The sequence below is a fragment of the Amia ocellicauda genome, chromosome 5, assembly GCF_036373705.1.
Source record: "Amia ocellicauda isolate fAmiCal2 chromosome 5, fAmiCal2.hap1, whole genome shotgun sequence".
In the NCBI taxonomy this organism is placed as follows: domain Eukaryota; kingdom Metazoa; phylum Chordata; class Actinopteri; order Amiiformes; family Amiidae; genus Amia; species Amia ocellicauda.
Genome location: NC_089854.1, coordinates 39,582,449 through 39,870,806, shown reverse-complemented (window position 1 = coordinate 39,870,806; position 288,358 = coordinate 39,582,449). Strand labels below are relative to the sequence as shown.

The window sequence follows — 288,358 nt, the reverse complement described above, 5'->3', positions numbered from 1 at the left end:
CATTCCAAAGTATTCATCTCACTAAATATTGACCAGAGCAGTGAAATTATTTTGTACTAGTCACTCTTCTTAAATACTTAGAAATGCTGCTGAAAAAACACTCACTTTAATCCTTTAATTTTCTTTTTAAACCATTTAAATGGCAAAGCCCACATCAAGCAGTATCATTTAATTAAAAAAAGACAAATGGAAGAATAACCCTAGTTACATCCTTGCTAAATGTGACTATTTCTTTACGCTCAGGGTGATGTAACACAAGCACAAAGGGTAAAGGAGGATTTGTATTTATGGAGACTGAAAAAAGAGACAAAAAGGCTCAATGACAGGTTAGAAAAATAAATTGGAGTGGACTGTAAAAATCACAGTATTTGCATTGTGTATAAAATAGCCTTAGCTTTTCCTTGCTATTTGTTTTATTTTTTGTTGCTATTGTAAAGTTTGGTGTTAAAGTCTACTTTAATTAATTATATTCATCACATACTATGATTTATTCCTGCAAATAAAAGCATCTAGTTTACTTATTAGCAATTTCGCATGACCTCTAAAAGCATATTATTCATATTCAGGTAATTACAGTGGTATAGCATCAAAAAAACATTTGATGTTCTTAAACCTGTAACACTAATTGCCATTTAAAAAAATATTGTTATATGCCTGGAAAAAAATGTGTTTTAGACCGTGTTCAGGTTTAATGTTAAATTGAAAAGTGCTGTTGTCTGATTGGTGCATTTGCATGCCCGCACATGTATGCCCAAATGAATGACCTCAGCTATGGTTTCCAGCTTTAAACAGATTAGAATAGGATTCCCAGTACCTAAATGAAGAAGTCACATGACTCCTCTAACGCATCACTGACCAAGCAAGAAAACTTCCATCATATGGAGCTTTTCAGGTCCCGTAGTTCACTTTAAAGTACATGCCTCATATGATATCAAATTGAAACCTAGTTTTGTTATTTCAGGTTCAGTTTTGCACAGTGATCCATACACAGCAATAGTGTAATCACATGCAGGAATAATGTTCATCGGATTCGTAATGGTTTTCTTTTTTGAGGCAGATTGCATTCAGGAGGGCTGAGAGACGTGATATTCATACTCAACAATGGAATTGTGAACTTAAGCCGACACTTGGACAGTAGAATAAAGGGAGAGTGTCTAAGAGGCAGAGATTTGCTTCGAGATCTGGATGACAAATTTGCCATTCTGCAGCACAAGGTGTACACCGAGATGCTGCAGGAGCAATTTGGTAGGACAAAACAAACAACAACAGTTAGATTTTATTGTTGGTGCCATTCCTTACCCCCATGGGATGTTATTGCCATTTGTATCTCTGTTCCTTATATGCATGGGAATACTAAGCAAGCTCCTCACTTTGGCTGCTCTGTTAAGTGATATTGATCGTAATATTGCTATCAATTATTTTACAAAAATAATTCCTCAACTTCATCCCCTGTAGAAGTTCATGTGGCATTTGTATTTTATATCAATGTACCTTTGTGCATATCTGGGATCTGACATAATTTATATGATGTATGAAAATGTTCCTTAGTTAGTGATAGTTTGTGATGCACATTTACCAGTACAAAATGAATCAGTACAATGCCATTATATATGGTATTTTGTCCTTTAACTTTAATCCTCAGTGTCAAAGTTGTAAAGTGTGTTCTTTTTGGAAATAACTTCCCCTCCGTTGTGTTTTGTGACTGGCCCCTATTAGGGTTTGTCTGATTGGTCTGATTAGCCTACTTATGAACTCCTCAGGATGTGAACAATGCGATGAAAACTACAGGCGCAACAACTTAAGTTGATATTTTTAGGATTCCAGCTGTTTTGATTATAATTTTGTTTCTCTACGGCACAATTTGATCTGCAATGTCGATATTTGTGGTGTTTTCATAAAAACAAAAGTGTTTTCTTCCTTTGTGCCACTGCTGAGGCTGCGCCCCATGGGAAGCTTTGTTGACCTGGCAGAAGGAAGAGAAAGTGGAGGAGCTGCACGTTTTAGCAGAACAGGCCCTCAATAACAGAGACAGCATCTGTCTTTCCAGGCTTCCAGGGGCCTTTAAACTGTACAGGTAACAGTGTTCTAATGGACATTTGATGTACAATGTTTTCTTTGACGGTGTGCTTTTCTCCTCTGAGTTTCAACGATGCACTTCTGTGCCTTTTAAAGCAGCAATGTTTTCACTTAGCTCAACTTAGTGTCCCTTTCAGTTTTCTTTTGTGTGCTGTTTCCGAAGCCTATAAAAGACTGTTGTGTCACAGGTCTAGGAATATGTACAGTGAGGGAAAAAAGTATTTGATCCCCTGCTGATTTTGTACGTTTGCCCACTGACAGAAATGATCAGTCTATAATTTTAATGGTAGGTGTATTTTAACAGTGAGAGACAGAATAACAACAAACAAATCCAGAAAAACGCATTTCAAAATAGTTATAAATTGATTTGCATGTTAATGAGGGAAATAAGTATTTGATCCCCTATCAATCAGCAAGATTTCTGGCTCCCAGGTGTCTTTTATACAGGTAACGAGCTGAGATTAGGGGCACTCTCTTAAAGGGAGTGCTCCTAATCTCAGCTCGTTACCTGTATAAAAGACACCTGTCCACAGAAGCAATCAATCAATCAGATTCCAAACTCTCCACCATGGCCAAGACCAAAGAGCTGTCCAAGGATGTCAGGGACAAGATTGTAGACCTACACAAGGCTGGAATGGGCTACAAGACCATCGCCAAGCAGCTTGGTGAGAAGGTGACAACAGTTGGTGCGATTATTCGCAAATGGAAGAAACACAAAATAACTGTCAGTCTCCCTCGGTCTGGGGCTCCATGCAAGATCTCACCTCGTGGAGTTTCAATGATCATGAGAACGGTGAGGAATCAGCCCAGAACTACATGGGAGGATCTTGTTAATGATCTCAAGGCAGCTGGGACCATAGTCACCAAGAAAACAATTGGTAACACACTACGCCATGAAGGACTGAAATCCTGCAGCGCCCGCAAGGTCCCACTGCTCAAGAAAGCACATGTACAGGCCCGTCTGAAGTTTGCCAATGAACATCTGAATGATTCAGAGGAGAACTGGGTGAAAGTGTTGTGGTCAGATGAGACCAAAATCGAGCTCTTTGGCATCAACTCAACTCGCCGTGTTTGGAGGAGGAGGAATGACCCCACGAACACCATCCCCACCGTCAAACATGGAGGTGGAAACATTATGCGTTGGGGGTGTTTTTCTGCTAAGGGGACAGGACAACTGCACCGCATCAAAGGGACGATGGACGGGGCCATGTACCATCAAATCTTGGGTGAGAACCTCCTTCCCTCAGCCAGGGCATTGAAAATGGGTCGTGGATGGGTATTCCAGCATGACAATGACCCAAAACACACAGCCAAGGCAACAAAGGAGTGGCTCAAGAAGAAGCACATTAAGGTCCTGGAGTGGCCTAGCCAGTCTCCAGACCTTAATCCCATAGAAAATCTGTGGAGGGAGCTGAAGGTTCGAGTTGCCAAACGTCAGCCTCGAAACCTTAATGACTTGGAGAGGATCTGCATAGAGGAGTGGGACAAAATCCCTCCTGAGATGTGTGCAAACCTGGTGGCCAACTACAAGAAACGTCTGACCTCTGTGATTTGCCAACAAGGGTTTTGCCACCAAGTACTAAGTCGAAGGGGTCAAATACTTATTTCCCTCATTAACATGCAAATCAAGTTATAACTATTTTGAAATGCGTTTTTCTGGATTTATTTGTTGTTATTCTGTCTCTCACTGTTAAAATACACCTACCATTAAAATTATAGACTGATCATTTCTTTGTCAGTGGGCAAACGTACAAAATCAGCAGGGGATCAAATACTTTTTTCCTCCACTGTATCAGTGTGTTTGGGACCAGAATATTTTGGGCACTTTTGAGACCAAAGACGTAACAAGAGGAGTGTGACCGGAAAGATTGCACTTCCACATCATGTCAGCTGTGTGACACTGTGAACGTACAGTATAGTAAATACTCTCTCTTTTTTGCCAATGTAATTTATGCTTTTCCCCCAATGTAATTTATGTGTGTACACCTGCATTACAGTCTTCTCTTTCAAGAGAACCATGACCTGGGTTACGGGTCGTCTCAAATATTCCTCTTCCTCTCCTGTCCTTCATTTCCAGGAGCACAGACCGGGTCCAGCTATGGGGATGTCCTGAACACGTGGATTCCTCCGGCACCCTGGAGTGGACCGCAGTCCTCACTCTTAAGCAGCTGCATTCAAACTACCAAGTGGAGAAGAAAGAACTGCGAAAGAAACTCACGCTACTGGAGAAAAGGAAGTGACAGTTAAACCCATTAATAGTAATAGCAATAGTGAATCCCATTGTAACAAGGGAGAGGTTTTGTGCCTAGCAGGTGTATACAATGGGTTTTCACTGTTCACCTTAAATGCAGGGGTACAGCACCCTCTTGTGGTGAAATTATATTCCACAGGAATGAACAAAAGCCTATTGAACGTAATAAATTATCTGTGTCAAAGATTTGTGAATTTCATTTAAAAAGTATATATTTTGTTTAGCCAAAAGTGACTTCTGAACCAACTGTGATGGCCAAAACTATAATCTGTTCATATATATGTATATATTTTTTAGGCCAAGCCATTCTACATTAATATGTTATAACGATTATGAAATAGAGAACTGCCTCATTCCTGAATATAATCTAGATGTTCTGGTATTCAGACTTATTTTATATTGCCCACCTACACAGAGGTTATACCATGCAGCCATGACATGCACACTTATAATGAGGGAGAGTCATATGGTTGTTTATATGCAGTCAGCGGAAGAGACACTAAATATTATTACTGTGCTTTTGCATTCAACCTTCAAGATGATTATTATTTGGTTTATTTCTGTGTGTGTGTGCTTTTGCAGCCAGGATACATCAGCCTGCATGTTGTTGCACCTCTATCTGAAAGCCACTGTAATGCTGGCAAAGAGAGAGAGGTCTTCTCAAGGAGCCATTTTAGCCTCATACCAATCCTGGGAAAAATGGTGAGCAATACTTAAAATTGGAGTCCACCGTTGCCTACCTTATTTGTACTATAGCTTTAGATGTCAGTAAGCAAAACTATCAAAATAAGAAAGAAACTTGTCTTTTTTCTTTGAAGGCCTGAAGTTGAATCTCAGCATTGTAAGGAAATGGCAAGATTCTGGCTGGCAGAAGGTGGCCAATCCAACCTGGACCGAAATCTTAGGGAGTACTCTAAACTCTCACTGCAGGTGAAACAAATAATATTAAGAATAGTATGGTGCTTAGGACTGGTGAGGGGTATAGGGTGGTGTTTGCCTAAGGAGAGTTCACCTAGATCAAACATCACGTACAAATTTGTAATTGTGATTATTATGATTTTTATTAAAGAAGAATATTTGTAAGGAACGTTATAAGAAGTGTGAATGTTTTGTATTTAATCTGTCAGTTTCTTCACTTGATAATCTTTTTAACACCCTTCTTTCTTTCCTATATTCCTTTTCCATAAGTACCAAGTTCTGGAGTCACTTTTAGTGAGACAAGAATGGGAGAGGGAATATTTGATAAAGCTATTGCACAGCTTTACTCCAGAGGAACTGCTGACTTGCAAGTCAACAGACGATGAAAAGTCAGAATTTTGGACAGGTTAGTCTAAGTCAATCAACAGTAACACTCCCATGTATATAAATTGTTATGAGATTATAAACCATCTTATGTTTCTATGAAAATTCATTGAAAATATTGAATATGGTGTGTGTGTGTGTGTGTGTGTGTGTGTGTGTGTGTGTGTGTGTGTGTGTGTGTGTGTGTGTGTGTGTGTGTAATTGTTTCCTGAATCTAATGGTTTTACTGTTGATTTCCTTTAGAAAGTCACCTGGACTCTGCATTTGTCTTAAGAAAGCTGTGTGCAGTTAAACTGCGGCATATCAGGACGTCTCTTGAAAGTACAGTTCAACATGTATCATGGGGAGACTGTGCTGTGTGCTTACTGACTGATCTAGTGGAGCAACAACAGAGAGAGATCAGGGGTATCCTGGAATCACTGGTCAATATGGTAAGTCGGTATAAGAACTATGATGCATACAAATTTCCGAAGGTATGGCAAAGTGAAATTGAGAGAGGACCTCTCAGTGTTTCAATCATATTATTTGTTCCTCATAGAATGAGGAACATCTCATCTCTGTTGGAGAACAATGTGAAACTGTTTTGCGACATCAACAACTGGCCAATCTGCTTCGGCTGGTGCTTCCTCCTTCACATCTACAAAACGCCTCCACAATGGACAAGAAGGATGAAGCAGATTCTTCTGTGAAGGGAATTATTACTTTATATATTTATTGTTAAAATCTTAGGAGGGATTCTAACTGACATTGACAACCACAGGCTATGGAATTGGACTCTCAGAATATCAGTATATTACACATACACATTATTAATCCTCCATGAATGTCATATTAATCCCACTGCAAGTTCATTTTGAATTGAGTTGAGTTCAATGTTGAGGTTTTCAAATGCTGCATAGAGAGATGTATAATAGGAGCCAACAAGCTGGGGCTTTGTTGACTGTGCTCACTCTTTGATCTGTTAATTATGTGTTTTCTAAAAACAGATCTGTGAAAAGAGGGATATGCCAGAGAGAGGCGAAGGATCAATTTCCGAGTCATGTCAAAATGTCACAAGTGAACCAATGAAGACCCAGGAGACTGAGACAGTCACTGCTAACCAGGACAGTAGGGATCTCTATTCAGGTAAATGTCATGCTGACTGCAGAAGAGGTGTAGTCAAGCCTGACTGGTCATTGGATAGGACAATAAAGCTCTCGTTCCCAAACAAAAAACAAGAGCAATAGATTATAGAGGATGAACAGGGTAGTAGTAGAAGTAGTAGTAATAGTAGTAGGACATTTTTTTTATTGCTTGTGGTTTTATGTTGTGGACAAAAATTTGAATTCATATGTGCAGAAATTATTATTATTATTATTTTTTAATTCTAATATATCAATAAATCGATATTACACCAACACAATGGCCACATTCATACAAATGTTAATAGATAACAGTGTAAAGAGAAGACAACTCTAACCTATCCTAACACACACTTTATTGTCATATTGACTTGGGAATTTGTCTTTAGTAGTAGTGGAAGTTTTACACAATCAGGATTAATTGACATATTACACATTTCTCCATAGCTTGTGATAATAGATTCAGCACTGAAGAAACGCCCTATTTAGAAGTATTATGTGCCGCAAATGTGACTCCAGGGCAATTTGGACTGGATGACATTGATGTTACAGGCAGAGAAGCAAAGACTGAAGAGAGGACAAACTTTGAAAAGCAAGGATCTCTAATTGCAGTGGCTTGGAGCAAACAAACAGAAGAATCGAGAGACACTGAGGTAACAATTAATTAAATAGTTGTTTTGTATGAAATTATTCAAAAAGTCTTTCATACATGGCAAAGTTGTAGACCAAACCGTTCTTTTATAAAAGTGACTTCAAAGCTCTCCAGGTGGCTGAATTTGAGAATGAAAAGTGCCATGGGATCTCTAATGTCCAAAATGTGACTGAGACAGTAGCTTCCTCTGCAGTAGTGTCCCTTGTCACCATATCAAAACTTTGGCTCGGAATTTCTAAGACCCATCTACTGGTCAAATGACACCTTTTCCTGAATTGTCTGTCCCTTGGCATTCATATTTCAAGTTCTTGAGTTCTCATCATCACTGAGGTGCTGCTTGCCTTCACAGTCACCTTGTGAAACGCATATGGAAAATGATGGAGAGTTTCCCAAGGAGTTGGATAATCAACTAGCCTCTGCCGAGCAGCCAAATGAGATGAGCCCTGCGGCTGCTGGAGATTCGGTCTTTGCTGAAAGCATTCCTCCAGCTGAAGAATACCGGAGGCAGTCAATTGAAGAAGGACTCCCCGATGGCCAAGTAATAATGAAATAATACTAACATTACTATTAATATAACTGCAGATACTTACTGATGTGGTTAAAGCATATTGGAAATGCACCATCATTTAAAAAGTTTCAAATGAGTTTGTGATTTGTTTGTACTAATCTCTATTTAGATCTTTTTAATCTTTTAAATAAATGTATCACAAATTATGTCCAGGAATTGTTCAAGGAGATTAGATTAATGTAAATGAACTAAACCAATAGTCAATTGATGCATTTTAGAGGCATGTGGTGAAACATCTGTGGTTTGTTGAATCTCATCAAGAGCAGAGTTCTTTTATTTGAAAAAGTACATACATACTGCAGACGATTACACTGAACACTTACTTTTTATAGGCCTATTATACTGTAGTTTTATAAAAGACTAACTGTATATTTTATTTAGTTTTTGTTGATTCTTAACTTGATTCTAGATTCTGGAGTCCACATGTTTCCAGCGAGACATGACTGTTGTCCACATTTCTGAGATGCAGAGAGAGGAAACCATGAGGAGTCTGGTGCACTTACAAAGAAGAGCTGAAAGCAAATATCAGAGAGATAAGGAAAGGCAGATGCTAAGGGTATGTGTCACCTCTTGCAATCCTCCATGCAATAGAGACCAATCAAAACGCCATAGTATGTCCTCAATCTGTTTGGAATAACTGCTTCATGCATTCAAAATATAATAATATTCTCTGGAGTTCCACTGATCCCACCCTCTCTTCGCCCAGATCCAGGAACGCTTGTCCATCATACAGAATCGTAAATCTGATGAAGATCTGCTGGGAAAAAAGCAGGGCGATGGGCTCAGGCACCTCACCGAAAACCTGAAGAAGGCAATTACTTCTCTTGAATTTGGTTAGCATAGTATGAGAACAGCTGGATAACTTGTGTGGATGTGTATATTTACTGTGGCACTATGTGTGTGAGTGTGGGGGGGGGGGAGCACAGTGCTGTGTTCCATACATTGGCGGGGTCTTAAGAAAAGAGACACACAAGGCAAGGAAATATGGTCTAATGGAGATTATTTTATTAAATTATGGGGATCTCAACAAGTCAGGTGCTCCGAAATGATGATTCATCTCCCAGGGTTTCAGGGAGATGTAGGGCCTTCCAGGGAGGTTATGGCGTGCCCAACCTAGCACTGCACCACAGTACATATGTTGTCCGCTAATTTAATTTATATTATTTAGGAGGATAAAATCCGCCAAAAGTTGCTAGTGAGAGAGACGCTGGAACAAGTGCGACGAGAGCGAACAGACATCATGCAGTTAAAAAGAGACAGGTAACACAATACTGTGGAAGGCTGTATGAACTGTATGAAGTATGGATGAGAGTCTTTGGGTTATAGTCCATCACTGCTTTGTATGGGATGGCAATCCAAAGTTTACACCATCTCAGGTCTTATATAAATTAATTCAATTATAAAATGTAATAAAATAAAACATTGTGGTGAATTAGATCAGGCATGAAATGGATGTCTCTAACAGTGTACATTTCTCTACAGGAATACAGCAGGATTTAAGGAGCTGCTGGAGCCAGTGATACACACTAAATTAGACCATGAGGGCAGTCCCAACTCACAGAATGAAAGACCCGAACCATTGTCAGTTTAGCAAAGTAGAAGAAATTGTATTTTTTCTGTTATAGTAAACAGTGTAACCTACCCAGCTGAAGGTTTGCCAAAGTCCATTTTCACAATGACTTGGGGCAGATATACCATGCTTTTACCATTGTTATACAATGCATTTCCTTTCCTCTGCTCTAGTTTTCCATGAGTTATATCATGGCTTACTGTATTTCTCCATGGTTTAGCATGATTTGATTTTCTGGACTTTACTGCAGTTGTACAATGGTATACTGTGACAAACTTTAACAAGGGTAACCCGGGACATATTTTCAATATGAACTCATGATAAATACATTTTTGGGGATCTTTAAATTGTGACAGCCTAATAGTCAAAGCCACAATGCATTCTGTAACAATACAGGCCTTGCAGATAACCCCTCTCCATTTCCTTGCCCTGAAATCAGTGTAATTTAAGTCATGCCAGTTCTATTGAGCTGTGTTGCAATTCACAGAGAGACTATGAAGCAAAAACAGATTACATGTACACTCTAGAAAATATCTCTTTACTAGATATTCTGAGTGTGATGTCAAATAATTATTTTCTCATCTTTGGGATTCATTGATTACATGTTTTATACACATACAGACAGATTTAATGTACAATAATGTGGTTATATCTTTTCAAAGGTTTACATGTGTGGCATGCTACTTCTGTTAGATTAATATGATTGTAATTAATATAAATGACTATGCCACCCTCAGACAGGTGAGGGACCTCTAATGATCTCCCGCACAGATCTCAACTGGGTGGACCAACGGCAACTGTAGGGATTGGTATGCAAGACAATGAGACCATGATTATAATGCATTTATTACACACAGGGTTAAAATATTGTCCTTAGAGTTCTCCAATAAAACAGTCTACCTTGGAATAACAAATTTACGAATGCAAGAGTCTGACATGGCAAGTTCAAACCAGCAAGCCACAGGGGATAAATAAACAATTTAAATAAAGTGAAATAAATCTAAAATATCAAGTGATTAAATTTACAACCAAACCAAAAATGAAATGTGATAAAACAATACAATTCAGACAAAACTAAAACCAAAGAGCGCCTGCGGTAGGAGAAATGTAAAACTAATATCCACTGATTGGTGCTAAACCACGTAACTCACCAACCCGACTTTCTCTGAAATATGTAACAGTCTCATGTAATAGTTGCTCTCCTTTAATGCAGCAGACAGTTTCTGTGTGTGTGTGTGTGTGTGTGTGTGTGTGTGTGTGTGTGATCATCTGCAATCTTGTATGCAAAACAAGACATGCTGTCAATTATGCAGCCAGGGAGATCAATAACAGATCAAGGCAGTCAGGGAAAGTAAAATATAGAACTAAACAATACCCTTGTTACACATGTTTACACAGGATTATTTATAGCAAAACTTTGTATGCATATTTCATTTCATGATCATTTCATGATATGAAAAACTATTGAGATTTGCATGTGTGGTCAGAAGACAAATTATTTATTTCTCCTTGGTTTCATTGTTTGACTTTAAAGATTTACATTTAATATTAACCCAGAAATCACTACAGTTAACGTACTTACTGATTTAATAGAAAATAAAAAGATAGGCCAATATGATCAAGCACAGAAAAGTTTGGTTTGGTTTTTGCTTGGTTGTATTTTGATTTTTGATTTTGGCCTTGGAGCTTGACATGAATTCGGAAAAGGTCAATGATTGGGTAGTTCTCCCATATCACTCATTATATTGTGTGACTCACTGTCTATGAATTAATAATCTTGTGATACAAGATTAATCTAAAATAATAAAACATATTTAAAATTATTAAAGTGTGAAATGAACCCATAGGGCTGTGTTTTGTCCTGTTCTATGACTGTTTTCACCCTCAGCTGTTTTCCCCCCATAATCAGGGAAATTTGTTAGTTAATGTAGTAGTAAATTATTAGAGGACAGTAAACGTGCACCAGACAATTTAAAAAGAAAATAGGAATATATAATTAGTTGATTACTCAACTGGTGAAGATTTAATATCTTTATTATACAATATTTAATATACATTTTTTATAAACAAGAACAGCCACCAAGAAATATAACCCATTGTCCTTTTTGTATGTGGTACATTGTGACAGTTAATACCGGTTACGGGAGCAAAGTGTCCAGTGATCGTCTTTGCCGTGTCGCTGTGCAGTTTAAACTTTTGATAATGACAGTTGCTGTGAGTTCAAATCAACCGAACTTTGACCTCGTTGCTGACCCCATTACTAGATGATTCATTGATAAATCATAAATATTATAATTTTGATTGTGACAGAGGGCTAAATGGAATACAGACTGTTTATTGAGAAGCTTCTCAGCATAATAACGTAGCCCTGTCTATATGTGGTGGATGTAGTATACAGGTGGATACCTCATTATAAAGATTTGCAAAATACAAGAGAATGCTTTGAGGATTATGTTCCCCTTAAAAGTAATAATTTTTAAGAATGCATCTTTGCTGACTCATATATATATATATATATATATATATATATATTGTTACATTAATACAGATTCTAATATATTGTAGCATTTTTAGTTTTTTATTTTCTTGGGGGGGGGCATTCTAAGCAGTTGAACTAATTTTTACAGGTAGAACAACAGTCTGTTTTATTTATTAATCACAGCTAGCCCAATAATATGTTAATAAAGACTATAATACTTTGATACAGGGGCGCAACTGGGGGGTTTCAAGAGGTGCAGTGAACCTGGACCTAGACCACAAGTGGGCCCAAAAAACACATAAATCATAGTTTTTTTTCTGTAGTGTTTCTATTAAACCCATATATACCGTGTGATCTCTTGTGTATCACTTTAATTAAAATGGGATTGCTTAGTTTGTGCCATCCCTGCATGGGTTAACAATATTAATTTTCATCTATGCCACTGAGTGTCGTACAAAGTGCACAGCGTTGTGGTTTCATAATACAAACTGTAAGCTTGGTGTCTCATGGACCCACAGTTACTTCTTGAACCCCCTTTTGATAAAAACATCATTGCAGCACTTTGAAGGTGGATGCTAAAGTTAGTGTTCTAACCTTACCATTAAAACAATATGGTAATAATACTAATTAATAGGACAATTAATTAATCTCTAGAGCAGGGGTCCTGAATCCTGTGTCTGAAGGGTCAGCAGGTATTCCAGCTCTCTTTAAATCTCTAACAGTGTCAAAACTAGGAATAAAGGTTACAATTGTATCTGTTTAACTGGTAATTGGTTGAATTGGGTAGTTACATGTCCAGTGTCTCTAAATCAGGGTATTTTGGTTTTAACTTAAGTCGTAATTTGGAAAATAAGTCCAATCACCTATGGTTTACAGGTCTTTATCAGTTGCTAATTGAAAGGTAGTTTAAGAAACCTGCAGGAGCCCAATGCTCAAGAGATGGGATTCCCTGATCATCAGTCATTGAATACATTAAATGCTTGGTAATTTGGGCTAATTAAGACCAATATTGGGATCAGTTAAGTAGTTAACAGTGGGGATGTAAGAAAACCAGAAGACATGGCTCTCTGGGATAAAGCCTAGACAGCCCTGACAGTTGTGCAGCTCACTGTATGCCGGTCTCTCGCTCTCTCGCTCTCTCATCTTCTCTTTCCAATCCCGAATGGGTCAGAAACACTGCTACCTGCAGTTTGGTCTCCCTGCTGCAGTTTTTCACCAAGGATATTCAAGGCACAGGTTGAAAGTATGCAGGTACGTTGGCTACTTATTTATTTGAAAAAAAAAGAAATGCGATATTTTAATTCATTCAAATGAATTGCCACAAACATTGTAAATAATGATCTGTATTTTGTTGATTTATGTTAGCATTTCATGAAAGAATAACATTTGGACTGGTCTATTTAAATTGGAGATGCTGACCATACCACATATTCATACTTTTGAGTGAACACCTGCACTCTATAGTATATCAATTTGTTGAAGTGGCTGATTTGACTCATTTTAGTAGGTATGAAAACAGAACATTGAATTAGTTAATTAAGTAACAAGGTTTGGTAAAATCTGTGTTTTTAGTGGATCATATGTTTTTTCTGTTGTTAGAATCAATACAAATTAATATGTTCTCTTAATATGATGAACGAAGGACACCATTACATTGTAGATTGTACACTCATGGCATTATATCATTAGGAAAAATAATACCATAACAATAAAAGGAAATGTCCTGATGATCTCTACCAATTGTAGATGTCCTATTTTATTCTGTTTCCTGACACACTACACCTTTTGGGCAGTTTCCTGAAGCAAACATGGATACAGTGTAATGATATGGAAACAATTGTATATGTGATTCCGCTAAGACAGTATTCGTAACAGTAGTTGAACTTGAACAGAAAAAAACTTTTTGGAAAAAATATATGTGAATTGAAATTCTAAAATTGTAATTTGTATTCATAATACTGCTGCACTTTTGTAATGTTTACATTTAATTTTGTAATTTTATATATACTCACACGCTGGCTAGTAGTTGAGGCAATAGTCTGTTTTCATTTCCATGTTGGGTTTCATTCCATTGTTCGAAAGTACCGTGTCTGTAAGAATGAAGACTGTAAGTAAAGTGCAGTTGTTTTTACAGAATAAGGGCCAGATTAAATCAAAACACTCACCTTCCCGCTAATAGCAATATACAAACATGTGTATTTACGAGTAGAAGAAATAAGGCAATGGGTACAGTTTTGTAGTTTTCTATTAGCAAGTGGGTCAAAGTTTTGACTTAATCCAAGCCCAAGTCTGGCACCCACCACAGCATTGTTTTAACGGACTTATAGTCTTCTCTGCTTAAATTGAATAGTGGTCTATATCTGTGAAATTACCAAATAATTATCAGAAATCCTTCTGTTTTGAGTATAATTATGCATCACAGTGAAAACTGGAAACTGAAAAATTACCTCCTAACAAACCATTAAGCAAAATTATATAGATTTAACACCTTGTTTTACTCTATAGCAAGGGGGGGCACCCCTATTCCTTGAGATTAATTCAAACAAAAACAATGTGATATTGTGTTGTTTTTTCATTTCACATTCAACAAAAATCCCCTGAAGTGAAATAACATTGTCTGATAGCAGTACATTTGACATACACTTGAAATGATTTCATACTATTTTGAAGAGGAGGAATACTATTTGCTGGATAGGATTATGAAAGCTGTGAAAAGAAAAATATTAAGTTAAGTAAATTGGGTTATCAGTAAATAGTAAAGTTATTAGTAAAGTCCAAATACCTACCCAGTTGCCATTCCCGTGTCATTCCTACTGAAACAAAATAATATTAATAATATGTTGATTGTAGTTTAGAAAAGCAAATATGTATTAAAATACCAAAATACCTTTTAATTGTAGTTTTAATTTTACTGAAATAAAACATATTTAATATCCCAATTATTATTTATGTGCAATGGTGTTAAGTTTTAAGAAGCTGGGCATGTTTTAAGAAAATGGAAAGACAGAAAAATATATGTACTCACGCGTTGGTGTGGTTTGATTGGTTTGGTGGTACAGTTTCATTTCCATATTGGGTTTCATTCAATTCTCTAAACTTGTGATTAACAAATCTGTAAGAATGAAGAGTTCAATTCAAATGTACTTGTTTTTCAGATTTAATCTTGCTTTCACCACAGCATAATGGTATAGAAATAATATTCTCTTTTGAAAAGATTGATCTGCATCTGTGAATTGTTTGATGAATAGTTTTACAATCTCAATAGGGACAAGGGATCCCTCTTTTAATCATTAGCAAGCCTGCTGTAGCATTTGTACTGTTACTCTTCCATATAACCTTTTAATAATATATTGAATAATTTGGAAATATATTGCTCGCTTATATCATCTACTAGTTTTATACTACTTCAGTAATTAATTAATTAATTAATTGATTGATTGATAGGTGCTGAAACCTTTTTTCATTGTACTTTCTAATCATATATTTAAATCATCATTATAGATTAATTTTATATTACCTATACATTTTTAAAATAATTAAAACGCTCTGATGTAGGAAATCATTAGTTAAATTATGGGTGCAATGAAGTCATTGAGAGCCCAGTTAGAACAAAAACCAGCAGGGTTGAGAACCTAAGGTATTGATTGGTACACCGCTAAGATGGTGAACATAGTATACCCGGCCCACAAGGGAAGGTAACACAGGTGCAAGTGTGTGATTTGGGACACAGCCATGATAATCACAGGGAGAAAGCAAGATTCGCTTATTTCATTTTATGACAACAAAATCTAACTTAAGGACATTTTGATTGTTGTTATTTAAATATTTATACTTACAATGTACAAAAAATCATGACATACTTTAATAACTGATTTGCACTTGGTTGAAATAGAAAACAGAAACACATCTGTGCTAGATAAATGTCAATGGTTTTGTAACAGAGGTTTTATTTAAAAAAAAAAAGTCTTTTGAGGGGAACTTTTTCCGTCAAGTTTCTGGAAAATTGATTTTAATAACAAAGTTTAAGTTTTTTTAACTTAAAAAAAAATGGTTGTAACACATGAGCTGATTAGGCAGCCAATATATTTTTTTATATAAGATCTCTAATATTAGGTACAGGGATAATTTGTTATCCACATTGCCCCTATACTTAAGTGAACATAGGTAACCTACCTTGCACTGTCCTTCTTGGGGTCATTAAATGGCAAAGTACAAACTAATGCACAACCGAGCAAGAAGAACCCCAAAGACAGAACTGCTTTCATCCTGGAGATCACAGGTGCAGACAGAAATGGAAGAGCTTTCGTTGAATAAAGTCCAAACCTGCTGTTGCTGACAGTCTGCCTAGTGTTGTCTTTATAGATTTGCAATCTTTGTTTAAATAGGTGACGTAAGTGCATACTATATGTGGTCAGGAAAACAGGATTTAACCTCGATTAACTAAAGCAGTTCTATATCTGACACAGGAGACCAGGTTAAGAGTAATTAAGAGACTCATTTAACATTTGGTTGTCAGAATAATTAATCAATTCCAGTATTAACTGTGTTCACAAACTCTTGAAACATATTCTGATTTCCGGAGGTGGTCTGTTTAACTAGAATGGACTTTAACCAAGGCCAGGTCTCTAACTCTAACATAAACTTTGGTATGATGTGAACCTGCCTAAAATCAGTATAAGCTTCTTCATGCCAAATCTTTGGCAAAAATAATAATACTCCTGTTGTTCTACTAAAGGTAGGTCTCCAATACCAAATTCACTAGATCTGTAAAGCACTGTAGTAAAGTTTTGGCTAAATATATATCCTATTTCTTTCTTTAATCTCGTACTAAGCATAGTCTTATGTTAATTTGAAATAATGCAGAGTAATGCAGGAGGCAATGGCAATTAGAATGGTGCATGCTTCAAAAAATGCAGTAGTGCATCCTCTGTGAAGATGTCATACTATGTACATGTTAATTCAAAGTAAATGAAACACAACCTAAAACAGCCTCAGACAATATTCCAATTACATATTTCAAAAAGCAGTAGTTCTAAAGTTTAGTCTGTAAGCATTCATCTCTTCATAGAGCTACTTGTAACATCCACAAAGGACTGAGCGAATAATCGTAGTAAATAAGGAATGCCAATTTCAGTAGCTCAACAGTGATTTGCTACCACCTAGAGGAACTTTGAAGGGATTTTCTTTATCAAGGATAAAGGACGATGTTCACATGAAATTAGCCTGGGTGGGATTATTAATTTAAATATTGGCATAATTTTGTAAATGTCCACACTAACCTTTCTTAGTATTAAGAAAACAATGTTTTGGCAAATATGCAACAGATAATGTAATGTCAAATGTATTTCAATTGTGTAGCCTTTAAAATCCATAGAAAATCATTGGAGACAACAAGCTTTCTTTAGATTTTTATAGAGATTCCATAGATGGTGACAATACACTCACACACGGCATATTAAACGAACATCAATATATTCTCAACATCAGTCTCATTTTGAACGAATAAGTTAATATATTTACCATTTATTCTACAACATCTAAGGCAGGCAGCCCTTACCAATGGACGCAGCTTCGGCAATGTAGTTTTTAAGATGTTTTTTTCAAAAGCCTCCAGTATAAAATAATAGATTAAATCCCCTTTTCACTCTTTAACTTCTCAGTCAGAGACCACCTTTTCCATCACATTGCATTGGGTGTGGTACATTTGTGCCTCCTATGGTTTATTAAACCATTTATATTTTAACTACAAATTTCCATTTCAGTACTAACTCCTTCCCTACCATTGCTTACGTACATTTTAAAAATATCATCCTACATATATATCTGGTCCTGTGATTGAAATAAAATTAATCATGATGGCGTACATTTTATTTTTCCATTTTGATTTAATTTAGGCCACAGAAACCCCCCTCATGACACTTTTAAAACAGTGACTCATGGTGGTGTGGTAGCCTAGAATGAATTAAAATCTAAGTTTTTATTTGGTCTAGCCCTAGAAATCTTAAATGACATTGGGCGAGTGCTGCCTGTCTTTCCAAGGAGAGGGAGGAGCTAAAAGACATCTAGTTTAAATCTAATTCAAAAGCTAACAAATCTGTCATTTGACGTATCACTAAGGTCTAAAGATGCAGCTCTTTTTATTACTGGTTGTCAATCATAACATCGTCATCTGTCAAAAACTAAAAACAGAAAATAGTAGGAAAAACACTTGGAGTTATTATTCATTTTCAACTGTGATGTCAAATGGAAGTAAAAAAACTAAAAAACAAACAAACAAAAAAAAACACAGCACCAAAGTAATTAAGTTTTAAAACAGTCAAATCATTTATCATTTGAAGATAAAGGGTTTTCTGCCATGGAATGCAGTTTTGAAAATAACGTAACAGTGACTGAGGGATAACTTTCTATGCTCTTAGCAGCAACCAGATCACAATAGCTGCCCTGCCTGCCATCTTCCTTTGGCGTTTAGCGGAAGTCTTCAGCGCTGAACATGCCTTTGGCCCTTCGCAAAATGGAGTCCTTAGAGGCATCGTAGGGATGCTCCTTAGATGGGATCTCAAGCACAGCAGGTATGGACTGCAAGTGGGCATCTATAGCATGGCGGATCATTTCCGCGATGAACTGGTTAATCAGGATGATCCCAATGTCATCACGAGCCAAGAAACTCCTGAGGAAAACAGAGCAGGGATTAATAAGAGATGTTTATGGTACTTTCAAATGATAAACAAGGGCACAGTACTGTTTACATTTACACCCTCAAAACAATATAATCCTTTAACAAAACTACATTGCATTCAAAAAGCATTACATGGACGAATTGTGTAGGATTGTCTGTATTTTCTACATTTTACACTAAACCAGTGGTTCCCAATCCTGGTCCTGGGGAGCCAATTTCCTGCTGTTTTTTGTTAAACTAATATAATTAGCCAAATCAGAACATAATGATTTTAAAGCATTGGAGACATCAGGTTGACTATAAAAGATTAGTACGTACCCAAATTCACCAACTTTTAAAAGTCAAATAAAGGAATTTACTCGTTCAAATAAGGCTTTAGTTAATTGAGGGTGGATGAGAAACCAGCAGGACACTGGGTCCCCAGGAGCAGGACTGGGGGGCCACTGCTCTGACAGTGTAACGCATGACGCTTTGCAATGCGGGATGGCAAAAATAGCAAGGAGGGAAGACAACAGGGAAATGATGACATTTTACTATAAATACAACGTGTTCATTAGTTTTAAAACGACATTGTAAATTGGATTCATCTGCACTATTACATCATAAACTCTAAAATATATGCTTAGACAAAACTAACAATTAAATAAACATTTTGAAGTGCAGTTATTTATTAGTACCTCACACTGGTTTGTTTCACATCCTCAAACCACCATTATTTACAATATCTCCTTATTGAGACGATATTCACTTAATCTTTAAGTGTTTGAATTCAAATATACAAGAACACGACCAATGTGAATGTGTACTGTCATTTTACCCTGTTTATGCGCTCTTTCTTGCAAGGTTACTTACTTGAAGGTCTCCTCTATCTCGGTAATGCTGGTGTCCTTTTCAACCACCAGAAAATTGGGTTTGCGGTTCTTATTGAGCTCCCCGATCCCGCCGAGCAGGAACCCCGTGCAGGTGTCCTCGTCTCCGATCACCGCGATCAGCTTCCCTCGGCCTGCCATTGTGGACGGAGACGATCCTCTCTCAAGTGCTGCTCTATCTAGTGTTTTAAACTATTTCTGTTTCGGGTTAGCAGACTACTTGCAGAAAATTGAACTCACTTGATCAGCTGACAAACAGCACTGCTTCCGTATCCGGACAAGTCACGGGACGATGACGTAGCCGCTCGACGACCTGCGCAGACGCACTGCAGCAGCGCACATTTCCGCGGATCTGCGCCTTTCTGCGCGGCTCCACCAATGGGGTGGCTGGGTTTGTGCAGATCTGTGCAGAACGTCGGAAATCTGCGCTGCCTCACGTCTGTGCAACTTCACATATACGATCTGCACACGTGTATCTGGTGATTTTGTAGCAATTCTGTATTCTACTCAAATTGGAGCACACTTTAATTAATTAGGTACATATAACGTTTTTTTTTGGGGGGGGGAGGGTTGTTTTTTGGTTTTAATTCACATATTTATGTTAGGCTACCACTTTTTATCATCTGTTGCAGCGGTTGCTACGGATAGGGTATTTATGCAATAATAATGAAAAATGCAGCAAAAAGTTTTAGATCCGAATTTAAAAGTAAAAATCCAATTTCTAACCATTTTAAATAAAACAGCTGTAATTTGGCAGACGAAGCGAGATTTGGCAATAGGCTAACATTCCCCAAAACCACTGGATTTTGAGGAATGAACATCCATCGACTAGAGGATCATTTCGTCATTGAAAATCATGTGAAGTGAGGGAATATAGACCTTTTTTTGGCTGTCATTCGTGATCTCAATCATCACGCACGCATAGATAACATACACCTCTGACTCCCCAAACTGCTTTATGAATAGTCCGGCTCCTCCCCATAAACCCAAAACAGATTTTTGTTTGTGCTCCGTCAACCATACTTGCACACAGAAGCACCATGCTTACTCGCTTACTGCGCTCCTATTGGGCGAGGTGAGAATTGTCGCTACATGATTGGTTGTTACTACCACTCGTCAGACAGTCATCGGTTACCCCGCCCCCTACGCGACGTGCCATGCCAGGCCAGTTGGTCAGTAGGAAGAAGTGAATGAGAGGAAAGTTGTGGACTAGAAAGCAAATTAGTCTCGTATACATCGCAGTTTTGTTGTTTTATTATGACGTTTACGATTATCTACAAGTCAGCACTTTAAAACACAAAGGATCGGACACTGTTGCGGCAAGGTATTACATCTAATGACAGACCAGATTTATTTGTAAATAGATCTAATTTGACCAGCAAATAATACACGCTCATTGGGGAATGCAATGTTTTGTATATTTGCAGTATTGCAATGGTATAGCTTAACCGAATAATATGTGTAAGTGGCAGCCTGGCTTTTTGATGTAGTTTTGGACAGTTTAACTTCTGCACGACATTTCACGCAAAATACTAAAATGAGTCGGCGATCTTCATCTGCATATACAATGCTTGCCTGTCTAGGTACTACACAAAGTGCAGTTGGGGGTTGTGTTTGCATTTGCATTTACTTTATTCTGCCTGCAAAGGATTCATGTTTACCTTAGCTGCTACCTGTCTAACTGACATTTAAATTTCGCGGCTGTGGCTGACGAGGATACATTATTTAAAGCACCTTCCAAGCCGGGTAGACCGTTCGATTGAGACGCCAAAAATCCGGTCTGATACAAATAATAATATCCCCGATCGTTATTGTGTAAGCTTGACAGATGAAAAAACAAACTTAAAAGACAGAGAAAACCAGGAAACGCGTTTGATGTGTTTGAATAGAAAGGCATCCTGTTCAGTTGACAGATCCGGGGCTGGTTGCCTCGGTTACAGTCGTGTAAATTGAGCTCCAGCTCTTGCAGCTCCTGCTCATTGCCGACGAGCCTTTCACATATAATACCGTGTGATAATGCAAACTATTCATAGTGACCAAACACCACTTGGGTGTCTTTTAATAATCCACAGTATTCTCGCTGAAACTGCGCTGATGGAAGGTAACGGGACACATTCTATACATTGCAATCGTATGTATTCCCACCCCAAAACACGTTTTGGATGCATATGTACTATAAAGCAGTGGACGATAATCAGCTTCCTATTAGGTGGGGTCTGTTATTAAACGACAAACAATCCGATATTCATTAATCATTGTGTTATTTCTCCCCCCTGTGCCAGGCTCACGACTTTGACATCATTGTAAGTCTTATCCGATTTGCTCGTTTATTTTTGGCTTGAGACCGAGAGACGGCTGAGGTGAGCCTCCGTTTCCACCTGGGTAGCTGGACGGCTCAGGGCGATGAGGTTGTGCGGCCACAATTGTCGGACTCCTAGTAGTTGACAATGAAGAAGATCTTCAGTTTTACGAAGAAGAGGAAGAAGGGATTTTCTCCCAATTCTTCGGACACGGGGAGTGTGTTGTCTGTTGGATATGACCTTAAGGAGAAAGATCTGGGGAAGCTGCATAAAGCTGCCTCTACGGGAGACTTATCGAAGCTAAAACAGCTTGTGAAGAAACATGATTTCAATCAGCTGGACAAAGAAAACAGGTAAGACATTTTTATGATGATGATGATGATGATTACTTAAAATTATTGTTTTATAGAGGAAGCTTCTGTCTTTTTAACATATGTAGAAAACATTGAGTAATTGATCAGCCTTTGCCAGATATTCCTGGGGCACTTTTTTGCTGAAGACAGTCTGATTTTTTTAGAGACCAGATGATGTAGGTTGATCTGCAGAAGATCACAATCCATATGATGTACACAGTGTATAGACTCTTGCTAATGCGATCATTTATTTTCTGTGATTTCCGTGGAGTTAACCATTTCAGTAATGAGCATTTTCATTTACCACTTATTCATTTACAACTTTTTTAACAATCAGAATTGTGCCTGGGAATAATTAGGCTTAAATAATAAATAAACCAACTGGCAATTTCTTGATATACCTTTAAACTATTATCATTTGGCAAGGTATAATTATAAGGTGTCAGGAGTTTATTATTATTATCATCATCATCATCATCATTATTATGAAATGGGTGCCAGAGGATATGCATGGGTTTTGCTATAGCAACACGGCTACCACAAATAATTCTAAATGCTGATTGTCAGGTAAAACCTTAAAGAGGGTTCATATCAGATGTCACCCTAGTATTTTTTTGTAGTCTGAATTGATATTACAATCCAGTAATTAGCATATATAATCTTGGTAATGGACTAGCATTATTCAGAACCAGATAGGCCTATGTGATGGGAAGCCTGCAACTAGCAGTGGAGATTATAGTGAGTGTACAAGCCAAAGGGAGATCCTATTTTTTCTTTCTGTGTGAGATTTAAATGCTGTCTTGTGGGAATTGAATATTGGTCTAATCAGCCAAAATACATTAAACTTATCATGCCATCTTCTCAAGATATTGAAAGCATTCACAGAATTGACTGAGGTGTTTGATGTCAATCAGATACATGGAATGTATTTCATAGATGTATGTTTCCAGGTTAGCCTCTATGTCTTAAGCTATTATTTTACATATCCTTTCAAATAATTGACTATTCATCATTTTTCAAGGCTTTCTTAAAGATCAACAATGTAGCATTTAGTTCTGTACAGTACAGTACATTGGCCTTGATGTGCATTTTAATTCCTTTAGAAAGGCATTGTGGGTCATTTAAAAATGCACCAAGACAACCCAAACACATGACCATGTCGGATTTTATGGAAACTAATATTGTATGTTTTTATGAGTAGTTCCCCTGACAGATTGCCATATGTTAGGGCTTGAGATATGGATTTGGTATAGTTGTGTTGGAAGCTACACGGTCAGTTGTAGTTGTAGTCCTGATTCTTTATTTGAGTGCTCTTGTATTTTCTGATTAACAGTATTTCACAGCATTTTTCATCATTTATAATATTAATAACAAAGGCAATTACAATTACATTATTTCCACCCTGTTTTGTACTACTGTAAAGTCTGTGAAAGAGACAGCAGGTTAGTGGGTTTTAGAGTAAAATCTAATGCTCAGTAAAAACAGTTATAAAGACTGGCTTTTATGGTGGATCACTCATAATCATGTGCTTGCGACAGTCATTTCAGATTTTTTTTCTGGCTGAGGAGAAGGTGATTTTAAAGTTATCCAGATGCAAATGTATGTTAGTAAACCGATTTAACCAAGCAACGTCCAACAAATGAAAACCAGTACTACCTCCCTAACTGAGGTTTATTGCAAACCTGGAATTATGGTCCTGTACAGTTTCTGATCCAGTACAACAGCAAAAAATAGAAAATGTCCCTATCTGCAGTAATGATCTCAGCTGAGCTTTTGTAATTGATGTATCTTTTGTCGACAGAACACCCCTGCATCTTGCCTGTGCCTTTGGACATGCAGATATTGTTACCTTCCTGGCAGAAAAGAATGCAAAGTTAAACCTCTGTGATAACCAAAACAGATCCCCGCTTATGAAGGTAAGACCACCCTAGATTCCTCCTTCAGAATCTCAGTGGGCCTGTGTCTCATGTATGGAGTATTGTAATCCTACTTTTGTTTAATTGGAATGTTTCCCAAGGTTTATTTTTAATTTTATTCTAACAGAAAGATCAAACCATTTAATAAGTTATTGCAGCCGCCTACGTCCTTTGACCTTTCCCTTTATGGAAACCTATGTATGCTATTGGGAAATATGAATGCCATTCATAATGAGACCCACTGATGCTGTTCCTCAACTCCACAACATTTTTACTGAAACTATGGCTAAAATGCAAATGACGTTAACACTGATAGGCACCCCCAGCTTGATTCTAATCCACATCTTCATCTGTGGGCACAAGGAAAACAAAACACTGATCTACTGACATCTAGTAGAAGACATTTAACACTTTTGGGGGCTTTGTTTTGGCAGGCGGTGCAGTGTCAGCATGAGCGCTGTGTGGTGTCCCTCCTGGAACACAAAGCTGACCCAAACCTCGTGGACATCAATGGAAATACTGCTCTCCATCTCACTGCCCTCATTCCTTCCATTTCTCTGGCTGTCCAGCTACTGGAGCATGAGGCCAGCATTAATGCTACAAATAAGGTATGGGTATGGCTTTATCATAACTTTTTGGGTTGTATACCTTATTACATAAAGTAAACTTCAAATTAATATATAGTTAAAAAAAAGGTTTATGCATAAATAAAGTAATTATAATGGGAAGTTAAATTATGCAATTTGAAGATTTATGTTCTCCTCACTTTCAGGAAGGCTGTACTCCCCTGATTCTGGCTGTTACAGAAAACCACCTTGATATGGTATCATTTCTCCTGAAAGAAGGGGCAGACATAGATGCAAGTGACACATCAACAAGGTGGGCCCTATTTTATGTTTCTCTTGAAAACAAAATAACAAACCTAGAAAAACAAAAGCATCTGTGTGAGGAACAGGTGGGTAGAGTGTTTTCTCTGTTGCTTAATTAAATGAATACAATGGAGGCCTGGACCAAATAGGGACTTTGCCCTACCCGCAAAACCCAAATTACAAACGTGTACCTTATCACAGTTCAATGTATTGTCAGCGGCCACATTTTCCTGTTTATAAATAAATACAGGCTTGTACCTTGCGGTTCCTGGGTAGGCCAAAGCTTTGATGTGGCAGAGGCTGTAGACTTGGAAAGAACTCTGCCTTTTTTTAAAGCTTTAATGTTTTCAGCATCTGCGAATAAGATTTCAGATTTTGTACAGAAAGAATGGTATTTCCATAATACATTTTCGAGTTGAAAATGTTTCTGTAACAAGATGATTTTGGTTTTCATAGGACACCTCTGATGATTGCTGCCAGCAATGGACACATCTCTATGATCCGATTACTGTTAAGGTACGATGCAGATGTGTCAATAAAGGATGACAAAGGATGGACTGCTGATGACCACGCAGTAATGAATGGACACCATGCGTATGTATTCTGGAAATAAACACTTATCCAGTTGATTTTTATTATTTAAAAATAAAGTATCTTTTTAAGAAAGTCAGTCACCTTTTATTTTGCTTTTCAGTTGCTCACATCTAATTATAGAACGCGGGACCAAGAGCAGACCCCCGCAGTCTCCTTCACACAGCAAGGGAAAGGGGGCGGGGCTACTCAGCAGCCCTATCACCCCAGATGCTGGATTGACAGTGGGGGGGCCTGCTGTTGACAGAGAAGGTGGGTTGTGTGAAGTGTGCTTTGGGAAATCTCATATTTTTATTTCCCTGGCATACTGGTCACCCCAGGCATGTTTGGGTAAAAAAGTATCATGTTTGGTATTTTTTCTTGTTAATCTACATTTACAAAAACAACAAAAAGCATTAAATGTCTTCCCTTGATCATTTTCTCCATGTTGTTTATGCTCACATTGAAAGTTATGACTGTGAAGTGATCAGTCGATGACTCATTTAGTTCCACAGAGACATTTCATTCACATTGTTTTTCTAGGTATCATGACCTTCCTCGATTCAAGGCCATGTTGTTCTTAATTATGTTCCTACTATGGATCATTTCCTTTTCTTTTTGGACTTGAAATTCCCAAATGTCACGGGCAGAGAGCTTCATAAGCATGAATGATCTTGTCACAGTTTTGAAGTGGACAATCCTATTTCTGTCTGGTATGCCCATTTATTTATAGCATTCTACTGTGAACACCTTATACCTACTCAATATATGCATACATTGTAACAACTAAGACTAACCATTTGAACTTTTCTACTATTAGTTTTCCTAATTTTACCTCAGGTTTGACAAGGAGAATACAGTCAAACAGATATCTCAAAATGTGTAAGAGCTTGGCCACTTAGTTGCCATGAGCCTCTTTAAATTTGTCAATTATCTATTCTACCCTTTTACATAAATAATTTTTAGTGTATGTGTTTGGTATGATTACAGTTCATCTTAAAATCTCACAACTTTACCCAAGGGAGCTGTATTCAAGAACCCAGTTGTATTTGTAAAGTGTAAGAAGTTAAATATCATTGAATGTTTGAACAAATATGAATAACAAGATAATGCAGGAAGGTCTACAGCAGAACAAAAGACACCCCAAGAAACATAAGTGTAGCAAAAGAAGGGTTTAGGATTCGAATGTATGTGAAAGTTTATATTGAGGTTTAGGCTTGTATATGAAGATGCACAGCAATTCGATTTAAGAAGTGTCAGGTAATTAAATGGAGCTCTCCTTTGTGACTCTTCCATATTCATTTATTACATTAAACACTTAAAAAGGTAATTGATCTCTGAGATTTACAAGTGCCATAAATGATGACCTCATTTGAACCTGGTACCGTTTTCTTGTCCCTGATAAACTGAGGTCATCCCTCTGTTCATTTTTGTTCTGTTGTTTCCAAAAAATTCAGTTTTTTGATTCCATTGTTTCATCTGCCCTTCATGCCTTTCCTTCTGACTGGATCTAGAGCTGCAGCAGTCTCCGCAGCAGCTGTCAGGAGCAGGTAATGTAGGGAAAGGTATATATAGAAGGAGAAGGAAAAAAACATCACATTTCACATTGGCTTCCTTCATTTTAGGACCCGATGCTGTGGAGTAGAATTAGATGTTATTTGGTGCATTTAGCAAATTATTAGATGCCAGTCTGTCACATAGTGTTCATCTGCAGCTGAATGTACAGAATGTACCTTGCTCATAACTGCCATGTTAAATCTGTTTATTACCAGAGTAGTTTGTTAATAGAAGCGTTCAAAACATTTTCATTTTGTTTGTGACTCAATTATATATATATATATATATATATATGTGTATATATATTTTTTGTTTGCAGTTGAGGAAGATATTTCTGAAGCAGGGTGCCTAAGTAGGTAAGTAAACTTAATTTAAGAAATACTGGGTCGCACACAGTTGCTGTGAGCAGTTTTATGATTTTGCCTTCTGCGCTTCTCCAGAGCATCGAATAAAGATGGAGCTGAAGATTCCTGGCCTTCATCAGATGACGAGGAACTGGATTTTAGCCCAAAGGTATCAAGTCTTAAGAACAGCTGTGACTTTCTTATCAATGTCTTAGTGTAACTGTGCTTCCCTTGCGATAAAGTATTAGCCTTTTTAATAATGTTCATGTTTGAAGGGTTTCGGCCTGGCTTAATGTTTTGTTCAGTGGAGCAGCCAATGTCACATATTCTGTATACTGCTTTGCCTTTAGTGTAGATTAAGAGCATCAAACAACAAGAATAGGTTCAAGTACATTGTAGATAGACACAGATGCCTAAAAATGACAGGATTCTCTATAGTGCACAAGCATTTGAATTGAGTGTTTACTAAAGTATACAAGATTAGAAAATACTTACAATAGGACTAGTTTATATTGTCAGTCATCATGAAATGCCTTTGGGATATATAGCATTTATATGCATACAGCAATTATATGTATTTGTGTGACCATAAAAGAGTAAGGTCTGGTTACACAACTGTACATTTATTGCTACTGAATTTATTTTATACACTTTACTTCCAGAAGCCTCAAAAGATAAACCTGAGGGAACTGCTCAGTGTCTCCCAGAAGAGCTGGAAGAACGGTACTTTGTAAAGCTCCTTTATCTTCGCTGTATCTGTCTATTCATGCCTATTTTAATGTATTTTCCTGAGCCATTTATGTATTTATTCCTCAAGCCTATTGTTAAATTACATTCCAGTGAAACGCCTTAAGTACTGAATGACTTCAGTTTTTTGTCCTTAACCAGCATATTGTCTCTTAAGTTGCTAAGTGACACACAAACTCATGGATTTCCTAAAGAGAAACTAGTTGTTTTGTGTGACTGGTCAGTGTGATTTTCTAAAGGGAAGAAATGGGTTGTAAAATGGGTCACATATTAAAACATATTTCAAAAGGTTTATATAACATGTATCACTTTCCTGAACCTTCCCATATATACATGATGTAATTTTGATATGTCAATCAAACATGAACAATCACTCTGCCACCAGCTGCCCATCTTGCCCCTTTTGAGAATCATGCTATGTATTTCCATCACCATATGTAGGCTGCTTGACCATGCCTATAGTCCACAGCTTTGCTATTGTTCTTTGAAGCTGTAGATCAGCCTGGTAGTAACGCATGCACCTGCCCTGTAGTAAAAGCAGATCCCAGTAAATCGAGTGAAGGAGAGTCTGAGCCCGAGAGCGAGGATGGAGCCATGGATGGAGCCGTGTCTCCTCCCATGGCCTTACCCCTGACCTCCACTGCCCTTCACCCTGCCTCCCCTTCACCTGCCTCCTTTTCCACACTTCCTCTGATGACCTCCACCCCTCTCCAAGAATCCCAAAAGGTAATGTGTATGTGTGTGCCGATTTACCACTCTATCCACCTGCCCTAATGTCCATTCATTTTTTGTTTCTTTCTGTCAATGGCTTTCCTCTTGGGCTTTAAAGAAAAGGGTAAAGGGAGCATGCTTGACGGAAGTGGCGATTCGGACAGAGCCACTACTAGCAACCAAGGCAATGATCAGCAAGAAGGTAATGACAGTGAGGGCCCAGAGACCGAGGGTTCAGAGGAGGAGGATGAAGAACAAGAACAAGAAGATGATGAGGAGGAGGAGGAGGAGGAGGAAGAAGATGATGATGAAGAGGAGGATGAGGAGGATGAAGATGGAGATGAGGAGGATGAAGACGACGAGGAGGAGGAAGATGAAGGTGATGAAGAAAATGAAGAAGAACCTGAAAGTCCACAGGAGAGTAAGATCGGAAGAGATGAAGGATTACAGAAAGACAGTACTAGTCTGGGGGGCGCTTTTGCATATGCCGAACATGATGTTGGAATAGAGACGAATGTCATACAGCAGTCTATTGAAGTCAATGATTGTGCTAAAGAGGAAGCGGATGCAGGAGAAAAAGAGTTGGCCAGGCAGGACAAAACTCCGCAGCACAAACCAAAAGAACAACAGAGTAGCCAAGGGGGGAATTTATTGAGCGGTGATGGGGATGATTCCTGGCTCTCTGAGGATGGGGATGGTCAAGATGAACATAAAGACGATGTAAATGCACTTCAGGATGAAGTTAATGATGTTCCAGTGTCATTAATAGTAGGTCACTATGAAGGTGAATGTACTCTCAGCAAGGATTCTGAAAATGAGCCCAAGGCAATGCATGACCATTCAGAAAGCATCAATAATGAAATACCATATGAAATAGATGTGAGGGAGGAGGAACAAGACGCTGGCAGAAATTTAGATTTTGAAACCCAAGATGCTCAACCTAGAATTCCCAGTAGATCTGCTGATGTTCCAAAAGCTCAAGAGAATATAAATGAAGAAGATTCTGCGGGTAGTATAGAGGATGATAAAGAGAAAGTCGACTCTCATCCTCAACTACGAATGGGTGTTAACAATAGTGAAAAGGCAATGCCTGGGAAAACACTTGATATCTCTGAAAATGAAGCAGGATCCTGGGGGTCCAACCCAGATGTTGAAATAGGCAATGAAAATGCAAAGAGTGAGAAAGACAACTCTGAAAATGCAAATGATGGTGATGAGCCATTTAAAAAACCTGACAAAGAAAGCAGCAATTCACTTCAGAGTAGAGAAAAATGCAGGCCGAAACTAGGTGGAAAGTCAGGGACATGTTCGGATGAAGAGTCTGAGGCAATAAGATGGGATGATGATGATGATGATGATGATGATGATGACAACCACCTCATGAGTGTGAAAGACACAGTTTGTCAAATTGGTGATAATATGGTGGATAATGACCCAGTTGAAGAGAGAAACCCATACGCTGGCTCTCCTGTTCTGGATGTTGGTGCTTCCAGTGCTGACAGGGGAGTCGAAAATCCAGGAGCTCAGCAAGACCCTGAGGAAGTGCGTGACCGTATTGTAGGTGGCCATCAGCCAGGAAAGGAACCACATCACATGTTAGAGGGAGATGTGAAGGTCAGGATTAAAGATGAGAGAACTGGGGATCCAAAAGGGTTCCAACCGGGAACATCAATGGTGGGTGAACAGTACAGTAAAAGTGAAAATAATTATATATGTATTGATGGATAGATTTATCTACATATTTATGAACATATATCTATCTGTATCTTAGATGGAGAGAATTAAGAGATGATTGTAATAGACCAAGTAGTTTTATTTGATTGATTTAGAATTCTTTTTTCAAGGTGATTCACTAAATGTAGTATTCAGTATTAAAATTAATAAAATAATGTTAAAGGAAATAGAGATGCAAGGTCAAACTAAGTTATGCAGGAAAAAAATATGCTTTGCCCCTTTTTCCTCTTATAACACGTGACATGGAAAATTGTTTAGTTTGAATATTACTTCGGTGACTACAGTACATGCATCTGTCTAGCGATCAATGTGGAAAGAAAGGTTATAAGCATTAAATGTTGATGAATATTAAATGCATAGTATAAGTTAGTTTAAACAAGCAAACTGTAGCGAAGTCCTGAACTGAGAGAGGCCATTCAGGGTATCAATAACAATATAATCTTCCTTATCCCCTCATGTTGAAATTATAAATGGCTTAAAGTCACAATTTATATATATTCCCTTCAGCATCATAAGAACTGAACTTCCAATAAACACTGGGTATCTTTTCCAATAGGGAGTCTGTTTGTCAGAGGAGGAGGAGGAGGAGGAGGAGGAGGAGGAGGAAGACGAAGACGTAGAAGCTCCACCCACTCCTGGAAGTGGACAGGAAGGATCTAGCACTGCTGGTGTTTTAGCCCTACAGGAAAAAGATACCTCTTCAAAAGATGTGAAAAGAGGTAGGATGATCTGTACTTGATGCAGCTGAGAATTAAAACATTAATGGTGGTGAAACAGAAAAGCTTTTTAAATGGATCTTCTCTCCTGATTCACTCAACTGATAAAGCCACTGATTGGAATGCAGGTTGAGCCCAATAGTCCAGAGTTGGCTATTTTTACCTTTTCAGTTGTAAGCTTTTATAATTCAGCTCTGTGTATTGTGAATTTTCCAATAACAAATACTGCCTCGCTGCCTGGAAATGATGAATTACTATGAATGATTTGCATGAGGTCAGTCTTTCTTCAAAAATGAGAACTGCATAGCAACGCATTTCCTGAAACATATGGCCAAAACATCAAGATAAAGACAGTTTTAACTTTTTCTTTCCAGCCTGTTTTGCAAAGTTCTTTGTTATATATCTGAAAATGCAAAACTGGCTCTAAATGTAACTATATTTTATAACACAGATTTGTTGTCTGAGTTGGGACTGGAACAAGCCGAGGAGGATGACTCTCCCTGGGACTCGGAGGTAGATAATTATGGTCTCTTGCTCTGAAGTACTTCAAACTTAATTTATCTAGGTCTTTTATTAAAGTTTCCCACTTCTTCTTTTATCTTAAAACAGTCAGGTTCCGACAGTCCTTCACCACTGAAGACCCAAGCAGCGGTGCACAGTATTTCTGAAGAGAACAATGAAGGTAACTTTTCAGTGGGAATGAAGTGTATCAAAGTAAAAATGCAACTATTTTCGGTTTGAGTACCATTCGTTAACATCATCTGTTACACCATTTCATGCTTTATGAAATTGGTTTTCGAGACACTTTTTTATTTTTTTAAATATGATTTTTTGTTTTTGAACAGTCTTCAACAGCTTGGGTTGCCTCCTTGGAACTCTGAAACTGAATTTATATTAAATTCCTTCCATAGACCTGTTTTACACTCCTTCTTTCTTAAGAGGATCAAGAAGCTATAGGATGGCTAAACTAGAGGATTCAAGAAGTGTAGGCGGGCGAGGTGGCCCAAGGGAACTGGGTATGGATCTCACTTTAGCCATTAACTCTGCTCTTGAAAATGGCATGAGTATCATCTAAGAGGACGGACCATAATACAGCCCAAACCCGTGATCAGGCGCATGCAAAGGGGCTCGTTGCACATGTTCATTACTAACATCGTTTTGTGGTGTTTCCAGTTGGGTTGGATTGTTTTGCTTTGCTTTGCAGCTTCATACCTAGCCCATTACCTGAATATTGTGCATGAAATAAATGTAAAAAAATGTATATTTATTTATATATATATATACAAAAAACGGGGCCTGCTTCATCAGAACGCGTTGTCATGTGAGTACAGCTAAAACACGGACATCCTTTGCATTGACTGTCACTAATGCCTCTGATTGTGGGTTGTTAAATCCAGTTTACTGTTGTTGTCTTTCAGCTCCAGGAGGCCAAGATTCTGAAAAGAAGGTAATTTCCGTTACATGTCCATCAATTTAAAAGTTTGAATTACAAGGATGATTGGAGTAAATCCTTTTTTTTTTTTTTTCCTTTCCTTTTGCAGCTTAAGGTATTGGCAACACAATCGGGAGCTATGTCATCCAAACCAGCTTTGCCTAAGGATGAACCAGATGGGAAAACAGGTAATACACAGTGTTAATTAATGTGTTTCAAATAGGCTCTTCAAAATGGGCTCTGTTGTAAAATAATTCAACAAAGAATGCTTATGGGAATATTGAGGAACATTGGTTTATTTGTATTTGTCTGACACAACATATGATATTATAGGACCCTTTAAGTTTGTGTTGACATGTAAAAATTGACTTAGAATGGTGAGGTGAGTTTTGGGGAGTATCAGTTGTTACAGTAACAGGATAAAGTAGTTTTAATAATATTAATATCTATTCTTATGCAGTTCCTTTACAGAAGTAGTTCAAGTGGACTTTTTTACATTTAATCTATGATCTGATCTCCTAATTTGTTTTGCAGACTTAATGGAAGAACTTGGGTTGGGTGACGTGGATGATCTTGAAGGTAATGGATGTATAACTGATGTGTTACATTTTTAACAGACTATGACACACTAAGTACACTGTCTGTGTGATTCTGTTTGGATTGAAATTAGAAAACAAAATTATAAATGGGACTTTATATGAGCTTATATGTCTGTCTGTTTCTGTTTTTCTCTGAAGAAATTCAGAAAATTCAAACAGGTCAGTTGAATGTGTGCCTTTCTTGATGTTTTAGTATTTAGGTGAAGCTATTACCCCCTTTCTCCTATGCTGTAACTGTAGAATTACATGAGAGATTCTTTGTTTTTCTTTTTATTGCTTTTTTGTATTAGTTAGGACTATTTTAGGACTTGTCTACCACCTTGACTGTAATGTGCAGAATAATGTTTAAAATTTTAAATGTTATGTGAAGAGGATATAAAGACGCACGTTCACACTCCTTGAAGTGCAGAAGTTAGTGTAGATTATATATACAGTTTATAGAAAATACAAAGCATACATCCTAGTTTAGTGCGGATGTGATGCGGTGAAGTTCTAGGTATGAGCTAAATGGAAGGGCATAGGAGAAATCACAAATAAACAACAGGAGGTCTAGCACTGTATTAAGTAGCATAATGATATCTCACATGTCTGAGAATATGAATTACCACCATTATATATTGATTTATTTGATTAAACCCGGTCCCTGGTTATTTGCAAAGGTTTCCCAAACTTTCATTTGTGACCAGTCCCCAAATCGTATTCCATCTGTGACGTGATGTACTTCCTTGGTGATTTTCATTTCACTTGGATAGATGCTTCAGACTCGGACTCGGTCAGCACTGCCAGCAGAAACTTAGCTGCCCTTAAGCTGACCTCCCCGGAGTGTGATGAAAAAAGGGATGACGTTGCCAAGCCTATTTTATCGGCAACTCAAGGGAAGGTATCTGTATTGGAGAGTCTGGAACCAGAGCAGGTGCCCGCTCGGGAAAAGGGGCCCAGTGCCCACCCTCCACTGCCATGTCCCCGCTCACTGCCTTCATTGACCACACCTCAGCCACAGCCACGGAGCAGGACCATGTTACCAGTCCAAGCAGAAACGGAAGATGGTAAATATTTATGTGCATTCATTTTATTCCCTCAGCATAGCATTGACTTAAAGGAAAGCATTCCGATTTCCTTAACTGATTTGGTTTACATGGACTCATGTGTTAGTAGGCGTATATAAACCTGCAATTTTAGTCACTGACTGTAATTATGACCCAAGCTGCTATGGAAAGGGTTCTTGTTGCTGCAGTCTTTTTTGCAATCCAGTGAGGGTTGAACTGTCACATCCTGTAACACCGAAGAGTTTTCTCCCTTGGCATATTTACAGCAGCCATGATTGTGGCAATGGATAAACTTAAAATTTGTTAAAAAGTGTTAAAAATTTAAAAACATAGGCCTAATAAATGCACAGATACACCACACATACTTATTCACTCCTACTAACACATGAGTACATATAAACCAATCATAAAAGGAATAGTTTTCCATTAGCTTGCCCCTGAAATGCCCAGCCAGTCTATCCTTGACAAAATGTATCCTCTGGGTTCTTTTATTTATGAACTGGTTTCTTTCTAGTAGAAAGACGGAGCTTTCCAAATTAAATTATATGTATCTCTATAGAATATGTTGGTAATCCAGCTGTTTGTCCCAGTCTGGTAGGTCCTAAAGTACCTCCTTCACCCAGTAAACTGTCACAAGGCCTAATTACACATAAGACTCTTGTAAGATATGCAGGTTTTGTGGATCATGCAGTCAGTAATACAGCACAGAAGCGGACATGCTGTACAAGTAGGACAGGTGTAAGATCCAGTAACCAGGTCCCATACTTTAATATTGTTGATCTCACCTGTACGGAATTGCTGTGGACAATAAGCAGTTGGATGCCTTCACGTCAAAAATTGCAGATGAACTGAACTGATTTCAACCATTCTTATTCATTGGAACTTAATACATAAATTGATGTTTTTCACTATTTAATAACATTAAAGTGAATGTGCTGTGGTTGTAGTGGGCAGTTTATCGTTTGTTTTTTCAAATACATTAAAATTTTGTTCCATTTGTGCTTGTGTTTCAGTGTCAGACTGGGATTCAGACAATGATACTTCCATCTCCAGCCCAGAAAAGTCACGGAACAATCTGCCCATTTCACCTGAAAAGACGGCCACATTAGAAAAACGTAAGCTAAAGAAGTACACCTCTCTAAATATGAAAAATATGTACTCACTTGTACTCACTATATGTAGTCACTTGGGATCCTAAATAAAATAAATAAGCCTGATGCAGACATATGTGTACTTGGGATGTGTCTGCAGTAATCCATCTTACCTAGCTAGTGTGAGTTAATGACAGAACTGTGCAAGAAGGCATTTGAAAAGCTGAGCGTTTAAGGCCTCAGTGCATGCTCTCATTCAGGATGGTGTATAATCATTCTGTATTACCACAAGGTCAAATCCATGCCCTATCCACACTTCTTGACCTCCCATTGATCTAATGGACATTCAAAGACAGCTTTGTTTTGCATGTTTGATTGGTCTGCAGCGCCATGAGTGTTCAGGTCCCAAAGTTGAACTGATCAGTCAACAGCCCCAACCTTGCAATATCAGTCACAGCCACAAATGACTGAATTCACATGGTTGTTAACTGAAGTAGCAGCCCGAAGACATGGCAACATTCAGTTTCTGCACTTTTTTAACGTGTTTCATGACATTTCCCAAGTAACATTGCGAAGTGCGTACAGGTTTTGGGTGTGCGTTGCTGATTCCGGCTCAATTGTTTCCTATCAGATGAGAAGCGGGCCCCTGAACAATGCCTGGCTTCAGTGGATGAAGCAAGTGACAACGGCGTTGAAACTGCAGAGGCACTGAATGAGGTATACTCTTGTTATTCACGCATGTGATAGCTCCTGCTTACTGGTACAGATTTTTTTTTTTTTTTTTTAATGATGTCATTTGATTTTTCATTAAGGTTAATAAATATTGTTAATTAAAGTATACTTACTTATCAGTTCAGTATTTTCTTAATTTCTGATTCTGCCTAGGGAAATCTGTAAAGGTATCGGCTTAAATCAATGGTCAAGTGTCAGTCAAAGGTATACACATCCCCTGACTAAATCCAGTTACATCACTTCAGTTATCTTACTCTTGTCTTGTTATAACTGATTACAAATTAATTGAATCTGAATGTTAGGGTATGACTGAGCAACAGAACCTTGCTGTGGAAGTGTTTGTTCTGTTGAATGTATTAGGTGATTACTGTGTTCATATCGCTTTGCTTATTTATTGTGCTCTGCTTCTAGATCAAAGCTATAGACCAAATCAGAATGTCTGTAAACAAAGGCCGTTGCTGCTCTTCTGGGTAGAAAAACAACTTCCTGCCCAAAACGAATCGACTACCGAGATCTCAATATAGTTTAATAAATGCAGAAGACATGTTGTGTTTGGGGTGTACGTCCAATTTTCAAAGGGAGAAGCAGTAAGGTTTTTTTATTCCCTTCGGAGAAGCGTAAATTAGTGCAAAGAATGGCGTTGGTACAGAAATTACCCAGAAAGAGGGAGGAGGATCTTTGTAGCGGCAATAAAGATATCTGTGCTTACCCCTTTTGGATATGTCATGCTGCCTAATGCATTTTACATGTCCATAATCATCAGATTATAAGCCTCCAATGATTTATCGGCTCTCAAGGCCTCATCTGTGCAGGGATCTGGGTAGGGAATCCAATCCCGGGCGCTTATTTCAATCCCAGGATCCCGGGAGTTAAAAGAGCTTCCGAGAAAACACACATTACGTTGCTGCAACATTGTGGCATCGTGTATTAGCTGGGTCATTTTCAAATTTATTAAAAATTATAATGCAGCCAATAGAATCAACAAAAACATCAAAACTAATACCCTATTGTTTTCTTAAATACATTAACGTTTTTAAAGTTGGAGTCGGCGAGACCTCTGATCGTCTGAACTCGGGCTGAATCTGTGGGTGGTTGTATTTCAGATTCACATTCTGAACAGATGACGAGCCTCTATATTAATTTTGCACATCTTCTTTTATAAATAGCTTACAGCACAGAGTCCAAGAATTACTGCGCCGTCACATTTTTCATTAGCCACAGTCCTGTGATCCTGGGTATTTCATGTTTTCAATCCTGGTATTTCGGGACTAGAAAATTGTCCGAGATCCCGGGATTGGATTCCCTAGACCTGGGGTATTACTGAGGGTAGTTGTAGATGTTAATGTATTCAACAGGAGGTAATTTGTGGGGCTCTGTATGCCACCCATCTTTCAAACTGTACAGGTCTGGCAGCGATACTAGATGATCCTCAAAGCAAAGCTTTAACCTTTGAATATACCTGTTTTCTACCCGGAAGCAAGTTGTTTGTATTGATGATGTTGGGCTGATTTGTCCTATATGCCCTTTTTTTCTTTTTCTCTGTCTGCCAAAGGACAAAGACCTGTCAGATACTGCAGAGTTAGAAATAAGTAATCCTGTGGCTAAAAACATTCATGTAATTCAGGAGGAAAAGTGCCACCAGGAAGAAGAGAATAGGATGCTTGCACAGGAGGGGGGGCCTGAGGCACACTGGGAGGCACGCTACGAAAAGATCTGGGTAGAAAAGGAGAAAAGAGAAGTGAAATCCCATTACAAGAACGTGGCGGCTGAGTTAAAGGAGAAGTTTGGTGAGATCGCTCTGAAAGAAAACATGGATGACTCTTGCACGACTCTTGCACGACTCTTGCATGAACGAGATGGGACAGGAACACTACTGGACGTTTCAGAAGAAGACTCCAGCGATGACGAGGAGTTTGCACACTCTCTGGCCATGGCTCAGAGTGGAGTTCTGCAGCCCATTGCGGAGCAGAGAGAATCCAGCCTGGATAACTCTGTCACTGAACCAGCAGACGTCCAGGAAGACGGCAGCAAGCCACACACACAGTCTACTGATGTAACAAAAGCCACCAATAATGTGGAGTATGGCCATATTGTCCAGCCTGAGACCCACACACAGCCTCCTCCTGAACAGAAGATGCAAGGTTATAACACAGACTTGGACTCGGATACTGGTATCCCGGGAGAAGAAAATTTGAAAATGATCCCCAAGGAAAGAAAGAGTTCAACTGTCCGTAAAGGAATCCCCTCCCTTCATGAAGAGTCCCGGCAGAACACCGACGAGAAAAGCCAACGGGGCGCTCTGGTTGATGTGAAGAAACCCGAGTCCGAGGACCTTGTTGATCACTCCTCCACCTCCTCTCATAGTGCGTACTCTAAGTCTGCAGTTTCCAAAAGACCCTCAGATGAAGAGCTTGAGGAAGACATGCAGAGGTTTAAGAATGAGGTAGGGATGCTGAAGGTTGTATTCCTGGCTTTGGAGCAAGAAAAAGCGCAGCTACTGAAAGAGGTAGAGGATTCTGAAACCCATTCCCCATCGTCTTTATCACTACATGCCATGCCATACTTCAGCTGCCTGTGTAAGAAAGTCCCAATTTAAAAACGAGTGTAAAAGGGTGAAAAAAAATTATGAATTAAAAAGATTTAACCCTTAGCTCTTATTCTTCCAAATTTGCTGCAAGCATATTGTGCTTAGGCTGATTATTACAAATTTAGTTTCACACTGTACTAAACTCGCTCTTGGGAATACTTCCATTCTTTTCTCTGTGAATTTTCTTGTTGTTCTCTTGGTTGTAAGTCTCCACTCTTACCATCGTTGGTTTCCTTCTTGCTCCAGAGGTCTGACTAATATCCTAGCCCTTGACAACTTTTACCACCTGAATGCCCTCGTATGTGCTTTCTTATTTCCATCAATACCACTGGAATCCTCCATCCCAACGTCATGTCATTCTATATGTCGAGTTTTCCTACTCTTGTACAACATTTGTTTGCGGTCATCTCTCATTGGCAAGTATTTGAGATGCCAATGTAGTTCTAGGCTACAAAGCTGTGTATGGGCTTGAAAACAAAATTAAATTAAGAAGACCATACATTCTTAAGAAACCATGTGGGCCTTTCCTTCACACCTCAGTTGAGATATGTTCCAAAACCAACTGCTAGCTTTTGTCTTTTGTGTGGTTTTTGACCATTAAAAGTAACTCTTTAAGTGTTCAGCCTTCATCCCTCATCCATCCAAAGAAGTAAATACTTCTTGTTTTTTTCTGTGTGTTTTGCTTGTGCCTGGTTTTGAAATACTGCCCTGGAAAAGAAAACATCTCTTTTCAAGGAATTGTCCTATCTATTTTTCTAGCTGATGCTTTTTAAATTGTGTGGATTTTTCGTTTTAATATGCCTGAGTTGGAAGTGTGGTAGCTCTTGTTTAGTAACCTGAGTGTTGGCTGTTCTTCTTTGTAATGTACTTATTACTAAAATAACTTTTTGCATTACTGTGCATGTTTTATAAATCAGATGACCACAGAAAAGTAAATAGAAGTTCTCTGTTCTCTTTAAAAAAATTCAATGCAAATTCTTGGATAATATTTTGCTTTTAAAATTCGTGTTTTTTTTTCTATTTCTAAATAACTGGTATAATCTGAATGATAAAATTAAAGCTCTCAAATTGGAGAATGTAAAACACGATGTAAGGAAGATTTTGAAAAGATTGTTTGTTTTCATTTCAATTATGTGTAAAGCTTGGTTAAGTTTCACAGCTAGGTGCTTGCCAGTATTTTGTATTCATTTTGTGTATATATTTCAGGCTGGTGGTGAGACGAAAACCAATTTTGTGGGAATACAGAAGTCAAGCAAACTGAAAGCTGTAGAGGGACCGAAAAGCCGAATGGACCAAGAGAGAATGCGAATGGAAAATGACCAAGGACCACAGCTTAAAACACTGCTTGCCCAGGAGACAGAGAGCAGTAGCAATCAAAGGTACCAGAAACATTTTAATACAACGGGGAGTCTTTCACAAAAAACATTCCCAGCAAGGTATTTTTTCCCTTCCTATTTCCAGTCATATACATTTAATTACTATATGTTGTGGCAGGACAGAACCTCAACATCTTGGATGGTTTGTCTGCAATCCTCTGTTAGAATTTGAATGCTATAGTACAGCAGGTGGATGACTGTTTTGAAAGTTTGCTGTCATTGTGTTGTCGCGGTCTTGGCAAGCAAGCAGAGGGGTTAATGCAAGATCTGTAATCTTCTAGCGCTGACCTGGCCTGCGATCAGGATGGGGATGATGTAGATAATGAAAGGATGCCAAAGCTGCACAAACAGAAGCTGAATGCAGGGGCCCACCAGGCTGCCTTTGTTAATGGAGACCCACTGTCTGTATTTGATGATAGTACTTTAAGTGAGATGTCAGACGATGGAGGAAGGTATATGCAGTATGCAATTTTTTTTTTTTCTTGACTTGGACAGTTTGTTGCGAACTGTTAGTTTTTTTTATTCCAATGGAAGCCAAGCCAGAAATGGTCCAGTTTAGGCTGATTTTTAAGATGACTGTAAAACCTGCACATTTATACTGCACTATACCAATGATGTGTAAGAAACGGCATTTCTCTATGTTTTGGGTATACCACACTGCCCATAAACCATTGTCTCTAGTATGGCAAGCCAATTTATCATTTAGAGATATCTCTAAATGCATGTTAAGATATCTTCAAATTACTTCCTGTTCATTTAGAGATACCTGCAAATCATTTCAAGATATCTTCAACTGACTGCCAGTATTTTGGCTGAGATTATCACTTCCTGTTTCCTGATTTAGTTACATAGCAATGAATTAACAAGTTAACAGGAAATTATAATCTTGGGATACATACAGAAAGTGATTTGAAGAAATCGCAAAATAATTTAGCGATATCTCTAAATGAACAGAAAGTCATTTGCAGATATCTAAATGTTTAAGATCTCTAAATCATTTAAAGATATCTGCAAATAATTTAGAGATCTCTAAATGTACTTTTAAATGCTCTTTAAATTATTTAGAATTGGAAATATTTTAAGATATCTTTAAATGAAGTAAAGATATCTATAAATGATAATTTGGCTTGCCATACTCTAGCACATCATATACTTATCGTATTTGCAAAATCAGTTTCACGCTTTTAAAGTAAGATGTTCCATTTTCCCTTTTCTTTTTTCCTTTTTAGGCCTGTAGCAGGGAATGAAAAGCGCAAGGTAACAGCTTCCAACTATTAAGATGTGTCCAATTACTGGAATGTAGGCCAAGCAGATTAATTCAAAAGCTTCTCCTGTTCAGGATATTGATAGTTTTGAACCTAACATGCCAATATTTCACTCCTGACCATTCGTGTATTGAAAATTATATGTATATTTTGCACTTTAGAAGTGCTAGTGCACCTTAAGTTAATATTTTTAACATTCTCTCCAATGATTGCATATTAAAAAGATAATAAATAGGCATACTGAGTTTTATCGTGTTTTTTTTAACTCATCAGAACAACAGGGAAGTGGAAATGGCAGATGATTTTGATGACCTCACCCAGTCCTCTGATACTGCTACAGAAGAGATGGAGTCCCCTACTTCGGGATATCGCAATGCTTCTTTACTGATCAAACAACTAGACTCTGGCTCAATAGGTACATATAACTACTATATCACTTGAGATATCACAGTTTTACCTTTTAGAGATATAAAAAAATATGAAAAATTAACAAAAGGGCAGGTCTCCTTTGATTGATCTCCTGCTGAACAAAATTATATATAAATGTAGTTTGCATCATTGCATTAAGTAATCAATCGCATATCACATATCATACATCACACAAACACATTTTAACTTGTAATTGTTGTGAAATTACTTTTCCTCTTTTGAATGGATTGATTAAAATGCAATACTTTGTGTTCCTGGAATTCTAGATTCTGTGACTTTGGTGAAAATCCAAAACATGTTTCATGAATATGAACGTACAATACAGAAAGAGAAAGGTCGCTACAGCCTGCTGTACGACAAGGTCACTCAGTTGGAAAACGAACGCAGAGACATGCGGAAGACCCTTGAAGATACCCGTGATGGAAAATCGTCTCTGGAGCACCGACAAGTAGCACTGGAGACGGATCTGAACAATTTGAAGTAGGCCAACTCGTGTTTGAAAACAATTGTGTGTTTACTAATGTACTACTGTGTCAGATCTGAGTATAGGTTTTTGGTCTAATCTCATCGCAGGTTTGTTCTGAAGCAGGAGCAGGAGAAGCACAACAATGCGGCCATGTTGTACGAGAAGAGCCGAGAGCAGCTGAGGAAGAAGGAGGAGCAATACCGCAAGGAGCTGGAAGAGAAGCAGCAGCTGGAGCTCACCATGAGAAACCTGGAGATGGAAATGAGAAGCTTGATCAACAATATGAAACAGGTCTGCACCCTCATTCACAGCTTACACTGTATGCCCTGGGAAGGCTTGTTTGTTTAAGACTTAATTTGTAACTGGCCTGTCATGTAAGGCAGTGCATCCCAACCTTTGAAAGCCTACTTACACCTACTTATCATAGCATTTTATATGTATGGCACGCCAGCCCTTAAAGTGGGGCCTTAAAATTTAAAATTCAGATTTTTGTAGGTGATTTGAAAGAACATGGTTCTACTGTATTTCTGTTCTTCCTAGCTTGAAGAGGACCGCAATGAGGCCCAGCGTTTGCTTTCTCAGGAGCGCAATGCCCGGGTCCTACAAGAAGGAATTCTGAACAATCACCTCCGTAAGCAAAAGGAAATTGAGGAGGATAACAAGAGGACTGTTACTAAAAGCACTGAGGTAACATGCCGAACCTTCTCAAAGCTTTTGGTTCCAGAACGAGCCAGTGTTCAAATGACGACTGTGAACATGTGTGTGCTTGTGAATGCGAAACTTGACTTTTGTTTTTGTTTTGTTGTGCTTTTCTATCGAGAAAAGGTCATTTCTCAGTTGAGCGAAGCAAGCGACGTAAAGAAAGATCTCCTGCATCAGAATCGTAGCCTGCAGGACGAAGTGGCCGTGCTCAAGTTGGAGCTAGATCGAGTGAGAGTGTGCGGCCAACAGGAGGAGGCCAGGTACACTGAGCAGAACGAGGCGCTGAAGGAGAAGACTGAGGACTTGAAACGGGACCTGAAGATGAATGAAGAAGCCCTGGCTCAGACGGTGTTCCAGTACAACGGACAGGTCAGCGCGCTCCGAGCGGAGTGTTCCCGGTTGACCTCCAAGCTGGAGCATGAGAAGCAGAGCAAAGACCAGCTGGAGACGGAGGTGGAGTCTGTGAGGCTCCGACTGACCTCGGCCCTGCAGGAAGTGGAGCACAGCCAGGCGGCCAAGGCAGACGCTGAGCGTATTCTGCAGCGCGAGAGGGACGAGTGGCTCCGTCTGCAGGAGAAACACAACGTGGAGTCGTCCAGCCAGCGGGAGTCCATCAGCAGCTTGTCCCAGCAGCTGGGCAAAGCTGAAGCCAAGGCCAACAGCCTGGAGAATGAGTGCCACCGGGCCACCCTCTCCCTCACAGAGAAGACCCTTCTCCTCGAGACCATGCAGCGAGAGAGAGACCAGACCCAGGCACGACTAAAAGACCTGGAGGTCCTGCTGCAAGCTGAGAAGGAGAAGCAGAGCAAGTCCTCTGTTCGGCAGGAGACCATGCAAGAGAGGCTGGCACAGGCCCAAAGCGAGAACATGCTCCTTCGACAGCAGGTGGAAGAGGCTCAGAACAAGGGCCTAATGAAGGAGAAGGCAGTGACTGACGTGCAGGACCGCTTCAGCGACATCCTGGCCAAGCTGAGGGCCGACAGTGATGAGAGGGTCCAGATGGTGGAAGACAGGAGCAGGGAGCTCGTCGCCAAAAACAGGGAGCTCCAAGAGCAGATCTTCAAACAGGAGAGCGAGAAGTCTGAGAGGGAGGTAGGCGGCCAAAAGTTACTAACTCGGTTTTTACTTCATACCTGACAAGGAATAGAAGCACTTTATACATGGGGATTGAAGGGGAAGGAGACTGTCTCTAAAATGTGCAGTTTACCAGTAGTATCAATGTCAAACCTGTTGTTTCCTATTAAGTCCTTTGCCCAGTTTGATGTGGATGGTACTGTGTGTGCAGTAGCTCTTGTAACCTCTTTACTAGTCTGCTGTGGTTTTATTGTAATAAGTCCCTCGCTAGTTTCCTCTAATTGGTGGCAGGTTCTAGTCTTTCTTTAACAACAGTGTTTGGACTAGTAGTCTGCAACAGTGAGTGTTAACAGTTCACAATGTGATTTTCAGGCTGCTGTGAGACAACTGCAGCAGGAGCTGGCTGATGCGCTGAAGAAACTGTCCATGTGTGAAGCGTCTCTCGAGGTCAACACTCGCTACAGAAATGATCTGGAGGAGGAGAAAGTGCGCATGCAGAAGGATATGGACAGGATGAAAGGAAAGGTAGGCTCTTAAAAAAAGATCTGGGACAAAGTGTTCAAGGGATTCAGCATGGGAACTTTGAAGTATCCATAAAGTAACAGTTGCATGAGTTAATGACAGCTAATGTCAGGCATCTGTCCTGGGCAGAATATATTGAAAATAAAGAAAAGTAGTGTCATAGTAAACTGCGGTAGTGTGTGACAGTGTTGCACATGTCCTTGGGGCTCAGTTGCAGGAAACTGAGGACTTGTACATTCAGACCGAGCGGCGCATCCACGACCTGAAGAACGCACTGGATGACAAAGAGCGTGAGGTCATCTCGTCTTCACAGAAGCTGCAGCAGGTTCTGTCGTCTTCCTCTGTGACTGAGAAGACCATCAAGCAGCTGGAAGAGCACACACAGAGGTATGTTAGGTCATGCAGACGAAATGCAGCAGCCAGTGGAAAACGGGAATCAAGATATTGACCAAGTTTCTCCCTGAAAAATTTCCATTTTTGTGTAGAATCGGATTCATGCCTCACAACCAAACATGCATTGCTGTTATGTTTTGAAATTAAATGCATGAAATTGTTCTTTGTCCTGAACTCTTTCAAATTATGATGTGGCTTTAGGCTTGAAATTGAAAACGCCAGACTGGAGGCCGCTTCCAAACAGCAGACAAACAGAATAGAGGTGCTTCAAAAAGAAGCACAGGAGTCTGAAGCGGTGAGTCTCTCTAATCTTTCCCTTGATCATAGTTACATACCTTTAAAAACTGTCATGGCTTTCATATTAAATGATGCTTTGAAAATCTTATAAATATTCTTACATATGTTTATTTCAAAAGCACATATCACAGTCTTTCTATACATACGTGTGACACACTGGATAGCACACTTTGGCTTTTTCCCACTGCTCACATTTGTTTCCCAGTGGAATTACGAATACATTGTCATTTCATTTCATTTTGCATGTACACCTTGTTTTATGGTGCTAGTTCATAAATAAGGATTGAAAATTTAGAAAAACTTGCAGTTCTAAAATAAATGCTTAAATAATTCAGCAAGATTTAGTATGAGACGTTCTTATAATTTAGTCAATTCAATGCATGTACTACCTACAAAGTGTGACTTAACAGTAAATTATTACTTTACCATGGTGCTCAATACAACGCAGTACAAGCAGTAAGCAAATATATTCATGTTGTCTGTTCCTGTTCTCTTGGGTTTGTGCTCTTTCACTGTGAATTCCAATAAAAATTAAAAGACTGTTCTTGGCTCGGTGTTAAAACCTAGAGAAGTGTGTCAGACACCTGAAGATTATCGTGGAGGCTGTATGTTTCACTTCAGGGGAAACATCTGGCTTAGAACCCTGTATTGTAAATGCAGATGCTGCCCAGCACTGTTTCTTTGCTATTACAATTGACCTATTAGAGGATTTGTTTTATAAAGCAATTTAATCTCTTTCAGACATCAGATCCCCCTTCTGAGATGAGGGTTGGTATTTTCAAAAGGAATTTGAAGCTAGTGATTTACTTCTTTTTCTAGTGCTGAGTGACTGGCCAAACGTTCGGTTTGATTGTGATTACCAAAACATACAGAACTGAAACAATGTGTTCATTTGTGTTAATAAACAATATTTATGAAACCATATTGAACAAATATATAAATGAAACATGCAAAGATTTTCCTGAGTTACAGTTCATATAAGGAAACCAATTGAAATATATTAATTTGGCCCTAATCTATGGATTAGTCTCAAGTTTTGAGAGGTCGTGCGATTGGCCTGCTTACTGCAGGTATGTCCACCAGAGCTGGAGACAGATCAAGACCCTGGTGAGGACGACGAGCCACAGAGAAGCTTCCCTGAGATGCTTTTTGACAGTTTGTGCAGAAATTCTTCAGTTGTGCAAACCCACAGTTTCATCAGCTGTCCATGTGGCTGGTCTCAGATGACCCCGCAGGTGAAGAAGCTGGATGTGGAGGTGGGCTGGCCTGTTTACAGGTGTTATGCACTTGTGAGGCCATTTGGATGTACTGCCAAATTCTCAACATTGGAGGTGGCTCACGGTTGAGAAATTAACATTAAATTATCTGGCTCTACCAATGGCTCTGGTGTACATTCCTGCAGTCAGCATAGCAATTGCACATTCCCTCAAAACTTGACATCTGTGGCCTTGTGTTGTGTGACAAAACTGCACATTTTAGAGTGGCTTGTATTGTCCCCAGCACAAGGTGCACCTGTGTAATGATCATACTGTTTAATCAGCCTCTTGATATGGCACACCTACCAGGTGGATGGATCATCGTGGTAAAGGAGAAATGCTCACTAACAGGGATGTGAACACATTTGTGCACAACATTTTTGAGAAATACATTTTTTGCATATACAACATTTCTGGGATCTTATTTCAGCTGATGAAACATGGGACCAACACTTGACATGTTGTGTTTATATTTTGATGAATCACTGAGCAATATTGTTCAAATGAAGGGGTAGATCACTTTCAAGTGTTGCAGCTGGACTCGGTTAGCAAAACTACAGCTGGGATTATTTACAAATCCCCAATCAAACCGAATGTAGAGGTGGTAATCGCTTAGCACTCTGTTTCTGATAACACTTTGGAATAATGCCACTACGATCTTGAAGAATTATTATATAAACCATTGTTCTTCGTTTGTACATGTTTTTGTGAATTCATCACACACTTTATTCTAAAGTGTTATCCTTTACCTGGTGATGTTTATAGTTTTTTCATGATTTGTTTTCTTAGAAACATTCTTTAGTAAGATTCCATACTGTTCTTATTTATGGAGGAAATGCCCCTAATCAAAATATATCAGCATTTCTGTTTTGTTTTTGAGAACAGGGTGAATATATTTGAAAGTGCATGAAGCATGTTTCTTTCTTTTTACATTTGCTATGTCCACGGTTTTTTTTTTTTTTTTTTTTTCCATGGGTGGTTTGGGTTCTGTTATTTTTCTTGATTGAATTACAGTGAACTGCAACTGTTTCTATCCCATATTATTGTCTGTAACGGTGTATATTGCTGCAGGTACAGAATCGGTTAGGGGATTTAGTAACAAACCTGCAAGGAACCAAGATTAACTTAGAGGAACAGCTCAATCGAGAGGTACGTCTCCAAATATTAACAAATAAAGACAACATTTTAAGAGCTTCTAAAAGTTTTGTAATTTGTATTACATTTAGTCCTATCTAGCTAGCTACCTATAGAACAAAGATGGCAACAGTTACATACATGCTTTGGGATCTCCCCTTAGCTCAAAATTATATGTGGTGTGAACTATGATATATAACATGTATGAATATCTGTGAACTGGAAAAAAAAAGACTAGCTGAGGAGCATTACATGTATGTATCTACAGCAATAGCAACAGAACATATTGTTTACAAAGCGGGATTTTTCTTTTAGGTTCAAAAGCAAGGTATGCTGTCCCATAACGCACAAGACTCACATCTCCTCTGGGAAGCAGAATTGAAATCAAGGTCTAAACTAGGACTGCGACTGGCTGAGTTGGAGAGAGAAAAGGGGGATCTGATTAACCAGGTAGCTTTATTTGGTTTTAAAATGATAGCATAGGAAAATATAGACTAGAGAAGGAATAGCTTAAGACAGTCTTCCTACTTTTTAAATCCTTAATACCATAAATTCTGTCTGTAGTGCAACCAGTGTACAGCTAGGGAAGGAAAAAGTTGCTGAATGATTGACAGAAATTCCAGCTATCACTTTCTAGTGATCTAAATATACAATAAAGTAACACATCCATGGCCATCTATTGTCATCATTTATCCTTCTAAGATTTAGACTAAATTCCTGAGTAAAGAGTGAAACATGTTTGTAACAATCATCTGCCAGTTTTTGTTTTTTCCCCAACTCCTTGTCACTCGTTTTTATTAAAGGTTGAAATTGAGAAGAAAAAATCTAAAAAGATAGCAGAGCTGAAGAGAACATCAGAGACCAGGCTTGAGCAGGAAATGAAAAGAAACAGTGACCTTCAAAAAGAAATGAACAGGTGCCTCTTTATTTTTTTAATTAGCTTTGTTCTTTGCATTACAGCCATTACGACCTGTAGTATTTGTATTTATCTTCAGTTAGAACAAAAATTGACCCATTTGTTACATGGCCAAGGTTTTGTAATGCAATAACTCCAAACATTGTAAAATTACAATATCTATGATTGAATGGGTGTTTCACATTGTCCCGTCTGTTGCAGGCTGAGGACGTATGCTAAAGCAGCCAAGAAAAGACTGAAGGACCAGGAGAGTGGAGAGCTTGCTTCTCAGCTGAGCAGCTTCCGAGGAGAAATGGATAACCGACACCCGGAGACAGAGGCCACTATTGCCAGATTTAAAACCAAGGTACATACATTTGTCAGTTTGATGCATTAACAAGGGGAGTTACATGTATTGGGTTGGAAATGAGGACTTCTAATATAATCTGTAAATAAAATACATTTTTAAAGTCTTGCATGTTTAAAAATCATAAAAAGATACACGTTTGTAATATTGCCAGCTCTGAAATTGTGTATCAATACAAAAAACAGTGATGTATTATACGAGAATGATTCTCACAAAACAGTCTCATATTTGGGTGCCACCCAGGTTGATGACCTCTCTCAGCAGTTGGATAGGGAAACATTGAAGTCCACCAGACTGGAGACGGAAAACAGTGACCTGAGGGAGCAACTTTCCTCACTCAAGACCTTGAGCAAAAGACAGGAGAACCTGGAAAGGAGCAAGAGGCAGCTGGAGGACGAAGTGGCCAGACTGAGACGGCACTTGGACACCAACATGATGGACCAGAGTCAGATGGAACAGTACAGGTGCTTGACGGAGGAACGAGCTCAGCAGGAGATCAGGCAGAAGCTTGAAGAAGTCAACTTATTTTTGCAGGTGAACCATTTAATCCAGCGTGATGCTTTGAGTTTCAGGGGTTAACTGTTTGGGTGAAGACCTTGGGGAAAATGTGTCACAATCTTCATGCTGTTCTGACTCCAGTCTGCCAACTTTATGACTGAATAATAATAATACTACTTGTACATGTAACCGCTATGATGTTTTGTTTGTTTGTCATTAGTGGATGGGTCAAAATTTTGATTTAGTCCAGCCCTTAGCCAGTGATTGACTTTTTCTCTTTCTCTAATCTCTGAACTGCTTCTCTGCTATTAGAGTCAAGCCGCCTCTCAGGAAGCCTTAGAGCAAATTAAAGCCACCAATGAGGCGACTTTGAGGAACAAACTGGAGCAGAGAATCCGAGACCTGGAGTGTGAGCTGAGCAGGGTGCGCAGTACCCAGCAGGACAGTCTCTCCCAGAGGGACTCCACACAGGCTGAGCTCGAGCGCTACAAAGACCTCTACGCAGAAGAGATCAAGCTACGCAAGTCCATAGCGGCCAAACTAGAGAGGTAAGACATAGTTCTGTTCTTGAACCTTCTTCACCCAAGCATTTTTCATATATATACTTAAAGGAAAGTAAATTAAACTCTAATGTAAAGATACATTAAGGTGGTGGTGCTCAACCCTGGTCCCGCAGAAAGATGGTTCCTTGGCCCTGGTCTTGGAGTCGGTGTGCTATTTTTTGGTCCATCCGAGTTCCCAGTTCCTTAAGTGATACATTAACTGAATGATTTCCACTCTTTAACAGCTGACAATAATTAAAAAGATCCAGTCAAGCCATTTTAAGTAAGGTTAGAGTTAAAGTTTAGTCCTTTAGAGCTCAGATGGAATACAAACAAGATAAAACACGGGAACTCCAAGACCAGGGTTGAGAACCACTCTGTAGAGCCCTAATCCAGTTGGTCTTATAAGTCACCTTTAATCAGATTCTAAAGCCTGAGGACTCATGATCATGACTGATGAATTGGCAAGTGAGTTCAATTAAGGGAAACTGGCCCTTGCAGGCTGAAGGGGAAGTCTGCCTCAATATTTACATGACTGACTTTACCAATAGACCAGCTGCCTAATAGAGTGCAGGGCTTCCAGATGGATGAGATAACAAGTGACCTTCAAAGCCTGCTAGATTGGGCTGTCCAGGACCAGGGTTAGACATCATTAAGAAATGTGAATGTCAAAAATATATATATTTAAGGGGGGGCATTTTTATTTTTTGTTTTGCTTACTTTTGCTTCTATTTCAGGTCCAATGAGAGGCTGGATGAGGCCAACACCAAGCTGCTCAGTGAGCGTCAGCGCAGTAAATCTCTGATTGCCAACAGTTTTGTGAACGGGAGTCTGGCTGCAGGTCCCTCCTTGGACATGAGTGCCCTGCAGGGCGGGGTGGGGACTTTTGGTGGCTCTCTGGGGCCCCTGAATAGAAACCTTGGTCTCGGAGGAAACTTTCTCAGCCCAGTGGGACACGGGCTGTCTCAAAACAACCGAGTGGAGGCCTATTTAGCAAAGGTTAGATTCTGAATGCACATAATCAACAAATAAAGGGTGTTGGTTCAGTAATGGCAGTAACCGCACTGACTCCATCGTTCCTGCATCTTGCCATTCTTGAGGATAATAAATAGCAATTACAGGTCTTGACAAATGCACTGATTTACTTATACCATTACACACAACACAGTTAATTCTATTATAGATTAATTATGATGAATTATCACAATGTCATTGTCATAGAATTTTGAAGGTGGATGGCAATTATTATTGGGTAGATACAGAAAACAACTTACACAGAAATAAAAGCTGTTCTTTGTCCACAATTAAGGTACACTTTGAAAATATATACTGGAACTGGATTCTTTGACCTTTCCTGCAGCTGCACCTGGATGTGTTAAGCTTTTCCTCTATCCTTCAGCTCTGTCTGAAATGACACACTGCTTTACTTTTAGTCCCTAAAGTGTGGGATTCTTGTAGCACAACTTTATACTTAACTTCTTCTGTTTCTTACTCCTTCAGCTCCTAGCTCAAAAGTCTGTTTCTCACCTTTCTTCTCTTCAGCCAGATTCATGACAAGGTGTGTAGTTGTGTGCAACTATCTGCATTCTTTGATCTTTGACCTCTACCCTAATACTGCTTCAGCAGCCTAGATGTTTCAGTGACGGCACTTTGAAGTCCAAGAAACTTGGATTGGGAATGCTGTGTCATTAATTCACCTTATCTGAAAATCAACAGCTGTGTTCATTTTTAAATTAACTCTGTGAATTTCTCAGGACTGACCTCAAGAGGGTGTATTATTTATTAAATGTACAATACAATCTTGGATTTATCAGTAGCAAGGAAGCACTGGTAGTTTTTCCCAGAAAAGACTGAATTACCAGATAAACTAATTAATGTCCCTATTCAGTTAGGATAGCCACATCTTTCAATACAGAAAACAGAAGAACATTTAGATTTCTGGAAGAAATATTTTCTCAATGCTTTGTGATAAAGCTGGAGACCCTTGCAGAGCTGTGTAAATGTAGTTTGCATCAGTTTTAACAAACGTTAGTTTTGCCATATTTGCTTGCATTTGTACAATATTGGCTGCATGCTGAGATCAAAGCAAAATGGACTGCATCTATGTTTTCTCTACTTTTTGTCTCCTAGTTCTCTTGTTTGTTATATTGGGGCTGCTTTTTGCACTGCTCTTTGTCTGGACTTCACCAGTTCCAGTGATTCTAGTGTGTATTTGTAAAAATGTACCTCCATGCATTTATTTTGCACAATATGTTCCTTCCTGTACATGGGCTTTAATTATGAATGTGCAAAAGGTTTAATTATTATTCAGATCACACCAGTATGACAGCTTAATTGTACTCTTTGTATTTTTCCCATAGTGGAACTACAGTGGAGGTAGTTTTACTGAAATTCCATTTTAAAATATATATGTCTGCCCTATTTACATCAAATTAAATCTCTAAAACAAATATTCAATCAAATATATTTTGCACACCTGCCAATATCAGCTAAATTGAATAATTTCCAGTCTGCAAGGTGGGCAGGACATATGCAGGTGATGGAAAGAACAGGAATCCATGCATGCAGCTGTCTTCCTTTATTGACACGTTTTCACTCTCTGCACGCTACTTAGTTTGCTTCATCCTAGGTTTCTTTACAAATATTTGACAGGTATATCTTTAAGTCATTTACACTCACCTAAAGGATTATTAGGAACACCTGTTCAATTTCTCATTAATGCAATTATCTAACCAACCAATCACATGGCAGTTGCTTCAATGCATTTAGGGGTGTGGTCCTGGTCAAGACAATCTCCTGAACTCCAAACTGAATGTCTGAATGGGAAAGAAAGCTGATTTAAGCAATTTTGAGCGTGGCATGGTTGTTGGTGCCAGACGGGCCGGTCTGAGTATTTCACAATCTGCTCAGTTACTGGGATTTTCACGCACAACCATTTCTAGGGTTTACAAAGAATGGTGTGAAAAGGGAAAAACATCCAGTATGCGGCAGTCCTGTGGGCGAAAATGCCTTGTTGAAGCTAGAGGTCAGAGGAGAATGGGCCGACTGATTCAAGCTGATAGAAGAGCAACTTTGACTGAAATAAGCACTCGTTACAACCGAGGTATGCAGCAAAGCATTTGTGAAGCCACAACACGTACAACCTTGAGGCGGATGGGCTACAACAGCAGAAGACCCCACCGGGTACCACTCATCTCCACTACAAATAGGAAAAAGAGGCTACAATTTGCACAAGCTCACCAAAATTGGACAGTTGAAGACTGGAAAAATGTTGCCTGGTCTGATGAGTCTCGATTTCTGTTGAGACATTCAGATGGTAGAGTCAGAATTTGGCGTAAACAGAATGAGAACATGGATCCATCATGCCTTGTTACCACTGTGCAGGCTGGTGGTGGTGGTGTAATGGTGTGGGGGATGTTTTCTTGGCACACTTTAGGCCCCTTAGTGCCAATTGGGCATTGTTTAAATGCCACGGCCTACCTGAGCATTGTTTCTGACCATGTCCATCCCTTTATGACCACCATGTACCCATCCTCTGATGGCTACTTCCAGCAGGATAATGCACCATGTCACAAAGGTCGAATCATTTCAAATTGGTTTCTTGAACATGACAATGAGTTCACTGTACTAAACTGGCCCCCACAGTCACCAGATCTCAACCCAATAGAGCATCTTTGGGATGTGGTGGAACGGGAGCTTCGTGCCCTGGATGTGCATCCCACAAATCTCCATCAACTGCAAGATGCTATCCTATCAATATGGGCCAACATTTCTAAAGAATGCTTTCAGCACCTTGTTGAATCAATGCCACGTAGAATTAAGGCAGTTCTGAAGGTGAAAGGGGGTCAAACACAGTATTAGTATGGTGTTCCTAATAATCCTTTAGGTGAGTGTATAATGCCACTTTTCCAGTACGTTTATCTCATAGGCAGCTTTATTTGCATCAAAGACGTAATATGGTGTGACAACATCACACACAGTTGAGGCCTCCATTTCCGCTGTGTGACTAGAAAGCAAATGCCATTGATAGAGATCTGAAATGCTCTTCAGCTACCTGCTTTCATACCCACATCCACCTGTTAGCACATGCTATTTCCAATTTTTAGTTTCATCACAAAATTAAGAGGTAGAAACATATTCACAGTGGCGTGACTGGCGTTGAATGTGCCATTGGGAAGTTTCAGAAAACTCATGTTGCAAGATTGAAAAGGTGATTCATTTGTCAGTGATGTTTCAGTTAATCAGAAAAAAACCTTTTATGACATGGTGGCTGAGTACGGGGCAGATGTTGGTAAAAGTTCTGCTCATTACAAGATTTCTGTATCTTTTTCAGATGCAAAGTGAATTGGAAAAAAACATCTCAAAAGAATTAGACAATGGTAAGTTGGGTTTTGCTGCTGTTTTTTCTGTATGATTGTCATTCACAAGTGTTTAAATGTAAGAGGATTCTTTTATTTCTGACTGAACTAAGTTAATATTTTACTGTTTTTCCAGACAAAACACTGGCTTACCATACCTTAATAGTTTGATGAGGACGTTATTATAGTGTTTACGGATTGGTAATATAACTATGCCAGGCCACCAGTTTGTATCACAGCTTGAAACTAATTAACATAACTGTAGAGTATGTTACGCACTCTGCCATGGCTTCTATATAAGACTTAGCGGATTAAACACTGTCATCTGACCATCTGTAATGCCCTGTTTGTTCGCAGCTAATGCTGAGCTGGATCGTGGTTCTGCCAGGATGTCTCCAGTCGGTTCAGCGGCTGGTCTCGACCAGGACCCAGTTTCCAGAGCTACCCAGCAGTACTTGGAGGTCTTGAAGAAAAACTACAAGATTTAATAACCCACTACGATCACGTGGTACACAAGTATTACCCGTTATACATGTTTACATGTCGAATTAAAGCAAAACATTACATTAAACTTTAATTTATTTATGCTTTTCGCAGAATTCGAAATGTTGCACACTGCACTTATACGCTCAGGAGGAACACTACATGAATTTCAATTGATATCATCAGAGCCATATTTTCATCAGCTGAATATGACCGTCAAGTGTTGCTTTCTTTCAACAATCTTTCAGGATCAGACATTTTTATCGTTACACAATATATCGGTACATTCCATATAACTGCCATGCGGTCTGCCGTGTATTAGCAGTTCTGTACAGCATACATTGCTTCCACTCAGAGTATTATCCATATCTTGAACATATTATTGCCAAGTTATTATTTGTGTACATGTTACATTAGCTACTTACCATTAAATGGTACAAAAACATTTTTCCATTTTCTAAATCTATATGTACTTTTTAATGGAACTGTTCTTGTGCTATTGTTCTTAATTGCAATTGAGAGATACCTTTTGAGGGAAAAAAGGTTTCTAGTGAACAAGCTAATTAATCTTTTATCTCTGCTCCTGTTTGAAAATGTCATTCAGTATCGATTTTATGTCTGTAGCCTTTATTTCACCAATTTAGAAATAATCCCACTTTTCTAAACCAAACCGTTTTCTAAACCAAAAGAATAGAATCAATTTGAAATACTTAAAATGATATAACTGACAATCAAGTGTGTAATGTTTATGTAAAATATGACAATTTGACCACTATTGGTTAATGCTGTAAAACTTTTTTGTATCTATTACCTACTAAAGCAGTGGTGGGCAACCTAAATTAATCGGTGGGCAGCAAGTCCATCTGTCAAATAACTATTTGGGCCGCAAGACCACATTTTTACAATTACAAGCAATACAATGCAGTAAATACGTATCTACATATGAAGGGATTAACACATTGATACAAAATAATAAGCAGTTTTCATAAATATACTAGTTACTCTATCCATCACAGCCTTCAGTTGATTTCCAAAGTCCAGCTTTGCAGCTTTCAGTGCCTCCTGGTGGATTTGTCAATGTACTCCCAACACATTTAGTATGTGAGCTTTCAACAAAGTCACAAATCCACGATGTACTCCGACCATAGGACAGCCATCTGTTATGACAAACTAGTTTCTCCAATGGCAAACAATGCTCTTTCAAAAAACAATGTTTCGAGAAAGTCTGATCCTTGTGTGCGCCTGTGTAATCTGCAAGATCCAACAATTCCTTTGTCATATGTAACTTACTGTCTACACCTCGAATCCACATGCAGAGCTGAGTAACATCGCTGTTGGCAGTGGACCCGTCCAGAGCTACACTAAATGCTTCGCTGCAATGAAGTATGCAAAAAAAGCTGACTGGCCAATTCGTCAGAAATATAATGTACTCTGTGACAAACTGTGCGTCTGCTGAGCTGCAGGCCTCTTATATGCCAGAGAATCTCCTCTGTTTTTGAACTGCTTAAATAAAATCCCAAAAGACTCAATAAAGCACTCTTAGGAATTCTCCATCCAAGAAGGGCTTAGCATTTTTGAGGTCTTGCCCACCACAGCTTTAAAGCAATACTTGCACACTTTATACCAATTCGGTTTTTTCAAACACACCTAGCTCATTAGAAATGGCTTTAACAAAAGTTAGAATAATCAAAGCAGAGCTGATGATATTGCTTGTATAAAAAGAGCCAGGTCAAGAGTTACAGCATTCACAATCAAATAATCTAGACCTGATCCCACAAGCGCAGACTGGGATTCCTATGAACACATTGCTCCTAGCACTGTCAATCTGCTTGCTTGTATGAAAGAGAGCTCACTCAATGTAGCCTTTGTGTGTGTGTGTGTTTCACTGTATTTCATGGCTTCTGAACGGAAAATAAACATTGAAGCTGTGGCAGGGTGAACCTATTTAGTGTGTTGTTTTTTGGGGTGGGGTATCACTGGTAGTTAGGGGAAAAGCATCTTTGCCCTGCCTTAAAAACCCTTCAACTTACTTGAATAATCATCCAAGAGAAGCCATACTATTATTTTCATTTTAATAAAGAAAAACACTGACCTTTTTCTTTATAAACGGTTTTAAATAAATAGCCTATGCATGTTAACACCACACAACAGCTTAACCATAAAGCAAGTACATGTATACATATGGTCTTTAAGGAAGTTGTTTTGCAAAGGGAGATATTTCTAAAGTCTTCAGCCACTGCTTAAAAGTGGCATGGTATATTTTTGAGATGCCTTTTGTTTTCCCCATCCGTGATATTTTTTTATGCTACAGTGTTTGGTTTAAGAGCCTCCTCTGGCGTCAGACATTTCTATGGGAATTTATCAATGTCAAAGGAGATATATAGATTTTGTATTGCTCTTTTGGAAGTAATTTGCAAACAACATTTCCTAACATGCATGTCATACTGGAAAACATGAAACCTACAAAGGAGTACAAGTATGAAAGAAATGCAAAACTACATGACCATTGTTTTACTTGCAACAGCAAAAAAAAAGTCATTGCTCTTATTAGTCTAAAGGTTTTATAGAAATATACAAATTTTGAAATTCCACTTCCAGGATTTAAAATTTCTGGATATCCAAACTAGACTCTACTGCCAGTCTTGCACCAGTAATCAGTCAGTAATGATTAAACCTCATGCAATTTAAGAATAGCAGATTAAAAAATGCTTTGTTTCTATTTTTGTCTTCAGTACAAAACGCTGATGAACATTCACACACACACAAAAAAAAAAAGTCCTTAAGGAAGTCCACAAGAGGATTTCTCCCTAGATGAATATCCAGGTACCCTAAAAGCCAACATCTGAAACCTCCATCCCAGCAGTGCTGTCAGTGGACAACAGAATTGAGTGGTTCTGCACGAATGTTGCCCAGATCCAGGGCTGAATCCGTTTCTTCATCGATCTCTCCAATCACAGCCCTGCAACACACATAAAGATATTACATGAGAATCAAATTGAATTTCTTTTCATGTATGTGTGAGAGAGCAGCAATGCTGTAATGAACATCTTGATCTTGATGTTTGTGTAATGATGAAAATCCTAAGTTCTCCTTAAGAAGTGCAGCAGGCGTCAAGGCCAGGGGTAGGACAGTTGTCTTGTGTTAGTATGTTAGCTTGCAAAACCTTGTGTTATACAACAGCAACCTCCTTCATGTGAAATACTGTTTTAAGGCTGAATCGAATGCTTTGATTAAAGCATTGTGTTTGGTTAACCTCTAAGTTCTTAAACAGTTTGTGTACTTACACGTTGTCTCCTCTGACAATGTATAATCCTAGTACCACTTGTTCAACTCCCTGTGTAGAACTGAAAACTCTCTCATGGCTCTCATCAAGGATCAGATTAATTGTCTGATCAAATCCTTTAAGAGTCCCCTAATGAAAGAAAAAGAATAATCAGGTATATGCCGAGTACATACGACATATATTGAACAGCAGTCACATTAAGGAACAAGTTACATATTACACCATTGCGAAGTCTTGAGATGCAGCTTTTGTAGACATCCCGTGCGCATGCGCATTAAAATACAATCTTTGATCAAAGGCTCGTATCAGACACACTACTGCTCCCACTTACCACGATCATTCTGCCATCTGATGTGATAATTGCCACGGTCCCTACGGTTCATCAAGTTAAGGGATAATTCTGTCAAAAACTTAAGATCATTGATAACAGCCTGAATGGCACATGTGTTTGCATGTGTAAAGTACTGTTCAGACCTTTATAATCGGTACAACGCATGGGAATAGACACACGTGATCTCAGTAAAGGTAAATACAGCAGGAAAACTATTTATTAGACACGTTTCCACTCAAAATACACTTTGCATCATTAGTTATCCGAGTTAAACAGGTTCCCCGGCCAGAACTTTTGACACATGAACAACTCAATCAGATCACGTAGCTAATGCAATAGTTTGTACTCCTTTGTACTGTATTTCTTTATGTATAAGGTACAATAAAATCATCAGGTGTCTCGTCGTTTCAACAACATAGATCACTCCTAAACGGTACATGTATTCTCATGCATCCCACACGTAAGTACAATAACATGCATATTTGTTTTATATCGTTAATTAAAAATAAAACCGCAAGTATCTTTAAAAAGTTTGAGATGTTTGCCTGCTTTGTAACTGATCATTAACATTACCCCTGAAAAGGGTATACTATACATCCACTCGCATGCAAACTAGGCCAACACACCGAGTCTCCGACAGCCATCATTCACGTCCATTCATACATGCATCCTTGCGTGATCGGTTTCCGCACACACATGACGAACTTGCTTGAGGATACGGTTGATGTAGCTTTCTAGTGCAGTAGACATTGTGCTGTCAGCGGAGACTGGCGATTTCCAACAGGAATGAAAAATAAATCAGGCTGCTCTTACAAACCAACAAAACGAGCACGGCGGAAATAGGAAGGCATGACACTCCGCGTTTATGAGACACATCCGCACTTGCCACTGGCCTCACTGTTGGGACGGAACCGCGTATCGATTTCATTGGCCTTTCTCTTGTCGCTGGCAAGACGTCACCGTGGGCTGTCAACAGACAAGTCTAATCGATTGCCTATCGTTGGATTGATCTGACCGTATTTTATCACATAAACAGACACAGTAATGAGCTGTATTCGGCTTATGAAATAAATCATCTCTAAGAAACACATTACCTGTATCTTTGCATGTGAAGAATAATTCAATAAAACTAATAAGTTGTATTATTATTATTATCATTATCATTTTCATCATTGTTAGTGTAGTATAGTACAGCACAATTCAATACAGTGCATATTGTATTAAAATGCAATATAATACATTGTATGACTGGATAAACCATTTAACCAGAAGTCCTTGTCATTAATACAGTACTTGAAACTATATCAATAAGGATCACAATGGCACATCAAGATAAAGATTTATTAAGATTGACCAGGAAAGGCGATGATGTGAGCAGATAAGATAGCAGACCATGCCATGATAATGCAACACCAGTCTCAAAACATTTCAGTCTGTAATGCAGCATTGTGGTGGGTTGTGTCTTGTGCGTCAGGGATTAAGTGAAGCTGCTGGTTTCATTTCCAGCAGGGTAGATATGTTGTTTTTGTTTCTAATTGTTATGCATAGTGTGTTGTCACCTTCAGTTTAGGATCTTAAAGGCGTGATAATTAGCTTTGTGTGCAAGCGTGTCCAGAAAAGAGCCTGTTAGAATGGATTATCTGAAGAGAGATATTCAAGTAATTTTCTTTAAAACATCCCCAATGTATCTCACCCTGCCTCCAATACCGACATGCAATCAATTGGAACTAATAGCTTTTTAGGAACATTCAGAATAGAATTTAAAACTATGCAGCTTGGCTTGACAATAGGCCTGCTGTTCCAGAATTGCATTTTTTACTACACTATTCGGCGGGCTCTCCCCGGTCTGTGGGGGTAGTGTGCTCAAGCATAGTTATTTATAGTCAATTTCTGAGTCATAGCCCTAAAATGGATTAATTTCTCCTTGATGTTTTAGTTAGGCATTCCAAATAGTTATTTTATGTTCGTGACAATGTTATTTGTAATGGTGTTGTTTTGTTCAATATGATTTAACATTAGCTTAATACTTTCAATATTAAAGTCAACAATTATATCAGAAAGGCAATAATTTGCCGGTGATTTCCCAATTTTTTCAGAACTTCACCTGTTTTGGTTTCACAAAGACACCAATTATAAACATGCAGATGCTGAGGAATGGGATGCCCTTACCAGTTTGCACACTATGCATTAAGGATTGTGGATGGCATGGTTTTGCTTGATTGGTGATGACACGAAATACAAACGCAGTATCACATACTTCACATTGACACACATATACAAGATCTCACAGCATAGCCCATACATTGTGTTAGAACAGTTCCCTTTATGCCCAAAATGATGTCCAGAGATGAAAATATACACTAGGTGTGAAATAAACACTTTTATAAAAAGGGGAAAGTGATGATGATGATGATGATGATGATGATGGTGATGATTATTAAATGCTAGAATCCTATACAATTTGCACTCTCCAAGAAAGCCACACACAGCTTGTATCAGTTAATGAAATGCTATTAGCCTTTAGCTTTCCTGCATTTCATTTGTAATAAATCTTGAAAATCAAAAAACTAGGTTGTAGAAATGACAACAAAGTAAAACAACAGATCCAACAATTGTGGGAAGGACTTTGGAAAATGACTCATTCTCTCTGTTTCTCTCTTGCTCTCTCTTTGTTTATTGTATTTGTAATATTTATTTAATATGATTTTGATATATATGCAAGCTGCATGCGCTTCTACCTGGAGTCTGATTACATGTACAGTAAAAATGCGATGTATTAAATGTAGCCTTCCCCCTTAAGCAACTTGAAGTATCTGAACTTGTCTAATCTTAAATTTATAATCACCACACCATTTTCTCTGAAATAACGTTTTGTGATTTCCGGGTATCTCTCAGATTAAAGGATTTGAGCTATTAGCACCATAATAAAGAAATTAATTTAAGTCATGCTTTCTTGACTGATCTCCAAAAGTAATTTTGAAAGCATTCTTTTCTTGGTTGAATAATTTAGGATTAATAAGTGAATGCTTATTTTAATCTAATTTCATACTATAAAGTGCCCGGCCTTGGAAGTGGGTACAAAGAACACATAGCCCCCTGATTGACGTTTTACTAATGGGTTTAGAGTGTTGCTCGAATGGGGCGTGGGAAATGCAGGGACTACAGGCCCTCTATCTTAAGACTCTAGCACCCTAGTAAATATCTATCTATCTATATATTAAGCAATATTATTACATTTTTGTTTTGGTGAAAATATATAGTTACAATCATCTTTCATTACATTGTTGGTGATAATCAGTACCTAATATCCTGTGATAGCTGTGCCCTAGAACACTCAGTCTGAACTTTGCTTTCAGTTCACTGTGTCCCATAGGGATACCACCTGACAGAGCAAGATTGAGCTTTTCTCTTCCCCTGTATTTTATTCCTTTCGATATATAATCTGCAGATGTGTTTGCAATTACTTTGTAGCTATAACCATTTGTTTTCTAGCTGACAGCTGACTCCATAAACCTCAGATTACCTCAGAATTACTCAAATCAACAGATTGGGATATAGTTTTTCCCTTCCAGCTTCCAGCTACTGAATACACAAGACTAATCTCCAACGTACATTTGTTATGGGATTATCAAATGAAATCAGGTGCTCTGTGAGGTGCATTTTGCTTTTTTAGAGGCAGTCCTTGTCTTCTCTTGAGATCTAGTTGGTGGCTGACTGAAATTCCATTCAGATAGATATGAATTATAGTCACCCTAAATTGAGAATCCAAAAGATCAGTTGAAGATATTACCTTTCGTTTCAGGATTTTGTACTGGAATACTAACCCTTTCCATCAGCAAGTGCCAACTTCTGAAATGATATGTGTCTGTAGAATGACATTTTCCTTTACACACTGATGATATATCTTTTTATTTTATTAATTAGAGATAATATTGTTCAGTGAAAATGAATCATTTGCAATAAGTATGTTTGGCGAGCTTTTGCATTAGGCATCCTTAAAAAAATTATATAATTGAAACACGTTTTAACCTACAAATTACATACATACATATTATTTGGTGAGTTCATTAGTGAAATCGTGTTTTTCTTTACCCATGCTATGTTTTCTGAGTTCGTTGACCTATTATTCTGAGTTGAGAGACTTGTAAATAGTAGTAGAATTGGGAAAATATATTTGCATAGTGTAGTGAAGTCTTTTGATTATATATGATACAAATAAACTACACACTATAATGAAAATGACCAAATACAGTCCAAGATGATTCTTTGCTCTATATTTCCCAGCTGTCTTCTAGAGAATCTTGTCACATGTTCATTTCAATTCCTTGTGAAAGAATATTTACCTCATGGAGTGGTTTCCATGCTATATTAGACATAATGAGCATGAATGGTTAGGATAGGATAGCAGAAGTCATTGTAAGACTGATTTACTGTCTCAAAGGATCATGCTTCTTGGTGCCACAGATTTGTCTTGATGTTTAATAAAGATTTATGTTAAAACACACACAGACACAAAGTGCATCATTAAAATGAAATCTGTATTGTTACAGCTTGCATAAAACGAAATATAAATTCTATTTTAAATCAGAATAAACACAAGTCCCCAATGTTCCCTAGTACAGAATACATTTTTGTTATGTAAAGGACAACATTTTTTTTTTTTTACTTTGTCTTAAATATTAAGGAATCCCTAGAATGATGTATATGGGCGTGTGCGTCTGCAGAATTTGTGAAAGTCAAACTTCAGGTTAAGGTGCTAATCAAAGGAACTGCAATTCACAAATAACCCAACAGGTGGCATTATAATGTTACGGTTCAGTGCTGTTAAAGCTACAGTAGTGTCCAAAACATCAAATCAAATAGAAATATGTACCAATGACAACATCAGTTTAGACTTACATCATGTAAAACCCGTTTCTGTGTGAAGCCTAACACAGGGTTCATGGTTCAGGGTTCAAAAAATGGTCATGGAAAGTCATGGAAAAGTCGTGGAAAATGACCAAAACAAGTAAGTCATGGGAAGTCGTTACACATATACACAGTCAAACCCATTTACAACATACATGGGATACATACTCACCTAAAGGATTATTAGGAACACCATACTAATACTGTGTTTGACCCCCTTTCGCCTTCAGAACTGCCTTAATTCTACGTGGCATTGATTCAACAAGGTGCTGAAAGCATTCTTTAGAAATGTTGGCCCATATTGATAGGATAGCATCTTGCAGTTGATGGAGATTTGTGGGATGCACATCCAGGGCACGAAGCTCCCGTTCCACCACATCCCAAAGATGCTCTATTGGGTTGAGATCTGGTGACTGTGGGGGCCAGTTTAGTACAGTGAACTCATTGTCATGTTCAAGAAACCAATTTGAAATGATTCGACCTTTGTGACATGGTGCATTATCCTGCTGGAAGAAGCCATCAGAGGATGGGTACATGGTGGTCATAAAGGGATGGACATGGTCAGAAACAATGCTCAGGTAGGCCGTGGCATTTAAACGATGCCCAATTGGCACTAAGGGGCCTAAAGTGTGCCAAGAAAATGTCCCCCACACCATTACACCACCACCACCAGCCTGCACAGTGGTAACAAGGCATGATGGATCCATGTTCTCATTCTGTTTACGCCAAATTCTGACTCTACCATCTGAATGTCTCAACAGAAATCGAGACTCATCAGATCAGGCAATATTTTTCCAGTCTTCAACTGTCCAATTTTGGTGAGCTTGTGCAAATTGTAGCCTCTTTTTCCTATTTGTAGTGGAGATGAGTGGTACCCGGTGGGGTCTTCTGCTGTTGTAGCCCATCCGCCTCAAGGTTGTACGTGTTGTGGCTTCACAAATGCTTTGCTGCATACCTCGGTTGTAACGAGTGCTTATTTCAGTCAAAGTTGCTCTTCTATCAGCTTGAATCAGTTGGCCCATTCTCCTCTGACCTCTAGCATCAACGAGGCATTTTCGCCCACAGGACTGCCGCATACTGGATGTTTTTCCCTTTTCACACCATTCTTTGTAAACCCTAGAAATGGTTGTGCGTGAAAATCCCAGTAACTGAGCAGATTGTGAAATACTCAGACCAGCCCGTCTGGCACCAACAACCATGCCACGCTCAAAATTGCTTAAATCACCTTTCTTTCCCATTCAGACATTCAGTTTGGAGTTCAGGAGATTGTCTTGACCAGGACCACACCCCTAAATGCATTGAAGCAACTGCCATGTGATTGGTTGGTTAGATAATTGCATTAATGAGAAATTGAACAGGTGTTCCTAATAATCCTTTAGGTGAGTGTAATGTACACTCTGATACAAAGTAACAGTTTCATGGTGCAGAATAAAATTGTAATAAATCCTGTTTTTAATTGTCCTTTTAGTACATACTCTGTAATACATGTGGTTATTATGAACGTCATGGCACACAGTGGTCTGTGCCAGATATTATGTACACAGGGATTTGCAAGTCTTGGGAGAGTCCGAGAGGATATGGATCCTGATGAAGATCTCTTTTAGATTGAAATGAAGTTTTTTGTGAGATAAAAAGGACATGCTGTTTTAATTGTTGCTGTATCATTATCATACACACAGTGTTCCAGTTTTTATTTAGGACAAACCAAAACAAACAATAAAACAGGTTAGTTTTTTTTTATCGGGTTTAATAAGATGAATGAAAAAAAAAGGTTTTACTATAGCCTACATCAGTGGTTTTGCAATAATACAATTTAATTTGAGTTGAATAAAACTATATGTATTGCTATTACTATGTAATTGTTATTAATTAATTAATTTAGCTGATGTATAGATAATATAGTTTGTACTGTAATTAACATGTATACTACATATACATTGATCAGATAGTACTAGGTTTAATTTTGCATTTACATCTTTGTGTACTCTTCATTGGTTGATGGTACGTTGTTTTATTAAAGCGGGTGAATTGGGTGGCTGTAAAGGAAGGAGGAGGCCGTTATGACGTTGTGTTTATCAATATCCTCATTATTTTTTATTTCCAACTTTCCAGCATTTTTGTTGTAAACGGATAAATCATTTAGTCATGGAAAATCGAAAACGATCATGGAAAAAAATAATCAGATTTCCGTGGGAATCCTGCTAACAGTTGTTCTTTTTCAAAATTAAGTGACTGAGATCACTGTAGTGACATATGTGGTTATTATTATATATATTTTAAACAAACTGAAACCAACCATATGTATGTTTTAGTTTTAATATTTTTGAAAATAATAATAATAATAATAACACAGGAAAGGAAAAAAAGCCTTGAAGCAAGACCTCCTACGCATTCTATTTTAATGATCTTATCCAAGATGACAAGGTAGCTTTAAGTACAAGTATATTATCTATAGTATCTCCATAGTGACTGTGCTACAAAGAGATTCCAGAATTGGTACAATCTCTAAGACATCTGCATTGCGTAGTATTTCTGTGCTTGTGTAAGACAATGGCATTCCAAAGTAAACAAAACCCAAAACCTGAAAATCTAGATTCCCTCTGTTTGATGTCACTTTCCATAACTTTTTTTTTTAAACATTCCAGTTAATGTGGTATCTGTCACAAAGACAATACACTTTTATATATGTAGTGCCATAGATAGGTACATACATACATACACATATAGACTAATAGATGGATGTTATAGAGCTAGGGTTATTGTGAATTGATTTAAAACAACACTGGGGGGTATTTGTAATGTGTTTTTAATGTCATGACTCTCATTTGTCATTTTTCAATTTTGAATACAGGTTAGCTTTTCAGAAATGCAATTATTATCTATTTGTTTTGTATATTTTCTTGCCTACTCTAAAAAAAGCCTACCTTAATAGTTTTCCTTTTAGATTCAAACACTCAGTATTCACAGAAAACCTGGATATCTCTCTGAATTACAGCTAAGAAAACAATATTCACCACAATCTATTGTTTTCCTCATCCAAATTTCACCGCTTATTAGCCAGTACAGCAGCACATAGTACAGCTGCTCTGTCACACAACCTCTGAAACACAGCCATATTTTGTTTGTTTCTATTCGGAGCAGATCATGTCCTAGATTACCAGTGCTGCTGTCTCAAAACCCATTGTCCTTTATGTGTTTATTTTTTGATTTCAGTATTTGGGTTTTAGTCAGATTGTGTCTTTCTTATGTTGAAAAACAATAAATAATCTTTTTAGGAAAAGACAGGAAACAGGAAATATCTTCTCAGGCCTTAGTAATTATTCCAATGGGCTCTCACTGCTGGCTTAAAGACTGAAAGACAGACAGGCATCTCATTTAAGGACCTCCTTGCCTTGCGAATGATCCCAGATTGCCTTTTTCTCCATGTGGATGCTGACAAACTAACAGCAGGCCGGGTCATACTCTATATGTAACAATGACAGAAAGAGAAAGAGCTTGGCTGTACAAAGATGTATTCTAGACTTTGTAAGCATCAAGGTTTTTGATTTCTAAGGCTAAACTGAAGGCAAAACACCCCAAGAACAAGCAGGAACTAAAGACAGCTGCAGTGCAGGCCTGGCAGAGCATCACCAGGGAAGAAACCCAGCATCTGGTGATGTCTGTGGGTTCCAGACATCAGGCAGTCATTGACTGCAAAGGATTTGCAACCAAGTATTGAAACTCACAATTTAATTCTTGATTTTGTTAGTTTGTCCAAATACTTTTGGGCCCCTAAAATTGGGGGACCACATATAAAAATGGGTGTAATTCCTACACCGTTCACCCAATTTGGATGTAACTATCGTCAAGTTAAAGATGAAAGTCTACACTTAAAGAACCTCTTGATTGTTTGTGGTGGCGTACACAGCCAAAATGATGACAATTGTGTCACTCTCCAAATATTTATGGAGCTAACAGTATATTATCAAAACAGTCTTGAGCTGCATTTGCTAATTTTTGCGAAGGTGTGTATATTATATGTGCAAATTGTATGTTATCAAATTTCAGATGAGTATTCAAGGCAAGCTGTACTTTGGAGCTTCATGCTCTCCCTTTGCCTCCCAGATTGACTCACAGTGCATATTTGCGTTGATGGGTGTTGGGATTCTAAAAAAAGAAATGTAAACATATTGGAAATATACTCATATAATAAAAATGAGATCATTCACTTATGATTTCAAAAAACCCATCCTTTCTAAGCAGCTTGGTTGCTTGGATTTCAAAGGCTCGTTGATTGTGTTGAAGCAATGCACCACAGTGCGCCGTGCGCTTGTACAGAAGGGCTTGGAGCTAACAGAGTTAACAATGCATGCTGGTAGCAGTTTTACCTGCTCTAACAGCTGTCAGCTGTGTGTGGGAGTACCCTTTCCTACAGATCTGTCATTGCTGTTAGACATAGGGCTATTACTCCCAGTGACACAGTTCATGTCAGTACTTTTTTTACATGTAGGCATGAGGTGGATTTGATTTGGAACTAAAACGTGGACACTGAGAACTGCCCTTAAAATCTGTTATGAGAAGGGCTGGGAGAGTAAGGTGGAATTCTAGCCCTGGTTTACGGTTACATTTTAAGATAGTAACAAATAATTGCCAGTTTAAATGCGGAGCAGGTGCAGTTTTATGTAGAATAGAATCCAGACTTGTGTTGCAAGTGTTTTCGATGCTTTGCATCTCTACTGACTGTTGATTTCTAAAGGGAAGCCTGGCACTGATTTAGTTATGGCTCTGGAACAAGGGTCTGCTTCACTAACTAGCAATCCCATTCGGCAATGGACAGGAAGGGATGTGCACCAATTCCGCTGCAGAACGAGTGTGACAGCCCACCCCCTACCCTGTCTCTCTCTCTCTCTCTCTCTCTCTCTCTCCCCCCCCGCCAGGCTGGATCAATATCTGGACCCTCAGTGTTTCCCTGTTTGGAGTGAAGCCGAGTCATCAGAGCACAGATTCATTTTCCAGACTTTTTAGATGCAGAGGGTCAACACAGGAGCACACTGTTACGCTGTTTGTGTAGAAACACTGCTTCATCTAATGCCCATTCATTTTGAACAGGAAATCATTGTGCCTGCTGTTTGCAACAATGGCTGAGTCAATAAGAGCCAAATCAAACTGAGCGGGGGAAGGGAAAGCACAAATATGCTTTACTTAACATATACCCTTGTATAACAGCATCACGTACACTATAGTTCAATGAACATCATTATAAATAAACAATATATAAATAGATATATAAAGATATGTGTATGCAGTTCAAGATCAAGGTTTCCCAATAATGAGAAAATGTAAGATTTGTTAATAATTAATAATACTTCTAATACACAATAAATATCACAATATTCTGTATTGCGTGCAAACGCATAACATATAATTATCATAGAATTATCTCCGCAATATCACGTTATTATCATCATTGACTCTGTGGAAGAAGATGTTGCTTTGTTCTTCTACTGATAATTTGTGGAAAAGTACCTTCCTCCTTTTAATCTTTAACCACTTAATAACTGAAATCTTAAGATCAAAAACTGATTGTTGTTCCAAATATGTTTTGAAACTTGGTCCCATCCCCCATCCGCATTGGAACTTCAAGCGTTTATAACATTTTTCTTTCATTAGTGAATTAGGCAATTAAAATGTGTGTATCTGTGGCTAATATGCACAACCACCAAATCACAAATAACAAACTGAATACTAATTATCAGGTTTCCTGGCAGACAAAAAACCAACAGCAAGTGGTGAGTTTATACTTTGCAATTGGCGGCTGGGTGAAGATATTGATTTAATCCAGGCCTGTGTGTGTGTGTGGTAGTAATTCAGTCAATTATGCATTACAGAGAATGTGGCATATCTTTTCATTTATGAATTTGCTTCTTTCTATTTTTATTTTTAATATAAGATTGGTATCTCCCTTCATTCAGTACAGACTGAAAACCAAATACTCATTTAGTTAGGAATGGAATAGAATAACAATTTTCTAATGAAATAATTTTTTAACCTTTATGAATAAAGCACTTCCTTCTTATGGGTTGTAAGTTGTAACCTTATCCTCTTCATTACACTTTCTAAATCCAACATGTTTCTATTGAAACACAGCTATTTATTTTAGTTATTTATTTTTTCTCCAGATTATATTATGCCTTGCCAAACTTAAATCCATAGCTTACATTATGTTTATTTATCTTTTCCATGAAAAAACGTTTGGGTATGTGTGTGTGTATGTGTGTGTGTGTGGGATGGGTCTTTTATGCGAAGGTGGTGTTTGGGTAAATATTTTTGTCACTCACTCCATGTAGTATAACTTTCATCTAATTAAATCCCTATTACAAAAACAATTTTGTAATAAGCTGCAGCTTTGATTATATTGTTATTCACATGCTTCTGATAACAGATGCGTGTAGAGTATAATGTAATTTGCTGAATACCACAAGTTCTCCACCAGACCCTGCTAGACTTTTATCAGTACGTTCTGCACCAATAGATTTTTGCCAGTGACACTGAAGGTTGGTCAATTACTCCAAACATAATTAACAGGATCTGGCACAGGTTCTAGTTGAATTAGGCAGGGTGAATGTGAACACAGTGGACACATGCAACAGGATAAATATAGGACAGCTTATGTCAGTGGCAGGGCAGTTACAGAATTAAGTCAAACAATCTGAAGGAGAAAAGAAAGAAGAGAGGAAAATTTGAAAGTTGTTGCTATTCACTTGAAAATCTATTTTTGCAGCCTTCCCGCCATACATGATTAAAAGGACAGAATAGCAAAATGGCACTTATGGCTTGACATGACAGAAGCGGTGCAGTCTAGAGCTGACTGACCTCCTGATACGAGTTTAGGGAGCAATATTTTGATGTTGTAAACTCTTTCTACGGTGCTGGAAAAGGGCTGAGGCTGCTTTTCAAGTTGTGCCTCAAGTGCTGGGGAAAAAAAAAAGAAGAAGAAAGAAATTGAGCTCTCATCCTTTCTAAGATGACTCTATTAGTGCACCTCCCTCCTTTCAGCAAATGGGACTTGTGTTTGGCTGGTTCACCTCTCAACCATGGTTAAATAAACATAATCTTTATTGAACGCTCACCACTATTAACACTGAGAGGCTGACTGCGTTTCTAGCCACTGCAGCCCCCTGGTAGAACAGAACACTCCCCCCCTTCTCATGATGTCATCATTGCATTCCATTGGCATGTCATTGTGTGCACAGTTTCCGAACAGGCCAAGCACACGCCTTTGGTTTGTATTACACTGAGGCAAATGCCAAGCACTCCAGATTGCATCTCTCTCAGTTATTAATTAGTATACCCATGATTTATTTTATTATAAAACTGAGCCCAGTGGTAACCTCTCTAGCCCAGAGGTGGAATGGCTGGAATGTGTCAAAAAACATACATATGAACCATGATATTGTGACTCCAATACCATGACTGAAATATTGTCAAATTCCATGACTACCCCAATACAGGATTAGGTGATCCCTTCCCCAGACAGCTAAACCTGCTGCAATAGGGAAAGAGACTCCCGCCCAAGCACACTAGTATTGGGTAGTAATCAGGAGTACTTTGATTTGCAAATCTTTCCAGGCAATTTCGCTGTAATTACATCACACCCTCAGAACCAAACCCGGCAGCAAAACGTGATTAAATCAATACTCTATTCCACATACAGATACTGTATTAAAACCACAACAAGCTGACAAATCAATGTCTTCCACCAATCCGGGACGAATGAAACGATCTAGTGCACCTGAAAGAGTCAGAGACACACCGACTGACGCAAGATGGGATCTGATGCCAGTCAGCTGGTGTTCCTGTGCTGTCCCCCCCCAGCCCTGCCATTTGATGCCAGACCTCGATGAAAATGCCACACAATAAACACCTTAATTCCTATAATAATCACAATTATTATTGTAAAAGCCTGTGCTGTGCCCAAAAAAAGCACATTTTCTTATGTTTATTTTGTTAAAATTGACAACGAATATTGAATGTCGTCCCCCCCTAATGCCCTGCCTATCATTTGTTTCCCTGCTCCTCAACTGGCACATAGAGTGAAGCTGGAGTGCTTTTAAAGTGGCATTAATCGTTCATGTTAATCACAATTCCACCAATATGATCAATTCTTCCATCATTCAAATAAAGGGGTGGATGTGAAAGCATGGCCAGTGTTCACTCTATAATTATCCACATAACCCCAGCAGCAGCACATTACTGTATAGGATGTTTCAGATTTCAGTTTTGTCTTTTACAGACGTGCACAGGACGGAACCACTCCAAGCTACACGACGCACAGTTTGATCACACTCACAGTGTAGGTCCCACATTAGCATGCATGCACCCCTCTACGTTTTGTTACCAAAATAACAGGTGCACCGCTTTTATGCAAGTGGCTGTGAGATATTACTTCTAAATATTTTAAAGTCTTTACACTTAAAAAGCCCAAAGCTGCACATCGTGACCGTACTGGGCGAGCAAGGCAAGGTGCGAGTTCAAACCGCACATCTGGGTTGCAATCGGGCGACGCCGTGGATTTTATTCATTTCGTGTGATACCAAATCCGCAGGCGAGAAAGCCAGGGGGAGATGTCTCCAACACGGAGCACGGAGGCCAAGAGCAACTACGCTATTCAATCGCATCCAGAGGTCGTAATTTCGTGTTGTAATTCACGTTCAGCCACGCAAGAGTTAAAGCGGCACCGAGCGCGTTGTTGTGCGCTGTGAGCTGCTCCCGCCGCCAGACCGCTACAGTAGGAAGATGGCGACGGAGGGTGCAACCGGGGAACAGCCTCCTCCGATCCAAACATTAACAACTGCACTGCCTGGAAGCATCGACACGGTAAGACCATCTTAATAGGTATAACAGGAAAAGCCACGGAGGTATAATCTCGAGTTTGGAGAGCACGTTTGTCTCTGGTCGCTGTCCCTGCGAGGTGTCTTGGTCCTCAGTCGTCTGCAGCCGAGGGAGCCGGCGATGTTATTTTGTGGACAATGTAGCCAGCAGCCACTACAGGTAATTGTGCTTTCAGGAGCCTGCGACATAAAACGGCTTTCCGTCCTATTTTGGGACAGATGCGCCCTCAAAAACGACGGAGGCGGTTGATTATCGTCTGTGTTGTTGATTTTTTTTGGAAGGCACTTTTTAGACGTATAATGAGTTGGGCTTTGTATGCATCGCAAGGCAGTGGTCTGGGTGTCGGTGCGACCCAGTGCAGTTGCGCGCTGTGATTTGCGGTCTTTTCTGTGGTTGTCGGAATGATGTGGTTTCCTTTTTGGTGTTTTTATATATATATATATATATATATATATATATTTTTTTTTTTTTTTGAACACGTATTATTTTTTTAGAAGTCAGTACAGGGTTAACCAGCATCCCCACCGCGCCGTGCGTGTTTTTAACGTCATGTCAATGTATGTGGACGTGACGTAGTAGCGCATTTGTAAATGGACCTGCTGTACTCGGGGTGAAAATGATAAGACTGGTGGATGCCCTGCCATCATCTTCCGTCTCTCCAAATGGTTCAGTTAAATCTACATAAACCCTTTATATAAGTTCCCACTTTGCTCGAGAATAAGGGGATTCATTCAGTATGTATCTATGAAACTCCTTTTATTACATATTTCTTGCAGTACAGTCACTGAATTCCCCCTGTTTGCAATTATCTTATGCACAATGACACTACTAATAATGAATAAAATGTATAATAATCATCATCATCATCAAGACCAGTAACTCATACTTATTAACATTGTAACCATCTACAAAAAAAATCTAAAATGTTTCAGTTGAATTAAGAGGCTATATTATCTTCAACCTTTGGATAATGTAGTGTCAAATTGGTTGGGCACAATCCAATTGGATTTCTTCTATTGGGTACATTTTATTAAACTGTTCTGTTCGGTACGTTAACGGTCTGTCCAATAGTATAGGATTTATTATACCTTTTTGTCTCCTTTGTAATGGTTGTGGTGTTTGGTTGTAAAGCGAATGAACTCATTAGTTCAAGTATGCACTTTGCTAAATGAAGTATGTGAATGACTCCTGTTTATTGTGACTGTTGGAGGGAATGAATTGGTTATATCTTGAAGGAGTGGTGAACCTGATGTTGCTGGTGTGTGCTCGACTTGACTCCTCGATCCTCGGGTACGAAGATATTACTAGGCCAGTTGACAGCTTGTTTGGTAGCATTATCATCACACTAATGGTAGATTAAGTCATTAACCTCTTATTTGTCACTATATAACTTCAGCATAAAACTGTATTTTACCTGGATGATAATGGGACAAGAAAATAAGTACTCTGCTTCTGGGGGTGGGGGTGGGGGGTAAAAGTAGGTTGGTTGTTATACGTCGGAGAGGATGACAAGAAAGCAAAGCAGCTGGTGCACAGCCAGTGTGGGAAGAGATACGTTACTAATTTTATCTTAATTTCAGTGACTCAGCAGTTGTGCTCAAAGTACTGTATTACCTAATTCATCTGACTTAAAGTGAAATGTTTGAAAAGACAAAAGCACTCCTGAAGATTGACTTGTTCAAATATTATAGCTCTATCTCTGGTTTCAGGTATGAAGGTATGGTGTTTACAAAAAAACACCTAAAAAATCATCCATCTTGATCTGATGAATAGAAGAGCAAGGAATACACCTTTTAAATTACATCTTTTTTTTTTTTAATGTAGAGGTGCATTTTTGCAAGTCCTTGAAAGTCCTCTGATGTATATTTTTAATAATTTCTGTGCACTGTTCAAATTAAGTAGTTTAAACAGGCAAACTTTTATTAAAACATGGATGGGTACAGTATTTAATCATTTATTTACTCATTTAGTTATTAATTTGGTTATTTTCAGTTGCTTGAAATATTTAGTAATTGTTGGTGGTGGGGGATAATATATATTAAACCATGCCATTAACTGAACTTTGATAATAGAGCAAATGTCCTGAAAAGTTGCCTTTAGGTCATGCAGATCAAAGAAAAACTAACACGATTAACTACAGTAGAATAATGAAAGCAGCTGTTTTTGTCTTTCCAGAGTATTAGAACGAATAAGTCATCCTACATACAATTGCCTTACCGATTAAAATGTAAGCACTGTCCAGTTGTACCATACAACTCAAACTGCCTTAGAGAGATGGCAACACCAAGAGACTCATGTTGTACTTGCAATATCAGAATAAGGAATAAATACGTGGATCTTCTGTTCTGAGAAAAAATAAGTCTTTCCACTGTCAATCACAAGATGATTACAGTTACTTCCAGTGAGGAAAATAAGACGAGACTGAAATTTTATCACAACATCTGGTCTTCATTAAAGAAGGTCATTCTGAAGTGTATCTATAGCAGTACATGTTTTACATTTCAAATAATGAAATATTCCTTTATTTGGATGCTTTGTGTTTAGGGAGGCTCATGCTGTACTAATCAATTCTAACACCGTGTAGTGTAATCAATAGATTAACAAGGGGAGCCGGACTCTAAAATGATGTGAATTTGGGTGCTCTTGCAGATTTAAAGGAGAAATTCTAACCTCAACAGAAATTCATAATCATTATCTTGAAAAAAAAATAGAGAAACACCCATTGCCCCATCTCAAGCCCCCAATCCTGTCCATCACTCTCTTCCACTATAGCAACAGCTTTGTCATTTTTTATTCTTCAAAGGAGACGTCAGTCAGGGCAGTGAATTTAAGATCTTGGGACTTTCTTCCTTATCGTAAGCCATTTCCCCTGCCTTGAAAAGTGTGCCTGCATAGTGTAGTGTTGACATTTCACCAGCTAGTCTTAAGCACATAAACAAAATTGAACAGACATTTTCATCTTCAGACAGAAGAATGTCTTTTAATGAATACAGTGTAGAATAAGGGATGTGTACTTTCATTTTAAAATGTTAATTGCAAATTTAATGGAATGGGTTATGAACTTTGGTTGACTTGATTTTTAATTGAACGAGAACCTGGAATCGGCAAAAAATAAAAAAATAATGTATACAGAAGTATATTTTAAATACATTTGCTTATTTTATATATCTCCATCTGATTTTGAAACTAAATGTAAATAGATAGAATAATTGTCTTATTTAAAACACAGATTCCTAAGGACAATGAAGCTGAAATGTGTTTTTCTTAGCTGTACAGCGTTTAAAATAAATAATTGGCTGTCCTGTTATCGTCACATACTCATGGCTGCACACCAGTTCCAATTGTTTCATAAAATGAAGACATTGTCTAGAAACACAGCTCTTGTTGACCTTAGCAAATACAGAACATAAATGGAGAATTAGCAAAGAAACAATTGGTGGATTAATTATACCTTTGCATTAAAAAGTGCTTTTTAAATTGCAAATGGGTGATACAGAGCAATGAGCATGTTAGAGCAATGAATGAGTCACTTACTGTGATTTTCCCCCTCTGTTCTTTGCATCACTTTTAGAATTGGAAAGCGGCTCGTTAAAATCTGTTAATTGATTTGATTTGAAACCATTTTATTTCTGTCAGCACTGGCAACATCTAAAGGCAATAAAGACGATGAGATCTGTTAGGAATGAAAATGTTGAAAATGGACAAATCTGTTAACGTAAAGCATGTGTGTCTTTGGGTGCACATAGTTTTAATGGCTTTTTATATAATTGTACTGTAGTCATATGTGTTTGGGGGGGGGAGCATCTCATTCAAAGTGTACAATTATCTGTTTGTAACACTAACTCTATTTGTGTTTTATAATTATTTTCCAGAAATGTGAGTTTAACATGGATAATCTCAGCAAACCTGAGCTTCTCACACTTCTCAGTATTATGGAGGGGGAATTAGAAGCCAGGGACTTGGTGATCGAGGCTTTGCGGGTGAGTTACTCTTTCCTTTCCTTACCTGTGTCCATCTGTAGCAATATCTGTCTCTTTCTGGTTCACAAGCTTTATGTAAATGTGTGTGTATATGACCCCGTTCACACTTATTAGGCCAGCCCTGGGCCGCCTCAAATTCAGTCCTGCTTTTTTTAGAGACCCCGTTCACATTTGCAGTTTTAGGAGGCCTAAGTGTGTTCACATATGCGGGCGAAAATGAGGCCTAAACGAAATGCATGCCGGGAATAAACAAATCTGCTCAAACAAACCAGTTACGCATGACATTAGGTCTGCTTACAGGTGTATGCAATGTATTTATAATTGCAACTTATTAATATTGATATATATATAGGATATTGATCGGTTCTATATTTTCTTTGAAAGTAATCTTAACCCTTTGCAGCCAAAGCTTTATAATATAATTAAAAAATCTGCTGGTTCAATGGGGAAACTAATTAATATTGTTTCCTTTTCAAATGTCTATCTTCGGTTCTGCAAGTTTAAAAGTGCAGACTTCAATCATACTTAGTACAAGAAAAAACAATAGCAAGTTTACCAGCTACACACTTTTATTTTAATCGACTGAGTAGTTTGAACTGTTTACATAATTATAACTCATTACTTAGCCTATACTTTTTTAATATATATATAAAGATGTGAGGTACCGAAATGTATCTGTACATTTAAGGCTATAGATCAATATGCCATTCAAACAATTCTTGTGCAGTCGTGTAAGATTTTTTGGTGCCTGTGTTTAGTCTGCGTTGGCGAGAAGTGGCGTCTCCTTTGAATCAGTCTCTGGGGGTGTGGCTTGAGTTTTGTCACGCACTGATGCGTTCCACCCGGCCCAGGGCCCGGAGTGTTCACATTCACATTTAGGTCGCCTTTAGGCCGCCTCAAAAGATTTAGGCCGGGTCAAAAAGTGGGACTAGTTGTGACCCGGCCCAGGGCCGCCATAAATCTATGACCCCGTTCACATTTCAGTTAAGGCGGCCCTGGGCCGGCCTAAATCCCAAATGTGAACGGGGTCCAAGTGTGTGTGTGTGTGTGTGTGTGTGTGTGTGTGTGTGTGTGTGTGTGTGTGTGTGTATATATATACACTCACCTAAAGGATTATTAGGAACACCTTTTCAATTTCTCATTAATGCAATTATCTAACCAACCAATCACATGGCAGTTGCTTCAATGCATTTAGGGGTGTGGTCCTGGTCAAGACAATCTCCTGAACTCCTAACTGAATGTCTGAATGGGAAAGAAAGGTGATTTAAGCAATTTTGAGCGTGGCATGGTTGTTGGTGCCAGACGGGCCGGTCTGAGTATTTCACAATCTGCTCAGTTACTGGGATTTTCACGCACAACCATTTCTAGGGTTTACAAAGAATGGTGTGAAAAGGGAAAAACATCCAGTATGCGGCAGTCCTGTGGGCGAAAATGCCTTGTTGATGCTAGAGGTCAGAGGAGAATGGGCCGACTGATTCAAGCTGATAGAAGAGCAACTTTGACTGAAATAAGCACTCGTTACAACCGAGGTATGCAGCAAAGCATTTGTGAAGCCACAACACGTACAACCTTGAGGCGGATGGGCTACAACAGCAGAAGACCCCACCGGGTACCACTCATCTCCACTACAAATAGGAAAAAGAGGCTACAATTTGCACAAGCTCACCAAAATTGGACAGTTGAAGACTGGAAAAATGTTGCCTGGTCTGATGAGTCTCGATTTCTGTTGAGACATTCAGATGGTAGAGTCAGAATTTGGCGTAAACAGAATGAGAACATGGATCCATCATGCCTTGTTACCACTGTGCAGGCTGGTGGTGGTGGTGTAATGGTGTGGGGGATGTTTTCTTGGCACACTTTAGGCCCCTTAGTGCCAATTGGGCATCGTTTAAATGCCACGGCCTACCTGAGCATTGTTTCTGATCATGTCCATCCCTTTATGACCACCATGTACCCATCCTCTGATGGCTACTTCCAGCAGGATAATGCACCATGTCACAAAGGTCGAATCATTTCAAATTGGTTTCTTGAACATGACAATGAGTTCACTGTACTAAACTGGCCCCCACAGTCACCAGATCTCAACCCAATAGAGCATCTTTGGGATGTGGTGGAACGGGAGCTTCGTGCCCTGGATGTGCATCCCACAAATCTCCATCAACTGCAAGATGCTATCCTATCAATATGGGCCAACATTTCTAAAGAATGCTTTCAGCACCTTGTTGAATCAATGCCACGTAGAATTAAGGCAGTTCTGAAGGCGAAAGGGGGTCAAACACAGTATTAGTATGGTGTTCCTAATAATCCTTTAGGTGAGTATGTATGTATGTATGTATGTATGTATATGTACTGTGTAATGTTTACATAAAACAAAAAACTAAGTTTTTTTTTTTTTTTTGTGGTACTTCACTTTTCTTTCCCATCATGGCAGACTTGTAAACTTCCTAACCTACAGAGATTCTTCATCTCCTATCTACTCTACTTTAATCTCATTCCTCTCTCAAACACAAACTCTGGATTTTAGGGTGGGTTGTGTGTGTGTCTTTTAGTGTCACACTATAGATCAAATTAATTTTACCTGTGACTTGCATTACATTCCAATCTAGGCCAACAAGCATTAGTGCCAGATTGGTCCCTTCAGTTCCATTAGTAGTCTGTTTCTGACCTTAATACCATTACGGCATGTTCATGTGTTTTCACCTAAAAAAAAAAAAAAAAAAAAAAGCTGCACCGTTTTCACAGTCAAAGTAAGCCATAAGACCAAGCTGTAATGCTGAGCTATGAGATATTACAGAATCAATCAGGTTTAATTCCAGGTAATGTGTTTAAGGGATACCAGTGCACATCATAATCCATACAAGTCACTCTTACCAGTTGCAGCATCTATGCGAATGTGAAGGTGATGTTCCAAGAAGCTCAGTTCTGTATGAAGAAGTGCTGACAATGATTGGTGCTTTCCTAATCCAAAATATTTTTCCAACACACAGCTTTTCCAAGTAATGTTTCCAGATGCACTGTTTGACCTCAAATATTGGATCAGTGAAGAGCTTTCTGTTAAGCTTGTGCTGAGGCTGAAAATGAAACGTCCCTTTCAGAATCTTCCAAATCTAATCAAAGGAACCCCAGTTAAAAATCAGACGCATTATTTATTTTGAAGTCTAGGAGTTTTCACAGGATGCGGCCAGTAGAACTTTGTTAAAACATTTTTTCCTGTTTGTTCCAAGACCATGGATGAATTTGTGTTAAAGCAGATTAGAGGTATTTACTGTAGCAATAGGGCTGAATATTAAATGTTTCTAATGTGTGCTGTAATGTGGATTGCAATAAGATTCCATGATGTAACACGTTGAGCCTTTGTGGATTTTTACAAACCGTGGGCTCTTTGATACGGCATAAGCCTGCTCCAGATGTTGTCTGTTTCATGTGTTTGATCTTGTTTCGAGTAAATCTGCAGTCAGGGACAATTTGGAGCTCAGAAAAATAAAAACAAATGTAAATGTATATTTGTTTTTCTGCTTTATCATTGCAGTTTGTGGAAGGGTCTGCAGCTGTTAATAGCTGAAAGGGACCAATTTGTCATTGTGTGTTAAGCATCACTTTTTTGTATGTATTTGTTTGTCATATATGTCTGCATGGATGCAATAAACATGCAAAACATGTAAAATAGCAGAGTGGTTGTATTCCTAACATTATAACAGATGCAGTTAAGTCCTTATTAAAAGTTGCATGAAAACAAATAAATGGAATAACAACAACCTGTTTTTGCCCCAGATTTCTAGAAATGTGGAGCTCTTCTAACACACTCTGCCTTTAACAAGTAGAAAAATCTTAAGATAAAAACAATGTGGTTAAATAGTCCAGTGTAAGAGGTAACCAGTGATCAAGATAACATGGTGCTGTAGCTAGTTTGTTTTAAACAACCTACTTTTCAAGAAACCAGTCAGATGTAGGCCAGGTATATATATATATATATATATATATATATATATATATATATGTATATGCATCTGTCCTCATTTTCTCCTTTCCCTATTTTTTGTAATGGATTTCTAAATGGGTTTTGCTTCTGCTTTCTGAAGTCTTTCTCTGTACATATGACATGCTACAAGACATAATCCTCAGTGTTTCTTTGCCTTCACTTGTTTGCTAAACAGTCTGAGACCATACAGCAATAAAAAACGAGTAACTTGAACTTTAAGTGACTTTTTTTGGATTCCCAGTTGTGATATCTGTCTTGGCTTGTGCGCCCTGTTGGCCTATTGTCTTATATAATTTCTTCAGATGTCGTTCCCTGAGCAGTTCTAGTTTTCCTCAGCCCTAAGAGTTGGAAACGAAATGTGCTACTGCAAGTGACCCTCTTGAGCTGCTATTTGTGCGTACTGCGTCTCGCAGCTGTTTCCTTCTGGGGAATCTAAAATCTCCACTTTTCCAAGTTGGCCACCCCTAAAACTATAAAAACATGCCATTAATAACAAGGATGTCTCGGCCATCATGGATTTCAGTGCTGCACTATATTCTCACTGGAGACCATGCAGTGTCTGCGTATTTTTAGTTGACATAATCAAAAAAATCCTTACTTTTATTGCAATATATTCTTAATCCCCAATCTGTTTTTCCATCTAAACAGTGTAAATCAGATCAGATTTAGGAAACCCAAAACCTGTTTTATTGAAACAGTAGTCATCATTGAAGTAATGGGAGGCATTTATTGTATAAGCTGTTGACAATTGTACAAGGCAGGGCACACCATCGCAGACGCACACACCACACTCGCATGGCTACACGGCACCTCACAATAGCCTAGACAACCTTTACATTCAGTTTTCACTCATTCCTGCTGGATGTAGCCCTTTTCTGTCCTGTGCTATGAATCCATACACTGTGGCACTTTGTGACTTAATCTTCCAGTCGGATCACATCAAGTTCTAATGCACAGTTAGAATAACTCATGGATACAAGTCTATTTTTCATAACACCTAAATGCTAAAGACTTCATTTCAGACATTCATTTACAAGATACTGGAGCTTGAGGACTTCAAAGAGCCTTATGGTTGGTTTCCCATTCATTCAAATTAAACATGGCGGCTATGATTGGACTCTTGTTGTTGAAGTTAACATGTCATTAAATCTTTATATTTATATTGTTTGTTAAGGTGTGTAATTTTTTTAATTAATATATTTTTATGGGAGCTGGTATAGTATACTATTTGTTGGGGTCAACAGCAATTGGAGCTAAACAACCCCCCCCCCCCAAACAAAAAATCATCATAATGCAATTAAATCGATTTGAAATAAGATCAGTTTCATATTCCTGTTATTCAGGGCTGATTATGTAATCTGTTTGTCTCCAGTCCAGGTGCTTTTTGTTCTGCTTTAAAATACTTTTGTCTTGAGTTCAAATGCATAATATGAAGCCGTCCATAGCATTTATAAATTTCCCATTGTGATCAAAAGCACGATGAGTGATTCAGTTTGGCACATTTTTCCTCAACACAATGTGAGATGTCTAAAAATGTATCGAAGGTTGTCGTAAATTACTTATAAATAGATTTGTTTTCCAACCTCTTCAGAAATCGTGTAAACGGATACAATATTATTTTATGCTGCTGTTAATTATTTAGATTTTTTTTGCTCGAGTACCTCCGTGTGCTGGTGTATCGTTTTCCATTTTGAAGACTGGAAGAAGAAAACGAATGAAAAATGCAGTACTGACTCGGTCATGTGATTTGAAACATTCTGTTCTGTTTATTTCTTCTAAATAGATATTAAATCCTTGTCATCCTGTTTATATTTTTAGTATTTTTGTTATGCCAGACCTATCCAAAACACAAAGGGAGATCATATTCCTTGATGCACTGGATCAACCCTGATCAGCTTCTTACCATTGACGATACACTGAAAACAGTCTGAAAGTATTATGTTTGATTTGTCCGTTTATAGATCACAGATCACCTGGGAGAATGGGTGAGGGGATGTTGTGAAGCTTAAAAGGAAGCATTTTTCAAGTAACATTTACAGTCTAACCCTAACATGCCTTTACAAAGCATGTCAAGGGCTTATCTGTCTCGTCTCATTTCAGTGCATACTAATTGCATAAGAGAGGTTATGAATGAGAATAGGGCCTTATCCCATTGGCTCTCTTTCCCAGCCCCCTACTTCATTGTCTAAATCAGTGCCACCTGTTTTCAATCCTTAATGCACCTGCTATTAATTTCTGCTCGTATCCTCTGGACTGTTGTAGCTGTAGGTTGACTTGTATATATCATAGATGTTTATAAACGCTTGAATCCAATCCCTCGACTTTATGCTCTGTCGAAGACCAAAGAGATTTTGCTCCTTTAATCTGTTTGTATGAAGTTCTTTTGAAACCACAAATTATGGTGCGTGTCTCTTTGCAGGGTTGCAATATCCATGACCAAAGTTATTTTAATTGAGGTCTGGAACATTATCTAATATCAACATTGATTCCCTTGGTTTAAATTATATGCTTTGTAATATCTATCTAAGCATTATTATCTGCCCCGTATAACTTCCCAACAGGCAGTTAATGACTACAATAACAGATCATCATAAACTGCTAAATCCTTTTTAATACGTTGCTTTTTCATGTTACCACTTATTTGCTATTTGTCATGCACCATACTGCTGCCTGCATGTTATAATTTGATCTTGTCAACATTAGATTTCACTTTGCCAGGTGTTTGCCCAGTCCTCTTTAGTGTCTAAGCTGTATTGTATTTCCTTTGCTGCCGTTTACTAATCCCTTTTGCTCAGTTTCATTCTTTCACTTTGTTTGAATGCAAACACATATCCTTTGTCATTTTACAGATTCATGTTGTATTTGTGGGAGGGAGATGAAAGTAGAACTATATATTAAAAGCTAATCTCAACATCCAAGGTATATTGTGTAAGGGGCATAGTCTTTGTATGCCCCTCTATACCAGTAATTCTGCTATACTGGGTATCTGTATATCCTGGACACTGGCCAGTCATTTGTCTGTCTCCATTTCTAATTATGAAGGTGCATTTTAGGGGGATTCCATCTCTTGGCTCCTATTCTTCATTATGTCAAAATCTAGGTCACAAGTTTTGGCATGTGCATAAATTAGATGTATTTATTATAAGCAAAATGTATTGGCTTTCCTTGTGAAACATTTTAAAGGCCTGTTGTCCTGAAAATCTTTATCGTCCCATTTCTGGAAGCTAACATAATAAATATGACTGTATTGATGACCCTGTTAGAAAACACTGTAATTTATGTCTCCCTTGAAAATCACAAGGAGGAATGTTGTTTTCCAGCACTGGTAGGGTTACAAAAGCCTGAGTATTTCGGGAGGTTTGAGATGTAAAAACATAGCAATGTAGGACACTGTATAACAGTATGTAGGTCACAGTGACCCCCCCACCCTGCTTAGTAGAACTGATGAGCTAGTTTGAGGAGTACGAGTCCCATATCTGCAACACTACCCGTTTGATTCGGTGACCTGTGACTTTGACATTTCATAGATTAAACTACTAAAGAAAAATCAAACCAATTAACAGCAGCTGCTTCAATTTCTTGATATCAGGAACAAATGCTTGTGTGCTTTGTGTTTTTGAACTCAACCTTTAATGATTGAAGATTGGTAAAGTGTTGGTCTGAAGTGGGCTCATGCAGCTGCTTCTAAGAAACTTTTTATTTTTTATTTTTATTGTTCCAACCCAACTCTCAACTATTTAATTCAACTCTTTAATCAAGTAATAGTTTGCCTAATCAAAGCTTTTGAATTATGTAACAATGCAAGTAAAACAATTATATAAGATGATTGAAACAATCAAATTCAACACATTACTTGTCCAAATAAAGTATCAATTAGGTTAATTGGAGCACAGCTGGAAACAATAACAAAAATGATGATCAACAAAAGGACTTGGGAGAAGCCATGTTATCCTCTGGTGGGCTCTTAATGGAGCTTCACTGAAAATAGCCTTTTTGTGAGTTTCAAGGTGATTTAAACTTGGTATTCATATTCCAAAGTGTGTTTGGAAATTTTTTTGTGGTTTTACCAGTTCTTCTTTGTCAACTTCAGTAAGAAGATCAAAAATACTAACTGACACATTTATAGGACTGATACCAAAACACATTAATTTTCATTTGAGTTTCAGTAACATATATAATAGTCATAAAAAAAAAACTACAGAAAAAAACCTTCTGACTGAGCTTGGTTTTAAGAAGATTTCTTGAGTGCGGGAGGATTAAGTGGAGTTAGTAGTTATTGCCAAGGAGATGGGCTTCTGGTACCATTATCCCTTTTCCCCTTGTAGTGTGACTCTCATATTTTTGGTAAATGGTTCAGATCAATAAAGTAGTACATTAATTTTATTTAATCTCTGAAGTCACAACAAACAATGCACATAAATGTTTTGACCGCTGTTTCATCACAGTAAATGTAGCCATACATTTTGTTTGTTGTTTTTTCCCTGCTACACTACCATGAATTTGGATATTTATAAAATGGTTGTTACATCTTGGATGTAATTAATTATTTTGCAGCCCCACAGTTGAAGACACTCGATTGGTAAGAGTACAAGACTTTATGGTTGGCCACTGATAATTTCAAAGCCTGATTTAATACATATACAATCTTTATTGAATTTATGACTCTGAAAGCCTTGTAGCAAACAAGTTGCAGTCTTCAATGCAGAGGTGAGGGTGGGATTTTTCATGCAATCTCATGAGTCATCAAGCATTGTGTGAGAAATTTGCATCGAGGTTTCTAATGAAAAGAAAATAAAGGAAAAATGTTTTGAAAATGATATGTTCCTGGTTTGTAGTTTCATAACTTTCAATTATGAAAAAGGGATGGAAGGGGGGTGGTGGGAATCTGCCTGACTCCAATGAACCTCTGCAAATCTGTTTAAGAAATTTCAAAGTTATTATTTGATAAGGCTGTGGCAATAATCAGTCTGCTGATGGTTACATTTGAGAATTGACAAAGGTCATATTTAAGTGCTTCTTAACTACTGGCTCTTTTCCATGTTGACTGTGGCCTCTACACCTTCATTTTCTTCAGGGTTATATGCTGTAGCTATGAATACAGTGAAAAATGTGTTTCCATAATTTGTATTGATTTTTCTTCTTAAGAGGCTTAAAGCCCTATACTGCCACCCCATTTAAAAACAATGTTCACTGCACTAAACTCATTTCATGGTTCTAAATGGGCAATGTTGTATTATGTTAACAGGGTAACATCTTACAAAATAGATTTTGCTAAGTCATTCATACACGTATAGACATGAGTCGCTGTTGTAGTGTTCAAACTGCTTCTTTAGCCAGAGAGATGAGCCCCAAATGCTGCAACACTCTTGGGACGTTTTATTTAATCGAACTGAGAAAAGAAACAATTTTCAATCATATGCAGTGTGTTTTTCTATTACTTGCACTAGATTTAAGGAATGCACACCAAATCTGCCCACGAGAGATTGACCTCTGAGTCTTTATTCAGTGCTTTGGGTGCTACTGGAGAAATCAGTATAGTTCCTGAGGCAGTAATATACCTTCTGTTGTGTCCAGCAGCAGTGTATTCTGCTTAATCCATTTATCGGTAATGAGTTTGATTTTGAGCAGACGGTCCCAATAAGTAGGCCACGTTTACATGGTGTTACATTTTTACATTAAAAAGATGTATTGGGGGAGACTGAATCGTAACTATTTGTTTCTGGAAAGGACACTTTCCTCAGCATACAGGACTAACCAGATAATGTCCCGATGGAGTTGCACGATTTTTTAGATGTGGTTCAGAATTTCACGAACAAACCGCACATCTATAGTTATGGCTTATGATTGCATTTGAAAACTACATTTAGTTTAAGATCCGTGTGTGTGTGTCTGTGTCTGTCTGTGTTTGCCAAGTGATGGACTGGCATCCCATCCTGAGTGGATTCCTGCCTTGCGCCCTATGCCTGCCGGGATTGGCTCCGGCTTCCCCGCGACACTCACCAGGTTAAGCGGTTTCGAAGATGGATGGATGGATGGATGGATATACTTTAAGAATAGCTGCCATATGTGTCAGTTGTGGAATGAATAAGAATGATCATCGATCCTGTTCTTCATCAATTTTTGGACATTTGATTGTATTTGCCTTTCTCTCTTCCAGGCTTTAAGGCTTATATAAACACACTTTTCCAAGAAAGATTAACTTAAAACATTACCAAGGCATCCGTAATACTTTTGTGAAGGACCACACTCATGCAGAATAACATGAAAATTGGCATGTGTTCAAATACAGTGGGTATCTACACTCTGCTTGTCTATGTCCAAAAATATAACAACATATTTTTAATGAATGCACAACTGAAGTGGCCACTTGAAATGTAAAGGCTGATGACCACAGACATACGACTGTACATTAATGCCCTACTTGCTTCAATTTATTAGTTAAAAATGCATCCTGAGTCCCTTGAACTTTGACATCACAGAGGTTGCTTGTAGTTCCGTTGTCAGCTGAAATTATTGGAGCTCGCGTGGTCTCAAGTTTTTGGCAGCAACAGCACAGCTTGGAGCAGACACTATCAACATCTACTTTCTCAAGAGTAAGCATGCCATTAGTTTGTATTTCTTATAAGGAACAGACTTTAACTGTTGAAAGTTGAAACTCCCTCCAGAGTGGAATTATTTTTGTTTTGTATTCTGCATGGGGGGTTAACCTTTTCGATTTATTTTTCTTTTGTCTATCTGTGTCAAGTGAGTTTTGTATTTTTTATTTCTTATGTGTAATTTTCTGCAATTACTGTACTGAATTTACCAAAACGTTGAAACGCTGGGATGTCTAACGAGTTTTGAAACTTTAGACAGATTTATTTTGTTCAGATGACAAATGTTACATTTATGCTGGAATTTCAGGAAGTACACAGTAGTGTGGAAAGTGTGGTCTATTTGTATTACAAATAAGTTGTGCTGACCTGCTGTGACTCTTTACATTGTTTTCCTTAGCAACCCCAAAAAAGCATAGAGGAAAATAAAAAAATGAGAGAGATCAAAGGTGTCCAAGAAAATATCATCACAAATATCAAAATATTATCACAACCTTGAATTCTGCCCCAAAAAATATAAAATACTTGGAGTTAGCAATCTTGTCCTGGTAATTTCCCATCAATCTCCACATATTGCCATTGTGGTTTTATTAAGGTGCTTGTAATTGTATTAAGTCTATCATCATTGCTTTCAAGATGTCTTTCTTTTGGTGACACTCATGGTTGTATGCAAAACAAACAAATAAAACAAGTTTGGAGAAAACATGAACACTGTAATTTAGATGTTTTTGAGATGTGTTTCCTCATATTGCTCTGAAAATAGCATAACCAGTACACCAAATCTACATTCATGCATACATTCAGTGTCTGTGGTGTGCAGCCGTTGAGCCTTGTTGATTTATTTGGCCAGTTTTTAACCTTTAGTGAACCGTGGGTTAACAGTGGCCTCCAAACCACAGAACTATTTTGGTTTAAAAACACACAGAAGCAAAATCACACAATGAGGCCTAGCAATGTCAGAGAGTTGCCTTAATTGTCTTATTATAAAAAATATCCATAAATAATTCACCAGTGGTTGTGTTGATCAGTTAATTCTACTGAAGATCACTTTCACTTGAGTGGCTTTATTAACAACTTGAGGTTTTATATACAACAATGTGGGTCTCCAGCTTTTTATTTTTATTTTTTAATTAGGCTAATAACTTTTTGACCCACCTTTGTTTAGACCAGTTATAGTATTTTGTATCACTACAAAACATAAAACCAACAAAAAGACAAAAGCATTTTTTAAACGTGACTGTTACTAAATGTCAGCTATGCAGACTGTCTGCTTCATGACTGGCTTGCTCAATTTATTTCAATCTTCAAGTCACCATAAAAGATACAAGACAAGTACATTACCAGTATTCTTTTAGCTATAAAAACATATCTCGATTGGTTTTATTTCAGCTTTGAAAGGCATGCTGAAACCTAAACAATGATAAGACATAGTCGATCCGGTTACATTTCAGTATATTCTGTTCTTGTTTATTTATATTCCATGCACAGTACTTCATGATCTAGACATATCTATCATGTTTAATTTATTTATGCCCCTTTTCAGGTCATGGAAACATATCTCCTAAATGAAGTACCACAGCTTTCTAATCAAGAAAGTTTATATAATATCAACATAAATCCAGAAAACAGTCCAAATGCAAAAGTCACTTTCAATCAGTATTATGTTGCAATTGTACACATTATAATATTTGATAATTACCAGGCACTAGGATTAAAATGAAATAAAGAAATTATACATAAATTATACAACATGCATTATTTACCATCATGAGCTAGAGTACCTGCCAGTTTTCACATCATCTTTACCGAGAGACTCAATCTGTTCAAACTGGAACACTGAAAATGTGTATAATCAAAGCCTTCTGAATCCATCAAAGTCAGTTCAGTCGAACACTCCGCGGTGATGTGCAGTTAAGGTTATGTCTTGGAAGGGGTTCAGTCTCTCAAATTCGTCCTTCTTGCTCAACGCTTTTGTTGTCAATTTTACATTACCAAATTTCAAAGTTACCAAAATTTTTCTGTGCTTAAATCGACGCCATCCTGATTGAAAACTTTCCAGAAAAAATGTAACGTAAGTTTGAGGCAAATGTTATTGTTGTTTTTAAATGTAATGGACTATGTTGAGTTCCGTTATTAGCAGTTTAGAAATGTGTTGTTGTGGTTTGAAGATTACATTGGATTAGGGTCCTGTTGTTAATGCCGAAAATAAAAATCTGTTTACTATGCAGGAACTTAATTATAATACTTGTCAGAGGGCCCACATTTCACTTAACTGTACTGTCTAAGAATTTTATAACATGCTTACTGTGATGGATTCAAAAGCATTTTGTATTGAATTCATAGCCTTACAGTGTTCATGCTTAAATGGGAAGTTTCAATTATGGTTGAGACTGTTTGTTTATTGATGTTAAATTGTTTTTATTAGTCTTCATTTAATCAAACGGATAAAACACTTGATACAAAGTAGCATTTGTGATCTTACAACTGTTAGGCAATATTGACTGCAAGAGAACATTTACTTTGGTATTAATGCTGTTCTCCATCTCCTATGGATATTACATTTCCTAATGTGCTTCAATACATGTTTGTTTGATCTAAAAATGGATGCAACTGACTGAAATGTTATCCTGGTAGATATCGCTTAACCGTGCCTGTAGTTGTGCATGGAAAGTATATGGACCAAACAAATAATATATCCATCAAATTCCTGTTTTTATCTTTGGTCAAAATCAGTATGGACCATATCGTTCAGTATGACTTTTAAAACAGATTTTTGTCAGTTCTCCAATTCAAGACAGTTTCTGAAATGTATTTTGCTTTCCAGTAATTAATGGTAGGAACTGAGGGCCTTTTCTTTGATAGGCAGTGAGTAATGTCTTACTGTTGACCACTTGGGAACTTCTTGGTTTCTCAAATTTATATAGATTTTGTTGTCAAAACAACAAGCATTTTACAGACCTCCAGTTGGTGAAATATGTGTAATGCTTGAAAAGATCTGATGAAAGACCAAACATATTGGTGAATGGGTGGGAATAGTGTTTCCCTCAAGATCTAAGGCCTATAATCTGATCAAGCCTTAATGTCCCTTTGAGCTGCGTCTCAAAGCTCGGATGACCATTGTGACTCCTGACCTGTGGTTTGGTTCTGATTTTTAACTGATGTGTGATATCTGATAAACCGTTATGCCCACAAACCAGGACCAAAATAGACCCTTACCAGCTTGCATGACAGCACAATGTAGGAAAGGAAATGGTGATAAATGGCCTGAAACAGCTGTGTTATAGAGGCATCCATCACACACTCAACACGGCAAAGAAGCCAGTTGTACACATTGCTAACCTTGTAAATTAAATATCATACAAATGTAATTTGGGAAACATTACGACCTGAAAACTAATTTAGACTGTAGCTGGGCGGGGTTAGTTTGCACTTCATTATTTTTCTTAAATGTAATTTGGGTTTTGATTTTATCATTTGAACCATGGTTTGACCTTGATAACCCCATAGCTTAGAGGTCAAGGTTATAAATGAAGAGAAGTGTTAAGTTACAGTACGTGCAACAAGGCACAATATTGGTTTCTTTGGCTTGCATATACATGACTCTTAATAGCTTTGACCGTCATATCTATTGACAGTCATGAAGCTTTCAGATTTTGATTTGTTGGTAGAAAAATACTGAATGTACCCCTGTATTTTCATGAGTTTTCAATACACTTTCAGATGCAAATTTTCAAGAGTATGAATTTGTTAAATAGTTTGTAATAGAATATTAAAATAAACATTTTATTTTCTCAGTTACCATGGAAGCAGTGACTTTCAATGTTGGTTGCTGTCTCGTGTATGGATATGTATGCAGGGGCAATGCAGCTTAAGAATACAACATAAATGCTTGTTGCTGTGTTAAAATTACCTATTTTTATTATTCACAGATAAGCAAATGTATTTTTTAAACATTGTATCATTATTTGTAACATTGTATATTTTTGAATAATTACATTTTTATAGTTCTGGTTACAGACAGAAAAGCTGACCACATTATTATTAATTTCTTCCAGTTTACTATACATTTCAGGTTGTTTTAAAGTCAGGTAATGGTAAAGCTAGTTTTGATTGAGTCCACAATGGTTATCTTATAGTCAAATTGAGCAAACCAAATATACAGTGAGGGGAAAAAAGTATTTGATCCCCTGCTGATTTTGTATGTTTGCCTACTGACAAAGAAATGATCAGTCTATAATTTTAATGGTAGGTGTATTTTAACAGTGAGAGACGGAATAACAACAAAAAAATCCAGAAAAACGCATTTCAAAAAAGTTATAAATTGATTTGCATGTTAATGAGGGAAATAAGTATTTGATCCCCTATCAATCAGCAAGATTTCTGGCTCCCAGGTGTCTTTTATACAGGTAACGAGCTGAGATTAGGAGCACTCTCTTAAAGGGAGCTCCTAATCTCAGCTCGTTACCTGTATAAAAGACACCTGTCCACAGAAGCAATCAATCAATCAGATTCCAAACTCTCCACCATGGCCAAGACCAAAGAAAGAGCTGTCCAAGGATGTCAGGGACAAGATTGTAGACCTACACAAGGCTGGAATGGGCTACAAGACCATCGCCAAGCAGCTTGGTGAGAAGGTGACAACAGTTGGTGCGATTATTCGCAAATGGAAGAAACACAAAATAACTATCAGTCTCCCTCGGTCTGGGGCTCCATGCAAGATCTCACCTCGTGGAGTTTCAATGATCATGAGAACGGTGAGGAATCAGCCCAGAACTACACGGGAGGATCTTGTTAATGATCTCAAGGCAGCTGGGACCATAGTCACCAAGAAAACACTACGCCGTGAAGGATTGAAATCCTGCAGCGCCCGCAAGGCCCCCCTGCTCAAGAAAGCACATGTACAGGCCCGTCTGAAATTTGCCAATGAACATCTGAATGATTCAGAGGAGAACTGGGTGAAAGTGTTGTGGTCAGATGAGACCAAAATCGAGCTCTTTGGCATCAACTCAACTTGCCGTGTTTGGAGGAGGAGGAATGACCCCAAGAACACCATCCCCACCGTCAAACATGGAGGTGGAAACATGCTTTGGGGGTGTTTTTCTGCTAAGGGGACAGGACAACTGCACCGCATTAAATTGACGATGGACGGGGCCATGTACCATCAGATCTTGGGTAAGAACCTCCTTCCCTCAGCCAGGGCATTGAAAATGGGTCGTGGATGGGTATTCCAGCATGACAATGACCCAAAACACACAGCCAAGGCAACAAAGGAGTGGCTCAAGAAGAAGCACATTAAGGTCCTGGAGTTGCCTAGCCCGTCTCCAGACCTTAATCCCATAGAAAATCTGTGGAGGGAGCTGAAGGTTCGAGTTGCCAAACGTCGGCCTCGAAACCTTAATGACTTGGAGAGGATCTGCAAAGAGGAGTGGGACAAAATCCCTCCTGAGATGTGTGCAAACCTGGTGGCCAACTACAAGAAACGTCTGACCTCTGTGATTGCCAACAAGGGTTTTGCCACCAAGTACTAAGTCGAAGGGGTCAAATACTTATTTCCCTCATTAACATGCAAATCAATTTATAACTTTTTTGAAATGCGTTTTTCTTGATTTTTTTATTGTTATTCTGTCTCTCACTGTTAAAATACACCTACCATTAAAATTATAGACTGATCATTTCTTTGTCAGTGGGCAAACGTACAAAATCAGCAGGGGATCAAATACTTTTTTCCCTCACTGTATTGTACCCCACTATAGACTAATACTGGGATGAACTATTCATTTTTAATTTTGATTTAATCACGTATAGTACTAAAGTAATGCACTGTATGTATAATATTATACTTGTAATGATATACATAAGAATGTAATTTATGTAATGTAATTTACAGATCCAATATTTCTAAAATATTCGTAGCAGTTAAGCAGTGAGCTAAATAATATGCACCAGACATAACAGGGAAATATTACATAAAAATATATCCTATATCTCAAACTATTGTTCAGGAGTATTACAAAGTTTCGCTTGAGTTTGTTCTCTCTTAACATGTGTGTTTAAACCGTTAAAACAAACAACACATTTATTTCAATGTTCATTCGCAGTTTTGACTCTTACAAAGTTGGGGAATGGTATGTGATAAGCAAAGCAGAGGCAGAACAGATCTACATGTTCATCTGGGTGCTGCACAGTCTTGTACAAGTATAACACTCCCACACACTCTATGGCTGTGCCAACACTGGAAGTTAACTGTGACCCTGGTGGTGCTGTGAGTGTGAACATTGGAGAGGTTGAGGGAGGTGGTTCACATTTAAGAGTTGTATTTGGAGGAAAGATGCAGACACAGACCAGTCCAGGACAAGATGTAGCAAAAACTATACATGCAAAACTGCATCAATACTATCTGCTCATGGTCTGAAATAGAGACCAGTGGCACTCCATAATGCAAATCGAAACAATCTGCATAATATGGTAATGGAGGTAAGTAATAGCTTTTTATTCAGGGTCGTTTGCTCCCAGGAGAAGTCTTCTTTTGGTTAAGAAATGTATTTCTGCAGGTGTATTTTGACCTAATTAAGGGTGTGCAGAATAAGGGGAGGGATTTAGCTGATAAATGTATCTAACTATATTGATCTTATCCTGGACTGGACTGGATGAGGGCAGAGTAGTTACATTGCATTATAGTTCTATAGTTATTGCAATACCTGACCAAATGGTAAGGATAATTTTTTATTAACCAGTTAAATTTGTGTATAAAAAAGGCTTCAGTTGAATTCTATCAAGGTCATTCCTTGGCTAGATCCCTGCTCAGAATATATAATAAACCAGACCAATGTTTAAGTTAAATTTAATGTAGCCTGTATACTATGAACAACCTAACAGAATGATTATTTTACTTCTGGTTATAGTGTTTTTGAGTTTTCACTCACATTGATTGTGTTGTGACACAGCATATATTGCAACAGTACATGCTTCAACCTATCTTTTTATTTATATCTTTTTAATATCAGTATTAGTGATGTGCTGATCCGATAATCCGTATCGTTATCAGTCCGATTCAGGACAAAATCACTGGATCGGATATCTGAAATAATAGATGTTGTAATCCAATATGATCCACCGACAAATCTACCCTGAAACTTAGCCTTAAAGGGGAACTCCACCGTAAATCCATATTTTCTCAAGTAGAAACATATTATGTGGAGTGAGTTTTTCATGTCCAGCTCATTCTATGTACCAGAAATCAGAGATTGAGAAATATGGTGTCACGTCACCGGGGTCCTAACTCTGTTGCTGTTTTGCTGAGAGTCAAGAAGAGAAATCAGAAAAGTCAAGAAAATCATAAAACAGTAACATTTTATGCACGTCCGATTGCCCCATCACCCTATTTTTCCGAAAGAACCATTGGTTTGTAGTCATAAAAAGTGTATTTCACCACCCAGAACTGTTGCTTTTATTTAACATGATTATTTTATTCCAGGCACTGCTACAGTGCAGTGCTAACTGTGGCCTACACGTCAGTCCCCCAAATAAAATAATCATGCCAAATAATAGCGACATATATTGTTTTTAAGAATAATCTGCCCCTCATGATGAAGTGAGGAAACCTCAGTCACATTAGAGCATGGTTCCTGCAGGTTAAGGATGTGGAGAAATAATTACTTTTAATGACTTTTCATAGTCATAATTACTGACTTTTTAATGACCTGGATCAAAGTGTTCTAGGATTATAGTAGTTGCGTTGATAAATTCCATATATGCACAATTGGTGGAATTCTGCAGATCTGCGCATATTTGCGGAAATCTGTGCTAAAAGAACATGATCAATGGCTTCCTCACAAAAAACAAAACACTTAAGTGTATAATATGTGCAGTGCAATTAAACTACCACAAATCTACAGCTGGTATGTTAACCCACCTAAAAGCCAAACACCCTTGTGTGAAACTTGCAATGACAGAAAAGGAAAGAGGACTGCAATAAACAAATTAATATTATTAAGCTACATACATTATTGTGCAAAAGTTTTACGCAGGTGTGAAAAAATGCTGTAAAGTAAGAATGCTACATCAAATCAGTTTGATGTGACCACCCTTTGCCTTCAAAACTGCATAAATTCTTCTAGGTACACTTGCACACAGTTTTTGAAGGAACTCGGCAGGAACTCTTTTGAAGAAGCACAAAGAAACGGGCAACGTTGAGGACCGTAGACGCAGTGGTCGGCCAAGGAAACTTACTGCAGCAGATGAAAGACGCATCATGCTTACGTCCCTTCGCAATCGGAAGATGTCCAGCAGTGCCATCAGCTCAGAATTGGCAGAAAACCGTGGGACCCGGGTACACCCATCTACTGTCCAGAGAAGTCTGGTCAGAAGTGGCATTCATGGACTTGCGGCCAAAAAGCCATACCTCCGACGTAAAAAAAAGCCAAGTGACTCAACTATGCACGAAAACACAGGACCTGGGGTGCAGAAAAATGGCAGCAGGTGCTCTGGACTGATGAGTCAAAATTTGAAATGTTTGGCTGTAGCAGAAGGCAGTTTGTTCACCGAAGGGCTGGAGAGCGGTACACGAATGAGTGTCTGCAGGCAACAGTGAAGCATGGTGAAGGTTCCTTGCAAGTTTGGGGCTGCATTTCTGCAAATGGAGTTGTGGATTTGTTCAGAATGAATGGTCTCCTTAATGCTGAGAAGTACAGGCAGATACTTATCCATCATGCAATACCATCAGGGAGGCATCTGATTGGCATCTAATTTATTCTGCAGCATGACAACGACCCCAAACATACAAAGAAAGTCATTAAGAACTATCTTCAGTGTAAAGAAGAACAAGGAGTCCTGGAAGTGATGGTATGGCCCCCACAGAGCCCTGATCTCAATATCATCGAGTCTGTCTGGGATTACATGAAGAGAGAGAAGCAACTGAGGCTGCCTAAATCCACAGAAGAACTGTGGTTAGTTCTCCAAGATGTTTGGACCAACCTACCTGCCAAGGTCCTTCAAAAACGGTGTGCAAGTGTACCTAGAAGAAGTGATGCTGTTTTGAAGGCAAAGGGTGGTCACACCAAATATTGATTTGATGTAGATTGTTCTTCTGTTCACTCACTTTAAATTTTGTTAATTGATAAATATAATCTATTAACGTCTGTTTTTGAAACCACTAACACTGGAGATGCTATTTACATTAATGTTATTTTTGTTATTTGTTATTTTTACTGGAAATGCTTTTATTTTGACACTAGAATGATATACATTTTGTGTTAACTAAATGCTGTGATTTTGCATAGTTGTACTTTCAGTGATATTTCAATATTAATTTTGAATATTTTAATGCTGCTTAAATATTTTTTTATTTAAGTTTCACTAAATAAAAGGAAGCGGCATTATTGCATAAATCATGTTGTTGTGGGCTTTGCATTTTTTCCTTTATGGAAATGGAGAATTTGTTTCACAGTTTTTGTTTTTTAGGTGGCTAACAAATATCGAATCGGTATCGCAGATAGTCAAGGTTGAGGTATCGATATTAGAAAAGATAGTGGTATCGAGGCATCCTTAAACATTATTGAGCAGACTTCTTTATATTTGTCATCAATTCTTTCACATTCGCTTAACAGCACTCTCCCCAATAGAAGCTAGTTCTCACGTCATCTTTACCGAGAAGAACTGTAACATATGTTCAAGAGGGGCAACTTGCCAAATGTACAGCCAGACCCCTGTGGCATTTACAATTGCCGCTTTTTATCATGTCGTGACTGTGTTAGTGCGTTAGCCTGTGTCTATTACTTAAGCCGTTAACGTCCAAGGGAGGAAAAGGATGGAGCATCTGCCTTATTTAAATAATTCAGAGAACACACTGACATCCTCATAGCACAGGGTCATTGGGTCAAATCCTGGTGTGAGATAACTGAGAAGGCCTGCTTTATCAATTGTTTGTCCATTGTGCCGTTGGTGGAGTTATCTTTTTGAGATGTGTCAAAAGCAATTATTTACTGTTATGATTGGCTTGGAAAAGGGCAACAGGGGCGCTGCCAAATGATCAATTTCACCCCTGAGAAGTTCTGTTTTGTCTTTAGTATTTGAAAACCTTTTTATTTTTCTTTGATTTCATTATTTCTATGGAATATTTTATGTTTTATACATGTATATATATCAAAAGTATGATGGTCGTTATTCAACCCCATTACCTTGCAGCTGTTGGCTCAAATGTAACGTCCTTTTAATCGTCAATTGCAATACCAAAAGACAAACATCAAACTGGGCAGTTTTACAAAACCAGGATGTAATGAGCTAGTACTGATTCGGGCACTGTGCCCTTTTATGTAGAACATTTACAGTTGTATGTTTTCTTTTTTTTCCAGTTATATAATCACACTTTTAAATTCTGAATTTGCTTCCTGTATAAGGAAAGAACAAATGTGATTGAAAAAAAATCATCCTTTGCTTCCTGATACCTGCAACCAGAAAAACTATGCTGAGATTTCCCTTTGCTCTACTTTAAAAAGAATATATGCCAGAGGTCCATTGAAAGTATTCTCTGCCTTTACATGATTACAATGTGGCTGTTACTGGTCTTTAATCAAACTTTAATTTTATTGGATTTTTTACTGAGCTCATTGGGAACGACTGCGTATCTTCTATTACTTTGGGGATACAGGGAAAACAGTGTGCTGCTGCAGATGTTTTTTTATGTGTCTGAATTTGTATTAAAGTGTGCAAAGAATTCTCATTTCAAAGATTACCTTAATGTATGTCCTCCACTCCAAATGGCCATTTACCATTTGGCATTTCACAGACTTCGCATGCATGTCAGAGGGAGCAGGCAACATCCACTCTCCATGTCCGTGCTAACTATCGTGTGCTTCCCAGAATTCCACTGGGCCTGCCTCCTTCTCTGGTTAACAGTTCTGAAACAACACTTTAGAATAGTCTTTTGTGGATTAATTGATTCTGAGTGCTGACTCCAAAGAAAATGCTTTACAGTGGGTATCTATAAAGGATATTAATTAGAGCAGTGGTGAACATGGTATTTTTGTCAAGATGTGTGTCTAAGTTGAGATTGAGATTGAGTATTAGTCTGAAGGTAATAAACGCTATTAAATGTTATTGAAAATAAATTTAAATTTTAAATGTAAAATTCTCAAGGAGTACTTGTATACGACGCATCCATGGTTTATTTACAAAACAATAGATTGGCAAAGATTTTTCCATCCTTTCCGGAAATAGAAAGGAGAGAGCCTTTAAATATAGGCTTTTTTTGTGTGCTGTCATTTAATCATTACTGTACTTCAGCACAGCACCTAGTATTCTGGTTCAAGATACTCAACAGTTCAATGGAAGGCTCGGGGGAGAAAATGTATTAGTTCCAGTAATATGAATAATTTTCTATTACTGGAATTTATAGACGATGGAATGAGTTTGTCACCAGAGTTTTGCATCGGCTGAGTGGTCTACAGCATACAGACCTTTCACACGTCCACAAATTGTTGTGTTGAGATCCTTATTTCTGTTTCCTTTCAATTATTGTCATTGTTGTGGACAGTCCCACTTTATGTTTTGCCTCATACATAAAGCTTGCATAGTTGGAATATTACTTTGCTAGTTTAGGAACTGTAGTGTAAATTTTGGGAAAGTAGTGCAGTATATCAGTGCAATTCAAAACTTAGACCCCGTTCACACTTGAGATTTAGGCCGGCCCAGGACCGGCCTAACTCATATGTGAACGGGGTCATAGATTTAGGCCGGCCCTGGGCTGGGTCAAAACTAGTCCCTGTTTTCGACCCGGCCTAATGCGGCCTAAATGTAACTGTGAACGCGCCGGGCCTCAAGCCCGCCCCCAGAGACTGCGTGTCTGAGAGACGCGGAATAAACAGAGTAAACACAGAGTAAACACAGAGTAAACACGGGCAGCGCCACAGCTACACCATTGCAGGACACAATATTGTCTCTGTATTGTTTGAATGTCATATCGATCTATAGCCTTAAATGTACTGTTACATTTCGCTAGCTCACATCTTCATATATATATATTATAAAAATCTAGGCTAAGTAATGAGTTATAATGTAAACAGTTCAAACTACTCGGTCGATTAAAAAGTGTGTAGCTGGTAAACTTGCTATTGTTTGTTCTTGTACTAAGTATGATTGAAGTCTGAAATGTAACAGCATGCATTTTACACGTGGAAATTGTGAACGGGACCATAACTTTATTAATTATCCGAATTTTGCATTAAAACGGTATAAATTTAACCGAAGCAGGTTTCCATTAAAATCAGTGCATTTTAATACGAGACCAGTTATTTACTATGCAATCCGAAATGCAATTATATTGAGCTGAGCAGCACAATCACAAATGCCGGCGTTAGAGGTAACAACTGGGACGATGCAGAAATGAAAGCGCTGTTTACAAGATAAAGTTAAAAAACAAACAGCTGGAAGTGCACAGCGCTGCTGTCTGAGGATATATCGCTATAGATGCATCACAGGGGCTGCTTTCGATGCATATGATTGCATAGTAATGCATACGATTTCTTGTGATTTAATGTGGATGTCCTAATAAAGGTGCTTCGCTTTCGGGTGAATTGTAACAGCACTTTTAAACTTGCAGAACCGAAGATAGACATTTGAAAAGGGAAATATATGAATTCGATTCCGCATTGAACCAGCACGTATAATTATTTTAGAAAGCTTCGGCTGCAAAGGGTAAGATTACTTTCAAATAAAATACAGAACTGAACAATAGCCAATCGATATTAATAAGTTGTGATTATAAATACAGCGCATACACCTGTAAGCAGAGCTAATGTCCTGTGTCACTGGTTTGTTTGAGCAGATGTGTTTACTTCCCGGCATGCATTTCGTTTGGCCGGCTTTTCGCCCGCATATGTGACGCACAGAGGCTCCTAAAACCGCAGGTGTGAACGGGGTGTCTGAAAAAATCCGGATTAAATTTGAGGCGGCCCAGGGCCGGCCTAATAAGTGTAAACGGGGGTTTATTGAGAATTTGCAATTGTTCTGGTTTTGTTTTAGATCTTTCTCAAAGGAATTAATAGTTTTTAATTATTCTTTCCCTAAAATAGTATTCGGAATTAAATGCAAGCTGTAGGTTTTCTATATTTCTCACTTTTTTCAGTTACTGTATTTGGAAACTTATTTATCTGCTTTGCAGGTAATATTGATGCATGTTTAATTTTATATAGCACATTATAAACATTTATATACACAGCAGATATGAGTTTTCCTTGTTCTGAATACCTTCTTGATACATTTATTTTAAAGATCTGTTTGGGAATACAGCCTTCGGTTAATCACTGTTTGATGTTAAATTGAAATCTCTGAATATGACAGTTATAGTTTTCAAGAGAAAGAGGCATTGAATTTGGATGAGAATGTCACTGTGGAGCTAGTGTTTGGTTTATGGCCTACTTTCCACTTTTAGTATTAAGAAAATCTAATAAAAGCTGTTTTAAATGTATGACCTTTTTCTTATTTCAGTAGGACTTTGGGGGCTTTGTTAATGTCAAAGACTTCTTCTTTGCTACAGAAATCATGTAAAATGTAATGCAACAGATCTTATTAATTATTAAGCCAGCTATTTGAACCTATTTTAACATTCTAGGGTAAAATACTTTTTATAGGATTATATGTAAAAATGTATTTAAAAAAACCCACTTAACATTATTTAAATTAAGAAGGAAAAAAATATAGAATTATAATCCTGTCCTGTAACAATTAAAAAGATGCACTTCATGTATAAATCAAATCAATGCTTTAACCTAAACCTGTTACAACTACTAGTGACAATACCTTGCTTTTAGAATGAGGTTTTAATATGCAATTAGAAATAGACTCAAGAGTATCAAGAGACTATAAAATGCAGTTCCCTTGAAATAGATGAATGCCAGGAAGCCTGCAATGGCTATGCTTCCTGAATGATGTACAGAGGAAAGTGTCTCTTCCTTGAATTCTTCCTTGAAGTCAGGTAGGAATTCCCCCAGTGATCTCTCCAGAAAGCATGCATAGTACATGGGAATACAGAATATATTGATCATTTTTTGTAGTATTACTCCCAAGGTGTTTTTGTTATTATTATTGAGCCCTCGAGTTCTATTGCATTTGAGGGTGTTTTTCCAATCTAGAGGAAGTGTTTGATTGCTTTTCTCTTACAAAAAAATGCATTCAGACATGACTTGTGAATATTTTAGATAGCCATTGAGTCACAGTACTCTGTCAGCTTTTAAAGGGCCTGTGGCCACATATAAGCACACTACTGTGTTTAGTAGCGTAGCTTACATATTACACTCTCCAACTGGTTTTAATCTTGTTTTGTGCAGCACAATTTGTGAATGCATAAATGCACAAATGCATCTTTCTGAACGGCTGCATTACAAAGCTGCCCCTTGGCACTGAACTCGTGCTGTGCTGAACAGACGTTTAAAAATATTCCAGTCTAAGAAGAACTTGATATGGAAAATCTAATGATAAACAATATATTTTTCTCCTTCAGTTAAATATAATGTATTTTCTTGTGACTTGTGAACAGAGTATAATTTATTTTAAATACTGTTTTTCTTTTTGCTTAATATTTACTGCAGTCCTTCACTTCCTACAACACTTGTTTTCTAATCCTGAGACCAGTTGAACATAGGTTTTTGGTAAATGGGAGAAGAGTATAATAACTGTCATGGTTCCATTGTGATGTAGAGATATTTACTGTAGGGGTGTCTGTGTGTGTGAATACATTGTGGAAGATCTGTAGCTTAGCAACAGTTGAGTAAAGTGTAGTGGGTAGATACCAATTGGTGGTTGCAAATGGGACATGAGTGTTATTAATCTATTCAAGTTTAGTAAATGGACTCGGATTTTAAAATAAATAAACATGATAAACAAAAATAAACCAATTATTGGCCAATTAATAAAATAATCTGCACATTATTAACAATACCAACTGCTAGATTATGTGCAAGTTCACAGAAATATTCTGCTTGTAGCTGAAAGGCATTGCTTCAATATGATCAGGTTTTATCATGCTTTTCTAGTTTTTTAGATAATACTATGTCCTTTGTTTTCTAATTATGTCACAGCCCAAGCAAATTCTTTCTACAGCATGTCCTTTGATGGGAATAAGTAATATTGTGTAAACCGATGTCATGTATCAATTAAGCAGTATGTTTTCTTGGGTTGTGTTATTGCTTGGTAACTCTTTTTCTGTTAGCTTGTCCTTTTCATTTTTCATTGGGAGCACATTTTAATCCTCCTCTACAGTCCTCTGAGAATAATTTTGAAAACGTCAAGCAGTCTTTGAAAACTGGTTACAATCCAAATCCTTATGAAACAAAATGGAGATGGTAGGAACTCAGAGCGAGGACTTCTAGTCACCAGGGACCCCGAGTTCTTTGTGATGAGTAGGTACTCTCGTCTTGGAGACATTTGATTGTACAACTGAAATAAATCTTTGAGGATTGATGTTGCTTTATGTTGTTTTTTTTTTCTTTCTCTGAAAATGTAGAGTAGTGATCTTAACTGGTATTTATTCAACATATTAAGCCAATCAGTCTGTACTGACAGAACCTTAATGTTGAAGAAGTCGGAAACAAATAATCATGTGAATGTTAAACTAGTGTGTTTTGTAGGATTCTAAGGGATGAGATTTGTACAACGGACCAGTCTGTGTAAAATCTGTCCCCAAGGTTCTCTGTACGGTGTGAGAGTGAGCAGCAAAGCCTTTGCAATTCAAGAGTCCAACACATAAAGGGAGTAGCTTCACCAAGCCGCCAACTCAAGTGGGTGGACATGAAAAATTGGTAAAACTGTGCTCAGCATGAAGACGAACAGGTGTCCTTGATTAGGCCCTCTGTACTAACATTCCTGATGTTTGACAGTTCAAACGCTGCACTGAACCCGACAGCTACTGGGTGAGCATTGCTCTTCTGTTTCATTACTGCTGCTCCCGTGTAATTGTCTGCAAGAGGAAGCAACACATGAGGCTATTTATTAAATTTCTTAATGGCACATTTGCCTCTTATTTGCAAACTCTGGAAAATCTATTCTAATAAATCCACTGGTGTGAAGAGTTCTCAGTAGTAGTAGGTTGATTGCTTGTGTGTCTGTTAATTTCACTAATTATATATTCATATTTTAATATATATTTTTTTTTAATTGTAAATATTAAAAAGGCAACTTGCATACGAGATTTAAAATGTTATGTAGTGCAAATTTAAGATGATATAGAATATTTAATTAAATAATATAGTTTACCTGTACAATATCATAATTCAATTGGTGTGTCTGTCTATGGGTACAGTCTGAAAAAAGTTTTCATGTGCTCCAGATTAAAAGAAACGGTATCGACACTGGGCAAAACATATCGATCGACAGTGTTCCTCAGCCTTTCTATTTGACATTTGATTCTCCACGCATCTCGACGCTGACCATTCTTAAAAGATGGATTCTTTTTATTTTTTTGTTTGCATTTGCCTGCCTTCATTCTCGTTCTCCCCATTGTCTAAATCTTGTCAAGAATATATCGAAGTGATGTCAAATGACACATTACTGTGTTTTACAGCAATTGAGTTTAATTTTTAAAAGATTTCAAGCCCCTGTGTTCACCGGTATATGGTTTCAGATGTGTCTGTAAGAGCTAAGCAATAACAGATGGCAGCAATGTATTTTATGTAAGATCTGGGCAGTCTCTAATGGCACGGCCTCACAGCCAGCTTCCAGTTGGCTGCCCTCAGGGGTGACACCACACAGAGTGTTCGGATTGCTGGCATTTTGTCCCGCTGGCTGCGAGCAACTTTAGAGAGCCTGCCCTCTCCGCAAGCAGTCGCCAAAACAGGATTTCTTTTAAAAACATATTGACTAAGGCTTGGCTCGTCCCTCAAGACAGAATGAAGCTGTCAATTATTTATTTACTTATGTATTAATGTACGTACGTAGTTATTTACTTATTTAAATAACACACTGTACTGATTTTTAACAAGTAAGTTTCTATTTCTATTGTAACATGATTCCCTCTGCCATTGAAAATGTTTTTTTTTTATAAAAAGCTGAACTTTAATAACATATTCCTATAAAGTCCTTGTCTGGAGCTTGGTTAATGTGGTCACCCTGATTCTCAACATTTGTCACTCATTTGTGTTTTGGTGTATTAAAATATTAAAATGACAGGAATAGTAGGAAAAGCACATTCCATTTTATTTACATGAATATTAAGAATATATGAATATGTATAAACCCACATTGCAGCTTGGATAATGCTCCACGTGTTGTGAGGTTGCAGATGAGTATAATGTATAATGCTTGTGTATATGGATCACTGTAATTGTGTGTAATTAACTTAAGCACGTCAAAAATTATTGTCACAGCAAACCTCAACGGTGAGGTGCATCTATGCTTGCAGTCGTGTCCAAAATAAAGAGGGAGTAGTTTATGGAAATTGGAGAAGAGCAGTATATTCTGAGGCATGCCTGCCGTTTCCATTTACACATGTGGGTTAAGACCTTTGCATAAGCCCCTCTTGATTGCTTGTTTTCCAGTAGTGCTTTTTGACGCTAGAATTTCTCCTTTGAAACGAACAACGAATGTAGACAGGACTCCAGTATTTTACTTCCGTTCATGTTTTTACAAGCTGCAAAGGCTGTAAAATCGCACACCACTGAAACAAAAAAACTATGCAGCTTTACCACTTTATCACCACAAGCTTTGCAAAACTATAACCAAGCTCAGATTATCCAGAACCTGTTATTTACTCACATTAGAGGACTTGGAGCTTGTGAAACAATAGCAGTCATATTTGTATCTCTCTAACATGGCTGGGTAGTTGACTGACTCCCCCAACTCTTTGTGTAAACCTGCCCCCTATTTGTCCTAAACACTTTCAATCAGTGCTGTGACAGAGCAGGCTAGGGTAGTGCTAGGATATTCTGATGCTGCAGATATTGCTGTTATTGAGGTCAGATGTCAGCAGCAATCTGCTGGGCTCCAGGGAGATGCAGAGCAAGCAACAGCCAGCACATTTCATCTAAGACTAATTAGGGAGATTGCCACTTCTAGTGTTTGACGTTTTTTTCACATTCACATTTGTGAACTACTTCTAATGTGGAGAGGGTGGAAAAAAACATGCAATATGGGACAAAGCTTCCTTTTCTTTACATGCAGAGAGAGAATATTTGGATGCATAATCATCTGCTCTGAAACAGACCCCATTGTGTTTCAAGCCCCCTAATAAAGCATGTGATCTCATCCATGGCTGATGTGTTAAGCTGTTTCCAGCTGCATGATGCTGACAAAAAGCACAAACAGAGTGCTGTGTGTCAAGAGGCAAATACTCCACGTAGACGGCATGAAATTGATTTGTGCTCCTCGACTTTTGCTTTAACAATTTGCAAGTCCGGACTCGGTGAAAATTAATACAGAGGATTAAAGAAAGAAATGTATTATGAATTCGAACTCTCGTTGCTTTTGTCTCTGTGTAAGAGAGACTTGACTTCAAAAGAAACTGAGAAGCCAAGTCTGCATTCAAACTGGATTTAAGGCTCACGGTACATTGATCTAATTGCGTTCCGTCATTATGATGCTGTTTTGCTAATAGGAAAGAGTCACATTGGCAGGACTAGTGCCTAAGTATAGTCGGGTCACCTCATACAAGCTTATGGGAAGGGTTAAACTGTGGACCTAAACATTTTTTAATTGACAAAGAAATCTAGAAGGGGTTTAGAAACAGGATTTTGCTAGAAATACTTAGCAGGCTTAACTATGTACCAGCACATTAATCTGTTACAAAAGCCACAAAAAAAACATCTAGAGGAAGTTAGTTTACTGTCTACAAAGACTTTGCTTTGTTCATCTTATTGAAAAGCTCCTTGTGTGCTCCAGACATTTTACACAAAGCTTAATAGAGTGTCTGACCTTTATTAACTAGTCAGATGGCGGTGATGTCAGAGGGTTGAGTTGCAAGTGTAACATCCTCTGAGACCCTGTTCTCAGACATTCAGGATTGCTTAAAGTGAGCCATTCGTGTGCATATTAAACACTAGCAACAACACCTACAGTACAGTACAGTACTGTATTTACTCAGAGGTAAAAAAAAAGGGCTCTCACTCTTTGTATGGACAGCAACTCTGACAGCTCATGGAGAAAATGCCTGCATCTCAAAACCCCTACAGAGCAATAGGTAATGTTTTCTGCTGAACACCTTGTTTGCCGAAAGCAGTACATAATATTGGTTCACAGCCCAATAGGAGAGAATTGACAAGTCAATGTAGCCAATTGTTCAGGAAGGATGAGGCAAATCAAGGGTCTGGATGAGATCACAACAAGCATCCTCCATCCTGCACACTATCAAAGCCATTTGCTGTTTCCCCCCTGCTGACCCAGAAGGCCAACTTCCCACTTATCACATTGATCGGAGAATTTGAAGCAGATCTGCTCACCACCTGCAGATACACAATATTCCACTGGTGTCACTCTTCTGGTGTCTGACTTGCTCTACTTCCTGAGTGTGTTTCTGCTTTCAATTTCCCAGTGATTACAGTTTATTTACTTGATTCACACAATTTTTGTGATTAAGAGACCAGGAATCTATGCTGCCTGCCATTGCTTTTTACATACATTTTTCTCAGTGATTATGCGGGCAAACAACTGTCAGAGAGAACAGCATCATTGGGTTGTGTGTCCTTGTGTAATAAATCATTGGGAACACATGTGTAAAATATAAATTCACTCTAATGAGAAGGGGTGGTGTGCTGTAGTCAGAAGAAGAGCTAAAATCTAACTTTCCAAGAAGACAACGACTACAGAGAATTTACAGCACCATGTATTCCCAGTAGGCATATTATCCAAATTCTGTTTAGCTTCTGAGATGAGATATAAATGGGTTTGTATACAGTAGGCCAAGCCATGAGCCTATACAAGCATATTGGAGAGTTTAGTTTCCAGTTAAAATTTGATTTGCACTGAGAATAATAAAGTCAGAGTGTAAAAAACTGAAAAACTGCTAGGCCTATTTATTTAAAAAGAACAAAAACAACCCAACACACCACCCAATTAATAGCATTTTTTAAAACATTAAGTGTACTAATTTGGTTTCTCTCTTTGTTACTTATTCTTTTTCTTCATTGACCCTATGGACTGGAGCTGTTTTCAGATTGAAATGCCCAAATGAATAACTTAAGTCTCTCAGGAAGGACACAATGGCTTATGTCTGTTATTGAGCTCCTTGGTTACATTTAACAATTTGGTGTGTTTGAACTGCAGCCTGTAATTAGTGCTTTCTAAACCCACTAGCTTGTAACACACACCATGTGGGCAGTGTAAATGCATAATTTATTCCCAAAACGATGTAATAGTATAGCCTTTTCTGGCTGCTGCCACTCTTTTGAGTTTCTTGGTAACACTTTGTGCTGTTGGAAAAAATGTTATTGTTTTATGTTTGAAGAGCTGGTGTTGATACCAGTACAGTGCGATCTCTACTTAAGTGCTTTTGGAATATCAGATATTTCAAACCAATGTATTTGGAAATTAAGATTAGATAACCTTTTTAAAATGAAAAGGATGAGTTGGCACATACTGTTCCCAACACCTAATTAATTTAATTTGAAGGGTGTTCAAGTCATTGTTGTGGTATGTCTGCAATCAGCAGTATATTCTGGCTGTTAGTCGGGTATAAATGCATCTCCTGAAGTCTATAGAAAATAAAAACAAGAGTACCAGTTATTATGAGACTGTTATTTGCACTTCACATCCTTCATCTTTATAAAGGTGAAAAAAGACTAGAGAAAATTGAATCAATTTACTTATTATATTATGTGGGTTTCCCACCATGATGCATCTTAATGCATTCTATAATTTCCCTAAGTGTAAATAAGGTGGGATTGTATAATCATTGACTAATTGTCTGATTGTTTTTTTTTTTTTGGTATGTTTTTGTTTTGTTTTTGGAGTGATGTTAAATTGTAATTTATTAATCTCAAGCATTATGATAATGTTTTATATTTGCTTAAAATGCATTAAAACGAGTGGTAAATTTGATAAGTAAGATATAATTAAATACATTTGCATTTCTTGGGTTGAGACACCTTTGTTTTCTATTACATTTTCTGTGCTTTCTCCGATTTGTAATATATCCCAGTAATGACTGTTGTCCATCATTTTGACTGGCTAACACGCTGCAAGAAATGTTTGACAGCATCACAAAATGAATAAATTTGAAATTTGAATAAACTCATGGTGCAGGGATATGTGATTCTAAGTAACTATCTGCTTAGCATACCATAATTAAAGCATTTGATGTGTTCTGTGTTTTATGCTGTCAAAACTTGGGTGCTGTGGGAGAAGTTTTCATTTTGAGATCTACTTCTTACTGAAGCTGCAAACCTCTGGCAGTTTGCCCTGAACTTTTTCACCTCCGCAATACATTCCTGAAAAGGTTGATGCTAATAATACGACAGCACCACTTGATAGTGGTAAATAAACCGCATCTGTGACCTGCTGTTTTGAATGTTACACGTTGAATAAATCCAGTTGCCCTCTTCTGCTTTTCAGAAATGTAAGGACAGTTTAGACAGGGTATTATACCTATTATAAATCACACACGAGAAACCAATCACCTCTTAGCTTATGTAGAATAATCCCTTGCAAGGAATTATCAGTATTTAAAAATTATTCAGTTAACAATTTTTCTGCTAGGTTTAGCTTTGTAGTCCTCTCACCCAAACTGAATGAGACACCATCTCTTATACAATGAGACACTTTAAATTACACATAATATTACATCAATATTTTTTTTTTTTTTTTTTTTACCATAATGTAGATTGATATTTTTTAGGATGAGAACTGAGTGTTTTAAACATATTATGTGACAGTGATTTACTTTTGTAGTATAATAAAAGTTAATCACAAACCATCTAGTCAAAGGCACAGTGTATGTTCAGTTAGCCTATAAATGTGAATTTATGTTATTGGATCATGAGAAAACAGAATAGATCAATCTAAATAAATGGAGTGTTTACTATCCTAGGATAAATTGGGTTTATTCAACTAACTCTCCCAGTAAAATATGCATGTTTTACTAAGGTTCAAAATAGTTTAAAAAGTCTTACTGCTTCTGTGTTGCATTTTTCCTTTTTAACAAGTGTTACAAATTAGTTGGGCAACTTATCTTGGGGACAGTAGGAATTGTTTATCTCTTGGTGTTGTCATCTCATGTCAGGGAACACTCAGGGTGATCGGTGACTCTGCACTCCACACGGCTCTGTTTACTGAATTCAGGGCCAGCATGGAAGACTCTCGATCTGCCCTGGGAGTTGTGGATCTGCCCTCCACAACTGCTCTGGGAGCCCCCTGCTGTCAAGCCCAGTCTCACTTTTGGATGGGCTTGTGTGTGATGTTTCACAAAAATGCTGTAGCTGAAATAATAACTGTAAATTGTTAAAATAAAATAAAAACGTAGTGTAATATGCTCCAAGAGAATGTGTGTATTCAAACCAAGATGGACGTTGGCTTAGCTACACAAGTGTGTGGGAACGTTTTTATTTTTCCCCTCGGCTTACCACCTCTCGACTTTGGATAAGACCTGTTATTCTTTGTTTTGTTATTACTTCAAGGAAATCATAATACAGCATCATAATCTAAAATTACTAATGAACACATGTAAAATCAGAAATACATGTCCCCTTCTGTCTGTCAACACTGACATTATTAATTTCTTTATAATTTCTGTAAAGCCTTTCTCTTTAGTGGAATTTCTACTTCAGTGCACTGTATATAACACCCTGCTCTGCTATTTATGATTGTAAACAAATGCTTATTTGGGGTTTCCCACTGGCTAATCATAGCAGGAATATAACATCTGACCTCCCTTGTATGTGGATGTAGGATGGGGGTGGTGGGGATATATCTCCAATGATTAGGGCCTGGAGTTTATAAAGCCTTTAGGAAAACAGCAGATGTCCATGAGTCACAAAGCTGCAGCTTTAAAAGGCAGAATAATTGACCCTCCCACTGATGTAGAAAAGCAGGCCAATGAGTTCCAGTCCTGCAAAAACATATATGTATATTGTTAACAACATCATTGAATCCTGTCATTTGAAATCGGCTTTATTCAAAACTTACGGGAATGTTGCTTAACGGATACCCAGTTAGATGGGATGTAGATGGGTTCATTGATCTTCTCCTTCTTTGGTGAATAATTGCTTCCAGGAAGAAGGATGCTGCATCCTACAAGTCTTGCAGCCACTCTGTCCATTTACTTTGTTATTCTTAGTTTATGTGGAGAGCTGCCAGTGCCAGTATTTGAATGTGTGGATGAATATATGTTTATATGCTTTTCTTAAAATGGCTCAGTAAACCCCACAAAAACGTTTATCAATATCCTTTACTTTAGTACTGAAACGTTTGTTCTGAATTTTATTTTTTTAGGATCATATATGAAAAGCATACTCAAGAACGATAATAAAAATGTCCCTTACGATATAGTTTGTGAACACATTTAACTGAGCATTTTAATAATTAGGTGTGCACATTGCCAATAAACCATCCAAGATTTTTGAATAAACAAATATCTGAAGACATCCATTCATAAGTTGTGCATGTTAGGAGAATAGTAGTTTTCTTATTTGTGGACAGAAGTCATTACAGTGGAGTCAGGTCTTTGATGGGTCAGCTTGCAGTGCAAGAACTTGGAATATTGGGAGAATTCTGTAAACCTGTTCATAGATATGGAGTGCAAGGTCATCCAATGGCCAGTATAACAGTCTGTGGCCTTTTGGAGTTGCTATCTGAGGCTATCTAATTGCCCTGAAGTGGTGTAAGTGACCTCCTTTTCTCTCTCCATCATTCAGCCCTTTTTAAGACTGATGTCGGACTGGCTTTTGTTTGGTGACTTTCAGACTGGGCGATTTGTTTTCCTCTGTATGATGTAATTGCATATCAATGCAAAACCCACAATCTATGCTTTCCTTTAGTTTGATTTTATTTATAATTGATAGGCTTAGTTCTTCCCACACAGTTATTTGGTTACTTGTGTATCTCTTCCATTTCACCTCTTCTCCACACCCAGGCCCTGCCATTCAATCTTCAGCAGATTCATTCCTCTGAAAACTGTCTGTGTCTATTCTGAGCCCAGGATATTGTGAGATGATTTGAATTTGGCACCTTGATGTGTAAAAATATCTGGCCTATCTTGGTAATTTCATACAGCAGGTGGCTTGCAGAGCAGCAAGCAAGCATCAGTAAAGCACCACTCTGAAGCCAAAATGTCATGTTCACATCAGGTTGGACCCAAATATATAATCAAACGGAAACTTCTCCCAGTGCAAAGTGAGGCTTGGGAATTGGCCATCATGCATACCACCTAATAAATCCCCCCTTCCACAGATAGAGCATTGTTCTCTGATGATGTACATGAAAATAACGCAGTGTCGTTTCTTTTGCAGGCCCGTAGGAAAGATGTGTTTATTCAGGAGCGATACGGGCGGTTCAGCCTCACTGACCCCTTCCTGGCTCTGCAGCGCGACTACGAGTCTGGGGGAGGAGAGAAGGAGAAGAGAGCCATGTGCACCAGCCCCCTCTCTATCCTGGAGGCAGTTATGGCCCATTGCAGGAAGATGCAGGAGAAAATGTCTGCACAGCTGGCAGCCGCCGAAAGCAGGCAGAAAAAGGTACGGGCTTCCCTCTCCAGTCAAAGCCATACACCCTACTTCTGCAGGTTTGAATAATCATGGGGGATGTTCAGAGAGGGTGATTATATCACTGAGAAACCTATAGATAAATCATAAGTGTCTCACAGTATCTCAGCCTATTAAGGGGCCTATATGAATTTTTGGGTAGAACCTAATCATGCTCTGTTTTGGTGCCTGGTGTGATGAGGTGACCACCTTCATGACACAATTCACAATTAAGAAGGTGGCACAAAGGACCTTAACACACTGACGTCAATGCACTGGTGACGGCAAAAACTGCTCTATTTAAGGATCTTTATGTTTTTCGATTTATTTGAGGTCTTTGTGCTTTTCGGGAGCCTGGACCTCAGGCTGTGAGTAGAGGAGCTAGCTGAGTGTTTAATGGAGACTTGTGCAACTATGTTCTATGTATATTCCTCCTTTCTGACAGAACAAGCAGAGGATAGGAGAGAGAGCAGCATGATGGTCTAATTGGAGCTTGGCTTGTATCTTTCCCAAGGCAAAGGACACACTGCTCTAATCTGGGGTAGTGATGTCCTTCTGGGAACAGACTACCTTTTGCCTTATTTACTTTTCCTGACATTGGTGAACTAAAGTGATTTTTGAATTCCTCTAATTTTTAAAATATAACACGCTCCTACGGTTGCTATGGTGATAAGTTACCAAATGCAAATGGTTGTCTTGGTGACCACCCAGCATGCTATCCCTCTTAAGAGTGTAAACCTGGATTGTATTGGGCGTACATTAGTAAATCTGATCATTAACTAGCCCAGGTCATAGTATTGCATACCCTGGAGATGACATACAGTGCAGAGCCCTTATTACAGAGCAGATTGCCCCGTGGTGGAATGACTCGGCAGTCACTGTCCATTCTAATCAAGCTGTGTAATGCAGCTTTCTGTTTTCAATAATGCCAGGCTTAACAGTAACCATTTGTCTTCATCTGGTTTGATTGTGAGGAAGATAAATAGCTCCAAGTCAAATTTTCTTGAGACTGGAGATGGAAACAGCCTTCCAAGACATGCAACTGGTTTATGTATACAATTTCTCTGGATTGTATTGTGTGTATGCAGTACTATAAACACACATGCACACTTACACTGCAAACACACAGGATAGGGAATGTGGAACTGGAGAGGAAATGATTTACGCTGAGTTAAGAGGATAATGGAACAACCGATTTCGTATTGACGTACTCTTTGCATGCACATTCAGTGACACTGAGGTTGTGTATATAAGGAGCTTTCAATATGAGAGATCCACACAGCCTGCTCATCTTTTATCTCCTCTTTCCCTCAGTGTTCAGTTAATAAAAATGTAAACCTTGGTCTTTGCAGGTAGCCTTTATCTACACAAAGCATGAAGCACCACTTCAAGCCAAACATTGAGGGTTTTGCTTGTGTTCTATCTGGAGAGGTCTCATGAAGGGGCCCCTTCACTGTGTAAATTAGGCCCCATAGCTTAAGGAGAATGAGAAATGTCAATTATTTTCCTGGATGCTGTCTCGCTCTTCTCTTTCTGTCTATATACCACGATGAGCCATTTTAATAGGATTTGCTCTTTCTATAGCATATGGTATGAGTATTAGCAACCAGGACTAAGACAGTTCATTTATGCACAAGCTGGATTCTCTTATACTTTACAAAAAAAAATGGCAGCTTCACAACTCACTGACTAACTCGCTGGGCAGCAGGTAAACCAACTGATTTACCAGTTGACCAAATCCTTCTGTAAACACGATTTTTAAATGTAGTTATCCCTGAACCTAAAGGGAGAATGTTAGTCCTCTTTACAGGGTCAGTGTACCAGGCCACAACATACTCTTCTGTGCATTTATATTCACAGAGAAAGCTTCAGTGAAATATGAATCCAGTGTTCTTGAAGAAAGTTGTTTCATGTACTACTAAACACAGACTTTAATAAAGGATATTAATCTGTGTTATGGCAGACATAAGTGCTTTCTGGAGAGAGCTATGATTGTCTGTCTAGACTCCCTGCACATGGTTTTGGGTGGGAATGTCTTTCTCCTGTCTTTGATTGACAGCGCTGGTCAAATGCTGAACAGACCAACTCTTTTTGACTCATACAATCCTCACTTAGCAGCAGGGACCCTCTTCCTTAAAACAGGCATTCTGCTCTAATCCCATTTGCCTGATGTGGTTTTCCCCTCCACCAATCTTACCTTGTACTCCTATTGAGATTGTGACCTTTGAAAATCCTGTGACTGCGATATGTGCGCACATACTTTGGTACTGAATTGCAAGTCAAATTTTAGTTTTCTCTTGTTTTGTTTTTCCCCCCCAAATTGGTCATGGGTAACTTTGAAAATGTAAATGGTAAGCAAGTAAAAGGCTGGCATTGACATTTTAAAATGGTCTCGGTTGTCTCTTCATAAAAGGAGTAACTTGAGTTTGTTTGCTGGAATAAGAACTTCCAGAGGTCAGACCTTGGCTGCAGTGAGTAAACGTGACTGGCCATACACTGTTCGCTGCGAAGAAAGAAATGTCCTTTTGCTGTTTGGCTATCAAAGCAATGAAGTTCAAAGGGCAGGCAATCGCTCCGCTAAAATTATGCATTCAGATCTAACAATAGCTTGTCAACCAGAAGCAACTATATGTGGATCTTCAAGTCAACGTAATTGAATAGTCTGTATGAAACCTGAGATAATGACTCCTCCCCTGCACCCTCTTTTATTTGGGTAGTTCCTGCCAAGTATTTAAGATAAACCATGTTTTATTTCAGCGTTCAGATATCTGCCACGTCTCACTTGTGCTTCTCAGGTTCTGTGGTTGACGAAGCTATGTGATGAGATTATGAACTCCTTCAACCCTCAACACTGTTCTTTTTACGGTTACATGAATTCTTTATCGTGAAACACGCACTTACTTATTTGTTGTAATAGATATGCCACCGCCTTTTCTGATTGTTCAGTTTTTTTTGGCACTGTCAACCCTATCATTGTTTAAAATACTGCACCAGCAATGCTGTTAAAGGAAGAAAATGGGCTTTTGATAAATAATGGGAGACATTTAAAATGCTGAGCATTTTTGTCTTATTTTTGTTCCAAAGAAATCACTGAGCTTTTCCTTTTTACCTATGAAACCAAATTTGACATGAAAGGGAAAAAATAATCAATATTTAGATTTTATGATTCTAACCGTATTTTGTGCAGTATGTTGCATGTGTACACCTAATATTGTGTCTAATGAGTTCTTCTTAATTGGATTGTTTGTTTGCTTTGCAGCTTGAATTGGAGAAATCTCAGCTACAGAGCCTGGAGCAGGAACACAAGAAGCTGTCTGCTCAGCTTAAAGACGAGCGTGAGAAGAACAAACACATCGTCATGATGCTGGTAAAAGAGTGCAAGCAGCTGGCTGCCCGGGTCGTGGAGGAGAGTCAGAAGTTTGACGAACTGTCGGCCAAACTGGAAGAGGAAGCCAAGGCAACAGGGCGTCTGGAGGAGGAGCTAACAGTGGAGAAGCAGAAAGGGCAGCAGATGGAGGCCAAGATGGAGAAGCAGCTCTCCGATTTCGACACGGAGCGCGAGCAGTTACGGGCAAAGCTGAGTCGCGAGGAAGCCAGGGCCACCGACCTGAAACTCGAAAGCAGCGATCTGAGGAAGCAGGTGGAACAGCTCCGAACTGCAAAGGAAGCCCAGCAGACTGCTCCTTCGAGCACCGCAGTCAAAACCAGGGCTTCTGTGTCCATTGGTGTGGGAACGGATGTGGTAAACTTGCGGATGGCCTCCTGTCAGACTGACGCATTGCCTACCGCAGAGCACGGTGTTGACGGGGTGAAGAAGTCTCCCCTCACGATACCGGTGAAACCTCCTGCTGCCAATTACAGCAGCTTCGGCCTCCCGAAAGCAGGAGTGGTGGTCAATGCTAGACCTGTTGCTGATCGGGGGATGTCCCATAGCTGTTCAGCACTTCTTCCTGGTTCTTCACAGACTGAAAACGGACCCTCGGGCGGTGACTCACTGCACCCTTCGGGAGTGGCTGCTGCCAGTTTTGTTTCGACACCCATGGGTCACAGTTTACATTCACCCGGTTCTGCTGCCACTTTGCCGACAGGCGTCAGCCCCAGGGTCCAGGCTGCCCGCAACAAGTTTCAGGCTTCCCCTACTGAGCATGACCAAAATGGAACCACCACACAGAGCCCCCCATCCAGAGATGTGTCGCCCACGAACCGAGACAACTTTGCTGCCAAACAGCAGGCCCGACACACCGTCACGCAGGTCCTTTCGAGGTTTACAAGTCCACAGACTGTGAACACCTTGAGGCCAGGTTTGCCCCACTCTGCCTCCGAAGGGGGGCCTTTCCCTGGGCGCATAGGCCACCCTCAAATTGGCCTAAAGTCACCCACTGTAAGCCGAATCGACAGGGGCAATCCTCCGCCCATCCCTCCCAAGAAGCCCGGCCTCTCGCAAACTCCTTCCCCTCCACACCCATCCATAAAGGTGTTAGGTGATGGCAGCAGGTCCCCCAGCACTGGGCTAGGTCTTCCCTCCAAAGCATTGCCACCTCCTTCCAGTTCTCCTCCCGGGATCCGCCTAATAAACGAGGAGGTTCTGTCCAAACCCACAACACCACAGCTACCGCCCAAGCCGACCCTTGATATTGCAGGGGCAGGCACTGGCTGCCCTATCCCAGCCTTGGCCGCTTCTCAGGTGGGTGCCTGCCCCCCCGTCTCCAGGGGGCTGCACCAGTCCGCATGTACAGAGTGTCCCCATGTCATCCCTACCTCCACCACCGCCATTGCCTATAGCTCCTCCATAAACCCTGTTAGTGCTTCATCCTGTAGACCCTGTGACACAGACAGCCCACTGGCAACAGCCTCAGGTAAAGGTACTGAAAACGATCCTCTGCACAGTAGATCTGTAGGCACAGCTTTTCATATCACAGGGCCTCTGTGTCTCTGTTTCACATTTTCTCTTCTCACTTCAGGTATAACCAGTTTGCAACCAAAATATCTGACTATTCTCAGTATAAATTCTACTGGGTAGCTTCTATAGTAACAAAACCAGTTGGTACATAGCTGTAAAACAATAACCTGAATGGCGAAAACTTAATGAACATGTAGAACCTGAGAGAAAAAAGAAAAAGCATATTTAATACAGATTTGATCCTGTTTTAACAATATAATTTGGTCACAAGAAAACCCTAATTTTCCCCCTCAAATGAAAAATAAATAAAAGGCTGTCCTTGGTTGCACTGAAGTGGATGAACCTTACCTCTTTTGGAGTGGCTTTAGGGTTCCTTCTTTGTGCATACTCTCCCTTTCGTTCCCCTTTGGCAACATGCATTCTTCTGCTTCCAAAAAATCCCATTCTGTCATGTAAGCAATACTAGGTATAAATATAAATGTGTCATGATTATTATATTGACCATCTTGGTATTGCTTATAGAGCACCTTATCAATGATCTGTGATGAGTGCTGATGAGATGGTGAGAGGATGGGTTGGGGTTTGTAACAAACTACACTCTGAAGCTGATGCCAGAAGCTGTTCTCTCCCTTTGTCCTTTTATCATTGCATGTTGTACGAGTCTTGACGACTGCTCTGTGCTCACTAACATCTTGTAATCGTGATCACTGTCTCTGTATTATATAACTGTGCACGTGCTAGTCCGTTCTGTAGTATGGTCCAAGCTAAGGCACTGTCCTTAACTGGGAGGGTTATCTGTCCCTTTGCATCAACCTTTATTTCACTGCCCTTTTCTGGGCAGAAATATGGTCATAAAAATGTCACTGTTACTAATGGGATATAAGAAAACAAAGGTGTATAGGTGTGTATTCATTACTTTTCTGTAGAAAAAATTCAAATTCTATTCAAAATCTTATGTATTATGAAGTAGAAATATGGTTTAACATGTATATATGTTTTACTTGACTTTGCCTTTAAACATGGCAGCCTATAACAAGTAAAATTGAATCTACTTAGCTAGTGTTCATTGTGCAGTTTTACTTCAGATGCACTTTTAAGACTCAAGTGTATGAAGTTGAGATGTGAAATGAAAAATGTGTATTTTGTTACAGTTGTTACCATGCTTACTATAGGTCAATTAGAAGAACAGGATCTGGTCAAACCGTATCATTGTTCATCAAAACAACTGAAAGAAAACTTTACAAGCACACTGCATTGGAAATGTTAATTCAGTTAGAAAAATAGACCATATTGGACATTACATTAATTAAATTAACAATCCTTCAAAATGGGAGTGACCAGAGAATTGTACTCTGATTTATTAACTTTTATTTATTCACATTATAGATGTCCTGTATAGAGGACAGTATTTCTAAAGCTTGCACTACATTTGTAAAGTGTAAGAAAAAAAGAGATATCAATCTGACAATGGATTTTGTAATTATCCTTGTTGTTTAGGTCAAATCTAATAGATGCAATTCTCTATGTCACTGCAACCTGTGAATCCAGATTTGCCCACATCCTAACACTAAATGTAATACAAACCAACATAGAGACTGGTGAAACTGTTGCAAATTGCTGAAAAAGTTTAGAAAATTTAAAGTAATGGTACCAACAAAAGTATTCATTCTACAATCACAGCTTCCCTGTCTTTCTGATCTGATGTGCATTGATATTGTAGCTTTGCTCCATGTTTGAATCTGAATCTGAATCTGGATCTGAAAAGAGCCAAGCACGGCTCCATTTGATTACACTGGCAGGTTAATTAAATAGAAATTGAAGTATAATTAGTCAATGAATATCGAATTAATATGTATCAAATTATATTTTCGCCAGCTTAAACATTTTTTTTTTCTCCTTTCCAGTCTTTTCGTCAAGGGAGAGCACTCAAGGTCTTCCGTTCTTTATGTAGCAAACTCCATGCATTTAACGTTCACTCCTCTAAAACCGCAAAATAACACCTCCTCACACACCTATTCACCTCTACTAAATGTATTTAGTTGACTTTGCCTTCTTGTTTCCCAAAATGTTCTTGTTGTCGTTGTTGTTGTTTTTCATCTATAATATAATTAAAACCGTTTATCATGATAGTTATGGAAAGCAGTCCTCTGATGTTAACCTGTCTAAAGCAACATTACCTTGTGACTTTTTGTCAAAGTGTGATTTACTAGAAAAGGTTCTAATTTTACAAATAGTGAGCTTAACACTGCATTCTAAACCTTTGTCTTTGTCTGACTGAGGGTGGGAGGGGGGGAGCAGCTAACCAATTGCGTTATTGCCAGTTGTAAACTCCAATACAAGGCAGTGCATTGGTCTGATTTGATCCTTCCCCCACAGTCATAACTCTGCACCTGAAGGGTCAATCTTGAAATCCACAGCACAATGAGATCACAGAAGAAGAACTAGTATTATTGACTTTCTAAGATGACGTTAAAATTGAAATACTAACTTACAGTGATTCAGGTACAAGCCAGGTCTGTGAATCTTCCTGCCGTTGTCGTAGTTTTGATTCCTTGCTAGTAGTGGAAAAACTAGCTTTTACTGCAGAGAGATTGAGCAGAAAATGTCCTGAACTTGTAAGAGATGAGAATGCTGTGGGTTGCAATAGCTCAGAGAGTGGCCCAATTTTGCAGGTGTTGCTATAGGTAGGATGCGGTCTGTCAGCTGTTGAGTAATTTTCTTTTGTGTATCACTTCCTCCCTGTAAATGTTGTCACTTTAACTCACAGGCTGGTGTCCCTCCCTAGTCCCCTCGCTAACCTGTGGTGGTCCTGTCCCCCTGGCTGGCAGGCCCACCCTCCTCCTCGAAGCTGCTACCCAGGGAAATGTCACTTTATTGTCAATGCTGCTTAACCAAGATCCAATGGATATTAGTCACCTTGATGAAGATGGATATTCTGCCTTGTATTCTGCTGCTAAAAATGGACACACAGGTAACTGCATAATTATAATTTTCACCAGTTATTCAAAGCTTGGAAAGTTACACAAACTGTAATCTGTACATACGTACATGCAGTCATGTTTGTGTTTGCAAAGTTACCAAATGTTATGCTTTATATTTTTTTATTCGGGGGGGAAATTATTATTTTTGTTCCTCCTCATTAAATGCTGTGACTTTATGCAAACTCCATCCCCTAAGTTTACTTGAATCATTAAAGAGATGTTTGCACATGCGTAGTTACCATTGAAGTCCTAATATTATACATTTTTGATGCTGGTGGAAAATATGACAACCTGTTTGTGTATACTTTTGACTTTAAAACTTTAGGTCTTGCAATTTGTGATTTCGGCAGATTTTTTCTGCCGATTTGCTGGTAAAATAATACATAATGTGTGGTGTTTACAAATGACTCCAACTGGTTGGAAACCACTTCGTTCTTTTTGTCACAAGAGGTTTATTGATCTAGACCCAGCTTAACTACCAGGATGCTATTATATGTGTTCTGCAAACTGTGTGTGTAATTTAGGGTTATTTTTAAGCTGGTTCATTCGTTTCTGTTGTATTTAATGCAGAAGAAAACAGTATAAACGAAAACAAATCATAAACTAGCTATACTTACCTCGTTCCATTTCAGCCTGCCATCATCTCCTCAAATTATTTTCAGTTCTGCCTTTAATGACTAAGACATTCTGCTAAAGGTTCTTACAAAAAACAACAACCTAACGTCAGTGTACTGATTCATGGCTGGCAGTTTGTGGAGGAAATAAGTGAGTCATGGGGTCCTTGTAGATTAATTTTCTTTTCCAGATTAAATTTACAAATGCTTTTTATTTTACTGCTATTCAGCTTCCCAGTTTCAAGGATTAGCATTCAATTCATCTTAGTGCTAAAACTTTTCTGTCAATCTAGAGCACATTGTAGACAAAACTGTCATTCCATTCCAGTGTCAATCCACCAGGTATCACATAAGCAAGATTCAGCACTCCATTATATGTTTTTATTGTGAAATTCTGTGATGTACCCTGGACTTGTTTTGTACTCTGAAAGTTTAACTGGGTTTGTAACTCGGTATCCTCTCGGGAGGATCCTTAATCACATCCATTCATTAAAAATGTATTATGTTATTTATGCATTCAAGGCGGTAAGGGAAGGTTTAGGGAATGTTCAATTTATAGCTCACAGGAGTCAGTGTCTGTAGTGTTTTAAATTGCTGGAAATCAACCAATCACAACCTTTCAAGCACGTCTAATTTGTTTTTGCAATTTTGTTCATAACCCAAATTATACATCGAATTATAAATATCGACCATGCAGTACAGTTTATGTATTGCACAGCCCTCGCAAATAGCACTTAGATCTTAATCCAAAGGATTTATTCTTTCAGCCATCAATCTGTATGTAGAGATTCACTTGGTGTGTTCAGCAGGTCAGTTTTGTACTGCTTACTCATTTTATATGTTAACATACTGGATTGGAACACAAAGCCCCATTGATCCACAATCATTTGATTCTGCATGGTTTGCACGTTAACCTTTAGCATTTTAATGTGAAGGAATCCTGATTTATCTAAAGCAATAGCTCTTGAATGTATTTTTGGATGCAGTGTCTCATCAAGATCCTAGAATATCATGTATTATATTATTTGCAATATATAGAATATAGAATATATAGAATTAGAATGCATTATTCCATCATGTTTTCAGCAACTAAAATAAAATTAATTGACATAAAAAAGGCTGTTAAAGCTGTGCTTTGTCGTATTCTGTTCTTTTAAAAAATGAAATATGCAGCAGACCTATATAGAAACCATTCATAATCTTTGAACTGCTGATGACGTGCCTCAGTAGTTATTTTTTAAGCCCTATTTTTAAATCTTCAAACTTAAAGAAATTAAAGCGGTATCAGTATACAGACTCTATATTAATCTGAAACTCAATATATGATGCTGTATGATAATGATTAAAGTAAGATGATTAAAGCACATTTTGACTCCTTTCAAGTATTTTGCCAGTGTAGAGTGCTCTTAATTTTATGTTAATAATACATAGAAACCGCTAGGTACAAGATGGTAACCTTTTAAGAAACCAATTTTTTTTTTACACTAAAAGTAAAATCTATGAGAGGGTCTTCCATAGTCAATCACAATGAACTAGATGACTAGTTTATTTTCCTTATGTTAATGAAAATATCAGAGTTCTGTAGCTTTATAGATGTGTTATGCTATATCTATATCTATAATGATATCCATATCTGTGTAGATTTTTGTTCTGAGCCTGTTCTAGAATGACCTGTCACAAGTCTTGCTATTATGGTTACTTAGACCAGTTTTGGTATATTCAAATCATGCTATAATATACCATCATGGGTAGCATGTGATTGATTTTGTTTCTCTTACAGCATCCATTATGGTCTTACAAAGACAAACCCCCCGAAATGAAGAACAAAAATAGCCACCTAGAATACTTGGAAAAATACTCAACATAGGCCTGTAATTGACATTAGTCTCTGGATTTCCATAGTTCTGTGCACATGGAGACTTGGAGATCTGACTGTGTTATTCTCCATTAAAAAGCATCAGCCACATCCGCATGATTTAAGAATCTGTGAAAGAAATGAGATGTGACAGTGCCTGTTTGTTCCTGACAAACCTAGTGCTTTGATCTTGCCAGATTACTATACAGAAAACCGCTTGTTGTATAACACAGTATGAACTTAAGCCCCCTGACTCTGACATTTTGAAACATCATTAGATAGAATTCTGGTATATTGAAATGTATTGCCAAATTTGACATCTTTGGACTGTTTAGAATGGGGGGCAGGGAATAAAATTAACACCCGCCACTCGTCAAATACAGGTAGATTTAGCCAGTAGCGGGTAAATCTGTCAATTTTACCAGCCACTTCGGCGGGTAGCCAACAAGTGTACGGGAACTCAACTTTTAGTTTCTGATAGAGTATTTGTCGGTATGTTTCAAAATATGAATTAATTTGTTGACATTGTAGTGTTGGTTTGTTAGTTGATTTGGCAAATCGCAATATCATGAAAATATATGGCATCTGGACAGTCTTCGGTCCAGGAGGACATATTTCATGGATAGCAATGAAGCAGAATTAAGGTGGTTAGGGATGTGGAAAAATAATGACTTTTAATTACTTTTCATAGTCATAATTACTGACTTTTTAATTACCTGGATCAAAGTGTTTCAGAATTATAATATGACAGAAAAGGAAAGAGGACCACAACAAACACATTAATACACACACAGCCAGCTATTGCTATTTATTTTGTATTCGCTGGAACTCAAACCCAGTTATGTTTCCGAACGCAGAGCGGCGGTCTGAGTGGTTTGGAGAGGAAAAGCCAATCGTTTAGTGCTGGCATGCATGGTATTGACCAATGGAAAGGACGTTACTACCTGTCATCATTCCTAGAGAATATATATTTTTACCCAACCACAGACCATGACTCTATGAATATCTAGCCAATCCAATGAAATCCTTTTAATGATGTGCAGAAACCCAAAGAAGGGAGTAGCACTGAAGAGGAAGAGGAATATGAAGAGCAATAATGATCAAAGACCCTATAACACTTGCAAGTAGAAACTGTGTGGGAGCATGTTTTTTCTATCCAGATCCTTTTCCTTCATACACACCCGTCTAGTCTATACAGGTGTGCAGTTAGCTTTTGTTATGGTGATTGATTAATTACCTGAATAAATGCCATGTTTTAACATGTTCTCCACACATTTCAACATTTTTGGTGATGTTTGCCTTTGGCTGGTAAAAATACCAAGTGGCTGGTAAGTTTTTTTTCCTTCTACCAGACACAGTGGCTAGGGACCAAGAAAGTTAATTTTATCCCCTGATGGGGGGGATATTAATCTTTTCCACATGAAGGGGAAAAACTGTCATACCAGACAGGAAATCGGTGGTGATGGTCTGAGCTGACCATAATTAGGGTTCAAATGTCCAACTGTCCTTTTTTGAGATGTGCTTCAACTGGGTAATTCAAAAAGGTGCAGTTCCCAGTGTGGTTCAGGTTTTTAGGACGTTTCTTAGCCAAGAGACGTTTTCGGAGGAGACATTTTCTTCACAGGTGGGGGACAAAATAAAAATAACATATCTGTTGAATGAGAAATGGGTGAAAGGCTATGTAAAGGTCTGAACTACCTAGAATTTTGCCGGGGTCAGGGATGTGCAGTGTGGTGGGTGAGGGGGTTGCATTGCACACATGCCCCCTTAATTTCATTGAGCTTTATAGTCTTTATAGTGTATGTAGTATAGTATGTATAATCTGACTGTATAGTCGAGTTTGTCCTCGGGATAGGAATATCAGTTGGTAATGGATTTGTGGCCCTGAAGTGATTCTGGGTATTGGCAGCAATCGGGTATTGGTGATTGAGGGGGACACACTGTTGGACTGGCATGTCTAGAGGCAACATCATGGTAATTCAGGCTCAGATCTCTCTCGGAGCTGACTAACTCAGCATTTGCACTAAATCAGTATCAATTTAACACTGTTAATGTCGGGCTCTAATGTGTGGTGCTTATATCTCCTTCTTTGTTGTCGTTTTAAAGACTGTGTTAAGCTGCTGCTGACTACAGGGATGCCCGCTGATGTTCCTGATAAAAACGGATTTACACCTGTACACAACGCTGCTGCCAATGGTCATTTCAGGTTGGTTTAAGATTTTATCGGTCCTGCAGAATGTATTGCTCTCACTCTCTCTCTCATTCCCCTCGCACTCGCATTGACTTCAGGGTTAAATTCAGTTGCCCTAGCATTTCACCCTCTTAATCCTTGTCCTTCCCGACCCCGCTGTAATGCTACTGGCACCTGCCGAGTGACAAGAGTGGAGCAGGTGTGAGCTCCCTGGATTTGTCAGGGCAAGTGTAGAACATCCAATTCTCGCCACCCCCACACATTATAATGAATGCAAGTTGGCACTCATGACCGATTCTGTTTGGACTGCCTGACACCCCTTGTTGTTTTGTCTGTCACGATTTTTCTCGAAGTTCTTTCTGCTTTTGGATTTATTGTAACAGGTTGGTGTAGTTTTGGTAATGGATGTCTGTCACTGAAACTCCCCCAAAGTACTTTTACATGTTAATGTTCACTGTTCACCTGCATTGCTATTGAGTGTGGCTTTGTCACATAAAAAAAAAAAACATGACAAAAACACAATTGATCGTTTTCCTATCTTAAGTGTGTTATCTGGATTGGAATAGGTTTAACAGTTTTGTGAATAGAGTGCCAATCTTGTCCCACAACTGAATGTATTCATTTCCATAGTATATATTCCCTGTCAATGTATTCCTTACCGTTTTCAGGTGTATTGAACTATTAACTAGCTTTGGTGCTGATGTGAACCGTGCTACTGTGAGAGGACAGACCCCTCTGTATCTGGCCAGTGGTAGTGGGAGCCCCGAGTGTGTGAGACTACTGCTGGCCAAGGGAGCTGACCGCGCTGTGGTCACCAGGGTAAGTCTGCTCTATAGACAACAGCCTACCAGTTCAGTTGAACCTCTCACCGACTGTTGCTGCAAAACAACCAATCTTTTTAGTAATTTATCTGGTTGTCAAAGGTTATTTAAGAAGTAATCTTTTACTTTCTCTGCCATGGTTATTTTGAGAAGCCAATCAGATATTAAAATCACCTTGTGGCTGTTTTAAATGATGGAATACATACTAGAAGACTACAGTGTATGTGAGAGTGTGTGCGTTATGAAATTGACATGAGTTTTTGTCAATCTGCCGATTTATACAATAAATACATTCAATACAGTGTTTCCTGTAAATGTTAAAATCAAATTTATCTTTCATAATAATGATATATTTATCTGAAGATATATTGGGTGGATTTTTATACTGCTGTCTTTGCTTTGTTTTGATTAAATTTATTAAATCATGTTTTTTAATAGTATTTCGCAACTGTTCCTGACATTTTTTTAATGAAGCTAGTCTTGTGTGTTCACATGGCAACATGAATACACTTTATATTCACGGGATGTATTTGGTCTCCATGCATTCTTGTACTCTTGACAAAATATTTGGCACAACAAAGTTTTGTACCTCCCTTCTCATTACTAAATAGTATTATACATACAGTGTATATATATATATATATATATATATATATATATATATATATATATATATATATATGTGTGTATGTATGTATATATGTATACGTATATATACAGCTCTGGAAAAAATTGAGACCACTAAAAAATTATCAGTTTCTCTGGTTTTACAATTTATACGTACACTGATCAGCCATAACATTATGACCACTGACAGATGAAGTGAATAACACTGATAATCTCGTTATCATGGCACCTGTCAGTGGGTGGGATATATTAGGCAGCAAGTGAACATTTTGTCCTCAAAGTTGAAGTGTTAGAAGCAGGAAAAATGGGCAAGCGTAAGGATCTGAGCGACTTTGACAAGGGACAAATTGTGATGGCTAGACGACTGGGTCAGAGCATCTCCAAAACTGCAGCTCTTGTGGGGTGTTCCCGGTCTGCAGTGGTCAGTACCTATCAAAAGTGGTCCAAGGAAGGAAAAGCGGTGAACCGGCGACAGGGTCATGGGCAGCCAAGGCTCACTGATGCACGTGGGGAGCGAAGGCTGGACCGTGTGGTCCGATCCAACAGACGAGCTACTGTAGCTCAAATTGCTGAAAAAGTGAATGCTGGTGCTGATAGAAAGGTGTCAGAACACACAGTGCATCGCAGTTTGTTGCGTATGGGGCTGCGTAGCCGCAGACCAGTCAGGGTGCCCATGCTGACCCCTGTCCACTGCCGAAAGTGCCTACAATGGGCACGTGAGCATCAGAACTGGACCACGGAGCAATGGAGGAAGGTGGCCTGGTCTGATGAATCACAAGTTCATGGTGTTGACTTGGCCTCCAAATTCCAAATAAAAATATGAATGGAATGGAATGGCTGCCATACATGTACAGATGCTGATTTAAGAAAAATGTGCAGTGGTCTCTGAACTTTTTTCAGAGCTGTATATATGTGTGTGTGTGTATGTGTGTGTGTATATATATATAATATATATATATATATATTGTGCATACATACAGTACTGTGCAAAAAGTTTAGGCAGAAAAAATGCTGTAAAGTAAGAATGCTTTCAAAAATAGACATGTTAATAGATTATAGTTATCAATTAACAAAATGCAAAGTGAGTGAACAGAAGAACAATCTACATCAAATCCATATTTGGTGTGACCACCCTTTGCCTTCAAAACGGCATCAATTCTTCTAGGTACGCTTTGCACACAGTTTTTGAAGGACCTTGGCAGGTAGGTTGGTCCAAACATCTTGGAGAACTAACCACAGTTCTTCTGTGGATTTAGGCAGCCTCAGTTGCTTCTCTCTCTTCATGTAATCCCAGACAGACTTGATGATGTTGATATCAGGGCTCTGTGGTGGCCATACCATCACTTCCAGGACTCCTTGTTCTTCTTTACACTGAAGAAGAACAATATAATATATAATCCTAATTAGGGCCCCCAAAACTCTCTCAATGCCCCTGAACACACACACACACACACACACACACACACACACACACACACACACACACACACATACATATGTGAAGGCCTCCCCAAGATTTTTCCACTTGCATCTATAGCTTTCCTTTTCCACAATCAATATCTTATACAGTTTTTTCCGTGTGCGTAAAATAGGATATGATAATCTATTACTCCTTCTTTTCTAGTCAGCGCCTAATTTCTAGAACAAAGCAGACTTCAAACGCTATTCACAAGAGTACTGCAGAATCACCATGAACTCGAGGGCATACCATCAGTGCTTTTCCCTCTGAGAGAGAACGTTTGCAGCTATTTTTAGCCTCTGTAATAAGATTTCTGTGGACACAAAGCCTTGAGTAAACACTTAAGAAAAATCTTATTTTTTCAATGATGGTGACGTTACTTGTGCTTGTCCTTTGTGTATATTTTTTGGCATGAAGGACGGATGGACAGCACTCCATGCAGCTGTTGACTCAGGTCATGCTAGCTGCCTGGTGCTCCTCATGTATTATGATGCATCTGAAGATGGAGTGTCTGCCAGCGAACTGGAGAGGACTTTCGATCCCTCTGACTTCAGCTACATGGAGATCATCCGTACCTGGGGAAAGAGGCCTACGCTGCCTGGCAACCTGATCAACCACGCCAACACAGACGGCTGGACAGCTGCCCACATTGCTGCCTCCAAGGGATTTAAGGTCAGTTGGCTGCAGTTCATTAAACCAGAGGAGATGAAGTGGCTTTATTCACAAAATAACAAAAGGGGGAAGCTGGTTGTGTAGTGAACTCATAAGGCCCTGCTTTACAAGGGAAGATGACATTGAAGTTGGGAGGGGTATGGATTGAGACTATTATTTTTCCTTGTTACTTATTTTTTTCCCTGTAATGACAATACATTTTGTACCCATTTATACAATGTTCTTATTTGACAAGATTTCAAAATTGGAAATATGTATTAGATTGAATCTTGTAAACAAACAAACAAACAAAAACAAAAAATCCCCAATTAAATGATATACGTTTATGCATAAGGGAAGTAAGCTTCTTTTGTGTGGATAATTTTATTGAACTCTTAATCTAAAACTGACACAATTCTTCATTTTGTATCCATATGCATCAGGCAGCTGATACACTCACTTGATAAGATTTGAAGAATTGAGAAAGGCAATTAATTTTAATTAATTAAAGTCATTAATTTTGTCCCTTGCAAGAGTAACAAGTATAATACATCAGGAGAAATGGGATTCATACTGATACTGCATTTTTTCAAATATTGATGCATCCCAATTTGCGTTGAGAGAATTAAGAGTTTCATAACCAGAAATGACTTCATTAAAGGTCCATGCGTCAGCTGTTTCAGCTTTTCACTTGGGAGTTCCAGAATGAGATGTTAAGGATTCTATCTCTTCTAATTAGGTCTATAAAATCAGCATGGTGCTCTACCCTACCAAAGTGGAACCTTGACTTTGATCCAAAGCTCATTTCAATGCAGAGGTTTGACACTCTCCAGAGTAAACGCTACACTGCCTTGGATATCCCCAGCTGCATATTTTGGCGTTCAGTTGCTTACATTAAAACATTTTGTAATGCATTACAAAATTACAAAATTACAAAAATACTCTTTCCTTGGTCTGGTTCTTCACCTTCAGATACCTTCTGAGATTGTTCGTGTAGTTCCCTTATTTACTCATAATGCAATTTATATTTTTTCTACTGTCACCATTATGCTATAGTCTGTGTTTTATATGAGATAAAAATAGACTCCATTATACCTCCCGGGGAGCTGTGTTGTAGATGAATATGACACTGTTCAGACTTCAGAAAAAGCTTAGCTATATTTTTAAGTTCCTGTTGTCTTTGAGCATATTGACTGTGTGGCAAGATAGTAATATAATGTCCCAGCTACATTCTTAAAAGGTTCTCTCATGATAACCTGGGGAATATGCTGTTTGGAACAAAATACATTGCTTTCTTGAAAGCATGCAGCCTACATCATATCTATAGATAGATGTGCATTTGATGACCGCCTCTTGGGGAAACATAAATTGTTCGGCATCCTCTAGCTAATAAACCTGTTGATCTTGTCAGGAAAGGAGGGTTATTTCCTTGTCATGCACCATTCTGACATATTAATAACAGAGTATGCATTTTAATGGGTTCATTGAGGCAAATTATTATACATGTTTAAGAATTAGGTCAGTGTTAGATTGAGTTGAACAAAAGAATACACATAAAAAGTGCTCAACTTAAAATCGCAATTATTCAAAAATTACTGCATCATAAAAATAAAATAAGTGACATTGCTTTTATCCTATTCTCATCAGTCTGGTGTTGACGGCTGTTGAATATTTAGGAAGTTGGAATGTTGGGATTGTGTACAATGTAATACTTTAACTTAAACCTGCCTGCTTCAAAATTCTCAGTTATTACTGCAAATACAAAGTGTGTTTTTGATTTTAACTTTCAGAATTGCCTTGAGGTTTTGTGTAGCCACAGCAACCAAGACATTGAAAAAAGGGACAAATGCAACCGAACCGTCCATGATGTGGCTACAGATGACTGCAAAGATCTTTTAGAAAACCTGTGTGAGTTGCTGGGTTTACTAGGATTCTTATATATATATATATATATATATATATACACTCACCTAAAGGATTATTAGGAACACCTGTTCAATTTCTCATTAATGCAATTATCTAACAAACCAATCACATGGCAGTTGATTCAATGCATTTAGGGGTGTGGTCCTGGTCAAGACAATCTCCTGAACTCCAAACTGAATGTCTGAATGGGAAAGAAAGGTGATTTAAGCAATTTTGAGCGTGGCATGGTTGTTGGTGCCAGACGGGCCGGTCTGAGTATTTCACAATCTGCTCAGTTACTGGGATTTTCACGCACAACCATTTCTAGGGTTTACAAAGAATGGTGTGAAAAGGGAAAAACATCCAGTATGCGGCAGTCCTGTGGGCGAAAATGCCTTGTTGATGCTAGAGGTCAGAGGAGAATGGGCCGACTGATTCAAGCTCATAGAAAAGCAACTTTGACTGAAATAACCACTCGTTACAACCAAGGTATGCAGCAAAGCATTTGTGAAGCCCCAACACGTACAACCTTGAGGTGGATGGGCTACAACAGCAGAAGACCCCACCGGGTACCACTCATCTCCACTACAAATAGGAAAAAGAGGCTACAATTTGCACAAGCTCACCAAAATTGGACAGTTGAAGACTGGAAAAATGTTGCCTGGTCTGATGAGTCTCGATTTCTGTTGAGACATTCAGATGGTAGAGTCAGAATTTGGCGTAAACAGAATGAGAACATGGATCCATCATGCCTTGTTACCACTGTGCAGGCTGGTGGTGGTGGTGTAATGGTGTGGGGGATGTTTTCTTGGCACACTTTAGGCCCCTTAGTGCCAATTGGGCATCGTTTAAATGCCACGGCCTACCTGAGCATTGTTTCGGACCATGTCCATCCCTTTATGACCACCATGTACCCATCCTCTGATGGCTACTTCCAGCAGGATAATGCACCATGTCACAAAGGTCGAATCATTTCAAATTGGTTTCTTGAACATGACAATGAGTTCACTGTACTAAACTGGCCCCCACAGTCACCAGATCTCAACCCAATAGAGCATCTTTGGGATGTGGTGGAACGGGAGCTTCGTGCCCTGGATGTGCATCCCACAAATCTCCATCAACTGCAAGATGCTATCCTATCAATATGGGCCAACATTTCTAAAGAATGCTTTCAGCACCTTGTTGAATCAATGCCACGTAGAATTAAGGCAGTTCTGAAGGCGAAAGGGGGTCAAACACAGTATTAGTATGGTGTTCCTAATAATCCTTTAGGTGAGTGTATATATATATATATATTACACAATGTATTCTAAGCATATATGGTGTTTGGTTTAAAGACCTGTGTGACTAAATGTGTTTTATTTTTCAAGATGCACCAGGTTGCACCTGGTTGGGAAATATATCTGGGTGTTGCCAGTGTTTTTGCTTGGCCTAGACATTCATGGTTTCTGAATGCTGTCACAGTTCTTAAAATGGCAGAACTCTATTTTTGTGTTTATATACATTGATTTATAATATAGTGGAGTATGATACCTTCCAATCTTTGACATTTAATTCCAGGGAGCAGATTCAGAAATCTATCAGGTCCTCTGTAAATCAGAGCTGTTTGCCGTCCCTTACTGTATTTTCAAATTTTTGGGGGGCTGGTGGGCTGCCGATTAATTAGGAATTTACCTCACGGCTTCAGTTGTGGGAATCAATATATTACCACAGGGCATTGAAAAGTGGCCTAGTTAAATGGAGCCATACTTCTGGCAAAAGAGGTGACCCATTTGTTTAACACCAGATTAACAACAAACTGGGACGTCACATTTCCATTTATGTAATGTCCCACGAGGACAAATGTATTATATAGAACGGCCGTGTGGCGCAGAGAGATTCTGTTGTCAAAAAGGGGACACATTTAACACCTTTCTGTCTTCTCTCTTTGCAGATTCATACAAACTCCTTGTTAAGATCCACAAAAGCTCAGATGAGGAAATGTGCACAGTGGATATTGTTGAAGATGGACTCACTGTAGGGTTGACAACTGTCCGGAAGCACACTAGCTGGGATGACCTGTACAAAAGCTTGTCCCAGGTTCTTGTGAACCATTGTCACCTTCTCTCGAGTGGATGGGAAGAGAGGAACTCTGGCTTTAATGTTAGTGCCGGAGCTCCCATTGGCCTAAGTGTGAACAGCATCTTTTCAATCCAGATAGGTAAGGTAAAGTTGAACATCAAATAATTCACGCCAATCCAGTATGCTTTTCTGACACTGTAATGTTAGTGTTTCAAGTGAACGCTGAAGTATTCCTCATATGTGATGTGATATATCACAAAAGTGAAGCAGGACATAAGAATTTACTGTCCACCATAATCCACATTTCTTGTTTAGATAAACAATATGACCTGCACATTTCACAGAACGGTCCTCGTTCTTTATTTTCCACACTTAACATCGTTCACTTTGAGTAATTCAGCTCTTGTTTTTTCACCAGGAGTAGTTGGTACAATAACAGTAATGATATACGTGTTCACTGTGAGTTCAATCAAATACACATGAAAACAACAGGAAGTGTACCTTTGTTTTCTGCAGTGACTATGTCAAAATAGGGAAGTTTTGTGACCACCTTATGTTACCAGCTAATGACAAGGCCAGATGGAATCCTTGAGTGCAGATTTTTAATGAAAACCTGCAGAGAATCTATAAAAGATAGAATTCCCACAGAATTTAAAACAATTCACCAAATGAAAGATTTGCCATCTGTCACACAACAATAACAATTGTAATAATATAATCATACTATAAAATAATAAAGTAATACAATCGCAATAAAATGAGTCCTTTGAACAGTACAGATTCTACCTCTTAATACATCTTAAAACTCAAAGAGGTCATTGGCTTTTATAGTTGCATTTCGTTGCTATGACGATCGCATTTCACATTGTGATTTGAGGTTCATCACTCATGTATCAGACAACCTGTCTAAGGCTTCAGATAAAAGAACCTGGTGGCACAAAAGTACAATGTAAAATCCATCGGAAGAAGGAAGCAGTGAAGATTGATGCCAGCAAAAAAATACATATCCACCAAAATGCTTGATCATTGCCATGTGATTTCTGTAAAGATGGGAATTACTTTTTGTACCTTCTGTCAACACACCATTGATCACTATTGAAAGCAGATGATGTTAAAACACTTGAAATCTCACTTGAAATCAGCATTTTATAGAAAAACATTCAATTGAATATATTAATTTATGCAGAATTTTCACAGAATTTGGAAATAATTTACTCAGATTCTACAGAGACGTATGTGGTTGGGATTTAATCAGATTTGATTAAAAAATGGAAACCTAAAAATGAATGTTTCAAGGAACCAGTAATTTTAGTTTTATGTGCTTGACAAGTAAATATAGCTGTGGATGTTTCAACCATCTCTAGGACTTTTTGGATCGGTTGGATTTGTCGCATGCAGTGACAACTCTTCTCTGCTCTTTGATGAAGTTGTTGCACTGTGTTGGCAATCAAAGTCGTAATAGCTTTTCTTGGCACCTGGTTTGGCAGTAGACAATAATCAACAAATTGGAAAACTACTTCATTATGTTTATTTTTCTTATTGTATTTGACATTCATTGTAATCGTATGCGTTTGTGAATGTGGTGACATAATCAAATGCGATTAATGTTAAACCTGTACAACAGAAGTAATTAATTTTAAATGGTCATCTGTCACCCTTAATGAATATGATAATGGGGGTTCCTTTCTTCAAAGCTGACATTTATTGGGAAGTATGTAGCTGTTTAAATTAGGAAACTAGGGAACATTTCGAGGTCTTCTTATCTTCATACAGAAATCTATACTTTTTGAGCAGACAGAAGGCGGAAGTGTGAGACGCAGGAATTAATTGATGGTTGAGGTTTTAAAAAGACAGCAGGAACTGTATGTATTATGCATAAGGCCAAGTAGAGGGAGAGGGAATTTGGCTTAATTATGTACACAAATTATTCCAACTTCTTAGTACTTTTCTCTCTTGAATCTTACAAGATGAAAGATAGAGAACAATGTTGCTTTTTTCTTTTTTTCCCCACTCATTGAAGTTCATACTGAAATAACATTTATTTTACACAACTTCTGCAGACAAAGTGATAAGGGGGAAGATGGAGCAAATTGATTCTGACATTTTTTTTTATTTTTTTCTTCTTACCAGTGTGTGAGTTTTGGGTCTAATGATTGGATTTATAATTGTGTGCCTTTTCCACAGATGAGGCCACTTGGTATCCAGGTCAGACACTTGCTCAGACTCCATGGGAGGTGATAAGAAAGAGTCAATGTCAACATCTTACACTAAGACTGAAGGGTTGGTTTCTTACTTTTATCCCTGTTGTATATTCTGTGTAATATTTTGTACTGTAAAGTGCATCACTGTGAGCTATAACATGTGCATGTATTGATTTTCTTTCTGGTTTCCCTTATTTAATATTAACAATTTCTCATTCTAGTTGCTACTTAAGACATAATGTATGCATTAACAATGATTTTAAATTCTTCATGATTACAAATGCGATGAATGTTTGATTACCTTGTGCTGAAACCTTTAACAGCTTCTCTGGTTTGTTCTCAGTATCTTGGGAATATATAGTAAGTAGTATGGGTGATCATTTATTCTTCACTTTTTATATTTATTATTGATGCCAAAAGGAGCTGTAGTCTTTGTATTGTCTTTGTGGTCAAGTATGGCTTGATTTACGGGGCAGTTTTTCAAGGGTGCCTGAAAGCTGATAGCTTGATAGGTTATGAATTTTCCATAGGTTTTTTTTTTTTGGCAGTGAGACTGCATATTCAGGGTTCAGAGATTGTTCTTGAATTCATTAAACATTCAAAGCAAAACCTTTTGTTCATTCTTCTGCTAATCTTGCTTTTGACAGGCTTGTTGGAATCCTCTCTTGATGAGTTGACGTACGCATCTCTGATCCCCCTCCAGTTTCTCCAGAACTACATTCGGCTGGTAGGTTGAGTGGCACTGGAGTGTTACATAGGATTTGCTGTTTGTGCATTCTGTAGTCAGTTAGGCCATAGGTTAATTGGTTTATACTGCTTAGAGCTTCAGAAGTCAGCCGTGGGTAGCTTGCTAGATTGTGCTCGTATAGGCCCGTTTAAATGCATTCTTGAAGGTGGAAGAAATTACAGTATAGGGGTGTCTATTTTTTTTTTTAAGGAAATAGGTCTTGAATATGTTTCTTTTCTATTCCCCCAAAAATAATCTTTAATCACATGACTCTTCAGTATTGTATGTATATATGCAAGCATGTATTTCTCTGTGTGCCTTTTTAGTTTGAGGTTCCTACTTGGCATTTTTCTCCTTGGCAGATCTAAGGCGATCAATAATGGCAATATTTCCAGGCACTCAATCAATTATTCTAGAAACATGATCTCCTTCGAATTAATTCCTGAAAGCACACAGTGTCCATTGATGCAATGCATTTGTCTATACCTGTGCCCCCCCCTGTTGACCATTTGGAAGATTGCAAACGGCTGCCTGGAGCATAATGGTGTCAAAATGGGTTTCCGGGGCACGATACGCAGAATTTACTTCTGTAGGAGTACAAGTTAAATAAATATGTAAAATACAATTATTTATTAATGTTGTTGCATACATTGTGCCTATGAAATGTGAATATAATTTGAATCAAGCAGTTAAGTGCTTATAAAGGTCTTTCCTGGTTTGTTGTTAAAAGGGAGACCGCAGCCTCACAAAAAGATTAACTTTGCTCATAACCAGACTCCTCAAAACCACATTAATAGATGGTCAGCTGTTCAGAGTTTATTCCTCATACAAGCTTTTATTTCACAACTGGCTGCATGCAATTTGCAATGCTTTAAATTCTGCACAAGATGCATTTAGTATCCATTTTGGTCTTAAATAGATGATAATTTGCTCCTTTGAGTTAACCGTGAACTGTTTGGTTGTGAATGTAATATAATATGTGAAACTAGGGATTAGGGTTTTTGTTTAATCAAAACATTCATATGGATCTTGAATTGTGTTATGTCTCCAAAGAAGTAAATATGTGATTAGGTTTTTCAACAAAGATAATCTAGCCAATAATGTTTAGACTTCTGGGAAACTGTGCACTAGTGTAATTCAGAGCGAGGGAAGCACTGGGCGATTGGGCTTGCCAATGGGAACGTTCATAAAATGTAGATCTTTCAGTATCCTTCTGCTGTCATAAATTACACTATAACCTGTTATGCCTGTGTTGAGCTATTGTATTCAACCAAATTGTTTTCTGTAGGTGGAGCAATATCGTACAGTTATCTTTCATGGGCCAGAAGGAAGTTGCCAGGAATACCTAGCAAACCAGATTTCCCATTGCATAAAGGTAATTGGAGATGATGGAACCGTATCCCTTCATGTATGTGTTGGCTTTAAGCTGTTCGCACCTCATGTATTTCTGTCTTCTCACAGCACAAACAAGAGGCGATGGGGATCGGCTGTGATATTGTAAAACTGGAAGTGGAGGCTGAGTTGTCAAAAGAACAGTTGGTGGAGTCGTTCATCAACTGTGGTAAATAGTTTTCCACTCTCAGCATCTGACTTTGGCGTATATTTTGTTTCTTACAATTTAATAAACTTCCCAAGTGCTTCACACAGTAAATTATAGTCTAAAACTGAATTCAAAGCTGCCCTCAGGCTGTAGTACCTTGTGGATTTACTTTATTTGATTTATTATTATTATTAATTTATTTGTGTTTATTTTTACAGTGGCAGTCTGACACATTCCATGATTTGTGAAATAGTGTAGGTTTATGTAATGTATAAAATGCACAGTGGGAAGAATATATTTTCAATTAGATTAAAAGCAGGTTTGATATATTATTCATTTTATCTTTCACTGACTTCAGGCGCCTCAAGCCATAGTCCCTAAAGCCCCCAATCTAGCGTGTTTTATTGGTCACCCTTAAAGTGCAAGAAGACTTTTTAGCGTTTCCTTCTAATCAATTAAGCAGGTAATTTTGTAAGTTCAGTCTTCTAAAGATCATTTGGAACAAACACATGAATACCATTCAGCCCCTAGCGACTGATCAATAATTTGATCAATGACTAACATGTCTTTAGAAATGGCTGATTTATTGTGACCTATAAAACAAACTGGATCGGGGCTCTGCAAGACCAAGGCTGCAGACCGCTGACCCAGTTATTCACTTCTTCTGTCAGACAAGTCATCTTATAAGGGACCAAGGGAATTCAATAGTGGGCGATTCACATGAGGAGTTCCGAAAGCCTAGACCCAACTGGAGCCATGAATTATTAAACTGCTGTTTATTTATAAATATAAAGAGAATACAAGCTGATGGCTCACTGTGGGGGTAGCTGCCCCAGATTATTCCTTCATCATGTGAAGTTTGTGCTATATTCTGCATTAGTTAATGCCTTTTAGTTATGTATCTGAATAGAAGTCTTTATTGTCATAGATTTTTTTTTAATTTGAGAGTCTGTAAGTGATTAGGATTGGTTAATCTTTCTTAATTCAGGACTGTCAGAAAAAGTGGGATATATCTATGTACATTTGCATAAACTGTGTAAAATATGCATTATGCAGTATGCAAGGAAATCAGTCAGCTTGTCAAGAAATGCACTGACTACAAATCAGACATGGCTGGAAATAAACATTGTTTTTTCCTTGGTCTGCTCCACAGGTTTCCTGGTCCCACTGAAGGAGCAGGCAGGCTGCAGATGTGTGGTGGTTGTGTTGGAGTATCTGGAGAGAGCAGGATCTCTGTCTGAGCTCCTGGAAGACTTTTGTGAAGGCCTGGAGAACAGGGGCTCAGGCAGCACTCTGCTCCTGAATCACGGTGAGGCCCCAAGCGGTCAGATGCTGTGCTTAGCTATACGATCGATCATTAGCCACTTTTACTGTAACACTTTGTGAATTATTAATCCTGACAGAAACTAGGGCTTTACTCCAGATCTGTAATTCACCACACCCCCCTGAGAGAGAAATTGCACAGCTGACTTAACAAGATGGCTGACGAGAAATTAGGTCTCTTACAGCAAAGCAGAAAGAGACCCTGGCTTTATTTTTGTGGCTGCGTAATATTGGAAAACGTATCAATGTGAGCGTAATTAAATGAGAAAATAATATTTATTTTCTTTGTATATAAATTCAATTTGGCAAAACATGGCTCTGCTATGTTGAGCACTAGATTCTACCATGCAGTTATTTTGTTTTTACCATTCCATGCTTTTTTTAATCTATGGTTTCCCTCCCCACAGCTCAGAACAGCTCTGGCCTGTATTATTTCCAGGAGAGTAGTTTCTTGATTGGAACTCTTTCCAAGTCTTGCCTCCATGGCCCAGAGTTGCTGATGCAGCAGCATTTCCGCTGGGTTCAGTTGCGCTGGGACTCGGAGCCCCTGCACGGCCTGCTACACCGATACCTCAAGAGAAAGCTCATTCACAAGGTAAGGGTTTCTGCTGGCCATCGGCCCTGTGCAGATCCAGACTTGCAAAACCTGCTTCTCATCAAGGGTGGCAATCAAAATTCAATTGTTTATGGAACATTGCAAGGCAGCACCCAACAACGAAGAGGTTCAGATGTTGTTTTCTTGGAGGGTCACACTGACTGAGGGGTTTGTCACTTGAAATTGAACAGGCAGCTGCAGGAGTCTGAATTGATTGATTGGGACTAAGAGAAGAAATGAGGGAAACTGATTCCTCTGGCGAGAGAGGAGAGGAATTTGTCACATGAATGCATTTTCAAGGTCTGCTTTTTGTGGGGAGACAAATTCCTGCAGCTGTTTCTCAGTTTCAGTTGCTTCAGTTGGTGCTGTTCTGCACCCCTCACAGAAAACACTATACAGTCAATTAACTATATGTACTGTTTTTAAAATGTGTGCATTCCTTGTGATGTTGTAGGTCAGGTCATCCAGATGGTCCTGACATAAAGTGTATTGTTGTTTGCATGCAAATTGAACTCTGGATCACAGTCACTATCATATCTCTGTAGAGCATTGTGGAAAACTTCTAATTGGCACGGATGGATTCTGTTTTAATTACAACACAAAGCATCAAAAATGCATGAGAAGACATTTGACAGATGCATTACAAAATGACAACCGTGCAACGCAGACTTGAATCTGTGTGATTAATGGTCCCTGTTTGCCATCTGTGCTCACAGTAGCATTTCAAGTGCAGGATGAGGCTTTGTTTAAAAGCAGCAGCGTGGGGTTGGGTTTAGAGCTGTGGACTTGTAACCAGAGGGCTGTGGTACCCTTGAACAAGGCACTCTACAAAGTTTGCTCCCTTTAGAAATCCAACTGCAGCAATTTGTATCCATATCAGTCTGTGTGGAGACGGCACAAATTGATGATCATTTAAGATGACTCTTTCTTTAATGAATATCTATAGGCTTCTTCAAGAAAAAAAAAAAAAAAAAAAAGGATATGTAAAAGTGTTTGTTGGCCAAGTGTGCCCCAAATGTTTTTTGTAACTTAACTACCTCCATCCTGGCATTTGAAGTTTGTCTCAATAGTTTCCAAGTTCTCTTTGTAACTTAATTTTTATTTACATTGGATAACAGTATAAAGGAATCCCCAATGTCTTTCCCTCATGAATATCTGCCCTTCTATCCGCAGATGAAGGGACAAATGCCGCCAGTGTCTGACTTGCTGTGTAAAACCGTGGTGTGGATCTGCTCTGTCTGGCAACAGCTCAACTCCTGCTTATCTCGCCTGGGGACCCCAGAGGCGCTGATTGGACCACAGATGTTCTTTTCCTGCCCTGTGGTGCCAGCGCAGCCCCATGCTGTTGTCAAGTGAGTCTCCTCAAAGAACCCTGTCCCTTCATCTATTTTGTAAAAAGACTACTGTCCATGGATTCTTAAAAGATGAATAACTATTAATTCATTGTTTTGGTGGTATGTAACAAAAATAGTATTTATACTGGTTTTCCAGTCTCATGCTGCTTAAGGCTCTGTAGAGCTTTGGATTGTTTTATAAAACTCAGCCATAATGTTCTCTTGCTGAGTGAAGTATATATATCATTGTTTTAGTAGTGACTTCTCCGTGTCTGTCTGTCTGTCAAGATGGCTGCTCAGGCTGTGGAACGCAGTCGTGGTGCCCAGGGTGGAGGAAGCGATCGTCTCCCGTGTAACGGTGAAGAGGTCTCCAGTACCGCGCCAAGCTCCCGGCAACAAGAGTCTGAGCCCAGGACAGCAGGCCGTGGTCAAAGCTGCTCTCAGTATCCTGGTCAACAAAGCAGTTGTCCAGAGCTGCCCCCTACCCAGAGCAGGTAAACCAATGACCAGACCGCTCTGAACTGTAGATGGTGGACATTTAATGTGCTTTGGCGAGATTATTCAGCTGGTGCATTGGTATTCCATTATACTTATCCCTTTATTTTGGATTTCACAAATATGAATGATATTCAGTATCTGTTAATACTAATCTATGAATCCATTCATCCATCTGGATATTTTAAAACTGGTCTTGATTTTTGCATATTAATTATGGAATCACAGCTTCACCTCTAATAAGATGAAATCCAGTAGCAAGCCTACATGACCGAGGGCAGTCTGTAATGTCCAATGTCATTCTAAAATGAGTAATGGTTGTATATAAAGGATATATTACTGGTTAATTACACAAAATGACTGGAGTTCTAATAATACATGGCTGTTTACACCCACGTCACACCCTGAGCAAGTTGTAGCACAGTCCAGGGGCGCTGCTACACTGGGGTGCGCATCACACTAATGTCTGTGTGATCGCCGAGAGGATTTGCATCTCCTGCTGCCTGCTGTCATCCAGATTTATTTCTCTGTGGGACACCGCTGTTTCAACTGAAATCAATACCAAACATCCTCTGCGCTCTGAGCCTGCGAAGCGCCTCAAATAGAGAGCCTGACGTGCTTTACGAAGCCGTCTGATGCTTGGATTATAATTCCGCATCGTCTTTTCTCTGTGCCCGTGCGTGCGTGTTTATTCAGACATCGACGGCCATCTGTCGGAGTTCCAGGGCGGGAGCTTCCCTCTGTCGGTGCTTGGCACTTACAAAGGCAGCGGGAAGAAGAGCAGAGAATGTGGCTCCTGGAGGAAAGTGAACACCAGCCCACGCAAGAAGGGGCCCCTCACGCAGGCCTGGAGTGGGGCCAGCACCCTGAGAGAAGGTAATCTCTCTGAAGAGTTATTCACTTTAAAGGGAAAAAACATAGATGTATGGGTTTTATATGGGGGTAATCTGACTTTTTTTGATCCATGAATAAAATGTCTGATCTTTATAATAAATATATAGACTGTGTGCATTAGATTTTGATGGGAAGGAAAGAGATTTCTTATTCTTTTAATGGGTCACTTCTAGCAAGTCATGAGGGAGTAAGCTGTGATGTCATCCAGAGTTTGAATACTGCGATATAGTCAGGTAAAAGATTCACACAGGAATATGTGATGCCCCAGTGTCTCACTTCTGAAATCATTCCAATTTCCTCTTGTTGTTTTTCTTGTTCAGTTAATTTCAAATATTCTGCTCTTCTGCCAGTTGTATTCTGTCAGTGTGTAGAGATCGCTGGGTAAGGCAGGCAGGGAGCAACGATTAAAGATGTCTTATATTTGTCTGCTTTTATTGCAGGTTCACAGTCAAAGACCGACTTAGACATTCATTTCGGCAGGAAGAAATCAAACTTGCAGCAGTAAGTCAGAAACTGTGTCTTCCAGACTCCATTTAACTTGTTTGATGGTTTTGTTTTTCTCATTGGAACGTGGGCCGCACTAACCCATAATGTAACACTTTGACTGCATACGGTTTGCCGTAACATTTTCAATAATATAAAAAGCTTACCTAGTTCTGTTATATTTTTCCCTTTGAGACATTGTTTGAAAAATAAAAACGTTAACATATATTCATATGTCTAACAGTCATTGTACATTCTTCAGAATGAGTCAAAGATCATACAGTGTACAAATACCCAGCAACAGCACTATGCACAAGACGAGGTACAGCCAGGGTCAGTGGAGAGGTGTTGGCTCCCATGATCTTTTAGAGTTTTGTTTCCAGAATCCAGCAGAGGGCAATACAATACTGTCCTTAAGTTTTAAAACCTTCCATTTTGCATTGAAGTTTTAAAAAGGAATTATAGCATTTTAGTGATAGTATAGTACACAGTATTTTCATTTCAAATTCCATATTTGTGAATGTATAAAGCTTCTCGTCCAAAATGATTTTTAAAGACATGGAATAAAAGCTTTATTATATGTGATTTTCCTTTCTCAAAAGGCAGTTTTATTTGTAAGTGCAAATTCTGGAAATGTGGTCCTCTGTAGTTGTTTAGTTTTTTCAGAGTGTAAAATTAGGTGCATATTTGCTACCTCAATGTGAAGAAATAAGCAGTATTTCATGTTTTCTAGGTCTGACCATGAGCAGTCAAGATCTCTAGGACTGGACCAGAGATTTTCTCTCTGCTCAGATGATGAGAATGATCTGATGCAGGAACTGCAGAATATGTGCTCCAGTAAATCTGAGCCGGATATCAGCAAGGTAAACCAGTTCACTGCCGTGGTGCAATTGCATGAGGCAGTTGTGCCTTTTAGTTCAATTATGAAGGTATAGATGATATTTTGTGCTGTAACTGTCATGTGATACGCCATCATGTGGGTATGATTTTGGACTTGACAAGCTCACCAAGACCAAAAAATATACAATCATGTTGTGATACCATAATTCATTAATAAATCCAAAATGAATGTATGCATAATATATATATATATATATATATATATATAATATGCATGCATTTGGGTTTATTTTCTTCCCCACAAAATACCAATGCAATTCTTATTTTTTTTTGTTTTATATTACAGTCGAGCTTTATTTCATATCAGTTAACTTGCCAACTGTGCAGGGCGAGCCAGATTCAGCAATACTTCAGATACAAAGCATCGAGGACTACATTGTTTGGGAACAATCACCATTTTAAAGAGCATTAAGAACACAAAAGGGAATATCTCTTCAGCTTCGAAGCGCTGCACAAAAACATTAGTGCTTTTCTCCTCTGTTCTCTGTTGCTTTTATTTTGTTATATATATATGCATCTCAGGGGATTCATGCATCAGCTTGTGACTGTGTTTCAGATTGCTCACACCAAGGAGGATTTCATTGTGTTTCCTGGCTCTCCCAGTGGACAAACGCCCTTGAAGTCGGATAATGAAAAAACCACCCAGCCACTATCACAGACGGTATACCAAGATTTCTGTTTGATTGTCTTCATATGTGCAACACTGTGTATCAGGAACGATCCATGGCTGGACTGTGTTCATGACAAAAACAAAAGGGACACGTCTGAAGATCGGTCAATATTTCCTTTTCCGTGGTGATCTATGAGGCTGTATTTTTAGCTGCATTACTGTGTTGGCTGCTTAATGTTCTAGATACAATCTCAGTCTCTTTTCCCCCCTGGGTCTGGCCAAGGTACGGTTCCAGTCTGGGCATTTGCTTTTCATTTACATTCAGCTCTGAGGATTTCCTCACTCCCAAAATAAACAGGCAACCCTGGACAATCCAAAACACATGCAGTGACTTCTTGTCACTTCTTTTCACCCATCTCCTGATAACAGCAATGAGGGGTCATACAACTGGGTACAGTGCAGAGACTGTACATTTTGTTTTTAATTAAATATTAGTAAAATGCATTTGCTCGACAGTTATATGGGGAGGAAGTAAAACTACAATTGAAGCAACATTCAAAACATGAGGGTAGATCTCAATCGAACATTAAAACTGTATTTACTTGGTAAAGGAGTGACAATTTAAACATTCCCTTCTTCTTGATTTGGTCTTCTAAGATAAACAACCCCGTATCTTTGCAGGTTGGTAGCTGTCCATCAAACAGCAATGCACCTGGAACCGGCAGCAGCGACAAAAGGATCAGTGTCTCCGGACAGGCTAGACTGAAATCCCACCTGCCCGTTCCTATGAATAAAAACGCCCCGCGCCCTCACGGCACGCCTCACATCAGCAGCAGCAGCAGCAGCAGAAGTACAAGGCAAGTACCACTGAACAATAACTCACCAGAGGAGATTTGGATTCTGCACAGAGACTTGCATGAAAATAACAACAAGTAGATCTTCTTAAATCTTTATATAGACAGTTTTTAATTTATCTCCATGTTGTAAAGTAGACTTATTACAGCCTTTGTATTTGTACTTGTTAACGTACTTGTTACACTGTATGACATTGTGTATTGGGGACCATAGTTTATTATATACAAAAGTATTGAATTAAAATAAGAAGAAAAAAAGTGCTTAACCAGCTTTTGCCTTTCAGGTGAAAACATTTTGGATCAAAGCAACAGAATGAGCAATTTTTGCTATTGAAATATTTTCAAATATAAAAGTGTTCTATGTTTAAATAGTTGCAAGGTTGTTTTAAATACTGTTCCTATTAATCAGGGTTTTACCAAATATGTGTAAATAAGAAATTTAGAAAACTTATATGGTATATAGCTCGGTGTCAGTGGCATTACACTTGTACAGTAAATAAGTAAAAACAAAAACAACACAAAAACAATATTGTACATATGTTTGTAATATGGAGAATTGGGTTCATCAATTTTCACTTGTTTCAAAGTGAATGGAATGTGGCAATAAGTTACGTAATTGCAAACACAGGACATTTTCTTTCAACTGTAAGCCATAATAAACATTTTAATTATCCACATCTACCTGAAACGTGGCTGGTGGATACTTTCTGAGCTTGCATGAATTCCCACTCTTACAGTAAGCTGCACATGTTTGGTTTATTTACACGTTCTCACTTTTTCTTTCAAATTTGTCGTGTTGAATTGTATTCAAAATATTCTGCTTATTCCAACAAACCTGCTCATACTATACTTGAAATGTAAAATCTGTCCATTAACAGGTGTTCAGAGAAATGTTCTGTTTCCTGCAATCAGTACCATTAAAACTGCACTGTTATTCCAGTATGTGTATTTGCTTCAGCACATTTTGTTGTTAACAAAAAAAAAAAAGACAAAATCCACTTTGCTCCTTCTTATTATGATCTGTTACAGTAACAAACACTGTTGAAATAATCACATTATTGTGTGTGTGGGGGGGGTGAAAGTCTATCATTATATATATATATATATATATATATATAATTTACTATGACCTAGAAACTACACTATTCATTTACATTATAAAACAATCTATATTTTTACATGTACACTTCATGATCTGTGGTAGGCAGTAATGTAGTAAAACAGAGTATTTGAGACACAGGCAGTAGAAAACTGTTCAGGTTGTTTTTAGTTTAAATAAAATATTGTATGTCACTTTTTTGTACTGATCAATTTCCAGTTACATCAAATTGAGAGGAAAAAAAAGTTAGGTCTTAAAAAATAAAAGCATTTATCAGCATCAGAAAGTCTTATTTTCCTTTGTCTGCCCCTCAATGAAAAGCTAATGAATATCTCATTTTACATAAAGTGCATTTCATAATAAAATAACTATTTGAGGTTAATTGTTTCAAACAACAATTCATTTTCAATGCAAGTAGAATTCCGTGCATAAAGGTGGGAAGAGGACGGATACAAAAAAATCTTCCATTCAGCAGGGATCAGATAAAAAACACTACATAAAAACACGTGAAGATTCTTCCTCTGCCAGTCAAATGCACAAGATCGAGTGCAATCCATTTTTTTCTTTAGTGGGGGAAAAAACAAATGGTGCACCACAGCCAGTCACTGTTTCTTACGTTACAACCTGGTGTCCTGTACCTCGTCCTCAGCCTCTTCCTGTAAAGCTGTGATTTTGGGTTTTGGTTTGCGCTTGCTGGAGTTCCTGCGATGCAGAGGGAAGAGCTTCAGTCTCTCGGCGTGGCTCATCGCCTGCTTCAGCTGACTGGTCTCGTTCAGGAGCTTCTGGATCGAATCGTATGGCTTCACTGAACTGCCCTCGATCATCTGAGGGAAAGAGAAGGCTAGGTTTGAGGGACATTGTATTGGCAAAGCAACTGGGGGAATCCGAGGGCAGACACAGGCACTCGGGAAATATGTGAGGATGTCCCTGTACCCACTGTTTTGTAAGAAAAAATCCATTACATTTAAAATATAAAGAACAATACTTTATGACCTAATGACTTATCTATACATTTCAAATACTCAAAACCCTTGCATTTACAGCATGTCATATTCAGGTCTGGCCATCAGAGGGAGCATTCATCAACCAAAAGTTCTTCAAATCACCATAATTCAAGGGTATTTATTTTTTAATCCAGTTTTGTTCACCTAAAATATGAACTTCCTCAACACAATGCAATGAAAAATAAGATCAAACAAGCCTATCAAAGTATAAATAAGATTATTTTGGAGAGGAACTATAAATAGATTTCTGAGCATTGATTAGTTTTGCCTTTTTTCAGGTGTCTGACTGCCCCAGAGTGAATTACATCCAGTCTGAACACTTCCTGCCATCTGTTTACATCTGTAGATCATTCGGATCTTGTCCTATTCCTTCATTTTATTTAGTTATGTGTTTATTTCTGTATAGTGGCGGCGTTACCCTTGTAACTATGTACATGCACAATATTTGACAAGTAATGTGATTTTAAACCATATGTTAATCACATTGAATAGACATCTGCTAAATATCATTTTTATTAATGATAATAAAATACATACACTGCCGTGGTTAAGCAACCATGTTTCAAGTGTGTAATTGTAGCAACAGATGTGTGCATAATACAGTGCACTATAAGATGAAAGTGGAATCTTAAGTGTATTTTAAGAGAATTTAACAAAATACATTGTCTAGTTTGATTTGTTTTTGCAGATGAAATCCCTTCTAATGTAAGCAGTTGCTGAAATGTATTCCCTCCTATGAAAAAAATCAGTTTTGATCTGGTGAGCTTTTTCTAGACTTGCGTGTATAGTTCACCATATACCATGGATATGCATTTCTCTAAAGAGTAGCAGGAGTTTACTCCATCACTTCAATGGTGAAGTGCATAATCCTTTTCACAAATAAAAACATAGCTACCTAATGAGGCCTGGTGCAGTTGGGTACATATTCTTGATCATTTGAAAAGTGTAAAGATTTCAAGATGTTGAGCAAAATGCATTAGTACATTTTCCAAAAGGGATGGAATGTTTTATTTAAATTTGATCAACATTTCATAGATGTGTTACCCACAGTGTGTCATTGTCCATTCATATTAGGGTTTCCTATGTCCGGGGGGAATATAAACTCCCATTATTTTGTGATCTGATCAAACCGAGCGCACACAGGACTCACCAGGAAGGACTGGCACTCCAGCAGCGGCTCGACTCTGTGCTCTGACAGGATCACAGTGCAGTTGGAGAAGGCATACTTCAGCGTCTTCCTCAAAACTTGTAGGGTTCTGTGGGTGGGGGGGTGTAGGAGGAGAAGTGTAAAAAATCATGAACTTTTCCGACCACAGCAAAACAAATGCATAACTCTTATAACAAAACATTGGAGTTGTATCTAAATGCGTTAATACAAGCTTTCTGCCTTGATGCCATGTGATGCGTTTGCACACAATCTTCTGCCAATTTAACCTCCAGTGTTAGAAGTCCTGCAACACTGGGCCTTTCTAGGGCAGCAAGCACACCGTGACAGAAGAGATGCTAAGAGTCATTAGCAAGCTTAATGAAGACTGGTTCGGGCTGTGGCACAGACGAAGGCTTCATTTGCAGCGACCACATTAAATGTGGCCACAGTGTGGGATGAGTGACTCTAGACATATATGTAATTAGACCTCACTCACATGGGGTCCAGGTGAGCACTGGGCTCATCCAAGAGCAGGATTTTGGCCTTGGACAGGATGGAGCGTGCCAGGCACATCAGCTGCTTATGGCCGTTGCTGAGGACGCAGCCTCCATCCACGAGCTGGAAATCAAGTTTATCTGGAAACTGCTCGATTATGGACTTCAAGCCAACCTGTCACAAAAAGCCATAACATACATTTGTCAGATGAAATCAACCAATATTTATAGGGAAAAAAATATTTTTACCACAATATACACAGCAACAACTATGTAGATTCAATTACTGACATTTAATATACAATCTGATTCTGAATATAACAGTATTGCACCTATTGCAGTGTTATGAATTTTAAATGGCTAGTGTGCATTCAGATTCTATATAGAAACAGCCCTGCCTGAGGCCAGGGATCTCTCGGCTTGTGAAGCGATACAGTACATTAACTCTGGCAGCAAGAGCTACAGCCTTGACCATTTTTATTGCAATTGTGACCACACAGGTATATTATAAATCCTGTCTAAATCCCATGACTTTGAACGGAAATTGTGCAATTTGTCCTTTCAAGACTCGTTTTGTTTCTCAGGTTCCGGAGACGTGTAGAGGTGTCCTTAAGTATCAGACCACCAGGAGCACAGCACTGGGAAGATGACTTGAAGAGTAGGATGGAACAGAATGGAAATGCTAATACACCAGGGATTTGCCTTTGCACTGAGTCCAATAAATCCACAAATATATAGTGGAGACTGTAGTGTGTTCTGAATTAGTCAAAGTCCAATGGAGAGTTTATTACAAGCATATAAGGATTCTGAAGAATTTGTTATGACTTCCTGACAATCATAGAGTAACAAAAGGAGACTAGCTGATAACCTTTTTAATAGGGTAATTGGGTAAGACTCTGTTAATATTTAACGATTGTGGAGCTATTTGAAAAAATAAAAATAAATCTGAATGTCATATCTGGCCTTTACAATAAATTTAGTAATATATTTTGCCCAACTGTTTCCTTCCAAATGGCAGGATTTACACAAGAAAAATAATACTGCTGTAAGTTTTAGAAGTGCAGCAGATATTGACACCTTAAAAAATAGATTTAAATTAAACTGTTCCAGGAATGAACATTGCATTTGTCAGTGAGCTGGCAAAAAACAAATCCAAAATACAATGCATCAGATATTTTGATTCACTTCAACTGTTAACCTGTGTGCCATACAAATTCTCTCAGAGTATTGATGAGACTGTGTGGGAATGGACAGAAGACACACATTCACAAATTCGCATGAGACAATTGTGGGGAGTAATGAATCGCTCACCTCTTCCATCACCCTCCACAGATCCCCGTCACTCCATTTCCCATATGGGTCCAGATTCATACGAAAAGTCCCAGAGAACAGGAATATTTTCTAGTTTAAAAGGAGAAAATGCATTTGATTGCATTTTTAAAATCGTATAAAAGGGGGGTTAAGCTACGGAGATCCCATTTGCCTTGCTGAACCTCATGGAAATAATTTGAAATAACTGCGTGAAACAATGCTTCAAGAGGCATGGTAGTTAGAGGTGCCAATGAACATCTCTGAAAGGGTTCGACTAATTTAAAAGTTCCATAATGAAGGAGTAGCATGCAGACTAGTTCTAACAAAATGATTGTTGTGTTTTCACTCAGTTTCTTTCAGCCTACCTGAGGAATGACACCAAATGCTTTTCTCCACTTTTGCAAAGGAACGGCATTCCAGGAAGTGCCATCGATGGTGATATTGCCCTCGGTAGAAGCCAGCCGGAGCAGCGCAGAGAGCAACGTGCTTTTTCCCGAGCCTGTTCTTCCCAGCACTCCCACCTTAAAAAGAAACCACAGCTCAGCAATAACAGAAAAAGTGTATTCCTTTCCTACATCAGCCCCCTGAACAGGCAGACAAAATATAATACCTACTTGGTGACATGGTATTGCGTAGTCAAGGGCTACTGTGTGTTAGTGCCACAGTCTTGTAACTTAGTATTTTGTAACAAACATAATCCCCATAAACACTGTACATATATGGCTTTGTGTAATATCAGGGAAATACTGAGGTGTGAACTGCGGAACTTTTAAGCTTTAAATTTACAAACAACATCCTGCATTATGCATTACAAACAGACTCACACTGTTGGAACCAATTTGGATTGGTTCAGCTCCAGACCACTATAGAGCGATCCTCTGAAATATTTTGTTTTTCTTACTGCTGCGTTCGATTACAAAGCCAAAAGCACAAGTGATAATCTTTAACAGTCCCTTTGTGTGCAATGTGTTTAACCACTGTGAACGAGAAGTTTTACAAAAAGGATCTTCGTATTATTTGAAATGATACAAAATAAAGTTGTCACTGTAAGCCACTATTGGTGTATACTTTGCCTAAGATGGTGGTGCACTCTAGTTGTGAGGTAACCAAGTCAGAAAGAACAGTCTAATTTGGATTTTTGGCACAATTACTTGTGACACTATACAGTAGCTTGTAAAATAAAAAGCTATACAAAATCACAACCTTGGTTGGCCCAGTCTAGTAGTAAGCAAGACTATCATTAGAATGGTGTAGAGAAAGACAAATCCACTTTAGTGCGAAAGGAAAACAAGAGAAAACGGAATGTATATGGATGTGTGGTTTTAAAAAAGTCTATATGAATAGTGACAAACTGTACAGTAGAATCAGAGAATATATTTATATACTTGTATAATACAATGCTAATACTAGGGTGATATAAACTTCTCATCATTGCTTTCAATATATGGAAGATTAAAGCATACAGATCTGAAAATGCTGCTTAAACCCTTTGTTGTAATTAAAATGCATTGTGTGTAGTTTGGTGCCTGAAATACATTTATATATTTACACACTTACATACATACTTTGAAACAAACATCTCACAGAGATCACTCCAATATGACTAGAATGCTTTTTGGGGGATGGTATTTCAAGGCCTTTCAGAAGGCAGTCGTGTGTGCGTGGGTTTACATTTCTGGCACAACTGGAAGCCAAGGGTACGGAATGAAAGAACACTGTGTGAGATGTTCACACTCCAGCTCCTCTTTTGAATTATGGTAAATAAACACTTTATTGTGCTTTTATGAGTCTCAGGATTTTATTTTTAAATCCGTACCTTTCCAGAATCCTAAGCAAGCATGTCTAATTAAAAAGAATATCAAATCAGCATATCTGAAACGATGCAACATTTAGGCTTTTTCTTTTATAACCCGCCAGTGTTGGGCATAGTCATGTCTTCTTAACCAACGTATAATTATGTGATTTTACCTAACAGCTTGTGCAGATTATTCTTTTCATTTGTTGACTTGTTAGCATGTAACTAACAACACCAAGCCAGGTGAAAGGCTGAAGCACATCTACAGTGACCCCATATACAGAACTAAACTTTTCTCCAGGGGAATCATATTTTCACAGTAGTGGCATAGGCAAAACATGCAGAATAGGAAGAAGAAACAAAATGGTTCACGTTTTAAATACATTCACAGACACTTTGAAGATTTCCTTCCTTGTTCATTAAAATAAGACCTTCTAAATCTGCCTCTACCAGTTCAAGTCAGAGAGGTCACCTCACCTCACCTGAGGACCTGCTGTACCTTTGAATGGATGGATGGTGCTGAGAAATTAATGCAAATGATGCTAAAGAAGTGAAAATCCATCCAAAATATTTCGCAATATATGAAAATGGACAAGTTCCAAAGAAGGATCAGCCCAAATAAAAAGTGAGATCAGTCAAAAGGTAGTTCAGCAAGTCATTACTGTAACACTGTGATATGTCAGGCCTGGATAAACTACACAGAACTGACATGTTTTTTTGTTTTTGTTTTTTTGTATATCCCCAAGTTGCTTGTTGTTTGGAAGTATGAATGAGACATTAAAAGGTCCCACTATGGCAACCCAACACTGGAGCTCTCAGTATGTCAACACAGACATGTAAATACTGTCCGGAAGATGAACAGCCACTCTTTATTTTAGCTTACATGTCCAGTAAACATAGACACAGCCACAACACAGACCTCAAACATTTCCTGTAGTGCTTACCGCTTTGGTTAATGAATTATTATTGCTTTCAAAAATAATTCCACAGCAGTAAATAAACATGAAAATCAGCTTCTCTGTACAACTTTCAGGACAGCCTTTAACTGCAAATCCTAAAAACCCACTCCTGGTTCACAAATTTATTCAATAAACAATCCAAATGTGAAAGATTATTACCACATTGCATTAAAGGCAGGGTATTTCTCCCATCTGGAAAGCAACTGTATTGCTCATGCCCATGTTGCAGCTTAGACCTGACCAATGAGAATCTGCTCTCTGACACATTGCAGCAGGATGTAGTAGAAAACAAAGCAACAATAGTAAAGTGCTTTTAATTATAAAATGTGCCGTTCTACATTGGAATGCACAATTTTCTTGCAACATAACTGAAAACAAGTTTGATTGTAATTTGTTAACTACTAAATCAGTTGTATTGTGCAGTTAATAAATGCTCATCCAAAAAGCTTAACTTCAAAAATTGGACAAAGCAATAAAGTTGAGAGGGGGGGGTATGCACTCGTTCCACTCATTTTCTTGTTATTGTTATTTTAAGAATTTGGTTCTGCGGGGTTGCACTGTAGACTGCTAAAGACCATAATAAACACCTAATGCAATACCCTTATACAAGGAACAAGACAGAAAAATAGGCAATGATTTCTGATGACCACACTGGGTTGTGATAGCTGGAGACAGAATAGAGGAGAAGAACCGGAAATGAAAGAAAGAAATCTGGATTTTGGATTACAGGAAAAGAAAAGGGTGAACGTGGAGAATAAGCACGTTTTATACAAGGCCCTGGTCATGGATGTGGATATACGGTCAATGATCAGGATCATGCTGGCCAACAATCATCCCTGACCTGATGCCGTTATGCTGGCAGTGACACCAGACAGCCTGTTGTTGTGAATTGTTTAGCATAAAGGTCCTTGTAAACTGTGTGTATCCATAAACACAGTCATACAAGCAATGTCATACAACAAGCGAATGACATAGAAATGTGAATTGTGAGAAATTTGACTTTTTTTCCCCCTACAGGTTCTTTTAAGTCTTTATTCTGAACACGGGCTAATTTGTCTAGTCTGTTCATTCAGTGAACTGGTTTGAAGAATATGCGACTCAAGTTAAATGTTACGGTTAACTGGCAATATAAAACAGTGGTTGACTTAATAAGGAGTCTCTGTGCTGTAATTCTCGGGTCACTGTGACTCTCTTCCCATGTTTGACTGGAAAAGGCAACCTTTTAATTTAATCATTGGTCAAAAACCATGAATTGAATAACTGATCCATAAACAGCCTCAGCACCTGAATGCACAGTAAAGAAACTGTAGGGCATGATATGATCCCTCAGTCTAAACTATTCACTATTTATTTTGAAGTGTCTATTTGCATGCATTTTTTATATTAAGTGCAAATTGGGTAGTCTCACCTGAACATAGTCGACTTATGAGTCTGCCTATTACTTGCATTAAAACAAAGATGGCTATCAATCAATTTTGATTTAGTATAGCACCATTCACAGGGTATCCACAGAACACTTTAAAGATTGAATAAAACCTAACCTCAGTAAGGTTTCATAGATAATTAGCTGGAAATGGAAGGCTGTGTATTGTTTTGTTGATTCAAGAAACATCTATTTATGATTTCAAATTAACAAAGTGAAATCATAACCCATTTAGAATGTTTTTCTTCTTGTGACTTTTCTTTCCCCCCTAAAGACCTTCAAGTTAGCTTATAATTCAAATACTGAATCTATAGCAACACGTACCCACATAAAATACACTGAAACTAAACAAGGACAAAAACCATGCATGCCAGGAATGGCTGTGGCATACAGGGAGATAATGCCACAACAGGGGGGGTTAGAAATAAAGAGGACTTGGGCTGTTATAAAAGAGTGAGAATCGGTCTGCTTTGTATATTTATATGTCATGCTAAGCTTCACTTAAACCAGTTGACCTTTTCCTTCTAAGTCAAGTCAAGAGGACTCTTTCCTTTAAAACGTCTGGGAAATGCTGGATAAGAATTAAGAAGTAAGAATATATCTATATTTTGAAAGTGAAGACAGACAACACCATGACACATTTTAAATGTTATGCAGGAGTCAAGAGAGATATTTTTCCACTTCTTTTCACCTTTCTGAGAATCATGCTGTGAGTTAATTGGGTTTTGTTTTAGGCACCTGACTACATGGGCACAATATGAGCAGAAAAGGCACCAATGCAGACAAAAAAGGCAACATGGATAAAAACTTGTCTTTTACGGGTTTACCCTCTCCCAGGTCCCCAGTTACAGCAGCTTGCTGATCAGCTTCTTACCCTTTCACCGCCGTTCACTGAGAAGGAGAGGTTCTGAAGGACGGCTCTGCCTCCTTCCGTGTATTTGACTGTGAGGTTGTGGACGTTCATTTGTCCTCTGGACGGCCAGCCGTCTCCATCCTCTGCATGCACGTTCTCAATCACCAGGCCAGTGTCTTTTTTCTGCTGGCCAGTTGGCTTAGGCTCCTCTGAAGGCAAGTCGATGAATCTGAACACTCTGTCGACTGAGCGCATCTGGAACACAATGCTTTGTTATTTTATTTTAAGAACAAAAGGAATGCAGAGGAGCAAATGAGCGTGTCTGTGTGCAGCTTGTTTCTCATGTTTTTTGTGTGTGTGTATATATCTGCCTTCTCGGAAATCACACACTAAAAGGTGCATGTTGCCAGTGCATCGTACATGTAAACTTGCATATATATGAGCAGGTTTTTACGTTCATCTTGGATCAAAAGAACAGAATGTCCACTTGGTTGATAAGTTGAACTTAAAAATCACACAGCCTTCAAATTACTGTGTGAATTTAGTTAAAAAAAAAAACAGCATTATAAACGTTCTCTTGTAGTTACAAATTATTTTCACCTACTTTTTTAAATTAAAATTATTTTACAAAAAAAAATATATATTATCATTATACAGTATATACACATATATAAAAGTATTATTCAGAACTTATTTTTTATTTAGACAAAATACCTTAAATATGGGTGTATTTCCAACCAGGACTATAGAAGCAAAAAACACTAAATAAAGAACATGTTAATTCCATGCGTACCAAAAAGCATACCAAATCAGTTTTTTTTTTGCCAAGATCTGCATAAGGCTGTTAATATATGTGTTGGCTGAAGCTTTGCTTAATGAAGAGCCCGTGCCTTTGTTTGTGCATGTGATGGATTTACAACCACACGGCCCGATCATTCCTACAGGTCAGAGCATGAAATGTGCAGGAATGTTGGCGTGACAGGGAAGCAGTAAATGAAGAAGCCATGCGCGCCAGCAGGGGTGAGCTTCAGCACTGTGTAGCAGACAGACAGGAAATATGGACCACTCCGAGTCTAATTACAGGGCTCACAGTTTATCGCCAGTGCATCTATGATTGGAGCTGTGGAGAAGATTCATATCAGCTTTAAAAAAACAATGAGGATAAAGGTCTGAGGGAAACCCCTGGGATAAAACAATAAACCCAGTTTCAGGATTAATCTGTAGGAATCTGTTCTGGAAGCTCGGCCAACACAAGTAGACTTCTTTAAGATATCAGCATCCAAAATGTGTCAACCCACTTAGACATAATCCAAGAGATATAGTCTAGTTTTGAATACTATAATTAAAAAAGGACACAAGTGTACATATTGCATTTTGTAGGTAGATTACAAGACTTACCAGACTATCTACAGTTATACTGGTGATAACTGCCCACTGAAAGGTTCCCACAATTAGCATGGCCAGAGTAATAATTATTCCAACTTCTCCGGGTTTATCACCTGTTTGAAAAAATGGAGATGCCATATATTTCCACATCTTAATATGCCATTTTTAGATATTACAATAAATGGCCTGGGACACTTAACAGTTTAAAGGCTTGCAAATAGTGATCAAACTATATAATGTTTTTTTTACGTAGAGCAATCTCAATTATATCAATCAACATAACCGTAGCCTTACGGTTTGTTCCAACGGCGATGAAGGCAACAGCAGCAAAGAAAAAAACAAAAATCATGTCGATCCTGAACAAGAACCATCGCAATGTGGACATGTAGAGGAACCAGTTGGCTGTGTGAATGTTCAAGGCCTTGTGAAAAAGGGATTCGAAATAAGTCTGTCGTCCAAAAGCCCTTATTGTCCACAGCCCTTTAAGGGATATGATGAGGTGGGAAAACACTGGGCTTCGCGCTGGGAGAAAGAGAAATATAACATTGTTATGACATGAATAAATAAGTAGAGCAACTTAAAAAAGACATGCAAGAGACATCACAGTGTTTACAGCAACTACGTATTCTGGCTTAAAGATCTAAAAGAGACTTAACTAAAGAGACCAAACCAAAACATTGACCTGCCCAGGAATCGCCAACTACCAACCTTTTATTTTATTTTTAAGTCGTTGAAAGCGTCATGTGACAAGAAATTGAACTGGGTACAAGTCTGCAATTGGTGGGCAGGTCAGAGTCTCGGTCTTGGTATGCAACACAAGAACACAACTGTCCAGACTTAATGGTGAAAGGAAAATTGAAAGAGTCACATCAGCAGACGAAGAAGAAGAGCGATTGAAAGTCTGGTCTGATATATTCTTTGGTGGGGAAACATATCTGATTCAGATGTGACAAGATGAAAGATGCAGTCATATCTAGTTCCTAGATGATTAATTATTCAGGCCACATGAATATAAAAATAAAATCCAATGGGAGATAATTGAGACTCATACTAGTTAGAGGGGTAATTTCAAATTTCTAGAAGCTTGACTGGTTGAATCTATGTCATGTTTTAAAATGACAATGGACAATGTAATTATTCCGCTTATATTTTTCTTTAAACTCCAAATGTCACATGTCTCTGGATCTAGTTAAAGCGAATGTTATTATTTATTATTTTGTTTCCCTGCAAATATAATACAAATCATATAATAGTGCATCATTTAAAAAAATATCAAATCTGAATCATGGTTGTGTACAGAATAAATCTGTAATCAGTACATGGCAAACTTTCCTGAATTTCAAATGGGGAAACTGAAAATAAATCTGACAAGAATTATCTCAAATGTAGTATACTGTTTAAATATGTGAATATAGAGGTGTATATATATATATATATATATATATATATATATATATATATACACTCACCTAAAGGATTATTAGGAACACCATACTAATACTGTGTTTGACCCCCTTTCGCCTTCAGAACTGCCTTAATTCTACGTGGCATTGATTCAACAAGGTGCTGAAAGCATTCTTTAGAAATGTTGGCCCATATTGATAGGATAGCATCTTGCAGTTGATGGAGATTTGTGGGATGCACATCCAGGGCACGAAGCTCCCGTTCCACCACATCCCAAAGATGCTCTATTGGGTTGAGATCTTGTGACTGTGGGGGCCAGTTTAGTACAGTGAACTCATTGTCATGTTCAAGAAACCAATTTGAAATGATTCGACCTTTGTGACATGGTGCATTATCCTGCTGGAAGTAGCCATCAGAGGATGGGTACATGGTGGTCATAAAGGGATGGACATGGTCAGAAACAATGCTCAGGTAGGCCGTGGCATTTAAACGATGCCCAATTGGCACTAAGGGGCCTAAAGTGTGCCAAGAAAACATCCCCCACACCATTACACCACCACCACCAGCCTGCACAGTGGTAACAAGGCATGATGGATCCATGTTCTCATTCTGTTTACGCCAAATTCTGACTCTACCATCTGAATGTCTCAACAGAAATCGAGACTCATCAGACCAGGCAACATTTTTCCAGTCTTCAACTGTCCAATTTTGGTGAGCTTGTGCAAACTGTAGCCTCTTTTTCCTATTTGTAGTGGAGATGAGTGGTACCCGGTGGGGTCTTCTGCTGTTGTAGCCCATCCGCCTCAAGGTTGTACGTGTTGTGGCTTCACAAATGCTTTGCTGCATACCTCGGTTGTAACGAGTGCTTATTTCAGTCAAAGTTGCTCTTCTATCAGCTTGAATCAGTCGGCCCATTCTCCTCTGACCTCTAGCATCAACAAGGCATTTTCGCCCACAGGACTGCCGCATACTGGATGTTTTTCCCTTTTCACACCATTCTTTGTAAACCCTAGAAATGGTTGTGCGTGAAAATCCCAGTAACTGAGCAGATTGTGAAATACTCAGACCGGCCCGTCTGGCACCAACAACCATGCCACGCTCAAAATTGCTTAAATCACCTTTCTTTCCCATTCAGACATTCAGTTTGGAGTTCAGGAGATTGTCTTGACCAGGACCACACCCCTAAATGCATTGAAGCAACTGCCATGTGATTGGTTGGTTAGATAATTGCATTAATGAGAAATTGAACAGGTGTTCCTAATAATCCTTTAGGTGAGTGTATATATATAGTGGATCTCTCTCTCTTACCTTCAGCTTCAAGCTGTTTCAGCTGCTGTCCAGTACGGAGAAAATATTTCCTCAGCAAAACAAAAATGACAGCAAGAGGGAGAGCAGCTAAGAAGATATAGGGTCGTATCACAGAGACCACAAATATGGCTCCCAAAAGAATCAGTGTGAGCTAGTAAAAAAGAAAGATTAATGAGACCATATTTGAGAAGTTCTTCTTTAAGGCAGAATGCTATACAACTAAAATGTTATATTTAAAAAAATGTATATGATTGACTTGATCTGGGAGAGTGGTATGTCTTTTACCTATACAATGTAACACAGAAAGATGCATTAAACAGTGATTTTCTGCTGTTTTTAAATCATTCTGTTTCAGAATGAATTAAAAACAGTAGAAAATCCCTGTTTAATGCATTCCACTTATTAGAAAGTTGTCACCAATAGTTGAGCACCAGTTGTTTTTTCATAGTAAAAGTTCACTGCATTTCCTCTTTCCTATATAGCCAAACATCCACCGATTACTAACCTGCACAAAATCAAAGAGAATGAGAGGCAGTATGTCATCTATTGTCGCCAGGTCTTTGGTGAACCTGTTCATAATTCGGCCTGGAATTTAAAAAAGACAACAATAATAAGCTGGATCCTTCAGTCTATTTATAAAAGTCCTTTGGAATTTGAATTAATTAAATACAAGATACATTTCATCACTGGCTAACACACTTAGAATGGTCACTTAAAAAAATCATTGCCATCTCAATTTATTCAAGTGTTCACATTTTTTATTGCCGAATCCATTTTAAATACGTTATCAATGTCAAAACATGTCAGTGCTTACAGAGTGGATTTCCATGTTCCTTTAACTGCTGCAATTCTTGAGGACCACGTACTGAAACCAAAGACACTGCAGTCTTTCCCTGCTGTATTGACTGTACGATACCATCAGCGCGCTCAACCAAGGGTTTCCAAAACTTGCATGTATAAATGTTCAACAGAATAAATTCTCAGTTTGATACATATGACAATGAATTAAACGAACTGCACATTGTATAGACAATATGTAAAGTAATCTATTTTTCTCACATGACAGGTGGACTGAAGAAAAACCAAAACAACAAATGCAATTCAAAGTCTTCCTTGTTGGCCAGGATCCTTACGAGGTTTCGGTTATACCTGTTTTCATGGTATTGAGGATGGACATTGGCGCTCGCAGCACTGAGCTCAGCATCTGCTCATGGAGTTTTTTGGAGACGGTGAGCAGTGTGTGAACCAGGGGAAGCCCTCTGAAGAAGCCCAGGGCCAGCACGCTCTCTGAAGTGGCCACGTAAATATATATGATGTAATAAGCGCTGGTGGGGGTGATAATGACTGCGTACTGAACTCCTGATGACGATGAATTTGCAGTGTCATTGTCAGTGCCATTGTTCCAGATCTTCCTAACAAAATGGAAAATAAAATAATAAGTTTACCAAATAGGGTTGTTACTTCTCAAAACTGCTACTAATACATAGTCAGCTACAAAAGCATTATTATCAAAAAGTGGCGTCTCATTCAGTTTGGTGTAAGTTTAATTTAAAGGTCAAAGTTTTATATTTGGTCTAGGCCTAATTCTGTTACTTCATAACGTTTATAGTACGTTTTCAGTTTCATCATTTTAGGTTGATACCAATGTCAAAGGAGAGGTTGTTCCCTGCAGATATAAACACAATGTTTGGCATTAGAGGACTGGTGTGATAATAAGATTAAAACACTTTTAACACATAACAAAGGTCCTCATTCACCAAACTGTAGCTCAAACGTTTCATAGGCATACGAAACAGAATAACAGGGAGGCATTTTAAGCAGAAAAGGAATAGTCCTTGTAATATATAAGCAGTATCACACTGGAAAAATATGAAATAAGCATTTCACCTACTCAGTAATTAACAATATTCCAATTAATGACCCGCTCACCTAAAACAAAAAAACAAAAAAGAAGGAAAAATGTTTAATACCTAAATAACATACAAGTCAATCTGACAAATAATGGATAGAGAGAAGAATTGCATGTGATTTATGTTCATTGCTACAATTGAACCGCAACCATTGTAGTGGTTACCACAGCTGAGAATAAAATAGATGGCAGGATGTACCTCAATCACAAAGACAACCATGATAAAGATGAGCACGTAAATAAGGTTTCGATTCGTTGTCACATATCTGAAGTATGTGCTCCATGAGGTAGTTTCAAAGAAATTTTCACGTTCATCAGCAAAGCATTCCTAAAACAAACACAGAAACATACAAAAGAAAAACATAAACAAACAAATCATTCAATGAGCAGATTTCTTACACTCTATTATACAGCTGTGGTCAAAATAACAATATATTGTGGTACATTTAGTTGGATAAATATTGTTAATTAAACTATACTTATTTATCAATGATACCTTTGCAGACCACTGATTCAGCCCAAATCATGAATAAGTAATGAACCAACAATATTGATTCCATTAATCTCCAAAACAGCAATACTTGAAAAGAAAGGTGGGTCACACTTGGGTCACATGGGCAAACTTACTGAGGTCAGCACAAACTATTAATTCATGTGAAAATGTATAAGACATCTCCAATAAATTCAATGGCGTGCATATTTATCATCATCTCTCAGCTCTTCTGTGCAGATTGAACCCAACACCATGTCAAGCTCATCCACTGGTATTTCAATCAGTTATGATGATCGGAAGACTGGAGACACTAATAAATGTGCTTTTAATGATTTTTGTCATTAACCAAATTGAATCACATTGGTCCTTTCTTATATCTCACGTGTTCACCAACAAAATAAACCCAAACATTCATGTTATCAACTGTTATCATTTCCTTTTGCAAAGGTAACATGGGAAATAGTTTATTTATAGAACACCCAGTGTATCTGTCACATGTCCCCTTCTCTGCCATCTGGGCATACATTACCGCACCAGGACAACCTACCTCCATGTCTTGTTCGTCAATGTCCTCACTGATGTTGTAAGCGCTGTCCTTTGAAAGGCGCCGCGCGTAAATGTCCAGCTCGGTGGCCAGCTCGCTCTGCGGGGCAATGGACAGCCTCTTCTGAAATGAGGAGTGCATCTGAGCCCGCCGCCCTTCTCCATGAGCGTTGGTGATAAATGCCAAGACGGACTGACGTCTCTGTCCCTGATATTTGGTCCCGGGGATGAAATCGTTACTTCTCGGAAGGACCTCCTCCACCTGCTCGTTTTCCGGCACCACTGAGAACCGCCGCTCCTGAAGCTCGCCAACAGTGTCTTCCTCGGTGGGCATGAGGGAGAACTTCCTGGCAGCCGCAAGGGGATTGATGATAACGGAGGACTTCCTCCTCTTCTCTGGCCGATCTAAAGAGGTGTGTTTGAACGTCTGAATGGTAGGGTCTGGGTGGAAGCCTGCAGTATCGTCCACAGACACTCGGCGTAGAGTTTCAGTCAGGACAGATCCTCTGCGCTCAGCGTTAATATTGTCATAGGCCTCCAGGCCCATCAGCAGCGAGCTGAAGTCCGGCCTCTGAGACTGCAGTTCGGAGAAGGTCCCATAGAAATAGGAGGTGCCATTGTGCAACAGCAAGATCTTATCTGCCTTTTTTAAATGATCCAACTTGGAAGTGACCACAATGCGTGTTTTCTTAGCCATGAGTTTGCATAAGCACCTAAACAAAGAGGATTCAATTAATCACCAAGGCTGGAATGTTGTTCTCCGTCATTCGCATCTCAATCAACCATACTGCGTGCAACACCATGAGGAGTGAAAACATCTCCTTACTATGCATCTCTAAAGCTTACCTTTCGAATATTTCCTTCTCTGTCGCAATATCCAGATGGGTGAAAGGGGAATCCAGAAGGTACACATCAGCATCTTTGTACACTGCTCTGCAATGAATACAAGAGTTGTTGAAAATGTTAAGCCCTCTATGATATGTACACAGTACATATGTACATAAATAGTCCACTTTTTTTCCAGATTGAACATTAGTTTTGAAAAGAAAAGAGAAGTCTTCAACTTGCATGCTTAATTAATTGGCAAAATATAACCTGAGAAATGGTTTTAAAATTGACGTTATTAGAAATGGCAACCCACTCTTACATTTGTGAGCTAAATCACTGTTTTTATTCTCAACCTGTTCCAGAGTTGCTAAAGGATCTAATCTGAAATTGAATGCTTATTGGTTTATATATAGTAGTGTGCAAAAGATTTATGCAGGTGTGAGAAATGCTGTAAAGTAAGACTTTCAAAAATAGACATGTTAATAGATTATATTTATCAATTAACTAAATGCAAAGTGAGTGAACAGAAGAAAAATCTACATTGAATCCATATTTGGTGTGACCACACTTTGCCTCAACAGCATCAATTCTTCTAGGTACACTTGCACAAAGTCAGGGATTTTGTAGGCATATAGTCAGGTGTATGATTAAACAATTATACCAAACAGGTGCTAATGATCATCAATTCAATATGTAGGTTGAAACACAATCATTAACTGAAACAGAAACAGCTGTGTAGGAGGAATAAAACTGGGTGAGGAACAGCCAAACTCAGCTAACAAGTTGAGGTTGCTGAAGACAGTTTACTGTCAAAAGTCATACACCATGGCAAGACTGAGCACAGCAACAAGACACAAGGTAGTTCTACTGCATCAGCAAGGTATCTCCCAGGCAGAAATTTCAAGGAAGACAGGGTTTTCCAGATGTGCTGTCCAAGCTCTTCTGAAGAAGCACGAAGAAACGGGCAACGTTGAGGACCGTAGACGCAGTGGTCGGCCAAGGAAACTTACTGCAGCAGATGAAAGACACATCATGCTTACTTCCCTTCGCATTTGGTAGATGTCCAGCAGTGCCATCAGCTCAGAATTGGCAGAAAACAGTGGGTCCCTGGTACACCCATCTACTGTCCGGAGAAGTCTGGTCAGAAGTGGCTTTCATGGAAGACTTGTGGCCAAAAACCCATACCTCCGACGTGGCAACAAGGCCAAGCGACTCAACTATGCACGAAAACACAGGACCTGGGGGGCAGAAAAATGGCAGCAGGTGCTCTGGACTGATGAGTCAAAATTGTAAATATTTGGCTGTAGCAGAAGGCAGTTTGTTCGCCGAAGGGCTGGAGAGCGGTACACGAATGAGTGTCTGCAGGCAACAGTGAAGCATGGTGGAGGTTCCTTGCAAGTTTGGGGCTGCATTTCGGCAAATGGAGTTGGGGATTTGGTCAGAATGAATGGTGTCCTCAGTGCTGAGAAGTACAGGCAGATACTTATCCATCATGCAATACCATCAGGGAGGCATCTAATTAGCCCCAAATTTATTCTGCAGCATGACAATGACCCCAAACATACAGTGACAGTCATTAAGAACTATCTTCAGTGTAAAGAAGAACAAGGAGTCCTGGAAGTGATGGTATGGCCCCCACAGAGCCCTGATCTCAACATCATCGAGTCTGTCTGGGATTACATGGAGAGAGAGGAGCAACTGAGGCTGCCTAAATCCACAGAAGACCTGTGGTTAGTTCTCCAAGATGTTTGGGCCAACCTACCTGCCGAGTTCCTTCAAAAACTGTGCAAGTGTAGCTAGAAGAACTGATGCTGTTTTGAAGGCAAAGGGTGGTCACACCAAATATTGATTTGATGTAGATTTTTCTTCTGTTCACTCACTTTGCATATAAATATAATCTATTAACATGTCTATTTTTGAAAGCATTCTTACTTTACAGCATTTTTTCACACCTGCCTAAATCTTTTGCACAGTACTGTACATATGCAGGAATCCCCAGTAGCTAAACATGAACGTATTTGTTTTTATCTCTTGAGCTGACTAACAATTGCCAGTTACAAGTTAGTAGAGGAAAAAAGGAAGAAAAGCTAAATATGAATCCTAATATGAAAAGATAAGCAATAGTTTAGAGATAACAAGCGATAAACTATGAAAAGGTTACTTTAAACTGTTCATTTACCAGACCCTTCCTTTATGCATGTAATCAATCAATCCTGAAAAAGTTTTGAACAGTATGTAGTTTATCTAGTGTTACTCATTGATCCAGTGGAAATCACGCAACAGGGCAAAGTATTTAACTTCAGGATTCAAGAACAATCTATCAAAAGTAGAAGTCTTTGGTAGACCCGGCTTCAATCCGAAGTTTGTTGATAGAGGGAGAAAGTGTGGTTAATTATTAAAAATTCTATTATTCCTAAAGAGAAGTGCTATTGAGTGCCAGGCCAAGGTTAGAGTGAATGATGTGGTGAAACTCTGAAACTTATACTAAACCTGGCTAAGCCGATCCTGGCACGCTGTCCACCACTCAGAGTGACGCCTCCTTCACCTAGAAAGGTCTTGTCTTTATCAGGTAGAATTGCCAGATCCTATTAAAAAAACAAAAACAGAAAATTAATATTCAAGCAGGTATGTAAAGACCTGAACCTTCTTGTATGGCTGTCTCAAGAGCGGTCTATAGGTGGGAGAAGGGGAGAGGAAAGAAAAAAAAAAAGATTGCTACAAAATACTCGATTCCTGAAAAAGTGAAAGCTACCTCTTCGAGCTGGCAGGCCTTAACGACACTGGTGTATCTGTATTCATCGTAAGTCAGTCCAAACACAATGTTCTCTCTGATGGTTCCAGGGATGATCCACGATGTCTGAGGGGAGAAGGATATTCTGCCGCTGTGTTTGATTTTCCCTTCGGACGGCACCAGCTCCCCCATGATCATCATCAGGAGGGAACTCTGTAGATAAAATAAGATGATGGTTGAAAAGTCAAATTCTAAAACCTCATTCAAGTCACTTAATACACTTTTCCCATGGTTAACAGAAAATAGTTAATGAAACCACGCCTAGCACCAGTAATAATCAACCCGTGCAGTGATTTGGTTCCATGACTCAGGCTTCACATATGTGCTATCGAACTTCTTATTTTATCCCCCTCTTCTGAATGTGCCAAAATAAATCGGAATCTTGGAATGTTATACCACTAAACACAAACCCAACGGCTAAACATAAATTAGGGAAGGAGTGTGGCCAGAATACAAAACATACATTTCACAAAGAGATAACCACATGATTTATGAAGTATTATAAATATTGCTACTTGATGTTGTTTATCTGGAAATACAGCTTTCCCTGTTAAACTTTCATTGTTGTATTTCTAACAAAGTAAGAGAGAAACACTATGTATTCATTTATTTTCCAAATAAAAGGTTATGGGAATTGTGTTGTTGTTGTTGATTAATTGAACTTATTAGGTAACCATATTTATATAAAAACAAACTTTAACAGTGAGACAAGTGTACAGTTTATATACTTTATAAACAATTTATATTGAATAGTTGTTTACAAACACCACTACATGACTATAGTGGAAACCGTCGTCATTATCCTTGATTTAAGGCAAGTCTTTTGTTAAGTTAATGTGTAACAGATAACAGTTTGTTTATTTGCTTTAAGTTTATAAACAAAATGTATCATTAACCTTCAGAGATTATGAAGTTTGAAGTTCATTAAGAAAAAGCACCTATAAATCACACCACGAACTGATACATCAGAGCACAAGGATTGCATATAATTATTGGGAACTGCAACATTTAACAAACAGCTAATTGAGAGTATTGTAGCTGCAATTGTTGTTTGTTGCAAGGACTCTATTCTCATAAATATAATGCCACACAAACCTCAGAGCACACACTCTTCAAAAACCTTTTTTGTTTGCATAAAGTAAACGATCCTTAGGCAAGTATTGAGGGTAGGAGTACTACTACATTATTTTTTGACAAATCAGTCTTTATATATATTCCCTGTTTTTATCCCTGTTGATCACCTTTCTGCTCTGTTCCTAATTTGTATTATCTTTCATTCAAGGAGAGAATCTTAGTAAAGATTCATTTTAGTAAAGAAAGTAGCTAGGGTTACCTTGCCTGAACCTGTTGACCCTGCGACAGCCAACATCTTCCCCTTTTCAAGATACAAGTTGATGTTTCTCAGGACCGGTGTAACATACAAGTTAGAGAAAAACAGTCCTCCATCTCCATTTGGATGACCACTGTCTTTGTTTTCTTGCTTGATTTTCTCAAAGAGCTCTCCTATACCCTGAAAGGAAAACAAAGCTGTTTTTCTTTGTAGCTGTGGTCTCAATCAAAATCAAAAGACTTATCAGAGATTTGACAAGACTGAAAAGGCATGTGATTAGAAATTAAGTTTATAATTCTGACAGTTTATCATTATCAATCTTTGCAGCAGCCCAATTTGGTCACAGCTACAAAATATATATGTATACATATGTTGTATCTACACATACTATGTCAACATGTTTTCACCAGTAACTTCCTATGAAGGAAATGAGAAAAAACATTCACCAAGGACAGCCAGTACTGAGCGGGTTAATTTACAAGTGCATTAGGAAGCAGAAGGTAGATGAAACCCATAGTGTTGCTGCATTGCAGAATAGTAAATTGACAAGAGACTTTGATAATTCACCCTTTTGTGGATGGGCAATAAAAAACATATACAACAATTAGCAAGACGCAAGCTTTTATGTTAGACATTTGGGTTAATCAGCTACTTCAGAAACTTTGTTTATGGAAGATCAGTTCAGAATAGTAAGAAGCCAAATCCCAAATTTAATGAAAGGGCTTTTCATACATCTCGCATTATTTTCCCTATATGAGCTGTCTGGCTCAAAGTTCACAAAAATGGAAATGAAAGTGTAGCCTTGTAAGCAGAGGTGTGATATTCTGTGGGCAAGCCCAAATAGAAAAACCTGGAAAACAAAATCCACTGATACTTTCGTGATTTTAACCATAAAAAACATTAATAAGCAAGTGCTTGGTGAACTATTTCTCTTCTATCTTCTGCATGATCTTGTGAAACGTATGTTGTGAACTAGAGTATTAGTAAAATAAGTTACGCCATGTATTGGTCAAATAAACATTCTGCCACACACTCATACCTCATCCCAGGATGCGGTCACATTAACCAGCTCTACTTCTGTTGTTGTGAGATTGTAATCCAAAACCTTGTACTCCTCTTTCTTTAGAAAATCCTGGAAGACATTATTAATTAACTTTTCAAACATTGGACTCAAGAGTTTTATGAAAAATAAAAATCCAATTGGCCATTTGTGTTGCCATATTCTACTATGGTTTTATCTTGTTTTGAATAATGATTTACTTTACCTCTCCTTTGTTTAATATAATTTCACTTTACTTTTCCACACCTTACTTTGGGTTTCCCATTATATACAACCCACATATTAGTAGAACGGATAATTATTTGTTGTTGAGCAAGATTCACTCAAGACGCTCAGTAAGACCCTTAACCCTAAGACCCTATTTTCCGTTCTTAGAATCATTCCAACCAAGTTAAAAGTTGAGTGGAGATAAACAAATGCATCCAAATTGTACTTCAAAACTGGGCTCTACAATCAACATAATATAAAAAAATAATAATAATGGCTGCTTAATCGCCTTTTTGTCACTGTAGATCATCAGGAAATTCCCAAATTCCCAGGCCTACCTCGATCTTGTTGATGAGCGCCAAAGTGTCATACCACATCTGCACAGAGCCCGGAAACTGCCTTGTGAGAGTCATTCTAAGGACCATGCAGTATGACAGCGTGGTAAATATTGTGCGCAGGATGATCCCTTTAGTGAGAGCAAAAGGCACGATGGCGCAAATCACCACAAAGATGGCCGAAAAAAAGTACGATGCGCTGTAGAAGTATCTCAGGTAACCAATCTTTCTCGTCAGCTGCATCTCATCCCTGTGACAAGACAACACAACAGAACACAACACTTTCCTGATGTACCATATCTTAATAAAACTAAAATCTGTCAAACATATAATATAAAGGGTTTGTTCAGGAAGGCATGCAGTGTCTCCTGGATTTTCTGTCTACCCAACCCTCAGCTACCTCAATCAACCCTCAGTTACAATAAGATTATAAACTGTATTTATGTCAACTTTCTCTCCAGGATCCAAAACATGCTATGGATACTACATCTTGAGCCAAAGCATATTTAAATCTATCAACTGAAAGAAAAGAAAAATAACCTACTATACTCACTGTCTAATGTTTCGTATGATTGTTTCCATTATGTCCTCCCAGCCGTATGCCTTAACTGAATGAATATTTTCAACAATCTCGGACGTGAGTGCGAGCCTTTCGCTGATTTTTTTGGCCCTCTTCACTCTGTGGAACAACAATTTGTACAAATTAGGTAACAGGCTCACATTAGGTAGACAAAGTACAATTTCCAATGAACAGGACATGAATTTCAAACACGGCTACTGGTTACCTGGAGGGCCCCATCCTCTGGGAGAGGCATGCTTGGATCAGGGCCAGGAGAGTAAGGGCTGCCAGGGCACAGAAGGATGAGGCCTCAATCAGCTGCCAGATAAAGCCCATCAGAAGCATACACTGCAGAGGTGTAATCCATACAAAGTGAGCTAGGCCTAGGCTCTGCAAAACAAAAGCACAGGACAGACTGAATGTTAGACTCACTATATGCACAGCCATCCCCAGGCACTAAGGCTGCAAGTCTAAATTACTACTCTGGTGTCTGCGATTTGTACGAGCCGTGTGAAATACAGGTGATAATTGCCTTGAAGCAGTTGCAATTTGTATCCACATTCAACACCACAGCGCTATTTCTTTTTAAATAGGTTCAAAGTTCATCTTTCAGTGTTCTCTGGCATTATATAATTTATATAGTTCATAATGTTGACGCAGACTTCATGACTTAAATCAGCAGGGCACTCCTGTTGTGGTATTCATTTGAAGACTAACACTTATGTGGACCCAGGCACTATTCATACCAATCATCTGTCTGACATCTTTAGACTATTTGTTAATAAGTGGTGTTGTGCTGGCCTAAAAAAAACATTCAAAGTCAATTGGATGAAGAACACTAAGTACTTGAACACTTGGGTATTAATATGTATCCTTCAGAGAAACCATTTAAATGAACCCAAGATCCATTTTTGGATCTAAAAAGATGTTCATCAGGATAGTGGATATGCACATATTTCCTCTTTTTAAAAACACACCATTGCTTGTCTGAAAATGAACAGCAGTATGGAGTCGTGGATTCAATCCCAGGTGGGGAACACTGCTTTTGTACCCTTGAGCAAGTCAATGTACCTATATTGCTCCAGTAAAAACCTAGCTCTATAAATGGGTAATTGTATATAAACAAATGACGTGATACATTGTAACAAATTTAAGTCACCCTGGATAAGTGCTGTTAAGTTCAACTGTGTGTTTGCATGTTATACATGTATTCTGAGAAGGACAAGTGCAGGAAAGTGTAAAAAATCATTCAAACTTACCTCGTCGAACTTGTTGAGGTTAGCAGACATCAGACTGACCAGTTGACCGGTGCTGATTTTGTCAAGAACACGACTGGATAATCTTAATGTCTAGCAAGATAAACACATTTTTTAGGAGGCTTAAAACTGTGAAAAAGATGTATAAGTAGAAGAGTGCAATATCAGAAATGGTGAACTATATTCAATAAGCTAGCATTTATTGTTAGTGTAGTCTGGAAAATGCATGGAAATATTTTGGCTGGATTCTGCCCGGAATATCTGACCAAAACAACACTGACAACAAAACTGCATGACAGAATCAAACAAAGAACAGTTTTAGTCAACTAAACTAAGCTGTTACTAAAATTTCAAAACTTTTTCAAAGAATGACTTTGTGAGGTGCAATTGGTACGGGAGGAGCCTTAAAACAATTCTTCTGTATTTTTGCTAACCTTGACTTGTCACCATGACTACAAAGAAGCACATGTAGATTCAATTAATGTCAACTGTGAATGGAGTTACCTTTTTGTATATTAAGCTAAACAAAGCTATTCTGATCTGCATCCCTAAATGATGCAGGCCGAAGATGGCAGGTTGGAGAAGTAAAAATCTTGCAACAAAAAGCAACGTGAGCCCCAGCGCCATGTAGAAACCTTGACTGCGTTCTGGGTCGTGGACTGGATCAAATGACGCAATTATTCTACCCAGAAGCTGAGGCTGAACAGATTTTGATGCTTCCTATAAGGTACAATTAAAAGACAAAAATGAAAATGAGACAATTACAAGCCATGTTGTAATTCAACAAACAAATTGCATCAAATAGCCTTTCTGAGAGTGACTCTGGATACTGTAACAAACTTGTTGCTGGCAAATCCAACCTGAAGGACAAATCACATGTGACTTGGACATGAGGAAACAGTCAAGTGATCATAAAAAGTGATCGTTGCCTATAATCTTTTTTAATTCATGGTACCAAAAGGGCATTTGAAATGCATCAGAGAAAAAAAAACAAAAAACTTTGCTAATATTTTGTAACAAGTCCTTTGAAAACTTCCAAAGTACAGCAGGTCCTTTACAGTTCTAAGAACAATACTGTCAACACCTGTCAAACTATGCTGTAGAAACCCAACATGGAAGATCAACATGTAGCCAAAAAGAAGGTGAATAAGAAAAGTAAGCCAGTGTACAATTAATAATTTAATTCAGTTTATTTTCATTACTAACATTGATAATTAGGTCAATGATAAAAGGGATAAAATGGCAACTTTCATAAGACATAAGACCTAAGACCTGTCACTGTCTTGTTCCCTTCATAGATATGGATATAATACCAGTTGCCATACCTGAAAATATTAAAAAGGGAATGGATTGTAAAAGACAATATCCCGAGAAATGCTTACACATAGATAGTCAATTACAAAATGACAATTTGTTATCGGCCTATTAAGTACCAAATGAGTGATTTAATGTGAAAAAAAAAAATCAGGGTGCTGAATATTGAATTCATCATAAGTAGGGATTAATCACATTCCAAGCACAAAGATAAAACCTATATTAGGCCATATCTACTGTATGCAAAGTCAGTTTTGACTGTTTATCTTTCTCTGTAGGCAATGAAAAGAGTTAGAAACTCACCCCAAAGTACAACAGGACCCCATAAAAGACAAAAGGCCAGAAGTAACAGCGTCGAATGGCGTTGAGAAGATTGGGTTTTTTCTTTGATGAGGCAAGTTCCCTGTCCCATTCTCTACCAAAGACCACAACCACACTGTTAAAACCCACATCATAGTATACAGACTTGACTTGACTCTCTCACATTGTTAGAGTCCCTCACATATAACCCTGGAGATTTGGCTAACTTATTCAACAGTAAAGTACATGGAGACCATGAAGATCAAAACCTTACCAACCCGTTAATTGAATAAAAGTTCAAATTCCCTGTAGACCACATTTTTGGCAGATTAAAAATGGCTGACCATATATCACCTGACGGGGGGCTGGCAGTTTAAAAGGTCATGTTCTATGCTTACTAAAGGGACAACAGGGATCCAAAGAGAAATACACAAATAATGGCCAAATAGGGGTCTGGAGGAACTCCAATTCTTAACTGGGCAAATACAAGGGCAAACATACATCTTTTCTGTAGCATGTTTCTTTCTTTCATTCAAGGAAAACAATAGGTGGCATTTAGGGTGGCCCCAGTTTTCAACAGAAAGCAAAATCCTTTTAATTGTAATTACCCAAGGAGGGTGACATTATGGGCAGGGAGATGTTTGTTTGGAATGCATCACAGCATAAAACAGACTGGTGTTTGAAATGCCGACCCACATTTGAGGCAATCTTCTATGACTGGAAGTTCCAGCTGCTTTAAGAAATGCTTTACAGATAATCACTGGAAATACACTGCTGGGCTGAAGGTCGACCAAATGATCCATTATTCAAAACATTAGACAAGATTAAAGGTTACAGTAAATAGCACAAAAGAGGAACAAAAAATAGAGTTGCTTATTATACATTTAATTTATGCAGACGTGCAGAGCTCAGTCAAAGGACACTGATTAAGAATTATCCATATTGTACTAACTGGATATAGTAGGAGATGCATTTAGATTAATTGAACAATATAGATCATTGTCCACAAGCTATGTTGGTTTGATTAGCCCTTTAACAAATCTGTGCAGGTGTCTATTAAAGAACATAAATTATGCTTATTGTATTCATAAATGTGTGTGTGTGTGTATTATAATTTAGTTTCAGTGAAATCAAAGAAACTACATATTGTCACCAGGGACCAGAGAGGAGAAACATTGACAAAGACCATGACAACAATAAAACTGATCCAATACGCACTATTCTTTCAGATCCACTTCACTTGCCAACTTGTTACAATTTAGTTTTCAAAGACAAATGAGTAAATGTGTGGTTCACTCAGTCACAATCAAATACAAGTAAAATACATTAGCTATACTAGTATTGCTGACATTGAAAATGTATCTAATATTTTCATACCAGGCATTCTTTAACAATATAGGGTCACATAAAGCAATGATTATTTTCTGTTTTGGCGAAGAGAACTTCGGCTACAAACCTTTCCAATCGTTCTGAAAGATGGTCTGCTGAATCAAAAGATGGTACTTGGTATACATCTGATAACTCTATTTTCCTCCTGTATCCCTTTCTTAAAATTGGTGTTGTCCAACTGTGAGAAAACAAGAAAGGAGCTGAAAAAACTTACAATTGCATGAGTATTTTGAGATGATGTCACCACAGTTTGTATCACAGCAGATGTCGACATAAGCTGTTCTACTTTGTGTGAAATAAACTAATAATGAATACATATAATCTGCAATTGTGTGCCGTGAGAAGCGCCTTAACTTAAAAAAAAAAAAAAAAAGGTTCACATACTTTAACATGCTTTCTGAAAAATTACTTGTGCTCATTATGTATTTATTTTAATTTTCTGGTAGCAATCCTGTGTAAAATTACACAAATTCTATCTTCCACCTGTTAGATTATTAGAAATGTTGCATTCAAACACCATATTTACAATAATATGTCAAATGTATGTAGTTCTCAATACTGCCTGTTTTTCTAAATAGATCACTGTACTACACAATTTCTACAACATTTCTACACATCACAATTGATTTTGCTTTGTGTTTTCCAAAGCAAAATTAACTAAAACAAACTCTGAACTTGTCTGGAGATCTGTAACGTGAAATACTATACATTCATTTAGTTTCCATACTTGTTTCGCTTGATTTGATCGTTTACAATGAACTTTTTTGTAAGTTCAAACTGACGTCTTCACAAGTATGGACAGAATGCATGTCCTATGTACAGGTGTGTTTCATTACCAAATCAAATATAATGATCTTAAAAAGCTGTTATCCTGAGTCGCTGCAGGTGCATTTGAAAGTTGAAGTGCTTTGCGGGACGAGGTATTTCCATTAACAAATAAGTCGTTTAATATGCATAAGCATCCGAATAAGAAACAAATCAACGGAACTGAATGGTAAACACGGTAAAGATAAGTACATACTAATTACAAAAGCACACAGCGATACTGACACTATACATTACTGGTCATATTTTCTATTAGCAACTTGACAGAAGACGAGCAGAAGTTCTATCGAGTCCCGTGCTGTAAACTTACACAAGAAAAGTTCTTACCAGAAAAAAAATTTGGAGAAGAAGTTTGCATCCTCTACAGGTGATTTCTGCATCCTAAAGCGGCGCCGTGTGTCTTTATCTGCACCTGAGAGTTGTGTGGAGGACTCTGTTAAAAGTCTCCCAATTTGAACCAGGTCGCAAGTTTTGTTCTCCACCTTCTGCTTTGCATGCAGTGATGTCAGCGCTTTAATTGGCTCTGCCCAGGTCACAGCCGGAGCGCTGCGGGACTGCACTGTCCCACAGGCTGCCCTTCACAGCACACAGTCCCGGCTGCACCGACTCTATACTTCCTTCTCGGTCTGTTAACTTCGGACACCCAGTGCAGTGTCATTTGGAAAAGATCCACGGCTATATAACAGAACATTTTATTTCCATACAGGCATTTAACACAAAATGAAAAAAAAGATGATCATGTATCGAATTTGTCTGCTTTCCCCCCAAATGATACATTATATACTATGTTACTATATATATATATATCATGTGCATATTATTACTGTGGCTAATTTCTTTATCCAAGGCAATTAACAGTAACAGCGCAAAACAGTAATTACAATTATCTAAAATTACATTACATGAATTCACTTCTCTTTTGGACTGGTTTGTTTTATTGAGTACATATGGTTAGGGTAGACTTACATTAGAAAACCTTCCTGAGAATATTATTATTGGATGCTTTGCAGCCATCAGTTGTAACCTCAGATTGATCCTCTTGCCAGGTGATGTTCATTCCCTCCGCTCTGAAGGATACTTTTGCTACAGAACCTGAAAGTGTTCTCTTTTGTAAAAATCTATAGTCTTCCTGAACAACCCGTAATCATCCATTTTGTGATAATTAATTCTTACTTCAAAAACTTTACGCTTGCTCAAATTGTAATTTGAAAACATATAGTGTCCTATGATTAAAAGATTGGTCAGATGTGTCAGGATGAAGGCTTTCTTCAGCATCAGCTAATGGTACAAAAGGATGATTTTTAGAAACTGTTACAATGTAAAACAAGAGAAACATATTTGGTGTCCTTTTAATTTATTTGTATGATTATTTTATGATTGTGTAATATATAGAAAACCTTTGGCCCATTTTGATAACTTGCTGTTCAAATGTCACAACAATTGACAATGTTACAAAACAAAACAGGTTGTGTTACATCTAAGTCACTTGCAGTTATGACCGATCTGGATGATTACTCCCGTAATTAAAAGAAAGAGATAATCAAGCAGATGAGTGGAGGCATTAAAGCACCATTGTCCAGTCACTGACTCTGCTTGTCATGAAGCAAAAAGAAGAAAACGGTAGAAAAACCTACAGTACATGTTTGCTCTGCCTTGGTAAGACATTAGCGTATTTCACATGCTCCCTCCTTTCAAACATTGCTGATGAATCATATTAGAAAACTAACAAAAGGGGAGCACTTATTACTTAAAATATAGAGGAAAAGCCCTTTATCTTTGTAATGTAAATATCATATAAATTCACAGTTAAGGAGTTGATTGGAGACAGAAAAAATGTGTTTACAACAATAATTAGATTTTTTCAGCTTTGAGTTACACCTACAAGCCCTAAGATCAGAATGTTCCAATATACTACACAAGCATAACACAGACCATCACCATACTCATGACAATAAGCCAGCTTTAGTGCACATTTACAAAACAACTGCTACCACATTTCACCATTCAAACATTTAGCAAGCAGCTGCACAACATATCCATGTGTCTAACAATCCTCCCCCACAGGGTTCTTGAGAACTAGCTGTTAGAACATCAGTAGTACCATTGAAAATAGCTACACAAAATCAGGCAAACTCAACAACAGACTTTTACATTTATTTATTTTTTATTTCATTTATCTATGTAGAAATAGGTTCAAAAAGACTCTTATCTACCCTTGCATCCTAAATCATATCATAAGAGCATAGCCTTTTCATCCATATTTGAAAGAATAACTGCATTTATTATCAAATACTTAGTGTAAGTCATTCTATCTGAACTTTCTTAATTAGATTAAACTAAAGTTTTGTCTGTATCACTGGAAACATTCTACTACCCACATAATAATAATTCAGGGCTTGCTTCAAGGTAAGTGGCACCCTAGGGGACCTGTCACTCTGTGTCCTTAACCCCGCCCCCAGACCAAAGACGGGTGCGTGTCCGTCTGTGTGACTCTTAGCTTCACCCTGCATGTGCAGTGATTAAAATTGAATCTAAAGAGCTGCCAACTTTCTATTTGTGTTGTTCACAATTTGTTTTTTGCTTCCCAATGTGTTGGTGGCAAAGTAGTTAACCTACTGGTTTGCACCAGCCCTGCCATTATGTCACAATAGGGGAACCTGTATTATTTATTTATTATCAGATGTGTGGCCTCAGCTGAACTTTATTCAGATTTCTAAAAACAAATGCAAAAAGGCACATTGGGATCCCCAATTAATCGCCTGTATTGTGTCAAGAACGGATTGGACAAACCTGGTTTTGACATTCAAGTCTGCAACACAGATTAGACCAAGAAAAACACATGACCCAGAAGTCAGATGAGCACATGTCTACAGAATACATTTTAACCATGCTTTTGATGATTAGTATAGTTTTAAGTTAACTATACTAGGAAGGTGTTGAATGTGTTAAGTTGATTGAAATACATATGATTTATATATAAGGTTATATAAAAGACATTTAATATAGTTAGTTAATGTAAATTGCTCTGTTAATTCTATTGGAAAGCATAATCAGAACAGAGGAGCTGAAAAAAACACTCTTAACTGGGAAAAAAACATTGTGTCCAGAGATAGGTATAGGAATTTATAGGGACAGGAATTTATAAATTAAATGAATTGTCATGCGGTACCTGAATATGAAAACGTATCATGTAATTGGCCAATCACATTTTCTAGTTTTGTTGTTAGAAACTGTAAATTATAGTCTGTAACATGGTGTTAGCACTGGGAATATAAAACACATCACAGAGCATGTGACCCAGTTCTTGGAAATCTGTATTTTATCTCTAGTTTTTGATAATACAAATTTCAGTTATCTTCTTGCAATCGACACTACTCTTTACTGTAGAATTTCATAATAGTGTCATGAAGATTTGAATTGTTCAGCGATAACACTTTCAATCATAATACAAATCAACCACTACAAATCACAGCTAGTGTGTTGTGATAAGGAGTAATGACAATCATCTCAGCAGTATAACCAGTGGATGCGGTGGAAAGATATCCACTGGGTATAATATCTGATGTTGTATTATAAAAGGCAAATGCCAGCATGTAGTATCTAACAATATATATTGTCTGGTCTATGGTAGTGAATGGTACCAGACAGTACTGTGTGAGCCAGATACCAAGACTGCCAAAAACATAAATCTAATTAGAACATTTTGATTGATTGATATCATCAGGGCTGCAAACATAACTCCTCTTTAAATTGGTCCAAGAAAAAAAAGATAACAGTATACTTTTTTGCGGACCACTTTGCTCATCAGACATGTTTCAGTTCACCTTACTGGCATTACACCGTGTTGGTGGTGACAAATGCTTCTTTGCCAGGACGCACTCCTTCTCCTGTCCTGACCTTGACTCAGCACAATGTGTCCATAGTCTAAAAAAAACAGAGAAAACTTGAAACGGGCTATACCAGCTGCCATATTTACTCTTTTTCAATATACTCCACCGTCAGAAATAGTGAAACAATCTGAAACAAACAAAGAAGCAAACACACTCCTCACCCACCTCGCTGTTGCATAGCACGGACGGTTTGGGCCCTCCGGCTATCCATAGGCGCCTCGTCCTCACGGCTGCTCCCGCAGGCGCAGAAGGACCGCCATGCTTTACGATGGCGGCAACGCGTTCCCGGCCGGGGATGAGAGCGACGGCAGCGAGGACGAGTGGGATCTTGAATATGGCTCCAGTCGAAAGCATGAGGTAAATCAAATGAACGGCTGCATTTAAAAAAACATTTTTATCAAAACACAGTACTTGACGAATGCTGTAGCCAGCCAAATTGCTACGGTGAACCCTCGACCTGCGCAGTGTCCACCACGTGTTAACCAAACATGAAATATAAACGGCGTGATATTAATGTAGTGTTTTGGGAAACATGTTTAAAACTTTCAATTGGTGGGTACATGCCATGCTTTAAAAAAGTAATCTTTAACTATACGATAAAAATGCAAACTCCCCGACTCGCACGTATATTTAGAATTGTATTGAAACGTATGTAACTAATAACATATATATATATATATATATATATATATATATATATATATATATATATATATATATATAGTATTTTACTGTTTTGTTATCAAAAACTGTACCGTATTACACGGGATAGCTATCTTTGACTTCGTGTAACCTAGCTAAGCCATATGCCCTAATTATGCAACTGGGTAAAGCAGTCTTAAAACTAAAATAGTCTATGGCTCAAGTTATTGAATGCTGGGTAGTATGTATCTAACTGTTGCTGCAAATATATCGTTAGAAAACCTGATACTTTACACCTTTCTGTATTGCACTATATCTGAAACCATTAATATACATATGTATGACTTCTGAAAAGTGTTTATTCACAACACATGCAACTAACTGGGTTTAAACCTAAAGTGGAAGAAAGGGATATTATTTTCTGGGACCAAATGGTGTGAATAACACAAAGCTATTATAACATATTTTAAATAAATATTTTATTACTCATTGAAAATTGTGAACATTGGAAAATCTTCAATCCAGTAGAGGGCGACAGTCTAAACATAAATCTGTGCTGATATTAGCTTAGTGTACTGAAATGCGCCACTCCTTTTCATGAAGAAAATCCCTTTGTCTTTTATGCATGTAGTCCTTTTTTGAATGAATAGCTCATTCTGTTTATTAATTTGTTTGTGTGTGAATAAACTTGGATGAATGGCATACAATGTATTTTGAGAAGAAAATAGGCATGCTAATTTGAACAATCAAAGCTCTTGTAATGTTATTGGATTCTTTTTCACACTGAAGTTTGGATTTACAAAAAATGAACAAAATGGGCTTAATTTTGCAATCTCGTTAATGTTTCTACTGTATTTTGTTTCAGAGACTCCCTGTTTCTATACCTGCTGAAGATCAAATTTCATCCTATAAAAGGGCCATACAATCTGGTGATGTTCAGCTGGTTGAACAGTTGTTAGACTCAGGCAGGTTGTCTTTTATGCATTTGTTTTTTTTCTTTCCATAAACTGGCAGTCAGAAATTATGGGGACACCATAAATGTCTATAGTCCATTTCAGAGAAAATGTTCCAGATAAGTTTCAATGGTATTTTACCTCAATTACTCCAGCATCTTTTGGCATGCAAACCATGTACACCTCGTTGTCAATCGGGAAGATGCTGTCAGTCAGACGAGGGCCAGGTGGAATCTGCGACCAGCCGGCCGATGGGCATTGAGCGAATTGTTCTTTTAAATGTGCTGGGAAGAGGAAATGTTAGTTACTGTGGTTCCGAGGATCTTGTTTGCTCTATCCTTCATGCTGTGTTTGGTATAATGGAGTAAAGACCACAGTCAACAAACAGGAAAAATTAGTGGCTATGCAGAAAAAAGTGGGTGGAAAGCTGGTAAGTGAGAAACACATTATTTATGGAAGTAAACAGCTAATGATTTAACCAGCACTGAATCTGCTGTTTGGTCCTAGATCTAATCTTACTCTGTCAAAGTTATTGGTAATGAGACATCTTGAATCTGGTATGACAGTTGAAACAAGGAAAGGTTTTTAAGGCATTGCCAGGATGGTGTGTGGTGACTAACGTGAAACACAGAGGTGGTCAAATGAAGGGCTGGAGCTGTTTTTCCAGTGCACAAAGAGATGTGGGGAAAATAGGTGATACAACTGTGAAGGAACAATATAATTTAAACACGATTAGCCTACATTCAACAATTTGCTCTTGGTGATGGTTTGAATTGGAAGGCAAAACATATATCCATCTGAACTTAATTAACCAACCATTACAGATTTGTGACAGAATGGCTAGTCTTTGTAGATATTATGGGTAACAAAGGAGATGTTTTGATGGAAATAGTTTGCCATATAGTGTCAGAATTTTTCTTCTTTTTTAGTGATATTTTCAAAAAGATTTTCAGTAGTCCCCTTAATTTAGAATTTTGTGTATTTTTGTTTGCAATTGAACCTGAACAAATGTGGTATAAATAGTTTGAATTATGAATTCTAATGTAATCGTTAATACAGCAATCAGTTGTCCGGTATGCTGTTGCAATAGGACTACTGTAAAAAATAATTTAAAAAGTGCCACAGACAGATTGCATACCTAAATGATCTTCGTAATAACCCTTTTGTCTTTGGTTTTAAAATGCCCTTTATTTATTTAGAACTTAATCACAACTGTATCTGTTGGGATCATAGAACACCTTGTGAATCCAGCAGCAGAACTTAATCTTTTCCGTTGGTATCTTGTGACCTTTCAGGTATGGATGTGGACTCCAGACTGGGGTTTGAATGGACTCCCCTGATGTGTGCTGCCCACGTAGCCAATTATGAACTGGCACAGATTCTTTTAGACAGGGGAGCTAATGCCAACTTCAGTAAAGGTAAGGTTTATTTTTATTGGGTCTGTGCTCATGTCCAGTCTTTACACAAAACTCTTTGGGGGTGTAACGCTGCACCTTATTTAAATTTGTCATGTGGACAAGAAGGTAACCACAACCAGGAAAATAAATCAATGTGACATCAGTTTCACTCAAGTCTGCTGTCAAAAACCTAATACATGAAGTACATGTTTGTACCATTACTACAAAGGACAGTTTTTTGTGTTTGACATGTTAAAAATGGGAGCATAATTATGTTAATGCTTGGGTCATCTATTGTGCCCCTGAGCAATTCTGATACTTAATGTTAATTCATGTATTTTACTACAGTGTAAAAAGTTCACTGTTGGTGTACTGCTATTGTATAACAAATTAGACTATAAAACAGTCATCAGTTTGATATATAAAAGGACAGAGAAATACATCTGAATTGTTTTGCAGTGCACACGTCAATTTAAACAGTTCAACTGCAGGAATTAATTGCTGACTGTTTTGCAAGACCCATGTCTGTAAAGGAGTTAAATGGTGCATGTTCTCAGTTTTTTAATTTTTTATTATATATATATACAGTGAAGGAAAAAAGTATTTGATCCCCTGCTGATTTTGTACGTTTGCCCACTGACAAAGAAATGATCAGTCTATAATTTTAATGGTAGGTGTATTTTAACAGTGAGAGACAGAATAACAACAAAAAAATCCAGAAAAACGCGTTTCAAAAAAGTTATAAAATGATTTGCATGTTAATGAGGGAAATAAGTATTTGATCCCCTATCAATCAGCAAGATTTCTGGCTCCCAGTTGTCTTTTATACAGGTAACGAGCTGAGATTAGGAGCACGCTCTTAAAGGGAGTGCTCCTAATTTCAGCTCGTTACCTGTATAAAAGACACCTGTCCACAGAAGCAATCAATCAGTTAGATTCCAAACTCTCCACCATGGCCAAGACCAAAGAGCTGTCCAAGGATGTCAGGGACAAGATTGTAGACCTACACAAGGCTGGAATGGGCTACAAGACCATCGCCAAGCAGCTTGGTGAGAAGGTGACAACAGTTGGTGCGATTATTCGCAAATGGAAGAAACACAAAATAACTGTCAGTCTCCCTCGGTCTGGGGCTCCATGCAAGATCTCACCTCGTGGAGTTTCAATGATCATGAGAACGGTGTGGAATCAGCCCAGAACTACACGGGAGGATCTTGTTAATGATCTCAAGGCAGCTGGGACCATAGTCACCAAGAAAACAATTGGTAACACACTACGCTGTGAAGGACTGAAATCCTGCAGCGCCCGCAAGGTCCCACTGCTCAAGAAAGCACATGTACAGGCCTGTCTGAAGTTTGCCAATGAACATCTGAATGATTCAGAGGAGAACTGGGTGAAAGTGTTGTGGTCAGATGAGACCAAAATCGAGCTATTGGGCATCAACTCAACTCGCCGTGTTTGGAGGAGGAGGAATGACCCCAAGAACACCATCCCCACCGTCAAACATGGAGGTGGAAAGATTATGCTTTGGGGGTGTTTTTCTGCTAAGGGGACAGGACAACTGCACCGCATCAAAGGGACGATGGACGGGGCCATGTACCGTCAAATCTTGGGTGAGAACCTCCTTCCCTCAGCCAGGGCATTGAAAATGGGTCGTGGATGGGTATTCCAGCATGACAATGACCCAAAACACACAGCCAAGGCAACAAAGGAGTGGCTCAAGAAGAAGCACATTAAGGTCCTTGAGTGGCCTAGCCAGTCTCCAGACCTTAATCCCATAGAAAATCTGTGGAGGGAGCTGAAGGTTCGAGTTGCCAAACGTCAGCCTCGAAACCTTAATGACTTGGAGAGGATCTGCAAAGAGGAGTGGGACAAAATCCCTCCTGAGATGTGTGCAAACCTGGTGGCCAACTACAAGAAACGTCTGACCTCTGTGATTGCCAACACGGGTTTTGCCACCAAGTACTAAGTCGAAGGGGTCAAATACTTATTTCCCTCATTAACATGCAAATCAATTTATAACTTTTTTGAAATGCGTTTTTCTGGATTTTTGTGTTGTTATTCTGTCTCTCACTGTTAAAATATACCTACCATTAAAATTATAGACTGATCATTTCTTTGTCAGTGGGCAAACGTACAAAATCAGCAGGGGATCAAATACTTTTTTCCCTCACTGTATATATAGATAAGTATATATAGATAGATATAGATATATATATAGATATAGATATATATATATATATATATACCACATAAAAGATGGGAAAATTAAATCATAAACCTTGCAGGCGTGACATGGAAAAAAGCTGTAGATCGAAGCAAGAAACATCTTGGGGAGGCCTTCATCCAGCAGTGGGTGATGGTGATGATGATATATATAATATATATAAACATACACATGGGATACGATTAAAATGTGTACAATTGCTCTTCATCTGAGATTATTTAATGGGTATGACGCAAATGAAGAGATATTAAAAACATCCTCCCGATCCACGGCATGTTTTCGGTTTACAATCGAATTCCTGTTTCTTTTAAAAATTGAATGCATCTGTTAGTCCCAATGAACTGCGAAGACGTTAAGTTAGTTGGCTTACAGTGAGTGAAATAATGGAGACAATTACATGTCCTGCACAAATAGTTGCAAGAGGGCAACCGGAGCTTGAGGCTTCAAAAGGAAATAATTAAAACCAAAACTTTCAAATGCAACTTCCTAATTTCTGTTCCGTGAAAAAAAAAAAGAAAAAATGCCGTAGTGATTGATAAAGCAAGTACACAAAGTGGAGCGCTGTCGTCATTCTGCCAGCTACACACACAGCTCTGTTTATTTTCATATTCAGTCTGCAGACAGAACCTGCCAGACTGCTCAGTGTACAACCAGATTTCAAACTCCTTCACTTATTACTTCTAACTCAGGGTTTAAAAAAAAAAAAAAATATATATATATATATATATATATATATATATATATATATTAAGCACTATATGTTATAGGAACTTACAGCCATGAATCATCTACTACTTCTACAGTACCAGTGAGCCTATTGGGCCATTTCAATACACAAATATAAACCTGATTTACCTGTGTTTTGGGGTCTTCATTTGCAGCAGGTCCTTTATAAAAATGGATGGGGAAATAACATGTTAAAGTAAAGTATAGGAAAGCCACAAAATACCAGGATATAATTTTGGACATTCTAGCCAACCAGCCTATACAGACTATGGGAAAACAATGGCAAAGGTGTAACCATGTGGAAACTGACAGATTACTGTGTATGTTTTTTATTGTAGCACAGTTTCATGTTAAATGAGATGAGTATTGTTTTTAATAGAGAATAGACATATACACACTACCTAAGGAATGTTTTAAAAAATGTGTATACTTTGGATTACAGATAATATCACGTAACTCCATCTATGTTTTAACCACTTTTTCAGATCATTTCACAGTGTTGATGGCTGCGTGCACTGCGTCAGCCCCAGAAGACAAGATTGTTAAGTGTGTGGAATTGCTGCTGTGTAGGAATGCTAATGCCAATCTTCACAACAAGTAAGGCTGGATGTAGGGTGTGGTGTTTCCTGTCATATTTTACAATTTACACAATATAGCTCAGTCATGTATCCTCGGTGTGGTTTAAGTACAGTTGGAAAGCATTGTTTTTTCATTACATCTCTGAGTATACGAGGATAATGACCCCTCATTACCTTCTTGCATACTTTTTTGCAGATTCAATTACTGGTGGTAATGCCTTTTCATGCACTGCCCTGGTGACACAACAGGTTGTTTGGGGCAATGGCTATAAATAACCTGAACAGGCCAAATGAGGCAGCATGTCTTTAAAATAATAAAAAATGCTAGGCTCAATGCTTAGTTCATATATGCTCCATGGGTCTGTGTGGGAACTGCTCCTTTAGATGTGTAAGTAGTACAGAGGACTGAACGCAAGCTGTGTGTTAATTGTGATGAAAAATCAAGTTTTGGAGCTGTGTTTGTGAGAGAGGAAGGGGAAGGTATTCATATTTTTCTCCAAGGCACTAAAGTAAAAACTCTCTGACTGTCCTGTTATGGTATTTCCGTGTCCAGAGATTTTCTTTCCTTCAGACAGACACACAATAAACAACACGTGCTAAGCTGACAAAAAACAAACACGAGTACGGTACTCCTGTGCATTAACGCTGTCCAGATGGAACTGGCAATGGCGAGGTGAACGGAAATCAGCTTAAAAAATCAAGGTGTCTGGAATGATTTAGAATTTCATCATCTGTGGAAATTTCTCATGGTAAACCAGGGGTGAAGTTCCTCTTTTGTGACGTTGTTGTGCTTCTCATGTTGACTGAGCTGCTTGTTGCCCAGAGCTGGGGCCCATATTGTTTTAATGGCTGTGCAACTTCAGTAGGAAATTGATTGTTTCCTCTGTAGACAAAATATTTGGATAACAATAACTAAATAAAGAGGGGCAGCAATGACGATGGGGGGTCCCAAGTCATTAGATGTCTTTGTGTTACAGTGCGTTATTTATTTAGTAGTGGTATTTAGACTCATGTCGAGTTTTGGGTTGTTGTCAACAACAAATAGATATTATAACACACTGACAAAACATTATAGGGACACCTGCAAATCCTGTCGAGGAAAGGAAAACTACATACAACATAAGCTTGTGAAACTGTTTGTTAACCATTTCAGAAGAGAATACAAAGGTCCATAAGATTTACTCATATTTCGTCTGTTACTCATATACACTCACCTAAAGGATTATTAGGAACACCATACTAATACTGTGTTTGACCCCCTTTCGCCTTCAGAACTGCCTTAATTCTACGTGGCATTGATTCAACAAGGTGCTGAAAGCATTCTTTAGAAATGTTGGCCCATATTGATAGGATAGCATCTTGCAGTTGATGGAGATTTGTGGGATGCACATCCAGGGCACGAAGCTCCCGTTCCACCACATCCCAAAGATGCTCTATTGGGTTGAGATCTGGTGACTGTGGGGGCCAGTTTAGTACAGTGAACTCATGGTCATGTTCAAGAAACCAATTTGAAATGATTGGACCTTTGTGACATGGTGCATTATCCTGCTGGAAGTAGCCATCAGAGGATGGGTACATGGTGGTCATAAAGGGATGGACATGGTCAGAAACAATGCTCAGGTAGGCCGTGGCATTTAAACGATGCCCAATTGGCACTAAGGGGCCTAAAGTGTGCCAAGAAAACATCCCCCACACCATTACACCACCACCACCAGCCTGCACAGTGGTAACAAGGCATGATGGATCCATGTTCTCATTCTGTTTACACCAAATTCTGACTCTACCATCTGAATGTCTCAACAGAAATCGAGACTCATCAGACCAGGCAACATTTTTCCAGTCTTCAACTGTCCAATTTTGGTGAGCTTGTGCAAATTGTAGCCTCTTTTTCCTATTTGTAGTGGAGATGAGTGGTACCCGGTGGGGTCTTCTGCTGTTGTAGCCCATCCGCCTCAAGGTTGTACGTGTTGTGGCTTCACAAATGCTTTGCTGCATACCTCGGTTGTAACGAGTGGTTATTTCAGTCAAAGTTGCTCTTCTATCAGCTTGAATCAGTCGGCCCATTGTCCTCTGACCTCTAGCATCAACAAGGCATTTTCGCCCACAGGACTGCCGCATACTGGATGTTTTTCCCTTTTCACACCATTCTTTGTAAACCCTAGAAATGGTTGTGCGTGAAAATCCCAGTAACTGAGCAGATTGTGAAATACTCAGACCGGCCCGTCTGGCACCAACAACCATGCCACGCTCAAAATTGCTTAAATCACCTTTCTTTCCCATTCAGACATTCAGTTTGGAGTTCAGGAGATTGTCTTGACCAGGACCACACCCCTAAATGCATTGAAGCAACTGCCATGTGATTGGTTGTTTAGATAATTGCATTAATGAGAAATTGAACAGGTGTTCCTAATAATCCTTTAGGTGAGTGTAGGTCTATGATCTTTTGTACCATATGAGGAGAGAGAGTATTGGGAAATGAGTACAATGTAATTGCTCATAGTTACTCTTCACAAAGATGGGTTTTCTTTATGGGATATTGTAAGAGTCAATGTAAATTAATCAAGTATAGACTCTCCAGAGTATTAATAGAAATCTGTGAAATAGGTGACGCATTTGCATAGATGTAGTCCACCCCACCATTATTCATCATCATGTTAATGCCCTCAACGAACGTGTGAGTGAAGGCCTGGGATTTAACTTTTCTACATGGTAATGACTGAAAATGCAGCCAGATTTTAAATCATCTTAAATTGGAACTGGAAACAGGTTTTGGAATTGACAATGCCCTGCACATCTCCTGACATTGACATGGTGTTGAATAATCCTGACTGGGGAGTGCAACAAACATGAATATGCTCTGGGTGTTTTTGTGTTTTTTTTGGTGGGCTGACTGAATTGACACAAATGCATGGGGATAAACTGCGTAAGTTGTGTGACAGGATGCCTAGGACAGGCAGCAGAGATTGTGATCAAGAGGGGGAATGTTTGCAGTGAAGCACCAACCTGGTTCTATGTTTGATTTCATGCTAATAAGTAGTTTAATCAGATCCCTTTCTTTATTTGTGCATCGCCAGGAGTCCTCTGAGGCCCCGTCATTTTGGCTGCCAGCCCATGTGTCTTTACATGTAACATTTTTAAGATGTATTCGCTTAATTTTGTTTAGCTGTTTTATATGTGGGAAACATGATGGGAATAAGAAAAGCAGATGCAAGATGTGCAGATTAAATAACCACTAGGAAAAATCATGGCATAAAATATGACTCGGTAAATGAACTGATTTTACAGACCCTCTCTATTTGTTTTACCGCAGAATCATTATATACACACTGACGTAACAGTTTCCCATTGACGCCTCAGTCATGATCCTTTTATTTATCCGTAGTAATATTGATTGCATTCTGACTTGGTTCCCTGATAAGAAGATAAGATCTGCTAGCTTGTGCATGTGAATGACCTTGTAACCTGCCTACCTCCGATCCATCTATCCTGTGATTGATGTCAGTGGTACCGTTTTACTGCAGGTCCTGATGTCCTGGGAAAAACTACTGAATGTAATAAAGTTTGAGGATTTCTCACCTTTGGGAATATAAACAATACGGTGTTCCAGAGATCTGTCAAAGAAAGACATTATTCAGTTGTGACTCAGCCTATATGACGGGTGTAAAGCAATTGCAACATACTTTTCCTGGGGAACCAAATTGATCAATTGCTCAGATATTGTGCCTTATTCCTGAAAGTTATTTATTTAGGTTGTGGATATGACATTCCGATGCTAATTTTTCAGGGTTGTTTATATAATCATAGTAGTACATGATTTGCATTTTGGCCCTAGTTGAGTTAAACTGATATCCTGAAGTATACACCTACTTTAATTTTACTGCATACACAACCCACATAAAGATAGCTATCTCGTTAATGTTTTGTGCAAACAATCTATACAACAATGCGTAAAGTATAATTCACACTGTATTTTAGAATTAAGTGTTCAGTGATTTAACCTGTGATTTTGGTATCGTTTTGGAGGGTTACTCCCTGTTTTGACTGCTGCCTGTATTTTCTATGACCCACTAAGAGGAAAGTTTCTGCTTTTGTCATTGTCAGTGCTCTACATGTACTTGCTCTGCATGTCTTGATGAGTGGTCTTTGGTCTTGCAGTAACACACTTGGAGACGCAGTTTTGCTACCACAGTAGGAGTGTTCAGCTTAGCCTGTTCAGCTTGCTATGCCTATCCACTCCTTCCTGTAGAACTGTATCTAGACTTATTCATCCATGCCCATTGGTTAATGAACCTACGGATATTTGATGGCGATGAAAACCGGCTGAAAAATGTCTAACTACTATAAATGTGTCAGCTTTAATCACTGGCTCTTAGAAGGGTATGGTCTGTGATGTACATACTGTTGCTGAACAACATGAAGACAGGCTGTTGTAACAAAAATAATAACACAAAGGTGTGAGGAGACAGTGTGAGATCATTTATGCTTTGGTATCACATGGAGGATGATCAGAGCAATGACTCGGTCTGTCAGTGTGAAACTATACCTAGTGAATTGCAACTACTATTTCTCATTGTACAATTACTGTGATACTATTTACACTTTCAAGCACAAAATAATGCAAGAATATAACAAACTTTATGACTTGAACAATGCCTTACATTAATACTTTATAATATATTGATACATTAATGTAACATGTTTGCTTTTAAAATGTGAAGTCTGGCTTCTTTAAAAGTTTAAATCAGGGCTTCGTCGCATTCTGTTTACAATTACATATTTTCTACATCTTACAATTGTGGCCGAAAAGTATTCTTTGCTTTGCTATTATGCAATGATGCCAGAGTGAAACAAATGCTTTGGCCATGGCTCTACCAAGTTCAAAGCTGTTATCTGCTCATATACTCTGCTGCTCTCTTGTGGTTAACATTGACTTAAGCCTTTTAGCAGTAGTTCACTATTCGCTGATTGTACAGTTTTGCCACGATTTACATTTTTTCTAAATTTCTTGAGGACATTTGTATGAACAGAATACATTTTTGGTAGATGTGACCAAATGTTTTCATTTTGTTGTACATAATTGTGCAGATGTTGTTGAGAATAAAAATGGTCTTCGCATCTGCATTATGTTGTGAAAGTCAATGAGAAATGACTTAGTGTTTTGCAAAAAAAAAAAAAAAAAAAAAAATCACATTAGGTTATGATGGAGATCAAATTGTCCCCAGTTTCATTATAAATGTCTTGACAATGGAGAAACTGTAATGCCTTTTTGTCATTTTAGGTCTCGTATGTCTCCACTAATGTTCGCTGCCAGAGATGGGTATGCTAAGGTTATAACATTACTTATTTCCCATGGAGCAGAAGTAAATGCCCAGGATGTTAATGGATATACTGTAAGCAATATATGTTTTTATTACATTTGTACTGGGACCCGAATTAAAACCTTTTGATAAGGCTCTATGGTAGTTCATCAGTAATGACAAAATCAATATCTGTTTATTTAAACATCGTACCATTTAAACCTGAGTAAAGAAATGTCTATGTTAAAATGTCTGTGAGACGCCTTGATTTTTGAGTGCCTGTTTTCTGTAAAATAACCTCGGTAAATTGTAGCCTGGTAGTAATTTTGGAAAGAAAGGGTAATTTTGCTTTTGATTTTCTTTTAAGGCCCTAATGTTTGCGGTTCAGTATGCAAGAGAGACAGCTGTGCTAAAGCTGCTTGAACTGGGTGCAAACCGGACGCTACGAACAAAGGATGGGAAGAGCGCAGCTGAGATCGCACAAGCGCACAAACGTTTTCAGGTACTTATGAAGTTACCATAAGCATATCACTATCCGGATTACTTGTATTATGTATACATTAAAACCTCCATCTAAAAATAAGTTAAATTGAATGTATTTTATAATGCCGTGTTCTTTTCATGATTAAGTTTCCACTTTGTATTTCATGTATGAGGAAGTCATATAAAATAACAGTAATAAATGCCACTACCACTGTTCATCTCTTGATTTTTGAGCTCAGATTGCTCGAATTCTTGCTGCATCACAAAATCACTTGGGAGATGAACTTGTATCTAAAGAGGAGACACTCTACAGGTTTTTCAAGAGAAATCCAGACCCAATCCCTACTTCTAATGAAAGGTACATTCCCATTGTTAACAATCTTAATAACTGTCGGGATGGAGCATTGTTTCCTCCTGATATTTCTCCTGTGTGCTGTTGCATGGTTTTCATTTCTTTTAAGATGAGACCATCTAGTGGCGATTCCCTGAAATAAGCATCCCATAATTTAAGATGGTGTAATATTGGCGTAATTGTTTTTAATGCCTAACTTACCTAATGTGTTTTGTGTTCGTTTTTGAGAGAATTTATTCGTTTATTGTTCCATTCAGTGCCTCTAAACTTGTCGACATTGAAGTTCTGCTGCATGGCCTTAACCTGGAACACCTCACAGATATCATGCTGGTGGGTACTTAAATGTTATAGTCTACTGTTGTGCCCACCCACCCTGAACTAGTTTGCTTTATAGGTCACCAGTGGTGTAACTTTCAGAAATGGGGGGATATTTATTGTAATTCTGACAGTGGGGGTGGGAGTGCAGCTGAGGTGTAGAGTGGGGGGGTTGGGACATGTTAAAGAGTAGGAGGGGAAATTTCTCCCATACACCTCTTAAATAATGTCTATGAATGATCGCGTCTATCATAAAGTGTAGGGGGGACACCTAAGAAGGGGAGACTAATTGAGGGACTAATTGATGGCCTCTCCCCCCATAAACCTGGGTTTATGTACATCACTATAAATCACCTAATGTTCCTAAAGACTGGTAAACACGTTGGGTACGATCAATGAAGCAAATCCGGTTTTCAGTAAAGGCAACTCTGGTGGTATTTTCCTCTTGTAATTCATCCAAGCACAGGGTGAGTGCAGGAGGTGAAGTTAACCCTGTTTGTGGCGTTAACGACCGAAACGTCTCGTGCTGAGCTTGACAGGCGGAATTGAGCTTAATGACACTGATCTCTCTGAACTTGAGGAGTGAGGGTTTGAGTTATAATGTGTCTTCTACAGAAATGTTCTATTGACATAACTAAGAAGATTCTTGTTTTGTTTTTACCCTAGGAGAATGACATAACTTGGGGCTACCTCTTGACAATGGAGAAAGAAGATTTGGAAAAGGTTAGATACTTAGTTGAATTGAGAACTTGAGTTTTCTGCTTGCTTGCTTGTTTGTTTGTTGGTTGTGTGTGTATGTGTGTGTGTGTATATATATATATATATATATATACACACACACACTATATAATACAAAAATTGTAATCTGTGAAACAATTATGATTTCATCTTCCGTGATAGAAATGTATTTTAAAGTATTGGGGTGTTAAAAACATTGCAGTATTAATTAATACAACACAAATCTTTCATTGATGTTTCTCCTAAAACACTTTTAAATGTATACAATAATACAAGAAATGCAAATAATTTGCACTTCTCTGAGCTTGTATTTCCTTTCAGAAACATAAATGTACCACAGTTTACTGAAATATTGAAATTTCAGTTTGTTGGTTAAGATATTATTAAGATAACACCAGCCCTTAATGCTACAAATTACAGCTCAGAAGGCCAAATAGAAAGTTTATACAAGTACAAGTAAGCAGGTGGCGTAGTGGTTGAAGGGTAAAGGGGGGTTGCCATTGTTAAGTGAATGTACAGCTTTTAAACAGTTTCGTTGGCCCTGCAGACCAGTGTAAAGTCAGATCATTCATCTTTTACGTTTGCAAGACACCTGGTTTGTCTATGTAAAGCAGGTCAGCAGCAGTTAGATTGGTTTCCTTTAATTAACTTCATAAATATGTGGAATATAATGATAGTATATAGTGCCATATCAGGAAACCTGCATGCCAATTAAGAAGAAATAAAAATGATGTTAAATATTTGACAAGTTGATCATTCCCACACAGATCATTTTACAAGAATGACAGTTAAGAGAAAAGACAACAGCAGGTCAAATACGTTCTCAGGCAGTTTTGTTCTATCTGAAAGGCTAAAGGGATTTCCTTTCCATCCCAAAAAGCCGGTTGACAAAGGCTGTGTTTTTCTGTTTTAGATCGGTGGAAAAACTTTCTGAATTATTATTTGGCTTGGTTAGAGACTTTTCGGTTTCTGATTTGTCAGTGTGCTTCGCTGCTAGGCAATGTGCCAACTTGTTTTAAATTGATTCAGTCTTTGGCAGCTTGGACCAGTTTTAGTGGATCAGAGTGGCCTGTTTCTCAGGCAATGAGGAAAGGGGGAGCAATACATTTTCCATCTTTTTTTGGCCTTTGGGATTGGTAATAATTAAATTAAAACCAAAATGCACAGAGACAAAATGGGGAGAACGTTTTGATTGAAAAGATCTAAAAGAGGATAGAAAAAAAAGTGTTGTGCTTTGTAACTTGAGCTCTAAGTAACAGGTATTGACATACCCTTGATAAAGTGTCTCTTGACAGATTGGCATTACAGATCTGGAAGACCAGAAGAAAATTATGTCTGCAATTCAGGAGATTCAGTTGGATAAGGCAGACCTCCGAAAGTTCACAGAGCTGGGAAATTTTGATTGCAGGTACCTTGGTTATGAATTATGAGTATTTGTTATTTCTCAGTTTTTATGTAATAGTATAACAATTTTTTACATGTGTTTCAAACATGTGAATTAATTACTCCAATTTTAGTTTCTTGTGCCACTTTGGTTTATATGTCAGATAGGTGTTCATAAAATGCATCATGGGACTCAAAAATACTAGTGTAGATTTATTTCTAATCAGCTTTAAATTAACTGTGGCGAACTCTATTCTAAGATGTGAGAAATCATGAAGAAAACCTTGGAGTCATTCTTTCTGTATTCCCTTGGGTCTGGTGACTCTTGGTAAGTTTTTCTTTCTGTTTTTCTTTTCTGTTGGCTGTTAAGATAAGACAGGCCTCATCTATTGTATAACTGCGGTTAACTCATTTCTTGGAATAAACATTTAAAAAGTAAGGCTTGATGCTGTTTTAGGACATTTTAGTAACTGTGCTCACTGAGGGATATATTTATGAAAATCTTTTTTTATTAATTTTTTCCCTATTTGAGCTGGTAAATGGTACAAATATAGACATTTCACAAACTCTTCCAGGTGTGTTTTAAGTATTTTGCGCAGAGCCCATTATTTTCCCCTCAGGTCTGAATGCTGTCTCATAGCAGGACATGACCTCAAAGCATTGACTGTCCCTGTGGTTGTTATCACTCTACATATTAAATGAAACAGGCATACACTAATGGCATGACTTGTATGATTAATGAAAGTGAGTACAGGTTGTGGATACACAAAGACGGCATAGGGATGTCTGCCCCCTACTCCGCCTTTCATTTCTCTGTGCACATCGAATCGAGAAAATAACCACATGGATCATTTACACCAGCCTGCTTTCTCTAACGCAGGGTTCCAAAAAATGAAAAGGGTTCAGAAAAATGTGTTGTCCAAAAAAGAAAAAAGACATTTCTTTCGTTCACGCTTTAGTAAAGATAAGAACTGTATGAACCATAATTTGAATCATAGTGCCATTCTGGAATGTGACCCTGTGATGTGGTCTTCAGACATGTTTACAGTGCTGCTCCTCTTTCCATCTATCGAGAAGTAAATAGGTTTGTCAGGATAAATTACTCATCTGGTCATATAAAAACTAACATGGGCAAAAGTGAACTTCGTCTTTCTATCATACATGAAATAGGAACTCAGCAATGCTTGACAGTGTTTACTGCAATAACTAACAAACTGTTAAAGTAAGAGATTCCTGCTGCTCAATGTCCAATATTAAGATAACATAATCAGTACCTCTGTAGCCAAGTGACACTTGATAGAACTGGCTGTGATGCTTCTGACGTAGAGGTTTTTAATTTTTTTTTTAATAATGCACAAGGTGTGTGATTGTGGGAATGGCAACAGTTACCTCGTTCATAGTCATTGCAACCAAAGAAATGAGAACAGATTGTCAATGATCGTCTATCCTGTTGCAGTTTAATTTATAGGCAAGAACGTGTCTACTGACGATTAAATAAACTGCCATAGGGTACAAGTTTTGTAACTTGCCTTTTGTGTGCAGCTCAAAGTTTTTTAATTTGGTCTGGGCCTAAGTTTAAAGGTGTTTTGTATCTGTTCTATCTGTGCAGATGCAATAGATAATGTAAGTTATTGGATTATACAATAGAAAGTTGTTATTATTAGTTTGGCATTATAGGCCCTTAAAGTCACTTCCTGGGTTCTCACAGTCGGAAAGATACTAATGCTGCTATTTTTTTCACATTTCTTGCTAGTTTTTGACACTTTTATTCTGAAGAACATACCCATGGTTGTCAGTTTCTGAGCTAAGGACTGAGCACTTGAAAGTCAGCTTGTCACAGCATGGTGTTCATAACTGACTCCTTTCCTTGGCAGTGTCTTATACACACTTGTTTACATGGTGATGGGAGAATGTCACAGTGCTGCAGCGCTGACCAAAAAAAGGCTGATCAGACTTCATAAAAAAAAGGTTTTTGGTTCTAAAATGTCTCCAGTGAACTAGTTTGTGTGCCTTTTGATTATTTTCCTGTTATCAGCATTAAATTATTTTATGTATTGTTTGTTTTCTTGACACATGACTTTTCTTTGATCTGTCTTTTTAAATGCCACTTTACCTGATGCAAAACCTTGATCAGTTAATGGACATCCTTTGTGTTGCGATATGCTCCGCTGTGGAGGAGACATGTTTTAACAGCCCGTGTGTTTCTGTTTTTCAGCAGCACAGAACTGTACAATTACCTCATCAGTCTGCGCCAGCAATGCTGCTACTTGACGGAGACGGTTCAGGATGTCATTAACAAATTGCCAAAACGTTCCTGTGAGGTAATGATGAAGCCTGAGGGCCAAGTCATGTAAAGTAACTGCACCTATCGTACAAATTGCCATCATGTTGTGGATCACTACCAATATACTGCAGTTTCAGTCATATTTAGATTCATGTTTTGTGCTTCTGATCTGATTTTTTTATATGGTTGTTATTTTGCATCATTTATAATAAGCCATATTGGGTCCATTCTGGTGTGGGTATCCACTATCCCTCTCTTTAATGAAAACGATTTGGAAAAGGGAGAAATATTCTTTGTATTCAATGATTTTCTGTTCTGTCCCGGCAGCTAGTGCTCGCATGGGATCCGCAGATGGAGTCGCAGTCTCTCTGTGAAGAGCTGGTGCTGCAGACAGGGGACTTGCATAAAGAGGTGACCTGCTTACGCAACCTGCTGGACAAGGTACACCCAATAGGCAGCCATCGATCGAGGGAACGGTGGTGCATGAAACCTTGGAGTCATGGGGGTCTGTGTGGTTAAACACATTTTGATCATGAACCGCAGACATCACAGACAAGACAATGAGGAGTTTTGGGGGGAGGGGAGAGGTCAATGAAGTATGTTAACAGCACATATTTCAAATGGAACGTAACAACACAGTGACACAATGTCAGAGAACATCGCTCCGACTAATGGACTGCGAGGAGGGCTGCCAGTGTCGGGGTCTGCTGGTGACGGCCTCAGTGTCAGACAGGAATTTGTTTGCTGAATGGAGCCATTTGGAAATTTGACAGCGATGCTTGGCTCCTGGTCTGTATTTGTCATGTATTTAACCACTCTCACCCCCCCATAGTGCTTCAGCATAGACTATAAAATTTATATTGTAATCATCTAAAATGTAGGGTGGGTGTGGTGCCTCACCTCATCATTAATCTCTGACTTCCATACTTCAGTAAGTCTCTTTGGAGTTCGGACCTTAGAAATGAACCATTTTGCTGTGACTGAAAGTGAGCGGTCATTTCAAATTTTAAAGAGCAGATGAAGGAAAATTCTAGGTGTTCCCCGATTTAGAGGATAGTGTTTCTTCAGTTAATGATGCGTAGGTATGTTTCTAATGTCAAATTCGTCTCTTTCTGGGAAGGAACTGTAACTCCACTAATGCCGTACACCTGACGCCTGCCAGCTTTATTTGAACTTGCCTGTTCCTCAGTTTTTCCAATTGAAAAGCTGGTGACAGTGACATTAAGTGGTGGAGACAAATAAAATATATTCCTAGTTTAGTGCACGGTAGAATTTGGACCACCAAGACGCGGGGCTGCGGAGGTCTGCCTTACTGTACAAGGACACCAGCTTCATTCACCAGGACAATGTAATGTACAATATTATTTTGCACATGGAAATATACTCCAATAATTTTAATTCACTGGATACTGTGGAGTCGCATTGAGCAGTCATGCCAACTTTGACTATAAAATCACTGAATATGGGTGGAATATTGCAGCCCTGTGTTGATTTGCTTTAATGTGTGTGCTGTGGACCCTACTTTGTGTTGCTATTTAACACTGGATGCTACAGCTGTTTGGTTAAATGTTTCTTTTGGGAAAAATTTGAATAAGAGATACAGTCAACATGTTACAGCTAGTTTGAACTGAATTTCACCCTTTGGAAATTTTTGCACTTAAGTCACTCCCTGTGTTAAGGTTTGTTTTTTGTCCTCATGCTTGACACTGCTCTTTTCTACCTTTGAGTTTAACTACAAAAGCGATCCATTTAACTTCTGTGAAAAGTACTCCAGTAATAGAAAGTGTAAACCTGCACCTTTCCAAACCACTGCTCACCTTCTGCTTTAGCCATGATGGTAACTCTGCTCACAGTGGATTGATCCAGCAGAAAACATTCAGCTATTTTATATTATCCTGGAGTTTTCTGGTTTCTTTGAATTCAGTTTTGCTTTGTGTTTTGGGGAGATCAGATCCAGTGATCAGACTGGAAATGCAGATTGGTCTGAGCTGATTACCCTTAAACGAATGATGGTCATACTATAAACCATGGGTAGTATCTATCACTTCAAAGCATGGTTTTCCCAAGGAACAAAATTATTAAAACAAAGTTATTCAAAACCCTGATTTATGGAACTAAGAAACTTTGTTTTTATCCATGTAGCAAGAAAATATATATTTATGATATTTATGAAGTGATCTGGATTAGGTTTTAGAGCCTGCTTTGTATCCAATTTCTTATTTTGCCCAATCATGCTGTTCCTGACCCTAATGTGCTATGGTGCTCCACTCTTACAGGAACTTGTGACTTTTTAACATTTAATAAACTGCTCACGACGGTCATCAGTAGTCTGACTTCTCACAGATTTGACTTTCTTATGATGGACACACAATGAACATACCTTGTTATTTTCTTCCTAGATGAATCATACAGAAGACCCCTGTCGGCTGCCTAGTGCTGCTGTTGGTAGGAAATTCTTGAAAGGCCTAGCAGTTGCACTGTGTGGAATCGGATTACTGTTTCTTTATGCAGGTGCCAAGAAAGCTTAATTATTATTATTATATTTTGTTTAATTATGTGGAAACCATTTTTTCTTTTTGCCTTAAGTTTGTTCATAAATCCTAGAAACTTTTTATTTTCATTTGCAGAACCAAAAAGATTTGTGCAGTCAAACAATGCAGAAGAGGGAAAGATTACTTTTTCCGCCTATTAGTATTACAATTGGAAACAGTTGTGGCTATTCTTGTTTATTAATGTTATTATTGCTGTTTTTAGGTTTCATTTTTTGATTGTTTCATATTCATTTCAGAAACAAGGATTTAACTGGTTAGTTAAACATGTACATGGCCAGTTTCACTGGTGAATTCTGTGTTCTGACATTTGTTAAACATTTGTTCTGTTCTGCAATTATGTTAAACCTGTAGTGATGACATAAATAAATGGCAAATGCAGCTCAACTCATCTGACAGTATATTGCAGTGATCTACTTTGTTTCTTAAATAAATGTTTAGGGTTCCAGAAATGTTTTTTCCTCCCTTGTTCCAGAATGCATATTTGATAAGTATAGCACCCCCTCCATCACCCCCTCTCTGTATCTCTGCCTTTTAAAAGTGAATATAGGAAGGAAGTTAAATTGACATGAAATCCTACAATAAGTATATAATACATTTATATACAGTATGTTTATAAATCAGTTGTTATCATTACCATTTAAAAAAGACAATTTGAACAAAAATAGTGTTTAGGACACTTTTCACATTGTTTTATTTTATTAATAAAATAATAAATACAATCACTTTAAATACCATCAAAATATGGGTGGCATTGTAGTGAGTGGCTATTACAGATCTTGAAAAGATAGATAGATAGACCTGGTATTCCAAATTGACTTAATCTTCATCCCTTCAACAGACGAGACCTCCCAATTCAAAGAAGTTCAGATTAAATCCGTTTCATAAATGGGAGATCAAAGGTAACGGAAATGCAATGTGACAATTCTACAGATCGGGGGAAAAATGTACTTCAAACGCCCTGGTTATTCTATTTCAGTGGACACCACTTTATGGTCGAATACCAAATGTATAATAATTTGCTAAAAAGCTTTTATTCTGCACGGATCTAATTATAATTCTACCGTATAATACAATTGATTTCCCTAACATGTTAGTTTTGACTCTTGTCATCTTTCGTTTATATTTCAGTTAGTTCATAAATCTATCACATTTCCTTCAGTTGTGGTGTATATAAATGATTGAACTCCCACATTTTCACGCCTGCAGTGCAGAACCGCATTCTACACCTTGCAATTGGACATGCGCCAAACTTGTGTCTAATGTCAACTAGCCTGAACAGATACTTGCAGACATCTAATTGTTTCACTTCATTCCATCCAGGGATCCACCCCTTGTGTGAAAGCAATTTAGATCTGATACCGTGCATATATCTCAAGGCAGCAAACCTTTGTCTGTACGTTAAAGAAATGGCACGTCGCAGCACTTCAGAAAATCACCCACATTAGGGATGATCTACTACTATAGAAACGAGTTCATGTTATGATAGCACTTATGACTTTATATCAAGTTTGAGTGACGCTGAAAATAGTCTCGCTATTATCTCAGGACTTCGGGTGAGCTGATAGCAATGGACATCATTTGAAGAAGTGTCCTCGAGTGTGGCTATAATATTAATATGCATTTACTGCCAAGTGGAATATGTTTGTATTGCTCCGTAGCAATCTGTTCGTTCATTTCCAGGGTCGACTCGTCTTGGTGGTGAGTGGACTTTTTTTTATTAAGAAAAAAAACAAAAACATGTATGAGTCTGGTTTATGTGACACGATTTAAATGACCATCATCCATATTGTAGTAATAATGACGCCGACGATTTATTTAAGACGATCGACATGTATATTGTGTATGTTGAAAATGATTCTGTGGTTTAGTTTCCTAATCGCATTGCTGGATGTTGCATTAAGTTAATGCCGCACTATTTTGAAATTATTTGAATCCATCCAGGTAAGACTAATATTATTTGATTTTTTTTTTTTTATTAATACACACCAGAACATACACGTTTGATTAAGACTGCCTGGCGCACATTGGTTCTTCGCAAAATACGCATTTGTAAAGTTATGATCAATGTACACTTACTGCATCATTGCTTATAATGAAAATTATAATTAGTTTATTAAATCAGATGCGAACACGGCAAAGAAAAAAAAAAGGGAAACCAAGCAAAAACATCATTCGCTTTACTACACTGCTGTGAACTTTTTAAAATCCTTCCCATTGTAGGCAACAGTTGCATTAAAGTGGAGATAATGGCGTTTTCTTCCCGAGTCGCTGAACACCAGTATGCCCCTGTCTTTCAGGCACATGGGCGCTCTGGGCTCGCAGGTCCTGTGCCACAACGTGCCCGGCTTGGTGCCCCGGCAGCGCCAGCTGTGCCGCCAGCAGCCCGAGCTCATGCGCGTGCTGGGCGCGGGGGTGGCGGACTGGCTCGCGGAGTGCCGGCACCAGTTCCGCGCGCACCGCTGGGACTGCGGCTCCGGGGCGCGCGAGCGGGCGCTGCTGCTGGGGAGGCTGCTGCTGCGGAGTGAGTGCTGCTCTGGGTGTAACACGCATGCGCTTCACGACACCTGCTGGGCCCTACGACAGACATCTCGTTATGCTGCTGTCTTTTATTTTAAAGGTTTAAAGACCGCTTTTGTGCTTGCAGTTGTGATGAGCGACTGCTTTTTTGGCTGCGCCAATATGTCCTATAGTTAGGGCATTTAAAACCAGCTTGGTTCACTGAGCTGTTGTTGCTTAGTGTATAATGTCTGGTTATTTTACAATCGATCAGATTACACAGAGAAGTGGGATTTGTTACGTATATCGCTGAAAAGTAACGAGAATGATGAGTTACCAAAGACTTATTAGACGCTTAGCACATGGACAATTGTATTACTTACTGTATACGAATATATTATTTCTCATGAGTAAATCTGGCAAAATGCTGACGGGAATACATTATTAGTAGTAGTGTAGTAGTAGATGTTTATCGCGTTCGAGAGTAATTGTTTGAATGAAAGGTATTAAACATTACAATTATTTTGTGGGCTGATGTTAACTGGACATTTTTTACATGCTAACAGATGTTTTACAATTTAAAAGTTAAACAATAGGGTGTTAAGACAAATATATGCAAGAAAACAACATAAAATATGCATGATCTACATATCGACATTTAAATGACTTGGATGCTAGGTCTGTCAAAACGTAATAAAACAATGACATTTCAAATTTGGAAAAAGAAATGCAATGAATTACAATAACGACGTCCTTTTTTACACTTGATAATTAATAATTCACAGGGGTGGCTTCATCACACCTTATCCCTAATATATAAAGCTAACGACCTCTCTCTCAGATTTATGAAATCCCTTTCAAATCATAATAATTTGAACATTAGCTTAAGAACCTCCACCAACTTGAAGCCCAAATTCTCAGTTCTAATGAGGCCAGAGTGCACTTAAAAGTTACATTTAATCTCTTTATAATCTTCTTTACAAAGTATGAAGACCTCCCATATTGACTCAGCTCCTTTTATAGGGGTTTTATGACAGATACGTGATTGGCAGTGTTTCTCCAGGGTACCATGAGAATCTACTTAATGTCATTGTCAGTATACTAATTTAAAACAATTGCTGGTGGTTTGTACTAGGGCCTGATATTAGACATTATAATAGCAGTGATATGGGAATTTGTAATGGTTTTGGGTAGCACTACAGGAAAAGCACTTTTACCCCATCACACGTTCTCAAATGCATTTCGTGGAAATTAACACAATGAAGAAATAAGCATCACTCTCTAATGAGTCATTTGACAGAAGTCATAAGCAGACTTTTACTTCCACAAATGAGGGTTTTAATCCTTAAAGACTTTCCTCTGAGATCCCAGTGAGACACACACTTCTTATCCTAGGAAGGCTTTGATCAGGTCTTTGCTCTGTCACCGAGAGAAGTAGGAGAACCAGACCAGGATTACCATGGAATTAAACTGAACTCAGAGGACATTTGCAGAATAAGCATTGCTTTATGTGCCAATGTGTGAGTTCATCCAAACATAGTTCAAAAAGTGTTTATTTTTTGTTATTATAGCATTTTTTAAGTCCACATACTTAAACATCATGGTAGAATCACAAGAAAATTGGAGCAAAAGGAGCACTACACTCCCCTACACAGAGATTGTAATAATTCCTAGCTGTCAAAATAGATAAAAGCATCTGCTAAGTAGTACAGATCTATTATTGTTAAAGTTTGGTATTAAATCAAGAGTTTGATCCCTCCACTGATGGCAAATTACAAAGCTGTCCTTAGTGGCAATTTCTGGTTTTGTCAGAGGCTTCTACCTTTTGTAAGGGAAGGGGGAAACACAAACCCCATGAAGTACAGAGCTATAATGTGCAATTAATAGGTGGGGTCACACGTTTGATATAATCCCAGCCAGAATGTGCTGACTATCTTCTGTAGCTCTTACTGAGTTTTTCCCCGTTGGCCCAGGCAGCCGCGAGTCGGCCTTTGTCTACTCCATCTCCTCTGCTGGGGTGGTGTACACGCTGACCCGAGCCTGCAGCCAGGGGGAGCTGGCGTCCTGCTCCTGCGACCCCGCAAAGAAGGGCTCCTCCAGGGACAGCAAGGGCTCGTTCGACTGGGGAGGCTGCAGTGACAACATCGACTACGCCATCGGCTTTGGCCAAGCTTTCATCGACGCCAAGGAGAGGAAAGAGAGGGATGCCAGAGCCCTGATGAACCTCCATAATAACCGAGCTGGAAGGAAGGTATACAGTTTCAGAGTTGTTTCTGTGCCCAGTACTGGTTAGAGTTGAAGTGACTTCCATCCTCAGGCAACTCCCCAAAGATGCTACATTTAAATAATTAACGGCTGTTTGTGTAGATGCCTGACCACTCCAGGGGAATATGTTCAGATCTGTAAAGAGCAGTGAGAGAGGAGAGAATTGCTGACACTGTGTACCCAGTCTTTGGAAAGTATTTCAAAAAGCATCACTATTAACAGAGAGGGCATGTCATATTTTACAGCTGTGCTCAAGACTCAATTTCATGCCATCTTCCAGCAGTTGTCAAAACATTCCTGATATCTACTTCTGTCATAATGGCTTTGCTCCCCTCTAAAGATCTCAATATACTTTTGGTCAAGTAACCAGTAGTCCTAATATGTCGAGCCATGTATAAATCCTAAAAACCTGAATCTCAGGGCCGTGACTAATGGCACACAGAGGTTTTCTTAGAAAACTTATTTTGAATCATGCGACTTATGATCCGAGTTCATGCAATTTATGCAGCATTAGAAGTTGATTTAAATATTGTGATTTGAAAGATCTGTATTTTTGGTAAAGTCCTTCTTGAATGCTGCTGAAATATCCTTTAGAGATGTAAGCTTTGTGAGGTGATTTTGTGACCCAGCCCTATATTGAGGAATGTGAAGGCTGGGCAGTAACCTCAGCTCTGGTCCATCGGCAGGCAGTGAAGCGCTTCATGGCACTGGAGTGCAAGTGCCATGGTGTGAGTGGATCCTGCACAGTGAGGACTTGCTGGCTGGCTATGGCAGATTTCCGCAAGACGGGAGATTACCTGCGGAAAAAGTACAATGGAGCGATCCAGGTCGTCATGAACCAGTACGGGACCGGGTTTACTGTCGCATTTAAAAAGTTTAAGAAGCCAACGAAGAACGACTTGGTGTATTTTGAGAACTCGCCGGATTACTGCATCAGAGACCATGAGGCTGGTGAGTGTCTTTGAGGATTACTGTAGTATCTCCTCCTTAAACCTCATTCAGTGTCTAACTAATCTTGTCATTGTTTAGAGTCTGCTTTGCTTTTAATCACAGAACTGGTCAAAATTACTTTAAAGTATGTTGCACTAAAAGAAACAGCTTTTCAGGGGAAAAAAAATACTGAATGATAAATACAGCTCTGGGAAAAAATTTAGACCACTGCAAATTTGTCTTAAATCAGCATCTCTACATGTATGGCAGCCATTCCATTCCAGTGTCTGTTCAATTCCAACACAGGCACACCTCATTCTACTGATTAGGTGATCACCTGAACCAAATCTCATTTAATGAGGAAAAGTATAAAAAACACTGCTGTGGTCATCACTATCCTCTTGCAATAGGACCAGCTGGATAGCAAAAACAGTGCTAGTGGTACCTCAAAAGTAATTGGAATCAAAAAATAACTATTGATATTGCCAAAAGAGTTGAAAAGGAAAGTTTTGAGTGGGGAAAAGAAGGATTCAATTCTGGCTTTACTGGCAGAGGGATACAGTGAGCGTCAGGTTGCTTCCATCCTTAAAATTTCAAAGACAGAGGTTCATAAGAACAAGGTCAAGCAGCAGACATTGGGGACAACAAAGCTACAGACTGGCAGTGGGCGAAAATGACTCTCCACTAACCGGGATGACCGCCAACTCATTCGAATGTCACTCAATAACCGTAGGATGACATCAAGTGACCTACAAAAACAATGGCAAACGGCTGCTGGGGTGAAGTGCACAGTGAGGATGGTTCGCAACAGGCTCCTAGGGGCAGGGCTGAAGTCGTGCAAAGCTAGAAAGAAGCCCTTCATCAATGAGAAGCAAAGAAGAAGGTTTGCAAAAGACCATAAGAATTGGACCGTAGAGGACTGGAGTAAGGTCATCTTCTCTGATGAGTCCAATGTTCAGGTTTGCCCAACACCTGAGAGGCCTACAAGCCACAGTGTCTCACACCCACTGTGAAATTTGGTGGAGGATCGGTGATGATCTGGGGGTGCTTCAGCAAGACTGGAATCGGACAGATTTGTCTTTGTGAAGGATGCATGATTCAAGCTACGTAAAAGGTTTTCCTGGAAAAAAACTTGCTTCCTTTTGCTCTGACAATGTTCCCCAAATCTGAGCATTGTTTTTTCCAGCAGGACAATGCTCCATGCCACACAGCCAGGTCAAATTAAGGTGTGGATGGAGGACCACCAGATCAAGACCCTGTCATGACCAGCCCAATCTCCAGACCTGAAACCCACTGAAAACCTCTGGAATGTGATCAAGAGGAAGATGGATGGTCACAAGCCATCAAACCAAGCCGAGCTGCCTGAATTCTTGTACCAGGAGTGGCATAAAGTCACCCAACATCAATGTGAAAGACTGGTGGAGAGCATGCCAAAACGCATGAAAGCTGTGATTGAAAATCAGGGTTATTCCACCAAATATTGATTTCTGAACTCTTCCTAAGTTAAAACATTAGTATTGTGTTTAAAAATGAACATGAATTTATTTTCTTTGCATTATTCAAGGTCTGACAACACTGCATCTTTTTTGTAATTTTGACCAGTTGTCATTTTCTGCAAATAAATGCTCTAAATGACAATATTTTTATTTGAAATTTGGGAGAAATGTTGTGAGTAGTTTATAGAATAAAACAAATGTTAATTTTACCCAAACACATACCTATAAAACCAGAGAAACTGATCATTTTGCAGTGTTCTCAATTATTTCCAGAGCTGTAGTTTGTTCACAGAAATAAATTAAATATTAAATAAGCACAATTAAAGTTTGTAGTATATTACCATCATAGACTCTCCTGATACATTGGTAAATTGTGCCAAAATCCTAATTAAAATTATATATTTTTTTAATGTAAATAGACAACCATTTTTCTGTTAAACAGACATTTTTTCCAGATGCACCGTGGGAGCCAAAGTCAGATTGAATTTTATATAGCTTGATCAATTACTTTAATAGTCACACACACAATTAAAAGTGCTACCTTCACACAATATAGACAATGCATACACAACATGGTCCTTGTTTAACAACCTATAAGAGCATACAAATGGGCACACGCCTTGAAACTGGTGTATACTGGTGGCAGTTATTTCCAAAATAAATGTAAAAACTTATTTAGATCTACTACCTACTGACATAATGTTTACAAGTCTAAAAGCATTTACAGTTAAAAAAAAAAAAAAAAAAAAAATGATACCTGTCAAACAGCTGTGCAGGTTTGATATGATATCCACTATCGGGTGACAGCGTTTAACACGCATTACACACCTCTCTGCCACAACCTGCAGCAAAACAGGAGATGAAACCCAATCTGAACCCTGGCTGCTCATAAATTATTCCAGAGAAGTGTGTTTGAAATGTGTACTGAGGTCATGGCATACTGTACTTCTTCAGGCTTGATCTGTATGCAGGAATATTTTGCTGGGAAGGTCAGGTCTATCCAGCAGAAACTTGAATATAATATACCCAGTGGTGCAGAGCTGTCAACCCTTTTCACCAACAGACAAATTCGCCAAGTAATACAAGTTCTTGGGAAGCGCTGCAACGAGCATGACTTCATATTTACAGAAAAAAGGAACCACTCATTACATAGTGTGAGTTTAGTCACAGATCGTGACCCTAATGTTTTCCCTCTAGAATTACAAGAATGAGTAGCATTTTTAATATAAATAAAAATCCCAGTTACAACTATATAATGGGATTTATTTGTAAGCACTACTGTTGATTAGTTATTTTTTATTTATTATTTTTTACAAGATGCCTGCCACCTCTCCTCAGTGTTAAGTTGCCCATCAGCTTTCCCTTTGACAGCTTTGATGATAGTGGCCGGTCTGACCGTCACGCTGTGGTTTTGCTGCAGGCTCGGTGGGCACCGGGGGCCGCTTGTGTAACCGGACGTCCCGGGGGGTGGACAGCTGCGAGGTGATGTGCTGCGGTCGGGGTTACGACACGTCCCGCGTCTCCCGGATGACCAAGTGCGAGTGCAAATTCCACTGGTGCTGCGCCGTCCACTGCAAGGACTGCCACGAAGTGGTGGACGTCCACACCTGCAAAGCTCAGAAAAGCTCCCATTGGCTGGACCAGACATGATGAGCCACCAGGTCAGGCACCAGAGGAACGTTTCATACCTTTGGTAAGCACCCGTGGAGGGCTCGTCAGTCTGGCTCCATACAGGTTGAGCGGTGAAGTCATTTCTGGAGGTGGCTTCCTCAAACCCGAACACATGCAGTCTCCTTACACCTCAACACTGCCCTGGAGCCCAAAGAACGTGCTCTCGTAGAAACCTATGCCAGTGTAACACCTGTACAAGTGTCGTAAAGATTATGACAAAATATTTTGGATTTCCAACAAAAACACGAGGGTCTTAAATTAACTGCCAGTTCTTGAGCCCATGAGGACTTCACATACAGTAGTTTGTTACTCTCCCTTTAGACGGGGTACATGGTACAAATTTAAAATATTGAGAGGATAGTGTATGGTTTTAGGAAATGTCTTCACTATCTCTATTTAAATAGTCTAATTTTAAAACCATTACATGTGTAGTTTATGTAAACAAAGTTTTATGAAGAAAATGTCCTCTAAATTCACATTAGATCCAAGAATATGGTTTGAAATTCCCTATTTGAAAAACAATGTATCAGACAAGTAACCTCATCTGTATCACTGTAAATTATCTTAATTTTAAAGCAGAATTACATTTGTTTAGCCAGCCATATTTTGTAAACTGTTATCCTTCAGTTAAATACCATCACAATTTAAGTGCACTCTGTGAAACCTGATTCTTAAACATGAATTTTCACAACAATTAAAATAGTATGCGTTTCTTTCCACAGAATAGCATTGTCTTCCTTCTTTGTTGCAATATGATTTTCCTATGCCAAATCAACTGTATTGCTATCACTCATGAGTTATACCACTGTACTTGTGGTAGGAAATCTTTAGATGTGATGAGTTTCCCACATTGCTCATCCAAGTTGTCAGAGATGAAACATTGACAGTGAAGGAAAACAAAAGCTAGTGGGGGAAAAAAAAGCAAGTTTTATAAACCAGTTTGACAGGAGATGCATTACAACATTGGTGGAACAGTAGGTTTCCTGACAGTAAAGGTTTGATTAGCATAATTTCCCCAAACTTTTAGATAAATGAATGCAGTTTTTATAAATGGGAATTATACTGCAACTAAGACTACTTACAACAAGCACCAGTTCTGTAACTTTGCAGCTGCCGTCAACATTAAAAACTGCTGCGTGACGAGATTGCAATCCCATTTTAACACCAATCGATAGCTTGAGTGAGCTCACTCTTCCTGCAGTCCTCACCCTCGACAGCGGCCCCACCGAGACTGACAAACACACGTTATCACTGGGACAAATATCACCAGAGCAAATATACTCTGACACAGGAACAAAGCTTTTAATCTCCTCAGCAGCCTATTCTTTCAGAGTGAAAAAAGGAGGATTTAGAGAATGAATATGAGAGAGGGGGAAGAAAAAACATCTATTGCAGCAATACACAAAAGTCTTTATTTTTATTATTTTTTTAGCTTTTTTTTCTGAAGGCAAAGTAAAACTGAACATCACCTTTTTTTGTACAACAAAAACAGGTTTACATGAGAACAAACAAAAACAAAGTCTTGAACTGACAGTCATTTTTCCCTTTCTCTATCATGCTTTCTTGTGGTCCACAAGAGACATGATCTTGGCACAAACGTGGTGGCAGCAATCCCATTATGCCCTTAGATCCGTGTCAGCTGATGCCACAGGCTGGAGGGTAGGATGCTCTCCACCTTTTCCATTATAAAGTTTAATGGTGCAAACAGGGTGCTGAGAAACTGCCAAGAAATCCACAAAAGAGGTGTAAGTGCATGTCTTTTCATACCGCACTGCCGCAAGCATTTTATAAAGGGGGCAGCTGCTGTACAAAAGCTCCAGTCTTTCTGAACTAAAACACCTGAAGAAAAAAGGTGAATTGAAGCTCGTTAAAAGAATAGTATATCCTTGTGGCTCAACATCTCATTCTGTGCACAAGCATGTCTTCGTTGTCTTTCCTATTGTTGCCTCCCAACTGAAACCATCGAAAGACTGTTGTTGCCTTTGATCTCCTTTTTGTTCGGTAACCCTTTCATGTTTTTTTGAAGCCCACACAAAATATTGAATAAGATACTGATGCTTCCATTTTCCTATTCTCACTAAATGAATCATAATGCTTGAATCAATTAAAGACAAAGAGCTGCGCTGTATAAATAGTGGAACTGCCCATACTTACGACATCTCTTGGCAATAAGAGGAGCAGGTTTAATGTAATACTGATATTAGGGTAGGGAACTGAGTAGAGTAGTAGTAGGGAATAATACTAGTATGGCACATTTCTCAGATTCTGCTGAAAATGATATGCAATAATGTAAAAAAAATAAACAGTTTTGGGTTTGATTGGACCCAGACATGTTAAATATTTACAGGAACAAGTTAATTTGTTGGACCAGAGCTCGCTCTCTCTTTGGGTGGGAATGTCCCTCTGATGCTGTAACCAGAGTCCTTACTCCCAGACCCACAGAGCACTGACTACAGCCTCACACCTGTTACCTTTGTGTTTACCCCTCATAGGAACAAAAGGATAGAACCAGATTTCCCTGCCCCGCCAACCCTTCCTTCAGCCTAAACTTGCCCAGGACTTTGAAGTCTGCTTGCTTTCCCCTTTGAAGTGGGTGACTTCCGTTAGTCAATGATAAATGAACCAAGCCAAATCAGTGGAGGGATTGTAGGCCAGCTAGATATGAACAGGACCAAAAATAGCTTTTAAATGCATTTCACAGAGGACTTTCTGTTCTAATACAGACATGCAGTGAAGACTGGGTAGCACACATGAATTATTGATACTTTGCCTTAACAGTCTCTGCAATTGAATGTTCATTATGTTTCTGTCTGTTACCAGTACTTTGAGTCAGGGAATTTATCCTGTTGTCTTATGGGTGGTCATATTCAATTTTGTTTGTAGAGAAAGTAATATCAGTTTACTGCTTTTTATGTGTGTCCTACCACATATGCAGTCTCCTGACTTTCCTCTCTAAACCCAAGCCCCCTGATGCCCTCTGCCTGTTATCTACATATCATAGTGTTTACTGTTAGTGAAGATCCAGTGACTCTTGATATATTTTGGCAACATTTACAGTGGGAGATAAGGGTGTGTGTACTTGGATCTTGTTTAAGCAGGGCTTTCAGTCTCGGGCCATGAAGCCTCGTCTTGGTCACGGCTCAAAGGCAACACTCGTCAGAAGCCACCATGACTTGGCACACTACAGGTGCTGCCCTGGCTTGGAGCCCACACTACAAATAAAACTATTTCTGAAGCTTTACTCCAAGTGCAACACTGCCATCCTGCTAAACTCACACCTTAGGCCCACAGTACTGGCATCAAATCCAAAAAATCTACTTAAGCCAAGAGTCCCTGAACCGTACGGGGAGTTGTTTCAGTTGTCATCAGATGTATTAAGTATCACCTCTCACACTCGGTCAAGGGGCTGCAAATCACTTCCTCACCGCAGAGGGGCCAGTTCAGTTGTGGATTACTGGAGAATACTTACGGCTTTAGCAAAGACCCCCATCAGCTCCGGGAACTGGTGTGTGAGGAGTGCAAGCATCGCTGTGAAGGAGCACAAGCCGGCTGTGAAGAGGATGAAGAAAGGTAGCTCTTTCTTGGGGTAAACGGACACTTCGTGGAACACTGGGTACACAGGGGCGACGGGGAGACCAGGTTAGAGTAAAATATGCAACCGTTTCAGCCCAGCATTTCCAGAGATAAACTAATCCTTAGTGATTAGTGCAACCACTAGCACTGACAAACTTTTTTTTGTCTGCAGCAGTACATCATAGCATAAGATACAAGAGCAGAAAATGTAGTTCTTCCATCCAAGTGCTGCAGTACGTTTATATCTAATATGAATTGATTTTGATTAAGAATGCAAAATGCCTTACACGGCAGCAACTCCCTGTCTGCGGTCTCTGTGCAGATGGGATACGGGTAGAAGAGGTGACCTTTCTCCAGAGGATAAGGAATCATTCGAAAAGCTGAGGAAAGAACAAAAACATTCACACACACATCATGTGATCGACAATCCAACTGTTAGCCTTACACAAAGGAATTAAACAATGCATTTCCATGAATTCAGCTCATTAGAAGCATTAGTTTTATTTAATGTTGTGATTCATCCTACAACACATGCTAGTCGCTAAATAGCACGTCTGAAAGCAAACTTATTAAGCCACTGAACCAGGGAATGACGGCCCAAAATGAAAAACTAAGAAGCAGCAGCAGCAGGTGATCAGTACTTACTCCCTTCCCAGGTACAGTGGAGGAGATTTAAAGCGCCTTCCACCCTTTTCCAGTGATGCAGATGAAAGAACGCATATGCTATTGCTTCACTGTCCCCCCTCTTTAAAATGTGCTCCGGCGGCAGTATTAGACTTTTCATTTCTAAGAGGTACTGCAAAGGGAAAAACAAAAGTTAGTTCTGGTAATTGCAAATCCTGAAAATAAACTTCCTAACCCCCACACACAAATTACACCCCTCAGCATTCCATGAACGTCATGTTCCAAAACTCATCTTGATGCAGGATGTCACCAGACATAACAAAACAACAAAAGACTGACAGGATGGGTTCACTTCCTCAGTGTGACAGTACAGTATGTCTTTCATGGCAGGCACTGGTTTGATTAATGAGGGATACAGTGGTGCGTCTCTTGCTTTCTCCCTGCCGCACTCACTTTCGGTACATGTGGGTTAAACTCTACAGCTCTGTGTATGGCTTCTACAGCATTCATTTCCGCAGTACTCAGACCTCGCCTAGATGCTGCCTCTGGAGAGAACCTGAAAGAGATGCTGGGTTGAGCACAGAGCTGGTCTCAGGAACACAACACACACAACCCACCATTCAGAAAACCTCCTCAAGCCTCTACAGCATCATTAAATCAATCTCTGGCCTGGTATCCTTATCTCCCACCATTGGAAATGGATTTTAGAAAAGTCACCCCCCCCCCCCCCTAACCGACTAAATGTATTCCATTATAATATGTTGATGGGAGATTTATGAGGACATTTATCACAGTCTGTAGGAAACATGCTTTCAACTCAGGAGTTGATGTGTGTGAGGAACTTCCATTTTTAAACGGGTATACTTACTTGTCTGACACAGCCCTGGCTTTAAGGAGGGCTGCTGTGTAACATATTGTTGCTGATTTGGGTAAACTAATATCTGTTGAAATAAACAGAAGGTAGTATGAGTGTAAATCCCACGACGTTTGTACAGGATACTGGACATCACTCTGGAGAAAACTAGTAGCTGATACTGCTGCCTTTCCCAAAAACTCAGATGTGGCTACAGCAAAACTATTTTCTCCTGAGGTGAGGAATGGTACTTTCATAACATTTTAAAAGATTACTACAACCAGAAAATATGCATCTGCACACAAGAAACACAAGGTATTCTAATCAAAACGTCTCAGAAAATGGGAATATTTATTGAAAGTGCTCAAGACCACTAGAGGGCACAATTTCTACTCTGGACAGTTATTGTAGTGTTGGTGCCATGCTCCACATAATTTGAAGGCTTAAAAGGAGAGTAACAGACTTGGAATCAGATACATAAAAAAACAGATGCAACCTGGTACCATTAATTATGGTTAACTTCAAAGATGACTTCTATCATGTATATAAAAAAGTGCCATTTGATATCAGTAATTATGAAAAAAAAAACCTCCTTGATTAATAATATGGGTTAAAAAGCAGGTGGCTCTTGTGTGACATCCTCAAATACAATAAATCAAAAGGCATTTCTTCAGTTTTACAAAACTGAAAACAGCTTTTCCTTCATAAGAGCACAGTCTGTTAAGGCATTAACATTTTGTCTTAGTCACATGATTCAAGATTTGATGTCACTGGGGAATTTAAGCTAGTGGTGACACCAGCAGTAAGAAGCCTGCTCAGCAGTTGACAGAATTGTGCCTTATTAAAAGCTTACTGAGCCAAAGTCAGATCCCTATACCCCCACAGGAACAGAATAAAAAGGATGTCCAACAAACGCATAACTATCGCATCTTGTCATACACATCTTTGATGTTACAAGGCACATGCATCTCCACATGGTGGAACTGTGGCTTTATAATAAAAGGGATTTGCTGTAGTCTAATTGATATTCTCTCTTTTTATGCTGCTTATTCAAAAATTCCCTTTGCATAGACGCATTCTGTTTGCGCCAGGGTTTGATTGTGTGGTTTGACTGCTGGCACTGACATCTCTCTACAGGACAGCAGTTTTAACACAGCCTTTTAAAATTCAAAGTACACCTGTTGGGCATTCTCTTAATAAGGAAGATTGCTGTACAAAATCCACACAGATTGCTGGGAATCAGCTGACTCGGTTCACATGCTGGTAAATAAGTCGTGACAGTAGAGGTGGTTATAACAGCTGACAGTTTAAAGTCATTTTATGTCTGAATACAAATTACACACAAACCCAACACAGGAATTGTTCAATGAATACATTAACCAAAACTGAATTGCAATTCAGCTGTACAGCTTTAGAAGACTATTCTCTACTGTCATGGTTTTTTAAACCAGCATGTAAACACAGTTCATTCAATTCCACGTATGCTGGAAATGCATTCAGCTCCCCTGTGCCCCTTGCTTACCGTCATATTTTGCTAAAACTGCTTGTACATCGGCGTAGGCCTGCAGCTCCAGTAAGGCCTCCAGGAGGTTTTCATGGATATTGAACATACTGAGGAGAGGGAACTCCTTCATTAACTGGAAAACATACAACTGTTGTTACATGTAGTACCTCACAGGATTAACCCAGTTTGAAAACAACAACTTCAATAGCCTCTGTAGCCCTACTGTCTTAAATACAGATCAAGCACCAATCGAGTCTGATTTTTGTCTGCAATGGAAATGTTAGAGATAGTTTTAAAGCAGCCCCAAGTAAATACAGTTGGTGTTATTTTAAAATCAGAAGGACTTTTGGATTGAACACTTTATCCCTTTAGTCAATGTCTATCACCACTGACTTCAAACAACAGTAACCTGAGCTTCACACAGACCAGAAAACTACTATTATACATGTTTTTAGATGGTACTGATAATTATAATACTGGAAATGCAAACAACCACCAGTAGCTTGTTTTCTTATTCATGCTAGTGGAAACCAGCAACAAAGTTGCCACAGACAGACACAGGAGAGTACAGGTGAGAGGCAGCCATCTTTTTGTTTTCCTAGTTTCAAACCAGCCTTAATTGAAGTTAATCTTGTCTGTAGTTTTGCCTTAATTTAAGTCAATTCAGTTCAGCTGCTGAGTTGGTGAAAGTAAATAGGTTGAAGGAAAGGTGATCAAGTCAAGGACTAGCAGGATTTCAGTTAAGTGAGTTGTGCCAGGTGGATCCAGTTGGAGGCAGTTAGGTGTGAATTGGCAGCAGGTAAAAAAAATAAATTTAAAACTTTCAAAATTTAGAAGCATGTGGCCACTACAGTGTCATGTTTTCAGAATGATTGCCTTCCTGGATGAACTCATCCAAGAAGATTTCATTTGTGAACGTTGTCGGCAGGTTGAAATCCTCGAGATCAGGGTCCATGATCTGAGGCTCAGCTTGTCGATCTGCGCTGTATTAGGGATATAGAAGAATTGGTCAATCAGCCCATGAGAGAGATGGTGTGCAGCCTAAACCTAGGAGAGTTGAGACCTTAGAGCAGGACAGCGTAGAGAACTGCTGGGTTACAGTAGGTCGTAAACACAGAAAAGGGTGCGCACAACCCCTAGAGACACCCCAAGAGCTTGAATTGCCCAACAGGTTCCAACTGCTGAACACCGAGTTGGACAGTGACAGCTCAGAGGGTGATGGGGGGGGCAGTTGAGCACCAGAGCACCAGAGCACCATGGTGCCCACTCCCCCCCAGAACAGGGAGGTAGTTATAGTAGGAGATTCAATTCTTAGAGGCGTAGATCACACAGTGTGTTCTAGTGATGATGAGACCCGCATGGTATCTTGCCTGCCTGGTCCACATTGGAACCAATGACATAGGAAAAGGTAGGACAGAGGTTCTGCAAGACAAATTTAAAGAGTTAGGAAAGAAACTAAAGAGCAGAAACTCCACGGTGGTTTTCTACATAATTCTTCTGTTACCACGTGCCAGGCCAGGGAGACAGGCAGAGATTAGAAAGTTTAACACATGGTTGAAATCTTGGTGTAGGGAAGAGGGGTTTAGGTTTTTTCTCCTGGGATAGATGGCACCTGTACAAACTGGATGGTCTACATCTAAACACAAGGGGAGCTAATGCATTGGGAGAGTGTATGTGCAGAGTAATTGAGAATCTTTTAAACTAGGGACAAGGGGAGCAGTGAGCTCTGACAATGGGAGATGTCCCACTAAAGAAAGAAAATGAAGGGAAACTGCTAGTAGGAAAATCCTGAAATGTTTGTACCTCAATGCCAGGAGTATAAGGAACAAGATGTTAGACCTGGAAGCCACAGTGCTGACGTGTGACTATGATGTTGTAGGAGTGACAGAAACATGGCTTTCAGAAAATAATGAATACAAGTTGATAGGATACACACAGTTTATGAGGGACAGGAAAAATCTAAAGGGGGTGGGGTAGCATTATATGTCAAAAATGACTGAGGCAGAAGAACTCAAATTAGATCCTAGTAACGAAACAATCTTTGTGGGTTAAACTTTTGAATAAAAGATCCAGAGGATTAGTGGTAGGGATTTGTTACAGCTATTCACTCAAATATTCAGAAAGATGCTGCATTGTACAGTATAATCAGGACTGCATGTAGCAAGGATGTGGCTGTTATAATGGGGCATTTCAATTTCCCAAACAGACTGGGAAAGCCCAGTTGGGACTACAGAAACAGAAATAGAAATGGTTGAGATGGTAAATGACTCAATTTGTCAGGGAACCAACCAGAGAGAGCGCATGTATTTATTTGATCTTTTCAAATGATCAAGATAGAGTCAGAGGGACACTAGTTAGAGAACCAATGACAAACTGTGATCACAATATGGCTTTGATGCACCCAAGTCTAAAACAATGGTCTACAATTTTAGAAAAGCAAACCCTGAAGGTATGAGGCAGCACTTAGAATAGTTAGACTGGAGCACACTGGATACAGATTCATTTGAAAATGGATGGGCATATTTTAAGAATATACTACTTGAGGCTCAGGAGAAATTTGTACCAAAACTTAGCAAATTGAGGAACAAAAAACACTGTCCAAAATGGTTTAATAGAAGTATGCAAAAAAAGAGAAAATGTATAGTGCATACAAAAGGGATAGAGATTAAACAAAATACATAGAATATGTTGAGCTGCAAAGAGATCTTAAGAAAGGGATCAGGAAAGCAAAAAGGGAAATAGAAAGAAACAGCTCTTGGAGCTAAAACCAATGCAAAGAGTTCAGCAAGAGGTTAATAAAGGAGGAAGTGAAACTGAAAAAGGGCAAAAATGGAAGTATTTCAGAAAACGAACAAGATGTGGCAAATGTTCTAAATGAGTATTTCACAGAGGTTTTTACAAAAGAAAAAACAGATGACATGCCACAGGTTGACAATCAGTCCAGTCAAACCCTAAGAGAGATCAGGATAAATGAGGAGGAGGTACTAAAGGGACTAGCAGAATTAAAAACAAACAAATCACCTGGGCCAGATGGGATATTTCCAACAGTACTTAAAGAAATGAGGGGAATTATTTATAGGCCGCTAACTCTAATATTCCAAATGACACTTAGAACAGGGGATGTGCCAACTGACTGGAAGACAGCAAATGTCATACCAATCCACAAGAAAGGGGACAAAACTGAGCCAGGAAATTACAGACCAATCAGTCTCACCTGCATCACTTGTAAAATGTTGGAAAAAATGATTAGACAGAAAATAGAGGAGCATCTTAATGAAACCATATTCTTGGAGATAATCAACATGGGTTTAGACGAGGCAGATCATGTCTTACTAATTTATTATAATATTTTGAATATGCAACTGCAGCTGTAGATCACGTGAAAGCATATGATATGATATACTTAGATTTCCATAAAGCTTTTGATAAGGTTCCACACCAAAGACTGATCCTCAAATTGGAAGCTGTAGGCATTCAGGGTAATGTAAGTAGGTGGATTATGAACTGGTTGATGTCTAGGAAACAGAGGGTGTCGATTAGAGGAGTCGCTTCTAACTGGAGTGAGGTTGTTAGTGGAGTTCCACAGGGATCAGTACTAGGGACTTTGCTTTTTCTAATCTATATTAATGATCTGGACTCTGGGATAGTTAGCAAACTTGTCAAATTTGCAGATGATACTAAAATAGGTGGCTCAGCAGATACAATCTCAGCAGCACAGGCTGTTCAAAGGGACTTAGATAATAAAATCTAGTATATATAGTATATAAGCCAATTTTGGGGTCATCTGGTTAGGGACTATTCTGTGAATTGGTCTGCTTCATCCATTCCCATCACTGGTTTGTCATTGTGGAAACCCTGAGCATGAAAATAGCACAATACAGCTCGTTTAGGGCAACGTCAACTTGCTGGAAATGCTTGAGCTTTTGGTCACATGTTATTTATACACAGAAAGGTCTATCAGAGCCAAAGTATCTGGCCACAAACAAGACTGGCCACGGTCTATCATTTAGCGATGTCAACAGGATGGAAATCAAGACAAAGACCTCATCACAATCCAATCCCAACCCTTATCCCAGTAATTATTTCTTCCTTTTTCCCCTCCAGTGTTACTCTGACCATGCAGACTGCAAAGGACATTTTTAATATATATTTTTTTGTTGCTTTAACAAGTAGAAATACACTATACAATGTTTAAAATGACAGGTGTGTCCTCCGTGAGCCTGTTCTTCAAAGACAGGCAGGCCCTACACTAGGAGGCTCTCCTGCACCGTTATTCAATTAAAAAGCCCTCCCTGACCCCACCCCCATGGGAATACTTACATCTCTCATCGTTTTCACTGCTTCTCTTGTTCTTCCCAGTTTCCTGGCACACATTGCTAATCGCCTCTTAATGTAAACCAATACATTTGTATCCCTTCCTGAAAAAGAGAATTGCACCACTTCATCTGCACAGGATTGAGCATTAAGAGGAGTGAGAACCACACTGCTTTTGGAAAGTACATGGCTGTACAAATTGTGTATTTAGCAATAAGAAATGGTGGGGGTTAGGGTTATATACGAGATGTATAGTTCAATTGTAGCAGTGTACTCACTGTGCTGTGCTTCATACTGGGCCCCATGGTTCTGCAACTGCTGACTGCGTCTATAGCAGCCCTCCCCCACCTTCAGCGCCTGTTTGAAGAGCTTCTCGGCTTCCACGATCGTGGTGGCCTCCTCTTCCGCCAGGAGGATGTAAGCAGTGGCACAGCTATGGCAATACCAAATCAATATACACATTGTACATCGAAACAAACAAGCAAACACCTCCCTCCACTCCCGGCAGCTCCATTCCAGACAATACTGGAACATCTAACCTCCAAGAAATCCACTACAGAGAAACTACAAAACAAACAGGGAAACTAAACCAGAAACAATACTTTACTGTAGGAAACTAACCTAACCTGTGATGACATGTCAGGGTGAGACTGGAGGTTGTAACAAATCTGAACAATTGGCAGACTAGTCAGAACAAACTAAGCAAACGGTCAGCACACTCCGGGCTGTCTGGATTTGAAGCAGATCATATTTTGTGTGTGCAATGAATGTGTTCCACAGGGTGGGAAACCTATTATTGACCCTGCCCCCCCCCCCCATTATAATGACATCATATCAACCAAATATTTAGCTACCTCCAAGCAAAACTATCAGGTATTGGCAACATTGTGAATTGCTTTGGATAAATGCTCAACAGTGACTTACTCATCGAGCTCCAGGGCTTCGTGTGCTGCCGAGATCCGAGCCTGCGGATTTCTCTCTCTCCAGGCCTTCTGCATTACTGTGAACACAAGAAACACCTTCAGAAACTCCTCTCAATCACAGATTTACCTTCATTCCTTGACCTCCACGCAGCAGTACTGTGCATTATGTGCCAATATGTGTTTGCTGCATTTTGATCTTAGTAGCTTCACATTAAAAGATTAATAGGAATGCAATGGTACAAAATGTCCCATTTTTGGATTTTTATCGTGCCCCACCCATTCTCCTGGTGCAGAATCTGCAGCTGTTCCCCAGGCCTGTACCATCCCGTCCCCTTCCCACCCCACCCGGCCCCATGAACCCAGGCAGTGGAGAGTACTGAATGAATAATATCAAGAAGAGTGTGGATCCACTGGGGCCAGGGGAGAGTGTGTGGAGGTTGCCAGAGTATTGGGTGATTATCTTCTGATAACATGGACGTGGGCCCAGGCATCTCCTTCTCAAAGTGGACAGAATAATTAACTAAAACACTCAAGTCGATCTATACTTCTTTCTCCTTTTAAAAAATTACCACTTTCCAGATTCTCATGTATTTTACTATGTGCAGTTGTGGCTCTCACCTTTTTTAGCATTTTAAATTAATTGCACACGTACAATCAAATCAAGCAATCAATAAATAATTTGCCCATTTCCATAGCCTTCTGGGATGTTTAGTTGGCAATTTACACCTTTAAAGGCAAAACAAACTTGAAAAGAGGTGTCCCAGCAAATACATCCAGACTAAAAGACCTGTAAGCAATTATGCATATTAATTTGTTGTTGTTTTTTCCACACATTTTGTTTTTGGGTGCCTTCACTTTCTTAGTGTAATGAACCTTGATGGGGCCTGAGCTATGCACTGGAGAAAAGATTGAAAAGCCTTGGCACAACCTCAGCAGACAGCGTGCACCATGTGTCACTTGCAGTCACTGTCAGAACATGCCTGTAGACATCATGAGCTGCACTATCTTTATTACCTGGCCAAATGTTAAGACTTCATGTTTTCAGGTCACCCATGCTCAAGTCTGATCAATAGCATTAACTCTTTAGATTACACAGAAGAACAAACATGACAATTCAACAGAGTGCCTTCCAGATGATAAGCATGTCATTTTACTGGCTCTTACTAGCATCAGCGGGCCTTAAGTGATCCGAGTCACACGTGAAGAATGTCTGATGATCCTGTGCTGAAAGATTCATATCGTAGTATGTGAGAGGCTCTCTGCCAGTCACCCATGTGTACCTGAGGGAAACACAAAGACATGATTGCTACTGATATTATACCAAATACCTCCCTCTGATAATTCCTAACACTGAAAACAAAGTACAAATCTGCCTTTTATACTACAGCTTGATAAACACGTGAGTATGTGAAGATGGCATGACCTACAATCTCTAATGCGTGTAACCCCTGAAACCAGAAAAGGCTGATGTACAATAGTAATACCTGAGGGAGTAGAGGAGGATGGGTAATGCCAAGAACTTATAAATTTTTTCATCTGTCATCTAACTTCAAAATAATTTTATAAAAGGAAGGTCCGTATTTTAGTAAAATATACGTTTTTTTGGTATTCACTTACGCAGAACTGCTTTTCAATAGTGCAATAAACAAAAAAGATTAGTAACTGAACCACAAGTGTTTTAACAACCTATGACAAAAAATGCAATTCTGCTGAACTGGGTGTCGGCATGACAAAGTAGAATATATATACATAGTTTGATACATTACAGAAAAATTAGTCAAATACTAATGATTTCAATAGAATAAGGCTCTATTCAACACAAACTCACCGGTTATATTCTGCTCCTCTGAATAAATTGAGTGGATTCCTCCACACTTTACATTCTGTAATTGGAATGAAATCATAATTATGCGATAAAGAGAAAATAAAATACATGAAAACAGTGGGGAACAACAGGAGAGTGTTTGCGATGTATCCAATAAGGATACAAGTACAACTCAGTCTTCAATCAACCACTAATATCTGCATCTGCGTACCTGAACAGAAAATGTTCTTTTAAGAAGCACTATGATGAATTTGTCTCATTAATGTAATGACAATTCAATGTCCTCCTGCTCCTGCTTGAAAAGTAATAAAACTAGGGGAAATTATGCATTTCGTCTTCCAAATGACCTTAGGTTATCTGCAAATTGCATACATTGGTTTGGGTGACAGCTCCTTCATCAATATACTTTGCAAAACATTTTTTATAGACAAGGAAAGCAACTTTATTAGTGAACAAATGGATGAAAGTGAAGATGTTTAAACCATAATAATTCTTCCAAAGTTCTGCCCTGTAGAAAACATCTGAAATGACTTTGAAGGTGTTGGTTATAGCAAGAGGCCTAATGCCCAGTTTCCACTGGCCGACATGTCCGGACACTTAGATGAGTGTTTCCGGTTATCTATCTGCTGCCAGATGTGTACGTAAGCATCCATCACCACTGAGGAAACGCTTCTCTTCAGCTGCAACGTGCACTTGACTTGAGACAGACAGGGAAGAGATCAGATACATTGTGTCGGAAGATATAATCTCAAGTGCGTGTGCGATCACGAAGAAATTGCAGTTTTATTAGCAGCATGGAGTGAAATCCACGTACAGAAAAAATTTAATGTTTACTGCTTACAGTTCATATCCGAGTATTAAAAACTTAGATTTCACAGGACCCTTGTGCAGTGCCGTGACTAGTCAAAAATAAACTGAAGGATAATAATCGGATCGGTAGCAGCTGATTTTATTAATATTTTATGAACAACTGGATGGTGTTTCAGGCTGTCGTTTTGTGGATGGTGTGCAGGTCTGTTGTATAACAGCCCCGCAGAGAAAATCAGTATGAAGGCGAACATGATTCAGTTAACGTGTGCCCATTTACAAGTTAAATGAATGAATGAATGAATGAATGAATGAATGAATGAATAAATAAATACAGCAGATCTGGGTTTCCCTCTAAAACATTAAGGACTGGTTTAATAAACTCCATAAATGCCATAACTGAAACATGCACACTTTAGTTAAATTATAACCTGCTATATTGCAGCTGCTGTTACTGTATTATTAATCGTGAAACGTGTGTATTTTGTTTCAACTGTAACTTGCCCTGGATAAGGACGTCTGCTAAATAAATAAAAAATAATAATACGGCAAAAAGTATTGTTTGCAGTTATAAATCTGTAGTAAGAGTAATAAGTTAAGGGAGTCAAGTTGTGCCATTTAAAATACATATCTACTAGCACATATCTTGATGATTACAATAATAACTAATAAATAGCAAATATTTATTTTATTGTTGCACATGGAAACGTTTTCACATTTAGTCAGTTCTAATATCTGTTAACAGAAACGTGTATTTATTACACTGTCTCCAATCATGTAAAGCATAAAGAATAAAATAGACACAAAAGTCCTCTCCGCGTCAGGCTGTGTCGCTCACAAGTGTTGATCTCTGTCTGTTTTTAACACAAACACAAACCAAACCCACAGTCGCTGCTCCTCCCATCAGAGGGACGGACTTCACAGCGGCCTCGTTTTACAGAAACAGCTCTGGACGCATACGGACGCTTAAGCCAGTGGAACTGAGACATTATGGAGGCGATTATGAGGCATTATTGTTATTATTTGTATCTAGTATTCTGAAAACAAAACACCGTATTCTCCTGTGTATTCCACTGCCTGGACACCGAGTCTGCACTCAGCACAGGAGCTTATTAGCTTGTCCCATTATATTCATTGACACACACGTGAGCCACAAGGTTAATATGAAGAACGGCCATGGTTTCACTCGCAGTAAAAGGCCCTAACAGGAAAAGCCTGTCATATCCCTGACAAACAAATTAAGCAATAACAAATTATATTGTAAAAGGCCACACCGGTTATCATCAAACATTGTAGCTGTTTGCTTTTTCATTATGAATACTTGTAACTGAGGTTAATCTCATGTTAAGCCCTTTTTAAAGGCTACTGGGGCTGAGATTTCCTTTGCTCTAAAACAAACAGAAATGTGGATTTAAAGCTGACTAAGAGAGGCTGATCTGATCCCTTGTATCATTATCCTCACTATGTAACATGTGCTGAAGCCAAAGCTGATATTATGGCTTAATTAAACCACTTGGAGTGACTACTTAACCATAATTATAGGGCCAAAGACTAATTATAGTACACTTCATGTACTGTGTGTCCTTATTAGAGGAATACTGGGTTTAATGGGAATAAGGTTTATTTAATGGTTTAAGGCATCCAAATATCCACCCTTCCAGGCCATTGCAACAAGCTTGGTAATTGTTCAATTAATTGACAATACAATTTTATTAAAGCAGGTGTTTGTACCAAAAGCTTTCCACAATAATGCATGACAAGGAACAATAAATCAAATAACCCTGTCCTATACCTTAATGAATATAGATTCAAACAAATGCAAAAAAAATGCATTACTCTTACCTGACACACTTTGTCGATTTGAATCGGATTCTCCATTACTAGTGTTGGAGTTGGTGGGAGACGTGTTATCCACTCCTCCCAACAGAGGGCGCAAGTGACTCACAGAGACCTGCTCAATGAAGGACGTGCCATACTTCCGAAAATACCACCATTCAAATATCTGAAAGAAAACAACGAGAGGGTATCGATTTTACATGGGAATTAACTAATTTATACTCTGAAATTAAGCTTTGCATCTTATCAGGTCTCAATGCAAGTCTTAATCCAGAATTTATTCAGGCACCTAATGCAGTTCCCGGTGCTGTACGAGAATGGCCTACATTTGTCTTGATGACTAATTCATTTGAGATTCAAATAAATAGGTAGCAGTTTACATAGATTAAGAACTGGGCAGATAAAACCTGATAATTAAGGATATAACCAAACCATGGTCGGCTAAATGCACCTGATGGAAACTACGTCACTACGTGGGGTGAGAAGAAATGTAAGCTTGTGTTTTTTGTAGTGAAGCTCTCGGGAAACCCATTTTACTGTTCTGAGCTAGTGTCCCAGCACAAAATATATAACATTTTCTAGAACATTGTTGGATGATGACTCTTCTATAGACCTAGAAGAGGACTTGTTTAGTTGGTCTTACTATACAGTATCAATTTGTATTTTTATAGCGCTTCATTGGCAGCCGCACTCTTCCCTGTCCTCAGTGAGTCCGTATTTTAATTGTTATTCATGTGGAAATGTGCACCGCACAGATCCATGGGGCCAGGGAGAAGACTGTGCAAAGTTGGAAGACAGCTGCAGACTATGTTAAGGTATTGATCCGACTTTGTTTATCCTCATTCGAGTTACTATTACCCCATTCACACAAACAATTGCAGGCAGGTCTGTGTGAATGGAGCAGGAACAAAGTCAGCGTGCAGTCCTTGCGTGTCGATGCAGCGCGTCAAGGTTAAGCCGCTGCTGACCGAGAACTTGTGAGCGTAACGAGAAACGCACCAATGGCGGAGGTGGAAAATGATATAGTCGCAGCAATTCTGCGTGTTATTGATGAACCAACAGGTTGGCGTATGTAATGCTAACTATTGTCACACGTCAGAAGTTATGTACCAATAAATAATACAAAATATATTATCTTTACACAGGCAAACATGTTACCCCCCACACTGCGTTCATATAAAACAAACTCGTTTGGGTTGGTTTGCTGTGACACTATCAGTCGGCGCTGCTGCTCACTGTCTGTGTACAAACGGTCAGCTCGTCACTCGGGCTCGTTTTGCTCATTCACTCCGTGTTTTCTCAGGACTCAGATCATATTGCAATACTCAAGTGAGCTTGGTTCCTTTTGTATTAATAAAACACCAGCTATTTACATTTTATACGATTAGTGCATATAAGAAATGGCAGCATAACACATACAATAACAAATACAGTTGACTACATTGTATTGTTTACTGTATATTTCCTATACACGTGTAAATTTGAATTTGTAAATTGCATTAGGCTTTGAATTGTACTGCAGTTTTGACCTTTGAATTGCTCTTATTTGTAAGTCTGCCAATACATAAATAATGATGGCAATAAAGTTACTACATGTAGTCTAACACATTTGAGTACTTCTGATACAACCAAATAATACACGGGCGCGTTCACGTTGTGTAGGATGTGCGCAGATCTGACAGCAAAGCGATTAATTTTCATAATATATGACAGCAGTGTGAATAGTGACACATCCAGCTGTATTAAACACACTGTATGCAGTTACTGAACACAACAATAGGCTGCTATATTTGTGAATATTATAATCAGTGTTGCGCTGCCGAATGGTGATTGTTTTGCCTGTATAAAAATATACAATAACACAGTAGTATGACATCTCCTAAATATCCATCTTGGAGTATTTTACTGCTGCTGCCATATCTTTAACCCGGGAGATTATCGCACTTGTACAGGTCCAGCTCTTCTCTCCGGATCCGCGGCTTCTGCAGCGGCTCGGCCCCAGGGCAACAGCGCTCTTGCCGGCAGTCTGTTTTCTGTGTGAATGGGTCCTTGCCGGCAATTTCCCGCCATTCAAACCCAGTGTGAATGGAAGGCAACAGGAAAAAAGCAGGCAAACGTTGCCAGCAATTTGGCGGCATTTCAGTGTGAATGGGGCTTATGATGAAATTTTGGAAAAAATTTAAAATGGGGGATAAAGGTCCTTTATTGATTTTGTTGTGCTGTAAAAATCCCTTCTGTCACTCTTCATACCTGTAGCTCCTCTCCCTGCACAGACATGGTAACCTGCTCTTCCCTCCCTAGTCCTACAACTTTAGCTGCTTTTTAAAATATTACAGAACACTAATTTATTGATGGAAAGGCAGTTGGGGCAGTTTAAGAAAACACTTGACACATTTGATACATTTTACTGTAAAATGTGTTTCACCAGTATACTACTAACCTATACCACTGTAATATCTTAATTAGGGCTGCAATGATTAGTCGACTTATTCGACTAGTAAAATAGTCAACTTCTATTTCAGCCGTCGAATAGTCATTTAGCTACGTTGCCTCTATCTTAGCCATTCTTAATAATATCCTTGATCTTAGCCCATTCACCTAATATCCTTGGTCCACATTCCTAGCTCTGTGTGAGAACAAAGGTTTGATTCCAAACTGCAGTAGGTGGCAGTAATGCATCACTTGGTTTGTCACCCACCTGTATGAGCCTCAATGGAAAAATATATGTCTGAACCTGCACGTCGCAGCCAGCCACCGCACACAAAAAAAAAAAAAAAAAACAGGCGAAAGCATCGAAATTGTGTATTTAAGAAAAAGAATGATAGCCGTACTGTGCTTTGTGGACTGTGTGAATCAGAATTAGCTTTCCAAAAGAGCACATACGACAAGCATGAGCACTTGAAACAAAACAAAACGCATGGTAAATTTTTGAAACATTGCTGGTAATAGGGCAACTTTGGTGTTAATTATGAAATTGCGCAGAAGAAAGTGTTACATTTGCTGTGCTTGCCTCTGTGCTTCTATCATGCTAATCTATGCAAAATTCTATTTCCAAAATTCAACATACCTATACATGCACGTAATCCTACAGCTACACAAATTTGCCAGTTTTCTCATTGGAAATAGGTAAATTTCAAAATATCACTGTCCTGATCACAAAAGCAAAGTTTGGGGGGAATAATAGCCATTTTCTATACTTTTGAGGCATAAGCAATTGGGAAACAACACTTACTACCCAGGAACAAAAATTGTGTTACATAGTGTTATTCTGTAGCAGGGAGTATGTAACAGGGGCAGCTTCAATGGCAAAATAACAGTAAGAGCTGACACTTATTTACTCAAATTAGGGCTGCCACAAACTACTATTTTGGTAATCGGCTAATCTGTCGATTACTACTTCCATTAATTAGTTAAAAAAAATCCTGCATTAAATGCAAGTTTTTTTGTTTGTTTGTTTAAATCAACACATTCTCACAATTATTCTTTAGTAATAACAACTAGTTGTCACTTTCACAGTGAGAGCTCTGTTCATAGATAAACAATATAATGTATATTAAAGCACCAAAGTGGCATACTCCTCAGTCACAAATATACATTGAATTTCAGTATTTCAGTATTTCATAATTCGCATCAGATCTAGATTTTGACGCTGGTTTTTGTTTCAAAAAATATATTATGAGGTATTTTAGAGTTGATGGTCTAAAAGTACATTTGATTCAAGGTACAGTTGCTTATAAAATATCCCAGGGCCTGGATTGGTGTTTAAATGTTTCTAGCTAATTAAACAATTAGACCAATTAAGACATTGACGAGTCTGTTGGAATGAAAACCAGCAAACACACGGCCCTCCAGGGAATGAGTTTGAGACCACTGGTCTAGACTGTTCACAAATGGTGCTTCTTATGGAGGGGGCAATCCTCCCATCAGCACAGGATTCCAGTTTGATTGAATTGCCTGTAATCCACAGCTAAACATGGCAGTCTGTGTTAAAAAAGCTTTGTGTAAAAGGAGAAGAATTCTGGACACCCTGAGCTCCAGTTGTGTTATGCTCAACATTTACAGAAGTAATATACATGTGAATTGTAATGTTGAAGTGCTCTGGGTAACCTTGCAAAAGGCACTATACCAAATACAATAATTGATTGATTAATTAATAATATGTAAATAATATGTAATATGTAAATAATGTAAGTAAGTAAAGCCCAGCTCCACAAAGCACCTACTGTGGCACTGCCTGGTTTGGTTTCCTCAATTAACAGGTGTTGTTTCTGACTTGGGTGTTGACGGGGTTATTAATTTTTAATATCTATTGTGAGATGCTTTAACCACAAATTAGATGGGGAATACGCCTTTCAGCATTAGCAGCAAAGTGTTGTGCACACGAGGAGTGTGAGGGCACAGAGGGTATGGAGAGACACAGAGATATTAAACTGCTCTGGCAAAGTCAAGTTACACTGATATCCCAATGGTAATAGCCTCCTCTCATGGATGTACTGCACACCTAGCTATGATCAAAGCTAAATGAGTACATTTTCTTTAAAATTCTCTCAACATTAGCCGATCCCTCTCTCACCACTCCAATTCATACTCTAGCTTATTTTTCTTCACCTATTATTTATTTCTTAGTACTTGGGTAACTGTCTTCCCCTATCAAATGCAGTGAAATATAGATAGCAGATGTGCAAAGTAAGAATTATTATAATTGTTCTTGGATTTGTAAATTCATCTCTTAAGAGAACATTTGTAGGCACAGCAAGTAATGTATATGTGTTCATGTATATGTAGTTTATGTATGGTTTTGCTCATGTTTATGTACAGAAGTTGTGTATGAAATGTGAAAACAATTGGGGATCATTGCGATTCCTCGTATACAAAGAATATGCCCGACAAAAATATTCAATATAATAAATCATATATTGCAAGATACATTTTATCAAGCCCCAATGAGATCTGTTTAAGACACCCCGATTAAAGTTACAGTCAGAAAAAACATAACAAAAATGGGGGTATAGATGGAAATATCATACCAGTGCTTTCTATACTAAAGGTTGGGAAAAAAGTGAGAAACTTGCAAGTCAAAAGGAAATAAATCCCCACAGAGTGACAAGACTGTCTTTGCTGTCAAGGTCAAGACAAAATGAAAGTAAGAGCTCCAGATATGTTGCAGCAGGACAGATTTAATGTTTATGTTGGATATGTTGGCAGGGGTGGGGAGGGGAGGGGAGGGCCGGGCCTCCACGAACACAATCAATAAAAGCTTTTCGGGCAAGAATATCTCCAAAACTTCTGCACCCTAGCAATTCGGTCATATAAGTCAAAATGTCATTTGCTGCTATGATGGGAGAGCACAATATGGGCGAGAACAGCAAAAGAATTTAAAGAGGAAAAAGTATCTTCGGCCCACTGTGAGACATTGACAAGAAAGAATTAGGTTTGGGTGATCGCCTTCCTATGCTGGTGATCATTCTCTGACAGCATGCAACAGGAAATTAATGGAGAAATAATCTGAAGCCTGCCGTTTTCAAATTCAAATGCAGGAAAGCTTTTTTACCAAGATAGGGATTCCAAGCTCGAAACATAGCTTGTGAAAAGCCATCCAGGGGGAATAAGTACAACTCTGCTATAAACAGAAGCCTTTGTACAAGTGCACCTGTGGGATGGACAAAGTTCCTGGATGATGAAAAAAACTAAAAGCCACTGGCAAGATGTGAAACAGATGGTTTCAAATATGGAAGCAGGACAATTGCAAATTGGTGTGTAGTATGACAAGAAGATTGGTAGTAATTATAAACCTAAAGGGAGGCCTCACTTAATTTAAACAATTCCACAAAAAAAGGGAAGAGAACACACATTGCAAAAGGTATGCATACATAACGTACTACAAAATCCAATCACTTCACTTAGAGTTGTGTATCGTAAGAGATTAAAAAAAAAAAAAAAAAAAAATCTGTTCTGGGTAAATTGGTTTAAACCTTGCAACAAGAAATTGTGATCTTGTGGAAACTGTTGTAAGGCAAATCGGTGCGACAGCAATACAATCCTTTAATACATAAAATGTGCTGGACAATGCAATGGCCATTTTACAGCATTTTATAATAGTGAGAGAGAGAGAGAAAACACTTACCAATATAAGCCCAGATATTAAAGAGGATGTTCCTGTCAGGGCAACATAAAATTTGGGGGTCAGCGTATTCAGAAACATGCTCACTGTGGGAGGAAAAGAAGAGAGAAAAGGAGACAAACGGTGCCATTTTAATCAATGGTCTAAAAATGGCCAAAGTTAAGGCAAGCACCATAAAAACACAACAACAACAAAATATAAAACTGTTGATAAATGTTCTACTTTGTTCATACAGTGCAGTTCCAATTGGGGTTGCCACTTCTGGTCAGATGTGATAATGGAGGTTTAATCATAGAATGAAAGCTTGACCCAATTCAAATCAGAAAATTATATGCAAAAAGGCATGGTTTTAAATCTAAATTTAGTTTACATTTTCAAGTGTGTTATACTTTACGTAAACATTTTTTTGTTTTTTAAATGCCACAATGTGAAGTGCAAAAGCAATTTACAATGAACAGCACAATATAGTAAATTGCAAATCAAATGCAATATACCACTAAGATGCCTTGCCCAATATTTGCCCATACAAAAGTAAGATATCCAGCCCTAGCAAACAAAAAAATCTCTGAAAAACCACAACTCAGTAGAGAAATGCAGCATTTACCCTAATGGATGTCTGTGTTGCCTGGGAAACCCTAATCCATGCAAAATCCAAAGTCTAACTCATCTGAACTCTAAAGAATGCTAGTAACAGAAAGTGCAATTTTATACTTCAAACCGCTATATGAAAATAACATCCAACTTAATATTCTGCAGACTTCTAGCTTCATTGAACCTTTTCACCCTGGAACAGAGGAGACTACATGGGGACTTGATTCAAGTCTTCAAAATAATGAAAGGCATCGACCACATGAAACCAGAGGAGCTTTTCCAGATCAGCAGGGACACACGGACCCGGGGACACAAATGGAAATTGGGCTTCAAGGCATTCAAGATGGAAAACAGGAGACACTTCTTCATACAGAGAGTCATCACAAACTGGAACAAACTCAACAGCGATGTGGTTGAAGCTGAAAATTTGGGAACATTTATAAATAGAATGAATAGTATCCTTGGATTACTTGGTTATTAATGGACACCAAACGAGCACGATGGGTTGAATGGCCTCCTCTCATTTGTAAACTTTCTTATGTTCTTATCTCAACAGAGACCAATACAACAACCTATAGCCAAAAAGACTACAACCTCATTCTATTACAATTTAATCTAAATTCTGAGGAGAAAAGGTCTTTAAAACACTCAATGAGCCAATCTTGGACACAATGTGTTACAACCAAAATGTATTTTTGTAGATGTTCTCTTGTCCAGCTCGGATGTACAATTTGCATTAGAATAATTTTAGAGTTCCCCATTTATTTTAAAGCACCATTTGTGGAGAAGCCGTCACTAATGCTATAAGCTGTCTGCTAAACTGCTTCCCTGGACACCACAGATCTGCATAGTCCAGAATAAATCCTCAACTTGGATTACACACCCCCCAGTTGCAAAACAGTAGTTACAACTGACATGATGTTTTCTCTCTCTAACTACCAGTTAGGAACCAAAGGAAAAGAAAAGGGGGAGAAAATATTTCAAATCAGTTACACCAAAAATTCTTATGTTAATACAGTAAACACAATTCAAGAAAGTCATAGTTGCCATTTGTTTCTAATATTTTTTGTATGACACTTATGGACCAAAACACCCAGTGATTGATGGCTTCTGCCATTACTACAGTCACAGGGGATTTTAGCTGGATGTATAAGGGGTTAAATTATAGCATTAACTGCTTTAGCACCATAGGGATACATTTAAAAAATGTAATCTTCAATTAAACTGTGAAACTTGCTTGTTAATGGAGATTGTACAGCTGTGGAGGGAGAATTGCAGGTTTCTAAAGCTGTGATGTGACTCAAAGTAAATTAATCTTTCTAGTGGGCAAATTTCTTATTGAGATTATCTTAATTGTTGAAGTAGTACTATACAAAGTGTAAAAATCTATAAGAAAAAGCATAAGAATAAGGAAAGTTGTTTCAGACTACATCAGACAGTCTCATGGCAAAGTGTAATCCTGTGTTAGTAGCTGTGTTTGTGTCATCCTCCATCCGTTTACTTTCACTCAGGGATTAGATGGGGAAAATCAGCACAAGGCACTTCGGGACGCAGAGATAAAACATCAAAGGGAACCAGATACACCAGGACAGAAAAAATAAAATGTTTAGATGTAACAGGTATAGCATTTCACTAACATGTCCATTTAAACCCTTGTGGAAATGCAAGGAACCCTAATGATTTTGCATAGACTCATACAAAATGCAAAGCAAATTTCAGAGTGGGCTATATATTACATTTTAGGCACAGCTGCTCTCCAAGGAGAAACACTAGTGCAGAGTGGGTCCCTGCATTGATAAACACAAAGTTGTAGCTATTTCTAGAACAGGAAGTTCAAATCTTCTACATTTTGAGTTTTAAATTGGATGATACTGAACCTATTCAACTCCGAACAGCTTCAGTAAGTATTGACACTTAAAGCTAATGCATGTATGTGGTCAGCATTTCATGTGGCATAACCATGTTTAAGGCCTTTATGCAGCACTCGACTCCCCACTGCAAATCCTAGGCATGTTTCCACAGTATTCACAGTGGGAGGGTAGGTCATATGCACAGCTCAGACAGCACAAACAACTTTAAAGGTTGCAAATATCTGATGCAAGGCAAGGGGGTTGCTTTCTCATGCTTGTGCTGAAGTAGCACTGTGCTCAGCAGTTTGGAGGCTCTCTAAAGCTGATGACAGGCAGCATGCAAGTCTCTGTGCTGTAATACAGCAACCTCTAACTTCCTAGAACAGATTGGCATCAGATCGGCCGAGCTCAGCTTCTACACCATTACAGTTGAGAGATGCTCTATAGACTCCTCTATAGGCCAGTTCTACAATCAATATCAACCTTTCTCTGATCCAGAAAATAATAATATTGGATCTGAGCTTTAATATCCAATACGTTTAAGCCATTAAAATCACCTCAACCGCCCCCCCCCCCCCCCCCCAACACACACACACACACACACTCTTGTATGAAATAATAATCATTAAACAAACAGGCTAAATGGTTTATAAAAATATAAATAGTAGCTGTACAAATAAATCCTATGAGTCATAATTAAAATATATATTTCGATTTCTGACTCAAGAGTTAACCCAAGAGGTAGAAGAAAAATAGGCTTTGGTATTTCCATGACTTCAGAAGATAAATAACAAATATTCTTAACATTAATAATAGCACTGATTTCTATACTGTTTTGTTACTTTGACTTACCATGCACTGTATTACAAAGTGCTTCACTATTTCAATAACAAATTAGGAAGTGGAGTTCTAGACAGATACACACAAAAAAAATCAGATAATACTGTACTGGAGAACTAACTTAATTCAACCATTTGTATTTTCCTATTGTAGAATTGCCGATTCACTATTTCACCTTACCGCCCAGCACTGGTGACCCCCGAAGGTTGTCTGGATTGGTTTTGCAACAGTAGCACTTTTGCCATTAATGCATACATGTGATGATTCTCTGTGACTCAGTCTGCTCCTGTGCGAACCCTGGGTCTTGTATCAACTCATCTTACAAAACAGCAAAAGGATCAGGAGAACATGAGAACATAAGTACTCATCTGCCCTTCAGGAAAATGTAAAGAGCACTATTGAGAGTTTGACGTTTTCACAAAAAAATCTTTTTTGGGGGGTCTCTATGCATCTGCTTAATCAGTACAGTAACATTTAGCTTAGAACATGTTTATTGGGAGCACATTAAAGTTGCTGGCTCTGAGCCTAAATTAACCGCAAGAAGGCTAATACACCGAGATGAGCATTTGTCCTGAGTACACACGATATCCCTGAGTAAAAGACCAATAACAGCAAAACCCTTCTCCTGTGATTATTTATCTAGCCCATACAGAACACACAAGCACACACATGACCACCTGCTCTGGGGGTTGCTGTTTGACTATATACATTTCAGATGTTTTTAAACAGTTTTAAACAAATCTACTCACTCAAATTTACTTAAACAAAAAAAACATTTGCTTACTAACCTTTCTCAGGACCTTTAGATTTGGCTTCATTTAGCAGCTGCGTGTATCACACAGTCTGTGACTCTCTGTTATACTACCTAGTTTATCTGATGCAATGAGGGAGGAGGTATGAGTTACAACAACCTTAGGGAATACATACAAATACACTCGGCAATATAGTCAAATTACCTACACTAACATTTAAATGATGAGTATATGAATTATTAAATGTTATAATTAAATTAAAAAGTGTGACCTTAATTTAAAGTACTGACAATTTTGATAAAGTCTGAATAACTTATATGCTTATTCTTCAGAAAAATCAGATTTAAAAAAAACAAAGTGGAACACTTTTTCCACAAGAGATCATTGCTGAAAGGGTCCCATAGGAATTTCAGTGTTTTTCATGTATTGGGGCAGAATATTCACTTTCACTATATCTCGCTATACTGTACATCAATTTGGATATTTGAGTACCATTTTCATTTTCATAACCGCAACATTGCAAAACGACCAAGTCTTTTGGACAGCCTTATGTATAAATAAAATGTATAAACCACATACACTAGTGATATCATAAATACTATAAATACTTTTGAAAGAAATACACAAGATCATATTTATAGTGGATGAGTGCATTGCAAATTATGTTTCTCACCCAAACGTACCTAATCGGGCGATCACTGAACAGATCACAGAATTTATATTTTTATAAGACAATCTGAACTATCTTCTAACTAGCCTGTACAATGATAACCTAACATACCTTTTATACAAATATTGAATGGATATTTGGATTTGCCAACTACTGGACAAATGCTCAAAACCTTCCACACTTATTTTCCTCACACTGCAAGCCTTCTGCAGAATGCCTACACTCCTTCCATCACACCAATTGTAGGATTTGATGCAGATGGAACAGCTTACATCCTGAATCCACAAGCACCTAAGCAGTCACAGGAGTCGCTCGTGTGTGGAGAGCACAGATTTCCCCAGTTGTCACCTACAACACCCTGCACTGGCATTGGCTCGGCCAACTGTGCATTGGCCCCAGTCAAAGCTGGCAATGGCATAGGCTGGATTCAAGACCAGCCTGTCCACACCCTGCTCTCTGGAAGAGTTCTTTTAATGGAGACTGAGTTACCATCTCTACACTGTCAGTACACAGGAAGAACGGTAGTGTTGACATAAGATAATTGCTAAAATGTTTGCATGGTCAGAGCAGTTTCACAGACATCAACTATTACATACTAAACAACAACCTTTTTTGTGTGGCTTGAGGGAACCTAATGATCTCTGGTATCAGATCATCTGACTTCCTCCCTGGGCTGTCCATCATGCAGCTTTTTCAGCAGCATTGCTTTGACCACGGATGTCGAATGCAAGATAATTGCAACATTTCTGAACAGTTTTGTTTACGGTTTCGGAGCTTGTTCAGTCACTTCAAATCCCATAGATTTAATAAACTTTACCTTATCTATTGATTGGTAATCTTGTGTTTTGTGAAAATACATTGCATGACTAGAAACCTCCATTATATTGACAAAATATATAAGTACGGCAGTTCAATTTTGGATTCTACTAAAGGAGACCACTCACTCACTTGTCATCCTAAACAAATTTGAATCAATTACATTTTCAGACCAAGTGAATTAACATTTTCAGGCTTAACCAATAGATTGTAATTATTTCCTGACAGGAGAACGTTCATATTTGAGGCGAAGCTGTAATTTTGAAAGAGTGCTCATTAACAGCTCTTAAATTAGGAAAAACAGGAAGTTTTTATTGTGCTAAACACATTGTTCATATTCCTGAAGTTTATTTAAATCAGGCAACACCGACTGAATTCCCAGTTGATTTTCTGAGGAATGTTTTTTCGTTGGTCTTTTATTGTACTAATGAAAATCGATAGGGTTTGAAAAGAATGACATGTTCTGAGGGCTTGAAATGTTTAGTGAGAAAGAAAGAAAAAAAATGAATAAATCATTCAGTACCACAAAGTCATTCTGCATTTCAGTTTTTCCTTCCAATACAAATGTGAAGATAAACCTATATTTGGAACAGTTCAGGTGTTAGGGGATGAATATTAGACCAGGCTGTCATAGCTTTTACATCATCATGTAGAAGATACCACATGAATGCCAAAAACAGAAGCCAACTACACATCAAAACAGAAGTGTAAACTCATTAGAAAGTATTTTTCAGGGTTGATCGCCTCTACTACCTACTCTCTCTGTGACCAGACCTGCCTTCACTGACCTTCCATTCCCATAACAAGGAGAAGAGGGTTAGCTTGACTCACTTACTCTTCTCGGCAGGCGTGCTTCTGCTAGATCAGTGTTTAAATACCAGACCACTGGCTTGAGTTTATGACATTGAAATGACAACCGTATCTGAGCGATCGTCAGCTAGTTCAATAGCCCAGCTGATGTGTTCTCCCTGTGAGCTGGATGCCTTGGATCTCTGCCCCTGCTGTCTTTTCCTTCAGAAAATGATTTGCCCTAGCAGGGGGAACTGCTAACAATTCATGGGCAAACCCACACTGGGCAATGAAAAAATAACAATAATAATTACCTTATTATGAGGTAACCTGATTCTGACTAAACTAGCAAACGAAGAAAGGAAATGTTTTTACTAAAAAGGCACAAATTGTACAATACCAAAAATTCCCTGACCCTTCTGCAAGAACATATTGTGTGGTTCACTGATAGATGATATACTTGCATGAATGGTTTTAGGTCTAAAAAAAAAAAAAAAAAAAAAGCAGAGTTTTCCTAATCAAGATGGTTAAAATGGACAATAGTATTCGATCTTTCTGCACAGTGCTGAAGAGCTTCTCTCAGCCTGAGCCTTCTTTATAGAGCAGCAGTGTTTAACTTGAGCAGGTACTTTTCAGCTACTTAAAACCCTGAATTTCACAGATGAATAAACGGATTAGTCTGTATTAGAAACAGACGTAAATTCCTACAAATACTCTACCAGCTTGGGCACAGTTACATACCAGGTTATTAATATATCTATCTTGCAAATAAAACACATTCATGTTTTTTCTATGCAGTAAAGCAATGTGAGGAAATGTTAGGACACTCGACTACAGGAGATGATATGACTTGATTTAACTATATATATTTGTTTACTTGCGTAGAGTGTAACTCTGCCAATAAAACAGTAGCATCAAATATTCAGTCTCTCCAATGCAAACAGTTCCTTAAAAGTGATGTGTAAGAATGAACAATGGACTAGAACTAGTAGCATCTAATATATAATATTGTTTGGAATAATAATTAGAAAGTTTCTCTAAAACAAAAAGGACAAACAGATGATTTTTATCTTGGCATGTAAAACTGTCAGCAGTGAAATTCAGCTCAAGCAGTTACAGTCTTCCCTAGTTAGGATGCAGGTTGGGGCCTATAGACCAGGCATTGCTGGATGAAATCTGGGCACAGTCACAGCCAACTGTTATAGGGATTTTCAAAGGGGTGACACACAGCTGTTTTTTTTAAGTGGGCCAGGGTTTCCTCAGCCTACTGCACAAAGGAGACCCCTGTGAGCTTAGTAAGTGTGAGGAAAAGCAGAAGGCCATATTTCAAAGGATGCTTAGAGTATGTCTTCAGCTCTCATGTAATCCAGGGCCTGTCACAATTGAGGAACAACTGTTACTTCAAATTGGGAAGGAATAAAAAGGAAAAAATGCAATATGTAGTAGTAGTATTTTTACATGTAGAGGCCTGGTCCCATTGAATCTTTCCCAGGATGCACCTAATTGACTATTAAGACAAGTTGAGGGGATTACATCATTACCATCCACTTTGACTTAAATTTACAGGGCAAATTCTATGGCTTAAAGGACAATTTGAAATTCATGGCCTCTGTATTGACCATACATCATCCCAGAGCAATCCTACACAGCCATCTCCTCAAAATACCTTTTAAGTTGTCTTATCCTTATCAGCACACAAACTTACAAACTTTGATGGGAAGAAATATGAACATGAACACCTTAGGAAGCATTTGATATTTGATAAATTCCTGTTGAACTCTGCTATAATCCTCCATGGTTTAATAAATTGTGCATAACTACATGCCTATCATTCCTGGGTTCACAATACACCTAACATTTCCTCAGTTTTGATTTGAAAAGCCCAAAACACCATTTCTTGTTCTCTCTTGGTTAGCCGTTTAATTCAATTGATCTATTTTCTTCTGTTCTACTGACTACGCTCCACTGCACAGAGAGTCACAGCCTATTAGTATCCTTTTTATAATTTGCCATCTATACAAGTTGCACCATTATTAGGAAAATCACTATTAAACTTTACACAAATTCAAAATTGTTAAGAGAGAATAGCAATCTGCTATCCATATTCCTGCTACAAGAGAAATGTGCATTCATGTTTTCATCTAATCAGTTGGAAGAATAATCCACCAGCACAAACAGTAAATTACAAGACACTTATTACTAGTTGTTGCTAATAACAGAACAGTTAGGGCAATCAAATCCAATGTAATAAATGTAATCTTAAACTGCATGACAAGACCAGAAAAAAGAAAAAAGAAAAATGCCTTAAAGGAGAATCCACTGAATGAGCCTGACATGAAAACACAGTACTACATCCTCTTGTACAGACTGCAATATTCATGCAGGCCCTACTACACTTTTAAGACAAAACATCTAGAAGATCACATACAGACATTGTTAGAAATCTAAAACTATGACACACCGCAAAACATCGGTCATCACATCAGTTCATGGCAAGCTTTGTATCAGCAAATATTGTATTTTTTCCAAAAACATTAAATATTGAACGTCATGACAATTTTAAGCAATTTCAGTTGCCTTGACCTATAAAACAAGGCTGAATATTGCTTGAACATACATTTTATCCACTACAGATACATTGTTAGCATTTATGCCCAATATAAATTACCCACAATTGTACACACAGACCAAATAATTTACTTAATACACATAAATGAATGTTTGTGAGGAAAATACAGCAGTTCTGTATACTTTTAATGCGAATAATCCTACTTTGTATATTCTATTTGTTTAACAGTAAAACTACTACTTAAAGTTTAATCTTTCATTTGAATAGAGAGATTGGAAATGGGCATATTGTGAATGCTGTCTTGACATGTTCATACATTTTCCTGCGATGTCGCTTTTTTTGCATTTTATTGACTTTCTGCTTTATTCCAGGATTTCAACCCTGTAGTTTCTGTATGAGAGTCAAGAGGCAGGAGTGACACCATTGAAAATATCCAATGCAAAACAGGTTACCTGCCTTTGAGGTTAAACTAAGATCTTTAGCAGTTCTATAGCAGAACAGCGGCTAAAGCAATATTTTAATCCTACAGTAATGATTAATCTTGTAGTGAATCACAGAAACTTGGATCAACAAACACGTTTCTTCAACAAACAGATATGATGTAGCAATATTTAATTGTGAAATTTACAGGTAGACATATAGTTTCTTTAATAGACTGTCGGATTAATTTAAATTAATGAAACAAAGGATCTTTGGTAATAAGCCATTGAATAAAATATAATAACAGATACCCAAATTCATAATTTACTTAATCAGATAGAATATAAAATCCATTACATTTCTAAGACAGTAATTTTGATCAAAAGCATATAATCTTTATTCAAATGTAAAAGGAATAAAGTGATTATGTAGAAATCATTATATATATATATATATATATATATATACACTCACCTAAAGGATTATTAGGAACACCTGTTCAATTTCTCATTAATGCAATTATCTAACCAACCAATCACATGGCAGTTGCTTCAATGCATTTAGGGGTGTGGTCCTGGTCAAGACAATCTCCTGAACTCCAAACTGAATGTCTGAATGGGAAAGAAAGGTGATTTAAGCAATTTTGAGCGTGGCATGGTTGTTGGTGCCAGACGGGCCGGTCTGAGTATGCAGCAAAGCATTTGTGAAGCCACAACACGTACAACCTTGAGGCGGATGGGCTACAACAGCAGAAGACCCCACCGGGTACCACTCATCTCCACTACAAATAGGAAAAAGAGGCTACAGTTTGCACAAGCTCACCAAAATTGGACAGTTGAAGACTGGAAAAATGTTGCCTGGTCTGATGAGTCTCGATTTCTGTTGAGACAGTCAGATTCAGAGTCAGAATTTGGCGTAAACAGAATGAGAACATGGATCCATCATGCCTTGTTACCACTGTGCAGGCTGGTGGTGGTGGTGTAATGGTGTGGGGGATGTTTTCTTGGCACACTTTAGGCCCCTTAGTGCCAATTGGGCATCGTTTAAATGCCACGGCCTACCTGAGCATTGTTTCTGACCATGTCCATCCCTTTATGACCACCATGTACCCATCCTCTGATGGCTACTTCCAGCAGGATAATGCACCATGTCACAAAGGTCGAATCATTTCAAATTGGTTTCTTGAACATGACAATGAGTTCACTGTACTAAACTGGCCCCCACAGTCACCAGATCTCAACCCAATAGAGCATCTTTGGGATGTGGTGGAACGGGAGCTTCGTGCCCTGGATGTGCATCCCACAAATCTCCATCAACTGCAAGATGCTATCCTATCAATATGGGCCAACATTTCTAAAGAATGCTTTCAGCACCTTGTTGAATCAATGCCACGTAGAATTAAGGCAGTTCTGAAGGCGAAAGGGGGTCAAACACAGTATTAGTATGGTGTTCCTAATAATCCTTTAGGTGAGTGTATATATATATATGCGATGTAACAAAAATATCTGGAGTCAGCACTTACTAGAGGAGCTTAATACAGTACCATTTTGCAGCTCTGACAATCACGTAACCAAGGAAACAGAAACAGCTGGTCCCTGTCAGGCCTAACCAAGAAAAGCATCACCGGGTTTATCAAACTGCCATTTGTACTAAACAAACCACACACGTCTCGGAGAAGATAAGGTTAAGGAAACATAAAATGTGATCTCTTTGTGAAGATCATTCTTATCTTGGCATCTCAATTAATGCTTCCTCAACTCCTCATAACTGTTCTTGAAAATGAAAGCATATTAAAGTGCTATTTCTCAACAAGCTTACTTGACAGGTTGAGACTGTCAACCAAATTTACAAATTGTGTTACAATACATATTTCTATACAGAGTGTTTTAAATAAAATGTAAAGCATGCATGCACATTTTCAACACAAGGCAAAGATTACTTTTAAATAGCTAAATTATGACAAGTTTTGCAATGTTTGAAACCTTAGTGTTATTTTTTGGTACAATCTCTAATGAACGAGTCATTCATTAAAACTCGACTTTTACCTGTGACTTACCCATGAGAACTAAATAAATACAGCTGCATTAAAGGGTTAGACATCAGACTATTTTACTCTCATCACCACTGTTCTGCAATCTTGGAGCACCACTTCTGGTTTCTGATTTAAAATGCAGAATTCTTAAAATGGTGCAGCTGAAAACTCAAGAAGGAAAGCTGGTCATTAGCCTGCTCCTCCTGGAAGAGTTTGAACACTATCCAGAGCCAGTGAGGGAACAAATCTTAATGGAAAAATGTAAGTGGGATGTGGAAAATTATACCCTGCATATTCCTGTCTGACTGTATTTATAACCATATGATGATGGTGAATGAATGAAGTTGCAAAAAGCACTAAGCATAATGTTCAAGTCATATGGGCCTTGGTACCACATATGCCAGCTATTCAAAACACCCTTGAAAAACATCTTGATGTAAAAATGTGACTGGAGACTACGGAGTCTGAAATCTTACAAACGCCACTCTTTCCTTGCCTTCCACCACTGCAGAATTATTTATTGGAGAAATTTAACAATTAAAAGTTGCCATTGGCCCTAAAATGTCACTGTTTGTATTTCCTGAAAAAAAGAAAACCAATGGTTGAAAAAGCTCTCCATTGGGCAACAGTCGCTGAATTACACAGCAATATGAAAGCAAAAGGATTATATAGAACTAATACTGGGCTTTTTCTGTGAAGATAGTGAATGATACAGAAGTCTTCTAGATGTGTAAGAATTCATCAAGAAATAAGTTGCCTATTGGAACAGCAAACCAGTCCATAGTTTTACTCTCGAAAACCAATTTGATACCCCAGCTGTGCTACCTCAGGTTTCAATCTGTGACCACTGATGTGGACATCAAACACACAAGCTTATTCAGTGCCAGCAGAGGCCTGAGGTGCCTTATACTACTGTTCCACTAGTAATTTTACATTCAAGTTATTTACTCATTTTCATGCACCCAGAACAGATTTTTAAATTAAATGTTTGTTCTTTCTTTTACACAAAAATAATAAACTGTACATCTTTCTCAGATGAGTGTACTAAGAAAAACAAGACTGAGTGCTATTAAACCTAGCAATGTCTTGAACACAAATACTCTTCGAATTCAAGTAAATTCTTATAGTTCGTCTCTTCAGCATGAGAGTATGGCAGCAGCAGCAAAGTCCAATTTAATTTCCAGAGAGATAGCAAACCCTGTGGTAGCTCACGATTAATTAATTATGCTCCCTACTGCAACAGTGACAAGCTTTTACTTCAAATGCCTCCAGGGCACAGGAGCATCTACCTTGGTTTCCAAAAGCCAGCATCTTGTTCTATAGTCTGGGTAAAGGTCCAGCACAGAAAAATAGTTTTAAACTGTTATTCGGGGCTATACTTCCAGAAAGACTGGTTATTAAGTGAGCCATCCAAATTAATGAATTCCCAGTGAGTGGTAATGAAGAGGTGGTGTAGAAGAGTTGTGTCTTTGCCCATTTACAACAGATAACCAAACATGGGGATCTATGCTTGGCCCAATGCAGAACTTTAACCCACCCACCAATCACAAACTTTCTAAACACAGTTCTCCATGACAGACCTGCAATAGTAAGTAGCAGGGAAAATACTGTGTGGGCCTCTTCTTTAGATTCTTAAAACTGTGATAGTGCTCCAATTTAATCAATTAAAACTTCAACGTGAGACTGATTCGCAAGTAAGTGGCTGGAATGTGAGAAATAATATGGGATCACACAAATATGTGCTCGCTATGAAATCTAATCCGAAGAAGAATCTAGTTCTTTTGCCGTGATGCCCTTATCCTTTTTGTTTGCAATCTATTGATAGAAAAAACACTTTAATTGCACAATGAGTAATAAAAGAGTTAACAGTCATAACAAATTCAAACAAACTAAAATTGTGCATTATAGTATCTAAATATTCATACATTTGTTCACAATTTTCTGTGGGAATGGACGAGTAAATATGATCTAAGCAAGCTTCTGCAGATGGACACTAAATACGCATTCAATTTCTGAGCCACACATCCCTTGCAAAATAAAAATGCTTTTTTTGAGGAGACACTTCAATATAGTAATCAAATCAGGCTGCTGTTCTTTAGCTCAGGTCTGTCTTCATTAATATGTCAATGGATAAAGGTGAGGACAGCAAACTTTATTCCCTGTTCCAAAAAAAGAAAAGAAACACAAGCACGTGGAAAATTTCTGTGACAAATATGAAAAGCTTCTTGAGACTGCCATATGCAACTGAAAATAAACTAGGGCTTCCCAAACAACTTCTTACCAGTGTCTTCAGGACCTCAGAATCTTTCCTGTGTTTAGCATGTGCTAAAATAGAGCTAAGAATGGGTTCCTGTATATGTCATATACAGAACAAAAGACTAGAGAACAGATAGCAGGAAAGTAGGAAAACAAACAATTATGTCCTTTAAATACGGTCATTCACATTGAAGAAGTAGTTTTTAAATCATAACGGTAGACAAATGTCAAATTTTGGTCACTGCATGAACAAAGTAAAATAATGTTTTTAACCAGTAGTCACAGCAAAACTATTTAAAAATGATTTAAACAATTTAAATGCTTTAAATCTTAAGCATGAACTTAAGATTTACTTAATAAGGCAGAGAAACATTTCATAATAAGTAGACCCATGCAAACTTCTGTGCTGTATTCAAGCACATGGTTCACCAGAAACAGAAAAAAATGTATGCTAAAAGCTGTCCTTTTGAAATATTTCATAATTAATAAAACTGCCTGCACTTAAGTTAAATGATAATAAAATATGAATTCTAATAAGTTTCTTAAAAAAAAAAAAAAAAGTATCTTTAGGCTCAAAATGTGGTTTGATTTAAAACCAAAATGGGACGTAATTTATGCAATTTACCGACAAAGAAAATTCATTACTAGGTTTTGCTGATCAGATTTCATTCCAGAGAACAGTTTCTTTTAGCAGCTGCTTACAGTAATAAAGCAACTCTCACAAACAAGACGCTGTCAACATTTCACTTCTACAGGACCTTTCTTCTAAATTAACAATACAAAGATAGACACAACATGCTTAAGTATCTTTACTAGCTAGGAAAAGCAGCTGTAGGTATGCTACTTTAAAATACAATTTTTCAAATCCTGACAGTATTAGAACAAAATAAATACAATTACTATCATCCCTGCTGTCAGTAGGAGGCTCTTTGTGTTAAACAGCCTTAAGAGATTGTGACCAGTGAAGTGTTTTTTTTTCCTGGAGCTTTTGCTGCAAGAGCAGAGACTATCTGAAAATGGGGAGCCAAAATAATTTCCAGAAATTGTATTTAATAAATAACATCTCTATGCAAATCCCACTCTCACGATAAAGTCACTCACTTTTGAGACTAGAATAGTCTGCACGAAAAAGGCAAATCAGGCTACATTATGATGAAAACATGATGCATCTATGAACACAGGGAAGCATCTCATAACACAGCTTCCAGAGCAAACAAAGAGCTCATGCTATTGACAAACCTCTAAAGCCATTTTATGTTATTTGGCTTAGGGGAGAGAAAAGAAAAAAAAAAAAGAGAGAGAGAGAGAGAGAGAGAGAGAGAGAGAGAGAGAGCGAGCACAAGAGAAGCATGGGCAAAGCTGGATAAATACAGAAAGCCAGGACAGACTGTCAGATTGACTGTCTGGTATAGGGGGAATCTGCACAATTATATATTTTTTTGCATTGCTCAGTAGCATCATTGGCTCTTTGTGCAAAATGGTAGGGCCCAGAGCTTGCAGAACAATCTGTCATAAGGAAGCATGGTCAAAAAGGGAAAAAAGCAAAGAAAAAAAAAAAAGGAGTAAAAATAAAATGAAATGAAAACCAACACACTTCCCAGACACAACTAGTGAGCAGAGATTCAGTACTTACATGACGATTCTGTTCCGAACATGGCTGGCCCAGATGCTGTGGTGGAGAGAGGGAAGAAAAAAAAAAAAAAAAGGGGGAGATGAGGCAGCTACACAGCAGGGGTCATTAAAGCAGACAATGCAGCCCAGGCTCGGTGGCTGCCAGATGCTCTGTTCCTAGACTTCACGCTCCATACAGCTTTGCCTTGAACCCAATCATGAAAAATAAAAAATAAATACAGCAAGTACTCCTCAGAACGTGGAAGGAAAAAAAAAAAAAGAAAAAGGGGGGATGGGGGAGAGACAGAGAGGGGGGAGGGGGGGGAATGAAAAGCGGTTTTAAATCCAGGATACAGGAGACTGGAATGGAAGCGACCCTCTTTCTGCGATGCAGTGTGGCTGCACTAGGTAGCAGAAACCAGATACTGCAATCCACAAGCCCGGGCTCCCGAGTAAGACAATAGCACAAGCTATGCAAACACTGAATGACGTCAAGACACTGCAAAGACTGACTGCTGTTAACCAGAGGCTCGGAGGGCTGAATGGGAGCAGGCGAATCAAAGGGGATTCTATTGAAGCAGAGAGCGAACCGCACACATCCCCCACAGGAGCCAATCGAGGGAATAGTGGTACCTTGCGTCGGGTAACAAGGCAAATTGAAATATATAATGACTATTGCATGGGGGATATCACAATGTTGTTGGCGGTAATAAAAAAAAATGGAGCAGTAACACTTTTTTTTATTTTTTTTTATTTACTTCTACATTTCAACAAATCACATTTCAATAAAAAATAAAAATGATGAAGGGAAGAGTATGGATTGTATTTGTGGATTTTTTTGGGGTGAATGCAATACATAATTAATGTCTATTCTCTCACATTGTACAGGATAAGCATGGCACGTGTCTGCAGGCTTATGACTCTTGATGTGTTGGACAGTACACCGTATGCATTACTGCAGATACCCAACGTGAGTTTAAAATAATTAGGGTTTGCTGGACAATGCTCCACAGGCACTTGGAATTGTGCCACCAGGGCCCTTTTGTCCCCATATATGGCAGCATGCTTTTCTATACTGCTTATTGTCACCGTGGCTGGGGTTTACACACAATGAACCCGAAAATATGCAGAGGCCAGTTCGGCAGAGAGATGCACATGAATTAGACCAATAATCCTCCATGACATGCAAATTACTTTTACAAGGAATGTGATAACATTTGGGTTCATTATTCTTCAACTGCATTTGGAAATTTCAAACAAAAGGGTGAAAGCAGATTCTAATGCTCAGCTTTCTTGTGAACACCAGTTCAAAAATACCACCATAACCCCCGTGATCAGCAGTTTCCCCATCAGATTTAAACTTTTAAAGGAAATCTATACCCTAAATAAATGGATACATTTAAAGAGTAATATATGTTCATCAGGAGCTAGGAACATTAGTCCATGTATCGTGCTCCTGGAATTATCACTACCTCCAAAAAAAATTAAAAGGAAAAAGGGCAAAGTTGAGATTATTTCACTTTTAGCCTACCCACTTTTCTATAGGAATATTTTCTCAATACCATGCAAACAAAAAACAGAAACTGCAGAAACAATGTATTCTTTTGAGGTACTTTCACTTTGTACATTGCAAGTTGTTTCTACAAGAAAGATTTAAAGAAAAATATGCTATTGTACAGTCATCCCAATTTAATTTGGAATCCAGGAGGTCAAACAGTATTTGTCTGCTGCCAACAGATTGTTATGGTGCAGAATGAATAAATTACTTCAATTCATCATGATAGAGTTGTTCAAAATACAAGAAAAATAAAAAGTAGACAAAATTATTATTATTATTATTATTATTATTATTATTATTAAACCCCTGGAAGAAAATACCTCTAAATCCTAGAAGTCAATCCTCACATAACATGATGGTACTTTAATATAATTTGGTGGAGAATGGAAAGGAATCTCTCAAAAGGAATCTTGGAATAAGAATAAAAAGCAGATCTTAACTCTGCTATAACAGAATGGACTGCATTCTTTCTATTTGTATGAGACACCTATTGGAGTGGCAAAACAATGTACACCCACTGTTCCATCAAAGGCTTGATTACATGTTGTCTTTATGGTTGACTAGAAATAAGTTTGCAGTATATAGAAAAATGCTCATCAGGGAGTACCTGTGACAAAATATTGGATGCAATCTTAGTGAAACTGGATCAAAAGAAGTGGTAAAGAAAATGTGGCAAGTGATCATTTGAACATTTGTCTTTGAAAATACATTAATGCTAAAAGGAGATTTGAGACCACTATGAATTAAGAACAAATTACAGCAAATTTCTAAAAGGCACTGTGATATAATCCTAGAATTGTGAATTGCATAAATAGGAGAAGGAGGACTTGCAAGTCTGGTCTAATGTAAAACTTATAGCGTCTTATAGTTGACAGTAGTCAAGCATGATTGATCATTACTGCTCTTTGCCTGTAGGACTGTGGAGTTGTATTGTGACAAAACAATGAAATTGTTACTTCAAAGGGCTCTAAATAAAGCAAGCATTGAATGGGATAAAATCATTTTTTTGCCAAACACATTGCTGTAAAATGACCTTAGTGAAGACTTTGGAAACTAGTGGGATTCAAGAAACAAGATAAATTGTCACTGATAAAGTGTAGTGATTTTTTTGTGGCCTGTTTTTAAATAATCGTTTTCCATTTGTTTATACAATTATTGCAATACACTGCATGTATACTACGGTAGGACATGCCAAGTTCACTTAAGACGAGCTGGATAGGTGATAAGCTACACAATTAAATTTATTTTTCCTGTTGAGCAACACTAAGTAAACGGATCGTTAATGACACAAACCGTGCCGAGAGAGAACATTTCAAGAGCAAAACAAACATCCTATTCACCCAGCATATAAGACATGTATAGAAAGGCTTTATTCAAAACCAGACAATATGTGCTAACTAATGGTACTAACGATTATGTCAGTCATGTTTTCATATTTTGAATACCAATTTCAGAGGAATGAATTAAAAAAACTCCGGGCAGCACTGACAAGAATATACACCCTTCAGTTTTAATAGCAGATAATGTTAGTGATGCTACTGAATGTTTGCAAGAAAAGCAGCCAACAGACCTTTATAGTATAAGGAGCTACTCAGTGGCATAAAAAGTGGCACTTTAGTGCATCTGCATCCATGCATCCTGACACAGGGTGCTTTCACAGTGCAACGCATCGCAATTCATCAGTACACAATGTGCGCTATTGTTGCAATCTGACTCCGCAAGAGAAACTGCCAAACGTCTGTTATTTTCAGCGAGGGAATCATTGCATTGTTGTTCATCTATAACCATACAGGACCATAAGCTGCAAATATGAAGATTATCTGTGACTATTATTTAAATGATTCCCATGGGCGATAAGTCTTCCTCCAGGATGGCTTGCATGCTGAGAAAGGAAAAATCAGCATCATGTCCTCTCTTGTGTAAAGGGGATACAGGCAGCATTTGATTTTGGGGAAAAAGAAAAAAAAGATATCCAAGATTCTAGGTGCAGCAAGATACATTTACTTACAGCACTCCTTCTCTCCATCATGGGAACCCATAAAAGCAGAACATCCTACTCTGGTATTAAAACATCCTATTAAAGCATTTTCTTCAGATACATTTGCAGCCAACACATTATGGTTTCACCATTAGAGCTACTAAAAGCATTGTGCTGCCTTTGCAATTGGGACTGTCATTCAAACCGCGACAATGTCAAACACTCCAATCCTCTGTCAGCAAGTGAACCATTTTCTCACACCCCCCTCCACCCCCAACAGTGCAGATTAACAAACTCTAGCTGTTCTTCAATGTTGTGCCAAGTGCCCACCACCTGCCATTCTCTATGTATACATTTCTCTTAGTATACTACAGCTGTACGTCACCTAAATTCAAAACAACATTCACTGTTTTAATCTATAAATGACCCCCCCACATACATGGTTAACCAGGCAAAATAAAAAACGCATATTCATTATGAACTCAAATGTCGACTAACCCCAATTTCAAACAATGTGTTACTTGTCAAGGTGCATCTGAACAAATAATTACACAAATAGAGCACAGATGTGAGAAAATGAACTTGATTTGCATGTAATTACTTAATAAACCTGCATACTGTATGTAAAACAAGATCCTATACCAAACTACACAATATAGGGATTAAGAGATGTTGACCACAGAACATGATTTTTCCTGCTGCACTGGTTAAGAAAATTATTGAATGCACATTTCAGTTGATGTAGGACTGGTGCACTGAGCATGATCAATTGCTATGAACACTATGGAAACAGTCTTGAGGGAGTCGCTGATGTTTGCACATCAGCCCTGCTTTCAAATACAAACAGATGAACAACAAACAAAATAGAGGCATCCAGGCCTTGATCATCCACATCGCAATCTTCTCCCCAGTACAGAGCACCACAAGCTCATCTAAGCCTGTCAAGTCTCTGCTGCCATCTTCTAGCTGAAACCAGTACTACAAATTGCTGATTGGAAATAACTGGCAATGGGATTTCTACTTTTCACCAGTGTGTGTATGCCTGTAGTATATAAAAATAATAATTATGAATTCTGTAGGCAATCTTCTGCTGCATCCACACTGGACTTGAGTAAAGGGCAATGTGTCAATCCATACTAGACAACACACAAAAAACAGTGGACAAATATATAAACCTGCCCTTGTATTCCTTTGGGACATAGTATAATAACTCTACATGTACAACATATTCAGTTTTCTGATTATTCACTTATGTCACTTATGTGTTATATAATCATTTTTAAATTATAATTTGTTGCTGCTGTTGTTCAGCATTAAATAACCAACATCTATTATTTTGCTAGTAGTAGAATTGTCGCTGTTGTTTAGCTCTAATTATCATTCTTCCTAGTCATAGGCTTTTGCATTGTTTAGCACTACATAATCACCATCGTTGTTATTAGTTATTTATTCTAGGTTTGTTGTTTAGCATTAGGATTATTAATTGTGGGAGTAGTAGTTTTAGTATCATTATGAAATTTGTCTGAATGCACACTTTACTAGAATGCATCTTAAAATTTAACTTTTCATTAATGTATGGAAATATATAGGGTCCCTGAGCAATGAGCATACTACTTTAATAAACAGAGAAACCCTAGAGGCCTGAGATCAGAAAAACCTGTCGGTCCAGACTTTAATGTTGTAAGTTATAGTGTCGTATCTATAAAAATGTTGCCAAATGTATTTGCCTTGCCAACAAATACATTTTCATCTGTAGGCAGTTAACAATTTTATTTGTAGAAAGGTCTCAGTAATGCTTAGTTTGTTTTTGCCTAATTTTCGGTTCAAAGCTCCACAAAAATTAACTTTGTCGAGACCTTCACCCAGTTGCAAAGCCAAAGTGCTCTAGTCAAATATTTGTGCAAGTGTAATTTATTGATTAATGTAGCCAATTCTCTACAGCTCTTGAAAATACTCGGACGTGTTAACACTGGCTGAATGTTAATAATGATTTGCTATAAAACATCCAAAGCATCCTGTTCAATTATTATATTTTTCACATTGGGGAAAGCAATCATGTTTTTCATTTGCTTGCAGAGAGAAAGAGAGTGACAACAGCATTAAAGCACAGCCCAAAAGTGGCAATGGGAAAAAACCAAAAAGGATCATACACGATTAAAAAATGCCTGCACTCTGTCAAATTTTCATTGCAACTGAGCTCTTAATTATTTAATTGAAACTTCAATTAAACAGTTTGTTCAAGTAAGGGTTCAATTATTATTTGAGAGCTCAGTTGGAACAAAAACCAGCAGTGCAGGGGGGACCATTGGGATCCATTTCATAGGGGACCAAAGGATCATACATAGAGCAAAAAATGTCATACAGGCTCACAAATGTCAATAGAGGACCAACAAGTATCATACATGACCAAACAACGTCATATGGGTCACGATTTCATAGGAAGCCTTGCTCCATTCACTGGATGCCCCACCAGTGAGCCTCCGTGATCACCGAAGTGTGGTTAAAGTCATCAGGTGGCGCTCAACAAACTGCAGTTAAACCAGCCATAAAACAAAAAAAGACGGTCAGACTCACCATAATCTTAAGGAAAACACAGCTGCCAATTGTGGGAACACCAAATATAATATAGCGGACCACAAATCGTTTGAGAAATGTTAAGCGTAAGTTCTACAGATCATATTATGATTTAAGCGAGTGATAACATTATGACCACCTGCCTAATATTGTGTAGGTCCCCCTTTTGCTGCCAAAATAGCCCTGACCCGTCGTCACATGGACTCCACTAGACCTCTGAAGGTGTGCTGTGGTATCTGGCACCAAGACATTAGCAGCAGATCCTTTAAGTCCTGACTATATGCCTACAAAATCCCTGACTTTGTGCAAGTGCACCTAGAAGAATTGTTGCTGTTTTGAAGACAAAGGGTGGTCACACCAAATATGGATTTGATGTAGATTTTTCTTCTGTTCACTCACTTTGCATTTAGTTAACTGATAAATGTCTATTTTTGAAAGCATTTTTACTTTACAGCATTTTTTCACACCTGCCTAAAACTTTTGCACAGTACTGTATATTATATATATATATATATATATATATATACATACACTGATCAGCCATAACATTTTGACCACCTGCCTAATATTGTGTAGGCATGGACACCACTAGACCTCTGAAGGTGTGCTGTGGTATCTGGCACCAAGACGTTAGCAGCAGATCCTTTAAGTCCTGTAAGTTGCAAGGTGGGGCCTCCATGGATTGGACTTGTTTGTCCAGCACATCTCATAGATGCTCGATTGGATTGAGATCTGGGGAATTTGGAGGCCAAATCAACACCTTGAATTCGTGACTCATCAGACCAGGCCACCTTCTTCCATTGCTCCGTGGTCCAGTTCTGATGCTCACGTGCCCATTGTAGGCGCTTTCGGCAGTGGACAGGGGTCAGCATGGACACCCTGACTGGTCTGCGGTTACGCAGCCCCATATGCAACAAACTGCGATGCACTGTGGGTTCTGACACCTTTCTATCAGAAACCAGCATTCACTTTTTAAGCAATTTGAGCTACAGTAGCTCGTCTGTTGGATCGGACCACACGGGCCAGCCTTCGCTCCCCACGTGCATCAATGAGCCTTGGCCGCCCACTTTTCCTTCCTTGGACCACTTTTGATAGGTACTGACCACTGCAGACCGGGAACACCCCACAAGAGCTGCAGTTTTGGAGATGCTCTGACCCAGTCGTCTAGCCATCACAATTTGGCCCTTGTCAAAGTCGCTCAGATCCTTACGCTTTTTTCCTGCTTCCAACACATCAACTTTCAGAACAAAATGTTCACTTGCTGCCTAATATATCCCACCCACTGACAGGTGCCATGATAACGAGATTATCAGTGTTATTCACTTCACCTGTCAGTGGACATGTTATGGCTGATCGGTGTATTTCAGTACATAAAAAGTAGATGTTAAAAAACAATTACACCTGATGAAGTAAAATAAACAAAAAGTTAACTGCAGAAGAGAATTTAGTTGATTTAAAGGAGTATTGAATAAAGCATAGAATCAATTTAGGGTATTTATAACCTGCTTGTGCTGGGTGAAATACAATAAAAGATATCAGCTCTGCATAAATATTCAAATGTTTATGAATATGTATATATATTTCTTTGATGGAATATGTAAAATATTGTGTTGTATAGCTCTGTCTGTCTGTCTGTCTCCCCTCCCCCTGCACAGCTACTTTTCTCTGTCTGGTTCCTCGTGCAAAAGCACGTTGAACAACTTTCCCCTACAGTCTCTTGCGCATCCCAGAATGCTTTGCAGAGGAAGCGGTGACATCGCCCCGCTGCTTGGTAACCCCACCCTCCAAAGAAGGAAGAGGAAGTGGAGAAGCGAGGGCTGAGCCAATCCACATGCACATCCGAGACACTGCCCTCTGCTGATTGGACATTATTCACCTTTTGTTTAAAACTGTATAAAATACATAACCCATAAGAGAACTGTAAGAAAGCGGTTTGAGCACGAGACTGCCTCGCGTTCACTCTGTCATTCTTCTGGGCCGGCCTGCAATAAAGACTTATTTTCCATTTGTAACAACTCCTGTGCTTCGGTTTTCATCCTTTTAAAAGGGTTTCTTCACTGGGGTATATATAATTATAAGAGCCATGGCTGCTGCTGCAACAAAGTTTATATTTCGAATTCAGCCGTCTAGATTTTTCTTTTTCTTTTTTGGCAATGGTTTGTTTTGCTCTATACAGACTTTCTGGCACTATCCCCAGATTGTTCATTATTTGATTTATTTTATAAACAATAACAGGGTGGCACAGGGGAATGGACAGAATGAAACATCTCTGTTGCATCCAGATAGGGACATACTGAAATGACACTGCTTTTGGCTCAAGAGCTGAAGCCTGGCTGCTCAGGTTACTGCTGGCACACAGCTTCTAAATAAAGGTCTCCTCAGCAGGGGGATGTATAGACAAGATTCCCATAGGTTTTGTTTCCTAGTCCGGCCATTAATGCAAGTCCCCTAATTTAAATCTGACTGTAGCAGACTTTAAAATGAGTTTTCAAGTATTTTTTGGATTTCTAAACCTTCAAATTGAACTCCACTGGGTGATCAAAGGCCAGTAACTGCAAAGCATGGCATTCAAAACGGTATAAATGACAAACATTGTAGAAATACACTTCCAATTGACATGTATAATCCTGGCATATCTGAGCTTTGAGGAGATGATGCTAACTGCCAAAACAAAACTCTAAAAGACTAAATATCCATGTCTGACAAATGCCTTTAAAAAAAACATTCTCCAGGTTAAAACTCTTCAAACCAGTTCTCAGAAGAAGCAGGTTACATTTTAAATTTGTATAGATGCAAAATATGGTAAAGGTACCATGAAATTCGTAGCACAAGTTTGATGCTTTGACGTGTATGCATGTTTGGGTTAATTGGGTAAATGTTTCAGCTTACTTTCTTGTAATGTTCAATTCACCAACAGGCTATAATGCGACTGACTTGCATGATTTGGCAATCACCATGTTTTGTGCCAGGTTACCATAAGTCAACAATTGAGAATCCGGTCTTTGCTTTCATCATATTTTGTTGCATTATGGAAGACAGTTCAATTTTGTTCTGTGAATCTTTTGATTTTTAATGACATGTTAATCTCTGACCTCTTATGGCAATGCATTCTCCCATACATTCAATCTGAGCACCTAACTACACAATTACAGTTTAATGTATTTTGGTATTGGTATTTTGATTTTAAAGAGAGTGTGGTCCAAACAGACAGGCTGAGGATGCCTGTGATACATTAGTGTATAACTCAGTCTCTCCTATTATCAGAATGCCAAGAGGGACAGCTTTAAACAGTCCTTGAAACTGGCGACTTATCACAAACGCAAAGCAGCTGATAAGGGGTAATTTCAATCTTTTGTTTTGCGTTGGAGTTGTGTGCAAAATAAAAAAAAAAGCCAAAAGACTCTAGAAATGACTTGAGAGTGACTTGTAATTTAGGGTTGAGATTTTATCAATCACGCGAGTTCCACAAAATCTGTCGCTTTCTTACAACAATACAACAAAGGGTCCAAAAACTCCCAACACTGTGAAAAACCATGAAAAGAATTATTAATGTCAGACGATCTGCAGTTAGATAACCTTCAAGAAGTGTGTGATCATAAACACACAACAAAATGACATCACTACTGCTTTGACAAATCATTCATTATCTATTCTGGTTATTCATCCTGATGAATGCAGTAGTAGTATTAAGTAATAACAAAACCAAACAAAAAATGAAGTGTAAATAATTATAACTGCAAATACAGTATAAAGCATTGTACTATCCAAAAAAGGTCACCATTTCATCAGCTTGAAAAACCCTTTGCTATATTACTATAATACAGCTTACTTTTCAATTCCTTAACTGTTTATTATGAGGGGCTAGCAGGAAGAGGGAGAGAAATAATAGTTGATTATGTTTGGTGAGCAGAGGGCTGAGTGGTCAGTTTTAGCACAATATGACCTGGACTATGTGAACAGCCACACAGGCAGAGAGGGAGATGTGTTCTGTGAAGTGGGGAGTGATTTTGATAGCGAGAGAATCCCTGGGCTCTTTGAAGCTCGATGTCCTCACAGGGGGTTACAGGAGGACACCTGACCGCAGCTTCTGCACTAGTCAACTTCAGTGTAAACTAGTCCTATCCAACAGCCTTTTTAAAAAATCTACATGAAGGAGTGTTAAAAGTGATAACTGATTAATCATGCAGAAACCTTTACTTTTACTTAGCCCTCCTGTGAATATTTGGCAGATTTTGTGGTGGCTATGAGGCGAGAGGCGATGGATGGGTCTCGCATACACGATCAACACTTTAATAAGGCAGGGATGGATAGACATTTTGTTTGTGTGATAATCCTGACACTTCTGGCATTCTTCCTTTATTACTAAATAATAACTTTGCTAATCATAACAGAAACCAGATATCAATATGTGGGAGTCTCAGATATTTAGCCCACTTTTCTTTTTCACAGGGAATTTGGCTTACATAAATGACAATGATTAGTTAGTTATATGCTTACAGTTTGTTAATGACTAAGTTGATCTGCCTTTAAGGGTTTCTGGTGTTTCAATAAAAAACTAAAGGCATGAAAAGACAAGGGGAACTCGCATCTTTCTGGATAAACTTCATTTTGAGAAATGATATGCTTATCATTATCTCGGTCTTCCTAGATAATTCATAATTGGTTCCTTTCAAAAAGCACACTGTCCTTTATGTCAAACAAATAATAAAAAGCATTTTGTGTAAGCACTTTGGACCAATTTCCAACCACGAACCTCAGAGGGAAACGCGTTGTTTAAAGAATAAATGTCTGATTTCTTACAGGGAAAAATATTTTGTCGATTTTCACTTGAGATAGTTACCCCTGTTGCTTCAACATAGATGGAATACATGGATTTTGCTCCAACAGATGTAAAAAAAAAAAATAGCAACAAACTTGGCTTTTATTACATCAACTGCTGCAAGTCAAAATTAAAAAGCAGAAGGTGAACATATCAATATTGCACCAAAACCAGATTCCCTGATTTGATGTTCTGTAAGCGTAATGCTAAATAAAGCTTTACAGAACTGCATAAACTGAAAGAATATGCATTTGGAGCACGCTATTGGTCCATTTTACCTTCTTTTCCCATTGTCAAATTTGCCCGGTATTAATAATATCAGTACAGTTAAAGACGGCAAGATATGCGGTCTCTCTCATTCCATCTAAGCAGAAATACATCGAGGAATTTGATAGATAGCCTAATGTTTCTGAAGAGTTCTAAAGAAAAATTGTTCATATTTTGGCATAGCGTTTGAAAAAGCTGGTTAGATTTTACGTAGCTGAATACAGTAAGCATTCAGTGTCCATGATTGAATGACGAAAGACAAAGATGAATGGATGAAGCTGAATATATACTTATTTTTTTATATGAAAGGGTCAGTACAAGGACATGACATCCACAGAGCAGTGATCCACTCCAGCGATTAAACAATTATCTTCTTTCAGAGCACAAACACAATTTTACCTTTCTACCAATTAAATAATGTTGCCTCAAGTAAGATTATCTGAATACATAAATACATGATCTTAAAAAATAAGTCAGTATTGTGTAACAGATCTTGCCCAATCAGCTGTGAGTGACAGGCAGTGAGCAGCTACAACTGACATGAAAAAAAACCACACACACAAAACACTAGAGCAGTGAACTGGTACAGAAGAACAGGAACCAGAAGGGAGAGCACCTACTCACAGTACAATGATTTTTATTTTTGTATTTATAGCACCACCAACATATTTGCTTGTTATTTCATTTCTAAGATGTGACATATCCTCTAACAGACAGGACTCTCAGTGGTTCTGTTTAAATTTTAAAAAATTTACCTCCCAATCACAACAATCCATACATGCTTTTTCATTTAGCTAAAGGTGACAAACTAGATTGAGAGTTTTGAAGGTTTGTTAACTAGACAATATGATGAAGATAATATTGTAATAGTCTAATTAGTATATTAAAATACTAAACCTATATCATGCGCTTTTAATATACCCACAAACAATTACAGACCACATAAGCACATAAGAAATATTTCTCTCCCACAATGTCTTGTCACAACTGATTATTAAGATTTATTTTCTAATCCACAATTCTAATGTTATTATTAAATTTCACTGTTTATGTATCAGACTATGAAGACCGATTATGGCTTGATCTTCAAGGGTCTATTAAAGCAAGATCTGTTTTGCATCACTGGACTGCAGTTGTTTTGATTGGCCGCACATTTTTTTAAATGTGAAACAAAAATACGATAGTTGTTCTACAAATTACATTTAATATGGAAGATATTTTATTACATTGCCCCTAAAATATTACCTAATCAACCAAATGTTTCGCTAATATGCAAATTCAACCAATTAATGCTTAATGAATGCTTATTTGCAGCCTTACAAAACAACACAAAATAATCAATCACATTACATACACATACCAGAGACTAAATCTTCAATTTGTTAACAAAAATAACTGTTCTTGAAGAGCAGCGGTTCATTTATATGGAATGTCAATCTTAACATCCAAAAACATCTCTTCTCTGCTGCAGCGTAGCATTTCATTTTGAATTAACTACAGCTAAAACTCAGCCTTAAACCAATCCTAACATATAAAAATGACCACAACCAAAGCTTCATAAATGACCCTCACTGTAGCCATAACACTTATGCTAAACACCCTAATTCTAACATTGAGTGATCAACACAGAGCTGCAGGATTTACCCAAACATTATCTGAGATAATGAATGGATAATTTGACTGTCAGACCAATTTTGTGGATTGGTAATTGCTCAGATTGGGTTGTTAACTCCGTATAAATTTGCAGTTGCAATTATTTGAATGCCAACGATCCATGCCAATTACAAGGGCTTCAGAAATGTAGCTGCAATTATGAATTGCGACAATGACAAATGTATAATTAAGCAAAGAGGTCTTTATAAATCGTTATAAATAGTGTAAGCGGGTGTAAACTTGCATTCCCTGAAGTTAAACAAAATTAACAGAATGAAACAGCTTCCACAGATACAGATTTAATCAGGTATTATGGGTTTCCTGGTCTGAACCTATAGAAACGATGCCTTAAATTTGTTATGATAGTTGTATCATTGCATTCTGCACAGAACTTTATAGCACCTACATGCAGAATTAAAATACTGCGTGGATTATATGTGGATGTAAAGACTATGGCAGGCAAAACAAGCCAATGTATTTTGGTGAGATAAAAGCACATTTATAAATGAATAAACATCTAAATGCATTTGAACTGATGCATTAATAAAAAAACAAGTATGCTTTCCAATGGCTCCTGTAAACTTTCATTCTCTAAAGTGCCAAGACATATTTCACAATAAGGAAACAGAGTGACAACGCCATTACAGTCATTTCAGCACTATGTGTAAAAAAAATAATGTATATTATTATTATTATTATTTTCCCCTCCCAGTCTTGTGCTCAATTATTTAATGCACATAAATAAAACAAATCTGATTGTAAGTTTCTTCCATTTGTGTGCCTTTCTTCTGAACACACTTCACATCTGCACACCAGCAGCTGATAGTGTAAAACACGGCTATTTCGAGTTTTCATCACACAATCATCCTTTGTGCATTTTTAAACTGAGTCATGGGAGCCCAAATTCTGCTGGACTGTTTATTATTAATATTTTATTGCCGACACAAGCTGAGAAAGCATGTTGTAAAGCACCAAACTGCATAACAACAGTCACTGTGAGGCCAGTAAAAAAAGGCATCTGGACAAAATCTAGAAACATACAAATGGGTTCATGAGCTATTCTTGATGATCACTGGTGAGCTGGCCTTGCGTCTGCAGTGCTGAAATTATCAATAAGACCCTGTCAGTCTACTGGTGCTAATTGTGACTGTTTGTACTAAGATGCGTGCCCTCTTGGCACACCTGGGCAGTTGTTTTGGAGGAAAGATAGGTACTACAGCCTGCTTGTAGTTCAGGGATCCAAACTGTAATAGGTTATATCTTGAATAAACAGTAAGAGATTGTTAAGAACCAAAATGTATCCTTGTAAAACAGGCTGACCTTCAATGTCGGTAGTTAATCGTCAAGGACTTAATGAGTAACTGCTTGCATTATCTGTATCGCTATCACTAATGAGCTCTGAGGCAAGAGAAAGGCATTTTACAACTCAAGACTTCATGTAAACCCTAATTTGTTTGCGACAGCCATCTGGTAACAGATCTTATAAGGGTGCAAAAATATGGCAAATGTATATCCTTGTAAAGTTTTTCAATGAGAAAAATTATCTAAAGTTGGGCCTGGACATTTGTGCCACATAAGCAATATCTGGCAGGTATTGTGGGAACAACTGTAAACTGTATTACATTCATAAAATGTTCAATTATTTGTAGAAGTGCAGTACACTCCAAAAACTGTCAAAGGTTAATCAATGGTGAAAAAAAATATTTTTAAACTGAATAATCCTCCCAGGAAACTGAGATACATATACATTACTTGAATGCATCATATTGGTAAAATGTACTCTGGGGATTAGTGTATATTATGCATTCATTTTCTATTCAGATTCCACCGCTGCAATGTTCACATGCTGGAACTCTTTAAGAAGCTACTAAGCAATGAACAAAGTTGTCCTATCAACTATTTCACAATATCAATAGTAGGTATCATACAAGAATAAGATGTAACTGATGTTACAGGATATCATGGAGGGTAACCTTTAAGTACCATTATTGAACAAAAGGACAGAAGAATAAAAACAAAATTTAGAGGTAACTACTGATAGTCACATATTGACTAGTAGGGCTGCAGCAATCGATTAATATGATAATCGATTATTCTATATAGGGCTGGGCGATAAAACATTATCAATAACGATATAAATTGTTTAGATTAATTTTCGATAATGTTGATATAGAATAATTCAGTACAGCAGTCCAATTCACCTCTGTGACGCAGCAGGAACGTGCGGAGAAGAAAACACTCGTGGCTCGGCTCTGCTGGTTTAAACAATTAAGCCGTGCCGTGCCGTGGCATGCCGGAGTCCCAGAGCTTTCTGTAAAACCAGGCCGCTGTGAAGTCCATCCCTATTGTGGGAGGAGCAGCCACTGTGGGTTTGGTTTGTGTTTCATTTTAAAAACAGAGACAGAGAACAACACTACGAGCGATACAGCCTGACATGGAAAGGAGTTTTGTGTTTATTTTATTCTTTATGCTTTACATGATTGGAGGCAGCTAATAAATACACGTTTCTGTTAAGAGATATTAGGAAGAGCTAAACATGTATAGACAACATTATATTCAGACACGCATTACATTACCGTAAGAGAACTTTTCCATGTGCAACAATAAATATTTGCTATTTATTATTATTAATAATAATCAAGATATGTGCTAGTAGATATGCATTTTAAATGGCACAACTTGACTCCCTTAACTTATTACTCTTGCTACAGATTTGTAACTGCAAACGACACAATTTGCCATATTATTTTTTATTTTATTTAGCAGACGTCCTTAACCATGGCAAGTTACATTTGAAACAAAATACACGTTTCACGATTAATGCTACAGTAACAGCAGCTGCAATATAGCAGGTTATAATTTAACTAAAGTGTGCATGTTTCAGTCATGGCGTATGGACTTAAGGACGCATTTATAAACCAGTCCTTAATATTTTTGAGGGAAACCAAATCTGCTGTATTTATTTATTCATTGTTATACAACAGACCTGCACACCATCCACAAAACGACAGCCTGAAACACCGTCCAGTTGTTAATAAAATATTAATAAAATCAGCTGCTACCAATCCGATTATTATCCTTCAGTTTATGTTTAACTAGTCACAGTGCTGCACCGGGTCCTGTAAAATTCGTGTTCGCCAAGTTTTTAATACACTCAGATATTAGCTGTAAGCAGTAATTGTTACTGTACATGGATTTCACTGCATGCTACTAATGTAACTAATTTCTTCGTGATCCCACAAGGCACTTGAGATTATATCTTGCGACATAATGTAGCTGATCTCCCTGTCTGTCCACAAGTCAAGCAAAATCTCTGCTGCTGAAAGTGAAGTATTTCCTCAGTGGGGTGACGGACGCTTACGGCCACATCTGGCAGCAGATAGTTAACCGGCCACAAAACCTGGACGCAATAGACGGAAGCTTTCTATACCCGCACAGGTACATGGAGGCTCTAAACAACGATTATTGTGGTCCCCGGCTTTCAATTCACATTCTACAATATCATCACTGGCTTTGGGAATGACATGAAACTACATGATACTGAGGGTTTTCATGTGGGCTTGCGCACGTACATCATGGTATTGTGGTCAAATGCTCAGCCTTGTTGTCCTCCATAGTGCCCAGAGCCTACATACGTTTCAAAAGTCTATATCCAAAATTCTACATAGAAATTGACACGCCTGAAACATGCACATAATCCACGTGTCCTCCATCGCAGTGCATGTATGTGCAAAATCGCACCTCTGCAGAATAAGAAATACTTTACACGTAAACCTGAGTTTCGCAGCTTAAATCTATTCATTTGTTCAATGCTGCGACTGTCGGTGACACAGGCATTGGTGAGAAACCAAATGATTTTAACTAAGAAATTCTAGTGTGCTTGTATTCAAGTCACTTTTAAGTTATTCTGTACCTTTGGAAAATTGCATCTACGTGCACTGAAGACAGATGTAGGATTACGTGCATGTATAGGTATGTCAAATTCCATGTCGAATTTTGGATTTTGGACAACTGGCGGGTAAATCTGTCAATCATACCAGCCACTTCAGCGGGTAGCCAGCAAGTGTGCAGGAACTCAACTTTTAGTTTCTGATAGAGTATTTGTTGGTATGTTTCAAAATACGAATTAATTTGTTGAGGTTGTAGTGTTGGTATGATAGTTGATTTGGCAAACCGCAATATAATGTTTTTTGAAAATATATGGCATCTGGACAGTCTTCAGTCCAGGAGGACATATTTCACAGCGAGCGATGAAAGAGAAGTAAGGTGGCTAAGGATGTGGAAATATAATGACTTTTAATGACTTTTCATAGTCATAACTATGTGCATGACTTTTTAATTACCTGGATCAAAGTGTTTCAGAATTATAATATGACAGAAAAGGAAAGAGGACCACAACAAACATATTAATACACACACAGCCAGCTATTGCATTTATTTTGTATTCGCTGGAACTCAAATGCACAGTTATGTTTCCGAAACACAGAGCGGCGGTCTGAGTGTGGTTTGGAGAGGAAAAGCCAATCATTTAGTAAGGTAGATAGATAGGTCTTATACATTTTGTATTTCGCTGTTGTGACCGGAAAACATTGCTACAAGGATGCTAATGTAAGGCATTTTCATTGCAGCTCACATTGCTAAACTGGCAATTGAATGAACATATAAAAAAAATGAAAAAGAAAAAATATATTGGTCGGTCCATTACAGCTGTAATTGCAAAATATTCCTTTATAAAACAAACAGTCACAACCTTTATAGTTAAATTGAAATTGTGACAATAAAAAGTCAGGATAATGTCGGGAAACTATACAAGAGTCTGACATGACATGCATGAGAGTTGACAGGTCTGCTGTTATTATGCCATTTCCATACGGCTTCTAATAATGTATTTTTACATTGATACTTACTTAAAAAAAGTTGTTGTGTTAGAGAAGTATTCATCAATTGCCTCAATTACAACGTATTAATTTGTGTTGAAATGATTTGCGGAGATTCTGCTGAAGAGAGACATGCAGTTTGTTTACATTGCTTCTTTGCTGGCATGCATGGTATTGACCAATGGAAAGGACGTTACTACCGGTCATCATTCCTAGAGAATATATATTTTTAGCCAACCACAGACCGTGACTTTATGAATATCTAGCCAATCCAATGAAATCCTTTTAATGATGTGCAGAAACCCAGAGAAGGGAGTAGCACTGAAGAGGAAGAGTATGAACAGCAAATGTGTCACCATATAACACCCCTTCTTATGTGTTAGTGTGTTTATACAGATCCCCATTAGCTGCCATGTTATTGCATATGTGATTGATTAATTTGAAAAGGATGCTCTCGCCTCTACTAGCAAGTGTTATAATTCAATCGAATGCAATGTTTTGATCAAAGGCCTTATAACACTTGCAAGTAGAAACTGTGTGGGAGCATGTTTTTTCTATCCAGATCCTTTTCCTTCATACACACCCGTCTAGTCTATACAGGTGTGCAGTTAGCTTTTGTTATAGTGATTGATTAATTACCTGAATAAATGCCAAATTTTAACATGTTCTACACACAAGTATGCACCCTCATGCATTTTTGGTGATGTTTGCCTTTGGCTGGTAAAAATACCAAGTGGCTGGTAAGTTTTTTCCTTCTACCAGACACAGTGGCTAGTGGCCAAAAAAGTTAATTTTATCCCCTGGTTGCAGCCCTATTGAATAGCATAATATATAACAAGCGATTGGCATTATATATAGAATATTACACTGATCTCCATCTCCCTAACTTGCCACTGACATTACTAGCTGTGTGACAAAACCATTCAGTGCAGATCTGCACAAGTGCCTTTTGTTTAACTCCTGGAACTACTACTACTTGCAATTCAAGCAAAGTTCATTTAAATGCTTTTGTTGCTGTAATTTGAACTGTATTTTTCTTTGATGTAGAGTGATAGGTACCCATTATCTACATAACATGTTGTAGTTTTCTTTGACTTCTTGTGTGTGGTCGATTAGTAGTCACTATAGATCAGGGGATCCCAATGTCTGTCGATGGAGGGCCAATTTCCAGAGTTTGCATGGGATGGGGGGCCGCAAGTACCAAATGAACCACCGATGAAAATAAAATATGTCCCAAATCATACCTTTTTATTTCATATACATTTCTGTTAGGGAACATTAACTTTTTTATTATTCCACCCAAAATCACATGTGCAATTTGTAACAGAAAATGTTCAGAACATGTGGAAATATAGTAAAGGTTCAGAAAAGGGGGGATTCAATGTTTGTTTGTCGCACAAAACATCCTCGAGAGCCGCATTTGGCCCCTGGGCTGCACTTTGGGAACCCCTGCTAGATATATAAAAAGTAACATCTAATTAAGCCTATACAAATTTAGTCTCAGGGTGTTTGCATACTGGTTTCAAGTCGATTCTGCTTTAAATTGCAATCCTTTAAAATTGGTTTACCTATGAGTCACAAATAACACAAAAACTGTTTTTTTAATGTATTACTTGTTTTGATTAAGATTTATTTTAGATAGATTTTAATAACAACAACAACAACTCGAAAAAGTTCTGGTTTCTAAACCCTCAAGTTAATAGCCTCCAAAAATAGCACATTTTTGGCTCCTTGCAATTGCAGTGATACCGTTTATGACAGTAATAATATTCACTTCCACAGTCACAAATAAAAGGCTGCAAAACGAAAAACAAGTAAAATAAGCAAACAAAAACAAGACGACCGCTGAGGAAATGTCAGTCATATTTTCTAACAGCAGTACAGAAGCAGCAAAGTCAAATAAGTGGTTGTTTGACTATTGTATATATATATATATATATATAAAAAATAAAAATAAAAATAAAAATAAATCAATTTAACCTCCTTACTCGTGGTTATATTTGTGCGGGGGGTCCTAAGGTAATCAGGACAGGCCGTGCATGTTCAGGAGCAGTGCACTGAGGGTGAAAAGACAAGCATCCACATTGATTACCAGAATGGGACACATTCATGGGGTTGGCTGGTGGCCTATATGGATAAACTTTTCAGACATTAGGACCCAGCAAACTTCAGACTGCCCTCCAACCGCAGCTTGCTAACTTTTATATTCAATTAATTAAAACAGCATACACGTAGTCAAATCACAATCAAATCCACGCCTGCCACCGGGAAAGCGATCCGTATCCCTCCCGCACACCGCCGCTTCCGATTATGTCGTCCGTTCCCAAAATGTGAAGTCTGTTTGTATACTTGTCTGTATACGTGTCTGACTTCATAAAGTGAACAAACTTTCCCCGCCGCTAAAGACGCGTGAATACGGCCCCCGGTGCTTACCTGAGGTGAGACTGTCGTTGATTTTTAAAGGCACTCGCAGGATGTAAACCAGAAAGAGCATAACAAAGAACCAGACAGTCCAGAAATAAGTCCAAGACCAGACGATGCACGACTTCAGCTGCTCTACAAAGCCAGCCCCACTTTCAGCCATGTTTAGTGCGCCGCCGCCGCCAGCCCTCGGTGTATTGTGGGTCGAGTCATGGCTCGGGGCTCTGTGCTAAACTGCGCTGTAGGATTTGCGGGGCAAAAGTGTTTTTTTTTTTTAGGAAAAAGCGGTTAGTGTGAATTTCACTTTAAGGTGGGCCCAGGAGCTTTTGCATTTGCGCGCACACGAATATGGCAGTGCTAATGGCGTTTGCGCGGCGCACATATTCCACATGGACGCCGTCGACACTGCCGCTCATTTATCAGCCGGTGTTTGGTGACTTTCAAACTTTGTCATGAAGTCATCCATTGTACTAGTGAGTGAATAAATGGCATTATAGTCTTGTATAGATTCAAGTGTGATGTGGACTTTTTAAATAATCATTATTTTTGAAAAGCGTTCCCCAATGACCTGAATATGACCTTATCAATTAACCGACTTGCACAAAGGGGAAGGAAGGTCGGGTGGTAGACTTAATATCAGTATCCGACTCTCCAATTGAGTTTTATCAACAGAATGATTTAAAACTACAAACGAACATGTAATACCCCTATAATTCACCCCCCTCCAAATGTTTTCCCATCGTAGAGCTATTCAGTCATCTGGTCAGAAAAGATTGCATCTTCACATGTATTAAAACTAGCTTAATCGTGTGGTTTAACAATTGTGATTTATAGGACAATATTCAAGTCACATGATCTGAATGTTTTTGCTTTTCAAGTACACATTTTCATTTAACGGGGCTATATGCGATAACATATTTCAAAAATGAAATGCATTAAAGATGTTATGTTTGGTTTAGGTCTTCTATTTTCAAGTGTTATCAGATTCAATTAACTCATGTACTTCTATTTTAACGCCAGGACAAAGTGGACAAAAACGAAAAATGAACCTTTGTGTGCTGTTGCTCAACAAGGTCTGGCTTCTATAATTACTAGAAAATAGCTGCCTGTTGTTTTTGGTCATTTAGCTAGTGTGAAGTATTGATTTTCTGACCAAATGTTTCACAAAAATGTAGAAATCAACAGGCAAAAAAATAGAATCATTATGTACAGTTGATGGTATAAATGAGTTCAGGTTCTAGAACAAAATTGTTAATTTGTGATATTTACTTTTTCTATAACCAAAAAGCTCTCAAACAAGTATAAAAAGTAATCAATTAAAATAATGTAATCATCAATTACCTGTAATATACATCTTCACACTTATTGTGTGGTGAATTATAGTAACTCATATTTTCAGGGTAATACACTAGTTGACTGATTCATGGTTGATTGATAATCAAGGTGAAAAAAATGTTTGATGAAAAATGTATGGAGTCATTTACTACTCAGTTAAATAGAAAATCTGTCATTTAATGCAACATAATTGAGATTGTATTACAGTTCATTCCAAGAGGAAATAAATCACCAAACTGACAGACAAGATTTTTAATACAGGTATATATTACAATGTGCCTCGTTATAATACAGTCATGTCTGTTTAATAAAAATAAGAACTCAGGGGGCCCATGTAATACAAATGTCTTTTAAGAAGCTAAACATAAGCACATTTTAAGTAGCAATGTTCTTGTTTTTTAGCAAGATGAATTAAGATACAGACCAAAAGACCTTGTTAATGAAGCCTGTCCTGATTTTTAGTTTGTATTTTTTCCCCATGTCACAAGTTAGAATGATAACCTGTTATTTTCTTGTTTCCAACAGCAAGCTCTTAATTATTCAATGAATCCAATGAAGAACACTTACACACATAACAGTACGTTGCGTGGTCAAGAGGGTGACGACTTGTGCAAGGATGACACAAAAATATGAGCCAATGAATAAGTTTTTTTTTTCACATTGAAGAAATTAGATGAGTATGTTTTGGAAGATTCCTATTTTCTTGAAGAAAAAAAAAAAAAAGTAAATTCTAAACTACACGTAAACTGGGTATAACATAAAATAATCTGAATATTTCAATAGGTCAATGGGATTTCTCTTTTTCTCATGATCCTTTAAAAGGTGTGGTCTCACTAACACAAAATATTGTAGGCGTGACAAAATAGGGAGTCTCTTACACATGAAAAAATGATTACATTACAAAAAAAAAAAAAGTAATATTTTTTTTTATTAGCAATGTAAGTTCCAAATGCATATAGTAAGTTTTAATGGCATCTGTATAAAAGTCTTATTAAAAGTAGGCATCTTAAGTTTAATAAATGTTTTACTTTTTTGTGTGAGACCAAACCTTTTATTTATTTAATTTATACAAGGACAAAACAACAATCCAGTCATGCAAGGTTCATTTTAAGCGTTCTGCATCTCTTTTCCTATCTTGTAGCTCAGGATCTTGTTCCAGTCAATCTTGGTGCGCGTCACTGGGAGCTGTCGACGTAAGGCCTTGAAAGTAGTGTCAGACATCGTCTGGTAATTCTCGTTAATGGCAGTCTGAGGAGAAACATGAGAGGAACCGATAAGATACTATTAGGATACAGCCACGGAGGCTGCATTCGTTCCTTTGGTTTTATTCACCAAATTCTCAAGATTAATGTTTGCCCACACCAGATTAACAGATTAACACAGAAAAAAGGCCACCAAAATACAACAAAGAAACTAAATATAATATTATTGAAGGCACACATGTGCAAGGAAAAAGTGTTGCGTTTACCATTTAAACAGTACTTTACCAACAAATTATTCATGATTGTAGGTCAGGTTAAATCAGTGATACTACAACACAGACACGCTGAGCAAACAGTCATGAGAACAAACCACAGAAGTTTTATCCTGCAAAAAGAGAATGTGCATCAATAGCATGTGATCACATTGATATGGTTACGTGACTAGCTTCAGTCCCTCGTTAGTTATGTGTCATGTTCTTTAAATGTTGATGATTTAAGGTTTCCACTGTCTTCCACACTGAGCTTTCATTCGACCAAAACATCTTCTACAGGTTATTTTAAGGTTTCCTATTAAAAACCTTTCAATCGTACAAAAAAAGGCAAACAAACAGTAATAATAATAGTATAAGGAGGGCCAGATCACGCACCTGGTATTCATTTTCTGCAGCCTCGATGATCTTAATAAACTCCTTCGCAGTTTGAGCTTCATTCTGAAACAAAAGGAAAATGCTGACTTTGAGAACTACATAAGGCAGATCTAATCGGTAGTACTTTTTATTAGATCTCCTTTTGTCAACATCTGCTGAAACAGAGACACTTTGGGTTAGAATTAAAATCTCCCTCTAACGTCCAGATTTCCTCCTTCATATTTCGGTCATAGAGGTTTACTGAAGGTTAGACTTTTGTCAGTGCCATGAATCTATTCAGTTTAATATAGTCAAGTTTTTATTTAGGGTCAGAGCGCAACACTCACAGAAAGAGACATCGATTCCTGAACGTCCTTGTGGCTCACAAGCTGAACATTCCCATCTTCATAGTAGTGAACCTGTAATCAGGAAGAAACCAAATATAATCAATAAAGAGCACACACAAACGACATACCATTTCAAAAGTTAGATTTATCATTAAATCAGGTAAAAAGTGTGTGATAGGCCACACCTATTTATTTATCTGCCTCTCGTATATTTAATATTGTTTTTGGTAAAGGAAAAAACAAGTCTTACACTGTAAAACGTGGAAATATTCATGAACAGCTGAAGTGTGTGTGTGTATATATACCTGAATTTTCATAATTCCGGCTACTTGGGTTGTTGAAGGGCTGATGGTGAATTTCCATTCTGACCTCCAGCGTCCGTTCCTTTAGTGGAGAGAGAGAACCATAAGAGGTTAAAGAGCGCATGCAACCCTGTTGAAATCATGACAGACCACTACACATTAGTGCTGGGTTTCGAGACATCCGTTGAAATGACCACAAGCATGCAAACTGAAACCCATTTATGCATTTGGATGGTGTCACGTTTATCACCTGTAGCTTACACTGCTTCCTGCTTTTAACAAATATGAAGTTATCTGGCTCTGAATTAATGCAAAAGTAGCAAAGCAGTATTAATACAAACCACTGTTCTTGTGCTTACCCGACAGAGTACTTAGCGCTATTACTTTAATGATGTAGTGACATTAGAGATGGAGGGGACAACAAAGGAGGTCAAAGGAGGTCAATAAAGAGAGCTTACTAATGATGGGAAAAGTAATACAGGAAGGCTGAATAGCACACCGATGTTCTAAAATAAATAAGATTATAAATAAATACGATAAAAACTAATAATCATAATAAAGCATCTTCATTAAATAGAACAGAACAGGAGTATCAGAACTTTAAAGAAAATAAAAAAAAGGCTATGGTTTGGCATAAATATGAATACAGCTGTGTGCTTCGTGGGTCACACATAAGATACCATGTGATATCCAGGTGGCATACAGTTTAGAAGGAGCTTATTTACAGAAAGTGGTTCAGAGGTTGCATAACGGGAATATATAAATATCCATGTAACTGTTACTGTACATGACAAAAATGTTTGTGGGTGGGGATTGTTGTAGAGTTTAATTTCCCCCACAATATCGGAACGGCAAAGCATACCATGACAAACTTCGAAACTATCGAACTTTCTCTTCTTAAATAGAATAGCCAACCCTTAAGATGATTAACCCATTTTCTATGTCCTTTGTTGTAGACATTGGAAATTATAAGTAGCGTACAAATAGAGAAGGGGTGGAAAACCCTGGTCCTGGAGAGTCGCAATCCTGCAGGATTTCCATGCCTCTCTAAATGACCAATTAATGGATACCTTGAACACAGGGACATTTTGCCTAATTAAGACCCATAATTGGTTCAATTAAGCAGTAAACGATCTGGATAAAACAAAAGCCTGTAGACCCTGCGGCTCTCCAGGACCAGGGTTAGCCACCCCTGTAATAGAGTCTTCATTACCATTTGATAACGTCTTTAGGGAGCACTTGAACAGTTTAGGGAAAGGTGCACTTGTTTTATTTGTGTTTACCAAAGCATTATTATTATATTTCTTTGGAGAGGGCAATGTTAGAGTATCAACATTTTTACATACAATTGCTCATTTATACAGCTGTGTTTTAACTGGAGCAATCTAGGTAAAGTACCTTGCTGAAGAGTAAAACAGCAAGAGTCCAGAGCCCTAACCACTACTCCACACTGCCTATTTCTATTTCACTTGTTAGAATTTTTGACTTACCAGAAATTTTTGGGTTGAAACTGATGGCACTCGATACACACAATGATAGTTTGATGTCCATCGATAGTTTTCCCATAAATCTACAACACAAAACAACTGAGTATTATTAGTATTCGTTAAGAAGTTTTTCTTAAACACCACCCAAATATATTTCAACAAGCAGAACAAGAGGGGAATAAATGACATGGAGAGAAACCTAGAAAACTGGAACACGTTCTTCTATGTCAGAATAGCCCATTCATTTTTAAATAGGAAATGGGCAATTTTAAAATCTCTCTTCAAAGGAAGTGGAAATGAATCAGTAACATCAGACATGAGACTTTATACACAACGTGCATTAGCAGATAAACATGCAAGATGATTTGATGACTTCTAAGACTAAAATCCTGTTTTTTGGTCACCCTAAATCACTGATTTCTAATAACGTATTAGTTTTGTGAACAGTGGGCAGCTCACACTTAACGACTATTTGCACTTTTGCGTCATGAAGAACTGCACACTACACGATCGCTTAATTACAAGAGAACAAGCACTTCCCGACTGATCTGAAATCCTTGTCGTGGATCTGCGTAACAGCCTCGAAACCCCCCACATCTCGCAGAAACACACGTGATCCATCCAGAGAGAAGTAAACAAACACGGACGTGGACACGGACGTGGACGTGCTGATCGAGTCTTAAATATGAAACGTTTAATAAAATCATAGAGGCTCTGACTAGCTCCGACTAGGATCGCAGGGCGAAGCATTGGCATCGCAGCCCGTCTAGCACTACATGACCAGGCTGCTTGTCGTGACAATCAGTGTCAATTTTTTGTGAGGCTCAAATCGGGCTTAAAATCGTGTAGTGTGACCCCAGCATAACTTGTTTAATGAGGGGAGATTTAGTCCTCTGGGGTTGAAGGTTATGCATGTATTTCTTCCTAATGATCTCTAAATGACTGAATCTACCCAAACACAACAGATCAGAATTCAGTGACTCATGATTAAGGGCTGACATATGAAACTTGCTGAATGGCGGCTCTCCTTTTTCCACGAACAGGAGAGGACACCCCTGAAACCCATACATACCGTACACACTCCATTGGGGTAATGTTCCTTCACATAGGCCCGAACTGCCCCGTCCACAGCACCCCTCCAGCTCTCCACAGCGCTGTCCACGTCGTGGGAGCGTGGCTCGCTCGCCTCCTTCCGCAAATGGTCGAACTTGAAGGAGATCTTGTTCTTTGGATCCAGAATTCTGCCATTTCCAAGATCACCATGTTCTGTAATTAAGACCTATGAACACAAGCATCACAGTCAATAAATGTGTCACAGTAAATTACTTAATTCCAACATTTATTATTCTTTCTAATTAAAGTGTACTTCCATCACATTTTTAGTCAAGAACCAAGTCTTCAAGAAGATTAACTGTTTTGACCTATCTTTGTGACAGCGTCTGGACAAAATGTTCATATAAATTAAAAAAGGTGCAATTTCCTAAATGGTTTTACATCAGATACCACACCACTGTGAAGGTTAGAAACACATTGAGATTTTGTAATACCTGCTCTTCGTACCCATCAATTTTCACTGGAGTAAACTGGTCCACATTGTACTGTGCAAATGCACTAGAGAGAGACAGAAATAAGAGAATAAAAGAGTTAGATCACAACAACTGACAAAAGGTTTAATTACATATTTCACACTACACATTTTTGCAAAGACTGGCAATATAACATGTTTTAGGTTTTATTCAACATTACTGAGTAGGGCTGGGTGATTTACCTCAAATTTATTGTTACCGCGGTATTTAATAATCTACCTCCTAAAATGTTCCATACTGCGGTATGTGCGGTAACAAAATATCCTCACACAACACTAGTAGAGGGCGCAACTCTGAGCATGGAACAGTCATCCTTAATGGGAGACCAAAACTGAGTGCAGCTGTAATATCACGGTCTCTTATAACTCGCTATTAAATCAATCGTACATGAGCCAACATCAATATACCCAATGTATGTAAAAATTTAAGACCTCATGTCAAACATGATCTTGTTCTGCTTTGTTTTTATCCCCTGTGAACCACTGTGATTGGACACATACACTGTTACTCAATTTAAAGTAGAGGGTTTCACCAAAATGGGTGTGTTGGTGCTAGATAAACGGTTCAGTAGAAATACAAATAAATCACATGTTTAACAGAGTTTAATTGTTGTTTTTTCTTTACTATCTCATTGTATACACTAGTTGATAAAGACATTTAGAAATAATACAACTGAGATTGTAAGACAGTTATTTATGCTACATTAAGGTTAATGACAGGGCCTGCCTGTTAATACTTGTGAAATAACAGAGGAAAAACACCTCATAGAAATGTTTATCTTTATAAATAAGACTACAAAAAGGAAATTTATCCATCAGATTATGGAATGGTTAATTTGGTAATTTAATATGTTTCTTAATTAATGCCATATTTGTTACACCTTACCTCAGAGTGTCCCGCCCCCCTTGGGGACCCCCGAAAACCTATGACAATCAAACACTGAAAATATGTCAAAACTTACTGAGCTGCACCTTCCCTGAGAAGATTGTCATTGTTGAGCAGCAATCGCACATCTAGAAATTAAAAGATAAAACTTAATGACGTTAACAGCACAGAGTCTGCACTTTAATATGGCAAAAAGACACACCAGCTTCACACAGATTTCAGAATGATTTCGGAGGCCCTTGTGATTATTCTAAATCCTGAGCAAACAGGGCTTTTAAATGAATGCAAACATCACTTACACCTTTTCAAATCAGAGACTTCTTGAACTGTGATAATAATGAAAGGCTCTTGTATGACCGTAATCGGCAGAGGAGACATTAACTAAAGGGTAAGGGTTAGCAACACCATTTGTTTTCCAGGAGCTTGGAAGTGGGTGAATACTGTGATTTATGGATAATTCACCCACTTGTTGTTTTACTCTTGAGTTGGTCTCTGAATAAATTATGGAAGTGGGGTGACTAAACTGAAAGCTCATTATCATTTCCATATTCAACCAGTATGTTGTCCTGTTGCTGTAAGAAATTTGAAAATAGAGAACTAAATTCTCCCCAGCTGTAACCCAAGGATACATGAAACACAGTTGAGGCATACAGTGGTCCAGCCTATCATTTAGGCGGTATTGGTGCTGAGCTGCTAGGTAAAGAACTCTCCTGTTTTGCACTGTTGTGATAGATTAAACTGAAAGGAGCAGTTAAATCTAACGGCTGACTGTTCGCACCGGGTCTGTGGCTGAATCTGAAATTTCTCAGCCAAAAAATGTAAGAACTAGGCCCCACAATCAGCACCGAGAGCTATTGCAATCAACCTGACATTACCAGTGCCTCCTGTCAAAGCACATTGTGTGGGCTTTTTTGTCTTAACATTCGAATCTGGGATGCCTGACCGTGCCTAACAATGTTTAAGCTTCACATTAAAGACTCATCTTCAGGGATTGTTTTCTCTGCAGAGCATACTCTTTTTCTGTTGCTATGTGGCAGATCACAAAATGCAAACTGCTACAGGCCACAACGGGTGCATTCCTAAGCTGGTACATGACTTTGTTTCTCTTATTTCTCCTCATTTCACTGATTAAATCAAGATTAATCTTAGAAGTTCATCACTTTGGTCAGTAACTTCTTCTCTAACTATTACTAAAGATGTTTACAACTGAAGCACTTTCTAATACAGTGAGGGAAAAAAGGATTTGTTCCCCTGCTGATTTTGTACGTTTGCCCACTGACAAAGAAATGATCCCTATATTTTAACAGTGAGAGACAATAACAAAAAAGTCCAGCAAAAAACATTTCAAAAAAGTTATACATTGATTTGCATGTTAATGAGGGAAATAAGTATTTGACCCCTTCGACTTAGTACTTGGTGGCAAAACCCTTGTTGGCAATCACAGAGGTCAGACGTTTCTTGTAGTTGGCCACCAGGTTTCCACACATCTCAGGAGGGATTTTGTCCCACTCCTCTTTGCAGATCCTCTCCAAATCACTAAGGTTTCGAGGCTGACGTTTAGCAATTCGAACCTTCAGCTCCCTCCACAGATTTTCTATGGGATTAAGGTCTGGAGACTGGCTAGGCCACTCCAGGACCTTAATGTGCTTCTTCTTGAGCCACTCCTTTGTTGCCTTGGCTGTGTGTTTTGGGTCATTGTCATGCTGGAATACCCATCCACGACCCATTTTCAATGCCCTGGCTGCGGGAAGGAGGTTCTCACCCAAGATTTGACGGTACATGGCCCAGTCTATCGTCCCTTTGATGCGGTGCAGTTGTCCTGTCCCCTTACCAGAAAAACACCCCCAAAGCATAATGTTTCCACCTCCATGTTTGACGGTGGGGATGGTGTTCTTGGGGTCATTCCTCCTCCTCCAAACATGGCGAGTTGAGTTGATGCCAAAGAGCTCGATTTTGGTCTCATGTGACCACAACACTTTCACCCAGTTCTCCTCTGAATCATTCAGATGTTCATTGGCAAACTTCAGACGGGCCTGTACATGTGCTTTCTTGAGCAGGGGGACCTTGCGGGCGCTGCAGGATTTCAGTCCTTCACGGCGTAGTGTGTTACCAATTGTTTTCTTGGTGACTATGGTCCCAGCTGCATTGAGATCATTAACAAGATCCTTCCGTGTAGTTCTGGGCTGATTCCTCACTGTTCTCATTATCATTGAAACTCCACGAGGTGAGATCTTGCACGGAGCCCCAGACCGAGGGAGACTGACAGTTATTTTGTGCGAATAATCGCACCAACTGTTGTCACCTTCTCACCAAGCTGCTTGGCGATGGTCTTGTAGCCCATTCCAGCCTTGTGTAGGTCTACAATCTTGTCCCTGACATCCTTGGACAGCTCTTTGGTCTTGGCCATGGTGGAGAGTTTGGAATCTGATTGATTGATTGCTTCTGTGGACAGGTGTCTTTTATACAAGTAATGAGCTGAGATTAGGAGCGCTCCCTTTAAGAGAGTGCTCCTAATCTCAGCTCGTTACCTGTATAAAAGACACCTGGGAGCCAGAAATCTTGCTGATTGATAGGGGATCAAATACTTATTTCACTCAATAACATGCAAATCAATTTATAACTTTTTTGAAATGCGTTTTTCTGGATTTTTTTGTTGTTATTCTGTCTCTCACTGTTAAAATACACCTACATAAGAAAATGAAAGTTTACAAACGAGAGGGGGCCATTCGACCCATCGTGCTCGTTTGGTGTTCATTAATATCTAAGTGATCCAAGGATCCTATCCAGACTATTTTTAAATGTTCCCAAACTTTCAGCTTCTACCACATCGCTGGGTTGTTTATTCCAGATTGTGACAACTCTCTGTGTGAAGAAGTGTCTCCTGTTTTCCGTTTTGAATGCCTTGAAGCCCAATTTCCATGTGTGTCCCCAGGTGCGTGTGTCCCTGCTGATCTGGAAAAGCTCCTCTGGTTTGATGTGGTCGATGCCTTTCATGATTTTGAAGACTTGAATCAAGTCTCCTCTGTTCCAGGGTGAAAAGGTTCAGTTCCCTCAGTCTCTCAGTAGGACATTCCCTTCAGACCTGGAATAAGTCTGGTTGCTCTCCTCTGAACTGCCTTTAAAGCAGCGATATCTTTCTTGAAGGGTGGTGCCCAGAACTGTACACAGTATTCCAGATGACGTCTAACTAGTGCATTGTACAGTCTGAACATTACTGCCCTTGTTCTCAATTCTACACTTTTGACAATATACCCTAGCATTCTGTTTGCCTTTTTTTATTGCTTCCCCACATTGCTTGGATGGAGAAAGTGAGGAGTCCACATAGACTCCTAGGTCTTTCTCATGCGTTACTTAATCTAGATCTGTACCTCCCATAGTGTAATTATAGTGGACATTTTTGTTACCTGCATGTATTACCTTGCACTTGTCCACATTGAATTTCATTTGCCAGGTGTCGGCCCACAACTGAATATTATCTAAATCCCTTTGAATAGCCTGTGCTGCCAATATTGTATCTGCTGAGCCACCTATTTTAGTATCATCTGCAAAGTTTGCTAACTATCCCAGAGTCCAGATCATTAATGTAGATTAGAAAAAGCAAAGTCCCTAGTACTGATCCCTGTGGAACTCCACTAACAACCTCACTCCAGTTAGAAGCGACTCCTCTAATCGACACCCTCTGTTTCCTATACGTCAACCAGTTCATAATCCATCTACTTACATTACCCTGAATGCCTACAGCTTCCAATTTGAGGATCAGTCTTTGGTATATCAAGGTATATTAAGTATATCATATCATATGCTTTCACGTGATCTACAGCTGCAGTTGCATGTTCAAAATTTTTTAATAAATTAGTAAGACATGATCTGCCTCGTCTAAACCCATGTTGACTATCTCCAAGAATATGGTTTCATTAAGATGCTCCTCTATTTTCTGTCTAATAATTTTTTCCAACATTTTACAGGTGATGCAAATGAGACTGATTGGTCTGTAATTTCCTGGCTCAGTTTTGTCCCCTTTCTTGTGGATTGGTATGACATTTGCTCTTCCAGTCAGTTGGCACATCCCCTGTTCTAAGTGTCATTTGGAATAATCGAGTTAGCGGCCTATAAATCATTTTCCTCATTTCTTTAAGTACTGTTGGAAATATCCCATCTGGCCCAGGTGATTTGTTTGTTTTTAATTCTGCTAGTCCCTTTAGTAGCTCCTCCTCATTTATCCTGATCTCTCTTAGGGTTTGACTGGACTGATTGTCAACCTGTGGCATGTCATCTGTTTTTTCTTTTGTAAAAACCTCTGTGAAATACTCATTTAGAATATTTGCCACATCTTGTACGTTTTCCAAGATACCTCCATTTTTGCCCTTTATCTGTTTCACTTCCTCCTTTATTGACCTCTTGCTGTTGTAGTATTGAAAAAAGCTCTTTGCATTGGTTTTAGCTCCAAGAGCTGTTTCTTTCTATTTCCCTCTTTGCTTTCCTGATCCCTTTCTTAAGATCTCTTTGCAGCTCAACATATTCTATGTATTTTGTTTCGTCACCATCCCTTTTGTATGCGCTATACAACATTTTCGTTCTCTTGATATTTTTTTGCATACTTCTATTAAACCATTTTGGACAGTGTTTTTTGTTCCTCGATTTGCTAAGTTTTGGTACAAATTGCTCCTGAGCCTCAAGTAGTATATTCTTAAAATATACCCATCCATTTTCAACTAACTCTATCCAGTGTGCTCCAGTCTAACTCTTCTAAGTGCCGTCTCATACCTTCAAGGTTTGCTTTTCTAAAATTGTAGATCATTGTTTTAGACTTGGACCTTGTTTTTTGAAAGAATGCCTCAAAGCTAACCATATTGTGATCACAATTTGCCATTGGTTCTCTAACTACTGTCCCCCTGACTCTATCTTGGTCATTTTAAAAGATCAAGTCAATACATGTGCTCTCTCTGGTTGGTTCCCTGACAAATTGAGTTAGAAAGCAGTCATTTACCATCTCAACCATTTCTATTTCTGCTTCTGTAGTCCCCACTGGGGCCACATCCTTGCTACATGCAGTCCTGATTACACTGTACAATGCAGCATCTTTCTGAATATCTGAGTTTGGTGGCCTGTAACACACTCCTACCGCTAATCCTCCAGATCTCTTGTTCAAAAGTTTCACCCACAAAGATTCTGTTCCGTTACTGGGATGTAATTTTAGTTCTTCTGCCTCAATGTCATTTTTCACATATAATGCTACCGCACCCCCTCTTCGATTTTGCCGTCTCTCCTAAACTGTGTGTATCCTTCCAACTTGTATTCATCCCCATCATTTTCTGTAAGCCATGTTTCTGTCACTCCTACAACATCATAGTCACACGCCAGCACTGTGGCTTCCAGGTCTAACATCTTGTTCCTTATACTCCTGGCATTGAGGTACAAACATTTCAGGACTTTCCTACTATCAGTTTCCCTTGGTTTTCTTTCCTTAATGGAACATCTCCCATTGTCAGAGCTCCCTGCCCCACTGGTTCCTAGTTTAAATGATTCTCAATTTCACTGCGCATACACTCTCCCAATGCATTAGCCCCCCTTCTGTCTAGATGTAGACAATCCAGTTTGTACAGGTGCCATCTATCCCAGAAGAAAGACAAATGCTCCATAAACCTAAACCCCTCTTCCCCAAGCATTTCAGAGAAAACTACCATGGAGGTTCTGCTCTTTAGGTTTGTTCCTAACTCTTTAAATTTGTCTTGCAGAACCTCTGTCCTACCTTTTCCTATGTCATTGGTTCCAATGTGGACCATGACCAGTGGACTCCCCCCGGCTTTGGCCAGTAGCCCGTCTACTAGTTTAGGGAGATCTGCAACCTGAGCACCAGGCAGGCAAGATACCATGCGGGTCTCCTTGTCACTAGAACACACTGTGTGATCTACACCTCTAAGAATTGAGTCTCCTACTATAACTACCACCTTCTTCTGGGGGGGGGAGTGGGCACCATGGTGCTCTGGTGCTCTGGTGCTCTGGTGCTCAACTGCCCCCCCCCCCATCACCCTCTGAGCTGTCACTGTCCAACTCGGTGTCCAGCAGTTGGAACCTGTTGGGCAATTCAAGCTCTTGGGGAGTCTCTAGGGGTTGTGCACGCCCTTTTCTGCAGTTACGACCTACTGTAAACCAGCAGTTCTCTACGCTGTCCTGCTTGAAGGTCTCAACTCTCCTAGGTTTTGGTGTGCACACCATCTCTCTCATGGGCTGATTGACCAATTCTTCTATATCCCTAATACAGCGCAGATCGACAAGCTGAGCCTCAAGATCACGAACCTTGATCTCTAGGATTTCAACCTGCCGACAACGTTCACAAATGAAGCCCTCTTGGATGAGTTAATCCAGGAAGGCAATCATTCTGCAAACCTGACACTGTAGTGGCCACATGCTTCTAGATGTTACTTTTTTTTTTTTTTTTCTTTATACTTCTCTTGGTTCCTGCTGCTAGTCAACTGCCTAACTTTTGTCAGCGAGAGCTTTCATCTACCTACCCCCAATTCACACCTAACTGGCCCCACCTGGCTCCTCCTGCAACAGAATTCCTGCTAGTCCTAGACAGAAACTCCCTTCTACAACCTGTTTACTTTCACCAACTCAGCAGCTGAACTGAATTGACTTCAATTTAGGCAAACTACAGACAATGCTAATGTCAATTTAAGGCAAACTTAAAACAAAATGAGCAATGCTAAGACTATTCTGAAACTAGTCAAACAACAAGATGGCTACCTCTCACCTGTACTCTCCTGTCTCTCTCTGTGGCAACTTGTAAATACTTCTGTTTGTAAATACTTACCATTAAAATTATAGACTGATCATTTCTTTGTCAGTGGGCAAATGTACAAAATCAGCAGGGGATCAAATACTTTTTTCCCTCACTGTATGAAAGCTATTTTGTTATTTGGTCATTGAAGAAATCAATTAAGTGTCCACTTGAAAATAATTTGCCAGAGGTTATGAACTGTACTAGCAATACATTTAAATATTTCAGTGTGGAATGAAAATAGTTGTCATATAGAGTTGAGCAAAGTATTACGCTGAAATTGCAGGAAATAAACTTCAAAGTTTATTTATTTTCAGCAGTAGCCTTTTTTGACCCACTGCTGGCTGAAGGTCTCCTCTAGACGTTTCCTCTTGTTGCAATATGTACATATACCATATCCATGGTTTACATTTTCCCGGTAGTCCACAAACTGTCAAAAAAGCAACATTATCACCATAAAAGTCCAATAGCAGAGTAACTTAGACAGAACTTACCATTGAAAACTTCATTGAACTCTCCAGGAGGAGCATGAATAACAAAGTTGGCAGCTATGCGTACCTGAAAAACAAAATTGTATTATTTGATTAACAGAAAATTCACAGGAAGCAACACACACACCATCTTTACACAATTACCTTTTCCAATGTCATTAAACTAAGAAAAGGGCATTTCACAACCTAACAATGCCACTTTCTCTCTTTTTATCATTGGACTGTTTTGTTAAATCATTTTTTTATATATATTTTGTCAGTTCAAGATTTGAGCCACACAGCAACTTTATTGAGTTTTTGTCTCTTTGTGGTTATTGGGAAGCATCTAAAATAAATAGTGTGTGCTATTTTATGTAATGCATGTCTCATAAAATGAAAATAATTGAAAAGGAAGATTATATTCAACTAAGAACCCCTCATATAGCTCCTTTACTTTCTCAGGAGATTCACACAAGACAGATGCAATTGGAATTGGATTCCAAATTGATTTAGTATGGCCCCTATGCAAGTCTGTCAGGCATCTAAGCATCTGCTTTAAAAACAATCTCTTGATTAAAAGCTGTATTTCAATACACAAGTTGTTGCAAATAATGAATCAATCCCTGTATTTTGTCTGTAGGGAAAATACAAAAATAATTTAATTCTACCTTACAAAGTGAAGTGAAGCAGGAATCATCGTTTTATTTGAACCAGTGATTGGAAATGCCCCAAACCAATACTAATTTGTATACAATTTGCATTGTACTTTAAGTTTGAAAGTTTATGTAATTAAACACTGAAGTAGAACACATACAGGAGGGAACTGAAGTCATTAAGTAAGGGAACTTCAGCTCACATATTTTAGCCCTCATTTTAAAGATTAAGATTTTTGTTTTAATATTTCTGTAATTCAATTCAGCCTTTATTTAAAAAACGACATCTACATGTTCTCTTTACTTCACTTAAAAAGCGCTCGGGTCAGGTGGTGCAATCAATCATTCTTCTTGAATAAAGAAAAACGATAAAGGTGAGTCTGACCACTAGAGGACTGTGACCAGGGGACTAATGGGACACACGGGTGCAAAAATGTCACAGAGAAACTTTTTCACACTTCATGTTTGCAGCCACATCTGAAACTGACAGTACTGCAGCGACACACTCTCTCAGTGTAGCTCATGACCATACATGGAGATAAAAACGTGCAAGAGAATCCCTCAAGTAGCAGGAGCCTCGGGGCAGACAGACGCATTTCTGGGTGTGTTTCAGTGACATACAGACAACACACGTTAACTACCATTTCCCACAAGCATTGTTAATGTCAGACCTGTCAATAGGAATTGAAACTGCTCAAACTGAATATTACTACCATTAAAACACAAAGGAAAGGACTGACTGTGTTTAAACTGGATCGTTTTTTTTCTCCACCAATGGAATTTATTCTGATGTATTTAACAGTTTACTAAAGATTATTGATGAAATGCAATACTCTTCATAACAAATTAATTTACACTTAACATGCAGTAAATATTGCATATTGGGAATATTGGGACTCAGCTGTCCAAAGGCTGGCCTGTGCACCCAAAAAAAGGGTCTCTGTCCACTAGCACTTCCTGTGTCTTATTTGAACTATTTCACCTGTGCCACCTTCATCTGTGGCAATGTCCAGTTTTTCCAAACTACAACTGCCCACAGAAAGCTTACAGCTTAGCCGTGCTGCACAGCTCAATATTTAAATTCTTCTGTATATAAAATGTTGCAAAGCTTCCTTATTTGCCCAGTAGACTAAGTGAACGCTGGTAAGGATGAAGGGAAATACTGCATGAAGGATGAAAGGGTCTCTTCCAAATGTCACCACAGTCTACAGAAAGTGCTGAGGAACCCAAGTCCATGCCAGCCCCTTGCCCGAGCGACACGTCCAAAACACAAAGTTGTGTAAATGAAGAGTGCACTCTCCTCTCAAGTGAGACTGCAATACATTCCACAATGGACTTTGTGGGATATTATGTGGCACACAAAAATAAGCAGCACAGCGTCCATAACGTTCAGAGGAGGTATTTTGCTGAAAAAAAGGCTGTACACTAAACCGCGTTAAATTACAAATAGCTGAGCATCAAGTTCTGTATAGCAGTACACTGCCTGACAAAGAGAATTTATACGAGTCAGTGCCACCTCAAATCAATCAGATACTACCTTGCAACTCACACAGGGAGTTTTCTTTGTCAAGACTCAGGTAATGATGTCTAAGATTCAGTGTGGATTGTCATTTACTCTGGGACATGAGCAACTAATAAAGTCTGCTTTACTCAAAAGTCCCGCAAAGACTCAAATACTGAATACCTGTTAGCAGTTACAAAATTGGGCGGAATTAAAAACAGAACGAGAACTTTCTAAACTGACAAAATTGCTCAAGAGTAAGCAAAGTGTGTATTTTGTAATGACAAAAATACTTTACTTCTTTATAACTGTATATATTCAGTAAGAACTAAACTTCCAAGACTGTCACCATTATAGAAGGACAATTCTCAGAAACCACCCAAAAGCTCTGCTCGTATTTTGGTTATCAATGGTGAAATACAATACAAGTCAGGTAACATGCCTGAGAGATCACGATGATGCCTGGAAATGTACAACTTGACAAGCCACTGCAAACCCTTTCATAGTTTAAATGTTTAAAAAGAGAAAATGTTTAAAAATAAAACTATTTTCAGCAAATTATTCTGTATGGAAAACATCTGTATGGAGATTTAAAAATAAATAAATAAACTGTTTAGGAAGAATACTCCAAAAATACACAGAGAGTTTGTATTTAGATTTTTGTATATATATAGCACCAGCAGTCATGCCATTTTAGTTGTGTGTGTAAAACTGTTGATCTTTTGTTACAGACAGATCACTTACCACTTCTTGTAGTATTGGCTAACCCTAATGAATTTGCTGTTTTGTGTGAAAAGCACATGAGCTCACACTGGCAGTTAAGTGCTGCATTTGTTCACCTGGTGTGAGGTTTAGCTCTTATAAAAGTCACACATGTCACTGTAGACAACTATTAGACGAAGGATACAATACAGACAGTAGCAACTGAAACTGAAAGAAGACAGAGCGGCCTTCTGACATTCAGATATATCACAAAAATTGAGGTGCACTTCCAAACATTTGGACTTTCCCCACCATCTGCTCTAGTGTATGTGGTTTGCTCCTCTTTCCTCTTAACCCTATAGGCTACTTCCTGTCTCTCAGTACAAAAAAATGATCACACCTTAATATTACACTTTAATCAGTGAGGTCCCAATGCTCAGGAACATGTACATGTGGCTGGAAATTGCAAAATGTAATAGAATTATAAAACAGATAGCAGAAAACAGAACATCTATATTTTTCTCTGAAACATTAGAGCACTATACATTATTATATTCAACATACTTTATGATTGTGAATGTTGTTACTGTTTAACAAAAAATAATGTGGTCGATCGGACAGATCAACCGTCTCTCCTCGGTCTGGAGGAGTGACAGACCTAGCCTGAACCGCAGTCACCCAGGCACCAACGCTTTCCGAAAATTGAAAAGTTTAAAATGATGTAATCTGCAGGCTCTGAAAACAATTCAAACTGACTAGGCCCGATACTCCAGATCAAATCTCATGGATGACTTACTGTGCATTAATCAATTCCCTACTTTTTAGAAGGACCTGCACTCATGTTTCTGACATTTGTAAAACATTACCTGAAAAAACAAAGACGACCAAGTGTTACAAACCATTCAGACTTAATCTGTTCTGACTGTATGGTACAAGAATAATGCTTCCTAAGAGTTACCTTACCAACACACAACGCTTTGTAAGGTAATATAACAAATTAACACTTCAATACGCCATCATACAAAATAACAAATAGGAGGAAACAACTCCTAAACATTAATAAAGAAAAGGCATTCTGGAATAAAATCTCCCCCAGAAAAAACAATTACTTTCCTTTAACACATCTATCCAGCAATGATGATTTTCTAACAAAAAAGACACAAGTTCAGCCCTACCAGCAGAGAAAAGGCACGTTCACACAGGATCCAGCAGTTGCTCTCTTTTTAACCAGAGGCAATGCATTCTTTATAGACGAACTTCACCCACACCAGAAGGCAGGCAGTGCTACAGTTTTGGGCTTTAAAGCAAATATCTCAATTTGTATGGTCAGTGCACCCGTTATACTGGAAGGCACAAAATGGTTTAGTGGTTTAGTGACATTCGACCACATAAAAGCCACTCTGAAGAGGTTGGTTTAGGTTCATTGTGTATTAAAGGAACGTTATGGCCAAGAGAAGGAGGAACAAACTGAAGGGGAAGATATGGAATCATATGAAAGTAAGAACTGGCCCATCCCTATGCAAAGATTTACCTTAAGAACACTTAGTGCACATTAAAACTGAACTGAACTGTATAGCTTGAAAATCATTATAAATAAAGATCAGGGATATAACACTTAGAGCAATGACAACTTGCCTAAGCAACTAATTAATTGTGAAGTTATTAAACACAGCTTCATTGGCTACTTTGTGTTGAAGAGTTGGCCTAGGGGCAGTTGGCGATCAGGTGCTTCATCTTTGTTACACAATCCCAACTGCTACAATTCGTCAGTGCTAGCATTAAGGTTTTGAGGCTTGTGTTTCCGACAAGGAGAGACAAACTATATTTTTGAATGTGAAGGTCAAATCAGGTCCAGATTCGATTAAAAAATGCTAGGACATTTTTTGAAACCTTCAATGGTTTCCCAACAATTCAATCAAGGCAATGCCCTCGCCATACGTTCAAGGCAAACGGGTGTCCGTTTTAGGGTTCGCTTGACTTTGCCAACTTAAAGACAATTGCTGATTTAAGATGCAGGTATTCGAAAACCAGATCCCTGCAGAATCAATCAATAGTAAACAAACTGCGCTTATTTCCAGCAAGAGATGTAGACCTACGCATTACTTCCACAATGTTGCCAAATTATACATTATAGGTGTCTAACCTTTTCAGGTTTATTGTAAATTTAATCAAGAAACTGTCAGGTGAAATGTAAAAAAAGTAAGCTCTCTGACAAATTAGAATGCATAACAGCAACCAAGATACAAACTACAGAGATACAGACGTCTGCCAGATTCATACAGGATAGAATGCCAAATGTGTTGATTTTCAACTACAGTCTCAAAACTTAAGGTTAATTTGAAATGTTTTGCATATGTATATTCTGTGAAATCTTTGCTTGATTTTGAGCTTGTTTATATCTGGGTAACATGAAACAGGATTGCAAACCTCCCAACTGTAGTTACTATCTTACTTGAAACCTTCAGGACACTAATTGCGTACCAGTAGAAGCCATTTAGCAGTTAAAGGTTTTTATGGCAGCTAAACATGGCTCTTGTTTTATACTAACAACTCCTTTAATACAACATCATAATACATTTGAAAACCACCACCGGATATGATTACAGGTAATTCTTAAAAATGTTTTGGAGGTTAAAATGCAGGATACCAATTGATCAGCTGCACAATCTTTTATAGAAGTTTTTGTTCCACGTCAGCTTTACAGTGAAAGTCAGCAGAAAGTTTAGGTTAATGCATGCACATTTTCTCTCATGTACATTGTTACATCAGTCTTGGCTAAATATTATTGCACTGAAATGGAGATGGAAAAATAAAGTCAGTGGACCACGTTTTAAGTCTATAAAATATTGTTACCATACCCAGTAAACTGAAATGTTAAGGTAGGTATGCTTCACACTGCATTCAAAACCAGACCACTGCAGCACTATATAAAAAAGGAAGTTGTCCACACATGAACTGATTGTACTAAATTTGTTTTTAGGTTTTGTCTAGCAAACAATGAAATCTGGATCTGGTTCGACCAAAATCAAAAAGAAGATTGTAAGCATGCAGAGCCAAACAAACGTCAAATCTAAAAAAAAAAAATGAAACGTGAATCTACATCATACATCAATATGCTGTGCAAATGATGGAAAGTAATGAGGAGGCAATTAGCATACACAGAGCACTACCCCCAAAAGACACTTCAAGGCAAAAGATCAAGAGCAAGGAGAAACTTAAGAATCCTCCCTCCAAAACCACCACCACCACCACAAAACACACTGTATACATTAACAAATCGGCAGATCTATTCAGAGGCAAACTGGAATTGCTCTCACTTCCTCTTTCTCTGAAACGTTCTTGGTTTCATTTAGCAAATCACAATTGCAGATGCAAATATAAAGAATGAATACCAATCTGTCAAATGCATGTATGACTGTTCTACACTCAGTCCTTGGTGCCAGGATTCAATGAGGAAGCAGTGTCTTTTCACAATTACATTTCACTTTTCTCCTTTAATCAGTAATGCTAATCGGAAGCAGATGACTCCCTTTAATGTGCCTGTTTTTTGGAAGCATAAAAATGCATGCACCTGACATGCATTGATGCAAAACCTACAGCTGCCATTTCAGCCATCTGCATACATTCACAGTATACAGGTTTGAATGCATGGTGCAAACCATCAATTTCAGACAGCTGTAGGGTTATAAATCTAACAGTGGCTGATGTTTAATGGCCATGGTGTTTCATGTTAAGCTTAGTATAATACATTTTGATTGAAGCTCAAAATATGTGGAATGTGACCATTATTAAAATGAACTATAGGGGAACATTCTTTGACACAGATCAGGCTGACACGCCAATTTCAAATAGTATTCCTGGCCTGTCAGAAGACATCTTTACTATAAATGGTCAAAATATTACACTGACAGCCACATCATGAAAACAGGTGTGAATGTCAACAAAACAGGAATTAACTGGTTTATGTTTTTCCTTCTCTTTCTCTTGCAATCTAAAATTACGATCCAGCTTGCCCTTTTGAGTCAGGTGTTATTCTAGGTAGAGCATTACATACAATTACACAATCTATTTACAATGCAATGTTGAAGCATATTATTCCAAGAGCAAGATGCCCTCTGAGATTTTACAATGTCTCTCTACAGGAAAATAACCTAAGACACAACTCACAAATAATACCGCAGAGACTTAATTTTCCTAAGGAAATGCTTTTTGGGAAGCTAGAGATCTTAGCATTACAATAAAGAAATTAAATAAAAAAGTAAAAGCATACCACTGACTGAGAGGAATACAAGATACAAGATGGGCTACATGGATTTCAACTTCTGTACGTGTTCCTGTTCAACAAAACTGACATTTTCCACAAAAGTACCAACTTAACTGAAAGCCAATTAAACAAAATCAAACTTGAGATGAAGAGATTGACATATATACGCACACACACACACACACACAAGACTTTTTGATAAGACATTAGACATGGCCTTAACTGTAGCTAAACAGTATTGTATTGCTTGTGGTCGACTCTGAAGTGAACACACAGAGTGAATAAGTAGAATAAGAATTCAATTTGCTCCTATGCTATAAATGTTACCACCATGCATTTGCTGTAATAACAATCATCCAAGAAGCTGTCACTCTGAATGTACATGTCTATTGTTGGCCAAGACAGAATAACCCAATTCGAGTGGGCAGATTATTACTACAAAGCAAACAAGCAGGCCTGCGGTTTTTCATGACATACTTCATCGTGTGTATGGGGGGCGAAGCGAGCGTTTCCAGGCTTCATCTACACACCGACACAACAGCAACAATGTGAATGCAGCACCTTGTGAAACAAATCGTGCCGGGCCGAGCTATTAACACCACACCCCTGAACCCCCCGATCAAAATAAACCCACACAACACATTCAGAGCTCGTCTATTGCGGAATCGTACAGGGAAAACGCCCTGGCTGTGTTGCTCTCTGTATGTGTTGTTATAGTTTGTTGCGCTTCTCCATTTGACAATACTCCCCCCTTGCCCTTCCACTACGGCGGCTGTCAGCGCCACACAGAGCGGCGTCCCGCAGCGGGGGCCCCGGTCTTCACACACACCGCACAGACAGCATCTGAGCCCCCACGTCCAGAGTTATGTGCAAACCAAAGCATTAATGACAGCCCGGCTAAGCCACTGGCAACAGGGCGTGTGCTGCAATAAATACACATCCTATGCGAGATAAATGAACCATCGCACGACTATGGCCAATCACAGACGCATGCTTTGTGTCCCAAAATACACAATATAAAGGCATCCACAGGCCCTTTTAGGAGCCGGGCCGACCTAGGCAGCTATATGCAGCGCGGGTCCTATTTTTGCGATCAGACCGTACAAGGAGTCCCCGCTTGAGAGTCGCAGACGGGAACGGAAGTTGGGTAGGGACTGCCTGAGCTAAAAATAATAGACCAGTGCAGCCCGAGTCCAGCGGCCTCTCGCTTCAGCCCCTATTCCCCCGCTCAGCGCTATACTTTCACGAACTGGCGGTGGATATAGAGGAACCGTGCTCACGCATCGTTAGCCGCCGCGTTTGCCCGCAGCTGGGCGCCCAGCCCCGCACGCCGCGCCGCCCCTACCTTCTCCTCATCAGATAACTGCTCCTCGTGATCCGCCATCTTTCCTTCCGGCACGACGGCTCACTGAAGCTCGCGGTGACGTCATCAGAAGGGAGGATTCCCACGCCGGCGCGCAGGCGCCCTGTGGTCGCCGCGGGAAGTGCAGGCGTGCGCGAAAACAGCGCCGCGACATGAGCAACATGGGAGCATCTATTATAACTGTAACCACTTGGTCGTTTAATTGTTTTTCAGGCTTATATGTAACAAATGACGCATTATAACGAAACATCTTGTGTGTGTTGTAAAGTTAGATGTTGTCAGGTATTATAAAATAAATGCAATGTTTGTAGATTGGTTACACATTGGTCTAATTAGAATGTATAAACGTGCTAAATTAATGTTTGGTGATGAGTGATGTTTCCATTGTGATTGTTACAATCCTACATTTGCAAGCATTCAGTCTAAAACTGCAGTTTGTGGCCAAATGATGGATACACAAAATAACTATGAGAAACAATTGCCTATGAAATTAACAATAATGTTAACTTAGTGAAAGAACGCGTAATGGTGTTAGTGCACTGACAAGTGGAAATGTAATCAGATGCGATCTGGAGTGATTTGTATTACTTTTGAACACCCCCAAAACATATTGTTTTCCTGGGGGAAGAATTACAGATATGGGTCTCTACAGATATAATTTAACATCATCATTGTAGTTGTTGTGCAGGAAACTAAACTGCACTTTGTTAGACTCTCGCAAGATGCTTTACTGTGGTTGCTTTTCCAATGTACAGTTTTTTATTTGACCACTTGATGTCCCTATTTCCCTTCCAATGAAATCCAGGCATTCAATGTAGATTTACGCAATTCAATCTAGTGCTCCTCCCTCAAAGAACTTACATCTCTCCAAATATGCACATAGATAGATCTTAATTACATTTAAAAATGACCATTTACGGTAGCTGGCCCAATATTCATATATCAGAATTAAAATTAAACTCGTTCTGTTGCAAACAGTGTTGGTAGTCTGAAAGTTTGATGTTAAAATATTTCTGACCACGGATTTTGTAATTACACATTTATGTATTTAAGCAAATTGATTATATTCTGCACTTGATTTATTTTTATTTATTTATAGTTTCATTACGATTGCAGCAGGAGCAAAGTATACCCAGTTCCATTGATCTGAAAGTTTCCTTCTTGGTGTGATGACTCACAGAGCTCTGTAAGGTGTTTATTTTGTGCAGTGTACCACATAAAATGTGATACATCATAGGATTATAACTGCCAAAGAGGGCCATTAGCATTCCTACTTCAATTGTTCCTAATTAGTCTGCCCTATAATTTGCAACTGTGTAAAACAGTCAGTGGATCCTAAAATGTAGTTTAACATCAAATTGAATACATTTTCATTAACAAAGGGGCTGAGTAAGTAATAGTATATAGTGTAATGCAATTTTGTGGGTGCACATTGTTACCATGCTAAACTGCACACAGATGGGTAGATCTGATATCATTTTAACTGCTGTAATCCTAGAAGTGACACTTTCCTACACTTTGCGATAGAAGACTTATTAGAAATATTGTGCTATTCCTCATGCAGCAGTTTCTGGTGCAGGAAGAGCGGCTCGC

General features: G+C 38.5%; 10 protein-coding genes and 1 long non-coding RNA gene across 20 annotated transcripts; 6 read left to right on the top strand and 5 right to left on the bottom strand.

Moving 5' to 3' along the window:
* The first annotated feature begins 255 nt into the window (after positions 1–255).
* On the top strand, positions 256–2,061 carry LOC136750258 (uncharacterized). The gene is made up of 3 exons (XR_010816845.1): positions 256–326; positions 1,058–1,245; positions 1,936–2,061. It is a non-coding gene; the product is annotated as an uncharacterized LOC136750258 (long non-coding RNA).
* Positions 2,062–6,620: 4,559 nt separating this feature from the next.
* On the top strand, positions 6,621–7,955 carry LOC136749039 (uncharacterized). Its single transcript, XM_066702978.1, has 3 exons — positions 6,621–6,754; positions 7,198–7,403; positions 7,752–7,955. Exons 1-3 carry the CDS (start codon positions 6,634–6,636, stop codon positions 7,953–7,955), a joined length of 531 nt encoding a protein of 176 aa, XP_066559075.1. The 5' UTR covers positions 6,621–6,633.
* Positions 7,956–17,413: 9,458 nt separating this feature from the next.
* Positions 17,414–19,840, bottom strand: atp6v1f (ATPase H+ transporting V1 subunit F). The gene is made up of 2 exons (XM_066705172.1): positions 19,548–19,840; positions 17,414–18,686 (listed from the first exon to the last, which is right to left on the bottom strand). The coding sequence occupies exons 1-2, from the start codon at positions 19,703–19,705 to the stop codon at positions 18,485–18,487; spliced, it is 360 nt and encodes a 119-aa protein (XP_066561269.1). The 5' UTR covers positions 19,706–19,840; the 3' UTR covers positions 17,414–18,484.
* An 889-nt stretch (positions 19,841–20,729) lies between these two features.
* On the top strand, positions 20,730–56,869 carry ankrd26 (ankyrin repeat domain containing 26). Of its 3 annotated transcripts, XM_066705138.1 has the most exons (45): positions 20,730–20,888; positions 21,847–22,217; positions 24,019–24,133; positions 24,568–24,741; positions 24,906–25,012; positions 25,459–25,596; positions 25,697–25,845; positions 27,087–27,122; positions 27,449–27,485; positions 27,570–27,642; positions 28,136–28,196; positions 28,753–28,946; positions 31,222–31,384; positions 31,833–31,894; positions 31,991–32,063; positions 32,293–32,397; positions 32,800–32,828; positions 32,923–33,001; positions 33,348–33,392; positions 33,551–33,571; positions 34,165–34,458; positions 35,472–35,573; positions 36,181–36,266; positions 37,834–38,724; positions 40,075–40,247; positions 40,526–40,696; positions 41,474–41,501; positions 41,783–41,924; positions 42,205–42,418; positions 42,512–42,695; positions 42,945–43,091; positions 43,230–44,198; positions 44,553–44,705; positions 44,914–45,089; positions 45,297–45,390; positions 46,134–46,160; positions 47,720–47,797; positions 48,098–48,232; positions 48,586–48,698; positions 48,900–49,044; positions 49,288–49,578; positions 49,855–50,090; positions 50,822–51,083; positions 54,418–54,463; positions 54,800–56,869. In XM_066705138.1, exons 2-45 carry the CDS (start codon positions 22,012–22,014, stop codon positions 54,928–54,930), a joined length of 7,155 nt encoding a protein of 2,384 aa, XP_066561235.1. In that variant the 5' UTR covers positions 20,730–20,888; positions 21,847–22,011; the 3' UTR covers positions 54,931–56,869. The 3 variants fall into 3 exon arrangements, with proteins under 3 accessions (XP_066561235.1, XP_066561237.1, XP_066561236.1); XM_066705140.1 differs by lacking the exon at positions 27,087–27,122 and having other exon boundaries at positions 40,526–40,705; XM_066705139.1 differs by lacking the exon at positions 46,134–46,160 and having other exon boundaries at positions 40,526–40,705.
* A 552-nt stretch (positions 56,870–57,421) lies between these two features.
* On the bottom strand, positions 57,422–59,427 carry lsm8 (LSM8 homolog, U6 small nuclear RNA associated). Of its 2 annotated transcripts, XM_066705173.1 has the most exons (4): positions 59,259–59,427; positions 58,540–58,580; positions 58,210–58,337; positions 57,422–57,884 (listed from the first exon to the last, which is right to left on the bottom strand). In XM_066705173.1, exons 1-4 carry the CDS (start codon positions 59,287–59,289, stop codon positions 57,794–57,796), a joined length of 291 nt encoding a protein of 96 aa, XP_066561270.1. In that variant the 5' UTR covers positions 59,290–59,427; the 3' UTR covers positions 57,422–57,793. The 2 variants fall into 2 exon arrangements, with proteins under 2 accessions (XP_066561270.1, XP_066561271.1); XM_066705174.1 differs by lacking the exon at positions 58,540–58,580 and having other exon boundaries at positions 59,166–59,269.
* A 12,410-nt stretch (positions 59,428–71,837) lies between these two features.
* Positions 71,838–144,486, top strand: cttnbp2 (cortactin binding protein 2). Of its 2 annotated transcripts, none has more exons than XM_066705141.1 (23): positions 71,838–72,303; positions 76,191–76,298; positions 111,293–111,517; positions 114,783–116,379; positions 119,191–119,394; positions 123,980–124,079; positions 124,733–124,883; positions 127,389–127,643; positions 129,413–129,530; positions 131,461–131,727; positions 133,773–133,868; positions 134,437–134,516; positions 135,805–135,891; positions 135,978–136,077; positions 137,210–137,365; positions 137,787–137,974; positions 139,148–139,326; positions 139,597–139,802; positions 140,500–140,679; positions 141,138–141,198; positions 141,914–142,043; positions 142,637–142,741; positions 143,372–144,486. In XM_066705141.1, exons 1-23 carry the CDS (start codon positions 72,223–72,225, stop codon positions 143,624–143,626), a joined length of 4,929 nt encoding a protein of 1,642 aa, XP_066561238.1. In that variant the 5' UTR covers positions 71,838–72,222; the 3' UTR covers positions 143,627–144,486. The 2 variants fall into 2 exon arrangements, with proteins under 2 accessions (XP_066561238.1, XP_066561239.1); XM_066705142.1 differs by lacking the exon at positions 71,838–72,303 and adding an exon at positions 72,333–72,477.
* Positions 143,630–173,413, bottom strand: cftr (CF transmembrane conductance regulator). Its single transcript, XM_066705143.1, has 27 exons — positions 173,194–173,413; positions 172,109–172,219; positions 170,656–170,767; positions 169,543–169,758; positions 169,042–169,131; positions 168,009–168,172; positions 167,777–167,902; positions 167,227–167,473; positions 166,661–166,753; positions 165,625–165,801; positions 164,253–164,444; positions 163,991–164,085; positions 161,519–161,605; positions 160,677–161,385; positions 159,836–159,964; positions 159,619–159,656; positions 158,877–159,139; positions 158,233–158,312; positions 157,728–157,878; positions 155,310–155,537; positions 155,028–155,128; positions 153,651–153,884; positions 148,965–149,120; positions 148,600–148,689; positions 147,291–147,463; positions 146,798–146,903; positions 143,630–145,467 (listed from the first exon to the last, which is right to left on the bottom strand). The coding sequence occupies exons 1-27, from the start codon at positions 173,244–173,246 to the stop codon at positions 145,261–145,263; spliced, it is 4,428 nt and encodes a 1,475-aa protein (XP_066561240.1). The 5' UTR covers positions 173,247–173,413; the 3' UTR covers positions 143,630–145,260.
* Positions 173,414–176,686: 3,273 nt separating this feature from the next.
* On the top strand, positions 176,687–197,075 carry asz1 (ankyrin repeat, SAM and basic leucine zipper domain containing 1). Its single transcript, XM_066705158.1, has 14 exons — positions 176,687–177,113; positions 178,264–178,363; positions 179,647–179,769; positions 183,184–183,295; positions 188,555–188,666; positions 188,941–189,075; positions 189,296–189,414; positions 189,666–189,738; positions 190,390–190,446; positions 191,757–191,869; positions 194,060–194,165; positions 194,456–194,569; positions 196,528–196,639; positions 196,756–197,075. The coding sequence occupies exons 1-14, from the start codon at positions 177,015–177,017 to the stop codon at positions 196,818–196,820; spliced, it is 1,440 nt and encodes a 479-aa protein (XP_066561255.1). The 5' UTR covers positions 176,687–177,014; the 3' UTR covers positions 196,821–197,075.
* A 338-nt stretch (positions 197,076–197,413) lies between these two features.
* wnt2 (wingless-type MMTV integration site family member 2) lies at positions 197,414–206,262 on the top strand. The gene is made up of 5 exons (XM_066705163.1): positions 197,414–198,378; positions 198,978–199,201; positions 201,150–201,427; positions 202,128–202,392; positions 205,288–206,262. The coding sequence occupies exons 1-5, from the start codon at positions 198,296–198,298 to the stop codon at positions 205,515–205,517; spliced, it is 1,080 nt and encodes a 359-aa protein (XP_066561260.1). The 5' UTR covers positions 197,414–198,295; the 3' UTR covers positions 205,518–206,262.
* A 665-nt stretch (positions 206,263–206,927) lies between these two features.
* On the bottom strand, positions 206,928–263,640 carry LOC136750244 (suppressor of tumorigenicity 7 protein homolog). 6 transcript variants are annotated; one of them, XM_066705155.1, is made up of 17 exons: positions 263,274–263,370; positions 262,829–262,897; positions 243,137–243,172; positions 227,922–228,004; positions 221,804–221,963; positions 219,158–219,212; positions 218,494–218,609; positions 217,331–217,406; positions 216,685–216,839; positions 216,413–216,510; positions 212,111–212,240; positions 210,604–210,676; positions 210,189–210,291; positions 209,757–209,907; positions 209,399–209,491; positions 209,008–209,147; positions 206,928–207,258 (listed from the first exon to the last, which is right to left on the bottom strand). In XM_066705155.1, exons 3-17 carry the CDS (start codon positions 243,156–243,158, stop codon positions 207,163–207,165), a joined length of 1,551 nt encoding a protein of 516 aa, XP_066561252.1. In that variant the 5' UTR covers positions 243,159–243,172; positions 262,829–262,897; positions 263,274–263,370; the 3' UTR covers positions 206,928–207,162. The 6 variants fall into 6 exon arrangements, with proteins under 6 accessions (XP_066561252.1, XP_066561247.1, XP_066561248.1 ...); XM_066705150.1 differs by lacking the exon at positions 262,829–262,897 and having other exon boundaries at positions 263,274–263,636; XM_066705151.1 differs by lacking the exon at positions 262,829–262,897 and having other exon boundaries at positions 212,111–212,225; positions 263,274–263,633.
* A 1,112-nt stretch (positions 263,641–264,752) lies between these two features.
* On the bottom strand, positions 264,753–286,853 carry LOC136750253 (F-actin-capping protein subunit alpha-2). Its single transcript, XM_066705166.1, has 10 exons — positions 286,748–286,853; positions 278,307–278,370; positions 271,108–271,159; positions 270,108–270,171; positions 269,633–269,839; positions 268,564–268,643; positions 267,077–267,155; positions 266,772–266,843; positions 266,446–266,508; positions 264,753–265,844 (listed from the first exon to the last, which is right to left on the bottom strand). The coding sequence occupies exons 1-10, from the start codon at positions 286,784–286,786 to the stop codon at positions 265,704–265,706; spliced, it is 861 nt and encodes a 286-aa protein (XP_066561263.1). The 5' UTR covers positions 286,787–286,853; the 3' UTR covers positions 264,753–265,703.
* Between the last annotated feature and the right edge of the window lie 1,505 nt (positions 286,854–288,358).

What these genes read in the sequence shown, in the direction of transcription:
- LOC136749039 (XM_066702978.1), top strand. Translation starts at nt 6,634, where the DNA reads ATGCCAGAGAGAGGCGAAGGATCAATTTCCGAGTCATGTCAAAATGTC. An exon ending in CAGTAGGGATCTCTATTCAG is followed by an intron (nt 6,755 to 7,197) that starts GTAAATGTCATG and finishes ATTTCTCCATAG; the next exon opens with CTTGTGATAATAGATTCAGC. An exon ending in AAGAATCGAGAGACACTGAG is followed by an intron (nt 7,404 to 7,751) that starts GTAACAATTAAT and finishes TTGCCTTCACAG; the next exon opens with TCACCTTGTGAAACGCATAT.
- lsm8 (XM_066705173.1), bottom strand. Translation starts at nt 59,289, where the DNA reads ATGTCTACTGCACTAGAAAGCTACATCAACC. An exon ending in CAGATGGCAGAATGATCGTG is followed by an intron (nt 58,338 to 58,539) that starts GTAAGTGGGAGC and finishes TTCTTTCATTAG; the next exon opens with GGGACTCTTAAAGGATTTGA. An exon ending in ATTGTCAGAGGAGACAACGT is followed by an intron (nt 57,885 to 58,209) that starts GTAAGTACACAA and finishes TGTGTGTTGCAG; the next exon opens with GGCTGTGATTGGAGAGATCG.
- atp6v1f (XM_066705172.1), bottom strand. Translation starts at nt 19,705, where the DNA reads ATGGCAGGCCGAGGGAAGCTGATCGCGGTGATCGGAGACGAGGACACC. An exon ending in GAGATAGAGGAGACCTTCAA is followed by an intron (nt 18,687 to 19,547) that starts GTAAGTAACCTT and finishes TGTTTTCCTCAG; the next exon opens with GAGTTTCTTGGCTCGTGATG.
- LOC136750253 (XM_066705166.1), bottom strand. Translation starts at nt 286,786, where the DNA reads ATGGCGGATCACGAGGAGCAGTTATCTGATGAGGAGAAG. An exon ending in AGGAATCGATGTCTCTTTCT is followed by an intron (nt 266,509 to 266,771) that starts GTGAGTGTTGCG and finishes CTTTTGTTTCAG; the next exon opens with AATGAAGCTCAAACTGCGAA. An exon ending in CTGCAGAAAATGAATACCAG is followed by an intron (nt 265,845 to 266,445) that starts GTGCGTGATCTG and finishes GTTTCTCCTCAG; the next exon opens with ACTGCCATTAACGAGAATTA.
- ankrd26 (XM_066705138.1), top strand. Translation starts at nt 22,012, where the DNA reads ATGAAGAAGATCTTCAGTTTTACGAAGAAGAGGAAGAAGGGATTTTCT. An exon ending in GCAAGTGACACATCAACAAG is followed by an intron (nt 25,013 to 25,458) that starts GTGGGCCCTATT and finishes TGGTTTTCATAG; the next exon opens with GACACCTCTGATGATTGCTG. An exon ending in AGGAACAGCTCAATCGAGAG is followed by an intron (nt 47,798 to 48,097) that starts GTACGTCTCCAA and finishes TTTTTCTTTTAG; the next exon opens with GTTCAAAAGCAAGGTATGCT.
- LOC136750244 (XM_066705150.1), bottom strand. Translation starts at nt 263,424, where the DNA reads ATGGCTGAAAGTGGGGCTGGCTTTGTAGAGCAGCTGAAGTCGTGCATC. An exon ending in AAATCGACAAAGTGTGTCAG is followed by an intron (nt 219,213 to 221,803) that starts GTAAGAGTAATG and finishes TTCCAATTACAG; the next exon opens with AATGTAAAGTGTGGAGGAAT. An exon ending in CCACTGTACCTGGGAAGGGA is followed by an intron (nt 209,492 to 209,756) that starts GTAAGTACTGAT and finishes TTCTTTCCTCAG; the next exon opens with CTTTTCGAATGATTCCTTAT.
- cttnbp2 (XM_066705141.1), top strand. Translation starts at nt 72,223, where the DNA reads ATGGCGACGGAGGGTGCAACCGGGGAACAGCCTCCTCCGATCCAAACA. An exon ending in CATCTTTTCAATCCAGATAG is followed by an intron (nt 131,728 to 133,772) that starts GTAAGGTAAAGT and finishes CCTTTTCCACAG; the next exon opens with ATGAGGCCACTTGGTATCCA. An exon ending in GGAGTCGTTCATCAACTGTG is followed by an intron (nt 136,078 to 137,209) that starts GTAAATAGTTTT and finishes TCTGCTCCACAG; the next exon opens with GTTTCCTGGTCCCACTGAAG.
- cftr (XM_066705143.1), bottom strand. Translation starts at nt 173,246, where the DNA reads ATGCAGAAATCACCTGTAGAGGATGCAAACTTCTTCTCCAAATTTTTT. An exon ending in TGACCGCATCCTGGGATGAG is followed by an intron (nt 165,802 to 166,660) that starts GTATGAGTGTGT and finishes TTTTCCTTTCAG; the next exon opens with GGTATAGGAGAGCTCTTTGA. An exon ending in TTGACGAACAAGACATGGAG is followed by an intron (nt 159,965 to 160,676) that starts GTAGGTTGTCCT and finishes TGTTTGTTTTAG; the next exon opens with GAATGCTTTGCTGATGAACG.
- wnt2 (XM_066705163.1), top strand. Translation starts at nt 198,296, where the DNA reads ATGCATTTACTGCCAAGTGGAATATGTTTGTATTGCTCCGTAGCAATC. An exon ending in ATAACCGAGCTGGAAGGAAG is followed by an intron (nt 201,428 to 202,127) that starts GTATACAGTTTC and finishes GTCCATCGGCAG; the next exon opens with GCAGTGAAGCGCTTCATGGC. An exon ending in CATCAGAGACCATGAGGCTG is followed by an intron (nt 202,393 to 205,287) that starts GTGAGTGTCTTT and finishes GTTTTGCTGCAG; the next exon opens with GCTCGGTGGGCACCGGGGGC.
- asz1 (XM_066705158.1), top strand. Translation starts at nt 177,015, where the DNA reads ATGCTTTACGATGGCGGCAACGCGTTCCCGGCCGGGGATGAGAGCGAC. An exon ending in CTGGGAAATTTTGATTGCAG is followed by an intron (nt 191,870 to 194,059) that starts GTACCTTGGTTA and finishes TCTGTTTTTCAG; the next exon opens with CAGCACAGAACTGTACAATT. An exon ending in TGCCAAAACGTTCCTGTGAG is followed by an intron (nt 194,166 to 194,455) that starts GTAATGATGAAG and finishes CTGTCCCGGCAG; the next exon opens with CTAGTGCTCGCATGGGATCC.